The following is a 244,292-nucleotide window of genomic DNA, read 5'->3' as shown; positions in this document are numbered from 1 at the left end:
ATTGTTCTTATCTCAGCCCACGGGTTTCACATTTTATCTGCTTCTTCTGCCCAGTCACTGGCAGTGAAGAGTGAGGAAGTGGCTGTGTGGTGCTTAGTTAAGGGCTGGGGTTAAACCACAACAGACACAATGCAGAGGTAAATTTTATGTCAGTAGAAACCAGATCAGCTTGGACTAGGTTGCTAATATTTTCTCACTTGATGAGAATTGAGTGCAATCTAAAAAGCCAGAAGAGTAATTACACTGTAATTATCAATTGTCAGTGCAATTATGTTTGTGTCTAGTGTAATTCTACTCTTAAAGGCAGAACACTTTCCTAAAGCAGACACTTGGGTTTGGTGGATGTTCTGCAATAATGCAGCTGAGAAAATTTAGTGTCCTACTTAAACCTTTCAGGTAGGTTTTCTGGGTTATCTCTTAATCTGATTTATAGCTTCACAAGGCAGAGGACAAGCAGCCCTTGGTAGTGAGCATCAGTCACCTACTATCAGAGAGAAAATACCCAAGTGCTTTTTTTTGTCATCTCAATTACAAGGTTTATAGGAATGGCCTCCCCTTCTGCAAGACAAAATGGGACTCAAAGATGAAAATACCATGTTGCAAGGGCCTAGGAAAGTCACTGAGGAAAGATATGCCTACACTAAAACCTCCCATTGTAACATTACTTTCTAATCAGCTGAACGGTTTTGTTTTGTGAGAATGAAAACCTTTTATTCTTTAGCCAGCACATGGAATTATGAAAATACATATACCTGTTGTTCATCCTTTGTACAAGTGGATAGTCTGTAACTACAGTTTTTCACTACAGTGAGCAGTGTTTTTCTGCCTTGTCTGGGCTCTTTTTCCTGAGCCTTTTCAAAGTGCTGTGATAGCAGAAGAGGCAGAGCAGAGTATGCTATACATGACTACAGATCATGAGTGAACTTTGTGAGCCCAACCCAGTGTTGGTGTGTTTTGGGGTGCTAAATTGCTACTTTATCTGCCTAATGCCATTGGATATTTTTTGGTTTTTTTTAATGATATGAAGAAAAGAGTTTTCTACTACTTGAAAGGCAAGCGTCTTAGCCCAAAATTTTTGTTTGCTTTGTTTAATAAACTTAATCTTTATTTCTAGATCCCATTAAAGCCTTTTGAATGTATGAGTAGCCAGCAGTCTTTACCAAGGATCTATTGAATTCATTGTGAATCTGAAAAAAAATTATAGCCTAGACACTTTTTCCACCAGAAAATCAATTTCTGTGCTAGTAAAGAAGGTTAATTTATAAAAAACTAACTTCTAAATTAGCATTTCTACTTACGAGCTTTTCTCCAAAGTTACTGAATTGTAACTCATAGAGTACTTATTTGTTGTTGTAAAATTTGGACGATGACACAAAATTAATTTATTGATGGCAACCTTGGTCTAATCTATTACCAACCAAACATCAGGAGGAAATTCTGTGTTGCATGGGATTTTCATGAGGTGTGATTAACTAAAACCAATTCATCAATGCCCACAGTCTGTTAGTTCGAAAAGGAAATAACTATAATTAGAGAGCAGCTGTTAATATTTTTTTTTTAAGCAGGAATTTAAACTGTGCTTGAATCTTCCAGCAATTGGAGAGAAACTGGGCTCAAATAATTTTAAGCTTTTGTACAGGAACAAATTACCTCTAACATATTGAGTGCTAAAGCGTTTTTCATACTTCAAAACACTAGTTGGTGTTCCAAATTTTGGTTCACTCTGGGGCAAAATTAGATTGGTCTGTTAACAGCGGATGTTGCAGAAACCAGCAAGAGTTAGCACTGATTGGAGATGATGTGTTGTGCTCTCACAGCTTATCCTTTCATCCAGTGGGCTGTTACTGATACTAAAATTTAGATAGGATATATTTATTTTCCTCTCTTTCTTCCACTGTTGCTTGTGGGTTACAGCTTCTGGGCTTCAGAGGGCAAAGTTCACAGAATCAAATCTGAGAGAGATTTTGTTCAGTAACCTTTGAGAACCAGCCACGAAATGTTTGGTTCTTCTGGGTTCTGGTTAATACACCACACCCCCTGCCCATTCCCAAACTCCTTCTCTTGTTCCTTTGTATGACAAGCAAGTCTTTTTAGAGGTGAAAGAAACCTGAAGTGGCAATTGCCACTTCCTTATTTCTAAAAATAGACAAAGTGGTAGAGTGTTTGTGCTGATGAAACAAACAGGAAAATAAATATTAAACAGAAAGTTATGGATGCATGAAAGATCTATGGATTTATAATTCAAAAGAAATCAGTAGATTTTATTCTGGTGCTGCTTAGTCAGTGTTCAGAATCTAAGCACTAAATAATTCTATCACCCAGTCTGATATTTTGCAACTAACTGCTAATTAGGGAGATTTGAGCAGGACAATTAAAACCAGAATCTGGCAGGTGTTTAAAATTCCCCTTGAAATATCATCTAGAAATGCCTTTCTTTAGAAGCAATTTAAGTTGCTCATTTCTGATATAAAACCTCTGCCACGTATTTGAATCCACAGCATAGATATGCCACAGTTATTAAGCACTAGAGAGTTCTTTGTGGTAATTTAGCAATTTATTATCCTGCTGTCGATCCCTCTGTGGAAATTATCTCACTCTGTGTGTGCAACCTTAATCTGTTGCAATGCAAAACAGAATGGATTCACACCATTGACCACTGGCTGTGATAGAAGATGATTTGCAAAAGCCATGTCAGGAAATCTGGTGTTGGGTTGCAGGATTCTTGACATCTGGAGCTTTATGTAGGGTGGACCAGACAAACAGCAGCAAAACAACTTTTCTTTGGAGTGATGGTGGCTAAACTCACCTGTCTGACTTAGCCCTCTAGACTTGAGAGGGGCAGGTGAAGCCAGTTCCCTTGCCTCAACCAGGGATACAGTGACCTCCCAGCTGGGGCACTCCTAAGGCTTTTCACTGCTTTGATGCTCAGGTTTATCTTTGTTCATAGTCTATGAAGTGTTTCCCTTCATGGAGTAATGTCTAGAAACAGAAATACCTGAGCTTGCTTTGGTTCTAAAAGCAGCACTTTGTTAATGCTATGTTTTAATGCAGTGCTCTGCTGCTCAGATGGGTTACTTAGCTGTATTCTTTGGCCCCAGTGAGTGAGCTCATTTAGACATGAGTAGGGGCATTGGAAGTAGTTGGGAATTCCTTTTCAGAAGTTTCTGAATAATTCACATCATGTATACACACTTCTACTTTGTAATTTTTGCCAGTTCATGCCAGTTTGATTTAGTTCAACCTGCTTCCTAATTATACCAGAATAAGATATCCTGCAAAAAAATTTCCAAACTGGAAAATCCAAATGCAAATTACTTTAGGAATAGCTGTTGTATTTTACACTTGTACCCTATGTTATTCCATTTCAGCTTTTAAACGTAGATCACACTCTATAAAAATTCAGAAGTCTTGAAAAGCAAAAACTTTTAACCAAATAATCAGAAAATGAGCAATAATTTTGACATCTACATTAAGATTATAAGTAGAAATGATTATGTGAGACTGTTATTTCCTAACAGATGACTCATGAAAATACGGGTTTAGAAGTAAACTGTACAGAGTTCAGCATTTGTGTAAGCTAAAAAATATAGAAAAACCAGCTGATTCCTGGAGAGTAGATTTTACTAGCTTTGCCTTATTGGAAACCTTTTCTGAAGTTCCAGGTATACAATTCAAGTTAAATTAAAGGACAGTAGCTTGAAACAGAGTTTGCAGTTTGTGTGCTTGTTCCACAGGCAGCACTTAATTGCTATGATACCCACAGAGGGTAAAAATCCAGAGCAAGGTGCCAGCTCTACTCCTGACAGCAAACAGAAGGCACAGCAGCAGATAGCATGTGATTGTAAATGACCTTGTACATAGAGCTGAGGCAGTAAAAGATTTCCTTTGTACAAATGAAGTCAAAACTTTATCCAAAAAAGTGTGGAAATATGACCTCGGGTTAAGAACTGCAATAGGACTGTCTCTAGTTTGTAACTGCTTTGCCTGGGTACCTCTGAGCAAGTTGATTAGATGGTTTTCTATCTGAGATGTTTTTTTATTTTCAAATGTAGCTTGAACCTCTCTTACTTTGAGGTTTGGTGTGGGTTGTTTTTAACTTTGGATTTTTTTTGTTTGGTTGAAGATTTTTTTTTCTTGTTTTGTTGTTGTTGCTTGGTTTTTGTTTGCTTGTTTGTTTTATGGGTTTTTTTGCAAACACAAGGATGCACTTGTAAAGTCATCAAAAGGGCGACTTTCTCTTGGTTTGTGCTTTGGAAAATAGGTAGCACAATAGGGCTCCATCTCAGCTGCTGTTTCTGGATTCCTAATTACTGTGTAATAATACTGTGGGTAATGCATTACCACCTGTAGCAGAAACCAATCCCTCCTTTGTCAAGCAGAAAGATGCTTGGCAGATGGCTCTTTTTGCCTTTGGCCTTAGAGATGACCCAGCACATATCTAAGACAATATGTCCACAGTGTACACATGACCTCTTTAAAGAGGGGTGGTCCAAGTGGCACACAAGCAATTATACTTGCAAAGCTCTCAGAGCACTACATCCAGCTCTGTTGTCAGGAATCCATCCTTAATTTTCTCCCCTCATTTTTGGTGTCTGTCTTTGCTCTTAGCTCACAGCCAGTTTGCATTTTCTGCTGTGCCCTGTAAGTTCATTTGGCAAAACCTCTGTCTCAGCTTTGGTTGACTTGAACATGAAGTGCTTATGTTTCTGCTGCTGAGCCCAGCATAGTTCAGGGGTGGAAGTGTGCATTAGTAATATTTTTGTGTCAGGTCAGTGAGGGCTAATGGCCTCTGGAGTCCGTTCCTGACGCTGTCACGTTAAAATATACTGAGCAACTGTGTGCTTTCTCTTGACCTTTCTAGTTTATTGCATACATGACATAAGTTATGCCAATGTTTTTACATAACACTATGTGGAGGAAACGTGCACAGAAAAACTTGAGTCTCTACCTTCATTCAACAAGCAGAAAAACTAAAGCAGCCTTGTTTCTGAGCCTGGACATTGCAGTTCAGCCACTAAGCTGCAAATATAGCAGCAAAAGAAGACAGAGAAAGATCAGCACAACATTTTTGCTCAGAACTTGTTGCATGTTGCTAAGACACCTTTGCAATGCAAAAGCCATAATAGCTGAAAACACCTTCTATATATGTTGCTGCTTTTTTGAAGAATTCTGCTTCTCTGACACAGAGAAAGGCTCCCAGGCAAATGCAAAACTTAAATCTGAGTGAGGAACCTCACTTCAGTATTACCTTGGATGCTTTTTCTTAGAATAACTTTCTTTCGGTGAAATATGTACCCAGCTGCTTTTGGATTAAAGCTTGGCTGGCACATCTGCCAGCTCCCAGGGTCAGAGTGAACTCCCAGCTCCACTCTCACAGCTGTGTCCAGCAGCTCCCTGCTATTAGGCTGGGAGAAGCAGCCAGGGAGTACTGCCTTCTGCTTTGCCTTCATGCACCAGCATTGAAACAAGATGTGAGAGGCTGGGGGGAGAACTCACATAAAATGAGCAAATCAGCCCTACACAGGATGGGGAACCTGCTGATGGCAGGAGACTGGCATGGAGGCTTTACGAGCCAGTTTTTCTGGGGAACAGCTCCATAAAGCATTTTTGTCATTGATGTTCTCATGGACTGAGTAGCCTTTCTGTAGAAGGAATGAGTTTTTACACTTGATAATAACTATTCTTAAATGTTAGCACCTAGATTTTTCCTTCTAAAAAGAAACATTTATTTTTTAGGCAATTCGGGCATTGACAGTGGTCTGTGAGTGGCCTCCTTCATAAATACCTAAAATCTGGGACAAGCTGAGGAATGGAAGAAACTAAGTTAAGCCTCTAACGAAATGAGCCCAAATATAATGCATATTGTGCACCTGTAATTAGCAAAGGTTATTTAGATAGAACAGAAAAAAAATAAAATAAAACAAGTAGGTTTTCAGGCAAAAATAAAAACCATCCCAAACCCCAAAAAACAAGACATAACATAATTGTCAACCTCATATGTGCACAAAACTAAGCCCATATGAAATCAGACAGCACTGCATGTGTGAGCCCTGGGCAAACACACAGGTGGTTGAATTAGCTATACCAGGAGCCTGCTGGTAGAAATTAGCATGTACTGCTTCTTTCCTGACAGGCTGGAAAAGCCTTTCAGCTGGAAATGATTTAACAGCCCTCAGTTTGCCCAGGATTACCCGCTGAGTCCTACAGAGTGGATGGCCTCAGCATTTTGGGCTTAGAGGGTTAAGAGAGACAAATTATGAGATGTTTTCCATAAAAAAACCTATGTAGCCAAGCATTTATCCTCTGCCCTTATTTTCTGGATCAGCCAAAGAAGCCAACTTGCCTCAGAGGTGGGCTTGGCAATCCATGGTCCCTGCAAGGAGCTGTGAAAGGAAAATGTGCAAGGCAGCACAGTTGTGTTTGATCCATCACTGTTGAAGCCCAGATGGCTGAGACACTGTGCCATGAAAGGGCTCCAGAAAGCTCAACTATACCTCTCTCCTGGTAGGCCATAAGTAATTTTCTTCTTGTCTAGTAATGCTTCTGGAGAGAACCAGTCATTGAATAGCATTGAAGGTCTCTTGAGAAGCACTAAGAAGTGTCCAGTTCTGTTGGATCAAGTCCCTGGAAGTTAAAAGTACTTCTGAGTTCAGATGATTCTGTGCAGTTTAGCCTATTCTGAGGATGATGACCTTAGGCTGGATATCAAACACCTCATCATCATCAGGCCACCAACCATTTCTTGATTTAAGGGAGCTAATCGTACTGATAGGACAGAATATTAATTTAATTGCTCCTTTTTTATATTACATTATCATCTAGAAACACAAGAAAGACCTGGTCATGTTGTACTTGATGCCATTTGTCAGTATAGTAGGGGACTATGTCTGTCCCAGATTTATATTCTCATCAAAAACCAAAACAACAAAGGGCAGAAGTAGAAATAAAAGTTGAATAAACTGAAGTGGCTCCAGCTTTGTGCTGTGCCTGCAGATGTATGCCACTGACACCTCTGAAAGGGATAGCAAAGCAGCAGCAGTCAAAAGCCTAAGGGAGTTTGATAACTGAGCAGAGCCTCTCACTGCCCTGTAGTTTGCCAGTTGCCTGTTTATCCCCTTGAAGACTATTGGGGAGGAAAGCAAAGAGTCTGTAAAGCAAGGTGGCCACTGATTCTGAGGTGTGATGTAGGAGTGTGTGGTTCAGAGCCCATCACAGCAGTCACAGCAGCCAAGGGTTTGGGTTGGTTCCTGTTGTTATGCATGCAGAAGGTTTGGCTGGGATGGGTAGAAGGCTGGAATCAGTAGATAAACAGCACCAGAGAGAAATTTGTAATGAGCAGTTGTAGCTATACTATGATTATTTTTCATTCCCCCAGTATTTATTATTCTGTTGAGCTGTGCTGCAGGGGCTTGGCTCTGGAGGTGTGTGGCAGTGAGCTGATACTAGGTCTGTCAAAGTGAGAAATCTGAACTGTAAAAGAACTGAAGCTATTTTTATATGGTTCAGAAGTGTACTGGAGGAAAAATAGATGAGGTAAAGTCTATTTCATTTGCTTCACATTAGGCTGAATTCAAATAGAAATATTTAGAAAGCATCCAAAAATGTGGATTCTCAGATCAATACAAACTAATAAAGGCTAGCAGACAATTACAGCAGGAGTGGAAATAACATTGCTGGCCTAAGTGCTAAGTGAAAACAGATTTCTCTCAGTAGCTCCACTGGAAGAAATAATCAGTTTATAATTAAAAATAGCTGGAATAGAAGTGTGGGATGTTATGGTTAATATCCATAGCTGAGGCATCATTAGACTTAAAGCCTAACTGGGTAATACTAAAGAAACTTTCTAGCTCTAAACTCTGAGTTACAGAACTAGAATGCAAAATGTGCCTTTGGAGAAGTGTATATGTGGACTATGTTCCATACCAAACCCTAAATAAAGTTGAGCACTCAAACTTTGTAATTAGCTTTCCCTAACTTGAGTTCTCAAATGTTCAAATTTCACCTTGAATTAAGGAGGCAGGAGAGGAAAAATGACATTTTAGCATCCAGGTTATATAAAAAAAGTCTCATGAACAGAAGCCAAGCTTGTAAATTAGCCAGGCCCAGACCATCAGGATTGATGGTTCCTTTGCATCATCTTTGGTAACAGAGGATCCCAGGATATAACCTTGGACTGAAGTAATTGCATGAACTTCTTTGGGAATCAGGAAGACTAAGTGATATTAAGGGAAGTGTGTATATTATTGTTTCTGGCCTGAAAAATTCATGTTTATATTATCTGACTCTTTTTAAATCACTGCTTTCATGGCTGAATACCTCCCCAGGACTTGTGAGGTAAACCAGACTTTGGCAATTTAACGCAACTAGCAGATGAATCAGTCTCAAGCAAAATCATAGTGTATTCTAGTTTAGTAGACTGTTTAGTAGTTGATCCTGAAGTATTTCACAGTAGATGGAATGTATTTCAGTGTTCTCTCTTGCTGCTGTCTTAGCACAGTATTCTGAGATTAATTTTGTTGTGATTCAGAAGCTTGCTCAACTCTCTTCCCTCTGGGGCAGACTGGTACAGCTGCATTTACTTTGTCATATTTTGATCCTTGGTCAAACAGATTAAATATGAGAGGCTTGTTCTGACACTTGCCTTTGAGTTGGACATTAGTTTGTGTGTGTTCCCTAGGTCTCTCTGCACAGGGCAGAAGCAGCTCAGGGACGTGGTAAAGCTGCTTCTGCAGGGAAATAATATTCAGATACAGTAAAAAGGTCAAGAGCTACCCCGAGGAGCTATTCAGCATGAAGAAAACTGAAAATATCAAGCCTGCAGAAAGAAAAGACCATTTATTGGAATAAGAGCTGTGACATTGAGTGCTTTCCAAACCTTTCTGCGTTTCTTGGAGTGTTACGTGGCCAAATTAAGCAGGGAACATTTTGCATTTCTTCCCTGGTGTTGGGCACTTCACTGTGTGACAAGCCTTACATTGTTTCTCATGGCAAAGCTCAGCAGGGCTCTTCTGGACCTGGCCAGCATCTGAAGTCCTCTCTTGCCATGTTTCCCACCCTCTGCTTATGAAAGGAAGCTGGCTGTTTCTGGCAGTAGTTGTCATGTGGAGATAGCAGACTGAACAGCTGGCTGGCAGACAGAAAGACAATAATCACTCACTGTAGGAATCCCCTGAATTACTTAGTCCTGTCCCTGTCCCTAACAAGCAAGCCTGACACATCATCCTCTTCACAAGCCAGCTAAACTCTGCCTTAAGACAATTCAGCTCTACCCTCTCTACTTGTCTTGGAACACTGCTCCCTGACTTCACAGTTCTTGTACTTAGAAATTATATTATCTCCCAGTTTAAATGTATTTCTGGTCACTTTATATCCATGTGCTTCTTTCTGATATATTTAAGTCCACCAATTCAATTTTACTTTTCCCTTGCCAAGGAAAATTAAAAATGCATAAGGTGTAGTAAAGGAGGCTAAGCCTGGACTTCTGTTCTACTTGTCCTATTTGTTTTGTTACATGATTGAACAAATAGCATGAACACAGAAGTATAATGTGAATTGATTTGCAAAGACTTTTGATTAATTGAACCTGTCACTGAATTAGTTGTTTCACAGTATGTAAAAAGTATTTTAAAAAGGAATTTGTTGCCCCTGATTGTCCAGTTGGACATTAAAATATCACTGCTGGTAATTTCCAGTTTCTTTCTGGAAGACCATTTGGATACCACTGAGTATGTACATTATGATCTCCTAACTGATATACTGAAGTTTTATTCTATTGTCTAGTATTTGTTGGTATTAACAAAATGCTTAAAACAATATGTTTTGATTATATACCTTGGAAGCTTTTCCTTTCTTTTTTGTCCTCCAGCCTCCTGGGTAGTTCAGTATGGCCTTTCATAGGTTTCCCACAGTTGTCAAACTTTCAAGGACTAAATTTGTAAAACAGAACCAAATGAAGGTAAATGAAGAAAAACACTCCAAAAAACCCACTAGCAATATTTTCAAAGGGTAGAGACAGTCGAACATACAAGTTGACTTATTTTGTACATTCTATTTCTATAATGCATGTGCTATTTTAACCTGTTTATAAACATGACACAGATCTATCAGAACAATGGGTCACTGCTCTATACGTTGTATTTAACTCTCTTGAAGTTTTTCCTTCCTTTGCAGTCAACAGAGCAGAAACAAATTAAATACATTTTGTCTTTTGGAGTTTCAGTAGAAGAGGGGTAGTTCTAATTTAATTAATCTAGGGTGACATTAAGATAGGAAAAGTGATTTGGCAACTCTTGTTTACAAGAAAACACTTCTTGTTTACTTGCTTTGCTGATGGTAACAAAAGCTGTTAAAGAGTTGGGTTCTGCTCTCACTCACCTGGCTACAGGTGGTCAGTGGAAGTAGTTGTGCTATAAATAAACAGGGTAGGGATGGCTTTTCCTGAAAATCCTCTGCTGGGACTTTAACCATTGATTCTATGGGATGGGATCTGTTTCTGCAGCTCAGCAGAGACAAAGCTGCTGGGTCAGAGCACGGGCCACCATAGTACAGGGATTCAGCATACGCTTGCTTGAATGGCTCAAGCTAAACTAAGTGACTGCAATTCCTCTAGTACAGGGACTTTGCAGCCCAGTGCAACTGGGCATTTGCACAGGACATCTACCCTTAGCCCAGCACTTGCTGAAGGAATTATTGTCCTGTGTGTACTGCCTGAGCCTTAAGGAAATAAATTCCTGAGGAATACAATGTGCACCCAATGTTAGGAGTGGAGTAGGAGAGATATAAGTACAGTGAGACTGAAGTAATGTAAATTTAATCTTCCAATAAGCTTTTCAAATATGTGCAGGGACTTACTGATATATATTTAACAAGATCTGGGGAAAATGTTTCTTAATGTTATGACTAAAATTAAGGAAACAGTGGAGGAGTATATAATTTCAAAGCAGGCAACACAGTTTCCTGGCAAATACAGCTTAAAGGCTTGTCTTTTGCCTTTCAAAGCAGTTGAAGTCTCCTACTTTTGTTTTCTGCTAACTAAAAGTAGTGAAAATATTCTAAATACAAGGTATTTCCCTGTAATTCTGACTAACAGACAAAGATAAACAGAACTGGTCATCTACTGATAACTTAGTCTCCTTTTGCTTTTTATCTGCTTGCATGTCTGCATCAACATGACAAGCAAAGTAAAATCCTGTTTTGGTACCACTCAAGATCTGTGGGTGCATTAATACATTGTGAACAGAGCCATGAATATTTTAAAAAACCATATTCAGAAATTGCAACTTCTGTGGCCATGTTTATTGCCTTAAATTAATTCTGGACTCTCCGGACAGAGAGTGAACACTTTTGTTTAGACCCCTGCTTTGCCTTCCCTGTCTCTGATTTTAAAAACCCCAGCCCTGTAGGCAGGGAGCACTGGCACTGGCTGTCCCCATCAAGCAGGGCCTCCTCCCCACCTCTTTGGGCAGAAGACAGAGGCATTGCTGCCTGTGCTTACCCTGAGCCCACTCACAGGGCACCAGAGCAGCAGGGCAGACACGGAGGGTTTAGGAAATGGCCTGTGTCAGGGCTGTGTGCCCATTGCCCTGAGGCAGGGCTCTGGCCAGGCTGCTCTGCAGAACTGGCAGCCTGGCACCCATCAGGAACAGCCAGGGCAGTTATTGTGAGGAAAGCGCAGTGTTTGTGTTCCCCTGGACTTCAGGCATTTATTCATTGCTACCTTTTTTTCCAGCATCTCTGCACTCATGGAGACTTACGGCTGTCATCAGCCGAGGGTGCGCTGCCTCGACTGGAGCAGCGGCCAGCGGGAGCGGAGGGGAGCCAGCCTGGTGCGGGGAAGGGGATCTCTCACGCTGGCAGAGCAGGAGGGTGTGCTTGGCATCACGCAGCCCTCGCCACTTCAAGGGAACTCATTCCGTGTTCTGCTCTGCATCCTGTAGTTGACTCCCACAGACAACTGGAGCCTTCAAACCAAGACTGGCTCACCCTGTACCCTTGGTAGACCATCTCTGAGAGTCAGTGAAAAAATTTGGCACAAGCATTTGCAGAAGGTATTTTGCTTTAGTTATCACCACTATTTCTTTTTGATGCCTTGCTTTGAGCAAGACAGTTGTGTACATCAAACATTTGCCAAGTGAAACTCAAATCCCAATGTTGTTTCCATCATTTCTGATCGGAAACGGCACCTTCAGTCTTGCAATGCCTCCTAGGTGTTTTTTTCACTCCAGTCATTTGACTGTGTAAGTGAGAAAAATCAGTGACACTTCCAATTAATATTGCTAACTGAATTCAACTGATGACTAAGTGCCAATTTTTTAAAAAGTTGCTGCAATGACAGCTGAACATTTAAGAAAAGATATTTGTGTTGTTGTTAAATCTAGTAATGATCTAATTTGGGAGGGAAATACAAACCTCTGAAATACAAAATATTAACAATCATTTTGAAGTTGAGTGTATTCCTCATGGAGGGAATAGAATCACTCTGCTTCATGACTACTTCTGCCTGAGTGTCCTTCATTCCTCTGGGATCCAAAAAATAAGTTACTCAAAATTTTAATCTCAGGACAGGAGGATAATGGTAATTTCATACAAACTCCCCACACAGTATCCAGAAAACTCTTAGTAGTGATAAACACCAGTGTATTTCCCCAAACTGTATTTAATTAATTTTTGTTATGTTTGTTCTAATGAAACATTTTTACTCTAACTAAACATTTACATAGATAAATAATGAGACAAAGAGGAAAGCATCAACTTTTTGGGGTTTGCTTTGTACAAAGTAGGCATCATAAGTTGGCATAGGTCAGTGTTGTGGGTTTTGTTTTGTATGTGAATGTATTTTGTAAGTGTGCTTAAATTCATAAACTTAGTTCCAAAAAATACTAACTGTATTCTGCATGGAGAAGCTGTCGGACAGTGAAGAACCAGAATTTGATGAGGGTGCAGAAAGTCTTGCTGCTGTTGCTTGTTGAACTTATAGGGTGATTTCATGCTGAGTGAGCTACAGCCCAGGAAAATCATGTTTCACTTGTTCCAAATCAGCAGCAAAGGTGAGATGGAGCTCTCTGCAGGGGCAGTACAATCCCATTACTCTGTAATAATCCATCACAGTCATTGCTCCACTAAAGCCACTGTTGAGAAGGAGATTCAACAGCCTGCTTGCCTGGGAAAGCAAACATCAGGGAAACTCCTGATTTTGTCCTATAGATTTTAGGTCTTCTGTTGCATTTTAAAAGGTGTATTGTAAAGATCAGATAATAACCATGCTTCAAAATACATGAGGTTTGTTATCCTGCCCCTCAGGCCATGGGAGAGATGGCATGCTGAATGGGGTGGAGATTCAGCGACATCCCCATGGTGCTTGGGAAGGGTTGTGTTGCTCACAAAAGAGCCAGGGTTGCAGTGAGATTGTGGGGCCTGAAAGGCCACTTGGTGAATAGTTGGGGTGCCTCCAAGAAAGACACTAGGCTCAGACAGAGGGGAGTGCAGGAGCAGCTAGAAACCTTCTGAAAATCCATCACCCTTCTGAAAAACCATCACTATATCACAGAAAAATAAACTGTTAGAAGGAGCAGAAGACAGTATGTTCAATCTCTCTTCCCTGCTCCATGAATGTAGCCTAGCACTGACTTTTTAAATAGAGGCTTTCACAGCAAAATGAAGCTTCAGAAAAAGAAGTCAGCTTTTATGTTTAACTTTTCCTCTGATGCTGCTGGAGAAATGTATGTTTGAAATGTATGCTTCTTCAAAAACCTGGTTCCTTCACCTATGTTTTTTGACTCTCACAAATGAATTTGTTTCATTTCAGTCATAAAGAAAAGGGTCAAACAAAAGGTAAGTAAATGGGAAAGCCTTGGAGGGCACACAGTACCTTGCTGCCCACGAAGATTTCCCTCTGCCTGCACATAACCTTGGGGATGAAATGCCAATGTTAAATTATCTGTAAAAGACAGTGCACTTGGAAATGTAAAAATATTTCAATCTATATGATATCCCCACTTAGGTACCCCTACTATGGGTGTCAGGCATACAGTGGTCTATTGTGCAGAATTGATTCCAAGCCCTCTGGCTCAGCATTGTGACAGCCACAGGATATTATGAGAGATACAATCAGTTTATCCTCTCAATAACTTTTGCCTTGAATACCTAACAACTGGTTAAAAGGAAAAAAATGTTTAAATGCACCACCTAGACAAAGGTACACTTAGAAACTGAGGCTTACAGACAAAACTGCTAAAGAGACCTCCAGTGTGGTATTTGATAAAATGTTTGAGTCTAGTTTTAAGTACAGTAATTGATTATATTGCACATAGTACTAGTGTTTATATTAGTGAGGACTTTTAAGGATCAATCTTTGCTTGGCTTCAGCAGATATATGCCTTGTCAATATCTGCCTGAGGCAGGGGACACTTCAGTCATTGTTGTCCCACTGTGTAATAAATGATACTAAAAAGAAAGTAGGCATTATGGCAAACAGATTCGTTCCGTGTAAATTTAATACAAAAAAAAAAGCTCTGTGTTCTCTTAAAAAACCTTGTCATTTTTCCAGGGAAAACTAAAAATGAAAAAGGTTTTGTTCTGTGTCATGCATCCACCATATCTGAACTGGACAGAGTTTCAAATGGAAAATTAAGGAATTCATCCCAGAGTACACATAGCAATTTTAAATTACTTTTTTGATCACATGGAGCATAAGTTCTACTTTTTAAAGGAACTTCATATGATTTCATGAGACATCTGTGCAGATCTGAAGTAAGAACCAGTGTTAATTGAAACTGACTTTCTTCAGGAACAGGGGTGTGTTTCTAGCCCTTACTGGCCTTATCTCACATTTTGGCACCAGAGCAAAGCATGAGATGACTTTGTTTGTTATTACAGCTTCTGTAAATTCATTCTGTTTTCATCTGTTATTAAAGAAGATGAGAATATCTTGCCTGGAGCACAAATACCCCCAAACCTTCTGGACATATACATACATGGTTATCTTTTATGAGATGTTTCCCCCTCTGTAAAACCGTGACATGAAAGGCCACGGCAGCTGTCACTTTGGTTGCCATAGGTGCTGCCCCCACTTCTGGCTTCACTGGTTTCTGTCCCCCTGAGCTCCCTTGAATGAAACTACAAAGCTTTGCCACAGCCAAGGCAGATAGCAAAAAGGTTATGCTGGAGAGAAGAGTGATGATGGAAGTGGGGAGGAAGAGGGACGTGGAGGGAGCTTCTCACCAGCTGCTCCCTCCTTCCCACATGAATCCTGGCCCTGACAGCCCTGGGACTTATTTTCAGTTAGCTTGGGAACTCTTCTTGGGCACTTGCACTATGTGATGTACACTGGCCTTTGAGGGGAGCAAAAGAGCAGATTTCAGACGGTACTATTTTACTTCAGCCATAAGTAAAAGAGTATGAGTAAGAAGAAATTGAGAAGTATAATAAATTAGGGTGCTATTTCGCAGTAGTCTACTATTAACTAAGGATCCTGGCCCTGTTTATGATAACATTTATGTTTTTAAGCTTCTGATTTTTGAGAAAATCACCACAGTAGTTGAACAGGTCAATCAATCTTTGTATTGCTGCGGAACTGTAGAACAGTAAACAGACAGTATTATTGGAATAAATGTATGTTGGCAGATATTAGCCCAGAGAATTATTATGCATGCAAATCTGAAGAGCCCAGTGTATTGGCTCCAGAAGCAAAATCTCTGTGCAGTAGTCTCTCTAAGCAGTAATGACATGATCAAACATTATGGATAGGCTGTTAAACAGCCTGACCATAAATGACCCGTAAATTATACTCTGGAAATGCTCAATATTAGCCACAGTTTGGCAGCAGATAACATAAATCAGCTGCATATGTTGTGCTACACCCACATTGCTTACAAGCATGGGGAACTCTTTGGGTTGCTCTACTCCTTCCTTTTAAAAAAAACCTCAGAGCCAATGTTATTTTTCTCAGGGTTCCTTTAAAAACAGGGTTAATGGCTGCTCAGACTCTGGGCTTTTAATGAAGTGCAACAGCAGTCACACTTCTGTGGCAGCACCATTTGCACCTTCAGTCCCCGGTGGCAATGGAAGAAGCTAAACCTGCTTTTGAGGATGTCCCTTTCAAGGACATTTCTGCAGAGCATAGGGCTGTGGGCACCTGTAGCAAGCAGCAACCTCCCACGAGCTTTCTGCCCTGGGGAGATCTGTCCTGACAGTCTGCATTCAGATGTGTTTACTGACTGAGGATCTTGCTGGCAGTCCTGAGATGATAAGCATGTACTTAGCATTCAGAATCCTACACAGGTTGTGAATTGCTAACAGGCAAGCAAATGGGAACTCAGCTTTTCAAGTACCAAATCTGTTTGTCCCAAAAGCAGTTTCTTTGCTACATTTTCTTATCAAATATGCTACTCCTGGATGTTAGAGTCCCCAGACTTGTGTCCTGACACCTCTCTTGGCAGAATGGAGCAATTTACTCACTTTGCTTTTCCAGAACAGCCAAAACCAGCAGAGTAGTTGTTAGATTTGTGCATTGACCTTTCCTCATCAGTTGGCAACTTTGGCATGAGTTGGCATGTTGGCATGAGCTTTTAGCTTTAAGGTATATACTTCTACATTTTCCAGTCTGCAAAATGAAAGATAAAGAATGCAAGGGAGTACAGATGGAGTAAAGAGTTGATACAGGATATAGTCAGATTTTGAAAAAACTATTTGTATTATTTTGGGGGCCTTTTCTGGTTTCTACATGGGACAAGGCATGCTTTGACTGTGCAAAACACTTGCCAAAACAGAATTTCTGAGCTGTCTGTGAAAGGATACATGGCTAGATATTCTTAAGGAAAGACAGTGGCTTTTACAGATTTGAAAGGTTTGGGCACTTCTGATATTAGGGGCTCTTTAGACAAAGTGAATGGGAATGTTATCTTAGCAGCTAAGCCAGCATCACACTCAGAAATGTTTATAGGTTCACCCTACCCCAAATATTGCCATTCCTGAGTGCCAGGGGCTATGCAGGGGGGAGTTTGAGGTGTGTGACAATGCAGCACTGCAGATGGGGCATGCACAGGGCTGTGCAGCAGGGAGGCAGCAGTCAGGAGGCAGCAGCAGGCCCCTGCATGCACAGCCCTTGCAGAGCAAGCACAGCACCTCTGGGAAGGCTCTGAGCAGCTCTGAGCCTTGCAGGTTGTAGCAGGCAAGAGAATCAGTGTGCGATGAGGCACAGGGAGGCAGAGGCCAAGTATGGATTTTACACAGGGTATGTAAGACTTGACATGCTCACCTTGTCTCTGGGCTCCTGAGCAGCGCTCGTCACAGCCACTGCAGCCCTGCAGCAGGATCGGTGAGGCTGCAGGTGAGGCACAACTGCTGCTCATCTAACCAATGCCGCCTGAACCAGTGTGCACACACATCCCACTCCTCTTCAGCAGCCCAGACTAGCACAAAGGGATGCTCCCCACAGAGCACAGTGTGAGGCTGGCCTCTTTTTCAAATCCAATTATGAAACCATATTATAAAGCTCTGACAAGCCATGCTATTGTTAGCAAAAGTCTTCAGGTACTTCTAACAGCAATTCATTTACCAGCATGCAGCTACTAAGTGGGCGTGCAGCCTGTTGTTTCCCCTTTGGGCCGCAGCAGGAATGTCTGCAGCAGGTACCGAGTGGGCAGCAGCACAGTTTGCAGCCCCGGAGCGCAGAGCCCGACCGGGAGAGGCTCAGCAGGCTCGCACTGCTGCCTGCAGGCACGGCTCTCTGGGGACACCATTACATCACCGGCAGGAGGGAGAGGGATGACAATCCTACTGTGCCAGCAGAGATAATAAACGAGAGAAGCCGTCTCCCTCAGCAGGGATAAAAGATAAGAAAAAGTGACAGACAAAAGCAGAAGAAATTCCCTTCTGTGCTAGCTGTTGCATCAATCCAAGGAGGACCCTTGACCACTACTGGCTCTAATCACACCCTGCAAATTTCTTCTTAGCAAGAAACTCTTACTTAGCTCTCCCTGCCACCAGATTTGCTACAGTCTCTCTTTTCCATTTTTAAGATTGCTATCCTGAGAGTCTACTTCTTCAGGGCCCGCCACATATCCCTCCTTCCCCTCTTGGTCCTCCCAAGAATAGTAGCAGCCCATCTACATTTGATTTGAATGACTTGTCTCAGGGATGGAACCATTTCTGAGTCCTTGGCCTTCAGCAAAGTTTTAATACTATATATCTAAAATGCTGTCTGTATAAGGTCTAGTCTGATTGAGGACAACAGAACTAATGCCCTGCTTCAGATTAATAAAGCACATTTAAATCCCTCTGTGAATGAATTTCTAGAGAGAGAACAAACGTTTCTACAAACTTTTTTTTCACCTGTTATCTCCATTCCATAGTTACTGATTTCCGTTGCAGTCTGAGATAACTCTTTAGCATTGCAATAAACATTTTATTTTTTCTGCTCGTTAAGCAGCATCCTGGGAATTTCTTACGTGTTTTCTCTGTGTGTCTGTCACCTCACTCACCGTGTAACCAGGAGAAACTTTTCTCTTTTTTTAAGCCAATGTTGCCCTCCAGCGGACAAAGAAATGCATACAAGCACCTCCACTTTTGGAAAATAGCGGGTCTGCAAGAGTTTTCAGCTTCTATTTTAGCTGAGTGGAGCTACGGCAGTGCAGTTTGCAGGGGCCAGTTCAGCTGAAGATGGGGACTATGTGAAGGCCCCAAGTTTTACAAAGACAAAGTATAAAGCCAAGGTTTAAAAGGCCATCCTTGTCAGAGCAGCCTGGGCACATGTGTTACTCCAGCTGCATGGCTGGAATTGCCTCCAGGTAGGAGAGAAATGGAGTCCCCCAGTATAGCCTGGTCTCTTGTGTGTGTCCATCCATGCCAGGCCTCCAGGCTGTTCATTCCCTTAGGCACTGCCTCCAGCTGGTGTCCAGCTGCATTTGCCCTTCTAGTCATAAGGTGCTCAGAGTGATTTTCTCACGGAAAGCCTCAGTGGGGCATGAGGTTTGTGAAAGGTTTGCTGTCCTGGGTAAAAGGAGTCCCTCTTGCAACCTGTTTCCTTTCAAACCACTGTGAAGTTACTGTTTATAAGGAATTTCTGCTGACAAACCATCAGTGCAAAGTCAGTGCAAACCCCCTTGTTCCTGCTTTGCAAAATGAGTGAGCCTTAAACTGGTGAGCCATAGTTTTCATTCACATACAGGACTCCAGTGGGACTGGAAGCATGGCCACATCCTGGTATTTGTGGAAAGGGTGGGCAGTTCAATTCATATTTAAAAACATCAAGCTGTGAACAAGAAAACACAGGACACTAGTGCTGCCATGCTATTTCAGGCAGCTGTGAACATAGATTGAGATGTTACAACTCAGTGTAGAGCTTTTTCTATAAATATTGAATGCTGGAAGATGAAGACAAAGGAGAAAATCCAAAGCCAGTAGGAAGGAAGCAATAAACCCCATAATTGTCTATATACACATGCAGAGTGTATAGGAAATGAGCTTCAAGTGACATTACAGGAAGGAAATTATGGCTTAGCTGGTAATGTAGAACTGTAATGAGATAAATCAGAGACCTGAAATGTTAATATTGATGGATGCAATCTGTGCAGAAAGGACAAAGAGAAAAAAATGAGAAAAGGTTGCACTGTACATCAAAATCCTGGGTGGAAGCTGCGCAGCATAGGTGGATAATGAAAGAAATGGTAATAGTGATTTTTATGAGTCATGATGAGAAAGAAACAATATAAAATGAAACATTCAGATAGCTCCAGATATAGATCACTGGCTTGGAATAAAGAGGTTGATAAACTGTATCTGAAAAAAGGTATCAGAGCTGATGGCGTTGGAGAAAAATAAGTATAATGGAATTATTGTCCCTATAATGGCATGTATTATCCATACAAAGAAGAATGTTTATCAGTGCACTTTGGAAAATACTCCTATTTTCAAAAAGTCACCAGGAAACAAATTTTTACTGAATCCAACATTGCCCACTAAGGAAAACATCCTTGAAGTAATAATTCAGGAACCACTAATATTCATTGTACTGGTCCCAAGATAAGAACACCAGTAGTCTTCATGATCTGTGAAGGTGATTCCTTCTTGATGTTCCTATACCCACAGAATAGTCTAGAGCTAGGTTCCTTTTTTCTTTAAATTTGGTGGTTCTTAAAACCAAGTACCACTGAAAATTAAGAGAATTAAGGCTAGATTCACTAGATGTATGCTGAATCCTATGGTTTGCACAGGAAAACTTCTCTAATAAGATCGTGTGTTTTTCCAGGTTTAGAAAAGAACCATTTTTAACATGCCTTTTGAAGGTATTCCACCTCTCAGGGGCTGAGTATAACTGTAGAATAAGAGTATATAGTAATATAATGAAAGGTTGGAGTGCTTGGCTGAAGAGGGAAGATTTAGTTTTCCTTGCTCTGCTGAAAATCTAATATAAAAAGTATGCAGTGGAGCAGACCTAGAAGCTCATGTTGCGGTCTCTCATTTATGTATTCAATCCATTAGGCTTTTACTGCCATCAGTGTTTCTGTATAATTGTTCTGAAGCCTGAGAGCCTTTTGAAGAAGATAATCCCTTCTCTTTGATCCCAACATGCTCTGCACATCAGTATTCTTACATAGTCCTTGCGGTGCTTGAGATCCCCAAAGAGTACTGCATGGAGGTATCCCAGGTGTTGGTTAAATGCTCTGTGGGCTGGGAATGAAGGCATCACTGAGGTGGCATCGACTGCTGCTGGTGGCATCTCCACCAGAGGTGCACTGCCTGGCCTCCAGTGGGACTTTGAGAGTGCCTCGTGGCTTGGGTGCCCACAGAACACACACACAGACACTCACCCCGTCAGGAACTCACTGACCAAAATCTGAGACCAAGTTCAGGCATCTCCAAGATTTTGTGTGAGCTCTCTGGGCTCTGAAGATCTGGATTTAGCTAGCACTGGCTTTTAAATGGGAAGCAAAAATTTCTGCTGTATTTTCATACTGCAGAGAACAAGAAATCAGTTGTTAATTTGGCAAATAGAGTATCTATATTGACTTACTGGGATTATGATTATTGGGATAGCTTTTGCTTCTACATTAGTGGTTTTAAAGAGTAAGAAGATTTTTGTGAAAGAAGGTAAGAAAATAATTTGTGGCAAATGACAAGAGAACCTTAGAGAAAAGAATACAGTAGTAATTGGGATGTTTGAGTAATGAAAAGAAATATTAATTGAATACATTATTGATTAACTGTAGAAATTATTTCAAACTCATGAATACTCTTTAATCACTTGGCTATGTTCTATAGAAGAATGAGGGAATAATCTCAAGAAAAACAGGAAAAAAGAATACTAGAAAAGAAGGGAAACAAAAAAAGAAGCACAGAGGCCAAGTTCTCATTATCATAAATCAGGCTTAACTGATTAAGATGGCTTTGTTGATGCTTTGCATCAGCTGAACAGCACAAAGTAGCTAAAAGCACAAGTAGATCTAGCCCTCCTTCTGGAAAACAAGGATATCTCAAGACCAGAGATTAATGCTAAAATTTATAAATGCACAAATTGATGTTATGAGGGAAATTGCAAGAATACAAAAAAAAAATAAACTCAGATAACCAAAGGAAAAAGAAAGCAAACAAACAAACAGTTGAAAATTAAAGAGAAGGAAAAAGAAATCACTAAAGCACAGAAGGATACAAGTAACTCTACTTGTTTGTCAGTAGAACAAGTTCTTCAGCTAAGATATTTTGAAATTGTCAACATAAATCTAGAGGTATCAGTATCAAAACAATGAAGAATGCTTTCATTTGAATAGTTACAGTCCCAAGTATATCACCTTCAGCTACATTTCTGCCTCAATTTTGTATGTGATCAGAACTATTTGATACATGAAACTACTTTTGGAAAATAAATACAAAAGCAATTCTTCAATAGCAGCTTGAGGTGTTTCAGGGCACCAGATTTTGTTTGTGAAGGACAGCATACTGACACCAGAGGGGCTGGTGGCTTGCTGGAGAAAAGAACTGAGTTGAGGTAGTATCAGGAATCCTGTCTGATCTCTTGCAGCCAAAACAAATTATTTGGGCTTATTTTCCATTTGGGCTAATATCTCATTAACCCATAGATGAACAACAGGTGTAAACCTAGGTAACATATTTCAGCAGCTAGAGAAAAACACAAATAGACTTATGGATATTCTGAGCTATGATAAATTGGCTTCATTCACTTCATGAATAATTTCTGTCTATTTTCTCCATTAGAAACACCTAGTTTAATAAAGAAAACTTTGCTCTATTGAAGATTTGTATCACAAATTCAGGTATGAGTTTCCTTCTTGTATTTTTCTGACATCATCATGTCGTTCCTTTTGTCCAGTTAAAGAGGAGGCTCTTTTATTTTTGTGGTAGAACAGATCTAAAAATGCCTGATCTACTCCACAGAGCTCCACTGCACTAAGCGCCTTTAAAATGCCCACCAAAGAATAATGCCAGTCACAACAATTTTACAGTTTACATAGTGAAGACAGACAACAAATGAAAAATGGCATTACTAACAGCTGAGATGAAGAGGCTAGAACTACTGAGCAAGATAGATAGCTAGGAATGAAACACAAGCTTCCTGATTCCTAAGCCAGTGTCTCTCCCCTAGATCATGCCACTACTTTCATGAGATTACTCTGCAGCTTTGCACTGAATCCTAATGACCCCAAATACAAAGTCCTTTTTATTTAACGTTTCCTCAGCTTAAAACAAGATCTATATGTTCCCCATCAAGCACAGAATGGATGCCCTAGGAAACAGTAAGATTCTGTTACTGCATCTTTTAGTGATTTTTATAACTTGTAAATAGTATTTTCTTATCATGACAATAAATAAAAAATAGCCTGCCTCAGGAAGGTTCAGTTCTAATCACTCCAGCATAATAATACTATAAACTTTTATTCCAAGAAAACATGATGGAGCTTCGGTCTACTTTGTGAGGAGCACTTCCAAAGACAAGACAAAAGTAATGATCATTATAACCATCTTTTTATGTGGATGTGCAAGAACATAGTGAAATGCCAGGGTGAATTTATGGTGGAGTAACAGATAAAACATTAGCTGTGCATCAACTCCATCACAAGCTGTGCCTCAGAGGCAGCTGTTCACTTTCAGTGTTTCTGATTTTAAGCCTAAATTACTGATGCCGAGACTATAGTTACATGAAAATTATATTCACTTGCACTGTGAATTAATGGATTTCAGAAAGATAAAATGAAGTTAGGTACTCTTTGAGCTTCAGATATGAAAGATCATGAGGCCTGGAGGATGTGCTTGTTCTCTTTGGGGTTGTACAAGAAGTGATTGATAATAATTGATCATAATAAATAGTGATTAGGAACAAAACAAAAATAAAAAGATCTGCAGCGTTGTGTTGGGCAAAATGTAGGCCAGGTCATTACAGCACAGCAGGCATACTTGCAAGACTGTGAATAAAAGCAAGACCAATAAATCACAGGGTCAGGTCTTTGTCTAGCTTAGATTTGGTTCATCTTTTGGTTTGGGGTTTTATTTGTTTGTTTGGGTTTTTGGTTATTGTTTTTTAAAAATTGTTTGCTTTCTTGTTTGACAGTGGAATGATGGAAAGATCAAACAAGATATCTTGGGGAGAGTGTCTCACTCTACAAGATGCTAGAAGTCTTTTTTTTAATATAGAGACTGAAAATACTGGATCCTTGGGCAAGACATGCCTAAGAAGAGATCAAACCATGCAATGGCTTATTACTGGGAGATGGAGTAGAAGGCAAAATATGTCTGTTTCTGCTGATGCACTGAATTTCAAACCTAAGTACTATATGCTTAGTACTGAAGTAAAACTTAATCTGAAACAGAAAAACAATGTTTTCTCTGATTCCCACCCTGCAAGTCACATTTGTAAGGAGGTTTTAATGTAGGTTCATAGAAAAATCCAATAATTGGTTCTTTGTGTAATCACAAAGGCCTAATCCTATGCTCATTAAAGTAATTGATAAAACTCTCCCTGACGTCAGTGGTGTGGGATTGAGCCCTAATGCAGCATATTGGCTTTCAGACATACGTGTCACATGTGAGAGTTAGTAAATGAAAGGCACAGAGACACAGACAGAAGCTACTTGGAAGAACATCTTTTCAAAGGCTGAATACTGTGTCCTTATCTCACAGACACACACAGGCAGTGATATGGCTGATCCAACTCAATATTCTTCCTGCTCCAGGATAATGGCAGTGTTTTTAGTCAGTGATGGGATGCAGTGAGGGAAAGGAATGCTTCTAGATGTGCTTTATTCTACCAAGAAGAAAATGCACATTTCCAAAATTGTGAAAAAGAAAAAGAGAATGCACAATAATTTTACCCACCACACAGCAGAGATGTTCTTGCAGAATCACACAAATTAATTACAGTATCGACTAAGCAATCTCCAACTTCACTTCTTGAAAAAGCAATTCTACATGCATAAAGGAAAAGCTGAATAAGGGTTTAGTAATTTAGGACCAGCTGACATGCTAAGCATAGTAACTATATCTTACACAAAATAATACTTTTGTGCCAGAATACTCCTCCTAGGTCAGCAGACCAGATGCTTTCTCCAGGGTAAACAAATTAAAGAGCCTGGACTTTTTATCTTCTCCAGCTGAATTAAATGCACCATTCCATAGTAGGCCAAATTCTGGACTTGCGTAAAGTAACAGAATTGAAAGTAATTTATGCTGATATTTTGTTTACATTTCAACGGTGACAACTAAAGCAGTTGACCCTCAAAACTCTGACTTTCGATTTCAATATTAATCATAATTTTTATAATAATGACTGAAACAAACCAAAAGTGAAGTTCCATTGTGCTGACTTTACAGAAACCTTATTCCACTTTTCCTCCTGTGTCTTGTATTCCCAACAAATTATAAAAATTAGTGCAGTAATTGTCTTTTATTTCCTCATATCTTTGAATAGGCAACTAGTCTCATCACGTCATGAAATGTCTCTTTCACTTTCATTCATAAACCCCACAAAATCCCACAATCAAATGTTCCTGCAGGATTACACCCACACAAAACCAGATGAGGAATTCAGACTCCTACTGACCCAGAATTAAACATGCAGGTAGGTTCACATCTGGGGATTTAAATCCAAACTCCTTTCCATAGAAATTCAAAGAGGATCAGGTCTGAGGTTCTGGTTTTGCACAATTTCTAATCCTAATAATTTTAACTTAATCCAAACCTCAGATATAGAAACTGTACAATTTTAACCAGGACACTACTGACAAATTTGAAAGTGAAAATAGGAAGCTAAGAGTAACATATGCCAGCTACTGCCACCCATTAGTAACGCTCAAGTAGACATTTTTTCCTCAGTCTGCTTCTGCACTGTTTTGACTACTCATTTCAGTGGAGTTATCCCTAACTCACCCCCATACAAGTGGATAAAGGTTCCATCTTCAAAAGGGGAACCAACATGGCCTCATGTAGGCAGCATTAATTTTCATTTGTTGTCTGTTCTTTGAGAGAAAGGTACTTTTTATTTCTTCCCAAGCTTTATCCTAAAATAATTATTTGCCCAAATCATCCTCAATGAGGACTGGGTTTTTGGTTATTGAGTACATTTTCTGGTTTATATGTACCATCATAAGGCATTCTGTTTTTTTAGAACATTTTTTACTAGGAAATGAAATGGAATTACTATCAGGACTTTTAGACATTGCTGTGATTCAGTTTGAAATTGAGCACATTTTTAAGCTCACTAAATAAAGCTTCTTTCATCCACAAATAGGTCCAATGTGACTCTGGAGCCAGCCACAGCACATGGGCATCAGTTCTCATCTGACTCGGGTAGGTGGATTTACAGCTGGGGTGCCTGGGTTGGTCTGCTGTGAGGGCAGGCTACAAACCTGCACAGCTTATGGACAGAAAGGTAGAAAAGGTTGAGATGTTTACCATATCAACATCAATACATACATTTAAAAACCATATTGAATCATGTCAACAAGTGCATTTCGAAACAGAAACTTAAACTCGGTCACAAACCAGTAACTTCTCAGTTCAACATGGGTTTACAGTTTAGTTCTGCTATACCTGGGAAGAAAGCAGTTCTCTGACTTTGTACCTAGGTAAAACCTCCAGACTTGCCTGACAGCAGCATAATTGGGAGCTTTTCCCATTCCTAGCAGGAAACTCACATTTTGTTTTGCTGGAATGCAAACTGATTTCTTTGACAGGAATTCAGGCTTTCTATGCTTAGAACATTGCTGTTATTAGCACAAAGACTTGGTGCCTTCACAGTGCCAGTGTGTTCTTAGGTGCCTGGTGAGAAAGGACTGTCTTTGCTGTGCACCAGAAGGGGCTGCTTGGTCTTTCCACAGCTTCCATTTAAAGGTGAGATTCTTTTTTTGATCAATTTTCTTATCCCAGAAAATTATTTGCCTTTAACCTTTTTGAGAAAGAAGTTGTCTTACACACAAGAGAGATGAGACAACCCAATCATAGAATCATTAAGGCTGGAGAAGACCTCCAAGGCCCTTGGTTACAGCTATTAACCTAACACTGTCAGGTCCACCATGAAAACATCTCACTAAGCACCACATTTACATGTTTTTTTGAATGCTTCCAGGGGTGATAATCCTACCACTTCCCTGGGCTTCCTTATTCAATGCTGACTGTGCTTTTAGGGGAGGAAACTTTTCCTAATATCCAACATAAACCCTTCTGGTGCAATGTCCTCTCATTCTATCTTCTTGTTACTTGGGAGAAGAGGCTGAGCTCCACCTGGCTACAACCTCCTTTCAGGTAGTTGTAGGAAGTGACAAGATCTCCCCTGAGCTTCCTTATCCTCATGATAAACAGTTCCCTCAGATTTGTGCCCCAGACCTTTCTCCAGCTCTGTTCTTCTCTGGACACACTCCAGCACTGCAATGCCTTTCTTGCAGTGAGGGCCAGAGTTGGACACGGGACTCAAGGTATGGCCTCAGCAGTGCGGAGTTCGGGGAAACAATCCCTGCCCTGCTCCTGCTGCCCACACCATCGCTGATCCAGGCCGGGATGCCCTCGGCCTTCTTGGCCCCCTGGGCACAGCTGGCTCATGTTCAGCCAGGTGCGCGGTCAGGATTGTAACACAATTCCTGTGGTACGGTGCCAGCTCAGCGTTCACTCGGAGGAGAAATGAGCAGCGGCGGCTCGGCGCTGCGGGTGCTGCTGCGCCCCCGCCCACGGCCGCAAGAGGGCGCCCCGGCCCGGCGCCCATCCCTGGCTCCCGGCGCTCATCCCTGGCTCCCGGCGCCCATCCCTGGCTCCAGGCGCTCATCCCTGGCTCCAGGCGCTCATCCCTGGCTCCCGGCGCCCATCCCTGGCTCCAGGCGCTCATCCCTGGCTCCAGGCGCTCATCCCTGGCTCCCGGCGCCCATCCCTGGCTCCCGGCGCTCATCCCTGGCTCCCGGCGCCCATCCCTGGCTCCAGGCGCTCATCCCTGGCTCCAGGCGCTCATCCCTGGCTCCCGGCGCCCATCCCTGGCTCCCGGCGCTCATCCCTGGCTCCCGGCGCCCATCCCTGGCTCCCGGCGCTCATCCCTGGCTCCCGGCGCCCATCCCTGGCTCCAGGCGCTCATCCCTGGCTCCAGGCGCTCATCCCTCCGCCCCAAGCAGCTCCGGCGGCAGCAAACGCCCCCGCGGGAGGGCCTGGGGGGAGCCGAGTGCGCCGAGGGGAGGGGAAAGGTGGCGCGACAGGCGGAGGTGGCGCGACTCCGGCCCCCGCGGCGCCTCATCCCTGCCCCTGCCGGCGGCGCCGCCGGGAGTGCTCGTCCCCTGCCGCAGTGCCCCTGCAGCCGCCGAAGCCATCTTCCCTGCGCTCCGTTCCATTCCCGGGGCGTGCGGGGCAGCGGGGCTCCCTTCGCTCACAGCCGGCAGCAGCTGACATTGGAGCTCTCCCTGGGGATGCTGCTGATCCGAGCGCTCCGCGGCCGCCCGCCCGGGCTCTGCGCTGGGCACCGGGAGCGCCTGGCTCCGAGGCACGGCGTCATTCTCGTGGGCTGCGCTGGGCTTGCTCACTTGGCGAGCTTGGGAATGTCGCGGTGTAGTGACAAGGCCGGCGCGATGCCGCTCAGTTTCCCCGTCATCAGCCCCAGCGCATCGGTCTGCCCCGAGATCAAGCGTCACCCTCTGCATCTGGGCAGAGAGCGAACGTGACAAAAACTAAGACGTTCTTTTAGTAAAATGTTTGACTGGCAAAATATCCACTACAGATGTATAATGGGTTTTTTTTTTTAGACAGGTTCAGGGTGCTTTTGAAAATGCTGTGACTTCTGTTTGTCTTGTTTAGCTTGTACAAACCCATCATACACTGGCCTCTTACAGGAGAGCCAGGAGTTGTTCTAAATGACAGGAACACATCTTGCCCGTCCATCTATCCATTCATCCAACCAACCAGCAGGATGCCTCTGCTCACAAAACAGTTTCAGTGCCAGCCGCTGTAGCTTGGGTTTTCCCAGAGACGTTATTCCTGGCAATACCGCTGGACATGGCCAGCTGGACATCGGACCCAGCCGAGCACCTTCGCTGCGGTTCGTTGTCTGGGTTGGGTCACTAGTGAGAAGCGCAAGCTGATGTCATGGACTATACTAAGAAACACTCAAATATTTAAGGCCAGGTATTTTTCCACACCATGTAGTTACCCAGGATTTTAATGGCTGTTCCCCTGCAGCTTGGAATAATAGTTTAAATCTTTCTCACCTTTTCCCATATGAGCAGGGATGGCATTTAACTAGTGAAGAGTGGTGATTGGGTAATGGTTTGGATACAATTTCAGAAAAATATGAGTACAAAAGAGTTTGAGCAAAAGCAGGTATTCTGCCTAATGCCCTCAGCTACCATTAAGAAACATGAAAATCTAATTGTACTGAATGGAAACGTACATCTTCATCACTGATTATGACACGGAAGAAAATTACTATATGATTGGCATCATAATGGCCAATGTTGAAATGTGATGACACGCCAATATGATGTACATCTCCATTAGGAATGATAAATCAAAGGTTATTCATTTGTGCTTGATTTATGCCTGGGAAATGCTACCAAGGGAAATCTTGATTTAAATCTCTCAAGTCATTAAAAAAAAAAAAAAAAAACGGGAGTGCCCTCTTCTGGCAACAGATGACAACTGTAGTCTCTGCAGTACTTTTCCCTGTTGCTTTTTATTTATGAATATAATTTAAAATTTCGATCTTTCATTATCCCTTTTACTACCACCATGGTCTGTGATATTTTCAGTAATATAATTCGTAGTCCTTTCTTGTATTTTTTTCTCTGTTTCAGAAGTAGACTAGATAACATTTAATCCTGTGAAATCTCCCTTCTCACAACCAGAGGCCTTAATCTTGCTGGTAATCTTATTCCATGAGTACAGCAGAAAACTGCACAAGGGCTGTGCAGTTTATTACTGAGCATGGAGGAAAGAATTAATATTTTTCCTGAGTTAGATGAGAGACACAACCTTATGGGTATATTGAACAGGATCTGGGCCACACGAGAAAGTAATTATTGATGGGACTGAAATTATTTGCTGAACTGTTGGCTTATCCTAGGCATCTGCTCTGTAGTTGCCTGTATTCAATAGCTGCAGAGGAAAAAGTGGAACAGGAGGTGAGAAGGAGGAAACGCCTCGACTTCTTACTTGCTGCCATTCCTTGCACTTGTGCTTGTGCACAGGGTGCCATGCTGTCTGTCACTCACGGCTGTGTCGGAGCATCGGCTCTGACTTCTCTTCTGTACAGCTAAAGCCTTTCAGCTGCTTATACCACCCCATCTCCAAGTCCTAAATCTTCTAGCTTTTAAAATCATCTTTCTCACTCTTCATGCAGCTAAATTCTTGCTTAAGTTCACATTATTTAGCAGCTGAATTGGTGCAGCCTCCCTTTCTATGGCCTCGACACATGCAGGCTTGCCTTTGCCCTAATCATACTGCATGTGGCTGCTCTTGCTTCAAAGATTATTTTGCTGGCCTGTCTCTTTGAACATGTCACCTTTCTCTTGGCAGCACTGCACTACCCCCCCTCCCCATCTCACATCAACATAAGCTGCCTGTCTTCATTTCCAGGGTCCCCTGGGACTCCACCTATCATCTCTCGTTGTCAGGAGGCAGGAACTGCCCTGTGTGAGCAGACTTCAAGCTCTGCCATGCGTGGTCCTTACATTCCTTTTTGGAGGAAGATGTGGGTGAATACGATTGGTCAGGGCAAAAAAAGGGGGTGACTATTAAAGGCAGCCAGGAATGAAGACAACTGCCATGTTTAAATGCTGTTAAAACCTTAAAATGGTTTGTCTCCCTTGGTTTGGAATTATCATGCTCCCGTGTTCATCTCCAAGCAAGCCCATTCTTGTTTTCTCCTCTGTGGTATCCGTAATACTTGAGAGTACCCCACATAAACACTCTCAGATTTCTGTTGGTAGCTCTCTAGAATCTCCTTAAAAGTCTTCTTTGCCATGAGGTCTACATAAGCTTTGACAGCCCTTAGACTGTAAGTGAGGTAATACTGCTGTCACTGAGCATCCATTTCCTTTATTCTCCCTCTGTTTCTATCCATCTATGGTCTCTTGTCCTCTGTTTAGTTTGTAACCACTTTGGGACAGGGCCATCATTTTGGTCGATGTTTACACAGTGTTCCAGACAATATTTGTTGTTAGAGTTCCTGTGTGGTCCAATAGTATAGAAAATAAATAAAAACAGTAACAGCATGTGGCAGGTGCTCTCTTCTTGCATAGACCTCATTGATTTCAGGCTGTGGGCTGAGCAAATTGCATGAATGTGGTTTAGGTCTTGTGGGTAACTGAGAAAAGGGCAGAAACAGAACAGTGCTCTGTGTTCCATTCTAAATGTTGGCCAAAATGCCTCAAATCAAATTCCTTCCCCCATTTTTTTAAGGGCAATAGACCAGATCCAAGGACAACCATTTAATTTCATGTAATTTCTTTCTATAAAAAAGCAGGGGAGGAGAAGGCAAAATTTACAGGCTTTTGTTTCTGAAAAATAAAACAGAAGGGCTATAAACATCAGGAGAAAGAAAAAAATCCAGACCTTTTAAGATCTTTAGACCTCACCCTTTGCTCTTTTTAGTTGCCATAAAACTACTTCAAAACTCTAATCCTCAACTATTTTATTAAACAGTAGTAACTGTGTCTTTGCCTGAGTTTCTTAATTTTTTAATTGAGCATCTCTTGCTTTAACTAATATAGGGGCTATAACCTTATTTTTGTAAGTCTTTTGATGATTGATAGGGGGATATAATGAATTGTTATTATTGTATGATAACCTGAATTTGGTTTTAGTAGAAAAATGAGTTTAAATACTATTTGGCAGAGCTCTGGAGCTCTGCTAACCTTCAGAAATGCCCAGGGCTTGCTAGAGAGGGCAGGGGATATGGTTGTATTGCAAAACATTCAAAAAGAATTCTCTATTGCTCTGAACTGCTAAGTTATCCATAGAGAGCTTTCATTAGGCTGATGTAAATCATAAAATGAGCAATCTTTGGGATCAGATATGAATCCAAATGGTGCAAAAGTGAGTTAAAGTACCTTCAATACCAGTACAACATAGGAGCCCAGCCCATGTAGTTTGCTATGCCAGCCAAGAGCAGACAAAAAAGAGTTACTTAGTGCAATAAATCAGAGTTCAGTGCTAATTCTGTATCAAAGTATTGGATAAAAAGAACAAGTATCAAGTGGGGTATAAAGAAACTGTATGAAACCCACAGCACGTTGAAATTTTAGTCTGAGCTATGCTTAGGGTGGTAGTAGAGCCCAATGTTTGGTGTCTTTTGATCTGGAAGTTCCCCATACCTTTTCAGAGTACTGAGTGAGAAATTTAAGATATTCTGTTGTAGACAAGAGCCTCAAAAGAAGACCAGAGGGAGCAACCATTGATGAACATAAGAGAAGCCAGGCTGTGTAATGGGACATACAGCATGATGCAGCTGTAGAGTGAGATGCTGGGTTGCAAAGTCATCGGTGGGAATGCTTCGCTCGTTGGCACTGATCCCTGCAGAGCTGGCAGCCCAAGGAAGGTGTCATACTGAGAAACAGGACCCAAGTTATTAAAGACCTGAAAGCAATGCAGCTTCTGTCACTTACTCTGATCGAAGGCTTAAGAGAATCATTAGTTTTGTGTTGATTGCCAGAGTATGATCAAAAGTTACATGCCTGAAAGAACAGAAATGCATAGGAAAAGAGAAAATAGAGAAAAATCATCTTTCTGTGAGATCTTAAGTGTGACATTTAGATACAGACTTAGATGAAGAACATTCACCTTCCATTAAGTCACTTTTAAATTCCTTTTCCTGACTCATGCCCATCTTTCCTCAGCTTTAAGCTGATCCTGGTGTCTGCAAGCTGGCTCCATTTTTTGTCCTTATTACTGTCACTCACAGACAGAGTCAGAACTTGACAATTAAAAAGTAATAGGGCATTTCTGTTGATGTCATGGGGACATCCTACAGAGGCATTCAATTTGAGAAGCATGAAAATATTTTTGTTATGACCTCAACGATTTTGGAAGGTATTTTTTGTGTTGGGTGGGTTTTGGTTTTTGTTTTTTTTTTCAATATCTAGTAAAACTGATAGGAAGTTTTAGGATAGGAAGGAAAAGAAAACACAATAGGTGAAAAGCAAGGCAGTTAATGAGACTGAACAGGCATAAGAACATAGCAGTTAGATGGTATGGTATGTGCCAAAATGAAAGCATTTATTTATTGTCTCAATCAAATGGCAACATAAGGTTCTTCTTTTCCCCCATTAGTCTTACAGCATGGAAAACATTTTGTTTCCCCATGGAGCTCCTTCAAGTCAATCCTCTATAGTAAAGAAACCCAGCCTTTAATACTTTATGATAAATAAAACATCAGGAATAAAGACATACATTATGACAGATAGTACCAAAAAGCATGCACAGACCTGTTCAATAACATCTCTTTGGGAAATTCCTCTCCTGATGTTTCTCAGCACTTAAGAATTTAGTATCTGAGCACCTCACAATCACTAATGGATTTTAGTCTCCCTTCACTCCAAAGGCAGAAAAGTACATTGCCCTTTTACAATTTAAGAAGTGAATAGTCGTAGACTTGCCTAATGTCCTAATTATTTCTTCTGGAAGTGGGGCTTGAGTCACATTTTCTGTGTCATGGTCCAGTACCTTGAGCCATCTTTTCACCCACTAACGGATCTGCATCACAGCATTTAGGAAAGGGCCATGTGATACGCAGTGATTGTTGGCCTTTTTTAATATCCCAGGTCCTTCTAGTCCTGACTGATCATCAGGAAGAATTTGCTGTTAGCTTAGCCTTTGAAAGAAGCTGCTCTCCAGCATGGTGTACATTTGTCTTAACTTTAGGGGTTGTACACAACCCTACAACAAATTGTGTATTTGTAGCCCACCTCCCAAAGGAAATTGTCCTGGCATGGTTTGGGACCAAGGTTTGCAATGTGTTTAAATAGCACTTTGCTGCTACAGCTTGGTTGGGAAAATTCTACTCAGGCAAAGTGATAAAAAACCGATCAAATGAAAAAACTTCCCTCTGGCCAAGATCTGAAAGGGTGGATGGTGCCCAGTCGATTCTTCCCTCATGTTTAAGTTCTCTAACCCCTACCTATGGGAGCACTTAAGCACTTCAGCCTTAAATGCTTGAGCAATCACGTTGCCTCGGGGTAGGGGGTTGGGGAGAATATTCATCTGCTTTCCTGGGTCAGGACCCTGACCTAGAGACTGTGGATGTTTGATTCTTTTGAAAACCAGGGCACTTCTTCAACACTTTACAACGATTTGGGAGTCTAATTTTATGCAGTTGTATTTTTAAAATCTGGGCCTAAGTACTCTGCCTGTGGTAAACACAGCATCCCTGGTTTTGGGGCTCCCACCAGGGATAATTTCTTTAAACAACTGGCCAGAAAAGAAAGAAACAAGCCCAATCAACCATCCTAGCAGTACCCTCCCCCTGCAAGCCTTTCCTATCCCCAAGGTTAGTTTGGGATCCTGGATGCATTTTGAATGGCTGTTGATACAAAGTCGTGCTCTTTTCATTTTCGTGTCACTTATTTAAAGAGGAGTCTTGAAGCTGTTGTTTACTGCAGCAATGCTTAGGAGGGAAAAGAATAGCAAGTGTATTTTCAAATGCCCTTAGCAGCTTTCTTTTTATTTTGCTCTCCAAGCCCCTGCTATTCATGTTCCCTTCTCCTCAGAGCACTAACAGCTAGATTGTTCTGTGCAACCAGCTCCCATTAGCAAAAGGAGTCATACACATCATTCCCATGAACTGCTTTTACAGCACAGTCTTATATGATGAAACGTGCCTCAAAGACAGAGGATGCTAGATAAATATTAACCACATAGTGTTCTCATTTAAACTTGCATTTAAAATAGCATTTGGATTTTTAAAATGTACACTTACATTATTTGGTATCATTCATCTTTGTCTTCCCAGTTTAAGAAATTAGATATGCCAGAGCAGAACAAATCTGCATTAGAAGCATGGGGTTTGGTGGTTTATGTTGGAGAAAAGAAGGGGGGTGGGGGCTGACATTTGGGTTTACTGTCAGCCCTTAATAATCTACAGACCTTAATTTCTCATCAGTGAGTCTGTTTCCTTTCTTTACATTAATTGCATTGAAATTTCTGCCAATTATTTAAACTCTGAGTGGTCACAACTCATTTCTTGCATCGTATAGATAATATGAGATCTGACTGTGATTAAATTAATATATGGACAGACAGAATAATTTCCGTAGATTGTGGAGTTTCTCTGGAAATCTTCTGCCTCCTGGAAAAAGTTCAGTTTGATATGAATTAAAATGTGCCTGTGACTAGCTGTCATTGGAGAAGCATACCAATTCACTGGTTGTATCAAAACCAAGCTCAAAAGTGTATTCAGAAATGTATATAGTCTCATTGCATAGATTCCAACATGCTATATATAAAATAAACAGAAATATTATTTTGTTGGGTAGTGTTGGAGAAGAGGAAATGCATTTTTTCTAATGTCAGACAATTAGTTTCTGATTTATATCTTAAGCACACCAGTTGTTAAACCTTGCAATTTCATGATAGCTAGCACGGCTGTGGATGGCTTTACAGAAAACTCATAAAAAATTAAAATAATTTTCTAAGGCTGGTTGACTTCTTTATTATCAATGACAGTGAACCCTGTGTGTGGATGTGCATTTGTGCATTTTGGTTTTTTTTTTTTTAATACACCTTCTTTTGGTTCAGTTTGGGGCTTTGATTTTGTTAAATCAGTGGACCTTTCATTCTTCATGATTAACAGCAGTGATTGACAGTACATGGATGTTTTTTTCTGTAGCCATCAGTACCAGTGACTAGAAAAACAAGCAAATAGTCCCAACTGTATAATAAAAAGTAGAAATTATGTATCTTAAATACTTCAATCCACCCTCAAAATAACCATTCTGCTTGAGTGCATGGATATAACTTAAAACACAGACCTTAAAGGTGGAGTGCACACCTGGTAACTGAAATTCTCCAATCTGTGGTTACCATTTACTCACAATTTTGGACAATGCAAAAACTTAAAAGCTTCTGTTCCCAGGATTGTTGCATATTACCACCATTCATCAAAACATCGTGATATTTGTCTATTCTTCCCCACTTTATATTATTTTCATATTTTTTTTATCACTTGGAGACTGAGAATCTGCACAGTAACAAACCAACAGGTTTATGCATTGCAGTATGGACAAGAGAAAGATTTTAAGTGCCCTGCTTCCAGGAGGCTTATTTAAACTATAACAAAATAATTAAAAGTTGCTTGACCATACCTTTTTAATTGGCTCCCTGCTAGAAGGGTTAATAGGAATTCTAATACCTGTATAAAAAAAAGACAGATAAAGAAAACAGTGTAATGTAAAATAATTCAAATTGTCTCTGTGTAAATGAGGCAATAAATGCCTGCAACATGAAGCTTAGTCTGACTTCACAGCAGGGCTTGGTGCTTAATTGAAAGTCCTAACTAGACCCATTTATCAAAGAAATCACTCAGAGGGAAATTTAATTATCACAATTAATCTATATTTTTTAGAACATCCCAGCAAGGCACACTGAAAATTTCTTTGGAAAGAACTTTACAATGTTATTGCCAAAAAAGCCAAGTGCCAAACCTCTCATAGGTTAAAAAAAAAAAAAAAAAAAAAGTGGGCAGGCACAGGGCACGTTTTGTGAGGAGCAACTAGTATTGCCACTTAGACACAGCTCAGAGTAATGAGCACTGTCACAGCAGGAGCTCAAATGGAATTATTTCTCCCTAAGTCACAAAACTGCTCCCTTTGCAAACTGGAGAGAACATCTGGCTTCTTGAGAGAGCTGCCCCGCAATGTGCCCATGGACTTGGGATCCTTGGCACAGTTTTGCCTTGATCTGCAGGACCCCCAGCACCCCTCAGCTGCCCCCGTGAGTCCCTGCTCACAGTTTGTCCTGGTGCACACACAGAAAAGCCAGAGACACAGCATGGCTTCTCCTAGGGAGCTAACAGAGGAAGCTTCTGTAGAGGGAGCAACCAGCAGCACTTTTTGTTTTGAACACTCATGTTGAGAGGAGATTTCTCCAATAGAGCTGTGCATGCTTGCATTTATGTTAAGTGTCCTCCAGTGAGCAAAGTTTCATCCTGAAACCAGGGTATTTCCCCAGAGTAACTGGTGGTATTCAACTCCCAGCTGGCATTGGCTTAGAAGCTGGACAAATTGGGAAGAAAGGTGACTGAGCTCCATTCTTGCACAGCTTCACCAAATTTTGGTGTTTCCCAAGAGGTTTTGTTTTCCATTGGTGGCTTTTCAAAGACCAGGTAACATTTGAAAGCTTAGTTCAATTTTCTCTCTTATTTTGAAAAGCAGTCCCTTGTTTTATACCTCAATTTCCAAGCCTCCAGTGTAAGCCTGGTATGCTGCAGAAGGCTACTTCTGGAGCAGACAACAAGTAGAATTACATTTATGTGCATCATGTGGCACTTGACATGCCTGAATGAAGATGAAAAGACAGCCCTGAGAAAGTGTGCAAGTCTCTGTCATGGTAAGATTCCCCTTCAGTCAATCAGTGATGTGATGGATGGTAGTTTTTTAGGGCCTCTGGACAGTAGTGTGCAGCACGTGGCAGGTGGGGGTCTGCTTCTTTACTCTGAGACCACAGAGCTTCAGTACCTGCATTGGAGGCAGGATGCAAAGAAGGTGCTGTACTCACACTGGCTTCAATGAACAGCAACATGGGCACTTCAAAGCTCAGGGAAAATGTGGATAGAAATTTTATCTCACTTTGTGTGGCTTGCACAGCCCCACAGCTACTCATGTTTCCCCAGGCTTAGAAGAGGCCCATAACTCACCTTAAGGTAGCATAATTTTCCCTTCCATTTTTCACAGTCAGAACATTAGAAAGTATGACCCATGTTAACATTCTTATGCAGCACCTTCCTCCTTTGTCTTCTGTGGGAAAAGTTTCAGCTTGGCTTCTTGATGTCACTGGAGTTGTTTACCGCCCTTTTTTTTTCTGTATTTCCTACGTTATTCAGGTTATACTAATCACCAGAGGGGAAGGAAACAACTCCAAAGCAGATTGAATTGACGTTTAATTGGACATCCTGTGAAATAAACATTGTGACTTGGATAAGATTAAAATGTGAGTCACAAGTCTGGTGAGTTTTCAACTGTCAGGGAATGCAGTGAAGGAATGAGGGAAGAACAGCAAAGAGAGAGCAGCTAGAAGCAATGCTCAGTAGAGCAGCAGCTGCTGGACTTGCATGCTTGTTTTCACTAGGCTTTTACTAAAAGTACAGTGGACAAAACTGGAGAAAAAACCTGACAGTTCTTTATTTAAGAATTATTACATTTTCAAACAGATTTTAATTTATATATTTTTTTTTCCTGTACTGAGCCCATCTGTGAATGCCCTCTAGCAGTAAACCACTGTCCAGCTCGGCTAAATTCTTGGATACTAAACATGAATACTTAGAACTGCTTCTGGAGAAGAAACCTTCAACAGGTTTGGCATCTTCCATGTACTCCCTTTTTATGTTCGATAATTTGCAATACTTCAGGTGAGTAGATTTGCTGGAAGAAACAATTTGCAGACAGAAATTAAAACTATATTGTAGACTCAGCAGAACTCCTGCCAACACCAAGCTGCTGCTTCCCACATATTTGTTAAAATATGAATTGCAGATAACAGAATCACTGAATGGGTCAGGCTGGAATGGACCCCAGCAGTTCATCTGGTCCAACCTCCCTGCTCAAGCAGGGTCAGCCTGGAGCGAACATCACAGGAATTGTATCCAGACAGGTCTTGAGTATCTCCACTGAGGAGACTCCACAATCTCTCTGGGCAATCTGTTCCAGTGCTCAGTCACCTGCACAGTAAAAAAGTTATTTTTCATGCTCAGGTGGAACTTTCTGTGCCTTAGTCTCTGCCTATTGCCTCTTGTCCTGTTGCTGAGCATCACTGAGCAGAGCCTGGCTCCATCCCCTTGACACCCTCCCTTCAGGTACTCACAGACATTGATGAGTTTCCTTCTGTGTTGTCTCTTCTCGAGGCTGAACAGACCCAGCTCCCTCAGCCTTTCCTTCTGAGAGATGCTCAGGTCCCCTCATCGCCCTTGTGGCCTCTGCTGGACCCACCCCAGGAGCTCCATGTCCCTCTTGTGCTGAGCAGCCCAGAACTGGACACAGCACTCCAGATGTGCCTCCCCAGGGCTGAGCAGAGGGGCAGGATCACATCCCTCAACCTGCTGGCAATGCTCTTCCCAGTGCACCCCAGGATGCCAATGGCCTTCTTGGCCACAAGGACACTGCTGGCTCATGGACAGTTTGTTGTCCACCAGGACACTCAGGTCTTTCACTACAGAGCTGCTTCCCATCAGATCAACCCCTAGCCTGTTCAGGTTCATGGGGTTATTATTTTCCAAGTGCAGGGCCCTGCATTTGCCTTTGTTGAATTTCAGATGCTGCTTCTCTGTCCATCTCTCCAAGTTGCCAAGGCCTTTCTGAAGGGCTGCACAGCACTCTGAAATGTATAATGGCAGCATTTCACATGATCCTCCTTTGATTTACCTGCATAGACCTGATGCTACACGTAGGGACAGACTCCTCTTTCAGACTCTTAACAAACATCATGTCAGGCTCCTGCTTAGAATCATAGAATCATTGAATGATTTGTGTTGGAAGGTTATCTTTAAAGGTCATCTAATCCAACTCTCAGAGATGAGTAAGGACATGTTCTTCTGGATCAGGTTGCTCAAAGCTTGGTCCAACCTGAGCTTAAGTGTTTCCAGGAAAGGAGCACCCATCATCTCTCAGGGCAACCTGTTCCAGTGTTTTACCAGCCTCATTGTAAAACACTTTTTTCTTATAGCTAGTGTAAATCTACTGTCTTTTCGTTTAAAACTGTTACCCCTTATCCTGTCACAACATACCCTGGTCAGAAGTTTATCCCCAGCCTTTTATAGGGCTGCTTTAAGTACTCAAGGGCCACAACAAGGTCTCCACAGAGCCTTCTCTCCTACAGGCTGAACAATCCCCACTCTCAACCTTTCCTTGTATGAGAGATGCTCCAGCATTCTGAGAATTTTTATGTCCCTCGCTGAGCTCAGTCCAACAGGTCCATGTCTTTACTCCAGAACTGGACACAGCACTCTGGGGGGGGGGGTCTCACCAGGGAAGGGCAGAGCAACAGAATGCCCTCTGTAACCCCACTGACCATACTGCTCTGGATGCAGCCCAGGACACATTTGGCTTTCTGGGCTGTGAGTTCACATTGCTGGGTTATGTTCAGCTTTTCATCCAACAGCACCAAGTGCTTCTCAGCAGGGCTGCTCTCAATCTGTTCATCCCTCAGCCTGTGTTGATACCAGAAGTTGCCCTGATTTAAGTGCAACACCTTGCACTTGGTCTTGCTAAATCAGGTGAGATTCCCATGTGTCCTACTTGTCAAACTTGTCAAGATCCATGTGGATGGCATCTTGTCCTTCAGATGTGTCAGCCACAGCACCAAATGTGGTGTCGTTGGCAAATTTGCTGAGGGTGCACTCGAACCCTCCTGTAATTGTTGCTGATGAAGCTATTGAACAGTACTGGTCCCAGTATGGACCCTTGAAAGACACCACTTTTCACCAGTGTGCACTGAAACAGTGAGCCATTGACTACTTCTTCACAAGCTACAAGCTAAACTCAGCTCCTTTCTCCTGGGCTGCTTTCTCCTTTGCCTCCATCCTGAGGTGAAGGAGAGGCTGGCGGTGGTGGAAGATCTGGTGATGGAGGCAGCTGTCTGGCAGAAATTGGCCAGACGCGAGGTCAGCTGCTCCGTGTTGCACCTGTGGAATGGCTGATGGCAGCCTTTGCTGGCTGCTGTCTCCCAGCAGTGGCTGCATAGCAGTCACCTGGGTGTGAAAAGCTCCCAGCCTTTGACAGTTCCCAGAGCTCTCTGATCCTTTGGACATTTATTGTAGCTTGGAATTTGTAAAGGTTGTTGGTTTGCTATTTGCCACCAGGTGGCCTAACCATTCCACCGTTCATGAGGAACGAGACTCCATTAGAGAACAGCAGCTGGAACTTTTTAAGCTTTACATATTTTTCTTCCCAAGCCTCCACCTCCCCTCCTTCCTCCTCATTCAGTTGATTAAAAGCGATCAGGGCTGCTCTGATTTACCAACTCAATCCTTTACTCCAAGCAATTGAGGAAGCTGGTGCTTCCAGCCGTCCAGCCCCAGCTTCAGAGATCAAGCTCAGCCGTCTCTGTTTACCTCTTAGCCCAAATGAGCTCCTGCCATAACAACGCAGGTTCCTCGGACTTTCCTCGTGCAGCAGTAACTGGAGATTGATGCCTTTGTTTGTTGCCTCTGGTATGACTCTGGTAGCTGGTTTTGTGACCACCCAGGAGTTCTGCGCTGGCCACATAAGCTGGATTTATTTTTTTATAAGCTGCCTTGTGTCCCTGGAGCACTGCAGCATGGATTCAGGGGGCCAGAGATCTAACTCAGTAAAAGGGTTTTGATTTTTAAACCCATAGACGGCATTCCCCTTACGCAGTAGTTTTGGGATAGCCATGTGGGAACTGGCTGAGCTGAGGAGTCCTTGGGTTTCGAGGGAGCTGGCATTACAGCTCATGCAGCAAAAGTTAGGACTGACTTCCCATCTTGGACTGAAAGGAGCCAGACTTACTGATCTAAAAATGGGAAGGAAGGTATTACTGGATGTTTATCTCAGGTGTTTTTTGATGAGAAGGGTGGGGAAGGCTCTAGCTGTCCCAGCAGTATGAACTAAGAAAAAACACATTGGTATTACGTTGACATGAAAGTATTGGGAAGCCACTGAATGACTTCTTAGGACAGGGAAGCAGTTTCAGGAGAAGATTGGTTTTTCATGTACTGAAACACTGATAGCTTAGGAAATGGTATTTTCTACTGTTTGCATAATGCCTGAAATTTTTCAGAAGATAGTTTGAAAACAAATCTCAGTAACTAAAGTAATTAACTATGATTATTTGGTTAAAACACACAAATTCACTTATTTACCCATCTTTTTAATTGTGCATTTCAGCTTTGGTATGAGCAAGGACAAGGTGCAGCGATGACAGGCAGGACCATCCTGTCAGAGCCCAGCAATAGAAGCATCTTCTCAAGATCAGTTCAACTCAGCTCTGAAGTGGTTCCTAACATTCCCAAATCAAAGGTATGCAGTTTCTGAATGCCCCCTCTCATAACACAATTGCAACGCAAATCACAACTGCATTGGGCAGGCTTTCCTAAACGACGTGGTGATTGAACTTTTAAAAATATCAGTAATTTGGAGAAAATACCAGAAGTCCTTATATCTGGTAAATGAAATGGTTATAAACACCTGGAAATTGTTAGATAAATCTAGTTATATCACAAATATGAAGTAGAACTGGATATTTCAGCTACTTTAACCTAGCCTTGGGCACAGGAGAGTCCAATTCTGATAATATGCAGGATAAGCAATCAAGTTCAGGGTAAGGAGACTTTAGCCAAGGTGTTACTCTGGGTTTACACCTCTGCAGATAGAATCAGATGCTATCTCCTAGTCTATGCATCCTCTGAGAATAGAATTAATTTTGAATTCTTGTATCATCTGCTTGCTTGTGCACTTATTTGCTAACTGTCTGACTGAGTGAGATATTCTGGGTCAGTATGATTTAGGCATCCTTTATTACACACTTTCCAATTCAGTACATTTTTTAATCAAGACTAAATTGAAGTCAGGTTCCAGGTACATATGAATATAATATATATTTAGTGAATACATTGCAAATCCCCTAGTCTAATTTTGAATGTAACTATAATAGAATAAGAAATATGAAGGTTCCTTTATTTTACAGAGGAGTGTTAAAATATTGCTGCGTCTTAAAGGCAAGTTAAAACCTATTTTCATATTTTTAAAATCACATTAGCTAAAAGCTTGTTAAGGAATAAATAGTCCAGAGGATAATTGAGACTTAGCTGGCTTAAGCAGTAATGAATCAAAATCAGATGCCAGATCATTAATTAATTCTACAAATTATAATGTTGCCATTACTGGCAAATACTATGAGAGCTAATACCAAGGAGAAAATTAAACTGCATAGTTTCCTTTCTTACTACATATCTTTCACCAAAAAGAAAACTGCAGTAGGATTTTGTTATTACATATATTGTCTGTTTTTTAAAAACTTTTGAATGATTGTTAGTTTAAAAAAAAAAATATTTCAATTTCTTTAACTTGCTATTTATAGAATCTGCCTATCATAGACTATAAAGATATTTCCATCACTGCTGTAACTCATGGAAACTAAAATGTTTTAAAGCAAAAGTGACAGAAAAGTCAATTCAACACTTCAGAAGCCTCACAAAACTTCACGGCCCTTCAAATCAATCTCTTTGGTAAAAGGCATAATAATAGATGGGTCTTGCAATGTGGCCTGAAGTGCCACTATCTCGGGCTCTGTCTGACCAATGCAGAAAAGGAATTCGATGAGAAGTGAGAAAGGCAAAACAGAAGGTCAGCTGGATATTTCTAGCCACCACTTCTCATCCCAAAAGAAGAGGAAGCTTCAATATATTTAAATGATGGTGGACTTGAAACACTCTTCTGCAGAGTGCAGAACTAAGCTGGGGAATGGGCAGTAATGGAATATCACTGAACCTTACAAAGAATAAAACACTAAATAGTGATGACATGATAGAAGATCAGCCTAGTCGGAGTAAAACTTTAGGTACAAAATGACAGAGCACTGTTATCTGAAAACTCACAGTATTGGAACTGTTTGTCTGGTGTGGTGTATCTTTTCCTTTTTTCCCATCATGTGACAGACATCAAGATTATCTCGGATCTAGAACATTAGGGTGGTCTAAAGCATACCCAAAGTGCTTTAATTAATCCTGGAGACCAATCAAAAGCAAATGTACTGCAGTTCTAGTGAAATAGTTTGCTCACTTAAGCATCACTAGGTAAGGGGGTAGGTTCACTCTCCTCTGAGATTAAATTGTCCTGAAGGATCCAGCACAGACTGTCAAGTCTGATGCCCATAAGAGCCATCTGTACCTGTAAGAAAAAGCTGTGGAAGAATGTCCAGTTTTTTTCTCCTTATTGATTCTTATTTTCAATCAATTGCTTTTCCTCTGCTTAATTGAAGTCTGGGTGGATTATTTCTAGGTAAAACAGTAAGATAACCTGAAATAAAAATATTCTCGCAGTTTCCCAAAATGAATCACAGCTCAGTTTCCAGCAGGAATCTGAGATTCGTGAATCTTGTTACCAAGAGCTACATCTCAGCTGCAGAATAATAAGCTGGCACCTTTTTTTAGCCCTCAGTGTCTGTCTACCATTAATAACAGCCAAATTTTTGCCAAATCAAATCTATCATCTAGATCAGAGGGTGCTAGCACTACAATGACTGTCTTTTCTGATAGTTTCATATCTATGCTGAGTAGATGAATTCTTGGTAATTTTTTACCCTTTGGGTCCTTTGAACTATCTAAAGATGTTAACCTTTGCCATGCAATAAAAATTAAACTGTCAATAGGCAACACTTTAGATAATAATGTATTCTAATATAACTATATTATCTGTCCCTCTACTGACTTCATGGCCCTTCTCCATGTTTGGAGACAACAGATAGTACTAAAGCTAATTTGTTGCAACTTTTGGCCTTCTGGCAAAATTACAGTATCTAATTATAAACCAGTAATTACAAATTCTCCCCAAAGTTGCTGTCTTGAACACAATTTGAAAAGAAATTGAGATCAGCCAACAGTGGATATGTATGAAACACAGAGATACTCCTTCCAAGGACTTTTCCAGATTGCAGCTACTTGCATCTCACCAACTTCTTGAGGCATTTAATAGTACTTGAAGAATTTTTCTTGTGTGAATTTGTCCAGTATTTCTTTTTGCTAAGATACACAGTCAATATGGATCACTCTTCTAGTTTTAGTCTCTCCAGCTACCCTGCTAGATTGGTGGAAAGATGATGGGCTTTTTTTGTAATGAGTAATGACTCAGAGGTGGAAAGGACTCTTTTTACATGGTTGGATGGCCAAGTTCACGGTGAAATAGCTGCTATAATTCTGCTGGGATTTCATATTATCATTAATGATTTGCAAGGGCACTTGAAGCCTGCAATGCTATCCCTTAAAAGGATTTAAAATCTAAACACATTTAAAAAGCTCTGCATTTGTGCTGCGTGGCTTATGTTCCTATTTTCTGACACTACAGCCCTAATTCTTTTGACACTCTGAAATCTGTCACTGTTGGAAATTATTAATGCCACCATCAACAAGGAAAACTACAAACCCAGGAACTTTTACAACTGTGGGGTGGAAGCACAGTATTCAGCTGCTGTAGAAACATCTTTGGCATGAAACTATTTCATTATTTATCTTGGTTTTATATTTTTCTACTCATAGAGGTTAATTAATTACAGTAATTATTAGTTAGACCAAATTTATGCAGGCTGACAGGACCTTTGTTCCAGATGGACACTGCCATATAACAAGGGAGCACTTGGCAATGATTTTTTTCCTTACCAAAGGGTGTCCAGTGGAAGATCACAGTCATGGCAGTTTGGGGAGAAGGAAACAAAACCACCATGCAATGAGATATCTTGTGACAAATATCTTACCCTAACTGGTAAGTGACCCAAAATAAATGCTTTTTTTAAAATCCTTTTGTTACATCTTACAAGCTTTCAGCCAATTTATTGAGATAATTTGTATAGAATTGATTTTTGTATATACTTTTATCAGATAGGGAAGCACTCGCTGATGCTTAATACACAATGGTCCTATCACACAGTGCTGTATAATCAACAGCCACCCAAGGATTAGATGACCTGGAAAAATCATTAGATGGGGCATAATTCTTCTAAAAAAATAGTCACACCAATATAATGTCCCAAACGGAATCACTAATTTCCCTATGCATGTCCCTTTTTCATCTTGGATTGTGTCACCTTGGATGCTTTTATCACTGAATGAAAGCAACTGTATGCCAGTTGAATTAAGTTCCTATAATTAAGATAATTGTAGAGATGTAAAAGGGAAAACTTTTTATTCAGCCACATTGTCATCAGGCCCCGAGGCTGAATCTCATGTCTTTGGTGGAGAGGCTGTGGTCTGGTGAATTTACCACAGCTCTGCTAGTGTAGATGCTTTTGTTTTTAAACTCAGGGTCCCCAATCCACTTCCCACTGTGTCATTTTGGAATTACAAGTTAATTGGCATACACCTTCAATAAGTTAGCATGGTCTTTTCCTGCTATACTGTCACTTACACCAAGTGATATCAAAGAAAAAAGAGAGAGAAAGGCACCACAATATACTCAATGAGCATTTTATATTAACAGTTTGGGGAATAATATAAATTGTGGTAGATGCAAGGAGGTTTGTTGGGTCTTTTTCTTGTTTGTTTGTTTGTTTATGAGGCTATCCTAGAAGACGAGACACAATGAGGAAAATTCTGCCTTTAAGAAAGTTAATGGGAAACAATTCTGCAGTTGCAACAGGGATAGGATTTTTCTGATTGTGTATTATTCCATTCCATTTTTCCCCCTCTGCCTCCTCTCCAGCACGCACGCGGTAGACAAAGAGCAGCGCCTCTCCTATTTCAGCTGTCATTTCAGAGGAAGAAGACTGACTTAATTCCCTATCACCAGGTCACTTAATTGCTTGGCAGTCATAAAGGATAACAATTTTTATTGTTCATTTTAATTAGGCAGCTTCTAGAATAAAATAATTTGAATTTTCTCATAACACAATCTTTCTCTTGAAGAAAGGATAAAAGCTTATTTCAATGGGAAATTGTGGTTTGAGTCACATCCAGAAAAACCCTAGCACCTCAAGTCACTGAAATAAAACTGCTTTGTGTAGAAAAATGCAAAACCTATCCTATAGATAGGTTTCTATAAGAACTGAGAGTGATATTAATTGTTTTGGAAACACTGTCTGTCAGTCTTACCAGCATATGCAATGGCACTTACAAAAGTGTTGGTTTTTGGAGAAGAGGTTAAGCTACTAGCTAGAGAGTGTAAAGAAGGCCTGGGAAAACTGAAAAATAGATTATGTTAACTGATTGTGGCTAAGGATGAAAGCTGTCTTTAGGATTTAACATTTCTTTAGGGTGCTGCATAATCTCACAAATTCAACAGACACTCTATCCATCATACAGCAAAAATATAAGTTCTGACATTTAAAAAATCTTTTCTAGGGGTCAAAATATCTGACCTATTTACAGAAAAGGAGCAAAACTGACAACTTGCCTGTTCTGGTGCAGGAGGATGCCAACCTCAGCAGAGTTCACTTTTTTCTTAAGAGCACACCAGGAATTTTGTAGCACCTGTCTGGCAAAAAATCTGCTGGTCATCTGGCTTTTCCTGTGGGTATGTGCATGATGACTAAAAGTGACAGAGAAGTAGAGGGGAAAGGTGCTGCCCTGATTCTTAAGATTTTCTAAAGCCTTCTGAGTTTACATTCTTGTAGAGAACTTTCTCACACAACTTTCTGTAAATAACCGATTGTTTTGCATTCCTCCATAGAGGCGGAGAAATTTGATGTACTAGTAGTTTGTCCAATGTCATTGGAGAGGTGGCACATTCACCCTCCAATCCACTGTCACCTCTGGAAAAATATAAATGCTGGAGTCAGAAAATAAACTTCCTCTTTTTCACCTTTGCAATAGCAGCGCTTGCGTCGTGCTTTCACGTGTCCTATAGTGACAGGAAAGGCACTGAAATGGGATGCTTTTTTACTTCAGTAAATTTGCAAAATCAGTAATTTCTGGGGGGAGCTCAAATCCACAAGCCCAGTCAAGAGATTCTACATTTTATCAAAATGTAAAAAAAATTATTCTGCAGCAATCAAAATGTATTAGTTTTTTTACAGATTGTGGAGCTGAAGGGGTGAAATTTTCTACCTTGTTTAAAGCCAGCAGTTTGCCTGATGTATCCTCTGAAGCAGTAGCAGAGTAACACTTTTAAATTTTATTTTTTAAAATACCCTGCTAAACCAGTGAAAGTAACCTAATCCAATTCAAGCACAGAGCACACTTGTTCTGGTATAAAACATCTTCTGGAGGATAGTGCATGTTGTTTGGAAACAAACAACATAAACAAACAACAACAAAAAGGAAATTTAAGTTGTCCAGAGAAGAGCCACTGGAACACAAGAGCATGAACTTCTCTCCAGGTGTTCTGTTTTAAATAACATAACTATAGGCCAGTTTCCCAAGATACCAGACTGCTAAAACTGGTCAGCTAGGACATGAAGCCTTCCTCTTTCCTCTCTTTGTCCTTTTTTCCTTTCCTGATAGCTAACAGTAACCCATGGAGATGTGCCTCCTTTGAAGCCAGGCATTACTGGTGCAGTAACTGGAGTTAGGAAAATACACTGGCACTGGCTCCATCTCTCTGCTCTTTTCCCCTCAGATTTGTTACCTTCCAAATTGCTTGCCCATCCTATTACTTGATAAAGCACTCAGGATGTTGCTGCACTTGAAAATGACCTGGTTTACTCCAACCCTGTATATAAACTGCCAGTGTACATCTAGATCTTCTCTGAGTCCATGCAACTCAGAATAGACCCACTAAAGCTAGTGGAGCTGCTCCAATTCATCCCAGCTCTAGGTCTGATCCATCTTTTCTCATTTGGTTCTTTAACCAGTCCCTTTTTCTTGTTCCAACTTCTTTCCTCATTTATTGGTCTAGTATTTTGAAATTTTATGCAGTCTGGTTTCATTTACTGTTAAAAATGCATCCCCAGTATCAGGCACATCATTTTCTAAGCTTCCATCATGCCAAGAGAGTTAGTAAAACATCAGTTTTTCACTTCAGTTCCCAACCCATATGTTTTCAAGTAGCACTGGGGAAACATTTTTTAAAGGACAGACTCCAGAGATGTCCTCTAATATCATCAGCAATGATAATCAAAAGCTGCTTCTGCAGAAGCCTGTGGGATTATCAGTCTCTCAAAAGGAAATTCAGCAGCTTTTCTTGCAGTAACATTTATTCTCCACCCTTGCACCTCAGGCTATCCTTCACCTCAAGGTGGTGACACGCCGGACAACTCATTTCCATATGCACTTCCTATTCAAGTGTCAGGAGGGACCCTTAATCCAGGGTAAAAAGCCCTCCTGGATTTCTACGGGGAAGCACAACTCAAATGCTAATAACAGTTTATCATTGTTCCTAGGTGATACAATTATGCCTCATTTACAGTTGCAAAACAGCTCTGAGGAAGTTGGGCTTTTTTTCCCTCTCTAATTCAGACATAATTTCAGCTAGTCATGACATCAGTGTTAGGACTTAGACTTTGCCACAAAGGAACACATTGCTAATTTCGAGTTTTCTTTGCTAATTTCATTCAGACCCAGAGGTGATACAGCCTTTTTCTATCCTGTGATTGGCAGTGTACTGGATGTTTGTGAATATCCAGATAATGATCATAATTTCTGCAAACCTTCCAGCTAGTGACCTCTTTGACAAGGAGAATAACATAGACCACAAAGGGGCAGTGAGCACCCTGTTAAAAAGTTCAACCCAAATACTCTCCAGAATTGATTTATCTTCAGCAATCTTATTATTTTGCACTCTACCATTTCTCACTATTTCTCTTCTTCTCTCCCTCCAAGTGTTCTATTTCCTTTTGTTTTTCTTCTTCAATTTCTCAGATGATGCCTTCAGGACTTGCTGTGCCCCCTTGTCCCTCCCCACAGGATGGAAGCATTTTGGTATCACCTGAGCCATACTTCATTGTGAAGGCCAGCAGAGCCCCACAGATCCATAGAAGAGGATTTTGGGTCCTTTCCCACAAATCTAGAGACAGTCGTCACCTGCCTTGGCTTGTGACTAGCTTGTCGCAGGTAATCCCTGAGACCAGTTTATTGGCAACGCAAACATTCAACTCCATTGAATTTCTGTAGGGGCAAGGATATAAGCCCTTGTTTGGCCACGAGGGCAACAATCCTCTGCAGTGCCTCCTGACCAGCCTTGCTCTCCTCCAATTTTCGGAAAACGGCTTTGCAGTTGTGTCCAGCCCCTGCAAGGAGCGTGGGGGAAGCGGGGCCAGGGTCTGAGCCAGGGTGAGGGGTGCAGGGTGCAGCAGCAGGGGAAGCAGGCAGAAGGGATCTGACCACAGCCCAAGCTGTGACAGGAGAAATTGAAATGTAAATTCTGCACCCTGGCAATAAATTTCACAGCAGCCTAATTTTCCTAGCAATGATGCCTTAGGCAGAGCCTGTGTGGGCCAGAAAGGAACGGGCTTTAAATTTTCTAGAACTCCCTAATCCTCTTTATCAGTCACTTTTCCCTAAACTGCTGCTGCTCCCTGAGAGATTTAAAGCCACAGTGGCTTCTTCAAGGCCTCTTCCTGATTATTATGTTTATTCTCATCCAGTCAAGACAGAGAAACATTAGCATGTGATTTACACTGCAGGACCAATAGCAAACACCAGAACTCAGTATTTGAAATTCAAGCAGTAGCTACTTGCAACAAACTGGTCAGGATCAATCTGGAGATAAAAAGGAGGGTTCTGCCTTTTTAGAAGGTGGTACAGATCCATTGTCGAGGTCTGTCAGTCTTACCAGCATATGCAATTGCACTCACAAGGTATTAATACATGTGCCTATGCTAGGTTTAATTCCTTTCTTTTGTTTAAGGGTTTCTTTTTCCCCTTGCAACCATCTGCTTTTCCTCTCATGTTTCAAGTCTTTATATCTATCTGTCAAGCAGGCAGTGGATTCAGGACAGGTTTTCATGCCAAGGCATTCCTTTACCTAATGAAAACAAGTGAATAAAACATAAGAGAAGTAGCTTTAAATTAAAAATAGAGAGAAAAAACCCTGAAGAAAACCAATATCTGAAGGAAAACATTTTTTCCTAGGAAAATGCTTATAGAATATATGAATTTCTATTTATTTCTTGTAATTTAAGTAGGCATCTATAATTATACCCCATTTAAGTAAGGATACAGATCATGTCTGGCAGAAGAGAAATATATACATATGTGAAGAGTCAAGACAATGCAGATAAACTTCTGATGGCATGACATATTCATGCAGAGTAGTCACTTTTCAAAACTAAAATTTCCTCCCAAAGGCCCCCAGTTTGTATTATTAATGACATTTTTCTTAGCCTGCATTACCATTTCCATTGGAGGCAAAAAAAGACAAAAACTTTTCTGAAGTTTGAAAGGAAAAAGCAGTCTCTGAGCCACAAACATCAAATGCTTTTGCACAAGCCTTTGAATGGATTCTATCCACATGGTTTTGTAAATGAGTAGAGTGAGCATCCACTCCTGGCCTGAAACCCCGTGCTGAGGGACTTGGAGATGAGGTACTGCCAAATGGCAAACTTGGAGGGGAAAAAAAAACATGGAGAAAGGATTTCCCAATGCTTTACACTTCAACAGCAGCCCCACAGAACAGGGCCCCTTCCAGTCTCCAGAACACTGGTCCCGTTTTGCAGTAGCTTTGGTGAAGTGAGTACCTTTGGACCCTGTTTTAAATTGTGGGTAACACTGATGGCTCAGAGCTAAGTCTATAACAAAGGCACTGAGAGGAGCTGGGCCATTAGAGTAGTTTCAATCTGTTCCTTCAGGTTTCTGCTGGCTGCATGGAGCCTTGGATGCCATATCCTAAATGTCTGCCACCAACTAGCTGTCCTTCTCTGTTTAATGTGAATATCCTGTAACTGGAGTGTCAAGCTTCTCACCACCACCACTGAGGAGGAGGATACGGAGGAGGAGGAACCAGAAGAAATCTGTCTTTGCTGTAATGAATGCATGCAGTTCAGACCAGATTGGGCTGCTCAGATGTTTTATTTCTCCTTTTCATCTCCTTTGTTGGAGGCTCAAGCAGTACCAGAACACGGAGAATTCCTTTTAGGGCTTCAAACCAGCAAAGATCTGCTGGGTCCACTGTGTGGGATACAGACAGGGAAGCTTTTTTTAACACATCTTTCTAATCTCTGTGCTGCTGGTGCTTTTTGCATATCTTGTTGGCTGTTGGTGTGGGGGATAATGGCAGAGGCTCCCCTCTGGAAGTTGGGGCTGGGGACTCAGTCCAGGCTGCTCTGCTGCTTTGGTGAAGGCAAGAGGTGACAAATAGCTGGTTATACTGCGGTCTCTTGTGCCCGATTGTACATGGTGGCACAAACGTAGATGCAGTGCCTACACTGAGGCACAGAAAGCACAAGCAGGTGTTTGCTGTGATGCTGTTAACTCATTTACACAGCTGTTTTTAGGGGCCTGGGCAGTAGCTCTCACTGGCTGTACTCCATATGGCCTCTAGCATTCTCTGTCTGTTTCACGGATGAGGAGAAAATCTATGGCACCCAAAGGCCCTGGGCTTTTTTGCCCTCAAGCTGCTACTAGCAACAGTTAGGTCCTTAAAAGAGCAACAAGGGGGCTCCACAGTGCAGAAGAAGCCCTTGTTGCAGCTTTCTGTGTGAGCTGCCTGGAGAGGAGTGTGAGGTCTGTCAGCTCAGAGCGCTGAAGGAGCACATCCACCGTGTGATTGCTTTGGTGGGGCACTGATCTGATACTGCCCTGGCCTGTCCTGGTATCATTGTGTGTGCCCACCTGCTCTGTTTGTTTGTTTGTTGTCTAGATGGATGGAAATCAAAGCTTTTGTTGTTGCCTTACTCCATTCAACACAGTCTGAAAAGGTACCAGTCCCTACAGCTGTCTGTGCCTTTGTAGGCCACCCTCACCATGATGGATACACCTACTTACTGACAAAACCAGGATATTTTAGTGTTGTTTTGTTGTCTTACCTAAAGATCTGAAAGTGAATAAATCATGCATGTGTGCCGCTGCTAAAGCTATCAATCAGATGTGTAAACATTGGACACTTGCAGAGATGCAGAAAATCTACTTCTGTTTTCTAGGATCATACTTTATTTTTCTTAAATGAAAGATATACAATTTTCTTCTGGTAGTATCTACTACTGTTGAAGTCAAAATGAATACTTAGAATGACCATCAAATTATGTTGACCATTTTCCTGGTGTTGTTCTGATCAGGCCTTTAAAACTTTGTGAATATCGTCTCACCATTGATTACATGAAATTTCCTACAGCTATTTAAACAAACCAAACTTTTACAAATAAAAAGCAAACTCAAGAACAGACCATAGTTACCTTGGAGAGATATTCCAGACCAAGCTGAAAAAATGCAGGAGTCATTTGTAGTCAGAAATATGAGTTAAGATTAGAACATTTGATTTTTTTTTTTAATACATGACTAAATAAGCTTTCCCACAGGCTTGAACAAATAATCACGAAATCCACAATTCAATAGAGAGCAGGAAAACTGGACTGGACAACTCTTGTGCAGGCTGGGATATTTTACATCTCCTATTCATCTATTTACTCTTTCCCAATGTTGCCCAGATATCTTAGAATTCATGTATTGGGTCCAAAAATAGCTTAGGAAAAAGTGCTAGATAAAAAAAAAAGTACTTCCCTGGAAAGCAAGATTTAAAAAATATTCCATAAAAATTATTCTCTGTAGATGCTGCAGAACACATTAAGTTAGTGGTGTCTAGGTCAAAAATAAACCATTGAAAGAGTGCTTTTATCTGCCACTTGGAGCAGGACGAGCTGATTTTTTGCATTTAGCCAGTATGCATAAATTATTTTGTGTATTGCTTAATTGCTGAAGGTTTGTACATAATAATTTTGCAGTTCATGATTCTATCCTATGGTAAGAAATTCCTTAAGTAAAGACCTAAGTGAAGATGTCTGTCTGATTTCTGCAGGATTCTGAACTGAAATAGGTATCACTGACATTCCTGACTACAGCAAGCCTCAGAAAATAGCCATCAATAGCCTTGGCCTTGTACAGCTGACCTTGCTTGAACTGTGATTACTTCTCCAGAATTCACCCAGATTGTATTGGCAACCAGCATGAAGTATGAGCCCAGTCTGTCCTAAAGACTAATAACTTAGCCATAAGGATTGGCTTCATGTGCCATGTTAATCGAGTCTCTCTTGAAGTTAAGAATGAGCAGTAATTTCCACAGGGAGTCAGAAAATTAATACAGCCTTGAAATGCACACCAAATTGCCTTTGCACTTAGTTAGCTACCTATATGCTAGATACAAGATGGTAACGGTACCAAAATTTTTGTTTTGACTTGACTACTTCATCTATGGGGAATAATGATGCTACGTAGGTGATGAAAGGCACCTTAGTCCTTTCATGAAATGGCAATGGGATGGAAACACTGTGGTGCTCAACCTTTGCCTTGAGCCGTGCTGTCTCCACACATCCTGCCTCATGAGCATCCAGACTCTGCCCTTGCCACCGGAGGAGTGCTCATGGGATTAAATCTCAGTGCCAGTGGGCAGGGTTGATACCAATAGCCTTCTCAAGAGATGGTAAAAGCACAGTAACTAAGTCAGGGAACCTGCATGATAATATTGAGAATTTAATTCTGTATTTATTATTGGTGTTCTGTTTACTGAAGTCCAGCCACTGTTTAGTCCTCCCTCACCAGCTCTATCTCTTTTTGCTCCCTTCTCACCCCCCTGCATTTGGTGGTTCAGACTCTTACAGATGACCACAGAGGAGAGTGCATGCAGGATCTGCTGGGTGAATGGTGCACTCGAAGCAAACATACTGTTTATTCAGAAATATTTCAGGCTGTTTTCAGGAGCCAAGAGAATACTGATTTCTGATTGTGCTTACCTCTTAAAGGGGAGCACGCAAATCTCTGTGGTAACTTCCCATTTCAATGGCTACTGAAAGAAATCTGTTTTGGGAATTGCCTTTCCTTGCTTGTGTAAAAATCCTTTTGTGCCATTAAGACACTTTGCAAAGAGAAACAAGATCTAGAGGCTTGTTGAGGCACTGTTTTTACTACCCAGTAGAGTTAGTCTCATTAAAATGGACCTTGTCTCCTCACTGCTCCTGCACATACTGTCAGTTTATCACAGATCATCTGACATCTCCAAAATGGAAAGCATGACGTAAAGCTGGAAAAAGAGCTCGAGACTGAAAAAAGTCAAAATGAAAATTGCAAAGACTTTGGAGGAATGGGGAGCAGGAAAAGATGACTGCATCCAAACTTGTCAAGTCTTCAGGGTACCTATCTATAGATGCCGGCCGGAGGGAGCATAAGTGTTCAGGGCTGTGTACCACTCTCTGCCCCTGGCCAGCTCTGCAAGGAGCAGTGCACAGTCCCAGAGCCATGCATACCAGAAAAACCTTCTTAGGAAAACCCTGCCAAAAAAACCTTTGCAGGAACACCAATCTGTCTTCCCCCACCTCAGCTCAGAGAGCACGGACACAGCCACGAGAGGCTGCAGCTGGGCTGCCTGCCCACCATCCTGCCCAGACACAGAGCAGGCCAGCTCAGGTCTCTCAGGCAGTCCTCAAGGGCAGTGGTCCTGAGTGTTGGTTAACCCTTGAGTTTTGGGCTGGGAGCAAGGGAACAGAAGCACCTAGATGAAAGAAGACAAAATAGCTCCCTGAGACCTTCTCTGTGTCAATGAGGAGTGCGAATCCTGTGATCTGCCTGACAAAAGGCAACAACCAGAAAACTACAGAGGGGACACTGAGAAAGCCCTGGAGGCAGAGTGCTTGTGGCTGCAGGAGACACAGGGGTGGGGTCAGGGCAAAGCACCCTGCTTTCCCTGTCCCTCACACCAGCTGGCAGATGACAGCTGCTAGCAAAGAGCAGCTGCTGACTTTCCTCCCAAAGCTGGACTGCCTCAACTGGATTTCCACAGCGCTCAAATGGGCTCAGCAAAGGGTGGATGGATGGGCAAGGATGGCCACATGGTGCAGGGATCTCCTGGCTTCTGAGGTGGCCTCACTCGGGTGGACACTCCCTCCCTTCACCAGAATGGAAATGCCTCCAGAAGGAGCTTGCTGTGGGAGATGTAATTTCTCCTGTTGGTTTCCATGTGACAGCAGTAAAATCTTTTAATGCTCCTTAAGCTGAATCTTCCACGGTCAGCTTTCCTAGGAGACTATTTTTGCCTGCATTTCCTCATTGCCTGGACAAAACCAAAACGGATTTGAAGTCAGAGCATTGCAATAACTCAGCTCCACATAACAAGCCAAGTTCAGTACGGGTGGGGAAAACAAACAGTCTGTGGATTGACAGGAAGAGAGATTTAAATGGTGAAGTAGAGCATCGTACTCTGTCTGGGGCTTCAGTGGGTTTTCAGCATAGCAGGAGGAGAGGCTGTGGTGCAAAGCAGTCCCTTTCTATGGGTATGTGTGTATGTATATATGAATGTATGTTGAATATTTAGATTAACACCCCCTCCCTTATTCAATGTGTAAAATGCACAGGTGTAGTAATACTGGAATCCAAGGTTTTACCCCTGACAGTCCCTATGCCCCCTCAGATTCCTTTGTCCCAGGCAGTCCCACTGGAAAAACAAACAAAAAGGCAAGCCAACCCCAAGCCAGCATCAGCAGCGCAGAAACAGCAAGGCTTTCTTATCCACTGCCATTCAAGGGCTCTGTAATCGAATGCATGGGGCTGCGCTGTGCGCTGCCCTGGGGAATTTGCCCCCCGCAGCAGCCTTTGGCTCGGGCAGAGCCGGGCGGCCTGGCCCTGCTTTCCCGGCACAGCGTCTGCACAGGCGGCTGAGGAGCTCCGGAGCCAGCGGAATGGAGCGGCCGGAGGATGAGCGCGGAGCTAACCAAGCCCAGAGGCAATCCCACGCCGGGAGGTGTTGGCTTTGCTGTTTCCTGCATTTGCAGGTGGCATCGGTTAATGTCTTAAAATGGCTAATGTGTCATTAAAGGAAAATGGGATGGAAATGAAGGATTCTGGGTGGGGGAAGCAAACGCCTTGAATTCCTTGCTGTAACTGCTGGGTTTGTGAATGAGCCACTGCCACCAGGTACTTCAGAGGAAAAGACTAGCTAATAATTGGAGAAAATGGTATTACCCAAAACTCTCCAAGCGCTTGGCCTGGAGGCTGTGTGTCCATTAGAGGAAATCACAAAGTCAAAACAGACACTGTGTAATTTCTCTGTACTTGCATTAACCATATCCCCAGCACTAGCAGTGTGGGTCACTGTAGTATAATAAAGCACTTTATTCCACACCATCACAGCTAAGTATCCTCATCAGATGGAGCATCGCAGTGGCTAGAATTCACATTTCCATTAAGGAGATCGTGCATCTTGCTAAGACATTAGTCTATAGCTCAGCAATGTTCTGATTTTTTAAAGAGGGCAGAGTTTGGTAACAAACATTTACCCTCCCAGCTCCAGAGAAACTTTTAATTTAGTAAAAAACAAAAAAACCCCTTTCATTTCTACTGTTTGGCAAACTGCCTTGGTAAAACATTTTGTCTAAATCACAGTTTTAATCTAGTTGTTTCAGTGCACAAAAGTTGTTCCTTTCTAGGCACCAGAACTGGTTTCCTTGTGAGGCTGTATTGCATTAACTCTTTGAGAGCCCTGAAATCAACAGAGCTCTCAAGGTATGGGTCTTTGCTTTTTTTGACCTGGAGCACTGTCTGAAGGTTGGCCAAAATAAAATCTGAACTGGACTCTTCTGAGAGATACAAGGGGATAGGAGAAGCAACAATGGATACAAGTTGGTATGCAGGAAATTTGAATTAGATATTTGAACTGTTTTTTTTTCCTTTTTTCCCACAGGAAGGGAAGTCAAAACATTGGATCAAGAGCCCACAGAACTTGTGGTCTCGATCCTCAGCAGTGTAAGGACTCCATATGACGAGGATCAGCACAACCTCATTTAATTGGTGCTGCTTTGTACAGGTGTTGCCCTACATGATCCTTGAGTCTCTCCTAGCCTGAATTATTCTGTGATTTAGTCATCAACACAGAGAACAAGGGAAAGGGGACAGCAGCAGGAGCAATTTTACAAGCTCTTAATATTCATCACATTCCAGAGCCAGAGAAGACCAAGCTGGATCCTCAACCTTCCTACACTGATGGCCTCTACCAAAGTACATGTGGATGCCTGGGAGCTGCTGAAGGAGGCAGTGGGGTAAGAACATTCTTTCTCCATGTTTGGGAGCCAGGGGGTTGAGGGTTTTTAAAATATTTTTTGTACCCGTGGGCATTGCCACATGGGCTTTGGAGCCTCATATGTGATGTCTTTATGGAGTGATGCTGAGAGCTCTCTGGCTGAAAAGTCTTGAGGTTGGTGCCACGGAGCCAAACTGTTCTCTCAGGTCTGCTCCAACAACACTGAGGTTTGACTGGGTGGGTACAGCCAAGACCACAATTACAAATGAGGACTTTTGCAGTTCATTTAACTGGTAGAAATTTCTGCTTGCCTTTTAATCCTTTAAGTAATTTTAACTCCTTGCTCACATATACCCATATTGGGGATTTATATATTTATGTATCCATAAAAGCAGTAAAACAACATACAGATGGGTTAGAATAGAATATAACAGAATATTATATATAGAATCCCTGTGATAACCAAGAGCTTCTCTGAAGCCACCTTAAACCCTGCTGAAACTTAAATGCCAGGTTGTTATTGTGTCTTGTTTATTCTCACTTCTAGCTGCATTTTACTGTTTGGCTTCCTAAATCTCAGCAGGGAAAGGACAGCTTAGCTCCCTTGAAGACTGTGCTGCTCTGAAATGATGACTGTTGCTGTGGGGGAAGGGGTTGCACTCTCTGTGACATGATTTGTAGGACCCTCTATAAATCATTTACCAGCATGCCTTCACTGTAAGCTTACAATTTGTGGAGCTTTAAGAAATATAAGGAATAACAATGCACAAAGGAAAAAAAAACGAACCAAACCAACGAGGAAGAGAGGGACATCTCTAAACCCCTTGCCAGAAAACCAAAAGCCTGTATTTAAGTCACAGGGACAAACACTGAAAGCATTTTAATGGGTGAGTGCCTTCCTGCACCACCACCATGTGTTGTACAAATTGCGGCTTCGTGGCTTCAGAGCAGACGGGGAGGGGGCTTGGCCAGCCCTGCATGAGCAGAGCAGCTTGTGACCCCTGTGCCTCCCTCTTGAAGCCCTTAATAAATCATCCTGCCATGCTCATAAAGTGGAGTTGAGCAGCAAAGCAAAGGCCTGAGCATGCAAACCCAATTGGAAAATCAAGGGATTCTAACAGTGGAGGGCAATACATTCCATTTCTGTCACAGGCCAACACCCACGTATGGCTGTGGATAACACCTGAGCAACCACTGGGGAGCTAATGAGGAGGTTACACTGCATTCTTCTTACTGCTGAAGGAGATGTCTGGCATAATTCTTATGCCAAATGGAAATACTGATACAGATTTTAAGTGATAATTAATGTCAGTCAGCATTCTTATAAATAGAAATCCCGTCTCAAAAAATATTCCTCTTTTTAATGATGGATTTGGTGATACAGCAATCTTCCTTTCCTTGTCAGGTGCTTCACTTAATACTGTACAGTAAGGTAGTTAAAAATAAGTGAAAATTGCATTCAATGAAGAATTGAGGTGTTTTCAGTGGGATTCAAACAGAGATGTTTCCACTGCAGGTCAGAAGTGACCAAGACATTGAAAGCATTTTCTACCTAAGATACACCTAAATGATCTACCTCAAGGATGAGGCAAACAGCAGCAAATATGCTGATGAAGCTGAGGAGTAAATTCTTCCCCATTTTATTGGCTGAAAGCCACACCCTGGGGAATCACACTATGATCTCCCACAGACTACAGTCCCTTCCCAGGGCAGATCTGCTGTGGAGCTGGAACAAGAGGCACGAGGTCAGCATCCTGTATTTGGTGATTGTGAAAAAAAGTGCTTCAGAGATACTGTAAATCATGTAGAAGATGGTGCATTTGGTAAGGTAGGCTCACTTAAACAAATTGTATCTAAATACAGGCCTTTGTAAAGGTAAGGATGCAGAGTGGAAGCCACTCCTGGAAATGGGCTAGCAGGGTAATCCCACAATAACAGCAAAGGCTTTAAGGTCATAATGGAGAAGCAGCTGAACACAGGTTATGAGGGCAAAGCTGCACTAAAAGGAAGTAAAATAATTTCTGTATACAAAGAATGTGAGCAGATTCAGGCATGGGCTTCTTAAACTGTGTGTCATTGAGATGAGGCCAGTTCCTGTAAAAAAAAACAGAGCACAACCTGTTTAGCCTATCAAAAAAAAAAAAAAAAAAAAAAGAGATTGAAAGGTGACTTGATTACAACGTGCTGTTACCTTTGCAAAGCCCATGACGGGTTTTAGCATGAGAGGTAAGAAGACCCAGTAACTGGAATCTCAGGAAAGACAAATTGACATGGTAAGAATACAATTTTAAGAAGAAAGGTCTAAAGCTGTGATCAAGGTATCAATGGAAGTAACGAATCCTCCAGCTCTTAGTGTCTTCTGATCAGGACATACAGTTCACTTCAAGCAGAATTTGTGTTTTTTTTCAAACACACCATTGCTATGTCCCTCATTTTTATGAAAGTCATCCTTTAGCATTTCTAATGGCTGAGACCTTTTGTGGCAATAAATAGAAGGGAACAACAGAAGGGCCCAGATATTATTCCCCAGAATATTTTTAAGTACTCAGTAATTACAGGAAGTATTAAATAATTGAAGAGAGTAGTTTGCACAAAACCTCTGATCTGCATTCCTTAAAAGAAATTCCTGGCTCCCAAGCTTCTTACTTTCTGCTCCTTGCAAAATCATTGGCAGGAGCGTTTAGCAGGTTTTTCCCAGTGCTGCAGCTCTTGATGGCAAAGACTGAGGCTTTGGAAATGCCCTAGGAAGGCTTTCAGGAGCCAGTGGGCATCTGGCAGTGACAGCAGACTTGCAAGTCAAGAACAGCCTCCCTGCCAGCTTGTGTGATAGCTGCTCTAATCACCACTCCTACAGACCTTGGCCCAGGTAAGACTCAAGGGAACGTTTCCTTCTGCTTTTATGCTAACATTAATACTACAACTTTTGGTTTCCCTTGTCCAAGATATCCAAGATACAGAAACTGATCCTGCCCATGGGATACAGGATTCTCTTCTCAAGAAATAATATCTAGACAATGATCAAAGGCATCCATAGTCAGTGGATTAAATGGGAGCTGTGGATGCTGGCTTGTATTAACTTCCAATTGAGTGTCTGCTGCTGATTTTGAAGTGCCTAAACTAAAGACACTAGAGACTGAAAATGTTGCCTAGCTGTGCTTGATCTCCATGTCCCAGAGGAGTAAAGAAAGCAATGAAAATAATACTGTCAGGAACTGCAACATGCCCCTAGTGACAATGCACAGGGAGCAAGAGAAGCAGAGTAGGAAGCTGTTCCCCCAGCCCACCATAGTAATGTTCATGTGCAAGATGATGTTTTGCACCAGTTTTAGAGTGACTGTGGAATTTATTCTAAAGTTATAGCAAGAGCTACAGAATGGTGAGTGTGAAAAATAGAGGAGAGACAAATTATAATGTAAACTAGGGAACAAATTATAATGCAGCTGGGGAAAAGACTGAGAAAAGTGCTGGAGCAGCAGATTAATGCTCAGGGACACCCTGACGTGAGTTCTGTGATAGAGAATGAACATTTGGGACTGAGATATTTGAACTTCCTACTCAGATTCCTGCAGCCAGCCTGAGTTTGCTGATTTGATTAAGGATTGACTGTGCCCGTGTGAATTTAAATTGATTTCTCATTTCAGCATGAATCCCTCCCTCCTTCCCTTCCTCCCTGCAAGAGAAGGCACAGCAGCTGAAATCACTTTACAAGTCATGGTGACATGGGAGAAAGAAGCTAAATGTGAGAAAGAGGCTTATGGGATAATGAGCAAATATTTTTTAATTAGTGGTGAACTGAGTGTTTCTCCTGTTTTCTGCTCCAGACCATGGCTGGCAAAAGAGAAAGAAGGAAGCAGGACTTGGATGGGGAAGGAGAGCACTAGGGTGAGTGGAATCCCACCAAGTGGCTTTGCTGCTGCTATGAGCGCTAGTTGCTCACAGCTGGGTCGCCTTCTTGCTCTGATATGCACAATTTTTATTTCCCTCTCTGCTGCAGCAAGCATTAATTTAAAATTCCCATAGGCACAACTTTGGAGGCCTCCTAGTTTCCAAAGGAGAAGCCAGGTGAGCCATGAGTTCACCCTCTAAGTGATGGGGACTCTTTTCTGGTTGGTTTTCCCTTACCTTTAACCTTGTTCAACCCTCCAATATCATTGATGCATTAGTGAAGTGCCTCAAATCTGCACGTGACATAATTTGCTTGACAATCAGCATTCTCCATCAATAATGAAACCAAAAACATAGCTTAATAGACAACAAGGCTAGAGCAGCTGGCAGTGCTGCACAAATCTGGCACTCTGGCTGCTGAGTTTATTAGACATTTTATAGTCTTGGGAACTAAAGATAATGGATCCCATTCCCATATGCTGCATCAACAAGAGCTGGGACTTCATCGTGCTGTTGATCTATGAGGCAGCAGTGAATACAACCCAGACACAAATGCTAAAATGAATCAATCCTAAGCTGTTAAAGAGACACCACGAAGCACTTTCAGTTTTCAGTTCTTGCTTTCTAATCTCCATTCCATGAAATACTCTCCCAAGGGCTTTTAAATACAACAGTTTGCTGCAGAGTTTGGGATCAGGTTGAGAGGAATTGCCCCTGTGGATCAGAGAATAGAGATGAAATTTAAAGCCCATTACCCTTAGCAGGCACTTGTGAGCTCCACCCATTCCCTATGAAGCAAAAAGCTTTTGGGGATTGCTTTAATTTTTGAAAAGTGCTGTGTGATTATGTTCATGCAGGTTTACTGTAGGGTTCATAAAGTTATTCTCCTCAGATGACTGGAAGACAAACTTTGATTTGCTTTCAAGAACAGAAAACTGTACATATCTGCAGCCAAGAGAATTAAGAAAAAAAATGAAGCAAACTTTAGTCTGAACGTGACTGATAGTGAGTACTACTCAGGTGCTAACATTGGCTGCTTCAGAAACTATGATACCTTCCAATGGTAGCATGTGAAGCTGCCATGGTTGCTGCAGTCTCAAATCCATTTCTGTTTAATCTACATCAATGTATTCTGTTTTTAGCCATTTAAAACACTTAATACTCAATATCCACAAAACGTTTTAAAGCAAGCATGCAAGGAAAAGAAAAAACTCTAAAATAGCAGCCTCTAGACTGACACTTGAAATATGAAACAGAGACAAGAGAAAAATGCTATGATATAAAATCAGTTTTCAAAGCAAGGAGACACTGTCTGGCTATGTACACAAAATGAAAGTTTCACCAAGACATTATTGCATAAAATAGTTTGGAGAGTTCCTACTGAAACACAGGGTTATGGAAAGGAAAGACAATCAGCTCACTCCTCCTGATTATGGATGCCAAGAGGAGCTGATGACGGCCTCAGGCACTTTTGTGGCTCCATATGCCCAAAATCTCTGCAAAAATCACATCAAGTGGCATTTGGTATTTAACCTTGCTGTGCCCTTTACAGCAGGAAATAATGCTACTTGGGTAAAACAGCTCCACAAAATCATGAGTGTTTTCCGGTAATTAGTATCAAGTAAATAACTCCAAAAAGGTGGATGGAGAACTAAAAAAGAGACTAATGTATTCATTAGTATGGTAAATTATTTTCTTCTATATGTATCTGAATGGATGGGCAAATAATGAGTCTCTTAGATTTGTGGAGCATCTCACACCGTGGAAAAGACCTGATTGCTGTGCACATTGCATCATTCTGTTAATTTGGACAATGAAACCCAGCAGCTGTTTAACAACACACCCAAGTTTACAACCTGAGGTAGAAGCAATGTAATTATTTTGAGGTAAGTTAGACTTCCAATGCTAGTATGTGGATTTAAGAGATGAGTTTCTCAATGGCTCCATGAAATCCAGACTTAGTTTGCAGGGGCAAAACAAAAAAACTGGGTTCAGGGAAAAACTCAAGCTCTGCATGATACATGCAAATTATGTGGCAGACATTTTATCAGTGCTTGTCAAGAAAAAAATGCATTTCAATTTTTAGCACTAAAGAAAGCTTATTAGGAAAGCTTCCCATTAGGATGCTCCTTTGTAGTGTGGTAGCTGTTTGAACTTTTGACTCAAAAGAATACAATAAAAACTAATTTAGGTGCAAGGGGAATAATACGAATATTGGGTTTGGTAAAATTCCGTTACCCCCAAAAGAAATAATCTATAAACGCCAGTATAGATGATGATTTGATGGAAGTATAAAAGAGAAGTTAGCAGAGTTCAAATTGAAGTCTCCACCAGCAGCCAGGCTGTGATTGACACATGCAATACCTAATGTGAACAGCTCAAAGGGTTTCTGTCAAAGTTAAAACCAGCCCAAAATAATTTTATTTGTTACTACAAATAAGCCATGTTACACTTACTTGAAATACATTATTTTTCATGTTTTTCTTAAAAAGCTTCTTTTTTAAACAATAATTTTAAGTGTGGCCGTTATCTGCTCACCTGAAGCCCAAATACTGCTCCCATCACATGACTGTGCTTCTCACCCCAGCATGTAGATAGTCATAAACATATGCCCTAACTACAGGCTAGCCACTTCACACCAGGAAAACCTCCTGTGCTGAAGAGAGAGGTGAGCAGCACACCACACAGCCCAATGTCCAGAATGAAGGGCATCAGACAAGCAGAGTTTTATCCCTAATTCTGCTACTCACATGTTGCCATTGACCAGCTGAGCTGATGATTCTGGAGTCATTACTGCCACAAGCTTGGGTTGGAGGGATTTAGGTTTGCATGTGAATGATGCCCATGGCAAAGGGTTGCAACATGCAGAGTCATGAATTGGCTGCAGCCTGGAAAGGAAGAAGCGGAGAAAAATCATGAGAGGCTGTGAACTACAATAACATTCGTGTTCAAATATGAGTTTTATTTTTGATTTTTTATTTTCAAAAATAAAAAAGCTTAATGAAGCTCAGACAAGAGATCTAGTTTGGATCCTGAAAAGACCCCATTTTCCCAAAGGGAGAGCTTTGCATGGAATTGTTTTCCTATTGGGCTTCTCCTTGTACCTGTCCTCACCCCACAAGGTGTGCCTCCATTCAATTGGATCCCATTGCACAACCCTTCTGTTTTTATTCTGGTTCAGTGCCTCAGTCTTTCCTCTTTAAGTGAATTATTTATTCTTAAGAGCCTACTAGCTCAGTGACTCCTATCCAGCAAAACAAGCTCCCAGTTCTTCCCTGCTGGTGCCTGCTGTCCCAAAAGAAAAGCAATAAAGCACAGCCTTGCCAGCTTGGTGTCCCCCTTTAACTGGGCAGGTTTAACTTCTCTTCTCTGCTCAACAGGTTTTTCTGGCTGCTGAAACCTCTTACCAGCCCCGCTGCCTGGCTGAGCAGGCAGCCTGGTGTGTGGAAACAAGCTGGACAGCTGCCTTTCCACCTGCTTCTGCCAGAGAAGTGTGCTGCACCGCGGGAGCCTTGAGATGGCATTGTGCCCCTTGCCCATGTGCAGAGAGCTCCTAACTCCAGCGCAGAGGACAAAGCGAATCAAGATGCTGTTGACATGGCAGGGAAGGGAGATCTGGCAGTGCCTGGTTAGCTGTGGGGGGACAGAGTCTGGCCATGGGGACACTGAGCTGCTAAGACCAGGCTGCACCTCAAGAGCACAGGTCAGTCTACACCAATCCTCCCATAATCCCCATGCTGAACTGTCCAAGCCATGAATGAAAATCTCCAAATAATTAAACATCATCTACTCTAGCAGGAAAATAAATAAGACATCCCAACAGAGGAAGATAATTTTCATGTTTACGCTTGGAAGGGAAAAGGGAATTTGAAACAAACAAAACATCTTTTTTCCCTGCAGAAAGAGAAACTGTCAAAGCAGGACCGTAGCGACACTGAGGACTCTGTGCAAAATTCTTCTGTTTGCTTCTGCATTTGATTAGCTGCCTGCATTATGTGTTTTAATTTCCTGCCATTGAAGCAGGAATGCTGTCATGGTGATAGATGCTATAGAAATGAGTAAAAAAAAATTTAAAAGTTCAGAACACTTTTGACCAAGTCTGCACTAATTAGTGCACAAGACAAACAGACAAATGCTTTCTGGGATTTGTGTCAACTGTATCCAGATTTCTCCCCTGCTTCTCAGATATCAGCAAAAACCCTTTCTAGAAATGGAAATAAAGAAAGGCAGCAGATGGTACTGGGAATACTCAGAGTAGGATGTCTCCATTCAGACCCAGATATTAGCAGCAAACCATGGAGTTAACAAGCATTGTGGAGCAATGAATACTTAATGCATGGTAGTAGCAGAGTGAGGAAGACAATATTGTAAAATGACTGGTAAAGGCTAACCAGAAACCACTCAGAATTTGGGTGGGTGGGATGCTACCTGTGACGGCAAAAGCTGATCTATCAGGGACAGGTGAAAGGGGGAGGGGAAGGAGAAGGAGACTATCCTTTGGCAGAAATGTGAGAGAATGGAGATTAATCTTGTTAATATAGTTTATAACACCAAAATGATGGTGTGGTACTGTTCATCCCTATTTGACTTTACAAAAGAAACCGAAGTAGTAATAACTGTAACTAGTATAGGGTTCAACCAAGGCATCCCAAGAGTTTTACAGGCATAAAACTGTCTGTGCTTTCAAAGTGAGGAAAGGATTTCTCTGATTGACAGCAGGAAAGAAATACATAAAAATAACTCCTTTCCAAAACCAAAGAGGAGTTATTATTTCTTGCAGAGCTTCTACCAGAAGCCATCATCATCCCCTCCTGGCTGCCTTTCCTGTAGAGATTCAAAGGTACAACACATATCCTCAAGCCATGTAATATCACTGCTATTGCACTGTCTATGCAGTTCTGATCAAATTTTCTTTGATCAGAAAATCAATCTTAGTTGGAAATAGGAAACCAAAAGGATATTTACTGGATGCACTCTATATTAAATTAGCAGATGTTTAGTATTTTTTTCCAGGGTACCATCACTTCTCAGACAAATACAATCTCAATTTGGGCTATAAGTGTAAATTCTAATCTCAGTAATAACATATTGCACTGCCACCTGCATATACTTTGCAATGCAAATTGCCCATCCCTCCTTTCAGCCCACACCATTAAATGGAGGTGAAATCCCACAGCTTGAATTTTTGGCTTTGCAGAATCTAACCTGTAGACTTTGACCTCAAGTCCACCAGAGTAACGGAATCTCTGCTGTTGAAAAAAACCTTGCTAGGAATTATATATTTACAGAACATGGAAGTTTTATCAGTGCTGCTTTTGGTACCATCTGGAAGGAGTTGCTAACCAGTCAGTGTTGGCTGCATTTTTTTTTTCAGGTGGCTGTAGTTTGTGCAGGGCTGACAGAGGAGCAAGTGCACTGCTGACACAGCTATGCAGTAAGGGCTGTAAGTAAAGGAGCACAGAGCAAAGCCTTGGGATTTGAGGGGCTCTGTAATACCCAGTTGTTCAAGGAAGGGCCAGCCATCTGCTCTGGGGACCTGTTGGTCAGCACTGGTAACTGTGGTATCATTATCCCAGTTCTCACACATGTTCTGCTAAATTCGCCTCTCCTCACAGAATGCTTTGAACCCAGGCAAAACAGAAAAATTACCCTCCAAAACTTACCCAGGTGTCACCAGTTTACTTGACAAAAGCAGTGACCAGTTATGCAAGGACCAGAATCTTCCACAGCTATCTCCAACTGATGGCTTATGCCGCTTTGGCTGCAGGAGGAATGAAGCTTCAGCCACAGAGATCCCATCTGCTGGGATTGTCAGAAACCTGCAGCGCCTAAACCTGGCCATCACTAGCTGCTGGTCACCGCCATCAGCAGCCACAGCCCATGCTTTGACCAGGGGGCATTCCAGATTTTCTGCATTATCTCATTGCATTTTGGACACGTCTCCTCCTTGCCACAGGTACTGCAGTAGCCCAGAAGGGCAGAGGCAGCTATCAGGGTCGCAAGAATGGCCGAGGAAAGGAAAAAGTGAGAGCTGGAGCTTATGGAAAGTTGTAGGGAACAGGAGGAAGGTGTAGGACAAGGCTGGCACAGCCTTCAGCCGCTTTGTAGAGAGACAGCCCCTTCTGCAGCAAGCTCAGACTGAAAGCTAGCTGTGCTCCACAGCACCTAGAAAACCAATTGGGCAGCTGTGGGGAAAAATGCTTTCCACAGCAGATGCATCACTACGAAAATAGCCCAGCCTGCTGACTGGACAGCCTGCCCAGATCTCACTAATGCAGCAGGCTGAGCAACACAGGTGTCAGTTTACCAGAGCATGGCACGTGTACATAGAGACCAGCAGGGAAGGTGTTTGTGAGTAGGGGAAGTTGAGTCCATCACTGCCTCCAATGCAAAGTTCAGGAGGGAGGAGTTTAATACACTCCAGAAGGTTACTGAATGTGCAATTTAGATTGCTTGTCCACATGCCTTTTCCAGCAGACTGAAGTGTTTGCAGTGAAGGGCAGTGGGTTCCTGATGCTGGGTAATGGAGACCCAACATGGAGTGCCATGGTCAAAGTGGCGAAGGAGCACCTTGCTTGAGGTGGGTTCCAGTGTGAGGTCCATGTCAGATCACACTGCCTGCCTGAGAGCAGAGGGCATGTGGCCAGGTGAGGAGCAGACTGTTGGGCAGGAGGAAGCATCTTCAAATCCAGCTTTTTGCTCCCAGCTTTGTTCTTTGCAAGTTCACCAAATTCTTCCTCAGGGCAGAGCACCAGCCTAATGCAGGGCTGAGCCACATGTCTTTGGCCTCACAGACATGATGGGGCTGGGAGTCTTGTGGGGTGGCAAATGTCTTTGTGACACCCAGACACCCTTGCTTGTGTCAGCTAACTGCACTTGCAGGCTCCAAGGAGTCCTTACAACTAGCAGCTCACATTGCTTTTGTTGCGATGCAAAGGGATAGGGCTGCCACCTTGCTATCCTGCAAGTGTCGCGCTGCAAGCCCAACCTCTGGGCGTCCTCATATGCATTTCCTTCCAGTTTTAGGCAGACATGCAGATCTTTTTGGGGAGTTTTCTTCAAGGCCACATATATCATCTGTCCTGTAAATGATTGCAGTTGCACTAGCTCCTGTCCTTGACTGTGCTTCTTTGTCAAGCACAGCAGCGATACAATCACTTCAGGTTTTGCAAACCTGCAGATCGCTATTGCCAATCTTTGTATGAACAAGAGCTAATGAATCTTCACCACATCTTTGTGAAGAAGGTAAGTATTATCATTTATTATCTTTCCTGTTCTACAAATACAAACTGAGATGGCAAAACAAAAAATGATTTGTTGATGGCCAGGCAAAGATAGACACATCGTGGGTAGTAAATATAGTGAAAGAAGGCAGACTGTGAGATTCCCAGATTTTACCTTTATGCAGATAATGAAGAATGGCCATCCTAATAAACAGCAGTTCTTTGAAATGGAGTCTTTCTGCTCTGAGAATAAGTAAAACAACAGACAGAATATTTTGCTAATTTTAGTGCAAAAGAAATACAAAGATGAAGGGCCAAAATTTTGAAACAGAGCAGCAGCTTCACACATTTGGTTTTAGTTTTCAAAAAGAGCACATTTCCCATTTAGGCTTCAAAGTGGCTGCTCTACCAAAAGGCCCACTGACATATTGAACCTCTTGACATTTTGATTTTTAATTTACTCTGAAATATTGCTGAGGGATCAGTTAAGTGCTGAACTTCATTTTTCTTTTAGTCTGCTGCAGTCAAATGGAGTGGAGCTGTATCTTTAAAACCTTGCCCCATTTTGCCTGTAGTAAGGACATGGAAAATTTGCTTTCTGTGTGTGCAAAGGCAAGAAAGGATGTAGAAAGCTTGCTGAAAAGAACTGAAAATTGCCTGTTCCATGTAGCTTTGTCTCAGTAAAGATGCTTCTTGTCTGTGGAAATAGCAGTTGTTTCCTACCTTCTTATTCTGTATTTCAGCAATTACACTGGCCATTTTAAGAAACTAGTTATAAATGACGATTATTTTCATGTCTGGTCAAATGTTGAATAATGATTTAGTATTCCTGTGCCACATCCTTGCAAAGCACTTCAAACTGATTTGAGTACATGAGCCTGATCTTTTCAAAAATCTTAACTGAGAAAGAAGTAGCTGAAATTATCCTGAAAAAAGGCACTCAGGTGGCTCATCATTTCTTAACTGTATGAGGTGAGAAGGGGAACGGCAAGACAGTGGTAAAAAAAAAGCAGGAGAAGAATTTCTTGGGAACAAGCTCAAGATGTGTCCAAAGGGAAATCCCTTAGGACCTCCAAGGAGGTAAACAACTATCATTAAACCATCCTGCAGCTCTTTGGTGCCCTTACCTTCCTTTTTTTTATTTTCTTTCTTTCTTCTGGAGAACCCTCAGACAGTACCTTGAATTTATTCATTCTTTATGTGTTTTGATAGTTGACTTTTCCACTTTTCAATTTTTTTTCACTAAGTTCTGGGCACCAATGCTGTCATTCTAAAGTCTTCTCCTATAAAACAATACATTCAAAGGCCAGTCTGAGAAAATTGCCTTCCTTCTTGATGGGCATAGCACCTGGGCAACCAGCAGAAAGACAGATTCAGGCAACAGAGAAACAGGAATAAAAGCAGAGTAAAAAGGAGACTTCCCTCTTCTTGTTCCTATACGGGTCGCATAGAAATGGCCAAGGTAAAAAAAAAAAAAAAAAAATCACAGTAGTACCTTAAGTTAAGAGACATGAGCATCAAAAGACAGAGCACTGTGATGGGCAGCTTTCCCCAAGCTGCCATGTTTCATTGTAGCTCAATCCAAGAGGGATCAGTGCAGCCTTTGCCATTGCTGCTGCTTGGGCATACAGAGAGCCACTTGTCTTTATTTGTGCAAGAGGGGAGCTTAAGCATTGAGGAAGTTGCTGTCTGGTGAATAAGACACAATGTGTGGCACTTGCAGTCACCTGGTCTTTTATTTTTGAATGTGGGAGAGGAGGAGCACTGTGTGGTTGCATTCTGTGGCACACAGGATGGTGCCACACAGAGGAATGCTGCTGCCCAAGGGAAGAGAGTCTGGAAAGTGTGAGGGTGTCAGCTGCTGGGGTGAAGATTTGGAAAGAACATAAGGTTCAAGGCAAATAGAAAGCATAGACCTTCAAATAGCCTGGGCATCACTTCAGCTGCTTCTACAGAAATTTTTCAGAGACCAGTGGGAGAGGTGACTGACTAAATGCCAGGCAGTTTAGCGTAAAAAGACCAAAAAGGACAACTGTGCATGTACAAGCAAGATGGATGGTGGTCTGAGAGCAGGGAGCCTGCACGTGCCAAGGCTCAAGATCAGAAACAAAACCTGAGGAGCTCAGCTCAGCTCAACACCTCACCCTGCTTGGATAGCAAAAAGGGGAGCTGGGGACTGCTAAGCATTTGGTCATGTCTGCCCTGTGGGGCACACAATACAGTTAGCAGAAACAAAACAAATAAACTGGAGGTGTTTGCTCCTGAAAGATGTCCTTAAGCACATTAGTTAAAATGGAGCTCAGCCTATTCACAGGTAAGAGAAAGGCAGGGGTTGGTGGTTTGGAGCCTGACTGCCTTTGGGAAGCGCATGAAGAAGGTTTGCCCAGGATGAGCCAACAAAGTTCAGGGAGGCTGTCTTGCAGAGAGAAACCCACCAGCCACCAAGGCAAGGGTCTGCCCTAGGGTTCTGCTCTGGGAGGTACCTCCTCTCTGTTTAATTACAGGATGAGAGCATCAAAAAGGCACAGCTGAAGAAGCAGAAGAGCTTTCCTGGTTTTCTTTCCATTCATTTAGTTACACAGGTGCCAGGTTTGCAAACAGAACATCTTATTGAAGTTTCAGACAGATTTGTATTGATTTGAAATCAGAACTTTGTCCAGCTAAGTGAACCTGCAATAAACTAATTTTATGCCAAGTTAAGCCTGTACAGAAACATCTTGCAGTAGTTAAAATGAATTGGCATTTAAACAAAATAAACATAATTTGATAAAACTTCAGTGAGAAGATGAAACTACTCATATTGTGGCCATGCAAGAGCATTTGAGAGTGATTAATTCCTGTTGCACATAAAAAACCCCCTGAATTTAAATCTATATTGCAACATCAAACAGAAAGAATTTTATTAACATATTTTTTTTAAAACATCCTGATTAAAATTTAAAGGCCTAGTTCTAATTATTTGACCAAAACAATTTTCTATTATAGTATAATTCGCTATTTAAAAAGAGTAAGGTGGCAGATAGTGTCTAAAGCCAAGACAAAACTACAAGATGACATGTAAAATAACTGTAATTAAACAATCAAATGTAGCAATTAAACATGAATGATTCTTTATTAGGCTGAATGAGGATGCCAAACAAGGCTCCACAGGTGGCAAGTTTATTCCCCCATGCTCGTTGGTATATTCATTAGCAGCTCTTGGCATAGTCAGACATGCAAATCTGTCTGTTTTTAAGAGCAAGCCCCCGTTTAGGTATCCTTCAAACCAAGGAGGATATACAGATATCAAGGGGGACAGGATTAAAGTATAACAACGGTGTTTAGGAGAGAAATTGAAGAAATATGCTGAGAGTCAACAAAGTCAATATTCTGCACAGGGAATAATGAAATGCACCAGTGTAGCATGGCAATAGAAAATTCTGGGAAGAGTTGTTTTGCTGTGTTATCTAGAGGTCACAGTAAGCCCCTGAGAGAGGTGGCAGCAGCACTGCTCTTTGGCAGACACAACATCCAGGCAGCCGAGATGGGCTTTGCTGGGCACCACAGCCGCGACTGGGTGGCAGTGCTTTGTGAAGCATGGGAACTCTCCTTGCAGGCACTGCTTCTTCGGAGCCAACTTCCCTGCCAGCAGCCACAGGCAGAAGGTTTTGTCATGCCTTGCATCCCTGCCACCCTGGAGACATGCCAGGGAGGCATTGGCACAGCTGCCAGGTTTGCCCTGGCTAGTATCCAATGTGGCCAGCATCCTCCCTGCAGGAGCAGGGCCACCAGCTCCTGGAGCCACCTGCAGCCTTGAGCCTCTTTGGGACAGTGCTCTTCCTAGATTGCAATACTTTCCCTAATGCTCTCCAAAGCCTGAAAGCAGGGACTGGGATTTGTCTGCAAAGCAGTATCTGCCTTGCAGGAGCTCGTAAATATGATTCCTGGCTGAACACCCAGCCAGCCAAACCCTACAGAAACCTGCATGTGGGACAGCTGCTAGCTGGACAAACTGCCCCAGCAATAAAATGGTTAATCGCAGAGCTGTGGGAAAACCAGGTGAGATGGTAATGCTGCTCTGCTGCTCTCCTTCAGCAACAGAGGAAACGGCACACAGCAATGGAGCACTGCCTTTGCTGCAGGGAGCATTTTATTTTTAAAGAATAATCCAAAAGAGCTCACAGGAAAGTAACAGAGGTGATAAAGGATTTGGAAAATAAGACCTGTGAGAGAAGGGCATGTCCAGGATGCAGAAGAGAGGGCTGAGGGGACATATAACTGTCCAGAATAATGTTAAAGGGCATTATAAAGAAGACTGGGACCAATTTTCATTAGTCAGAGAGGACAGGATGGTAATGAATGGATTTTAAGTCCAGTAGGCAAAGATTAGATCAAATATTAAGGAAAAATCACCATGATAAAACAGCAAGTGGAGCAATCTGCCAAAGAAGCACAGACAGGGGCCAACACTGCAGAGATGCCAGGAGTGACCAGATCCCCAGAGGCAGTGGGGAAAGCACCCAAGATATCCTCTGGTAGTCAGGCTAAAGACCATGGATAACCCACTGGGGATCTCCTCTCTCCTGAAAGGTTCATGGGTACCTGAACCTTTGGTGCGCCAGAAAGAACAGGCTACATGGGAGGGCTAGAAACTATTCAGGCAAGAGTCTCACAGTGACAGGGCAGAGTTTTTGCTGCAGCAGGGTCAGTATTGATGGGTATTGCCAGGCACTCTGTCCCTGATTCCCACCTGCATTTTCTCCCCAGGGATGGAAAGTGACAGCCTTGCAGCTGGTCCCCCTCATGCCTGGCTGTGCCATGCACTCGGGGACCATTGCCAGACTCGGGAAGTTTATGGTTTTCTGTTCAATCCTCAGATGACACATGGAAATAATATGGCTGCTATGCATCCCAAATTACTCTCTGAGGTTGTGCATGGGCATTTTGGACAAGGCTTAACCTGCACCAGCTGTGGGCAATAGGGAGGTAGCCCTTGGGCTGTAAGCCAGATAGATCAGAAGAAATCTGACTCCTCTGGAGCAGACACACAACACAGCAGGTTTCATCTTGACCACAGGCAACCAATGCAATGGTGTTCAGTAAACTCTCCCTGTTTATTGAAGTAAGTTATCACAAGATGCAATTTGCTTCAAATAAACTCCATCTTTTATCTTTTCTGTACTCCTGCTATGGTATTAGTCCAGGAACTTCCCAAAGGAATGAGCTTGTGTACAGGACATGCCAGGAGTTCCTCTGTCCTTCAGCCAGAGCTGGGGCTCAGATCCCTGTGATGATTTTTCCTTTTCAGTGCCACATGTGCATAAGGTCCTCTGCAAACAGTTGTCACTTGATTAACACTAGCAAATATGTCTACCAATGCAGTTTTTGTTTCATATCCCAGGGAAACGATGAAATTACTTTACTGATTCAGAGATCAATTATGAATTAACTTTTTAAAACTCACTTTTTTAAATTCACTTTTTTTTTCAGTGTTTGCTGGAATCTATGCTTTATAAAGCAGAAATAATAAAAATTAAAACAATAATAATAACAGCAAAAAAGCACATTGCACTGTTTCTATCAGTGTGCACAGGCAGTACTCTCAACTTTTGTGTGATGGATGAAGCGTGTACTTGAATCGAACCTTGCTGAAGTCAATATATGTCTTCTTTCACTTCTCTGAACTTTGGATGAAGGTGGAGTTTTTGACAGGCACATGTAGCCTGGCTGGCAGGGAGAGCAGTGGGGACAGGGGTCTGTATGCACACAGGCAGTCCTAGACCTGCTAAAAAACAGGTTAATGCATTTGGGAGATGGAGAGAAAGGAGTTTGGCTTCCAGTTTGGCACCACCAGGTGCCAGCCCAGAATGAGACAGAGCGCCAGTGCCAGGTGAGGATCTAAATTCAGTTTTATTGCTACCCCTAAGCGATCAAGCATCATGATTCAAACCTAAATCAGCAGAATTCTTTAAACCCAGGAAATATTGTAATAATAAAATGTGCTTTTTTTCTATGACCTTTCTATTTCTGAACTTCCATGAGTAACTGATGTCACAATTTGAAGAATTTACTTTTCCTTTTGAAGAAAGTAATGTTTTTTTACTTAGGGAAGATGTGGAGCTCACTGTCTTCCAGGAGCTAGAGTTTTAATGAACACTGGAGATACGAGCCTATGGAAAAACTGCAAGGGTCAATCAAACTGCAGCTGCACAAAAGAACAGTTTGTTCTGCTTCCAGTATGACAATATTTACCTGCCATGGTAAGAGATCCGAAAGTCAGACTTTCCTTTGCATTTAAGCCCAAATCTGTATTTACAAAGCTTCCTTTTGTGATATCCTCTCCCGCATCTAAATCAGTGAGCTCTCTCTCACAGTGATGATATTTTCCTGGAAGACGGATTAACTTTATTTTTTTTCCCATTGATCTGGGACTTGAAACAGCATTGGGGAGGGAGACAGGAAACAAGAAGGGATCTAAACCTTTTGCTTCACCTTTAAAAAAACCCATGCAGCATTGCTGTCCCAGGAGTGAGCCCACATTATTACTACAGCCACAGCCACATCATCAGAGCTACAGCGCTTGGAGCTGTAGATCATCAGTCTGCTGTCACAGCCATGATGTATGCTGGAAAAAGCCATCCATCTGCAAACACCGAGCACAAAGAGCCGTGGCTGCAAGGATGCAGCGTGGCATGTGCAACATACACAGCAGCAAGCATTTTCCAAATAAAAAGGACATAAATGTACTAAATTGAGACTCATTGGAAAGAAGGCGAAGACATGCGAAGCCTTTCACCCCCAGGCATCCAAAATTGCTACTATGTTCTCAAATCCAAAAATGACACCTATGAATCCAGCTAATGGTTCCTTCACATGCACACAGCTTTCTCTTAAAGCTTATTTTTTTTTTCTCTTCCAGTGTAAAATCTCAATCATATTTACCCCTGTTTTAGAATCTTTACAGACAAAAGACATTTAAGGCTGTGAAATCTTGGGAGAAGGCAAAATGACGTGGCGGATCAATCAGCTGATGCTTCTTCCCTGCACAGCAGGAGACTCCAGCAAACCTCGTGTATTTTGTGTGAAGACTCAGCTCTGACTGAATTTTTCTTTTGGCACTATAAGAGAAGAAAGATATTTAAATTTTAGAAAGAGGAAGTGAGACAGAGAGAGCATAAGCTTATGCGTGGCTGCAGGTTTCTCAACTAAAAGGTGTTGTTGGTTATCCAGGAGAGAAGCCATTTCTTGTATTACTCTGCTGCACAGTACTCCAAGTGTGGATGCAGAGAAGGTTTTTAGCTAAATAAAATTAAATAAAAATAAATCTTAAAAAATACCACACATTGGTCACAGAGACAGATGTGGACAAATCCTGGGATGCTGATCATCTGAAATGATTCCCCTGAGTTTTTAACACCTATCACTGGTGACAAGTAAAGCCAACACTTCACCAAAGCAGACATTCAAAGAAGAGTTTTGGTTTCTCCCTCTCCATGAAAGAACTGTCTCATCTAAAAGTTAGAAGCCACAAAGAAGTGCCACTGTAAAAGAATATGGGAGCAAGCAGTTAAATTACCTTGTGCAGGGGGGACAGACATCCACATTTGAATGGCTGCCACACACTTTTCAAAACATCTACCTCTCTGTAACATAATACATTTGAAATACCACCTTTTCGCTCATTAATAGTAAATTATAGCATACGCATTAAGCTGTTCTTGAGAATGTAAGTCTGAAGGCCTTTGACAACCCCATCCTCTGTTTCTAAGGAATGGTAGGGTATGGTAGGAATGTTTCTAAAGTGGTAGGGTACCATAATACTAAAGAAGCATTTCTTCCCTCACATTTCACATATTTTTCAATGTCTTATTTGTGTTTAGGAAAACTTACTAATTCCTAATACTAACTTGCCACTTCAATTTTTGCCATTATATTTTTTTAAATCTGTTCACATCAATCTGCCAAGAAAACAGTTTAGTTTAGTTTCATTTAGCACTAAATTATTTTCATTTTTAATTCATACTTTTCCCTCAATAAACATTGAGGGAAACCACAGAATTGAGCCAGTCACAGATTTTTGTTGCTCATAGTTTATTTAAGGAAATTGGACCTTTCTGTTGGCCAAATCATCACTTGTGACTGCTATTAATTTATTCATAAGTGCAAAACATGTTTTGTAAAGCCACAATGCCTCTAACTCAACATACTCATCCCTTCAACTTTCCTAAGCAGATGATGAGTTTTGCTGAAGATGACAGTAATTTGGCCATTCCTCAAAATGGCAATGAATTTTTAGAACTCGACTGCACAGAGGTGAGTTGCCTTTTGAAGAATGGTGGAAAAACAGGGAATTGCAGAACGACCAAGGAGGCATCCCGGGAGAGCAGCCTAGACAGATGATCCTGGAGATTCCGTCTGCAAAGTACCAAAGCACTTTTGGCAGTGCAGCAAAGCCTTTGCAGCCCTACACCAACTAACCCATTTCCTTTGGGAATGCCTGGCATAGAAAAAGCGTAGGAGGGTGTGAAAGAAAGCTGGCGACTGAAGTGATATCAGATCTAAAAATCATTCTTCAGGGGTCTACTAATGAATGCATGGGTATTGTCTAAAATAAAGAAAACATCCACAGCAAAGCAGGCAGCAGACTTGGCAGGGGCAGGATCCCAGGACAGCTGAGAGCATGGGACTGTGTGTGGCCACAGCTCAAGAGGGCTTTTCAGTTTTTCCGCTTGAAACTCTGCCCCATTTCGGTTTGTTTTCTTTCTTACTTTATTCAGTCCTAGCTCCTGAAAAGAAAGGTGTGGGAGAAAGGCTCTCAAGGAAAGATTTATTTTTAGCTTAAGAGGCTAGGCCAGCAGTTTATGAAGCCAACAAAGGCCCAGGTTGCACTCTCCAGGACACTCAAACTACCATAGGCAGAGTTCCCTCATTTAATTCAGGACTGAGTTTTGGCTTGAACATTTCCCCTGTTTATCCATATCCAAGTAAGGGATTTCTCTAGTGATGCCTGAGGGGATCGGTCCCCTTTCTGACAGGCAACAGGAAGGAGAGGACGAAGCTGCCAAAGTCATTTTTGCCAGCCAAATTACAACAGGCAGCTGATATGCCGCCGTCCCAAGCCCTGTGGCAAAACCTCCGAAGTGCCCTCATTCCTGCCTCCTCGACCCCATGTGAGGTGCTCCCACTCCACTGGGACTGCTGAACTCAGCAGGTGTTGCCCTCATTTGCAGATCCTTGGGAAGGGCTGATAATTAGGAAGAGATTTCTAGAACAGGTTGCCACCCTTGACAGCAACATGGGAAGAACAGGTAACTGGCTCATAAGCAAAAAAACAAAAACAAACAAAAGCAATTTGATATTACAAGCATTGGAAATGCAAGAAAAAACAGAAAGTAGTATTTTAAAATTATAATGGTTTAATAAACTCTTAGCCTTACATAGATGCATAGATAATTAAATATCAGAGGTGAGTCTTGCTAATTATCTAGGAGCTGAATTTCCCATTTGCATCTTCAGTAAGAAGATTTATGTAGCTTAAACAGTGCCCACCTCTGCACTTGAGATTTGTGATTTTAAGGCTTGAGCAACTATAATTAGAGCCATTTTGGAGCGAGCGTAGCACTGTGCAGTGCAATGTGACATTCAGAATACATCAGCGTCACTTTACACAGGAGTTCTGATTATTTTCATTTGTGTGCTTCAGCCTGTCATTTATAGCCAGTGTAGCTCATCTACCTCAAACCCTGGTGTCTCACCTAGTTCATGCAGTTTTCCCCTTTCTATAAACCTCTGTCATTTTAATCAGGTGTTTTACATGTTTAATTCTTAAGGTAAAGACCTACTTTTATTTGCACACTAATGATTTTACTAGCCTATTGCATAATGCAAACAGTCCTAAAATAGGGCAGCTAATCAACACAGACATGAGACATGAAGATTGAGGCAGCATCATCCATTCACACAGCAATGTGTGTCTGCAACAGAAGAGACTTTTATTTTTCTGCTAAATAGGATGCCAGCAGGAACTGAGACTGCTCTTTGATTCAGCGATAATGAGTGAACGTTGCACCAATGAAATTTACATTTTGCCAGTGGTATGAAAAGCACAAAATTATTCTTCTTAGTTCAGATTTAGGCTCCCCAAATAGACACTGATTTGCTGAAGTCTGAGTGCTCTGAGACTCCTATTTTCATGAATGGAGGTTTTGGCAATCTAGTAAAAGATAGCATCCAACATGAAAGGTAAAAGTAGGGCAGGTGACTACCCATCAGCATTCCTCCTGGACCATCTTGTCTGAAGCACATTAACCCATTTTCCTCTTCCTGTTCTCCTGCTGCAAGTGAAATCAAATTTTCATCAGTTTTTGCCATATCTGCTTCATCTGGAAACTTTCTGAAAATATATTAGAAAACTTGTATAAGGCTCTGTAGTGAGGCAGAAGCACATTTCTATGTGCTGACACCTACCATGTCAAACTATTATCCAGGCTTCCCGCTGGCTGATGCTGCGGGAGAAAGCTGAACTTTGACTTCAGGGTAGGCAGTGAAAGGTAATTTGGTCTATGTATCAAATCTCAAGCTGGAAGAAGGCTGCAGGTCTCCTATAAAGCAGACCTGTGAGGCTGTGTACAATGGCTCTGGTGGCTCAGGCAGGGACTGTGAGGCAGCAGCAGTCCCACAAGTCTGGAAATCACCTGGAGGTGATGGCCTCCTGCCCTACTGTGAAGGATCACAAAGGGGAAGTGCCTTGTTGCCACCCAGCACATTGCACTGCTCAGGTGGACATGGTGCATTAGAACTATAGCAAATGAATGTATAGCAAATGTCTGTGTGTGTGTGTGTGAGTGTGTGTGTGTGTGTGTGTGTGTGTGCGCGCGCGTGTGTGTGTGTAAAGGTCCTGACACACCAGGTTAAAACTGAAACAAGTTTACAAGGACCTAAAAAGATGTAGTCTTCCTTATTGGCTGGTTTGGTAGCATGGACAGTACTGGTAGTTCTGCTTTTTTCTGATAGTACTTCTGGTCTAAAGCAGAAACACTGCACAACTGACCTGCACCTAAATGCCATTCCCTGGGCATTTCAATTACTGTGTGTTCTATCCTGGATACAAGCACTCTCAGTTTTTTTCTTTAATTTGGGTAGTACCAACCCTGAGTTCATGTTTTCTGCAAAATTAACAATGCAGTTTGTATCCAAATGGACCAGTTTGTATCCTGAAGACAGAAGCTGAACCATCATACAACAACTATAGCTGCTGGTATCCTGTAACCAAGATAAAATTCCTGGCTACAGAAATCCCATATAATTCCTGTGTGCTTTAGAATGCTACTATGAGAGCCTCATATTGAAAGTCAGTCTTTTGCTCATGGGTGGCTTTTAGCAAACTGATAGAGATTTGCTCAGAATCTTGTTAACTACATTGCTGTTATCCAAGCTGTTTCAGGTCAGTCAGTCCAGCCAAAGATGTCCTTCCCCAGTCCAGAAGATGGGGGAGGAGGTGACTAGTATTTGTTGCATTGTAGTGGTTAACAAGGAAGAACTTGAGCTGACAGCACTATTGACTTCATAGCCTTGAATTTTAAAAAATGACTGTCTACTTTTTTTTCCTCCATAAAGGAGGTAGTTAAGCTAATTTTGGTATATTTTTCCTTTTGTGTTTGATATGAAAAAGCAGTACCCTCAATCTCCCATTAACACATTTACAAATAGTGAAAGCAAGCGCATCAGTTAACATTTGCAAGCCAACTGCAGAAACAACAAATTACTTTTTAAATTAATGATCAAAACCAAAGTCCCCTTTCAATTCCTAACACTGGAAATGCAAAGCTTCTCCTCAGTCTTGCATAGTTTCTCTACTATTGAGCAACTCAGCCTCCTCAGTGGTGGGTTGAGGAAACGCTCTGCTCACAGGCTCAGTACCATTCCCTCCTGGTAGGAATGTATAGTTATTTCCTTCAAAAAGCATCTTCAAATACTACACGGGTACCAGTCTGATTCCCTTTTCCTCTCCTTCCACTCTACAACTGTTTATATCACTTGTTACATACCCTCCCCCGCTTTTGTTAATTTACTATACTGGGACAGCAGAATGTGGCAGATGAAAATGATGGAAGCAAGGCTCATTAGGATTCCATGTCCTTTGAGTAGTATGTAAAAAAATGCTATGTGAAATGTCATGAAAGTAGATTTTGAAGTTTTGACAGATGTGAGAAAAGGAGAAATGTTTGCCATTTGTCTTAATGACACTTTAGTACGTTTGGAGAGCCTAGGGGAAAAAAAACCACAACACCAAATGACAATTCTGTAGGGAGATAAACTGTTTCCAAAACTGATGCTGGGGTTGAGAGCAGGCCCACAGAACATCAGCAGGCCTGGTTCTAGGTACAGGCTTCTAAAAGGGAACAACAAGTGGGATAAAAGTTAGTGAAAATCACAGCCCTTCATGACTTAAGCTTGACCTTTGACAAAGAACTGGTTGGTCTGTTCCTCTCCACAATACTGCAGCCCTAAGGTCTCTTTGAACGCAGCCAGCAGTGCAAACAGAGACATGCCAATATTACAGGAGCATGAGAGAATGTATTTATACGTAACTACTAACCCAGCCAAGATAATTATTGTCAGTGTTCTATCTAAACATAATGTTCCTTAACTAAAATCCAGTTCAAAAGAAGTCAGACAGTATGTTGCCACCAAGCTCAAATTGTCCAAAGGGGGTTGAAATTTTGACATTATATGGTAAAAAAGGATGTGTCATGGACATGTTTTGATTCCGGAACTTGGGAGCTGAATCTATGACTTTGTGACTGTCCTAGATGCACAAATACATGGCTTCAGTGACTGCACCTTTTCCCTTTCAGGCTGTAAATGCTTATTTGTCTCCACTGCAGGGAAGGACATGACTGGCAAGAAAAATTCTTCACATTTTTGACCAAACCAGCAACATTTCCCCAAACCAGGCTTTCCCCTCAAGCAAATACTACTCAACTGCCCTCCAATAAATGATCTTACTCCTTAAAGCTTCAAGACAAAACTGCCTGGTAAGCAGAAAAAAACAGTGGATTCCATGTGGTGCAAGACACCACAGATGAGGTGAGTGACACCACACATGGAACCCCTTCTGCAAAAGCCTTCTGTCCTTACAGACTTGTGAGACAATGAGCCCAGAATGAGCGTTTGGTTAATCTATTACCACTTGGGAGCCAGCAGTGGTACAGCAGGATTCAGTGTTCATGTAGGGCAAAAATCCAACCCCCCAGTCTTCTCTAAGTAATCAGAATTTGAAAAAAATAATTTTGTCATAGTATTAAAGCAGGGGACACACAATGAATGTCAACATTTACCTCACTGGCAAGAAGTCCAAGTGGAACAGAATATAGTTTCAATTATGATGAGCTCACCTAGTCTTGTCCACTTTCCAAGGAAGAGTGTTGCACCCTGAAAGAACAGTAAAGGAGGGGGTCCAGGTGATGCATGACTCTTTTTTGCACATGCATAAGATTTTATGCAATCTCAATTTTGTGATTCAATATTTATGAAGTCAAACTTTCTGGTGATAAACAATGTGCTAGTGCACTAACACATTTATTTGAGTCAGAAATTAGAAATTCTCAAAACTTTATCTTGAAGAACTAGTTCTGGTTGGACTATTTGCAACAAAGAATCAATTTGTTGAATTTAGTCTTTTTGCCTGATTGTAAATTGCCCTGAAACAGATCATAACTTCCATTAATACATCCACAGTTCAAAATTATCTAAAAAGCAATGCAAACATATTCCAGATTGAGTTGCTGGTAAGCTATTAATTTACTACTTCAAGTATTTGATATTAAATATTGAACTGTTTTTTCTTGGGCCCGTTGCTCACCTGATTTGCCAGTTCCCTGACTGGGAGAGTATGGCTTTTTCAGGTACCATATTTACAAGAGTTAATTGCTAAGATTTTCTTTTCTGTCCTTCACTTGCCTCTATCTGCTCTTCTTCCTAGTCTATGATCTTCAGAGGCAGAATTTCATAGCCTCTCAAAACAAAACACCATCCTCAGTTAGGACTATCAGGCCAGCCTGGGATATTGGCTAGTGACATGAGGGGAAAGAATCCCACAAAACTACCTCCTTTCTGCTTTTGTTTCTCTACAAAGTCAACACCATGTACAGCTGATGTGAATTTCACATAATTATTGCTGCATCTTTCAAGATCAGTGTATGAATAATCCATATTTTGAGGTGTTTTCTGAGTGGAATGAGAGCTGGAGCTGAGTAAGGTAAAAAATGTCATGTTGTCATGTCTGCTGCTTGATTAGAAATGAGCAGCCAGCCAGTGGTGAGGCTCTCACCATGACAGAAACAAAGACCCAGTGTTTTCCCTCTCAGCTTTCCCTGCAGTGGCTGCAGAGATGGATCTATCCAAGCTATGTGGCTGTGATGCAGGGAGCAGCTCAGGCACACTTTTCAGCAGGGACTTAAAAAAATATTCCAAAACCCAATAGAGACTTAGGAAAAACAAGGGGTATAACCAACCACAAGCCTCTAGTCACTGCCATAATCAGTGCCACTGTAAAAGTAGCCAGCTGAGATGTCAGATCTGGTAGCCCAGCACTGATTGCAATATCAAAATCTTTTGCTGTGGGAAGCTGGGAAACACAGAGATAGGAATGGGCATGGATTTTTCCCCAGCCTCGCCTGGCTGCCCTGCTGCCCTTCTCTCCATGCCACACAAATGAGCTCATTGGTGCCATGGCCCACACATCTACCCAAACTATTTTACACCACAGCTACTGAGCATTACAGTAACTGCTGACAGGAAGGAGCTTAAATAATGCTCTCCAACAATATCATTTTGCTCATCTGTGGACTCAGGAAAAATTTCTATGCTGGCTTACACAGGTTGCTGTTTTATTTGCAGCTCTGTAAGCTTTGGATTGTTATTCTGAAAGGAAGGTGACTGCATATAAAGCCAGCTCTGCAAAGCACTGGGAACAGGACAGGCTCTCATTTCAGGAGATGTATGGCTAGAATGTGGCTGCCACAGGAAGGATCTAGAAAGCTATCACACATGCAAAAACTTCTCTCCCAGTAAGTGTTACTAATTTCCTCACAGATCCTCCACTGGTGTTTTCAATTGAGATAAATAAAAGAGAGCCAAATATCTAGTATTTAGTGTTTTTCTTTGCACCCTCAACACTTAGATGCATTTTATTCATTTATCATATGCAGATTGGCTATTATTATGCAAGTACTTGCATGGCAGATAAGTAAATCCAGGCCATGTGAAAAGCAAGCCCTTTCCATTTCAAGAAGTCAGCTATCTGCTAATTCATTTTACAGTGTGCAATCTTGACTGGTTACTTTTGCTTTTCACAGCTTTCCCATTTTAAAGAGAAGAACATGTTATGGGGAAGCGTGTCCATTGACAGTCTGAGGCTTTACCCCAGCTTGCAGCAGCTCTTTGCAGCAGAAAATGAGAGGGGTTTCTTAGTATTCCTGCAAGAAAAGTCTACATTCTTGAAAACAGCATGAATAGGAAGGCTCTTCTCCCACATAATGTGAGTGATACCGAATTCTGTCCTTTTGTGGGTGCAGTGATGTGAAAAATAGAAAACCTGTACTGCCTGACCCCATGGGTCTGTTTTACATCTGGAGAACCAAACACAAATGAGACACGTGTGAAAATGGAAGTGTATGTCATTTGGAAGAAAGTGGAAAAAAGGCACCTTTTTTCCAGTTAACATTTTTATATTTTTTAATAAATTATTCGGTGGGTTCATGGAAAACAAAGAATGGCTGTGCTAAGGACAAGGCTCTCCCTGCTCCTTGATGGGATGTGCAGGACAGGGGAACACAAAGCAGGATGCAGGGCACCTGCATTCCCCTGGGAAGGATGAGGATATGAGTATGCTGCTGGCACTGGCCAGGTACCCAGTGCTCTGCAAAGAAATGTAGACTTGCTGTAGATGACAGGGGAGGCGTTTTCCAGAGGAAACTTGGATACAACTTTGAGAAAGCACAGCCCTTCCCAGCTGATTTGTGGCCATCTCTGAAGAGCCAAGCTGAGATTTGTGTAGCACAGGCACATTAGTCCCACCCTCCTTCAGAGCAGCCTGTTTCCCACGGAGCCCTGCTAGGTCCTCTCACCACGTTGGAAGTGGAAGAACACCAGCTGCTCCAGCATTTGGTGTACACCACAGTTTAATCAGACTCTGCCTCCAAGTATTAATGGCATAAAGAGACTTATGGGTTACAAAGTACTTCAAGAGTTCATCCAGCCCATTACCTTGATTTAAGGCTGGATTAGTTGCAGTATATCATTCTTGCCAAAGCTAGATCTAATCTGCTCTTCAAGATTTTCAGCAGTGGAGGTCTGACAGCCTCTGAAGGCTGCAGCCTCGCCATCATTACCATTACAAAGTCTCTCCTTGACGCCTAACTCGATTCTTCCTGGCAGCGATTGAAGACCGATGATTATTCCCACTACCTTGCAGTGGCCTTTCATCTCGGCAGAGATTGGCTTCACACCTCCTCTCAGTCCTCATCTCTCTGGGCTAAACACAAACTCAGTCCTTTCTTGGTGGCACATTTCCTTCTCTTCTCGCCTCATTTCATAAGGGGTGTGCAAGCAAACAAGATCAGTACAGTCACAGGAGTTGGGGAGAAGGCTTGTGCCTTAGTGAAACTGCTCAAGGCAATTTTGGTGTGCTATCTGGCATTTGCACAGAAAGTTGTGTAACTATTTACTGAGCAATCACAGCTGCTTCAAATAAATAGGCAACAGACCTGAAATAGCATCACACCACTGCCTTAGTTATTAGCCCATTGATCTTGCATCATGTAAATAGGGACCTTAGAAAGCACTTTTGGAAGAAGGAAACATGAATCTTAATCATCCCAGATAAAAAGGGGAACTGTGGAGAGACCAGGTTAGGAAAGGTATTACAAAAATTGCTTCCTCTCTGAAAAAGAGTATGCCAGTTAGAAAATATGTCTATCAATCCAAATGCACAGAAAAAACAAACATATGACTGATGTGACAGAGTATGCCAGGTGCCACCTGCTGTTACAGCCTGTTTTTGCTATTATGATGTGTCATACACATGTGCCAACAGTGATGATAAATATAACATGCATATGATGCTTTAATATCCAGGTGTTCATTTTGGATAAATAACCTCTGGATCTGAATATTGTTTCAACCCACAACTGGTAACTCAGTCATGTGAATTTCAAATTCAGCATATTACACTTGCAGTCAGTTAGAGGGCAGGTATTAGTGGATAGCAAGCAGGGACAGTAGCTCCAAAATCCATGTTGAAGCCTGTTTATGAATACCCACTTAAATACACCATCTGTGAGGGCACCTCATGCATCCTGTTTGGTTCCAAACGGGAACCAAGGATGTCACCTGACATTGACTACAGCTGCCTGTCCCAACCTGCTGCCCAGAAGCTCACCTTTTCATGGCTAGATACATCAATTGGTGGTGGTGACGAGGACCACTCTACCTGTGGCAACATCTGCTCTCAAGTGACACAGTGCTGCCCTGCTTCAAATTTTAAGCACCTGGGCCTTCAGCCTTAAGGTTTACCTATCCTTGGATTGGCAGTGTGTTACAGCAGAGCCATCTGAGCATGGAGCATCTTTAAGGATGGTTTCGGAGCTTGTATTAGTCTCATGAAAAAGCCAAGCCACTGCTGCAGTACTTTCTGTGCTGTGGCTCATGGTTAACCTTCACACACTGGTGGAGTGGTACGGAGACTCGGTGGTTTGCTGGTCACAAAGCCCTTCCTCTCTATCTTTCTGCAGCAACTTAACAGAAGGAACACAAAAAAAAAAAAAAAGTATGGAAGTTTGTTTTTTCAAAAATATTATTTCTGGAACTAATGTAGTGGGAAGGTAGGGCAGGACTTGTGCTCCTCACTGACTTTGGAGAGCCTTGGCTGCTGATGGCAGGCTGTGCTCAACCAAAATGCACTCACTGATACCAGCAGGAAGACAATTACAAGTGACATCAAAAACTGCATTTTTCTTGAGATTAAGGTTCTCAAAATTCATCATAAAAAACCCTTAGCATTCATGTCTTTTTAGAAAAAAGGAAAGATTTAGGGTTTTTCATAATTAAGAAAGCTTTCAGTAGAAATATACATTAAATCAATGGGCACACTTCATTAATTCAGACGAAACATGAACTATTCTGTACACTCCTGCAAAATGCCAAATTACCTTCGTGAGAAACAAAGTAGATTCTGCCCCCAAAATTACAGGGTTTCACTTTGCAGCCAGTTAGTTGGGAAACACACGGCTTTCTCCACAATTCAGCCCAAACAATACAAGAAGCCACAAAAGCAAAATACATGTAAGCTCCATTTGGCAGCTGCTTGGGGGCTTGTCCCCACAAGGCAGGTGAGAAGAGGGATGGATGTGTCATGCCCCCCTGAATAGCAGTTATTATGTCAGCACACTGAGCCACGAGAGGTCAGAGCCGGCGCTTGGCGGCAGCAGGCACAATGCCAACATGTTCACCTCGGTTTGCACAGTGCCAGGGTACCTGGCCTCTGTCCCAAAAGAAAGGTGACACCACAGTCTAGGATTACAGCCTGGGACACGAGGGAGAACTTCATTGTTCCAACAGGCTCCCTCCCTGCACTCCTAACCCTGCCAGCTCCTTCAACCAGCTGCAGAAATTGAGATGACCTGGCAAAGGGGCAGCATCCGCCTTGGACTCGGTGCTGAAGCATCCTACCCGAGCTGGTCCTCACAGCACTGAGCACCTCTCAGAGGGCTAGCCAGCAAATCCTTCATTATAAAATGTGTCCTTGGCTGCTTTCTCTGGTTTTTCACTGTAGATTTATTTCCCTTAACTATGCATGCCTGCATGCATCCACCCTCAGTCTCTTCAATTGGAGCAGCTTGCTTAAATATACTTTAGGGAACACAAGGCAAAGACAACTCACAGCCAAATCCTACCTGAGGCACCATTCACTTCACCTCAACGTGTGCTCCATACTTAACATCGTTAACATAATGTCTGACAAGTCTCCTTTTGATTACATTGGCAAGAAGAGGGGGGAAAAGAGCAAATCACTGAGTTTCTGAATAGATTATTCAGAGAACAATGAAATAAACTCCAGTCTAAGTTTTCGAGCGTAAAAAGGTGCAGTGTGTGGAAGCCGAGTGCTGAACTGCAAGATGATCTCAGCAAAGTGCCCCAAAGGAATGGGGCAGGGCAGACCCAGGCAACAGAAGGACAGGGCAAAGGAGCAAGGGAGGCACACAGAGCTCTGCCTTTATTTCACTCCGCTGGTAGAAGAATTCAGGTTTTATGGTTGGCAGATCCCACTGGAACCTGCTTAGACCTAGTCAGACGAAAACGTGAGCAAATATCACCCGTATAAGAAGTTCAGGTCAGCCTTTGCCTACTGCAGACAAGTATGCACTAACAAATGCAGAAGGAAATCTGGCTCCCTCTGGACAAATTTAGACCGTGGAATAAATGTCATGCTTGGCAAATTGCTGCATGAGTGCAGAATGCATTTAACCCTTTCCAAACACCCCCAAAAGCCATTTCAAGATCTTTTACTTTTCCTAGACTCCTCCACTGGCGCATGTCTGCCTGCTGTGTTTGGCCTTGTATAAATGAAGTAGGCAACCAGAGAGGAGTAGCCCCAGCCCAAAGTGCCTCCATGGCTGTAGCCCACCCAGCAGCAGAGTTCCTGGGGCCATCCAGCCTCACAGCCCATCTGGGAGGAATTTCCTCTCCACAGCAGCATACGTGTAATGCAGATGATGTGTCTGAATTACAGCCATGAAGATTTGGTCTCTCACAGTCCCAGTGACAGGCGAGTTATTTGCATCTTCATACAATTATCCTTTCTGCTAATAATTTTCAGGCCTTCACAATAATTTTACCACCCGCTTAAATCTTCTCCAGTCCATCTTTCCTCCCTGTCAACAAATGGATTGTGCTTAGTTTTGCTTTTTTAAAAGTTACTTTAAAAAAGCCAGCACAGTAATTCCCTTTGAACAGCCAGACCACGTGGGCTGAAGCTTGAGAGTTTGAACAGCAGCTGTTGCAGAAAATAACCTATTCATTAGGCTTCCAAGGAGAGCCGATCAAATTACTCAATACAAATAATTTATCTAACAATTTTCTCTTTGCAGATAATCTACATACAGAACACCTTCACTGGGGCAAAATGAATTATTTTTATTATTATTTTTTACAAAAATTTGTTACAAGTTTTGCTGTTTCTGTAGGCGGTTGCTAGGAGCGTTCATTATTCGTGGGTCAGTATTTGTGCTGTAAGATTGGCATGTGCTATTGTTTCCACACTCTGCTGAGATGACCTACACTGTGAAACAGGTCTGAATAAAATTGCTGAAGCTTTGTCTTTCCTCTATAGGTAGCATTCTGAGAGGTGGATGTGGAAAAGCTGGCATGGGGAATATTGATATTGCAAGGCTGTTTTTCCCCACCAGTATGGGGTAAGAAAGGGGGTGTTATAAATGGATCCCAAATTTAAGGCTGCTGGAGTTCTTTCTTTGGTTTGAGACAGAAGAACAGACATGTGTGTGTATACACATATAAATAAAAGCCAGTATATGTTGGCCATTTAGCAAGTTTACATTCCATTTTCTCTTGTCACGCTGACACAAATTATTTGCTCTTGTGTCTGGACTGCTATTTGCAAAGGGTGCAATTCTCATTTGATTAACTGTCTAAAAGCCAGTTCTTTGGGGGCAGGTGGGAAGTTCTTTATTGGGTGGCCCAGAGTTCGTAAATAACAGGAATTTGCTTTTTCTGCACATGGTTGGGATCCACCGATCTCCATTTCATAGCACGCTATCAGGACTGCTGGTGGGGGTCCATGAGGGGGTTCTCTGGTCCCCACGGTGCCACCTTCCTGCACGGGACCCCTGGTTACAGCTCTCAGCTGCCTTTAGAAAGAAAAAATGTCCCTCCATGTGATGCTGCGTGCGTGTCAGCCCGCGGCGCGATGATTGATGACACAGCTGCTTCTGCAAGCCCTGCCGGAGAGCTCTAATTTAATTAATGGCTTTCGGCATGTGCGCGACATAACTCCTGCAGCACCTCCGTGCCCCGGGGGAGCGCGGGCGCGGCAGGGCGGCTGCTCCTGCCACCGGCATGGAAATGGGAGCCTGGCGAGACAGATGTGCGCGCACCAGGGCCAGATGCGAGCGGGCGCCTCGCGGCTTTGCGCTAACCTTCACGTAGGCAGCGGCACATGGAGCTGCGCTCCGTGAGCCTCCCGAGCTGCCGGGCATCTGCCACCTGCCTGCCATGGCCTCGGGAAAGCCACCAGGAGCAGGTGAGAACCACCCCCCCCCCGGCCTGATGCCTGCTCCGCTTTCTGCCTGTGGGGCGCAAGTGGAAACACCTGGACCCAGGAGCAGGTGGGGAGGGATAATTTGTTTTCCCCTTGATTGGCAGCAAGGGGAGATCTCAAAGGGTTAATGGTGTCTTCTCAGCCCAGATGTACAAAAGGAAAAATATATATATAAAGAAAAAAGGTATGCTAAGATTTCCTGAAGTCTGGAGAACTCAGAAGGATGTGGCAAAAGTATTTCCCAGTTGTAAAATACTGCAGGATGTCTTTTATCTTCTACCATTGTGCCTTTTGTCCTTGTCAGGAGTAGGGGATGTGGGGCCATACCACAGAACAAGAAAATAGGTTAGAGAAAAGCTGGCTAATTTGACACTCCCCTGCCCCCTTAAAACTCCAGACAGGTTTATAGTCTGAACTTGTACCTAGACCTCCCATACCTAACTCAGTCTTGACTAAAGAGAAAGAATACTGCCAAACTATCAACTAAATTAGAACCAGTTTTCGGGAATAGCTGCCTTGGGAGGAGGAATTGCAAGAGCTGCCTGCAGGTCCCAGCTTAGTGGGCTTTCCCTGTCTCCCCACCTTTAGGCCCAGTCACTGGTGACCTTTTCAGGCCCACCACTGATGAAGGCTCAAGCATAACCTTCAAGCTTGGTACCATCTTCACTCCTTGACATAATAAAGCTCAGTCTTCAAGAGAAAAGCTGCTGTCTTCCAGACCTGCAGTTCTCAGTGCAAAAAAGAGCCATCAACAGAGACACTAACATGTTTTTGGTTTGCTACTGAAAAGAAGAAAGAACAAGGGCAAAGGAAAGACCTCAGAGAACTGCCATCAGCTCACAAAATGGTCCCTAGCTGAATGGGCTTGGGAAAAAGGATAAGCATTTTATTTTCTGCAGCATGCCCTGAAGCATTTGTCCATCATTTTCTTTGAGATGAGCCAGTCTCATTTAACTCCAGTATTTACTGGTAAAAATATTCCTCTATCTTGTTTTCCTGGAACATTTCAGCCTGGCTCTGCAGTCAGGCATTTCTGAAGAGTATTTGCTTCAGTTCAGCAGAATCTTCAACTTGGGACCAGGTTTTAAAAATAGTACGCTTCTACTTTTTTCTTACCTTTTTTTTAACTTTTTTTTTTAGCTTTTTTCCCCCCCTTTCCTTGCTGCTTCCTTTTCATTACCAAGGTACAGCTGGAAAGAAGGAGACAGAGATTCTCCTTTGTTTTGAACTTTCAGTTGGACCAAAGACTTGTGCTTCAGAAAAGCAATGCTGCTCTCCCAAAGGCCATCCTTCTCTTCTGTTATGCCTCGTTGCCTCGCCTCCCCACATGAGGTAAAACCCCCAACAATATCGTCTCCCTCGAGCTCTAAGAAAACAGGTAATGATGCATGGATGTGCAATGAAATTTCCAAAATGTGCACTGACTTTTCAGAAATATGTCAACTGTCAAATAAAAAAATAAAATTAAAAATCAGACCTAGCCAATATTTAAGCCATGAAGACCTCAATAGCACCAACTCTGAACTGAAGCTTCTGTCACAGTTATTGTTCACAATTTACTCCAAAAATATATCCTGGTGTTTAACCCGAAAGATGGTTTGCTTTTTGTTATTATCTGTTGCCAGTCTAGTGCTGATACACTCCAGCAGTCCTTGAATGGGTCCTGTATAAGGTTTTCATAGGTTCCCCTATTCAAAAAGCTTTCAAAAATCATAGCTTTGGTTGTATAACGACCCAGCCATATGTATAGAGACATCCAGCAGGAAGGACTCTATTTTGTGCTTGTGATAGAAGCCAAGCTATAGATGCAGATACATTAACAAGTCAACAGAAATATGTGTAAACTCTCTGCGTTTAATCATATTGGGTTTCGTTTTCCTAAAAATATATGTATTTATGTCTGTATTATGTACTGTGCACACAAGGATTTACTATCAAGTGGATGTGTACAAATGGACATAGCTGCACACCATCTCCAGTGGGCGTACATATGTTAGCACATGAATGAAAAGATATATATGTTAGTTTGCTTAGGTCTTCTTTTTAAACATGGTCTACAAGGACTTGTAGGAAGAAAATAGATCTGAAAGTGTGCATGTGTGCGTGTGTGTGTGTGTGTGTGTGTGTGTGTGTATGTGTGTGTGTGTCTCTGTGTGTGTCTGTGTGTGTGTCTCTGTGTGTCTGTGTGTGTGTGCGTGTGTGCGTGTGTGTGGCTCTGTGTGTGTGTCTCTCTGTGTGTGTGCATGTCTCTGTGTGTCTGTGTGTGTCTCTGTGTGTGTGTGTGTGTGTGTGCATGTCTCTGTGTGTGTCTGTGTGTGTGTGTGTCTCTGTGTCTCTGCGTGTCTCTGCGTGTGTCTCTGTGTGTGTGTGTGTGTGTGTGTCTGTGTTTGTGTTTGTGTGTGTGTGTGTGTGTGTCTGTGTGTGTGTCTGTGTTTGTGTGTGTGTGTGTGTGTCTGTGTTTGTGTTTGTGTGTGTGTGTGTGTCTGTGTGTGTGTCTGTGTGTGTGTGTCTCTGTGTTTGTGTTTGTGTGTGTCTGTGTGTGTGTGTGTGTGTGTGTGTGTGTGTGAGGCCGCAGGGGTGTTTGTGCGTTCCCACTGGCACGCCCAGCAGTGTGCACACAGGGATGTCAGAGCAGAGTAGCAGCCAACACACAATTCCACATGCTGGATGGTAACAGCGAGGCTGTGTCCATGCAGCCAGGTGCCATTCCGAGCTGTGCCCGGAGCTGCTGGCTCCACAGGCAGCCACCGGGCAGGGAATGGGCAAATCAAGGCAGCAGAGAGGCCGTGGGGCAGGCGCTGGCGGGTGGCGAGGCCAGGGCTGCTGGCTGCCTTGTTCAGCTCCCACTGGGTGTGGTTGGAAGCACGCAGGACGTGCTTCCCTGTAGAGGGGCTGGGGCTGCAGGGGATGTGGCTGGCTGGGCACCTGTGTGCTGGGCAGCACCTGGGAGCCAGCATCGACCCAGGCCATGAGGCTGCAGCCCCACACGGGGCCATCCTTTTGTGGCTTATTTTAGCCACTTAATCAAATTGCACTCCTGGGCTTTTCACTGAAGGTAGCCCAAATCACATTTAGACAAAGCAATCTGGAAACTTATTGTATTAAGAGAAGCCCAATAGAAGTAGGTTTAGGAATAATCACATGCATGCCACACGTTTTCTGGTCTCTTTCATAAGGTTTTCCAAAGCATTAGCTAGGCTTTGCATTTTCCCAGGATTACAGGCTACACTTTCAGCCCTATGCTGGGCATGACTCCCCCTTGGCTGTCAGGCAGTGCTGTGCCCAGCTGCCCACCCATTTCCCTTGCACGGGCACCCTTGCTCTGCAAACCCCAACTTCCCCGTGTCCCACCCTGCCGGACGTGTGGCCTGATCGGACCCTGCCCACAGTGGTGCTCCATGGCCCCACCACTGAACGTGACAGAACTGCCTTGGGACACTGCCACAGCGGGGACCCAGGGGCCTGTGCCAGGGCGGATGCTGGAGGATGCAGGATGGCGACACCCACCACTGTCCCTCTGACCTGGAGGGTGGCATTGAGCACTGCCCTGCCTGATGGACTGTCAGGTCTGAGGGGTAAGCTCTGATCTCACCTACTTTCATGTACAAGCCACAGTACCACATTAAAACCTGGTATTTTTCCTCCCAGAGTCACTACAGAATAAATCACAAGTTCCCTCCTCCTTCAATCTTGATAAAATACCTCTTTTTTTCAACGTTCACTTGCCATTTGGGAAAACTACACCACAGGGGATCAAATCCCAGTTTCTCTTCACATGTAACACACTCACACTGGCAAAGAACTGGGCTAAAGGGCTCAGAGGAAAGATATGCAATAGGAAGGGGAAAGCACCTGTGGATTTCCTTTATTACAGATGAGAGTTAAGTGTGTTATGTCTTCTCTGAAGCTGCAGGAGAATTGTTTCCGTATAAAACATTTTGAAAGTTTGCTATGTGGCTTTTCACCAGTCTTTCAGTAAAATTCTGAGAATTATTTTAAGATTTGAAAAGTAATGTCTCTTTCATAGGCATGATATACTTACTCTGTTTATATATGCTGTAAAAGCAAAAATATTTTATACATCTTATTCACATCTATAAAATACCATTACAGAAAACTGTTACTTTTATTACTCAAGCTGAACTTTTATGAATAGCTACTCCATTGGATTTACACACTGATTTTTTTAGAGTTAGAAGTGACACTGTAAAGCACAGGAATAGCTGTGGTATTTATTTTAAGGGCAGCATTACAAATAATTTTGTGATAATAATTCCTTTTCTGCTCAGGTTATTACTTTATTGCTCCCTAACTTTTTTCCCCAAACAAATTTCAATATGTAAATCCAATACTTATAGTGACAGATGTCAGAGGAACTGAATGCTCCTTGAAGGTCCTCCTTGAAGGAAACTTGCAGAGTTTCTTTCCTTGATTGTCCCCGAGACATTTCTTTCCTTTGTTGACCTGGCAAGCTTTTCCCACCCAGCAGAATTTGTCCCACGGGGGTCCCGAGGGCAGGGTCCTGTCAGACAGGGGATGCACTGATGCAGGTCATGAGCTGCTGTCTAAGGTGAGATGTGGAGCTGCAGCTCACAGCATTTGAGGATGGCTGGAAACCATTTCAATTTGAGTGTGTGTGTAAAGGGATATTTATTTCTATGCTCTCAGACAGGAACACACATGCAGACCTCCCATGTTTCTAACTAGGGTATCCCACACTAGGAAATGTATGTGCAACACACAAAGGCAAATCCAGCACATCCCAGAAACATCAGTAAATATGTCTGCAGCTTGCTGTGCGATCCCTGGGATGTCTCCCCTAACCTAAACCCCTTTGTCCCTGGCCTGCAATACTCAACTTCCATGCAGGTATAATTTCCAGGTCCAAAGGACAACTGGGACAAAGCTCAGTAGCTCTACATTGAGCAATGCCTCCTTCTCCCCGTGACATGGTACCCTGACAGCTCATGGCAGTCTGTCCCTGCCACACCAGGGAAATGCACTGCAGCAGGCTGACAGGCTGCCCAGGGAAGTGGTGTGGTCACCAGCCCTGGACCTGTTTATAAGGTGGTGTAGATGTGGCACTGAGGGACAAGGTTCAGTGGTGGGCTTGGCAGTGTTAGGTTTGTGGTTGGACTTGATGACCTACTTGGAAGTCTCTTCCAACATAAATGATTTTATGATTGTAACAGCCACAATCACTTGCAAGCTCTGAGGTGAACAGGAGCAAAGACCTACTGAATACGAGGATTACCACAAAAATTTCCACAATCACACTAGCCGCGGGCAAATGCTGGATTTAAGGTGGCTGGGCATATGGCTGTCTTTGAAGGTGGGTGGTGAGCTTGTACAACAGGTTTCCCTACATGAGGCATTTCCATTCATTCTCCCAAAGCCTCCAATGCTGCTGCTGCCAGAGATAATGCTCTGGTCAAGAAGGACAGCTGGTGCTGCTTCTCCATCCCTCGGTGTATCACCTCCTTTTACCTCCTCTATTTCTTCATTCCTTCTCAAAGTCTTGAAAGGTGCTGAGGAACAGAAACTACAAAGCTAGAAACAGCATTCCAGCCAGCTCCCAAATGTTGCAAAGCTTCACCTGGCAGGTTCTTGTGACCACCCTCCTGCCTGTGGTGCTTGAGCTGTACAGCAGGAACATGTGGCCCCAGCAGCCAGAACCAGTGCCACAGCTTGCATACAGAACTCCCCCTGCAATGCTAACAAGCAGAGAGCAGCAGTGTTAAATACCTGGGTGTGAAAGCAGAAATCTTTCTCTGTGCGTTCAGGCCTCAAGAGAACATTTTTCCGACATTTTTAAGTAAATGTCAGAAAACTTTTCCTACTGAGATAAAAACAATAAAAATAAAAGGATTGTGGCCTATGACACTCATATCTTACACCTTCAGGCATTCTGTTCCTCTGCCTGTCATTTTCATATATACATATATTAAAAGCCTGCCACTTTCTACATATAAAAATATTATAGTGGGCACTAGTGAAAACCACTGTATTTTAGTGCACAAAAAAATTTACATGAGGGTACCAATATGATTTTTCCCACTTATAGTTCCTCAGAGTATTACATTTAGGGGTCAAGATATTGATACATGTTTTCTATATGAAAGTTAAGGGATAGACAAGAGTGCTTTCTTCAAAGGAAAATTAATTCATCTCTTTTTCCATACATGAATGAATAAACTCTTTTCTCTGTTATTTGCAAGTATTTCATACTTTTGCAGACAGCTACTCTGTTTGCTTGAGTTGGAGATTTTATTTTTAAACAAAAGCAAATTTGGTTTTTAGGGATGCAACAAGTTAAACCTGCATACTGAGGACAGACAAGGAGTTTCCTCATCTCTTCTTGATAAGTATCTATAAGAAGAGCACTATAACATGCTCAAGTAGGAGCTGGAGCAATACTGAACTAGTACCAGCTCAGGAAGGGTGCAGCAAAAGGCTTTTAAGGGCTCTCAGGCAACATTATTGGGGTCTCCTTCTCTTTCTTTTGTTTCACTAGTAGCATCAGGATTTACAGAGGTTTTTGTTGAAATGTAAAGAGAGGCTTGAGGGAGCACCAAAGCAAAGCCAGCCACTACTGTTTCAGTAGCCCTCCACTGCTAAACTTCCTGCACGGCTCTGGAGAATCCTTCAGATGGCACTGACCTGCTCCCGAGGCACGGGGGACCTGGTGCCACCCGTGCACTGGGGAGCCCTGCTCAAGCACAGCCGGCTCCTGCCAGCTCTGGGAACGTTGTTGGGGTGTAGCAGTTGTAACCACACTCAGCACTACAGAACTGTAAATGAGCAGCAGGGTTTGGGGCCCGAGTTAGCAGTGACTGTGTGGGACAGACCATGTAGGACCATGCAGTGCTGCAGTTCTGCGTGTTTCTGGGAGTGACTAGCACTGCTGAGGCAATACGTGCCCAAAGAGTAGGGTAATAATTAAAAAAGAAAAATCCGCTCTACAAAAGTCAGCAACTCCTTCTGCTCCCCCAGAATGTCATGTTTCCGCCTGTCTGTTTTATCTCCTTTACCATCCCCACTGACAGGGTCTGGGTTGACTCCTTCCTCTCCTCTTGGACTCTAAGATTCTCACCACTGATACAGCAAAAGTGTGCTGTTTCCAGAGACCCTCTGTGAGCTGAAGGAGATGGCCATCCTTGAAAACTCAGAAGTATTTCTAGGTGGGAAGTGCACTGGGTATGCCAGTGTGGAAGATGAGCCTTCTGTATGCTCATAATCTACTTATGACTGCTTATCTATTAATGAATAAGGCCTCGGGAAGTCAGGTTTAAAACAACAGCAAAATTGATAGCTAGGAGAAATGCAAAAGAAAGTGAATTTTGAAAAGCACTTAGCATTGACTTCTAATGAGTACATTGATTTCCAACACCATTTCCAGTTAAATAGCTGTGATATAAGAAATAGGCCATAAATATAGAGAAGCTCTAATACTAAATCATAAGTACCTCATACCCCAGTCTTCAGACCAAGGCTGGGGCATGTGAGTAAATATTTGGAAAATTTTTTAGGATTCATCTTGAGGCACAATTGTGTTTTCTCACAATTTGGCTGCTAAGGCAGCCAGAAATGCTGGCTCTTAAAAGTTTGCAGGCACATCAGAAAAATCCTGGTGTTCAAACAAAACTGCCTGAGAATGCTGGTCATCCTAGATGGCAAAAGGCAGGAAGCTGGAAGGTAAAAATGGTAATACACAGAAAACAAAGTCAGTAAGTAGTGAAATAATTTTAAAAGGTCAGTAGTGTTGGAAGCAGACATCGAAAGGGAGAAAAAAAAATCTAAATAAATGTAAATCCATTCAGTCTTGTCTCCTACAAGTCATTAAATATTTCCCAGCAGTGCTGTGCTAGCTGGTCTGTGTACTTGGGCTTGGAGGAGCATTTGTGCCTGCTCACACCACTGTGGAAAGGCAAATGGCCCTGAGCCAGGGATTTCCAAATGGCAGCATCTTGCCAGCCTCTCACAGTGCTGCCAGCCACTGCTTTTTTTGCCTTCAGCTAAACTGGAGTGGTGGTTTAGGTTGTTTTTTTTCCCCAGTGTTCCTTGGCTCTGAAATTAATTCCTTTGGGATATGAAAGTGCCAAGATGCACTGACCTCTATCTTGCACTCTCCGCTTGGGTTGGTTTTGTGGTGTGTTGCCAAGGTGGTGCCTAGAAAGGCTCAGGATAGCCCAGAGCAAGGGGTTCTGGCTAATTTTAGGGAGGGAGGAATTGTGTCAGTTGGATAGGTTTGTGTTTTCAGGGCATTAGCTCGATTTTAAACACTTAAAGGATCTGTTAAGGCACCTGAACCATCAAGACTGGGCTGAAAGCACTTACCTAAGGTCACACCATTGACAGAAGCAGGTAGAAATAAAGACTGTGATGGATCTCACCATTCTTAGAGGCTGTGTGTGGGGACAGGGCATGCAGGATGCAGGATGCAGTGCAGGAGAGCCTGCTCCAAAATTCACCTCCATCAGCATCCACACTTCCAATGCAGGGGACAATGGTGGACAACTTACTCTTGCTTCTGTGGGTTTCTCCTTCATGCAGATACTGATGGGTGGGACATTTAAAATAATTTAAAAATTATTACATTAATAAATATGTGAGGGTTTTTTTCTGTCTGAAACAGTTTTGTTCAGCATTTTCAGGCTTTCTCTAACAGCTGGAATAAGCTGATTATCTCTTTGCCTTGATTTATGTATCTTTACTGGGGTTGCATGTGAAGGAAAAGGAAATGTGGATGAAACAGTGGATGCATACTAGTTTTGGCTGGGAGTTAGTTGTCTTCACAGTAGCTGGTATGGGGCTGCATTTTGGGTTAGTGTTGGAAAGGGTCTTGATAGCACAGGAATGTTTTTGTTATTCCTGAGCAGAGCTTGCACAGAGTTAAGCTCTTTCCTGCTCCTCACTCCACCCCACCAGCGAGGAGGTGAGGGGTACACAAAGATCTGGGAGGGGACACAGCTGGGACAGCTGACCCCAACTGACCCAGGGGATATCCCACACCAAAGGGTGGAAGTGTTGGCACCTAAAGCAGAGGGAAGAAGGAGTGTGGGAGATGTCTGGAGTTATGACATTTGTCTACCCAAGTAGGGAGTCCTGCTTTCCTGGGTATGGCTGAACTTCCCGTGGGAAGTGGTGAATGAGTTCCTTGTTCTGGCGTCCTTGCATGCACAGTTTTTGCTTTCCCTATTAATTTGTCTTTATCCCGACCCACGAGTTGTCTCACTTTTACCCATCCAATTCTATAGCCAATCCCGACAGGGGTCAAGAGTAAGTTAAACATCTGCAAAACCAGACATATACCTATTTTTCCTCTTCTAGGAAAAAATAGGAAGAAATATATAAAGAAGAAAGGAAAAAATCTCCTAGGAAAATGGGGGAAAGAATGGATGTTTTCTGTCCCTTCAGGCAAAGGCTGAAAGAATTTTAAAAAACCCCATAGCAGCAAGTACACTGAACGGCTTTCTCCAGTCATTTTTATCTGTAAGAGGAACTCTGAGGGTGGTCCCCCTCAGGTGCTGCCGCTGTGTCAGATCCTCTGCTGGAGCAAGATGCATATAGCATTCATGTATGGATGCATATAGCATCCATATGTGCTTTGGAGGCCACAGGACAGCCTCTGAGAGGAATCTGGGTGGGACAGAGAAAAGGGGGCCAGGTAACAAGTCGCAGTGTGAATTCAGCTGTTGCCCATGAAAAGCATGGCTGAGAATCTAATTCTAGGTGTTACTTTGCAACACTGGTGAAATATCTTTTCTATGATGAAAAGAAGCAGCCTCTCTAGCCTGGCAGTGACAGCCTCACGGTTACAGATGTACATGGACAAGGGGATAGGGCCAGCATGAGCACAGCGGGACCAGCAATGGGGAAAGGAGCCAAAACATCTCCCTGGTGGCCAAAGCAGCCTCTGGCAGGTTAATTGTTAGCCACGGTGTACACTCATGTTGGGCACACAGGGCCCCTCCCGCTATTTGCCATCCTCGGCAAGCAAACACACCCTGTGCCAAATCCATCCCCAGCGCGTGGAATTGCATCCGGGTGGAGCAGCACCTGGCCGTGGAAAGGACATTTCAAGAGGATGCTGAAGCTGAATGCGACATGTTAAAGGGGAAGAGCAGGGTCGGTGAGCCCAAAAGCCGGGGAGGGAGGATGCAATTGCTCTATTGAGGCCACATCAACGAGACAGGCGAGCGTAAACAGCCGCGGAGGAAAATGAAGGCAGAGCATTGAAAGCCGGTGCGCATTTTCGAGGCAGAGCGAGAGACATCTACCGGCTCCCGCATCCCCGCCGCCGGGGCCCCCTCCCACTAATTACAGCACGGTTTCTTCTCCTTTCAGCTGACAGCCGGGGAGCGCAATTAGCGTCTCATAAACCCCGAAAAGTCAGCAATGCGAGAGCGGGCTGAACAATAAACACGGTGGGCTGGGGCGGGGCGGGCAGTGCCGGGGCGGGCAGTGCCGGGGCTAAACGGAGCGCGGAGCGCCGCTGTCACCGCGCCCGCCCCGGGCGCCCAGCGCCGCTGTCACCGCGGCCCGCCCCGGGCGCGGAGCGCCGCTGTCACCGCGGCCCGCCCCGGGCGCCCAGCGCCGCTGTCACTGCGGCGTGCCCCGGGCGCCCAGCGCCGCTGTCACCGCGGCCGGCCCCGGGCACGGAGCGCCGCTGTCACCGCGGCCCGCCCCGGGCACGGAGCGCCGCTGTCACCGCGGCCAGCCCCGGGCGCCCAGCGCCGCTGTCACCGCGGCCGGCCCCGGGCACGGAGCGCCGCTGTCACCGCGGCCCGCCCCGGGCACGGAGCGCCGCTGTCACCGCGGCGTGCCCCGGGCGCCCAGCGCCGCTGTCACCGCGGCGTGCCCCGGGCACGGAGCGCCGCTGTCACCGCGGCCCGCCCCGGGCGCCCAGCGCCGCTGTCACCGCGGCCCGCCCCGGGCGCCCAGCGCCGCTGTCACCGCGGCCCGCCCCGGGCGCGGAGCGCCGCTGTCACCGCGGCCAGCCCCGGGCGCCCAGCGCCGCTGTCACCGCGGCCAGCCCCGGGCGCCCAGCGCCGCTGTCACCGCGGCCAGCCCCGGGCGCCCAGCGCCGCTGTCACCGCGGCCAGCCCCGGGCGCCCAGCGCCGCTGTCACCGCGGCCAGCCCCGGGCGCGGAGCGCCGCTGTCACCGCGGCCCGCCCCGGGCGCGCCGGCAGCCCGCCGCAGACAGACAGCTCGAATTAATCCCGGGAGGCGCGCGTGACAGGCGAGCCAGGCAGACAATTAGAGTGAAGGAGGAAATTGGAAATGGCAAAGGTGTGAACATATGTCAAATTACAACTAAATGATAAATTACGATTCTGTCATTGAAATAAGCGGTAATTAAGAAAGATTTCAGCTAGCCCTCTTGGAGGAAAGAGAAAAGGAAGAGGAGCAAACAGATTTTTCTTCTCTTCCTCCCCCCTTCCCACACCCACCCCCCCCCCCCATTTTATTTTATTTATTAATAATATAGTTTGGGTGTGCTGGCTGTATTGTTTCCATCCATCGCATATACTGGGGCTGGTTCGTCCTCTTTCTTTCTGAATGCGTTCTTGTACTTAAAATATAATACCTTGCTTCCCCCTCCCCCCTCCCCATCCCCCTGCCTGGCAGAGTGATGGTGTCAGAAATGAGCAGGGAGCTGATAGCAACTGATAAAAACCCATATGGAGGGATTAAAAAAAAAAAAAAAAAAGCCCACCCCGACCCTCCCCGGTCTGTTTAAGCCGCTGCACTCTAATTATTTTAAACAAGCCTGGCGCAGCACAGCTGACAATTAGGAAACCCTGCTTGCAGGCCCGGGGGATTCATGTGAGCTCTCATCATCATTGCCGGCTCCACGTCCTTCCCATTTTGGCACCGCGACGGAGATTTGAACCAGTCAGGGAATCGCAGCTTTGGAAGGCACAATCCCAGCCCAATTCAGGAGCCGCGGTACCTGAGGTCCCCCTGGCCCCTGGGCACATCCACTATGAATTTTTTTTCAGCAATGGGATTTCTGTGGAACACGACTGCTATTCCCCAGCTGGTGTTATCTGCTGAGAGGCTGCGCCAGCAGTTGACACTGCTTCTCCCCACAGAGGGGGAAAGCGCGCCTGGGTAATGATGAATGTTTAGCTTCATGGTAGCACATTTGTCATGTGAAATTAAAATAATATTGTGTAAACAGCACCTTTCAGCTAAGGAGCTGGAGGTGCTGTGCAAATACAAATGGGGATGGGGGGGCTAGATATCAACTATAAGCATAGGTAGACTTTGTACCTCAACAGGACCTGTTTCTACATAACAGAGTTGTTGCAGAAATTTATCTATTGACAATAATTGTTTAAAATACACTAAAGCCAGTTTAGCGTACAAATCAATATTAAATCTCTACAAAGCGATCAGCTCCCTTTGCGTTTCATTACATCTATTAGGTTTAATTAATCTGCAAATGGAGTAACATAAAGATTTTTTTTTAAAAAGCAAGATAGGCTAATTACAGGTCAAAGGCTTTTTATATGCACCCTTACGTGTGCATGTCCATTATACAAAAGCGGGCAGGAGATGGCCTATGGATACATTTGCACATTGATGAGCTGGCTTTGAAACGCAAGGTTTTGCACCAGCCCTCCCTGCTTAAACAGGAGAGGAGAAGGAATAAAATAATTCAAAGTGTTAAATGCTTCCGCGTGCTTTTCTGACAGCAAGGTTGGCGCTAGTGACCATCATGGGGGATAAATCATTTTGCAGCCACTGCAGCCAGAAAGTTCAGATCCTGGAGAGCTTAATTAGGAAGCATGTTAAAAGTGAAAGGGTGAGAGTCATGTTAATTATGTGGGGTTTCTCTTGGAGCAAACCCAGGCAGCAGCAGTGCTGTAAGGCTAAGGGAGCATCATGTTGTTCCCTGAATTAATCAATCCACGTTACTGGTATGACACAAATGCTTATACAAAACCCCATCCAAATGCAATGGCAAACTGCAGGTGGAAGCTTGGATTTGATTGTGCTTGATTACTGTGACATAACCATATGTTTTTGGAGCAGCTCCATGCTCCAAAGAGTATTTCAGACACCAAGTGGGGTGTTGCAAGAACTCTCTTGTGCTGGCATGAATATGCAGCCTGAAGGTTTTGACCAGACTCTGTGGAGTGTTGGGATTTTTTTCTTCCACTAAAAAACACTGAAATTAAAGACTCTTGGTTATCACATGCAAGAGAACTTTCAAATATGAAGTCCCAAAGGCTTTATAGATTAGAAACCCAGTAAATTTTTCTGCTTTGTCCTCTTGATGAGGGCTTAAATCTTATAAAAATCCTAATTGCAGGGTACATACACGTAATGTCTACATTCCTGCCTCAAAATTAATGATGATGATGATAATAGTAATAATAAAGTTTTGCTTGAGTAATCCCTTAGTGATGATAATTAGGATAATGGTGAAACTTAAGCTGCGAAGACGTAACTGCTGCTCTCTGAAGCCCTTTAGCTCCCCCACTTCAGCCCTCTGGAATCATCATTGGCCTCCAGAAAACATGAACTTCTGGAATACTCTTTGTCAGGATGACCTGTTTCCAGACATATGCCTCCAAACTTGTGTGATCTACCAGCAATTTTTCCATTGGGAAGTCATCCAGCAGACTACCAGGAGAGGGCACAGACTGGTTTCCCATAGGACCCTCTCTGGAGTTCAAAGGGGTGCAGTTCCCCCTCACAGGTTCAGACATTGTTGTGCTCAAACAGCAAGTGGAGAGTTTGTACATGGAGGCTTCTTCTGCAGTGGAGAAGCCCAAATGAGCGCTTGTAATAGCCAGGATGTGTGCTTGTCAAATCTCTGCCAAATCTCTTCTGGTGACAAAGATCACATCTGCATGTTTTTCCTACACATTCTTGATTCGGGCCAAAAAAATGGGGTTTTTTCCTTACTCCTCTGTGGGCTTGTTCCCCCAATCCCCTGTCCTATTAGTATTACTTACTACTCAAAAATTTTCATAAATCACAGTTTTCAGCTTTGATACTAGTCTATCAAAATCTGAGGTGCAATCAATAAAGTCTTACTAAGCAGTCCTTATAAATCATGTATTAGAGCAATTCACGAAGGAGGTCTGAAATACCTCATATTTTCCATAATATTAAGTGTAAAAGAAAATAGAGAAACCAGTAATATCAGCAAGGAAATGGTGGATTTGACTGGTGAACAGTCCTGGTCTCTTCATCTCCCTTTCTCCATCTACTGACTCCCATATGACTGAAGTATAGGACGGTCAGCCTGCACTTGTGTTTCAAAAATACCACATGGAAACTGCCCTAGAGCTGATGCCATTTCCAAGATTTTCACTTGGTTTTTGTTTTACAGGACTCAAAATCCAAAATTCTGCTGAGACATATCAACACGCTGGGAATGCCTGGAACAGGTATCTGGAAAGAAGCTCTGCAGACATTTCCACAAGAAACAAATTCTCCCAGTGGGTTTACTGAATTAACCCCACTGATATCCAATATAATGTCACTGATCCTGAGATAAAAAATATATAAAAATGCAGCACTGACTTTGCCTACACTCTGTTTGATGTGGGGGAAAGAATAGGAAGCAGGCAGGATTTTATACGTGTACTGGCCTGGTAGATGTTATTAAAATGCATCATCACCATCATCAGCTGTCATTAGCCACTCCAAGCACTGAGTTATGGCAGGGAAAGCAGAGATTGTATGTGCAACAAGGGGGGAAACAGCATTTAAGGCCAGGAAAGTATTTGGCACTGACAGTAGTCTGAAATCGTTTGGCATGAGAATATCACCCATTACATGGATGTGTCGCGTATGTTCAACACTTTTGTGGCTACAGGTCTGTGACTGGCTGTGATTGTCACACATGGAAAATGGATTTGCAGGAAAGATGGCCTGTGACAAATATTATATAATCATTCACCATTTGAGGCAGTTCCTTGCAGCTTCAAAGAAACAAAGATAAGTGCAACACACTAGTAATTCAGGCTATTTTGAGAATCACTGAAGATATGTTCCAAAATTAACTGCATATAAGGTAAAAAAGAAACTGCAGAAATAAGCAGATGAGTTATAGTTTGCACAATATTTTTACCATGTTTAAAAAAGCAAAATAAATTGTCATTATAAACACTTTATCTTGACAATCTGGAAAACCATTACCAAAGATTTTCCACCCTGACAAGAGCCCAACATTACAAGCTTAAAGAATCTTGTATTAGACCACCACTGCTTTTAGCATTTTAGAAAATCAGGTTTAGCTTCCATTTGAGATTAAAAGAATATGAAACTAGTAGTTTTCACTCCTGCATGCACATTAAATCATGTTCTAATAAAAGCAGCTGACTGCAACAAAGTGTATTCGGACTACTACAACCTCCTTCATGCTATGTTTATTTTAGAGATGGGAAACAGGCAGGATCATATAAAGTTTGCAAATATCTGGTTCTGCATATATGTTTGAATTCATGAAAATGACAGGCTAACCTGGAATATTGTTTTATGGATTATTTTCCTCCCTGTACTTCCTCATCCATCCACACCTTCATGAAACCTCCTGTGATAGCAGCCCCCTAACTTGTACTGTGTCTCTCCACTCAGGCTGTTCTGGCCCTGAGTCAGATTGCTGTCGACAGCTGCCGAAAATTGATTTATCTCCCCACCAGGGATGCTGGTGATGACCAAAACATCGGAGTAATTTAAGATTTGTGGTCGTCTGTATAAATAGATTCCTTCCCCCCTTATTTTACAAGCCAAAGTAATGCTTCAGTCTATCTTCCTCCCACCTGCGTTCTTTGAACTTCATTTCATAGCCATAATGCTATGGTAGCAAAAAACATCTGAAAGGGATACAGCAATTCGCAGCAAATTAAAAAAGTGTGTCCCAGAGTCTAGGCAAATTTTACAGTCAGCAAACGAGTATGAAGAATCACTGACTAATCATAGCCTTGATTCAGCAAATATTTGGCAGGTATCCTGACGTGCCCCACATGCCCAGAATAAAATAGGACAGAGAAAAAAACTGAAGGAGGAGATAAGACAGGAGTTGTAGTGGTGTGGAGGAAGCAGGGGCCTCATGCACCATTTTTTCGAGAGGGAAGGTGGGTGCTGCAGACTAACAGCATCCTGTTGTGTGTCCATCACTGCAGTGTTCAGCAGCAGCAGCAGCACCTCCAGCCCTGCTCTCCCCTCACACCCAAAGTGAGGTTTGCAGCCATGGGCCCAAAGCTGTTGTGTGGGACCTGAGGACATCCTCAGGCATGGCCATGTCCTACCCTCAGGCACCATTCACAAACTACAGCGGCACAGAGGAAGCCTGCTCTGCTCCAGCTGGGTCCACTCCACCAGGGAGACTGGCACGGACCTGAGCATGGAGAAATTCCTGCTGGGGCAGTTGCATCGGCATGAGCCGATGGGAAAAAGTGATGGAAGACCCTGTGGGACACCCCACTGTGGCTCCAAGCTCATTGCTGCAGCCCTGGGCACACACTCCCAACCCCCTGGAAGCCCTGAAGGAAGGCTTGCTTGGGTCCTTCAGAACCACACACAGAGCCCAGCACGTGGCATTCTTTCCCTCCCATGAGCCTGCAGGCACTACACCAACACAGACACCAAGGAGTGATGAAAGCATCCCGAGGAGCAGGCTCATCCATGACATTTCCACTTCTCAAACTCACAGGCAAAAGGGACTATCATTATCCACTCCTAACGAGGCCCTTAATGATGATCCTGTTGCTCGGTGACTGGCGCATTACCGACAGGTGCATATAACAACACACAGCCAGAGCTGCTTATAAATCCATGACCTATTCCAGCTTAGACTTGCTGAGGACCTGACCCAAAATATTTATTCCCTCGTGGAAAACAGATACTTCAGGTCTCCTAATGGTCTCCAGTGTTCCTGGCTGACCCAGTTTGGAGCCTGAGCTACACTCAGCCCTATTTCAGCACTGAACTAGTTCCTTCAGAAATGGTTTCCTTTAAAACTGCCTCCACCAAATGACACACTCTGAAAATGTTTAGATTTTTTTTTTTTTTTTTTTTTTTTTTTTGAGAAAGAGAGAAAGAGAAAGCGAGTGGAACTAATCAGAAAATATATACCGGGTAAACTGAAATGTGCATTATGTAACATCAATAGAGTTCCTAATTAATTCAGATTCATTCAGATTTTACAGCCCTTTTCAGAATCACCATTTTTGTTCCAACAGAGGGGAGGAACTATAAGATAATACAAAAATACATGTGACCACAGCTCCTGAGCATATTAATGAAGAGAAATGTAGAAAAGGCAGGATTTTTTCAGAAGAGCAGAATAGCATCTACAGTGATAGATGCAGGGTACAGCAAAATAGGTCAGTAAAGGGAAATGAATTATATAAAGCTGTATCTATAAAAATGGATGTATTGATGAAAAGTGATTTTAAAATGAAGGCTCAGATACAAATCATTAGTCCCATGGCCAAGACTAATATGTATTCCGCGGTAATAAGCGATGTCATTACAAGTGAATAACAATGCTGTAATGGGCAAGGAGCCTTGCTGGGGGAGGGGACTTATTATCAAGCAGTTAGGAAACCTTTTCTCAATTGCTCACTTAGCTTTAGTCGCCTCAGGTGCTGGCAGGGGCAATTTCCAAAACACAGTGGCAATGCCAAGGAAGACAAGGAGGAAATTCAACATTTGGAGTGGTAATGGGGATGCCTCTGCAGGACTGGCCTACTGAAATCTGGGAGGATGTAACCGTGTTGGGTGATCTTTGGAAGCAAAAGAAATCACCCTACTCTTAGCTAGGTGACTAGAAAGGACGGCTGAGGACTTGAGGACAGAGTGGGTGGGCAAACCTCCGGCTGCATCCCCCTCCGCATTCCCGATGGGCCCTTGCGTGCACTGCCAAAGCCTGGCTTGCCCGCACCAACAACCTCCCCTGCTTTAAGCACCTCTGCATACCAGCAGGCAGGCATGGCACACAGACCCTCCAGATTCCCTCCTCTGCTCCATGTCCCCATGTTCCAGTGCCCTCCAGCCCAGATCCAGCTGGTGCCGTCCTGCTGGATCGGCAGCTGCAGCTGTGGGGGAATGGATGTGCAGTGCTGAGCTGATACCAGCTGAGCAATATATGCAGCACCGTCAGGAGCATTACTCATAGCTGATGAACACATACCTTTCCCAGCGAAACACATACATTCCAGAAAGAAATGCATAGATCATTTGCTGAAGCACATTTATTATAGCGAAATGTGTACCTCAACTAATGAAACACATAGATCATATAGTAAAATGATTATGCTCACACCTAGCAGGCTCAACCATTTATTTATTTTTAACCAACTTATTTTGGTTAGGAGGCTGAGCAGGGCCCTCCCCTTCCCAGGGATTAGCAGCCCAAACCCCATTTTTGTCTTCAGAAGTGTATTTATTTTCCCATAATACAAACCCAGGTTTCCATCCCAAGCTCACTGAAAAATAAATTAGAGTGGAACCCTCTCTTACAAGAGCTGAGAATCCAAGCTGAAGACAGTTTTGCTATTGAAGATGGATTTTACTACTGAGTATTAGTGGATACTGTATCTGGTGTGCCTGCTAATTAAAAATTATATCTGTGTACTACAAAACATTTTAGGCATTCTCCCTTAAATGTTAGTTTTGCTGCCCACTTGAGACATCTTCTGCATCCTTATTAACATCTTCAGCCAGAAATAGGTTGAGTCAGTGCCCCTCCAGGGTCGGCCATAAACCAGCCATTCCCAGTACATAAATTCAGTTGGCTCCAGCTCATGCCCCGAGGAATGAAACGGGTCAAACACTTTGTTTACAACTAAGGAATCCCCTGGTATACATGTGCCACCCATATCCCCAGCTCAGCAATGCTGGGAATGGATGTAAATCCCAGAGTCACGCTATAGCACTGACATCAATGACACATTGACTGACTGGGAAAATACCCAGCACCCTGACCCATTCCATTATGTGGAATCCCGACAGCAGCCAAAGGACAGCCGGACTCTTTCTTGATGGCTGGCTTGATTAACAACAAAGCTGTGCTTTGAAAAATATAAATGAGAGGTTTCTATTTTATTGGACTGGCCTTTCCTCTGCTGAATTGTATCTGTTTGAAAAGCCAATCTAGGGGAGGGGGGCAAAAAAGCAAATTGCTTTTTGGAGGGAGCAAGGAAGGAAAAATAGACCAATAAAAGCAAAAACCGGCAGAAGATCAGGTATGAAATGACTGCACTCAATATCCTTTCCCCTTTCTTCCCCTGAACACCATTGGTTTCCAATTGTAGAGCATATCGATTTGAATTTTTTTTCATGTTAACTTTTAATTGCCTTGCTACAGCTGCCAGGCAGTGCCTTGCTGAGCCCATTTCCAGCCGCCATCCTGAGCTCCCCACCATCCCCAGCACCCCGCGCTCTCCATCAATAGGAAATCAAGCGGCTGCTCACAGAATAAGTCTTCCTACTTTTCACACTTAGCAGAGAAGCTTTTTTAGCCTGTTCACATGTCACCAACCTTTGGAGCAGCTTCGCCGCCCAACTATCAGCCCTGCTGGAGACTTTTTATCTCCTTACAAACTTATCTTTCGAACATGCTTTTTAATGTGTAATCGTTGTTTGCTTCGGCAGGGGAGGCTTCCTTGGGGCTTATTGTGCTTAACTGGGCCTATTGTTGTGAGCCTTCCCGATAGAAGATGTTGTAAAAATATATGGAGGTCGGGCTGGATATTTGCGTTTCCATTTCATGGAGATAACGATATTTTCCTTAAGTTATACGAGTCCCATTTCATTATTCCGTGAACCTCTCGGTGAACCTCGGGCTTCGCCATATAATTTATGGTCTCTGGTAAAATCCAATGGTGTAATCTCATGATTTATGTGCTTCATTTATAATTTGATCATTTCGGTATAATACGTGTTTTCCTAGATGATTTATGTACTTTCACCTGTAACGCGTGCATGTCGTGCCACGATATACGTATTCATCAGCCGCGCACTCTGCCCCTGATGGCACTTTCCCGGGGAGGAAGGTGGGACAGCCCAGCCCGAGGCCAAGTCCCGAGGTTAATTGCAATCAATTCACCTTCCATGCAATTACACTTTCATCTGCACGCGCCTGTGAAGTGAGCATGCTTAACGCCGTATCAGCGGGAAAGCAAATGTGCCTCTTTTCCCCTTAGAGCCAATAAAGCCAGCCGTGGCATAGGATTACAGGGGGGCAGCGGGGACAGCTTAGCCCTCCTTTCTAACATTTCCATTGAGAAGGTGCTGAGAATAATTAATTATGTCCCCGTTGTGCTGATTAACTCAGGTCTCATTTCGGCGAATATCCCGAATGCTGACGCGGCAGCAGTAGCCTGCTCTGATTTCAGGAGAGCATCCCCGTGCGGGCACAAAGCCCAGGAAAACAAAACCACACCCCTCCCTAGCTCGCTCCCTCTGAAATGAGGGCTGGAAGGAGCCAGCAGGACCACCCTGTCTGTTCACTTGTGGGATCAGCTGTGCCAAAATTTTTCCCGGTGGCAGCAAGCCCACCACCCTCCAGGTCACACACTTTCTTCCCAGCGCTGTCCACCTTTACCACCAATCTCACTCGTTTGCAATCTCCTGGTCCCTTCCTTCCACCTTGCCCCCCACCTTCCTGCACCTACCATTTAGCCTCAGCATAAATAAATCCTGCTCTTTCTACTCTCCTGTGCGGGACATGCTCCCAGTGCCACACACCATCCTCAGTGCTCTCAGGTGAACTCTTGCCAATTAATCCATATTTTTCTCCAACAGCAGTGCTCAAACTGGAGCAGACAATGCCACCTGAGCCCTTGCTAACACTGCGTGAAATCTCAGGTGAAAGTCTCTCGCACCTGAGATTTGCCCCTTTTCTTACCCGTGAGGCATCTGCTTTTCTACAGCTGTGTTTCATGGTTATCTTGTGATCCTCTCCAACCCAGCAGATCCTTTCTGCCTGTTGATCCACTGCTTTGCTAAATATTCCTGACCAGGGATGTGCACCATTTATTCTTACCTAAAACCAGTCCTTCACACTTGTCCTTATTCAAGCACCTCACCTTTTCTCCAGCTGTCCCTGTTGCCGTGTGTCCCACCACAGGGATGGGGCACAGAGGTGATGGTTCATTGGCAGTGGCTTTTTCCCACTCCATGGCCTACATCCCTGTGGCATCTACAGGAGAGTGTGGCTTGAGGCATCAGAAGCCTTGCTGAGTGAAGATATATGATATTCATTGCCTCTCCACATGGCTTATTGCCCTGTCATAGGAGGAAATAAGGTGAGTTGGACATGATTTCTTCCTGACAAATCCCTGTTGGCTGTTACTTATTTCCATGCTATATTCTATACACTCATAAATAATATGCTTGATTATTTCTTCCAACACTTTTCCATGTACTAAGTAGGCTGACTGGTCTATGGCTCCTTAGTCCCCTTGCTTTGCCTTTTTTCCAAGATGGGCATTCCTGTTACCTTCTCCCAGGCTACAGAAACCCCCCTGGTTGCCACCAGTTCTAAAAAAAATTAAATTGCCAACTGCTAAATGACTCTTTCTGTGAGCTCCCTTGGATTTGTTCTTGTGGAAAATATCCTGCTGTATTCTTCTTCCACCCTAAATTCTACCTCCTTGTTGCTGAGATGAACACTGTCAACCTAAAAAACGTTCATTGGCAAATAAATGGGTAAAGCTGGAGGAAAAATAAGAAAGGTATGGAGTGCTTCTGTCTTCCTGACATCACCTATTGCTGCTTTCCCACCTCATTTACCAACGGGTCACCCTTTCCTGGTCATCATGAGAACTAAGATACCTGTGGAACATATCTGCATTGGAATGAGATGTCTCCTTGTCCTCTCTCAAAAAGTATATATAGGGATGTAAAAAAATGTATAGTTGTATATAAATACATAACAAAGATAAAAGTATACAACAAGCTGGTGCTTTGCTACCAGAAGGGGCAGGATGGACATGTGGACAGGGCATTCCCCCAGCACCAACGCTGCTCATTTTCAAATATCCCAGCCTGCGAGGTAGCTTGCCAAAAGAAATACTACCAAGCTGATGGTTTTTACCACATGATGAAACAAAAGCCCAGAACAAACTTAGTGTCTTAAAACTCAGCTGTATAAACAGGAGGAAGCTGGTGTGTGAGCAGTCTTTTAAGTATAAGCCAGATGTGAATCCAGCCGTGGTGCATCCCTTCCAAAGCCAGGGTCTGAGGAGCAGGGACTTACACAGCCCTGTATGCCCTGCTCCCCTCCTCAACACAGAAACTTGGGCTGCTGTGTTCCTATCAACCAACACTGCTCTGCATTAAGAAGGAGCATCTCTACATTATTCTAAGACCTTGAAATTAAAAATCATTTTGACAGACTTTGATGGTATTTGCTAGGGACTCCCTCTCCGAGAGGGGGAAATTGCAAGGGGAGACTACTCTTCTGAAAAATAAAATATTTTGTTTAATTGGAAATAATACAAGCAGTATTCTGCATTATAAAAATAAAAAATACAAAAATAAACCCTCAAACCCCACAAAACCCCAACAAAAATGATGCAGCCCCTCAAAGATCTGAGCTGTGACCCGACTGGTTTTGTTAGATAATATTGGATATCCCTGATAATTAAAAGCATCTTTCAGGAATGTGGTGCTTAAAAGATCCTATCTATATGTCAGAAAAGCTTAGGCCTCTTGTGTCTGAGATCAATTACAGCACTGGATAGGAAATGAATGTTGCCTTGGTGCAAGTGTGGAGGGAATTTTGTCCTTCTTAGTTGAAACCAGTCCCCCAAAAACAGGTCTAAGGAAATAACCATTAAACTCCCGCCATGTCAGGAAAGATGAAGAAGGATTTATTAATTCTTGCCTCACTGGGAAAAGACCTCTGAGGGCATAAGGTTAGTTTGCATCTGCCAATTATTGCCATTTTTTCTTGGCCGTGCTCTCCAAAGGACAATGCCACATCTGGTCCCTGTTTTGCATCGCCAGGGCCTGGGTACATCCTGGAGTGTCACTCATAATCATCTGTCACTCAGCACAGCCCACAGACCTCTGGGTTCTAACAACAGGCGGGAAGGAGAAGAGAACAGGAGAGAGGAAAAAGAGATGTATTTTAGCCTGTGGACACACCTCAAGCACAGCAGTATCAAAAAGCCAAATTTCGGAGTGACCTCTTCACCGCTGACATGTCTGGGTTCACAGAGAGGCACTGGCAAGGGACAGAGGACAGACATCCGTCCCAAACTGGCCTGCACATCAAGAGCTACTGCAGTGCCAGAAGTGACCCTCTACAACTGCAGGCAGCCAGTGCAGACCCTGGGACCTACAGTGCTGCAGCTGGCAGTGCACTGGTGCTGCTGGCACGAGTAAGGTCATGAACTCCAGGCATGTGCCAGTGGAGAAGACTTGGGGAAGAGTGACTTCCCAACTTCATGGCTCACACCCTGCCATCAGGTGTCCCGTGAGCTGCTCCAACAGAAGGTACCTCAGAACCACCTATTCCGGTGCTGGGTCTGCTGCTGCCAGTCAGCTTCCTGGGGAAAAGTGACCTCATGTGATGTGTCACAGCTCTGTGAAGGCAGCTGACAGAAATTATCTCAAAACCACATACTCCAGTTCATGGAATCAGAGAATGGTTTGTATCAGATGGGAGCTCAAAGACTTTGTTTCCACCTCTCCTGCTATAGACAGGGACACCTTCCACTTGACTAATTTGCTCAAAGCCCATCCAACCTGGCCTTGAGCCCAGCAGTTCTGGCTCCTTTGGTGACTTACCAGCCCCCACAGCAGAACTGGCTGCACCAGCACATACCAAAGCCAGTGCCTGTCTCTGACTCACCAGCTGTGCAGCCAACAGTGACAAATATCATCCAAATTGCCCATTTGCTCTCCAAACACCCTGCATGCACCCAGCCTTCCCACCCTGCTTAGACCTCAGCAGTCTCTTTTCCTTGACAGTCTTCAATTCCCAAATCACATCTGATAATGGCTCTGAATGCAGGTTTTCTCATTACTGACAAAGATCAGTAGCTAGCCACAGTAGCAGGGGCTTCTGGACCATACCCACCACCATCAACTTTTACCTCTCACCTGCATTCCTGAGGCACCTGTCCAGGTGTGCTGCTAGTTCAAGAGCAGCCTCGGGGAAGTATTGCATAGGATTTGTGCCCTCCGAGAGACAGAAAGTTTGCAGGAGATGAGACAGCTGCCACTTGCAAGGATTTGCGTGGTTCTTTCTAAGGAGCCACAAAGAGTGCTCCAAGAGAGAATCAAGTCAGGAGGATAAAGCATGGAGTCTGTCAACCAAAACACAGGAACAAAGCCATTTCCTCCAGACACAGAAGGAAACAGGGCACTTGTGTGGAAGAGACTGGCCAAGGGCCAGCAATGACCTCACCTCAGTATAGTGGGTGTATTTACCACTGAGATGGAGATCTTCAAATATGAGCAAAGAAAAAAAATCAAAATCTGAGAAGGTAGGTCTCATGCTGTCAGTAGCAACCTTGTTTAAGTGGTGAATGTTGGACTGGAATCCTGGGTAAAACAAGAAGTGCAGCCAGGTACTTGAGGTAGCATATAAACCTAAAACATGTTTTTCTGTTCAGTGTCATTAATACAGATCAAGCTCTTGTTGCTGTAAAGCTTTGCATCAGGCGCTCCTTACCCCGTATTTTTAAGGTCAACAAAGATGGAGTTTTTTCACCTATAACTCAATTTAAAGTATAGAGTAGTGAACAACCAAACCAGTATAAACACCAAACATATATCTTGGCAAAAAAAAAAAAGGGGGGGTTTTAAATATTTTAGTTGACAAGTGAGGTCCTTGGCAAGACCTGCATTGTGGCCAAGCACTTAATTCCCACTTAGACAAAGAATTTGTTGGTGGGATTTGGCTCCAGGCAGCTGCTCAATTGAATAACCTCACCAGCAGAGCAGATGTAACATGGACCTATCATTTTTCAAATGTTAGAGGACTGGGCTGGACAGCTCCCACCAAACCCTTCTGTGAAATGGCAGCACTTGGCCCAATCAGCACAAGTCATGAGAAATGCTGACTTTTATGGAATGGGAAGCTGAGTGTTATGAAGAGACCTCTTTTCTGTGCAGCACTTCAGTGTTTTACTAGAGCCACAGCAAAGAAATTATCAATACCCCCCAAGCTCTCACAAAAAGGGATGACCTTCAAGTGGCCACCACCAGCAGCCCATGAAGTGCATTGGTGGGAAGATGTGTCCCATATTCCTGAAGAAGCATTGGCATCAGTTTAAGCCCTGGTCTGGGATTACAGAGCAACACTGATGTGACGTATTATCCAGAGCCTTAAGAAAGCAGCCCCAAGTTCATAACCTGATGATTAAGTGGACAACCTTCTTGGCCTGACCATTGGTGCAATTTTTTTAAGGCTCACCTTTAGGATAGGTAGGTGCATTAACTGAAGCACAGCAGCCTCGGGACTGGGAGTACCTACTGCCACAGAGTTTGTGACAGGATTTGTGCCCCTGGAAAGCACAAGTGTGAAGGAAAGGGTTTTTTCAAGAGAGTGCACCTGTCCAAGCTGGGAGATGTGTGCCACTGTAGTTTCACACCCCTGGTGAAAGCCAGGCTCAGCACAGCCCACACTTTGGAATGGGTGCTCGTGCAAACAGAGGTGGTAGCCATCAGCCCCTGGGCGGGCCATAGGGCTGATGCGTGGGAAGAAGACAAAAGCATGATGCTGTGATGATCAAGACCATTGCACTTTTGAAAGGCAAGCAAAGAAGAGCCTTGTTCTCTCTAGTGACACAGCACGCTCCTTGTAGGTTATGACTCGTTTGACTGCAGAAATGAAGGAAGAAGCAGATTTATCTTTGCTCTCAGAAGGCACCCAAAGACAAGACCAACAGAGAGTGAGCCAGCAAGGAGTCCACAGTGAGCACCCATTGGAATCAGGAGCACCCATTGCCAAAGAGTTTGCAGCTGGGTGCCTATGGAGACTGCAGGAGGCTAGCAAAGGGGTGAATAGTGTCAGCTCTTGGAAATAAATCCTATGTTCAAGCAGTCAGCTCTGAAGGTAGGTAGGACTGTACTACTGCTTGCTCTTCAAATCAGAAATGCTTTGTGAACAGTATCCAAATTCATGTGTATGACTGACGTGCATGTAAGTTCAGGTCATGGGTGGGAAAGACTGAGCTGCTCTTTGTGCTGCAGCTGGGAGGATGCCCAGCCAGCTCTGGCCATTTGCACTGGAGCCACGACTGGATGGCCAGGCATGATGACACCGGCAGCGAGTCCATGGGGACAGTGCACGAGCTGGGAAGTGGTGCCTGGCCCTGCACCAAACCCACACCTGACCCCTCTGCAGCACCAAACACCTCTCCCCTTACCTGGGGTGTCCCGAGGACACCCTGACTGTGCCACCACAGACCCCAGGGGAGGTCTGGGACCCAGCCAGGCAGCCCCCAGAGTGCCCCACAGGTCACTGAGAGCCTGGGGCCATGCAGAACCACCCAACCCTACCCCACCCCAGTGTGGTCAAGGACAGCAGGGACCCCACCCCCAAGCACGGTGAGCCAACTTCCTCCTCTCATTTCCCCAGCACCTCTTGCAGGCTTATGGGTTTTCACTCTCATGACAACTCGACTGCTGCTACTGTCTGAGGTATAGGGAGCACCTCTGGCAGGGAAACCATCATTCAGAGAGCTAAAAAGTGAAAAAAAAGACAACTCATGTCTCTCAAGCAGTTCTCACAGCCTCTCCTAGCCCAACGTTGAACACCTCACTGGCTTGAGGGAAAACACAAGTGTCAAAAGCTGTTCCTCCCTTTCATTTTAAGAATTAGAAAACAAGACTCAAATTATTTTTTGCCTCCCAGGCAGGAAGTGACCCATACTCAGTGACCCATACTCATGCTGCAGCATCTAGAACTGGCAGGTTGGGGTCTGAGTGGCTGGGTGACTCTCACTGCCCCATGCCAGGATCAAGAACACTGAAAGCAGTGGGTCTGAATGTCATGCAGCTTTTAGGAATGACTTTCCTGTCAGAGACAGGTGGGCTTGATCAGTATGGGAATAGTGCTTATTGGGAAGAATTGAGAAATTTCTTTAAATAAATAAAAAAAAAAAGGAAAAAAATGGAAGTCAGTGTGTTTCTCTCGCCTGCAAGATGCCCGTGAGCTTTTGTGTCTGTTTAGCTGCAATCTCCTGGTTTCTTTGTTGTCGGAGCACATTTCAATCTCGTGTCAAAGTGTGTCAACTCTAACCTTTCCCTCCGCAATGCTGGCACCCCTCCAGCCCCCCAGCCCCGCTGCCTCGGCCAGCCCAACACCCCCACACGGCGAGCAGGCACCTCCTCCCCTCAGCACAGGCAGAAAGGTAATTAAAACTGTTTAGGTGTTTTTGTTGTTGTTGTTGCTGCTGCTTTCTGAGGCTCAACAGCGTAAATGTGACTTCTGCTCAGTTAAGGTCTGGGATAAAAATAAAAGAAAATAAGGTCTTAGAGCAGTTTTTTATTTCTGCACATTAAAACTGGAGACAGGGATTTACTGAGACCCCCTCCCACTACCCTCACTGAAGGAAACCTTCAAATAAATCTTCAAATTAAGATGTCTCCAGCCAAAATGACCATTATTATCCACAGCAGGCATATATAGATACACACACACACACACACACATACACACACACACACACACATACAAATGTATATATACACATGCACACATACCTATATATAAACCCCAAATCTGTTTGTGCCTATTCCTGCTAATGCTAAGGGTACATTCCTCCCCATTACAACAGCATTTGCACATTTATAGGAGGAATAAAGAAGGAAAAGAAAAAAGATTCATGATACATGCAGAGGAGCCTCTCCTCTGCCATCCAGAGAAAGAAGAACTAAAAGGATTATAAAAGTTCAGATTAAAATGATATAAAATCTAGCATTTGGCTCCAACACTAGTGCCTTGGTCCTCTGTAGCTAATCTGTATGCACTCTGTGACCTCCTCGCAGCGAACCCTGCTAAATATATTATTCCCACGGGGGCTTTCACTGCTGCTTGGTGTCAGAAATCAATATGTATGAGGCGCGTGGATGGGAATTTCTAATAGATCTGCCTGGCCCTGTGCTGCTTTTCAATATCTGCCTTGGACTATTAGTGCCGGCTCGGTGCCTGTGAAATAACCGAGATAATCTTTTAAGGTGCACTGTTAAGGTGGAACCTAAATGTTGCCGTTTCAATTAAAACAAAATATATATATACATATATATATATATATATATATTTAGATAAATCAGTCAGCATTGTGTGTAACCTTGCGTGTAGCCTGATTATAAACAATGACGGGTTTAAAAGTATTCGGGCGAGTATGCCAATGTCTAGATTTCTGAGGAAGAGCTTTAGTTTCTTTCTTATTTTTTTATTAACGGAAAATTGCATAGATTCACGGGAGGAGGGGGGAGGAATTAAAAGTGGAGGGAATGAGGGATGGCACATTGTCTGTGCAATCGTCTCCACGCCGGCAGAGCCGTGGAGGTGAAAGAGCGAGATCGCTGTATTACTGCAGATAATGCACCCATTTTACCTAAGTGACACCAGGCTGTGGCTCTGCAATGCTCTCCATTTTACGCTGGTCTGTGCACAGTGGAGTTGTTGCCTGAGTGATCCTGCGTGGGTTTTTGGGTTTTCTCAATGATGATGGGGAGCCTTTCTCAGTTACTTGCATTCTTGCCCCCGGCTGTGGTTTCCCCCGACTCTTCTGAGGATGCTGAAGGTGGGCAGGAGTGCACAGGTTGAGGGGTGCCCCCGCAGCCCCCACACCCAGGGCAGGCTGTCCCCCGGAGCAGGCAGCAGGGCGAGGCTCAGGTCTGGGAGCCAGCTGAGGGGAAAGCTGCATCCTGCTCTCTCATTCTCCTTCTCACTCTTTGTTTTCAGCTGAATGCACAGAGGAAGCTGTCTCAGCTCAGTGCACAGAGGTGCGGCTATAAAAGCAATAACTTGCTAAAGGACTGCTCGCTCTCCCTTTTTTTTCCCTTTTTATGAGGGGAAAGGTAATCACTAATCCATGCATCCGCTCCCCCAGCTTTACAGGCAGCCAGGCTGAGTTCAGCCCTGTGCTGGAGATGACAAGTGGAGAGTCACCACCCCAGAGGATCCCTTTTAGTCTTGTTTAGCTCTGCTGCCCTTGCGAGGTTGTCACCCTACCAGAGGTTGAAGAACTGGCACACAGCCCTAGTATTTTTCTTTCCCCCCTCTGTCTTCCTTGCACACTTCACTTAGCATGGCCCAATCCACCTGAGAACTCCCCAAAGTGCCCTCGACTGCTTGTCTGGCTTGAGCTGGAGGCAACGGGGGGCAGGGCAGCAGCCCACCATTAAGGATGTGGGTCTGGGGAGAAGCATAGGGAGAAATCTCTAACCTAGAAGTGCTCACACTGTGATGGAATTGGATCAGTTTCGTTCTGTTTTACCTAATAACTGTGCTTTTCTCCACAGGTGCCATGACCCTGCAGAATGCAGCCCTGCTCCCAGAAACAGAAAACCATCAGTGTTACCTGAGAAATATGAACATGGCTTTTCTGACACTTTTCTGGGTCTGTTTCAGTTTCTGGTTAAGCACTAGTGTGGTGTACAGACATAAAAAAAAAAAAAAAAACCAAACAAAACAAACAAACAAACAAAAACACAAAAAAAAAAAAACAACAAAAAAAAAACCACCCCCCCCCCCAAAAAAAAAAAAAAAAAAACAGACCAAAAAAAACTCAGGGTGGTTTTTGGAGCTTATTGTTTTACTTGTTTTCTTTTCTTATGCTCATCCATAGACAAGCCACAAGTCTCTCTAGTACCTGAAAAATTTCACCTGAATATACTTCTGCCCCGTGCACTGTCTATAAATAGATCAGAGTAGCAAAGCTCAATTCTAGATTTAAAAATCTACCTGCAAAGATTGCAGGTATTTACCCCCAGGGAATGGCTTTCCAGCAGCTCCTCTGGAAAACAGGACCAGGCAGGGATGTGTGCCCATCTCGGCTCTGCTGCCTAAGGTCCTGGTCCAGCACAGAGGCAACACTGTTGACAGCCATGGGAACTGAATTCCAGGTGTGTAGTTTGGATTAACTATGCCTTGCATCTGGGAAAATGCAAATGTTTATAAAGGGCTCCACCATGGCCGGTGGTTTTATCCCAGATGCTGAGATCCAGCTCACTCTGCCTCAGTTTTTCACAGTTTTTATAATACAAACACTTCTAATCTAAGGAACGCAATTCCCAACAGTTTAATAGGGCTGAAGTTCCTTCCCGCCTCCCCTTTCCCAACCCATCAATTAGGTAGGTATATGTGAAAACAAACAACCTATGTGTTTTCTGCATCTCTAAGGAGGTGTAATGGTGCAAAGTGCTGGTTATGTGCATTTACTAATGGGAAAAGAGGAGCAGAGAGGGTCTTTGTAAACAGTAGGTTTGGTTTTTCCATGAATGCTGCAAAAGAGCAGCTTTCAGCAGCACAGACAGTGCTGGAGAAGGAAAAGGCAGGGATTGCATGCATGCCACAGCTTTGCAGAGTGTTGCCAATAGCAGAAATGGTGGGATGAGATCCAGAACCTAACCCTGATGCTCCAGAAGTGGCAGGCGTCAGGCTGTATCCCAGAAAAATTCCCCTCCCTGCGTGTGGATGTCCCTCATCACTGTTTTCCTGATCCATTTAGTCTCCTGTCTTTATATTCATGGCAGCAGAGTAGGTCATGGGAGTCCATTGTGGTGCACAGCTGATGGATGTTGCTGTCGAGGCAGGACGGGAATGAAGAGACTCTGACCAGAAGGCTGCTGAGAGTAAAACTCTGGTTTATTCAAAATACCCTGCTCTTTCATATGGAGCTTCATGAGGACCAGCTCCATTGGTCCTGAAGTGAAAACAACCTACACCATTGGTGCAAAGTACTTGATGCACAGTGCTAAAACTTAACTATAAACAATGTGAAAAACAAGAGAGATAAAGAATTATTTACATTCTTTTCCAGCTCTTTCCCAGGTTTCTGCCTGGCTAGAAACTCCCGTTTCTCTCTTTGACTGAATCTGAGTCCCACAGATGGTCACTTCTAATTTGCTTTGCTTTTGTCCATGCTGACCACCAGAGCTCAACTGCAGACCCAAGTCCATATTTAAAGAAAAAGATTCCTTTAATACATTTTTAAAAGCCACACTAACACCTATACATCAGAGAAGTTTCATGTCTCCAGTTCTCAAAGAGGCCTCCAAAACAGCAGAAATCCCTGTGGGGCTCCACCAAGCCAGCGAGTGACACATGAAGCACCCCTTGGCCTTCTGAGTAACTCTCATGGTGTAAAATAATGCCAAGGTGTAAAATCACACGTGCACGTATCAAAACAGCATGTGAGCCATTACTGACAAAACCACTGGAGCTGTTAGGAGCAGCAGCCCACAGAAGGTGGCCCAGATGCTCCTCACACTTGCCACTATCCCGTGCCATGTTCACACCATTGCAGCACCAGGACAAACACCCGCCGAGGCAGAGCACTGCTTTGTCTGACCTTTTGCCACGACCTCTGCCTTATTGCCTCACAAACCACATCTGCAAAGATGGGATTTGACAAGAAGTGTCACGTCTCTTCCATCCTAAAGGCAAATAAATGTCCCTTTCGATCAGGGCTGTCACACGCCACTCATGGCTGAGTGACACCCCAGCCCAGCAAATTACTCCTACCCTAGTTGCTGCCAGCATAGGAAATGCAGTTGGTTTGGAGACACTCCTGGATAAAGGTAGAACCAGCAGTAAAATAAACCCAGACTACAGGTCTACCCTGCAATACTCTTATGCAATGATCCATGCAAAATACCATCAGCACCCAAGTAAAAAAAATCACTTTGCAGTAAGCACGACCTTTTTGAAGATGGGCATTCCACAGCCACACTGTGAAGGGAAACAGTTAAATCAGCTTGTAGAAACCAGCTGGTGGCTGTAAGGAAAGTCACACCAGTGCAGGCAGATCAGCCCACTGGTGCTCTCTCTCCACACATGCTGCTAGTTCCACACCAGGAGTGTTTATGGCCCCTTCCACTGCACAGAGGGGCACAGGCACACTGCCTGCCACCCGCAGCTCGGCTGGCAACCACAGCAGCCAGTGCCCAAGGGTCTGGGAAGGGAGCAAGAGAGGCATACTGGTGTGGGACCGTGGCCTGTGAAAAGACAGCAATTCCTGTTTGGATCCTGATCTGGCAATGAAGCTGCAAGTCAAGCCCATGTCGTAGATGAGGCATCAGTGCAGGAGGCAGCCACTACCCAGAGAAACCCTCATTTATTGTGGCACAGCTTTGGGCTTTCCTTGCATGTCCTGAGGGGAAAAAGCTACCACTTCCTGGTGGATGTTGAGATCCCTTTTTCCACCCTGTTCCAGGGAGTTCCTGCCACATCACTTGAACACCATGGCAGCTCCCTGAATTCCTCCTCTGGTGTCCCACCAAGGTGCTGCCTACACCTCTGTGGGCCAAGTAAGAGCCAGAGTAAAAACAGGCTTGAAAGCTGCTTGTGACAGGTGTCCATTAGAGTATGAATGAAACAAAAGTCTCATCCAAACCTGAAACAAAGAGCCCAGAGCAGCACCAGACAGTGCAGAGCCTTGGGGTCAGCGCAGGCATTGTGTCACACCACATCTCTCCTATGCCAGGCTCAGGGCCAGAGCAGGGAGGGCATCCCTGCAGGGCATTTCCTGGAAATGTGGCCATGTGCCTTACACTGCCAGGCTCCTCAGACACTGGGAAGGGCTATGAGGAGCAAGTTCCTCTCTGGAGGGGCCAGGGAGAGGCAAATGCTCTGATGCAGCAGGGGAGGAGAGACCAGCAGGGGCCACGGGCAGGGTCAAGAGGCCAGGTGCACCTTCAGGTCACGGCCATGCTTGCTTCCCCTACACACAGCCAGAGAGCTCCTGTTGGGCTTTTTCCTTCTCCCATTTCCTCTCCTTGCAGTGCTGCCACCTTCCTCAATGAAGGGTTGGGGGCTGACTGACAACACATTTCCCAGCACATTAAGTGATGCATACATTTGATAAGGGATGCTCTCAGGATTTGTTTTGTTTTAATATCTGTCTACCCCTCCAGAGCTGTAGCACCTTTATTTGTGGAAGTGCATGTTTTAAGCAGCGTTTCAGCACGCCTTCTCTGACTAAAGCACCCTCACCAAAAGCTCTGGATCCGTGCCACAGCTCCGGCAGCGCTGGCGATCCTGAGCGTGGGTTTGCATGGGTTTCCTATTCAAAAGCTCCAGGGAGCAGCTCCTCCCAGGGCAGAACCCCGCCGGGGCTGGGCTTCCCCTGCTCCTGGGCCTCTCGGGAGCCAAAACAATTCATCTGCTCTGCAAATTACTCCTGTGACCACACAGGGCGAGCCGGCCATTCAGGCTGAACCCTGGCCCTGCATTATCTAGACGGCGAATCCCGCTGAGCCTGGCATCTCAGCCGCGCTCCCGCAGCTCGCCTTGCCTCCCAGAAGGCAGCTCCCAAGAGCTGCTGCTGTGGCAAAGGCAAAACTCCATCCAGTGGAAAGCAGGCAAAGCTTTACATCTCCCAACTCCCCGAAAAAATTACGAGCGCAGGTGCTGCCACACTTACATTCACTCCCAGCTGCTCCAGCTGCAGGCTGGAGCTGCCAGCTGAAATACCCCAGGAAGGGGCTTCCTGCATTGCTGCCCTATTGGTGCATGGGTTTCCAGGGTGATCGAGGCCAGATCTCCTGGAGCTGCACTAATCAAAGTCTGTTTTCCTTCTTTTTGTCCCCATAAGGAAATGGGGGTTATGGAACAATTCAGTGGCAAGTGCAGGAAAGGAAAGGGAAGGAGGGGAGAAAAAGAGGAGTGGGAACAGAGCCAAATTGCATGGCATGTCTTTAAAGAAGTAAAAAGTAGTAAAAAAACTAACAAACCTAATTTCCAGCCCAGCACTACCTAAGTCCAACAGCAGAGATAGTCTTTGGGCTGTGCCTGCTGTGCTTTGGCTGGCTGGGACACAGAGGCAGCTGCAGGCATACCTGCAGTCATGTGCAGCAACACATGCCCACAGTCCCACCTCTGATTCTCTGCCTGGAGGTGTCCCTGGCCCCAAGCTCCAGGAGCAGAGAAGCCCCATCTGCACAGACCAGAACAGCCCAGCAGAGCAGCTGCTGCCCTTCCCAGGCATGCCAGGAGCCAGCCAGCTGTATTTGGTGACACCCTAAAGCAATTGTCCTGGGCATGCCTTAGCCCAGAGGGGCAGTTTCTCCTTTCAGTGCCATGGGCTACACCAGGGATGCTCAGCTCTTGTGGTTACCTCAGGTGAAAGCAAAATTACCAACCCCAGCAGCTTTTCCCCCGTCTCCTCTCCAGTTCCCGTAAGAGGTTTTGGGCAGCCCAGCTAGGACACAGCCTTGAGCAGACTGCTACTGTTTTCCATGGCTATTGGTAGCTCTGGTACCCGGCTCAGCCGTGACCCATGGGAATGTGGCAGTGGTGACATTAGGCACAGGCATGTCCCTGGTAGGCTCAGATGGGGAATGGCTTTGCTCCCTGAGATTGTCCTCTCCTGCAAAAGTGGCAAACACACAAGTGTAACAAAAGTTACCACTTGTATTCCACGGAAAGGTGTTGCAAACAGGGAATTCAGAAGACAAATATTGTGTTCTGGGTGGAAAACAAAAAGCATTTCCCAGTGCCAGTTCCCTATTCCCATCTCCCCGCAGATGAAGTCTGCCACTTGCCAGCCACCTTCCCATTCATTTGCAGGCAGAAGCATGGGAAAGCAAGCAACACTCTGCATTTAGAGTAATCTAAGAAAAATGCCGACCTGCCATGGCCAGCAGCAACAGCCAAACGCAGCATCCTCTGGTGCCAAAAGCCACGAGTTTTGTCTCCTGTACCTGCAGAGGGGCAGGAGCAGACCACAGTTCCACAGGTGAGGTAATGGCAGCAAAAGGCACTTGACCCCCCCAAAAAATAATGTGGAGGAAGAGCAAGGAAAAAATTCTCCCTTTTGTTGAACAGACACCAGGAACTCCAACACCCACTTTGTTTAAGGTGAAGATACTTAAAGGAGCAGCAACAACCCACAGGAGGAAGAACCACAGTGCAGTACATCCCACATCTTGTGCAGATTGCAGCCAAACTGGTGGGAAGGTGACACATCCCAGGCAGAACAACAATTTTAAAATAATAATTAATGAATTATTACTGACAATTTGAAAAAAAAAAAAATCCCAGTGGCTTATACAAATGAACACTGGCTTCTGGAGTTTCTAGCGATAATAAATATTTAAACACCTCCCTTGTTTTAACATAAAGCAGAAGAGAAATGCAGCAATCGCAGTGGGAGTGGTGAAGTGTCAGAACAGCAGCGTGGAGTGTTGGATCAAAACACAGCGGAGGCTCGCACCCCACCAGCAGGGAGCAGGGAGGGGCCACCCCACCCCCCAGAGTGGCACCGCCAGGGCATCACTGTCACTCCCAGCACATTCCTGTGAACAACCACTCTGGATATAACCTGCCTCTGTGCTCAGCACACCAGGCCAGGAAGCCGATGAGCTGAGTTGCTGGTTCTTTTCAGTGGAGACAGAGACAGAAATTGCAGCCCTCGCAGTGCTTGTGCCAGGAGAGCATCTCTTCTGCCTGCTCCTTGGGGCACAGTTTGGCATCTCTGGGAAGCATTTTTGCTGGCAGTGCCACAGCCATCTGCTTTTCTTGCCCAGCTTTTCCTTGCCATCATACAAGTGGTATTTTATGCTAAGGGGATGCCCGCCCCAAAATCCATGACCCAGTCCAGCTGCTTCCAGCCTTGCTGGTAGAGAACCAGACTGAGTCTCCCCACGCAGCACTGCAGAATTAATGCCCTTCTCACTCCCTCCTTTACTCCTAGCAAAGCTGGTGGCAACATCCTCAGTTTACATCACCTAAAGTGGCTATTACAAGGTCCCATTTTTGGCAGTTCGTAGCTTTACTCAGACCTTTAATCCTGCAGGCTGAAACCTTTCAGGCAAGACATCTGCCTCCAGTTCAGTGCCTGCCTTGAGCTAGGTGTGCTTTCAAATTCCTAGCAAAACCAACTCAGCTGTTTCCAAGACAATAATTACAGAAAAAAATGGCTGGCTTTTTTTAACCTCTTTCCCAGAACCCTTGCTGTGGCCAGAGAAAGTTTAGAACATGCCACTGATGGATCAAACACATGTCTTACTCTCTGCCCCTCAGAAGTCCCCCTAGATTTTCTCAGCACCAGCATTTTAGGGCACATGTAACCTATATGTTCACTGCTATCATTGCAATCTGCATCAGCTTCCTGACTCTGCCACGTTGGGGATGTAAAAAGTTCAACATCGATTGCTTCAGCCCAGTATCTGCCACCATTTCCCTGTGGAACCCAGCAGCACAAGCAGAAGAGCAGCAGCCCACACACTTGCTGGGGCACCACTCCACACACCAAGCACCTACCTTGCAGGTGCTCCAGCCTCCAGGAGCTCAAGCCTCTGTGCAGCTGCAGCCACAGAACCTTCCCAGGACACAAAGCATGGAGCTGGGGACTGCTGGCAGGAGCCACAGCATCTGCCGTATCTGCCTTCCTCTAGGGATGAAAGGAGTTAAAGGAACGAAATACAGGGGAAAGGGGAACAAAGAATGAGAAAGAAAGAGTGAGCAAATGAGCTTTTTCCTCTGCCTTGCTGGGGAGCTGCAGTTTTCTCTGGCTGCTGCAATTCTAGCTAATGTTATTGAAGTAAGATGTGCTGGGTCACAATGGGAAAAAGAAAATCATCAGCTAATAATCCTGCTTGTGCTTCATCTCTGTAGTGAGACTGCCTCAGGATCATCCCCATCTCCTAAAAATCACTTTTTCCAGCAGAACTAGGAAAGGTAGGGACCAGAGCAGTGGTCCCCAAAGATCCCTGTCCAGTCCAGCTGCACCATCCAGTGACACTTGATCTCACTGCTTGCATTCAAGGTCTGAAAACTGACAAAATATGAGCCATCCTGCTCTTAAATTCCCATTTCCTCTTTGCTGAGATTAAGATTACCTGTGTGACTGGGACTCCAGCAGACTGAAAAATACCATTTTTATGCATAATGTTTGTGACACACTTCAGATGAACATATGGAAATGAAAATGATGATGATTTCTTTACATAGAGGACTACATGTAGCTGTGTGCAGACATCAGGCCAATGTATTTTAGCTTTGCTGCCTCTCTCTGCACAAAGTGACATTCCCTCCCAACAGCCTCCTTGCAGAGACCATGTAAAGGGTTATCAATTATTGCCAGCTTCCTCATCTACTGAGATGTCTTAAATGGCTACGACATGCGAATTCATGTTTCTTCTGTGTAGTACACTCAGTATTGCCAAGCTGTTTGAGTTTGAACTAGCCACCTAAAAAAGAAAATACTCCACCACCTGCAGAGTCATTTCTGACCAGACATTTGCCAGGCACAGCAGGTCAGGGAGCATCAGACCCCAGGAGCGTGAGAAGATGCTGGCCCTGGACCCGTGTGTGCTGAGGTCGCCTGCCCGCGCGTGCTGCAGCTGTGCCTGTGCTGACACGCAGCCTGCAGTGAGCATCGCCGGCCACAGCCAGCGAGCCACACTGGAGGCAAATGCTCTGCTTAATTGGTCTCAGCTGGAAGCTGCCCTGTGCATGTCAGCGTGTTTAAGAAAGCAGGTCTACAGGAGAGAAGACACCAGAGTAACCAATTAAAGAAGAAAAAAAAACTATTTCCCTTCCCCCTCTTTCCCAGCCTTAAGCCCTGGAAATTTGTTTTATTTTTAAGGAGTGTTTCTCACTGTTAATGAAATCAACTTGAGAATAAGGTTTTGCTGTTGGCATTTCCATGTCTAGTACTGACAGCATTTGTGGAGATAGTTACAGAGACGTGGTTAAATCAAGTCAAGGTTTGCACCTTTATTTCTTCTTTGTTGTTATGTGTGATTTTGGTTTTTTTTCCTTAAAAAAAAGAGGAAAGAAGTGACATCAGGAAACACTTCATCCAGTTCAAATCCAAGTTTATTAGCCTGTAAAAGTCTGTTTCCACACAGTAATCATAATAAATGAATGAATGTTTATGGAGCGTAGCATAAAAATATATGGAGTCAGCCACAGGTTGGAGTTTATGATTGCTCACAAAAATTAATCAGCAGATCACATGGCATTGCATCAGAAAGGCAAATCAGTCCTAGGAATGCAAACAATCAGGACAAAAAGGCAAAACAAGTAAGAGCAGAGTATCAGAAAGCAATAATTAGTTCAGTTCCTAATGTGGGTGACAAATTTTGCTAGATCATGTCATTTACTAATTCTCCAACAAAAGGTTGAAAACCAGTTGTAATAATTTTGCATTAATCTCAATCAACATATCAGCTGCTCAAATTTACTATCAGTCTCTAGGTATGACCATTAAAATGTAGGCATGTAAGAGACTAGGTATACTCAATAGCCCAGCACCTTCTCCTACAGCCTGGTGGACACCAACATTCACAGCTATAAATCAAAAGCTAACGTGAGACAAGTGGGTTGAGATGTTTGTTCTAGTCCCTGTTTGGACATGTAAAAACTTTCTTTTCTTAAACACCTCCAGCATGCTACAGACTGCTAATTTCTGGGGAAGTTCACCTCTCTGCTAGGCACAGCAAACCTGACCCCCTGCACAGAAAGGGTGTTGGACACCTGGCACAAACTTGTGTGTGTCACACGTACCAGGGAGAGGGCAGTGGGAACATTGCCCACTGGCTCCTGTCTGCTTTAGGATTGTGACCAGTTGCCAAGCTGATGTATGGACTCTGCTCCTCCAAAGCAGAGAAACCCCTGTTAGGAGATTTGAGTAAGCACCAGGAATTTCTGACCTAGACTAACACTTTCTTTTGCCAAAGGAAAATGTCTAGCCAAAAAGAGATGTATTCTTTTAATGCTTTGGGCTTTCCTGAAGAAGTGCAGAGGGTTAGTCTTATTAACTCTGTAAAGAGAGCAAACTTAAAGGAGCAAAGGAAGAAAGGTGCTTTCTTCTCAAATGTAGGATGCTTATACACATCATAAACTAAGCTGGGGAGAACTTCACTGAACAATTAATCCAGGCTCTGGCTGACATCATGACACCTGCAGATCCTTCTACCAGAATTCTGAATTATTTTCTATCAAATATCCTTGACTCTGCAAGTCAGGGCCCTATACAGGCTAATCAACCCACTGTCACAGCATCTTCTGTTATAGGGAAGTCACATTGCACTAAGAAGCACCTTCAGAGTTGGCTGGGAAATTAACCCATCAAGGCTGACTTCTAAAACCTAGTGGGTGATGACAAATTCTTCCTGATTATTACATCACTAATAATGTAACAATCCTTTAATATCATCTGAGAAATTACAAGAGCCGTGAAAGTCTTCCAGAACATCACAGCTTCTTTAGGCAATCTAGATCCTTGTCGTGCAAGAATAACATTTTGCTACCTGTGTTTCCTTCATTCTGCCTGCCTTGGGCAAAATGGCTCTGCTGAAGCACCCAGCGACCCAGCTGAGTGTATCCACCCTAAAAGCCAAATGGCAAACCAAGACAAACCCACAGGGGGAGCAGATCCTACAGCACTTCATCTTTCCTCAGATAGATACAGTGGTTTCAAAGATCATTGTATGTTCTGCAGTTATTACTGAGAAGAAGAATGTCTTTCCTTTATAGATTTTGGGGCCATCTATCCATGCTCAGTGCACACTGGTAACTGAGAAGATCCTTACAGTGAAGTAAGATCAAACTTATAACCAAGCCACCTATATAATATCATCCAATTCCATGAGCTATCTGGTAAAACCCACGGGAACATGGGGAGAACTGGAGCCTCCCAGAAGGCACACTGCCCTGTATCACTAGACCGTTCATAATTTCAGACTTGTTCCTTGGAAATATATAAGACAGCATTGACATGGCTAGTGGCAATACCAAATTGAGCCAAACACAGCCTAGAAGAATTGAGTTTGCACACAAAAGGGTATTTTCCTTCCTTTAATAGAATCAGTAATAAGTTTGTCATTGACTTTGAAGAATTACCTGCTTCTTGACTGGGTTTTTACTTTTAGTTGCTTGGTTTTGTTGTTTTGCTGTTTTGGTTTTTTTAATTAAAAATAAAAGCTATAAAAAACTAGAGGTAGTTTTAAACTGCAAGGTTCATATCTGGGCCGAGTATTTCTTCAGAGCTGAGGGACATTTTTCATTCAGACCGCTATAAAACAATACTTGAGGGGAAAAAAATGTTGAAAGAGAAAGCATTAAAAGAATAGGAACTCAGAGACCTCTTCCTGCTTCCAAATCGACCGTCTCATGAAATGAGTGTATTTCCTCCCTGTGAATTCTATATTTAATCCAGAGAGATCACTGAGTATGCCTGAGCAACCTGGCAGCCCTTTTCCTCCTCTTCAAACAGACCTCAAGATTCACTCTTGTCTAATGAGCGGTCTGCGTCTCCCAAGAACATATATCCTTATGGATTTCGATGAGAGCAGACAGGATCAGTGGAAAATCCACTTCTGTTCCTTTTTCTTTTGTTGCTTTCTTGAAAAAACAAAAGGATACACCAAGGCTCCCCCTGGAAAATCAGCTAGCATTGAAGGCATCTCACAGACTAAAGGACCTACCTCATTTTTCAAACTCATTCAAAATTCTCTTTTGGCACCTAAGAGCAGACTTTCTGTTGATTAAAGGAATATTCGCAGAAAAATGACGTTCCAAATTTCACCAAAATCAGATGACGTGCCTGTCACGAACCTTCCCACCTATCTGAAGTTGCTTCAACGCTGGCAAGTAGTATGGGGAAACAAAATGTCAAGAAGAAAACATTTCCTTAGCTAGGTATATTTTTTGAGACAGGTAGAGAGCTGAACTTTGAACTGAGAAGCAGTAAAACAGAAAAGAAGACAATGTTGTCATTCTCTCACAAACCGTATTTGTAATTCCAAGTATTTCAACAGCAACAGGATGATCTATCCTCAGGACTACTGTTTGTTGCAAGAGCTACATCCACCTTTGCATGCTTCTTCATACAAAGCTAACTGCTAATTTATCACTAGTCCACTCTTTTTATACAACACAGGTCTGCATTAATGGGTTCAAGGCTGTTCTGTAATTAGTCTTGCTCTTACTTCACTAACCTTTCAGAGCCTCAAAATCTCAAAGTAACATTCCTAGTAGAAGAAAAGGCAGTATTTTTTTCTGCTATTTAAAAAAATCCAGAGTACAATGTTACCTTCAATTATACAACTTATGGGGTTCATCAAACAACAATTGCCAATTGAGAAGGAATAAGCTCTGTGGCTATTGTACCATCACTTCATAAGCATTCATTCCCATACGCAAGACTGAGGTCAGCATTTGGACCTTCTCGCTCATTTTGAGGGTTCTTTGTAAAAGGTTTTCTTTGCTTAAGATCCCACAAACAGGACCTGTTTATGGAAAAAGAGAGATATTTTGAATACTAAAGTCCTTTATTCAACAACACAGAAATATCACAAAAACAACTTTACTGGGCAAATTGTGTGTTTTTATACAGTTTTGTACATGCCCCATAAGTGATTATTTTTTCATAAATACACTGTTTTCCAAAACTGTTTTTTTCCATAATTGCACAAGCATACATACACCTTACACAAATATCTATTAGAAAATTTAATAGATAACTGCACAGTTCAGAAATAGGAGAACACTGTGAAAGGAGTACATTTTTGTGGCCCATGTTTCTGAAAATACCCTCCTAGTTCCCTGCAATTGTGAAAATGGAGTACTTTCTAACATAGGAGCTGTCTTTTGTTCACTAAGAATACAGTAGAGCTCAGCGTGAAACTGCCAAATTTAATAAAAACAAAATCTGAAACATTTAGCTGTTACATGAGAACCCACTGTTTGATATCACTATGCATCTAACCATGATCAAAGACCCACTACTGCTTTTTGCTGAATGCATTCGACCCTGAATGGTATGTTCATTTAACTACTTTCTTTCTTCATTATTTGATTACAGATATAGCCCATTTAAAGACTTTACATTCTTCAACATTAATTGTAGGACTTACATACCAGGGGGTCTGTACAAAAGGGAGTATTTTCCCTCATAGGGAGGGTCTGTTATTAATTGACAGAATGAGTACATGTGCCTCCCTTTCAAGCTTACCATTTTTCATAAGTTTATCTGGGGTATGCCAAAAATGCTTCCACTAGGCTTAGTGCTCACACCTAGAAGACAGAAAGAGTTCTGCTTTTTTTTTTTTCCCATACCCATTTTTTTTAACTTTCACTGTGAGAATGAAGAATGGAGAAGAATACAATTTTTCACACTGGAAAACAGTCTTGGACCTTGTGAAAAACACAAATTTGGTAATTAGAACTTGACAATAATCTGATTGACAAATATGTATATAAATGGGGAGGGTTGGGGAGGGCAGTGGGGAGAGACAGGCCAGAAAATGGATTTCCGTCTTCAAACATCACTAATTAAAATGCTCTATGCACGCAACATCATATTAAATACTGTTTCAGCAGAGTCTAAAAACCTGATGGTGCAAAGGAACAACATATGAAATTAAACTCATAAGGATAAATCAAAGAAAATTCACCTCTTGTTAATTTTCAATACCTAACAGGGATGCTTGTTTGTGTGTTCAACAATTTTGGATTGACATGTAAAACACCACAATTACAATATACAGATCCATTAGTTCTTTAAAACAAAACAATAAAACAAAAAAAGGAACCACAACAAGACATGCAACATTAGGGTATTAGACAGTAAGTACATTGCTATGAGTGTCTTTGTACACCTAATGTAGCCTGAACTTAATTTTGCCTCTGTTTCTGTAAGAGCAATGAAAGTCTTCCAAAGAGCAAGGCAAGCTTACCAGCCAGATGTGCAAATAAGGCTTCAGTTTGTAAGTCAATCAGCACTTTGGTAGAGAAGACCTTGCAGAGCTCATATTGGTCTAGTGATCAGTAACAGAGGCCCCTAACCAAAAAGTCTCCAACACAAAAAAAAATCCATACACGGCTGCCCTAAAAACAGACACAAAGCTAATTGAATGGGCATTGGATGAGTATTCAGCTGAGGATCTCACAAGCTGTAAAAGGGGCACCGTGATAGAAGCATTTTAAGAGTGACATTCCACCTCTGAAGGCATGTATGCGACATCATACAACGCAAAGACACATGCACTGACCCTGAGCTGAGGATGCAGGTGGAAGCCCAGCCCAACTGTGCCCTCCAGTTACCCTGGGTCACCCACGCTCTGCCCGGTCCTGCTGACACACACATGCGACTTCAGGAGGTTCCTCTGCCTCACTTTCTGGGCTGTTCCCTGCCCGCCCTACTTGCCAAAGCTGGCATCTTCCCCACCTGCACAGGTCCCACACTGGAGCATTCCCAACCCATCCCTCGTGCTTCATCAAGTAAGTGTGACCAGGGGCCAAAGGCTGAAGTACATAGCAAAAACTGGAAGAAAGTGCCAAAACAGTAGGAGATTTACATGTGCTGTGCAACATTAACTCGTTATTTCCATGCCCAGCACCTTGTTTGTTAAACTACTGGTAGGCCTATCTTGTATAAAATTATAAATCTATCAAATACATGGAACAACAGCATTCACTTACTTTGGTGGCATGGCCTTCTCACTTGTGAGTGGTATGACAAAGCCAAGTGATAAAAAGTGATGATCAACTGATAATAAGTATCCCTAAATAAAGAATCCTCCATATTTTTTATGGCATGTCAGCTATATCCCTCTGTGTGCCGCCTTTCCATGTAGTAGACATTTCTTCCATACAGCTAGAACAGGAAGAAGAATAGCAAAGCATTTTTGTAAGGGCTTAAGGGATCAGTTATTCGGCAAAGCTGAGATCAGTGGGCCAAGAAACATGTGGGGAGAAATGGTCTTTTTCTAAAAGCATTAAAAAAAAAAAAATTATTGTATACCACAAAAATATCCAGGCTCTAAAATGAGCACAAATGCAAGTGAGACCTAAACCAGTCCAACTGTCAAAACTCACTTAACTGTGAAGAGCTCCCCCAGAACCAAAAATATGGCATTCCACTTTATAAAATATTTACTCCATTGACTGAAAATGTTACATAAGATCTTGTAGGTGAAGGGTAATTTAGCTGAGTCACCATTTTTCCTAGGGTCTCATACTCTGGTTTGTATCCTAGAACAAACTTTCTTTAAATGACTAGTTTTGCACATTTGCCTATGCTGGGCACAGTGAAAAAATAAGTCAGACACCAGACAGCATTTTTTGAGAGCTACCCCTCTGTAAAGCTCTTTTGGAAGCAATGCAAGTGCACAAACCACTATTCTAATATAGTGCTTGAAGGATTAATTTTAAGTGTTACGTCTTCCCCTCTCACAACACCACAACAGAAGGTAATTGCTAGATGTGTCATAATCTTTTTATCTTGGAAAACTTGGCATCAAGTTTCTATGGAAGGATGCATGGTAAAACAGTGCTGCTGTTGCTGCTGCTAAACAACTAGCAAAATAATAGTTAAAGCTAGAATTTATTGCTCCGGATTTAATTTGCAGAACCACACTGTTGTGTACAAACCGTTTATCTCCATTGATGCTCAGACATGATTGTCTCCTTGTGTCTAAACACACAAAATACAAGCGGCTATCTGTACAGTTTACAGTACTGAAACACATATATTTGAAAATGAAGTATAGATATGTTACTTTTCAAAGATACATAACTTTATAGCAGGGGTTTACCCAAACTTTTTTTTTTTTACAGCCACTTTAAAAATAGACAACAACTTCACTAGTATAGCTAAGTTACATCAAAGAAAGAATTGGTGTACTGAATGTGAAGAAGCTGGCCAATTCCCCAGGCTCACAGATTTTTGTCTTTTGCTTTTGAGGAAACCCCTATACATAAAGGAAAATAGTATCTGAGTATATTCTTCAATGGTGGACTAAGCAGTTTCTTAAAACAAGACTTTAGCTTGCCATTCACTTCGGACTGCCTCGAAAATAAGATACACTACTGCTTAAAAGAACCATCGGAATGCTTCAGCGCTGGGAACAGGTGCTCTCTAAAAAAAAAGCAAGAAAACAAGTTAAGCTTTCTTTTGTGGCATTGGCATACTCGAGTTCTAGTTGTTCTTTTCCTTTACATTTTAGGCATACTTTCAGTTATCTAGGAACAACATGATGCCTCCCATTGCTTGACAATTAACAGAAACATTCTTCTCGAAACACACACCATTTTAGGATCACACGCAATACATCATACTCAGTATGTAACACACCTAACATGTGTCTTCTCCTTAGTTTGTTAACAAGGTAGTAATGGAAATGTAAACATTGCTAGAAAAAATATCTGGAAAACAGACAGTGCTTTTAGAATAACCACATGGTTGTACAAAGGTTTCTGCCTTGAGCTGGCATACTGAGCATGCAGTTATGGCTTGGTGGGGTTGTGGGTTAAACAGACACTTTGGCAAGACCACGCTCATGACAGGGGAGTGGCAAAGGCCCTGCTCTGTCACTAGGAAAGTGTGCTGTGTCTTCAGACACCTTAGGAGGAGAGGCTGGCATTTTCAAACCTCACCTTGTTCCACATTTAGGTTGCAATGCAGAAAGAACTGAAAACATATCCATGACTTCATTCCAGTGAGGGAACCAATCACCCTGCTGACTTAAGGGTGCTGCCCAGACTGCCCCTGTCCTTTCTTTCACACACGTGCAGGACCTTGGCTTACAGAGAAACAGTCCTGTGTAAACAGAGCTACTACACCCCTCTTTCCCCCATCTGCTGCACCCTGAAAATGATATCCACTTGCATCCAGGTTCCTCCATACACATTTGAGTAGTGCAAATTCCCTTCACAGCTTTAAAGTACAAGCTACATGAAGGGGCTTAGCCTGCAAGGGCTGTGTCATTTCTGCAAGGTAATTCTCATCCTCAATTTCCTTCAGTCAAAAGATGATGAAAGTGCTCTTGAACCCATGCAACCTCCAGAAATAATGACTACGCTGTCCAGGGAGGGGAGAGTGAGCCCAAACATGACACTCTGTCACTCTGTCCCAGCTCACAAGTACCTGTTTCATTAAGAACTACCCACAAAACAGTAGTGCTATCTCTGAAAAAAATTCTCCTAAAAGCAAAACCCTGGAAATTTGCAAATAAATACTTGTAACAAAGAAGTTCTCATGGATGTTGCTAGTGACACATTTAAGTACATGTCTCTTTTTGAAATAACTATTTCATTTTTGTTTCAGGGAAGACCCTTTTAATGTTTTCCAAGTTTTTCCAAAAAAATCCAACAAACTATGGACCCTGCAGTGTACACGTGCATTGTACTGAGTGTCACAATATTACTTTCTGAATTCCAGGGAACTGCTCGTTAGTATGGCATGTATTTTTTGTTGAATAATTAGCCCAGTTTGTGATAAACAGGCTCAAGCAGTACACAGCTTCTCTTTTTGTAAAAGCCATATGAAAGGGGAGCTGTTATTGTTATGTTTATTGCTTCAGCACTTGGAAATACCAGAGATCAAAATAATTCTGCTGTATTATCAGAACTCTGACCTGTTGTCAATTCAATATCCACTCCCCCTCCACAAATGTTACACTTCAATAAATCATCTGAAAATTAACTTCCAAGGACAATAAGCTGGTGTGTTGAATACAATCACCCTGACTAGTGTGAGTTCTCTTTGTGTTGGTGGTGCAAAAGTAGGAATTGCTCATATCCATCTTTACCAGTCCCTGTTCTGCCTGTTTACACGAGGTGAGCATAAGCACACGTAGCGACAGAGCACGGCAGCCTCGCACCCAGGTACACCGAGGAGAGCTAATGCAATTTCTAGACCATCCACAGCGGTCTGTGTGGGCTGTAAGATGGCTGCTGAGAGCGAGGTTTACAGATTTATAATTTATAAAGAGCTTGGCTGCAGAAGAGGCTGGAGTTCGGAATGGCAGGAAACAATCATATGACTAAATTGACCTCAGAAGAACAGTCAAACATGCAAACATATTAAACTCAATTGTCTTCACTTGAAAACTAAATGTAATATTCTGCTGTGGGTCCATCTGCCTGAACACAAAACCACAGCTAGACAGAGAGATTTAAAGACATAGTGACTGAGACAGCTTTTATTTATTTTCTTGCCACATCAGGTTGAGTTACTGTCAGACGCTGTCATATCAGCTGGAAGTAAAGGTGTAACGTCTGATTAAAAGGTCATTCAGACCTTTAAATACACAGAACAGTATTTTTGAAGGGCAAGGCTGTGGTTTAATATGTGTGCTTTTGAAAAACTGCAAGATAAGGAATTTTTGCATCTGTGTACCAAGTTTTAATTAAAGATATACATTTACAATTAAATATCCATTGTGCTAACTACCAATTTGGGAATGAATTATTAATCCACTCTTAAAAAAAAAAAAAGAAATCTTTTAAAACTGAACAGCTAGATCAAGTTAAATCTTAACCAGTATATGCAATGAAATCCATAGATTTCACCACTCCAAGAATCAAGGTTATTTCCAGACAAAGAGAGACCCTTCAGCCCATTTAGAGGTTTAGCACACCCACACACAAGTTTAAGTGCAAGGACCATCTACTGCTTGGCTGTATAAACCCAGCACTCCCAGCTGGGGAATCAAACTCTCGTTGAGATTACAGCGCATTTGTGGATCTCTGTGCTGCTGGTGGGGAATGGTTATCCTGAGTGACAGGAAAGACAGATCCCCTGGAAGCCTAGGGAGGGGTGGTGAGGGGCACAACCAGAGATGATCAGTGGGGTTTTGCTGTAAAAGCCTTCACTGCTCGTGCTGGTGCAAATGTTGACAAACGGCAGCCTTGCTCTCAGGAGGATGCTCAGAAACCTGCAGCCCTGGCTTCTCCAAGCAGGTAATGCCATAAAGCATGGAGCTGGAGAGGATTTATCCCTACATAAACCTAGGATGAAATGTCCTCCACACTTTCAAACTTTCTATTCTGCTCCCTATGTGCCAGCTTTCAGTGCAGAATAAGTAGTTAAAATATTTGAAATCTGAAAATCTAATTATTGCCTAGAAAAATGAGCTTAATATAGGGAACCAAGCATGCTACATTTTTGAAGAAGGAGGTAAAAAACAGGCAACAGAAACCAACAGAAAATCTCAATTAAGCAGAAAAAGTATACCTATGTATCTGTCCTGGATGCCCCACAGGGAAACGTAAAAGCAGACCCTTGCTGTACACAACACATAAAAACATCATGCTGGCAGGAGCTGTAAATTCCTCACCAAAGTCTGTTTCAATACTTGCATTTTCTCAGCAAAAGTAAAGAATGATGCCTCCCACTGCCCTCTGGGGTGACCGACTGAAGGGGGTATGGGATGCCAGACAGCGGGATTTGCTCATCCAGGGCCCACCTGCTTGCCCAGCCCAGCCCTTGGCGAGCTCAACCCCACCTGCCAGAGTCCTCCTCTCTCCTCGGCTCTCGGAGTCTCACAGCCACCTGAGAGATGTGATAGAGACAAGGAATCGAGAAAGTTGGCTGCACCTGCTTGGGATGCTGCTGCTGCTGCTTAGGGGGCAGGAAAAATCCAGAGCTATCCAACCAAGATTCACCGTAAGTCACCTGTATTACTGTTTTCTACAAGGCTAGGGAATCATTTGAGTTGAGGTAAACTGCATTCAGAAATAAAATAGAGTAATAAAATATATCAGAGCACTACATGATTATGACCTAATACTTTACCAATGTTAAAAGATACTGCATTATGTAAGAATCCTTTGATGTTTGATCCATGAGCAAAAATCCTGCTCTTATTGAAGTAAACTCCTATGTTGGCTACAGCAAATTATTAGCCAGATGTGGCACTCCTCATTCCTCTTGAGGAGCCCTAGAATCAATCCAGCTCAACAGAGGCTTTTTGGGAAGTATATAGCAACTGAGATAAATCCAACAAAATCTGGGCTACCTGGTGGTCTTTACAGAAACCTATACAACCACAGAAATAGACAGTGCATTAATGAATCTCAAATTCACGTGGCAAATGACATGAAACTGGTGGATTTCCCAAAGCAGTGGGATTGGTGCTAGAAACACAGGGAAAACTGAGTTTATCAAGATCTGCAGATAATCCAACATGGGCTTCACAAGTTGGAGAACAATCTCTCCTTGAAATGTCTTGCACAAGAGGAGCAGTTTGGCCCAATAAGTTATATACTTATATATATGTGTGTGTGTGTGTGTGTGTACATATATCTCAATATATCTACATATATATAAATATATGGTCAGATACAGAAATATGGTGCTCTATGGTGGCCAAAACAATTCAGCTAGAAAGTCCTGGCCTCTGCATGAAATGCAATTTGAATCAATCAGCAGCCCAGCCCAGCAAATACTGACCACCACTGGCCATAAACCAGTGCCTGTATGCTTTCCCTACACTTTATGAATGCAGGCTATGCACCTCATCAGTTTCACAGAGCCCACATGATCACAAGCAGGAAAGCAAAGCAGCCTTTATGTCACACCTTGGATTTCTGGTGGCACAAGCTAATTCAGTCACCCTGGAAATGACATCAGCATTGCTCATACATAAACAGTGCAGACTCTGGTGCAGAAACTCACTTTCCATCTCGGATTTGCCTCTCTGGGAAGACCCTTCCCCAGAAAAGAGCTGGGCTCAGGGCACACAGGGTGGTACAGGCACAGCCTCATTACACTGTGATGGGCTAAAACCCAGCAAAGGGATGCAGTATCCCAACCTGAAGAGCACTGTAAGATCATAGAATGATTTGGATTGGAAGGACTCTTATAGATCACCTCCAGCTCACCTGCCATGGGCAGAGACACCACTCACTGCACCAGGTTGCTCAGATCCCCATCCAGCTCAGCTTTGAACACTGCCAGGGATGAGGCATCCACAGCTTCCCTGGGCAGCCTGTTCCAGTGCCCTACCAAAGTCAGTATAAGATGTTTCTTCCTAATATGTAATCTAAACCTATCTTCTTTCAGTCTAAAGCCATTTCTCCTTTTCCTACAACTATGTGCCCCTGTAGAAAGTCCCTCTCCACTTTTCTTATAGGCTCCCTCCAGGTACTGGAGGGATAACCACCTCCTGAACCACAGAGCATCAGCATCTCCTGACATACAGGAAGGTGGGTGGAAGATGCCATGTGTCCTGCACCAGCCTGTTCTGACACTGGCAGCAGCAGCCTGGACAGCATCTCCACTCCTTACTTGCCTAAATGCTAACTACCCTGAGAGGAAAGCAGCCTTTCAAAGTACCTGCAGCCCACTTTGTTCCGCTCATAAATATACATTACCTACAGCAATGACTTTGGGGAAAACCTCATGACGCTCAGATTCAGCTCACATAGTCTCCTTGAATGTTTTTCTTGAGGCAAGGAGGCTTGGGGGCAAGAAACTAATGTGTGAACTGCATCCCCTGGAAATGCAGAAGGAAAAAGCAGAACCCAGCGTGTGGCACGTTTCTCCCAGCTGCTCTGCTGCCTGTCCTGGAGGTATGCCAGAAGACCCACCACGCTGACCCAGCACTGAGGGGGCCAGCTGTGGCTGCAGGAGGATGAGTGGATGAGGCTTTGGCACACGTGCACACCAGCTGGCACAGGGGAGCTCTGTGCAGGAATAGCCCTCACCTCAAACTCCTGGCATCCTCCCACCCAGCCACAGGCCCACGGGAAGGATGTGCTGCCCCAGCTCTGGACGAGGTGTGAAACAGTCCACAAAGCTGCTGCTCCCCACAGCTGCCAAAACCCTTGGCTGCCCACCAACGCTGTGGTCCTGCTCCCTGTACGAGTTATCAGGCAGTAACAGATGTCCTCTAATAACAAGCTTATTATTGGACTTAGCAGATAAAAAGGGACATGTATGCTGGGTCCGAAGTTTGGCAGTGAGCTTTCTTCCACAGCCCACCTTAAAATATCTCTTCCCCATACCTGAGCTACAGGCCTGTCTTCCTTCATAACAAGCATGAGATTTAACATTTATTTTAAAAGTCAGCTTTATTTGCTCTGAGAGGACACGCATCTGCGTGCTGGCAGTTATTTTTCCACTTGTGCTGTATATCTCTCAGCCTGTATTTGAGACAAACCAGATTTAGAACACACCAGATTCGGAAAACTCATTTGCCTTTCTCTGCTGCCAGCTCCACCAAGTGCAAAGTAAACCTTTGCCACAGGACATTGCAAGCAGAAATTTTTAAAACGTATTCCTAAGTCAGGGTCATGGTTTGAAAACCCAGCTCTTCTCAAGTAGCTCAAAGTAACCTCAGGAGATTTCAGAGGAGTCAGCTGGGGAATAAAGCATTTGTGCCAACGGCCACGGAGACCTGCCACTGTACAGCCGGATCCTGCCACTTGGACTTGACATCAGCAGCAGGCCATAGCTCCTCAGCCAAATCAATAGGATTAGTCAGAGAAGTAATGTGTTTCTCCACAGGAGAAAAAAGGAGCAAAGGTATCCCTCATTTACATTCACTGCACACCACAGTTTATTTGATATATTAACTTTTTTTCACTATATAGATGAGATCAAATTTGGGGGAATGGGGTCCCGATCTGAAAAAATGCGTAATGCCATTGGGAAAAACAGATGGCAACTTCAGAAATCATAAGGAATCCAGACTAATGCTGTCAAAGAACAAACAGCTCATTCCCAGGAAATGTTAGAGCCCCTGGAGCCCCGCTCTGTGCCGGCGAGCATCACCTTCAGCTCTGAGGAGCGCAGCTCCCGTGCTCCACCATCGGTCTCAAGAGCCCCAGGGGCCAGCTGGAGTCACTGAAGCAGCGCAGCGGTGCGCAGAGGGTACCGGCACAGGATGCAGGCAGAGCCCCGGGGAGGAACACACCTCCTCTGCCCATCCCCTCCCAGGCTGGGGGCAGCTGGCTGTGGACGCCTTCCAGCACGCTCCCTCCCTTGTGCCAGCGCAGCGCTTTTGGCCAGCGAGCCGAGGGACGGAGCCAAGTCTCCACCTCTGCCGCTTCGCTCGCTCCCGAGGGGAGCGCGGCTTGGCCGCCGCTTCGCCAGCCTGGCAGCCCGCCCGCGGGGCTGGCAGCGCCCGGCCGGGACTCCTGCTGCCACCTGCCACCCTGCCACCGAGCTCCAGCTGGCCACACGCCGGGCTCAGCCGGGCTCCTCGTGCCTCCCTGCCAAAGGCAGCGGGGAGCGTAGCAGAGCTTTGGCTTTCCGGGTCAGGGGTATCCCACACCTCACTGTCAAAGGGATTCACGTTTCTTTCCCTAGTTCTACATCTCTTTCGAGCAGTTCATGCAGTTCCTTCACTTTCTTCAGCTGCCCCTGAACCTGAGGGTGGAGCTGCTAAGTCTGCTGGAGTGCCTACTCAGCTTATGTGGCTATTTTGCCTTTTTTCATTTATTATTTGCATTCCAGCAGCATATGAAGGCCTCGGGCAGGATGAGAGACTGTTTCTGTTAGTTCTGCCTGCCTGGCCTCTCAACCAGTAGGTCTGACCTGTCTCCTGCTTTTTCAGGAAGGGCTCATATGAGCTTTAGGAGTGTTACTTCAGAGCCAAAGATGATGCTAAGCAGGTCAGAAAAGGTGTCCTTCAGTGCTCCCATACTGACTGTGGGAATTAATATTAGTAGTCAAATGCTTTATTAGCAGAAAGCTCTTGTACTGACAAAAGTTTTATAGATAAATTCTTGGATACAGGTTTGTTACCACCATGCAATATAAAACCCAAGACTCTACAATGCACAAGACACTAAAAATCAAATATCCGCACCAATCATCAGCTTCTGCTTTTGCCTAGGACCTGTCTGGTTACTTCTGACTTCTGTGGCAGACATTATCAACTAGAAGTGTGCCTGCCTACTACAATGGATGTACCATGTGCATACACCTCCCCCTCTCTCACACGCTGCCATTCACCTTCTCCCTAATCAAATCTCTGTGAAGACCATCCATCAACCCCTATCATTTATCCTTCCCACACACACCAGCTCACAAAACAGAATTATTCTTGTTAACATTCATTCCATTAATGAGAAATCCCTGCTGGTTCATCATCCAGTGGTACAAGTCTTTGCACTCACAGGCTGACATCTCTATCATTCTCCAAACTGCTGCCCTGGGGTACAGTAATCTCTTACAGACTGGTCTCCAAGCAGAGGAGAGGCACGTTTCTTAGTACCAAACCTAAATTTAAATCTCTTTCCCCTTGAGCTGCTGGGGTTTCAGTATCTTTTTCTCCTGCATGGAACCTAAAATCAGCTATGATGCCTCATTGGTTAGCTAACTGCTTCTGTCCTTTGGGATTTTTCATACGCTGTTGATAAAAGAGCCAGTGAAAAATATCCATTAAATTCTTGATCTCTGCTTTCTTGTTTCCTTTTCTGCAAATCTTGAAAAAAAAAATTAAAAAAGGAAGGAGAAATACATAAATACATCACTCAAATGCAGCACTTGATATCTGAGCTGAGGGATTATAACCAGCCAATGCCTAAGACCCATCCCAGGTTCCAGTTTGGCTCTCTTGTAGCCAAGCATCAAGGTGAGCACCATGTATTGTCTGACTCGATGCAGGAAGAGGAGCAGCAACATGCTCTCATACAGCAGGTCACCACAATTCCTGACTAGTGAGGGAAACATTAATACATTGTAAATGTTTTTGAATTCCATTTTTTCTTAGGTGTGTCTTCTGAAATTTGCAAGGATGACAATTAAGACCCATCTCAGTAATTATTTTCACGACACTGTAACCTCCACTGGACTTTGACCTCCAATTTACTTTACATCAGCTTCCAAGCAACCAGCCAACCATTTCACCACCTCCCAGGGCTCTAATGAACTGGTGATGTAGAGGGAATGGGTTTTACATCCTTACTAAGATGGTGTGACCGAGTCCTATCCCACCCCCTGCCATGTGGGTCACACAACCTTCCAAATTTTTGTTCATTCTAAAACTAAAAGACTTTTTTTACTAATACTACTTGCTTTGGAAATCACATATTTAACAATGTATATTCCTTGTCTCTCCTTTTCTGTTTCCAACATCTTTAATTACTCTCACTCTGCCCTCCTTGTAGCTTCTACACAGACTCTGAGAGCTCTTCAGTTCTCTTCCAAGCCTGTAACTGCCAAGGCTGCTGCACCCAATCTCCAATCCCCCATCATAGTCAGGATGTGTAGGACAGATATCACTGAGCTGCAGTTGTTTTGGGGTACTTTTTAAATGACAATGGGGCAAATTCTTTGCGTTAACACCATGCCAGACTAATATGCTGTCAGCTTGCTCCACCTTTCCTATGAAACAGTACAGACCACCAAAGAAACCTTTAAGACCAAGAAGTCCTTGTGCAAGAAATAATTTTCAGCCTCTCCTCTGCAAGCTTCCCCTCTCTCTTTCACATCCGTTGGCTTTTCTGTATGTATGCCTTTTTCATTTTCTTACCCCTTGAATAACTTGTTTGGATGACAAGACTCCACCCATACTAAATGCTCACCCTGATATCAAAACTCTCTCCACAAACTCCAGTCAATTTTTAAGAATTAACTTTTAAAACTGGTTTATGATATCAACAAGGGCAAGGGGAAAGCCCTGGTTACCCTCATCAAGGTTCCCTTCAGCTCTGTGAAATCCTGGCCTTCCCCTGCAGAAGTTTTGGGAAGATGGTTACTGGCGAGCTCTTCAACTGCCCCACCTGAATACTAATTTATTACTCAGAGCACTGTGCTCAATCTGTCCCAATGTAACTGAGCCACCCCTGTGGAGGAGCAGACACCCTCTCACTGAGGCTTCAGACCAGTATAACCAAGCCTCAGCCATTGTGGAATTCTCCGCTGTTTGAACACTTTGCTGCTCTTCTTTCCTCCTCCTCTGCCCTCACCTTAAGTGATATCCATCCTAAACACCCTTGGATTTACCCCATTTTCTAGTATGTATTAAGTTCTTCTCTCCACCTTAAATTTTAATACTGCTTCTCCACTTCCTAAACCAGTGAACAATCTCTCTCATCTCTGTCACAGACAGATTCTTAGTCAAATACATAGACAGATAACTTCTAGTCAAATTAAGTCTGATACCAGCTAGTGGGGATCCTACGTAGAAGTACAACAGACACCATGACCACAGCAGTCTGAAGCAGAAAAGAATCCTGTCCTGAGAAAGGAGAGGTGCAAAGTTTTAAAATGTCCAACACTTCAGAGATTGAGATAAAGAAAAATACTGAGTAGAGCAGGGAAAAAATAAGATTGTATGGCGAGTATGGGAAAGGCACTTGATGAGTATGCTGCCTGACAAGAACACAGTATCCAGCATGACCCAGGCTGCCTTTATTCCTTTTATGTTCTCATATCTCACTTGGCACCACTGTCTGGTTAAATAGGAAGGAACAGAGAAACTCTGGAAAACTGCAAAAGAATTAAACAGGCTTCACGCATACCTGGCTATGGATTTTTATAGTGTTAATTAAGAGGATGCCGAAGAGTTCCAGGGAGGAAAAAATATTTCCCATAATGTCTGAGAGTAGAAGTTAACAAGCCTGCTGGGATCTTTTTAGCCCCTGCAGAGCTAAGGCTTCAACATTATTAAATGGCTGTCGCATCTAAAGTACAGTGCAACATAACTCAACACACAACAGAAAGCACAGGATGCTGAAATGTCGGATGACTTTAGATTACACCACAGACTAATTCAATTTCCGGACAGGTGTTTGCATGTGACTGAACAAGATATGACTGTGGAAAACAAGAAAAGTACCCAAAAGAAGAGAGAAGGCAGACATGCAGTCAGGGCCCTCAAATAGCAAAAAAGGTGTCAAAGGAAGTTGCATGCTTCAGACATTGTGGTTCAGTACAATCATTCAGATGAGCTATCAAAAACACTGACACTACAGAAGCAGAGAAATGCTTTCCCTGAGTGGTGGCACTCCTCAGGAGACATGGTGTCTACTACCAGTTTTTAAGCACATAGTTGGTGGCTTAGGAATTATTAGCCACCAAGGCTACAGTGATACTAGTTACTTACTGCTCCCAGTTTGCTTGGGTACATCCAAAAACCTTATCCCTATGCAAGCAGCAGCCATTTCCCATTGCAGCCAGTGATAAAAAGGATTATGCTGTATTTGATGAGTCTTTAAGGTGTACATTCTAGGTTTCCCTACTTAGAATTATTTCACCAAGCCTAACCCTTAAAATATATGCATGTTAAGAGTTGTAAGATGACTAGTTTTCTTTTTAACAATACAAATTTTTAGGATATTTGGAAAATTCCTTTTCTTAGTCATAAATGCATGACGCAGCATACAGAAATTAATATCAACTTTTTTTTCAATTCTTTAGGGCACTTTTTTTTTAAACCCAAAAAGCAGTACCAGGATGTTGTTTTGTGACAAAAAAGACTTTCTGGTCCTTTTCTTTCCCCAGTACCAAGGGATTTCTTGCTGACATCCTAATCCATTCTTCAAGTGAGCAAGGTCTTCCCTGACTTCAGTAAGGGTGTTAGGTGTTCACTTAGCAAAGAGAATTGTATGGAAAGTGACCACAAGATCCAATAATATGAACAAACATGAATGAGCAGACAAAAACTGAGACTGTTCCTTACTGTTACCCACCCCTAATCAGTGCTATGAAGCATGACATTCACATACGTACCAACTTAAACAAAGTCTCCTTATATGAATCAGGCATGATGTGCATAGTCTACAACAATTTGTACAAACATAGAATTGGAAAAGATTTTCCAAACATCCTGTAGCTGGCATAGGACTCCAAGTCATGATGGTTTTATGTACCTCTAACTGAAATATCTAGTTCAAAGTGACCTAGATGATTTGGGAAAAAAAAAAAAAGAAAAGAAAAAGAATGACACTTATTATGCTAACTAGTGCTGAAAAAAATCCCAAACCTCCCTCATTCATCGTCTTTCTCAAGACACATGTAGCTTGCCCAGCCTAAACAGTACATAGAGATTTAATTATATCAGCCTAAAAAAATTAGATTAAACAGTCATAACACTGAAATCTAGAGTCTGGCACAGAATCTTGATGTTCCAAGTGCATAACCTATACTAGTACTTAGAAAACCATGCAAACAACTACTGAGTGCAATCCAAATTCACAACCACCACAATCAGTTAACTTCTCTTTTACCATACAGACAATTTCACTAGCAAACAATCACAGTTCAATGATTTAAAGCGAGCAATTTTCAATGCAAGTACAAAACAGTGTTTTTATGAAAGAAATATTAAGTCTCTGACTAGCCTATAATTTTGCAGAATTTCTTGAAATTCTGTTCAGTTCAGTACCAAGTCCCACCACTAAGAGATTTTCTTAGGCAGGAGTAACTTCAATTTTGCCCCCTCTTAACAACAGTCTGCACAATGTATCAAGCAGCCATTTATACTCTAAACTGAACAGTAATGTCATGGGATTTGGGCACTTCCTCTGCTTTGCAAGCATCACATGAGGAAAGGGAAACAACAACATATGAAATGGTAAATCAGGCACCATCTAACCACATTTCATTTCAGAGGAAATCATTTGCACTCAGTCATCTGCCAGAACTGCAAGGAGGCCAAGTTTGTCTCCTCTGGGCTCTAAACATATCCCTCAACCCCATGACTCCCACCAACTGCAGCACATTCCTGCCCTGCAAGACGTGAACCTAACGCAGAAGGTCAGCTCCCTTCAAGGAGATTTCTGAGCAGCAATCAGGCACTGGTGAGCAAAGATGTAGCTGCTCTGGTCTCTGCTGGATGTGGCAGTAGGAGGCCTGGTGTCCCCAGGAACCTTCGGAGGTCAAAAGGAAAACTCATCATTGAATGCATGCACGCAGTATCTGAAGGAAAGTGACAAAATCTCATGGCAAAATGTTTAACAAAGGCCAGATCTAGCCCTGCCTCTCACTTCCTCCCCTCCCTGCTCACACTGTCACAGAAGGATCATTCACCATGTTGGAAGCCCCAGGCATGAGGGTCACAGTCACCCAGTGAGGGCTCTCTTATGGTGCTAGCAGCCAGTTCCAGCGCCAGGCACACTCCCTGCAGGCTCAGGCCTGAGAAGAACAAGAGAACCCTGGCAGACTACCATAGTCACAAAAAAGGAGAAAAGAGGGGAAAAAACAGCTCTCAGGGCTGATCAGGGCTTTGCAGCCAACGCCAATGAAAATTGTGCTCGGGGCAGATGGCAGTTCTTGCTCCAGCTCTAAACGCCCTGGAACAAGGACTGCTTTCTTGCCCTTTTGCAAAGCGTTTAACACATGCACACAGGGAGCCTCAGCCAGATGGAGGGCTATGAGACAGTGGCAGGTAGGAGAGACAGCCTGTTGTCATACAGCAGCACTGCTGATGTTTAGGGATGAATGGCAACACGAGCTACAAGGTGGTCTTTCTTTCCACCTTCCAGTTAGCCCGCTGGATCGTGTTAGCCGCCTGCTTCTTATCAGACTTTACAGTTCCCCCTCACCACTGCTCAATTCCATCATGCCGTCACTTAACTTGTGCATGTAATTTAAAGCCAGATAGACAGCGGGGAAATTGCTTCCTCTGAGGCCCCTACTAATTGACCCCTATCCACAGAGCTCAGCAGTCTTCCCTTAACAGCGCTCACACGCGCTACCGCAACACGAAGTGCGAGTTCGGAGGTTGCCAGCGCAGCCTCTCTCCCCCGTGGCAATGCCATATGGTGTTAAGACTTTCAGGATCAGACGCCGTTCCTGCTGAAATCAATCATCACAACCTATCCCTGGAGAAGGCCATCTCAAAATCCCACTGCCTTGAAGCACAGCTCAGCCAAGTGCCTCGGATTTGGAGGCTGGTATTGACTCAGTCAGGTTGGTATGCAAACGCTCACTTTAACAGCGCACATATCAATTAGCTGGGCTGTTACAAAGGGAGCAAGTGGTGCCCGCTATGATGACAGCATGCCTAAACAGCTGATATTTCACATTTGGCAGGACCCTTCAGCCCCTGCCAATGCAAGTCAGCCTCTCTGCCTGAACTTGCTGTCATGCTAATTAAAATGAACACTGGGGCAACTGAGATTCATACACCGAATAGGGTTCGCTTAAAAGACAGAAGGATGTGAACTACTATCAGGCACCTAATCTTCATAACCTGCAGCAGAAGTTACAGACATGTGCCCCAATCAGAGGAAAATAAGTAGTCTCTATGGGTAAATAAAGATTATGTCTCTTTAAACCAACTGTAAATCTGAATGAACACAGAATATACATACACAAGTAGGCAGCGTGCAACGTGACGTCAATCTGATTTTTATAGATTTATTATTGCCGTACATAAAATTTCCTAGTAATAATAACATTCTATGAAAAATACTAGAGCATTGGGACACTTTTAATGTGAAAACAGTACAAGAAAAGTAGGAAAAATAATTCAAGTGTTTAAAAAAAAATGCTGGGCGAGAAGCATTCCATGAAAAATGCAAGGGTCAGGAACTGGAAAGCATTCACGTGAATCTGTCTTCAACTCCATATACTATCTTTGAGAGTTATATCCTATGCCACCATTGTATCAGTAGAAGAGATTTAAAGGAAAATGAGAGAAATGGTTTATGTAGGATCAGCCAGCTTATGGTTTATTGTTATTTTTCAAAGTTTCCATTTGTTTTTAAACATGGTTCCACCCCCCCATTGTAAATCACCCCTGCCCTTTGCAGCCACTGTCCAGCACAATTCACAAATCATCTAAGTGTGCAGTGGAATGTGCGCCCCTCAATCCCTGATGCATATCCATGGGAGTGTGCCAGGCGAGGTGCCAGGCGACCCTCCACACACAGTGGTGGATCCCCCAGGAGCACAGGCCAAAGAGGCACTCCAGCCACTCACTCTGCAGGGAGGCTGTGCTTGCCCACCCCCAACACCAACACCTCTGCCACAGGGCCCTCGTGGAGGCCCTGTCACCCTCTGACACCTTGCCAGCTGGTGGCCACACAGCCAGAGCACTGCTGCTGCAACTGTGTTGTAGGCAGCCCTTCTGTCACTTTATTAATTTTAATTTTTTATAAAGAAGAAAGAAGATATAAGGAAAACAACTATGTAAATAAGTTATTCTTCCTCTCCTACTTACAAACCACACTTCTGTAAAGAAATTAGCCACATCCTGTGACAAACTTTGTGATGGGCCATGACCTGCAGAGAAGCGATGCATTATTGACATCTCCACAGCTGGAAAGAGAAACCCGTTTCCTTCGAGTAACAGTACAGCAGCAGAGGAGCTTTTGTGTTTACGTATCTGATGGAGCACAAACAGGAGAGAGCAAGTGGGGGAAAGAGAGAATGAAGAAGTGAAGGCAGGTGGTTATGAGAGCACACAAGTGGCTAATTAAACCATGGGTTTTACTAGTCACAGTGGTTAAATTATTTTAACGGGAGGCATTCTCATAGCACACCTTAAAAGTTTTTAACACTACCAAACACCTTTGTCAGGAGCAAAGAAGTTCTGGAAATGTGCTCAGAGATGCGCACAAACCCATAGGAAGATCTGATAATGTACAAATCTGTTTCTTCCAGAGATAGCTCACTTTCTGCACAAATCGATAAACCATCAGAACCTATCATTTATCACAAACATTAAATCCCAGCAGCACCCTGGTTTGCAAGCCTAATGAGGGAACTTGGCACACAAAGGCACTCTCAGTGCTGGGTAGTGTGGGGGGAATTCTCCATGTCTCTGGTTCAGGGAGTCTCTTTTACACTGTACTCAGCACTAACAGACCAGGGTGTTAACTACCGTTTTTGCAAACTTGCTACAAAACCAAAAAAGGAATATTATTGAGAAAAGCAAGAGCTGAAAACCTAGTCTAGTTTCTATCCCCTGGAAAGTCCATCCTGGTTTTTGTGTTAGCAATGCTGGGTCACCATTCACGAAAAAAGAGCTAAAAGGATGCAGAGCTAAGAATTAAACTTTCAGCAGGGACAGTTCACTCTTGAAAGAAGGAATTAATTAGTTGTTTTGATGAGGCTGGTTAGGAAAGAGTTAATGCTATCAGCCAAGTGTCAGTGAACCCCCAAATGTTGCTTTTGTCCCATGACAGTGTCAATACCAACACTATTATCTCAATTTATTTAGCACTGAACAAATTAATTGGCTCTAAGTGTTGCTTTTTCCCTGGAATCCCTCATCCCATCTCTTCTTGGAGAGAGCTCCTGCGAGCAATGAGCAAGGGAATAAACCGCTATGCAAACACACACAGGCACACACACACACAGAGGGAAGTTGCAATTTCTCACTTAGTTGCTGATTTCTGTGTCTACAAATCTTGGTGTCACCCACCACACACTACTCCTCTGTACTAAATCCATCATCCTCGACACCTTCAGACGCATCTGAGACGTGTGTCAAACCAGCAACACTGTAATTTTTATAATGACAAGGAATTAAGTATGATTACTAGTCTTTCCTCTCACTTGTTTCCTTCCCCTAATGATACCATCCAATTGCCATTTTCCTCACGGTTGTGTATTTTGGTTCCCATTGTCTGTCCTACCCAATACAATAACCGAAATGTCTGCGACACGGGATCTGCCTGTCTCTTGCACGTCTAGCAAATCTGAAAACCTGTTGTTACAGCTTTGGAGAACACAATACATTGTCAGTTCCGAGGAAACGTTGTAAAAATAACCATACATACAGTTCAGTGAGAAATCAGTTCAGTCATACCTGTGCTATTCTTCCATTTGGTTCAATACACCATTATTTCATGAAAGACATTGCCAAAGACTTGGGTGTGTTTCATCTACTACTGGGCTCCGTGGCCCGTTGTCTGTCTGGGACACACTGCTACCAGCCAACCTGGAGATGAACTTGCCATTGCTTTCCCTAAACTTCTGACAGCGAGAGCCTGGTGTTCAGCTAAAACTTTCCCTTTCCCACCTCCCTGCTCCTACAAACGGCCCCGAATCATGATTGCCATTAATTAAACAAGAAAAAAAAAAAACAAAACCAAAAACAAAAAACGGGGGGAGAGAAATTAAAAAAAAAAAAAAAAAATTAAGAAAAAGGAACCAGAGAGCCAGCAGTCTTATGGAAACAGCACGGCAGATAAACCAGGTTAGCATCGTTCCGTAACGGCCACGAGTGGCGGGGCGGGGGCCGGCGCCCCCCGGCCGTCCCTCCTCGGCCCGGGGCCGGGGGCCGGCGGCCGGCTCGGCGGGGCGCCGCGGGAGGCGGCGTTTCTCTTCCCTGCGGGGCGGAGAGGGGCGGGCGGCGGGGCCGCGCCGCGGGGAGCCGCGCCCGCGGCGGGGGCTCCCTCAGAGCCTGAAGGAGGCCTCGGAGAAGGGATGCTGCATCTTGAAGCTAGACAAGAAGCATTGGAGGGGCGGGGGCAGGGGGTTGAGGAGGGACGGCGGGAGGCTGGGGAAAAAGAAATCATCTCCTCTGACCTCTAACGAAGTGCCCGGTTTTTTCTTAAGCTCTTCACATTTCCTAAATTTGCAGATCTGGTGTCCCGTTTTGCGGTTCCTGCAACTGCTGCAGACTCCACAGTTGATGAGCCGCTTGCAGGGCACGCACACCCCGCAGCGTTTCCGCTTCTTCTTGGCGGGGTTGCCCGCCCCGGCCCCGGCCCCGGCGCCGGTGCCGCCAGCCCCCCCTCCGCCGCCACCGCCGCCGCCTCCGCCGCCCCCCGCGCCGGCGGCGGCGCCCAGGGCGGAGGCGGGCGAGGCCGAGGCGTGGCTCTGCGGGCAGTCCGCCAGGTTGGCGATCTGGAAGGCGCTGTCTGTGACGGCGGCCGAGGCCGCGGCGGGGGAGTGCAGGGCCGTCATGACGATGACCCCGGGGGGCAGGGAGAGGCCGCCCAGCGCAGGGATGGCCGAGAAGGTGCCGACGCGGTCGGGGAGGTTCATGATCTCGGCTTCGGCGGCGCCGCACTTGAGCTTGTTCATGCACTCGCCGGCCAGCGGCCGGCAGTGCTCGGGGGCGAGGGTGGACAGGAAGTTGCCGTTGGCCATGGGCAGGGCGGGCTGCTCGGCCGGCGGGCAGCCGGGCTTGCCCAGCCGCTGCGAGTCGCTCCGGTGGTGCATGCCGCCCCTGCCGGCGTGCAGCGAGGAGGCGGCGGCGGCGGCCGCGGAGGCGGCGGCGGCGGCGGCGGAGGAGGAGGAGGAGGAGGGTTTCCTCGCGCCGCCCGCCGCGCCGCCGCCGCCGCCGCTGCCCCAGAGCATGGCGGTGGCGGCGGCGGCCGTGGCGGTGTCGCAGTTCCAGGGGGACATGCCGATGCGGGCGGCGGCGGCGGCGGCCGCGCTGGGGAAGATGGGGGTGGTGATGCGGGCGATCTTGGCCGCCTGGGGGAAGGCGCCGCCGTTGGTCTTGTAGAAGGTGGCGAAGGAGCGGTACCTCTCCATCTCCGAGTTGTAATCCACAAGGCTGTTGAGGGCCCCCTCGGGCAGGTGGCTGTCCTTGGGCAGCCCCGGCGCCTCGGGGTTGGGGCCGCTCTCCACGCACACGTTGGTGTTCATGGTGGCCTGGGCGGGGGGGGCGGCGGGAAGGGACGGGACGGGGGGGCTGGGGCCGGGGGGAGAGGGACGGGGCGGGGGGGGGGTCGCTTAATCCTCCTCCTCCTCCGGACGCATCCCCGCGGTCGGTGCTTGGCCGGGCAGCCGTTCCTCCGGCATCCTCACGGGAGCTGCCGCAGCTGAAACACAAAAAGTCATTTCCGAGGGGGTGCGCGCGCGGGGGGCGCTGACGGCCGCCCACGGCCGCCCCGGGGGAGGGAGAGCACACACGGGTGGGGGGCACACGCCGCCGTACCCGCGGGCTCGAAGCGCGTGGAGCAAGCCCGGTCCCGGGACAAGGTGGGGGGCGGGGGACACGACACGGGACCGGGAGCTGCCCACCTACCAGCACCGGGAAAAATGAAAAAGCAGGGAGAAAGAGCGGGGAGGGGGGGAAATAAATAAAAGGAATTAGAAAAAAAGAAAAAAGAGGGAGGTGGGGGAGGGAGCCGCCAGCTGCCACGGTGTCCTTCTGAGCCCGGCGGTCATTAGCTGCCTGCCGGCACAGCTGGCTCCGCCGGGCGCTGGTTGCGGCGGCACCGGCTTCCCCGGCCCCCCCGCCGCCTCTGGGTATGGGGGGGCTGCCTGCAGGCCGCGGGGGGCACGGGGCTAGGTTTGGAAAAAAAAAGAAAAAAAACCCAAACCAAAAAACTTAAGCAATTTCACAGCTTGTGATCCCGGCGCCTGCAGCTGTACTAACCACGGAGTATTTATCCCAGCCTCTCGGGGAGGATTCCCCGTCACCGCCGCCGGGGGCTGCGCAGGGAGGGCTGGGGACACACACACCGAGACGGGGACAGCCCCTCTGTGGGCGCCGCAGGACAGGGGGCTTCGCCGAGAGACAGCCCGGGAACGCTCGGGGGGGCACGTCGCTGTACCTGCTGAACTAGCCTTCATCGGGGAAAGACGGCTTTCTGCTCCAGGCTAGGAAAGTTTAGGAGGGGGCTAAGGGCACGGGGTCCGTTTTTTTTCCTACCGCCCCCTTTCTCCCCCAGGGAGGTCAGTGGGGGTATTTTAGTTCATGGCAATGAGGAAGGTATATTATGGCAGCCTGCGCGAACTAAAGCAAAACATAAGCATAACTTAAAAAGCCCTCAGTTTATGAACACTGCCTCTTTGTTTTCCAGATGCTCTACCTGAATAGTTCAGATATTTCCAGCATCTTTTCTGATGCAGGGCTATCAGAAACGCTCACTCGTGAGGCACTCGTGGGGCTACGTCTAGTTTCCAGACTCTGGTATGTTTAGTTCAAAATGGTTATCAATTACGGTAATTACGATCATAATTAGATTAATGAACCGTTTGCAGCCCAACCTACCGAGTGCAAAAACTTCGTCTTCTCCCAACGTCGTGCACTGAAAGCAGGCTTTATGTAAACAAATCCAGATGAAGGGAGCGTAAATCTACACAAGGAACCTCACCCCCGGCTGTACTGGGGACTGGCGGGCGTCCTTCCGTCGGGGGAAAAAAAAAAGAAGAAAAAAAAAAAAAAAAAGACCCCGAGCTCTCAGGAGCCACCTCTGTTTCCACGTCAGGGAAAAACCCAGACTCTCGCTGCCTTCAGAGGTCTAGTGGCAATACAAAGGCTGCCCCGGAAAGCTCTAGGCTAAGCGTCGTCTTGTGGAGGGATGCAAAGGATTTGCTTACAGCAAAAAAAATCCAAAAACCTTCCCCGTTTCCAGAAAGGAAAACCTAGCTGCATGTCCTCGATAACAACTACTCAATGAAACTAGTTTTGCCAGCCATGTGTACGAAAGCCACGCATCTGGTAAGGAATAAAATATTAGCGTTCAGCCCTTTATGCCAGAAGTCATATGCATTTTCTTGCCCTATTTCCCCCAGCATTAAACTGGCTTATCTCCACAAAACCTTCCCTCGCTGGCTACCTTTTCTCTCCCCGCGATCCCCTCTCAGGCTTTATTGCCACCAGCAGCGAGAAAATGATGGTGCCCACCAACCGGGTCATTATTGTTTAATCGATGCATCTCCGGAGCATGAAAAGGGTACCCGAGACGCAGTTATTGATTTCCCTCCCCCTCCAACTATCGCCCTCTTTTCCACGAATGAAATAAATAAATAGAAATTGCTAGCTGGGCTTTGCGATTCTGTCCCTGCTTAAGCTAAATGTGACCGTGCATGTTCAATATTGCATGTCTGCTCTGCCAAAGACAGAGAGATCAAAGGTCATATTTAAGATTCAGGAGGAGGGGCGGGTGCAGATTAATTAATAAATTAATATAGCGACGCCTTTTATTGCCCAAGTCTAGCATTAATCTACTTTTACGATCCCAGATAACAAGAACAACAGAAAAAAAAGAGCCCCCGACAAACCCACAAAATTAAAAAAAAAAGAAACAACCCACCTCTCTAAAAAAACCCCAAACTAAAACCCGAAACCACACACACACACACACACACACACACAAAAAAAAAAAAAAAAAAAAAGAAAAGAAAAAAAGAAAAAAAAACCGCGAAGAATAAGGGGGGTAAAGATGAGGGGGGAAAGCAAACCAGTCACTTACCAGGCTCTTTATTTGGGGGGGCTTGAGTGTGCAGACGCTACCAGCCTGTCTGCCTTTAATTAGTTGCACATCAGTCCCTAACACAAAGAAGAAGAAGAAGAAGAAAAATATCCAGATGTGCCTTGGCAGCTCCTCAATTACAACTTTGATACTTGTAAACAAACTGCGAGGGGCGGTGGGGAAGGTGGGGGGGGGGGGGCGGGGGGGATAAATTAAGGCGCCGATCCACTAAACAAATACCTGTAAGTGGCTTTTTTCCCCCCTCTCTCTCTCTCTAGCTCGTTGCAGAGAAAGGAGGAGGAGGGGGGAGCAGGGGAGGCGGCGGGGGGCGAGGAAGGAGCAGGCACAGAGGGAGGGCGGGCGGGAGGGAGTGTGTGTGTGCGTGTGCGCGGTGGTCTCCTCTGCCGGCGCGCTGCTCGCCGCCCGTCTCCCGGCGCCCGCCCTCGCACACAGCGCCGGGAGTGCGTGTGCGTGTGGCGGTGCGGGGGAGGGGAGGGCGGGGGCGGGCGGGAGGCGATCGCCGCCGAGGTGAGGGAGCGCGCCGGGAGGACGCAGGGATGCGGACGCCCGCCGCTGCCGCCGCCGAGCGCTGGCGGGGCCGCCGCCGAGCGGCGCGCACGGGCCGCGGCGCAGCGCCGGGGCCGCCCCCGCCGCCGCCCCCCGCGCTCCCCTCCCGCGGCGGGGGCGCTGCGGCCGCGGCCGCCCGGTGCGGGGCTGCCGGCGGGGCGGGGCCGCGCCGCGCCGCAGAGGGGAAGGGAGGGGAGGGGGCGGCGGGCAGGGCGCGCCCCCCGCGCTGCGCCCCGCCACCCTCCCCGCGGGCGGGCGCGGAACTGCCGGCAAACTTTGTGCCCCGGGAAGTTTGCGGAGGGGAGCGGCGGTGCCCCCGCCCGGCCTGGCCCGGCCTGGCTGGAGCGGCAGGCCGGTGCCCCGGTCAGCGCACGGCCACGCAGCGCGTCATTTTTCTCGCAGATCTCTAATGACTACCAACCCCCGCTTACGCTATGATTTTTTTTTCAGACGCGCGAGGTGCTGCAGATTTCAGGTACATTTAGGCGAAATTGAGCCAGCTGAACCGTGGATGTTATGCAAAGTGTCTCGGCACTCGCTAGAAGTTCTTTTCCAACATTTGCCCTTTGCAGGCGCCAGAGCCCAGGAGGTGCATGGCACCTGTCCGGGCAGTCCACGCGAAACCCATACCTGAATTGCCAACATGAAAACGCATCTCTTAACAAGCTGCTGACATCCAGGCGCTGCATGCACACTACTGTTCCTTAAAGAATTTTAGCAAACTGAAAAAAAGCCAGCCAAGCCCACCTGCCTTCCCCGGAGTTCTTGAAAGCACAAAAAAGGCCTATATTCACTGAATAAATTATGCATCGCAAGTTTTTCATCCAGCCCCTCGTGGTATCTCCAGAGTGAGCGCTGGTACTTACAGAGCCATTGCTGCAGCCTGGTGCCACCAGCGTGGGCACTAAGCAGTTAAGAAATGGATGTTTCTGCCAAGAAAATAATTTTAACCGTTTGTAAATTACAGAAAAAGAAGGGAAAATTGCACTGTTTCATTAGTTCTATATGTAAGTAAATGAAGGATTTATGTGCAAGCTGAAGTTTTATTTCCTTCTGCTCCAAGCTGAATTCAAGCTCGTGGTACTCAACTCTACAGAATTACCCAAGGGAGAGCACTGCAGGAACCTTTTCCCAGGAGCAGTAAGACAAGGTGGATTTGAGCAGTGGGGTTTGGCAAGGACCAGCAGTCTCGTGGCTAGTTCTCCATCAAGTGGGACTGACTGGTAAAGATGAGGGACAGTTTTGGTCAATCAGGTAGGTTGCAGGTCTGCAAGAAGTCGTGCCCCTGGCACTTACGTTATGGATTTGTACGCTTTATTTGGAAGCAGTATAGTTTATCTAGCTATTTAGCTGCCTCTAACTATACAATATGCATTTTAAAATACCCCCAAACATGGATTTACATAATAAAGCATAACCTCCCAACAAGCTGGCATCATCCTTTATGACAGTTCTGCTGCCTTTTTCAAAGTCGTTTTCTGTTTTGATACATTTTAATACAAACTTCTGGGGCGGGGGGAAATACAAATGAGGGGAAACGGTGTTTCAGTAATGTCACAAAGTGACAAAAAACAAGAGCATTTCCTGTTGAGGTTCATTCCCTACCACTTTTCTCCCAAATTAGTTGTCAAAAGCCATAAGCAATACTCCAAATACTGAGGACGTTTTTCAAACACAGACTTCTCCTGAACTCCAAACTTCCTTTAATCACAACTTGTGTCTCACTTCAGCAATCCTTTCCGAGTTAATTTATTACTCTTGAAGTAGTTACATTTTTAATAAGCTAAAAGAGGAAAAGGGGAAAACTCTGATAATCTTTTCTCATGCATAAGGAAGACCATTTCATGTATTTTTTAATTGTCATGTGAATTAAATTGCAGTGCTATATATAACCTTACTACTCCAGCCTGTAAAGTTATACATGTTTTTGGTGCTGGGGAAGAAGTGTGGTTCAGATGTCTGGGGGCTTTTGTTTGGGTTTTGTTGGGTTTTTTTTTTTTTGGTTTTGGTTTTTTTTTTGGGTTTTTTTGTTTTGTTTTGTTTTGTTTGGTTTGGTTTGGTGTTTGGGTTGGTTTTTTTGTTTTTGTTTTTGTTTTTTTTTTTTGTTTGTTTGTTTGGTTTTTTTTGTGGGGTAGGGGGTGGGGAAGAGGAGAATTTCTGGGAGTGTTTTTTTTGGTTTTGGACACAAATCTGTTTTATCCTGCATCCTGCCCTCAGCCTGGGAACTGAGGAGGACTGTTATGTTCAGGAGTCTAATGGTGAGGTAGCTACAATTGTCTCATGATGGAGTCCCAAGAAAGTAATTCCAGATTATCCTTTTCACCATAATCTGTGCTTTCATGGGAGGGACAAAAAGTTAAAAATCACAGGCTCTGATTTTTGTTCAGAAACCATTCCTATTTCCTTTATAGCAGGAATGCAGCTAGAGCAGTATGTTGTGACATGGAAGCATGGGTGCTGCCCTGCCTTTGTAAATATTGATGTTGTTCTGAAAGAAAGTTGCAATAAAAGAGAAACAATCTGAAATTCACATTCAGTTCTTGTTCATTCTGTTACTGACTCTAGTGTGTATCTACAAAGTGACCACTGTAAATCTACCCAGATCCATCAAGTATTATAAGCATTGTACCAGAAACAGAAAAAGGAGGTGAAGCAAGCCCTTGGGGAATTCAGCAGTTCATTAGACTGTGAGCTGGAGTTTTGGGGTTTTTTTTCCTAATACCATTACTCTTTCCTTTCTTGTGCTCTTTTCCTAGGCCTCTTAAAGCTCATGGATCCACTGTCAGGGCTAGACTCTGACCCTGTTGCTGTGTTTGGGTTCCCTTCTTCTGGGGCCAAGAGCTCTAAACTGGACATGCTGCAACTCTGGTTCTCCTCTTGGTGGTCCACGTGGCACACATCCTGAGCAGCCAAAACTTGGAGTGGGCTTTTGTTACAGAAGAATTGTGAATGGGGACTGGAAAAGTAGCTGCCTCTGCTCCCTTCCCTTTCTCATGAGGAAATCTCCTGCCTTGATGTGGAAATTGTAGGTTTTCATTCAGGACCATGTCCTTTTACCTGCCTGCAGCTGTGTGCTGCACCCCTTGATGAAAATGGAAATAGTGTTGCAGCTGTTTTCCACTCTCAGGAAGAAACACATTTCTGGCACAGCCTTTCTTTTAGCACCAGTCTTGTGGGCACTCTGAATGTACAGTCTTTTCCTTCTTAGATGAGGGTAAATTAAAAAAGAAGTGCAAAAGTTTTCTCAAAATTCCCAAACCAAATTCTTTTTTACTTAGTTGGTGCAAGAAACACATGGAAACATCTTGTACACCGTCCACAGCCATAACAGCAGACCTGCACCTCATTGCCTGCAATCTCTCATAACTCTTTAACATCCTTTGAGCTACAATTTTTTTATTGGACTCTCAGGGACCTGGGATCCAATCTAACCTGAAAGCTGTCTGTCTGTACTGCCATGATACCAAACCCAGCTCCTCTCAAGCTGCAGTTCATCTCTGTGATTTACAGCAGTGTTAGGCACACTCCTTCCTTCCTTCCTCTGTAGATGCTCACCTTCCTGCTGGAACCTATACTGTTCCATTCCTCCTTCTCATAGGTACAGCCAGACATGCCCTATTCACCTCCCTCATACCTGCCCCTCTTGATTTCCACACATGCAACCCATCACAGCTCCCTGACAAAGGGGGATGCTTCACTGCTTGCCAGCTACTGTAGAATTCTTGTATCAGCAAAGGGAAAGACCAGGCACAAACTAGTTTTTGTGTGCCACAAGAAAAGACCCCTGAGAACTGCTGAAAAGTGCTATCTGCCAGTAAAAGTCAGGGTAAATCCATCCATTAGAGTTCCTTGCTTTCATCCAATATTACTGAAAACTACTCTCCTTTAGTATGATAGGAAATGCAGTGATTACCCCCTATTATAGACACCTACAAATATTTACTAAAATAATGTAGCAGAGGGATTTTTTGGAAAATTATCACAGCTTAAACATTCCCATTACTTTGAATATGGTTTGATTCTGCTTCAGGTACAGACGTTTTCCTGATGCTTCCTAGGCAGGAATCCAGATAGCTGATCCCCAATTATGCCAATTCCCAGAGGGCTTGATCCATCACTGATGCAAGTCAACAATGCAGCTCTGCATTTGATAGGATGCTGCCAGATGAGAAACAGCAGTGCCCAGGAAAAAGAAAGCACACAGGGATCCTTATTGTCTCAATACTGGGACTCTGACAGGACAGAGATAGAGAGCTCTAAAACCTGAGTCCAAAGGGCTGGCTACTAGAGCCACCTCGATTTGCTTAGATCAACTCAGTACCTCCAGGTGTCTTTCCCCTGTGACTGACAGCCCGTGTCAGTCCTACAGTTTAATTTCTTTATGGTCCTTAAGAACCAGCCATTATTGGAGAGGGACTTGAGTGGCTTTTACCCTGTGGATGCTGTATGAATATAAATGTCAAGCCAGAGATGTCATGCCAGCAACTAACAAGGGGCTTTAGAAAAAGAATTCCCTGGCCAGCACACAGTAAGCATGGGCTCATTCACCTAATCAGCTTTTGGGCTCCTCAGTGCTAAGGCTGCATTCTGTTTTTTTCAAATGGCATTGCACCAACACTCCTCTGGGGCAGCTACTCAGAAAGTGTATTTGTTCTTTCAGGGTTTGCATGTTCAAGAAAGAAAAAAAAAAAAACAAACAACCAAAACCCCACCCCCAAAAAAACCTGTGCGAAAAGTTTGAATCACTGTTCCTAGTTCAGGATGCCTGACAGTTTTTCTTTCCTTTTGGGCCCTATTTTCAGATACTTCTCCATTTGTCAGGTTTTACCTCTTTGATCTAAAAGTTCCCTGTTTGAGAAGTATACAGTCCATAAAACCATTCAGCTGGTTTCCAGAGTTCACTCTTAACTAACACATTTTCTGTGCTAAAATAATAACTATCTAAAAACTACTTTTCTAAGGAGCTGTAATGCCTTTGCACTTACAAGGAAAAAGTTTGAAATTTGGTCATCATGAACATACCTCATTTGGCCAAATTGCACATATTTCTGAGTTATAAGAAAGAAATCTTAGTTCACACACAAGAGAATTGCTAGAAGTGCAATAGGGAAAAATTCTCTGAAGCTTCTAATTCTGGCTGATCCTTGAATAAGATTCCTTCTGTAGATACATTACCTTCACTGGAACTGCTAAGTGGTGTGACAGTAGCAAAAGGTCAGCATCACCCATAGAGTATTCAAATTTAGTGATCTCTTTTATCAGATTATCAAAGCAAGGAAGATATCCTAGAGAATGGAGACCAACTCATTGATGCTTGAGAAGAACATAGGTATCACAGAGAGAACCTGTAGAAATAGGGAATTTGCAATTCCAGTTGTGGAATATGGCTGTGTGGAGCTGGGGCAACTGTGTGAAGGAAGAAGAGACTGATGCTGAGAAGGGACCAGGGACTAAATGAGGGAACAATCCTGAGGCGACACTAGTATGAAATCAGACATATGTACAGAACTGGTACACTAAGGATTTAATGGATCAGCTCAACTCAACCATCTTCTATATTTCCAGCACTTTAGTCTGTGACCTTTGCAAACATTCTGGAGTTTCTACCTCCTTGGCTTGGCTGCCTTTTAAATTTTGGTGCTTGTCTTGGAAGTGAAAGGTTTTGCTTTACCCCTGTATGTAAGTTTTTGATGAGCTAGTTCCACTTTCACATTTAGTAAATCAGGGGAGTAAACAATTAATTAAAAAGCAGAGTTTTGTCTGCTTTTACACACCATCTTCACCATCTTCAGATGAATGACAGCCATCTCATGTCAAGTTTTAATATCACTGTGATCAAACACCTCTGGTAAAACACAGCAATGAAAAATCAAGCTCATATCACTGAGCTGTGACTTTGGCCCTGGGATGCCCAGGACAGTTACATCAAGCTATTCCAGGTTCTGTGGTCTGGAAGGGCATCTGAAAGCAAAGTAACAAGTTCATCAAACTTTTTCAGTACCTCATAAAACAACAAAAGAAAAAGTAGTGTCTGCTTCAGGTAATTCCTATAGGAAGGAAAATTTGAGTAGGGTTTTTCTTTAGAGAAAAGTGTCTTCTCTGTAGTTGTGATGTTCCATAGCTTTGGCTATCTTCTCATTGAAATAGCCTGAGATTCTGCTTTCATCTCAGTTCTCACACTCTGAAAAAAGACATGTATATTTTACTATCCAGTTTTGTTAATGCTTTGCTCCCCTCATCTGTTGTCACACTTTCACTGTTAAGACTAGTCTGAAATAAGCTTATGTTTTTAAATACTTGATTTCACATACTGCTACTATTTATGGTGAAGGCTTCCTTGGGAAGAATGACAATCACTCATGACTCAAAGATGGTCTCAGTGCCAGAAGCACTTTGTATCCTTCTATAGGCCATCATTCTGACTTACAATAAGCACCAGCAGGCAGTAGATGGCCATTTCCCTTGCTGTTCCCTGAGGTCATATTAATCATCCTTCAGCTTTACTGTCAGAAGGCATAAAAATGGGACTCCACTGCTGCACAGTGTAGGACTGACAGATGACCCCAGAGAGTACTGTTGATCCTCTGCTGATGTCCCCAGAACCTGCTTCTTTCTCTGATTTCAGAGGTATTCTACAGATGAATAGGGGTGTAGGAACCAGCTGGCTTTTTCAAACATCAGATGGTTTAGAAGGTGCTGCAAGTAGCTGGACTGGCATCACGGTATCTGGAATTCAGATGACCACAACTAAGCACCTCCTTGTAAGGCAGGACATTCAGCAGCAGGCATTGTCTCACAGAGAAGGTAATTGCTGAGGTTTAGATAATACCAGTTTCCATAATTTTACCACTGTTACCCCAGTTCCCTGAGTGCTTTTCAATATTCACCTACTTACAGCTCTGGACCCAGAGGTTCAAGAAAGAGGATGCTGGGGAAAGGAAATTATATTCCAGATGCCAATGCATGGTCAGAAGAATAAACTACAATCCCAAAGATGGCAACAAAATGTAAGCTACTGGACTTGGGAAGAACAAGAATGAACACAGTGAAAAGCAAACACAACCCCCCCCCCACAAACTGGTAAGAGTCAAAGAAATATGGATAAAAAAGTATTGTGATGATTTAACAGGAAAATCAGGGCAGAACAAAACACAGAAGGCACCACAAGGGACATGAGCAAACTTTCTTGTTCCAACAAGATAGCTATCCTTTCTCACGCGTGTGCAATCCTGTCCAAATGCGCTGTCACACAAATATTTCAAGCTGCTCTCTCCTGCCAGCAAGAGTTGCTATCACGGCAGCCGGTGCTGCGCTGCCGAGACGAGCCCCCAGAGCAAGCCCGCTCGCCTCCCGCTGCCGCGCCGGTGCGCAGGGGCGATTCCCGGCGCCTCCCGGCACAGCGCCCTGCGTGCTCGGAATGGCGGGCACGCTTCACCCAGCGCTCCAGCCCTTTCCGGGTGTAACTTTAGCCCCCTCGAGGAGTCACATACCTGCTTTACACTGCGTCTGCAGAACAGAAGAAACAAAGCGCTGAGCGCAGAAATCTTGTTAAAACATGCTATGGGCAGACCAGGAGATTTTATCAGCCGATTGAACAAGGACCAATATACCTGCACTCTTGAACATTTGTTTATCACTGCTCTGCTGAATCTGCTTGATTTCAAGTTGCAAAAGCATTAGTCAAGGCAGATGACAGAAATGCCCATTGTTGATTAATGTTATTATTTTATTACTCTTAGTTCTTAATGGCCCAAGACATTTTGAGTGATAATTGAAATCAAGTAACAGGGTTATTTCTTTTATACCTGGACTGTATTTTGCCACAAAATAAATGTTCTCTCAATATTTTTGTATGTAAGTCTGCCTATCAATCTATAACACCCATGCAAATATTTTAGGGCAGAACCCCCCATACTCAGTACACATACTGAGTTTTCCTTAACACATCTCAAAACCATTTACTATTCAGGTTTGATGTTACACAAAACAACAAACTGACCAAAAAACAGCTGGCCTTGATATAAAGTGAACGTTAAGGCTTTAATCAACAATGTTGTCAAAGTATCTAGAAGAAATTAGTTTATCATGCATAGCAAAGATGGGTTTCTTGAGACTTCTAATGAAAGCTGATATAGCCATTATCTGATTACTGTAACATACACTCAATCATTAATACAAAAGTCCTCTTTAATGATCTTCATTTTATGCCCACAGCCATCCTAGGAGGAAGCCAGGAGGTGGGAAGGGGAAAGTAGTGCTTCTTGCTTTTGTTTATGCCAATTCTAATGGGGTTGTGACACTGAAGAATGCTATTTTGAGACTGATGTGTATTTCTTGGCCCTGATCACAAGATGTGGGTCAGACTTACGAGAGGTCAGCAGTATTTGATGTCCTGAGGACAAGATGATGCTATTCAAGATTAATATAGAGGCTGTGTTGGTCTTCTCCAGTCCCAGGGATTGCCAGTTGGCCCATTAAGACAGTGTAAATCCATGTTCTCTATTGCAGCTGTGCTGAACTGAATCCTGCTATGAGAAAGGAGCTGTGCCCTGGCATCTACATGGAAACAATAATCCTGCTCTTCAGGAGAAAAACCATGAAGAAAATAAAGATGTGTAAGGGGTCTAGTAATTATTTCTCAAGTTTGTTATGGTGAACTGTTGTGATTTTGCTGCTGGCTTCTGCTAATAATTTGTTCTCGGGTTTTAAAAAACAGATCCCCAAAAAATTTGTTGGCATCTGGCTCAGTCAAAACAGAAGAAGTCACAATAAAGAAACTATCTTTAAAAAAAGGTGAGGACTGTGTTCTCTGAATGTAGATTTTTTTTCAAATTACTTTGGATTTTGCAGACTGTTGTCATTATACAGCTATTTATGAAGAAGCATTATTGCTGTCTTTGTCATCAAAAAAGCCTTGAGAACACTGTCTGTCACCTAGGATTAGTATTGCTACAAAATAAATGTTCTCTCAATATTTTTGTAGATGTTTTTACAGGTCTTTAATGTTTCACATTAGAGAACCTGAACCCCACTATTATTGCAAATTCAAATTATTTAATGGGTCTGCCTGTGAAAGAGTGTTGTTTTTACAGTTGTCAAATGTCTCAAACATTAATAATTTTGTTTAACAATACATTATTTTCCTTTAGTTCTTCTAGGCATACTGCAAGTGTTATCTTATGATTCTTTAAATGTCTGTCATTGTAAAAGTAGCAATATGCCTAAAATAGGTATTGATTTTGCATCCATAAAAGAAAGATACTGAGAAAGCCAATTATCTGTTTACCTCAGAAATATTAATGTCTTTATGCACCATTCAATGCATGCTGCAAGTTGTGACTCTTTGGACATAGTGTGGATCATTTAAGTCTCATGTAAGCCTGTAGGTTAAATGGTAGAATAGTCTTGTTCGGAATCAGGAATGAAATGCGTCATTCAGGAAGGCTTCTAAATATCTTGACTTTAATGATTGGAACATTTTAGCCTTTCTTTTTGTTAAAGTCAGCCTCAGAATTAGCTTTCTGCTGCCCCCCCCCCCCCCCCCCCATAATTCCTTCTAAAACTCACCACTGCCAAATCTGCTGCGAACTGTAGACAAAAGAGAAAGTTCAATGAAACAGGAACATTTGAGCTTTCTATCTGTGCCATGCTGTGCCTGTAAAACAATGGAGTAGCAGCATACATGTAGAGTATGTAAAAGAAATGAATCTTTAAGAAATTTATGTTTTCACACATTGACAGGGGTACTAAACTCCCATATTTTCCTAGCATATGAAATTTGTGTATAATTCTATCTTCATTCCTGTGGTTCACTTCCTGCTGCAGCCATGACAAATGTCCTTTTATATTTAGGAATTTTAGGGTCATTAATCTTTCATTTCTGTTTTCAAATCTGTATTTCAAATATCCGTCTGCATCCTGCTCATTCCAGTGTGATGTATGAATCTACAGCTAATATATGCACCCCATGCTTAAACCCGTAGAAGCGTCTAGAACTGAGTTCACTGTCTCTTTGTGTGATATTCTTCCTTGACCACTGCACCCCACAGCAATTCCTTCAGCACCATCAGTTCACCCAAATTTCCTCTGTTTTTGATCCAACTCAACAAACCCATCAATTTTTCCTAACAAAACACTGGAAGTTTATGAATGATTTTTTCTTCCAACAAATGTCTGTATGTACATATGCACATTTACACATATACAGTGGCCATTTGCTTGTGCTATGATCCTTGGGAAGACCAAACCTGAGCTATGTAACCTACTTTAGAGTACAGGTCACAGATAAGTCTGACTGGTATCTTAATGATTCTTATCGCTCTCTCTTGACTCAGATTTATATGTTAGGATGTGAAGACAAGTGAGATGAGTCCAACCCATACTGCTGAAATGTCCATTTGCAATAATAAGGCTCAAGCATCAAGTGCTGTAAGATGTGCAGGGAAACAAGAGGTTTCCAAAGTACAATCTAAGACTGATTCAGAGAAGACCCAAAACCAAAATACTGATCAGATTTATGGCCGATTTAATTTAAGAAGCAATACAATTATTAAGGTGGTAAGCAATGATAAGGGGAAGAGAGGAGAAGATATAAGCATTAGTAGGACAATCATATGTTAACAGCAACTATGCTCAGTGGGGTAGTAGGATATCAAAGTTACTACTACTACTACTACTTTGATTAAATCAAGGTTACTACTAGGTCTGGTTCATGTATGATCTGCTTAACTATAAGGTCATCTTTCAAATTACCTATCAAGCTAGGTTCCTTTGGCAAGGTGTTTCCTTCAGGCATTGCAGTGAAATGTTTGTTTTGAACAGGAATTTAAAAGGTAGATGCAGCTGGCATGGATTAGAGATCCTTATGGAAAGAAAGAAAATTAATCTTGTCATGGGAAGGAAAAGTGGACATGATTTGACATACTGGTCTTCTTTCTATCTAGTGGAGACACCACATCCATCACTTTAGAAGAGCCTACTCCACTTGTGAGATTTGACCATATTAGCCATTTCCAGGAATTTCTAGTTTTCAATCTTACTCTCTTCCTCCATCAAACACCTTTTAACATTTCCCTCAAAGTAAATCTTGCCACCAACATGAATACATCTATTAAGAGTAATGTATAGTTCTTGCAAGTATTCCAGCCTAGCCTGGACACTTCAGGAAGTTTCCCAATCCATTAATTGTCAGCCACAGTGTGTTGTACTTTCCATCAAGCCTCACATGTTCCTCACTCACAATATTTAGAAGGAAGAAAGAAAGGGAAAGAGGAAACATGCAGAAATATACGTTGGTCATAAAAAGCAGATAGGCTCCAGAAAAATTACTCAAAGAGCTAGTTTATCTATTGTAACAGTCGGGTTCAATTTTTTCTGTTTGCTGTTTATTTTCTCTGTAGCTTTTCAGTTTTCACAGTTCAAATCATTCAGCAAGTCAAGAGTTCCCCCTTACTATGTTTCCACTTACTGAATTAAAAATAAATATTATACTTCAAATTTCATATATACCTTATATTTAGGAAATCTCTCTTGTCTCCAAGTAACTTAAATGACAGGATGTTTCCTCCCTATTTTATGTGATTCTAATTGATTATATATTTTGCCAATAAGGTAATTAAAAAGACAAAAATCACAGTTATTCCAGAGTAAGAAGCTGTCCTAGAGCTTTACATCACCCTGGTTTGAGGTGCTGGAGAAGTCAATGATATAACTAAGAAGGTCCTGCAGTCTTCATAAACATTCCAAGGTTATTTTCCCCAGATTGGTGTTTTTTTTTCCCTTGCCTTTCCACTCCAAGCCCTGTACTTGCCCATACATACCACAGGGAAAATGGAACCCTCACAGATGGTTTCTGCTGTGCTCCCAGCAATCTGTTAGCTGGACAAAGGATACTGAGGGTGGCTCTAATTTACTCTTGCCCTTTTATCCAGTGTAAAGGAGCAAAAGGGCTGAAACTCTCACCTTTTCTCTCTTTGGTAAGGATAATCTATTCAGAGCTCTCAGAACAGAAGCATCTAGTACTGTAAGTGTGTTGTACGAGGGAAAGAGTGTTACCTCTTGCATTGCTGGAAAGTCAAAACACATTTAAGTCAAAGACAACCAAGTTTTGAGCCCCCACTGCAGTCTCCATCTTGGAAGGGGAACTGCCTTAAGAGGTAGTATTAAAGACTGCACAGTAAGGGATTTATGGAGATCATTGTTGTACACAGGGTATATCTTTTAAAAGGGCTTCTTAAATTGCTAGGAAGAGTCTTAGAATACCAGGAATATGCATATACACACATGTCTCTAATAACACTAATTCCTCTGGTCCTTTTTACCCAACAGGATTTATCTTGTAGGCTGTGAAATAGACCTAGAAAGCAGAGGAGTCTTCTGGCTCAATAACAGCAATAAAAGTTAGATATCCTAATGCTTCCATTTCATTAGGAAGCTATCTGTCTCCTGGTTGTGGCTGGTTATGACCCAGGAAAAGTGGATATAAGGCTTGACACAGTATAGAAAACATAAGCTATATATTAATGATCACAGGCTGTTTCTCTCACAAGGACAAGTCTCTCAGTTCCAGTTGTACATTGTTTGACTTGGCAGTAGTAGGAAAGTGAATAGATTATTCAGTTGCTGTAATCTGTAAAAAGCATCAACAATTTTAACCTGCATTTTTCCGTTCAGTCATACTCTCATCTCAGTTAAAGCTGCTTGTTTGATTTTTTCCTTCACTCTGACCATCCTTTAAAGCACTTGCGATGAAGTCAGGTAGATAAGCAAAATATGGTATGGCCTGTGTACACTCTAACAGCCTTAGCATACATCAGTAAAGGGAACAGATTAATTCCCCATTCAACCTAAACTCATTTTTGCCCTCAAGTGCCATATGCATATGGCAGACTAAGGACTAGGAGGGTCTAGTGACATTATTGTACAGCTACGGTTTGGGGTAGCATTTAGACCAGCCACAGCAGATAATTAGACAGATAAAGGTTTTGATTTAGGTGTTTGTGTGTTGTGTGCACAGTCTATCAGCCCATCTAACTCTGTCTCCCTGGTATCATTTTGGTGAGGGGGGTGATAAGTGCAGTGTTTCTCCTTGAGTTCTAGGTTGAGAACCATATCTTAATAGGACATTAAAGCTTTCCCTGCAAAGCCTAGCTACTTCTTCCACATATAGAAGCTATATTAATGTTCAGTCATATTGCTCAAGAAGAAAACAATACATCTAGCTAATCCCACGTATTCACTTTGCTTTATACCTTGCTTCCCATTTATTATAAATTTCTCTTGCTTTGCAATAAATTGATTCTTTTTTTTTTTCTTTTCAGTTTTTCTGATTCCAAACCTCTCACTAAGCTTGATTTGCTGCTTCTGTTGGGCCACCTAAACTGTGCCATGTGTATTATACCTCAGGGTAGATCATTAATTCTTACCTCTTTGATTTAGCTGCCCTCTCAGTCAGATTCCTGGATCATTTTATCTCCCTCAATTTTTTTTCTGCCTAGTTTGAAACTCAGCTTTGGTTCTGCCTCCTTAAACATTAGAAAAAAGTACATTTCTTTTTCTTTGACCTCATTTTCTCACCTGACAACACTCGGCTTTTTTACTGATGTCTCTCCAAATCATGTTTTTTTTTCCATTTAGTACTAAGGTTAGCATTTCCGTGTTTCAGCAAAAGCAGCTATTTGCGTTCCTATGATGTTCAGAGTCATCCTATGTGTCTGCCTGTGCAATTTTGAGTTCAGTGCCAAAACAATTTGGGAATTTGTATTAAAGCTAGAAAGCCTTTCTGCTATCTTGATAGCTTAGCTGTATTTGCTGTCACAGTATTAATACAAGCCAGTTGTTTCTGCATTCCTCAATACATTTCTGTGTAATCTCTTGTGCTCTGTATCATTGTTGGTCACTGATTTCTAATCAAACATTTTCATATGCAATGATACATTCATCAAATAGCTGCTAACATTTCTGTTACTATGCAAAAAATCAGGCTAAGCTTTCTAAGTAACTTTCAGAATAAATCTGCAGTTGAATCATTTTCATATTTAATTAAAAACGAACCTCCTTCAGATTTTACTCATTTAGTCCAAGTTCACATTCATACCCTCCTCAGAGTCATGTCCAATACTTCACAACATTAGCAGTCCTTTCAGCAAAGTTAAGGTAATGTATCTTTCTTTTATCAAATACTGCCACCAAAGCTTAATTGTTAATGCTCTTCATCTTAGATGGTCCACATTTGCTTGTTTCAGTAGTTTTAGCTCCATGTAGTGCTCAACACACCACCACATCCACTGCAGATTCATCAAAAAACCCATCTGATTTAACAAAAGTGGAAGCCAGCTTGGCAGCCCTGGAGATCAAAGTACACTAATGTATTTACAGAAGCTGAACATGAAGCTGTACAATCTTTGACCATATTTAGCTGTGTAATGTGTATAACTTTTTATTCTGGAAGCCCTCTTTTGCAGGTCAGTCCTCCAGTGCCAGTACCCATTTAGTCCTTTTCAGTCCAGAGAGAAGATCATGTGCCAGCTATGGTTATGATTTTGTTTCATTTTGTATATAGCTATTCATCTTCAACCCTTATCAATGCAACATCAAACTGTATCAATCTTCAGTTACTACTGAAGGGAGCCACCACAATACTGACCTCTTCCATCTTTACAACCACAATCTGCTTTTAAAATTAATATATAGAACAGAATCACTTTTCTCTTATAAAAACCCACAACTTTATCTACTACATAGCTTAAGAGCTAATTTTCACTGAAGCACTTTGCAACCCTCCTCACTATGCACTGTAGAAATTAGTGCCTGGGAAGATTTTGTTCTCCTTTAAGAGTTTGTCTTCTGAGTATGGCTTCAGCGCACAGACAAAACAGACTGTGATAAGGAACCAGAGGTGATAAATGCAAAAGGGTTTAATAGAACAGCAAATATATCAAATTGCCATTTGATCTAACCAGAGCCAAAGAGGAGCAGTCCAAAAGCTTCATAATAAAGGCTTTTAGGGAGAGTGGCACAGGAAGATGAAATGTCATTTAGTTGTTTTGTCTGGATGAGACCATATTTGCCAGAGCAGGCAATGGGCAGGTTACCATGAATGCTGCGACCAGTACAGAGCAGGCAGAAGTTACTAGGTTTTGGCACACGTGGTGTGGCAGATGGAGTGACACCATCCTCCAGCCCCTGGTAGGGTACTTTTCCTGTTCTGCCTCCCTTTCTGTCCCCGACACTTCTTCCTGGGTGTGCTTGGCCATACTGTGATCACCACTGCTCAGAACCTCAGCTGAACAGGCATTCTGGCTCATGGGAGAACACTCCCTGTATTATCTTGAGCTTTGCATTACTGTAATGCACTAAGAGTTTTTATTTTATTTGTTTTGGCTGGAGAGTGGGTGTGGATTAACAGTGCATAATACTGATTTACTTCAAGGCTGTTGTGTGATCTTCAGCTTTACAATCCAACTATTGATAGGAATTTACCAAAGGCCTTGCACCCCCTGCAGCTGGGACTAAATTTTCAGAAGATTTCTTCTCCCTTGTAAGCACCTAAATAAATGTTAAGATTTTCCCAGAGCTCTACATGTTCAGTGCTGTGTGGACTGGCACTGTGAGATTCGGTCTTGAAAGAGTTCTGTGAAGTGGGGATTGTGCTACTTACTATTTATGGTGTTTTTTAAAACGAGACTTAAAATCATTCCCAGTATTTTCAGTCATTAGAGATCATAAGGAGCTATATGCCACATAAATAATTACATCTCTTCCTGCCCCTCTTTCTCTGCAACTCTCTGTACAGAAGATAGTTCTTTCCTAACAGAGACTGGCTCACTCATCTGTGACGCTGAATCCCTGCAATTCATAAGGAGCTCACCAGAGGTAGTGGGGAAGACTAGATCTATAACACAGCTGGCAGAGGTGCTTGAAACAGTGGCTTCATTTCCACAGTCGGTGCTTTACTTTGGGATCCATGCTAGTAAAGGATGCCGAGTCTGTATAGGTTATTATTTTTGCCATTATGTCAGTCATATTGTTCAAATACATTCAAAGAAATTAGTTTTTCTAAAATTTGAACCAATTCCTGAGTTAGATAAATTATTAAGTAGTCTGCATTCAAACTTTTTACAGTTTTGCCTGGTTCATAGTTTGAAGGAAGAATTTCACAATGTAGGAATGCCACAATAATTTTACATTTAATGGTGATATTTCACTGCCTCCAAAACTTTTCACACTATCTCATTTCTTGTAGTCATTCCCATTTCTTGTAGCCATTCCCATGTCATGTTTTTATCTGCCAAGATGACATGTTCAAAAGCTTTAGCAAAGCTTGTATGGAGAACTTGTATGAAAAATTGGATGTTGAATAGCACTTCCCAAATGTGAAAGAGATATAGTGGAGTGTTTTAGAGGCCAATTAATTATGGGATAACTCCTGAAAATTGTGTCAGTAATTAATGAGTGAGTAATATGCAGTATTTAGAAGTGAACAGCAGTGAGCAAACATTATGCATCACTTTGTGTCTGTAATACAAGAAACAATCCTGTAGCCATTTATTGATTATGAGTATTAACAGATTCCTGTAGTTAATGACATGTCTAGTGCTTATATCATCAAGTTCTAATCTAAAGTGTGACTACATTTTAAAAATAGTACTTTCTTTCTTGCATGCATGCACAGGAGAGAGAAACAAGTCTCTGTAAGAATTTGCTTGGGTTGAGAAACCAGCTGTGATTAATTCAGAGACAGTGGCAGAATCACACTGGCTCAGAGAAATAAATTAAGCACATCAGGAACAATGCATGATATAACAGGAGGGCTCAGGTGGCTTTCCTTTTATTTTCTGTGGTGCAGTCCTGCCTGCACCCTTTCTTGTAGCCCCTATGAGGTACCCTTTAGGCTTTGTCTAGCAGCTCATACATAGGCCTGAGAACAGAAAGAGTGAGACCTGTTCCCTTAGTTTACAGTGAGAAAGGTTGGCTTCCCTGGCTTCTGCACACATCTCTGATCTGGCTCTGCTCTGAAAAGAACTCTGCAATTTGTGTACTGCCAATGAAAATTTTTTCTAGCTTGTTCAATCAAACCTACCAGTCAACATCACTGACCTGCAAGGCCTATTTTAGTATATCTCCATCAGCTCCTTCTTGTTTCAGATCATCAGGGAAGACCTTCAGGGAAGGGATCATTTCTTTCTCTATGTTTGTATAGCACTTAGGACAGGAGACAACCAGTATTAATTTGCAAGTCTTTGAAATAAGTTTACTCCATCTGAAAAAGAAAAAAAAAAAAAAGGTGGTGATGAAAACAAAAAGAACAGAGACATGATGACTAAAGCCCAAAGAAATTTGGAGAACTGGACAAGGAAAAGCATTTTAACTTTTAAATGGAAGAAAGCTTATTGTTTACATCATTAGCAACATACAGAAAAACTCCTGGAGAACATTTTTACATAAAGTGTCACTAAGCTTTAAAACTCAAGGTTGTTTTATCATTGCCTTTGAAAGATCCCAAAGAGATTCAGCTTATTGAAATGCATTAAGACTGGTGACTTTCCATTAACTGCTTCAATAGGATGAAAAAGTAACAGAAAAAAAGGAAGCCTTTTGTGAGGAAGTTTACACCTTATCAACACAGGCTGGGAGATGAACAGACCCAGAGCAGCCCTGCCGAGAAGGACTTGGGGTGCTGGTGGTGACAGGATGGACATGGCCCAGCAATGGAGTCATGACTCACAGCCCAGGGAGCCAAACCTGTCCTGGGCTGCATCCAGAGCAGTGTGGGCAGCAGGGACAGGGAGGGGATTCTGCCCCTCTGCTCTGCTCTGCTCTGCTCTGCTCTGCTCTGCTGAGACCCCACCTGCAGGGCTGCATCAGCTCCAGGGTGCCCAGCACAGGAAGGACATGGACCTGCTGGAGGGAGTCCAGAGGAGGTCACCTCTCCTACAAGGAAGGGCTGAGACAATTGTGTCTTGTCGTAGTCCAGGACATCCCTCTGACTACCCTGGCTGTCTCAAGACTCTGGCAGGGGGCTTGGAGACCTTGGCAAGAAGTCAAAACCAGCTGTGGCTTCGATTTTAGCCTGTGGAAAACTGCAAACTCTGGATGAGGAATTACAAGCCACAAGGGTTTTAGTAGTGTGATATTTAAACTAACACAAGGTGGAAAAGTATAATTTTGGGATTTTTAGAATGGGGTTCAAGAGGGCACAGGATGGAAGAATTTGGGCATGTCCTAACCTTTGTGTCTTGTCCTCCATGTCTTAGTGTAATCGTAGCACTTTTCTATTGGTTCAAAGTAGAGATTCACTATCTAACATAGATTATGGTAATTGGTAAAGAAATTGTAAACATAGACACATAATTTTGAGTATATAAGGTAGGAGCCACTGAAACTCGAGGGCAGATCACCATGACTTCCTTGCTAACCAAAACTCGGCAGGTCAAAGAAAGAATGTTATAGATAAGAAGAAATAACCTTGAAAGCACAATCAGAAGCATTCCAGGCTCCTTCTTTGGTTGCATTGGGCTAGGGAAGCAAAGACTTTTTACAGTCTCTTGGGGTCACCCTGACCATCTGAACCCCAAGAGAAATCTACAGTGTCTGTTCAGCCTAGAGAAGAGAAGGCTACAGGGAGGCCTCGTTGTGGCCTCCCAATACCCACAAGAATTAAGGAGTCTACAAGAAAGATGGGGAGACACTATTTACAGGGGCATGTAGTGACAGGACAAGAGGGAATTCTCCAGCTGAAAGACAGCAGGTTTAGATTAGATAGCAGGAAGAAATTCCTTACTATGAGGGTGGCAAGGCACTAGAAAAGATTGCTTGAAGAAGCTGTGGATGCCCCATACCTGGAAGTGCTCAAGGCCAGGTTGGATGGGGATGTAGTATTGGAACTACATGATCTTTCAAGTTCCTTCCAACCCAAATCATTCAATCATTCAGTGAGAAATTTTGGTTCTGACTTCCATTATTTCTTAGATCCCCCTTTTTCAACTTAAGAGGATCAGAATTTGGCTAACAGTACTGAGGACTTCTCTAACATGTCCTGAAATTTCTGTCCTGTCCAGAAAGCCATCTTACTACAAAATTACTTTTAGACTTGAATGACTGACTCTTGAAGGTGCTCAATTCACAGCAGCCTTCCAGGCAACAAGCTCTCATCCCTAGGGTATCACCCCTGTGTTTTGCTCTTGCTTCATGGCTACAGTTTAATGGCCTTGGAACTGGACAGGCAGCGCTTGGCACCCCACTCCACACAGCAAAGGGCCCAGTTATCAGCTACGAAGGAACTGCAAGAGTTCCCCTTAAGTCAAATATGTAGGTGCCTGCCACTCTGGATGGGTAATTTTATGTAACTAAGACTAGTTAGTTGGACTGTTTAAGACACATTAATCATGTGTGTTTGCACATCATTCAAAGAAAACTACGTGATTCATGCAGCATTGTCAAAATATTTACAAGATGACTGCTAATGAATTTAAGTTCCCATGTGGTTTTTTTTCTTAAGCATATTAATAATATTTGGCAGGAGACGTCAGTATGAACCCAAAAGAAGGCTCATCTTTCCTCACAATTCATTCTTGAATAACAGAAGCTTCAAATATGAATTATTGACAGGTTGAGATTAATCTGTCACAACAGCATTAAGAATTTATTGCTGATTGCTGTTAAAAAAAAAAAAAGAAGCCACTTTTAGATGCCTAATCACTTATTTTGTCAAAGAAGAAGAAAAAAGACAAATGTTGCATGTGTGTAAAAACAACCATGGGACTGAATTTCTTTTTCCTGATTTTATTAGGGGAAGGAGGGGGTTAAACTGCCATCCACTAAAAGCAGCGATTTTATGCTGAGGTCTCCAAATCAGCGAATTTACATTTCGTAAGAACACCCTGAGGGGCTTTCAGTTATTTTGCTTAAAAGGCAGACAGGTACATTTACAGCAGCATATGCAGAGCTCCATGTGCTAGCCTGGACACAGATTGGCTTTCTGGACCATGTGTGCTTGGGGTGACTTAGTTCCAAGCAGGTAATGCACCAGGACACTTTTATGTTTTGGCTGGGAATACAGATCAGTAAAGAATGTGACTGTAATTACCAGTAACAAGGGTATAAATTTCTGATCCCTGCTTTGTTGGCTGAAGTTTGCTAGTGTTTCTAAGCATTTACATTTTACAATTGCCTTATTTATAGCCTGGAATTTGGTGCACTAGTTTTTCATGCATGTGAAATGCTTTTTATTGCATATGGAAGGAAACTACCATCTTCATAAGCCAACTGCTTGTAAAAATATTACAGCCAATTTAGTTTAAAATATTTTAATGATTTAATAATAGATTATTGGAAATTTTTAGTTGGATGGAACACACCAATTCTATTTATTCCTTTCTTAAATTTCAAATAAATAAAAACCCTTTATCATTGTGTTGAAATTAACACAATTACTACAAATAAATGATTTATAAATAAAAACCAGTATCTCCCATATTATTACTACAAATAAGGCTATATCTGCAATGTGAAGTTATAGTAATATGTGACATTAGTTCACCTGTAGCTTAAAGTACACCATATGCAAGACTGCAGTTTTCATTTCTATTCCAAAACCATTCAAGCAACTTACCTGCGCAAATAATTCCATCCACTTCTTCATGTGGATCAGATCAACTGGGTTTGGGGCCAGGCTGCCATTCACAACAGGACATTTGAAAGAGTGCCTTTTTTGATGGGTCAGCTTTTCAAGAGTAGACATTTGGAAGATCTGCATGTTACTGGGCATGGACAACAAAACACAGAACAAAGATCTCCTACAAGTATTGTGAATTAGTACCTGAATATTATATGTCTCCCCTGCACCTGGAAAAGTATGTGGGATTTACTGTCCTTAATGTCCATTTTTTTCAGCACCCATCATACTTGCATCACAGTCTGGGACTAGGCTGCACAGTCACTTGATAATAATACATTTCAAATCTGTGCCCTTCTGCAGTTAGAGCAGTGCCTGTCTTCAATAATATCTTACATTTTAAGACTAGATCAAGTTGACTAAACTAAATGCTTTAGGGGGTCACCTTGTGTTATCAGTCAAGTCCTAAATCAAATTATGCAATTAATATGAACATTTGGTGTGGACTTGGCTTTCCTCCACAATGAATGAGGATCGTTGTAGAATCCTGTTTTCTGAGCCAGAAGATAAAATTTCCAGGCCTTATTTCAGTTTTAGCTCTTGATTTCAGTAGAGCTGCACCACATTTATAAGCATATCAGGGAGAGCAGAGATTTCCTCTTCATATTTTTCTTTGAAAACAACTTCAGTGGAAATGTCTAAAGGTGAGTCTTTGATTCTGTGTTTAAGTGGTTTATGGTGAACATGTCAGTGATACACCATTCTCTTGGAAATGCTTCCTGTGGGATAGGTTGTGGTTGGTCATGAAGCGAGGAAGAAGAAGAAAAAGATGAGATCATAGCTCTTGTATGAGCTGTACCCGGACTAGTCTCTTAAAAGAGCAGGGTCCATGATTAGCCTGCTTGCCTCTTCCCACCTGCTTCAAACAATAAATAACATGAAATTAAGCAAGAAGGAAGCAGACTACAGTCCTGCTTCCCTCCAATTTGATACATATTTGATTGAGAATGCAAGAGGGTGCTCTTGACCTGAAAATACGGCTGAAAGCACAACTGCGCATTGTTCATGCCAACACTATTTTCATTAGCATACTACACAACTCAGACATAGCAGCAACCAGAGCCTGACTTTAATCCTCTCCTGTCTTCAAAGTGAAGCTAACTTTTGGCTTGTACTAGAAACACCACAATAGCAGCTACTCCTCGTAGAAGAGCCTGCACCATATTCAAGAGATTATATGAGCACAGATGAAGACTGGTTGGTAGACAGGATTTCCCCTTCTGCTCACCCAAACACATAAAACCTTCCCGCTGATTGATAGTAAGGCCTGCATATCAACCACACATGACTGGTCTAACATCTACTGGACTACAGCCTGTTTCATGGTGAGTTTACCTGATGGAAAATGTACTTGATAAGCAAACAGGAATATAACAGATTTATTTCAGGGACAGGATGGAAAGCTCAGTTTCAGAGCTGACTTTTACTTCAGCTTTGAAAGAAAACCTTTTTAAAAGTGGAAAAGTTAATAGGGATGTTTGGACCCACATCCACCACAGGAGTAATAACAAGGTGACCAACTTGCTTAGAAGTGGAAAAGTTGAGTTTCAATTTTAGTCCTGCTTTATCCCTACAGGAACTCTGGCCTCTGTGGTGGATACCAGGAATCTAACCCCTGACTTACAGAATAGCTCTTTGGACCAAAGAATGGTGAACCATTCACACCACAAAATACCTCTGACAAGGCTCAGAGAAATTGGAGAAGCAGAAAAATAGGCAGACATGCAGTACAAATCACCTCTGCACCCAGGCTGGACAAACATGAGGTCATCATGACCCAGGTGGTCAAACAATTTCCCAGGGAGTAATTTTTTCTTATCTTTTCTTTTTTCCCTAAGAATTTCAGTCTAGCCCTGGAAAGTTTTCCCCAAGAAATTTTCATTGAAACAAACACTTCCATGAAACATTTTGTATTTCTGTAAAATGCTGTATTTTGACAAAAGAATATTTTCTAGAAGAGTTTGGGGCTGTTTTTCCCCAAACAATTGTCATGACAAGGCTCTAATGCATTCTAGGTGTGGTTTTGACAATCTAAATAACAGAGAGAAACATCAGCTCAAATGCAACACCAAATATTTAGGCCTGATTCTGTAAGACCACACTGCTCATATTGACACTGTGATTGTCAGTCTCAGGACACCTCAGATCATTACTATGACATTCTTACCATGGTACAACAGAGAGCTTTTGTAAAAACACACCACCTCTCTATGCCACTTTTACTAGTAAAAACCTCAATCTCCAAGTATCTAAGCTAAGGCTCAATGTAAAATGAATATAAAGAATAGAGAGCTAATGTTCCTGACCACGTGGACCTCTCAGAGATATCACATCCTATTGTTAATAGATTTCTGTGGTATCAGCAGCTCTGTTCCCCCAAAACTGAAGCCACAAGTCTGAGGACGTTTAGAAGGGATGACCTTTCATGCAGTAAAGAACTTTTCAATGTAATAGTGGAAACAGAAATCCTTTGCTTTCCTCAAATTTCAAGACAGCAGCTTTTCATCCTCTGTTCAATCAGGCTCGGCAGAAATATTTAAAAGGAGAAGAAAGGCTTTGTTTTCACATGGCCCTAAAACTGCTTCTCCCTCCTCCTTCTCCTCCTACCCTGTACTTCTAACAAACTTTTACACTCCATAACATCAAGGAAACTTTATTAGATTTGGAATCACCGTGATTTTCTAGATAGATTCTACATTTAGAAAAACCTACCACGTCCAGTTTCATACATTTATGTGGGTGTAACCTTCTTGAAAAGTCAGATTATTGTTTAAGGCTTTATTTCTGTGCAGTTCACACCAGCAGAAGTGTGATAAGAGTGCAATTTTCAATGTTCTGAGCAGGTTTTTTTTTTTTTAAGGGGCAGAAATAGCCATATCTAGGCTTTCCCTGGATTTCAAGTTGACTTTCAATTAGCTTTTTGTGCAGGTATTCCAGGTGTTGCCATTAGTTAGACACTCTTGCTTTTTAATTATATAGTCCACAATTACTATCACCTTCCATTTCATTTTTGACATGACATGATCTATTTGTAGATGTATTTTGGGTACTCCAGGCACTAGAACTCCAGCTAGGTATGATGTGACATAAATTGCGTGTTGCAAATTATATGTTCAGGCCTCGGGAGCTCAGCCTCATTCGTCAGTGTCCCAGGGGGGCTGGCAAATGTAACAGTGACAGTCACTTCCCTGCCTGGGGAGGAAAGGGTATGGAGGCAGCTGGCCCTCTTCTGCAACAAAAGAGGGGTGGAAAGATGCAGGCTGTGATTTGATGCGCTGGCTGCTGCTGGAGAACAACAAAGAGGACTCCTTGAGAAGGCCCTTCAGCTGGGAATAAAAAAAGGAAAAGCCAACTCTTCCAACCTCAGTGTTGAGCTGAGTAATAAAAGACATCCACAACCCTCAGGAGTCTTTCTGGCTGTGGTGGTGGCAGGTACATAGGCAGGCAGTGGTGTGGATCTCTCCTCTACCTAGGATTTCAGTGTGAGTCAGCTGCATGGAGATTTCCAATGTCATTTCTACACAAACATTCCAAGTATTGTCTTCCTTGGTAATCCTGACCAAACATAATATGCTCAGATCTCAGGGAATTTGTCTTGTTATTTTGGCCTCTAAATACTATCAGGTCTGAAGGCACTGCTATTTCTTACACAATACTCTTACCCACCTTCATCAAACCAAACTACCAATGAAGTTGTATGTTTTTTCCCATGTGGGAAAGAAACAGCAAAGTGGTGTGCTGAAGTACAGCCATGTACTGCTTGAACTTTAACATAAATACCAATATTTAGTACCCTGTAAGCACTAAAAACTACCTACAGAAAGGTAGGTTGGCAGAAAGACTTTTGATGATTGCATATCAAATCAGAGAAAAACACAGACAATAAAATGAAAACAACAGAAATGAGAATTTCTGTATATCTTCTTCAGAAAAAGTTGGAAGCAGGTCATATCCTGGGATAGACCAGCATATTTAAATCTATATGGCATTTCCACTACAGAACATGACAAAGAGCACAGTAATTTTATCCCTCCAATGATATCACACTGTACATTATTTATGCTTTCACTGACTGAAAAAGTTTAACTGGGAAAACAACCATGTACAGAAGTACAACACCTTATTTGTATTTTGAAAAAAAGCTGGAACTATTTTGAATTTAAATTACTGAAGGCTTGGCTAGAGCTGGCTGTGCCTTGTGCACAAAGAATCAGAAAAATATTTCTGGGTTTTCCTCCCTTCCTTTTTCATCTCTTGAGGCTTCTAATGTTCCCAAAAGACAATCTGGCGCATCTTGAAAATTGAAGCCTGGAATAAACTAGGTTGTAGCAGAGCACTAAGGAGTATACCTACAGTGGAGATGTACTAAAATGAATGTGTTGTTCACAGTTTGACTGGGAAGGAGGTGTGAAGCATAGCATATAAGTAGCAAAACATGTGAAAGACCATTGGCAGTGATAGTGGGAGAGTTTAATTATCTAGACCTCAGAGTAGATTAAGGGGAGGAAGCAAAGCTGGATCTAGTAGAGGACTGCTTTCTAATTTAATGTGTACATAAACCAATAAAGAAGGGAAGAATGCCAGATGTGGTATTAAGCAACAGAGGGAATATGATTGAGGACATGAAAGTACAAAACCAAAAAAAGAAAGGTAGAAGGTGCAGTGACTGCTGAGCTCAAAGAGTTTCTGCAGCAGCATTCTCTATGCCAGCTGCAAGGTGTACATACCCTCCAAAACAGAGGGCAGAGGTACAGCTGCTGGGGCTACACATCCTTGCTGGAGCAATAGTTGGTCCTACAAAAAAGCCCCTCACCCCACTACACAGCTCTGCTCCAGTGCAAAGTGGTGGTACAAGCAGTGTGCCCTCCACAGCCCACTGGCAAACCTGTCATCTCTCAAGCAGGCTAGAGAGATCTCCTAGATAAACTATGGTCGTTTTACATCACTTCTGCCCTCTCTTGGTCTGCTTAATAGTCTGCAAAAGCAGGTGAGTGATGCCTGCAGGCTTGAGGGCCTGTTTATGTTTTAGCTGCCTCTCGAAGGTGCTTTCTGGGTCACAGAGCTGTCAGGAGTCACCTCAGCTGCACACCAGAAACATCCCTCCCTGCATATGGGGAACCACAGGTCTCTGGTGTGTAACATAGTCATGTGTGAAAAGGAAAAAGTTTATCAGAAGGAGACTTGAGCTCGTAATGACAGTGGGATGGAACACAACACAGTAAATCAAACACAGCCATGTAATCAAACACAAAAATGTACAGAGGTGCCACAAATAAAAACCTAGCATAGACATATGGCAGATATAACCTTATAGGAAGAAAAAAGGAATTTACTTCAGGACCAGGTCAGATGTTTTTCTTCATGAGGAAATATAAGCTTTCTTCCAAAAGGTGTTCTGGCGAGTTCCATGTTTCTATGTGATTACCCCAAAAAACATTATTTAGAGCCCTTAACGTGAGGCAGCATCACCACTACACCGTGCTAAAAAGCCTTGGGTAATTTATGAGCTATTTCACATACAAGGGCAGATTCTGGTCTTGCACTACACACTGTAAATGTAGCACCACTTCCACTTCAATATATCCAGATCCAGAGAAATTTGCCACCCAGGCCCCAACAACGGTTTCAGTTTCCTCTATTGCACTGTTATTATATTACTTAGCAGGTCTGCCAAAGACATTGCATTCAAAATGGAGCAATTATAAACACTGGCAGGAAACTCTGGAGCAGAAAATGCTTTTTAAAAAATGGCAAGGATGTGAAGAAACTCAATGGAGATCTTTCATCTGATATATGAAAAGCAGATGACCAGGGGTGAAATCAGTGAGGACATGAAAGGGAATGAGTGAGAAGTCAGTGACAGATGAGACTGATGCTACACTGAGCCTGAATTAATATTCTTTGCCTGAGTATTTACAGAAGAAGTTGAAGGTCACATCCCGGAAACAGGGATCCATTTTCATGAGGAGAAAAAATGAAATGTTAAAAGGCTTTATCATCCAATCTGGACAGGTAGTTAGTTAATTAGAACTATTAAAAGTTGACAGGACCTGAGACTTAGATTAACTGCATCTCTGAATTTGGAAGGAAATAGCAAGGGAAATTGGCAAACCTTTAGTAATACTGCTTGATAGCTTCCTGAGGATGCCTAGAAAGTAACTACTCCAACTTTACCTTTTAAAAAGAATAGTATCTAAAACCAAAACAAAAAATATTTTTCTTTTTTAAGTCAAGGGAGGATTTAGGAGTCCATTCACCAGTAATCCAAGCTGCAGCCACAGAACGGATATTGGAAACACTAATAGGAGATGGGGTTATGCAACATGTAGAAATGGCCAGCCGGGGAAGGAGAGGCAGCCAGATTCATGGCATGTCTCTCAAATGTGCTCTAAGTTCTCTCAATACATTTCTCAATAGAGAGCCAAAAGTGAAGTGATGGGTAAAATTTATCCAGATGGAAAAGATTTGTTTGGTGCTGCACCCAACATAGCGAGATTGTTCAGTAGAATCAGTAAAGCACAGCACAGAAAAAGCACAACAGCAAATGCCTTCCAAATTATCTGTGGGACAAGAAGCAAGGTGTCAGCAAAACAGCACAGTTCAGAGTGACTAGAGGGACAGGAACAAGGCAGTACTCCCAAATTTAAGCACCCTACCCATTTTTATTCAACTTCTATATAGATGGCCCACAGGGGATATAATTTTTAAAGTGGAATTTTTTGCTGATAGTAAGTGTAAAATCGTGCACAGAGCAAGCAAATATAAAATGATTTGAATAAATTAGGCTTATGGACAGATAAAGGGCACATCCAGTTCAGTGCAGCAGAGTAGGACATAATGACTGCAAGGCACCAAATATAATCATGGGCAGGAAAAAGGAAGGAAAAGAGGGAATACTGTTCAGGGGAAAGGATATAAGGTAATTACTGATCAAATACTAAATGAATGCTTAGAATAACTAGAAGAAAAACAAAGACAGGCAAATTCTTCATGTTTAAAAAAACCAAACAAATTCTTCATACTACACACTGAGTTGTCTCTTCAGTAAAGCTTAATTGAGACATCTTTTCCCTTTTCCAGCACTCTAATAATGCTGAGATAAAAATTCAAGAGTTTGAAAGTAAAGAACTGCATTGTCTCAATAAAGACACAACATGATAAGATTTATAAAATACACTGTCCCCTCCCCCCACAAGCAAACATGTAAAATTACTTTCCTGCATTTTGAATGTTAATTTGGGATCTATTTCTGTAAAAAAAAGAAAAAAAACAAGCATAAATAAATTGAAAGGTAGTTATTACCGGTGAAAACAGCCTTTTTACTGCAAAGGTTATGACATTAACCCAGGGAAAAATTCATGAATATTCACAATCACCATTTGTCATTAAGAATCATAAAATTAAATGTGGAGTAGGGCTTTAGAAAACTCCTCCAGCCTACTAAATTCCCTCTTCACTACTTGCTATTATGCTAGCATATATCATGTTTGTTGTTTTTTTTTTTTTTGGCATGCATTTGAGCACATTCCTGCAAGTTTTCCTTATCTCTATATGGAAAAGAGAATGAAGATAGGAATCACAAAGACCTGTAGAAACCTGCTAAAAATAAATAACTAAAAATTCAGCCAATTATGTCTTCAGGTATTTTCAACAAAAGAAAGGAATTCCCTCAAAGAAACACAAATATTAAAAGTGGACAAAATTACTAGGTTTGCTCTTAAATACCTCAGAAACTATTTTGTTTGCACGTTTGCATCTGTCAGATTGGCTACAACCACCAAGTGCTATGTAATACGTGTGCAAACATAAGAGAGCCATTTGCAAGGAAATAAAAGGGCTAGAAACTTGACTGGGGGAAAAAAACCTATGAGGCAGATGTCTCTCAGCCAGGAGCAGCCACTGGCAGGTAGAAGAACTGAATAAAAAATATGAAATTAGGTGAGATGCTTCAAATACAAACTCAATAGGGAAATGGCTTGCCAATATTCCACAAAGCAAAGAAATAGCACTGGTGTGGAGCACAAAACTGGGGGTCTGCTTACTGAGCAATAGTAAATTCTGTGGAAGGCAGCTCTCATGCTGGAGGGAAGTGATGAGAAGCTGCAGCAAAAAATGAAGAGCCATGGTGAAAGCAGAAAACATCCTCTTTCAGGTCTCTAACATGGAGCAAGAAGTCCATGTGTGGCTACATGCAGAGAGACACACAATAGCTCCCGAAACATTGACGGAAGCTCCACTGTTTATCTACATTTCCATTCACCCTCATACCACAAAAACCAATGTGCCAGTGGAGAATAGCTGTCACCAGTGTTAAAACATCCCAGGCCATTTGCATGTTTACTGTGCTTAGTGATTAACACACTGAGAGGGTGACAGAGCCAGGATAATCCACAAAAAGAGAACAGCTACACTGCCAGAGAGATGGGGAAGGGTACCAAGGTGCTGAGATCAGGACAGGAAATAGGGAATGCCTTCCTATCTGTCCCTATGCTTTAGAAATAAGGAAAAGCACATAGCAGGGAGTTTAAATTCTGGAAGCCTGAGCTGTGTCATATGAGCTAAGACTGGTTGTCTGGGCTCAGCCCCTCCAGGGGCCACAGCAGCCCAGGTTTGCTCACCAGGGGCAGGGGTAGCTCCCTGCTATGGTGCCCTGGAGAACAGCTGGAGCACTGGGGTCATCGGCTGCAGGCTGCTCTCTAACCCCAGCCAATAAAGGCCATCCTGATGATATAACATCTGTCCCAGTTGCTGCAGAGGCTCAGTTCCACTGGGTAATTTTGCACTGTTAGCTGCATATTACCTAGTCCCATCATCACCATCCCCTGCTTCAGCCTCAGAACACCTGGGCTGTCTTTAGGAGGCACATTTCCAAAATACCTGAACAGCTCTCTTTCCCCAGAGAGAGCGAGCAGTGCAACCAGATGTCAAATTCTCACCCTACTTCCACATATTGCTGATGATAGAGCTCACCTTCAGTATCTTGCACTCCTGTTGCATTCACATCTTCCCTCTGGCCTATTAATATATACAGCCACTTGTGCTCATTGGCATGGTGACTGTGCTTATGTCAGTCATGCTTCTTTGTATTCTCCCTGCCTAGCCACTTGCTGTTGTGCAAAGGATGTGTGCATCAGGCTTAACACCTGCTAGAAATCTCTGAGCTCTCTGTGCCTTTCCACCCTTTCCAAGCACTCTGTCCTCACATCAAGTATTTTGCATTCTTTTTCCAATCTGATCCTCATTTTTATTACTTTCTCCACTTTCATTTCCCAGCTATCCAGCTTTCCTGGTATATTTCTTTGTTATGTTTGCTGTATCACTGCATTTGAATCACAGCCATTCAGAGCCACATTGATGAAAAAAAAAATTTAAAATGCCTAAAAAATCCCAGTTCTCTTTCCTTTTTCCCAACATCCCCTTGCTTCCCAGAAAAAAACAAAATGCTAAAACCCTGCAAGAGCAAACAGTGAAAGACAAGCAAACTGAAATTGTTATCTGGCCTGTCTGACTCATCAACATGATGAATCCTGAAAGCACTTCCCACAGTGGCAACTGGGGGTCCTTGCTGCTGCCATTGGGGCAATAATACCCTGTCCCCTCCAAGGTACTTTCTTGATCCCTCTCCCTGGGACCAGCATACTTCCAATGGTACAAATAAGCCCAAATCCTGTTCCAAAACTGGATTCAGCTTAAAATCAAACCTGACTAAAACCAAATCTGCCACCTATTTCCAGCCATAATCCAATTCTTACTGTGGTATAGGTCTAAGCATAAGTGTATTCTCAGTCATAGATAACCAGAAATCAGCATTTCAGTAAAAAAACCTGGGGAAACCTTGACAAAGCTTAAATGCCTTGCACAGGTATCCCAGATTTTGGCAGTGTTTAAACTGCTAAGGTTTCAGGGGTTCAGGGAAGAAATCTTAGGTTACTTAGAGGAAGACTCCAATTGAAAACATAGTCCCTGCCGTGTAAAGCAGATGATTTGGGATGAAGTAACATCAGGCAAACATTTGAAAAATGGGCTAATTGCAATAGGAAATTAAAGTACATTTTAAACCCTTACCACTTCTTTTGTCCCCCGAATTTTTTCCTGTATTTATTTAGATCCTAAATGGCACAGTACTACTGGTATAAGTTTACACAGTATATGTCATTATGGTATTTAATACTATTAATGTTTAAAAATCTTATTAACCCTCAAGTAGAATTTGCCTTCCCCCCGCTGGACTCCCTTCCTACAACAAAAGCTAGAAGTGTCTTGCAGATATATCCATGTAAAGCTTCCCCCTACACTGCCCTTCTGAATTGCCCAGAGAACAACATGGACACCCAATTCACAACACAGGGTTCAAAGCTTAACTTTCAGGAATTCACTTTGTACTGCTCCTATCACCTTGAGAAGAGCTGCACCAGGCCACCTGCCACCATTCATCATTTCCTTTTTTCTGAAAGATTTTTCTTTGCTCCGTTCACTTGCTGCATTATTTCCCAGAGGACTGCTCCTGGATTGACTGGGCTTTAATTACTCAGCCCTGCCAGTCTCAGGGTGGAATTTCACCTTCTATTCTCCCCCTCCCTTGCCCTCTGGAGCTGCCACAACTCCCGGTAATTTCTGGGGAACAGTGATTAGCAATTCACTAAGTTTGTCCCTTTATTGCTGTCCTGGAGTGACTTTATGATGCTGAATGGTATGTATCCACATGCCTTTATGTGGATATTCATGATGTAGGCCAGCTGATTTGCATTTATTCCCTCTATCCCCTCCATGCTTTCAAAGAGCTATCTTCCTGAGATCTGTGTTACTTTTCCATCTTCCTTTATTTTAAAAGAAGTATAATGTTGCTATTACTTTCTTCATCATTCCTTTTCTCTTTCTGCTCACTTATTAATGGACATGCTCTTTGTAAGCATCTATCTTCCTGCTGATGCATTTGTGCAGTCAGTTCTCATTCCCCAGACCAGCTTTAACCAACTTTGCTGCTTCCCTCCATCCTCACCCACACAGCTTTTTCCAGGCTGTACTCTTGCCTGCTTCTCTGTTGACAAAAGGGTACCTTATGCCCTCATATACACAAGTCATCCTTCATGTGTCTGCAACAGGTAGAAATTTGCTGCCACATGAATCTTTGGCACAGAGCCATCAAGAAAGCAGGTAAGGTGAACAAGGATCTGCATTATCACAAGCCTTGATACCTCAAGAGCATCCATCAGAAGTTGCCTGCATTCTCAGATTCCTCACAATGAGGCTGAATTGGAGGCAAGGGCTCTGCAATGGGTAGAAGGCGTTCATGTGAAGAGGGGCTGAGCTACCTTGTTTTTGCCTCTTTCCTGTCATGTTAGAACAGCTTAACACTGCCAAGAGGCCAAAAACCTGGCAAAGCAAAGTTTCCTTGCACTTCCCTGTTTCTGACTAGTTCCAGTTATCACTCCTTACTGGTGCTCAGTGGGTATTCATTTTGCCTATGTTCACCTGTCCCTATACTTTGGCCTGGACTCTTCTGCCCCTGAACACACCGTTTGCTCAGCCAGTTCCTTTAATTCTCCCAGTGCTACAGGCACAGCATGTCCCACACAGGACCAAGTAGGTCCACATCAAAGGTACACCAGCAGTATTTTATGTTTTCACATGGTCTCAAACTATGCAGCTTCTAGTTGGAAACACAACTTGAAATATAACTTTGGCAGTATTTTCTCAGAGGGGATTAGTTTCAATGACTGTCTACAAGAAAGTGAACTGCCCTTTGCCAACTCTTCCTCTTTGTTTTCCTGGCTGCTTTGCCCTCCCTTGAAGGTTTATCATGCCTGCTAAGTACACAGGAAAAATACAGGGATAAGCAACAAGAACAAGGGGACTCTGAACATAAGTCTAACATATGAGAAGACAGAGAACAGACTAACACCTCATTCCTGAGTTTAAGGAAGAGCTTGTCAGCTTCTTGCTCTTTGTCCAAACCTGCAAGCTCCTTTATGAAGGGGGAGGGAGCTAGACACACACTGCTCATCACCAAAGCATCTGTGCCCCAGGGCCACCCTTGTGCAGCACACCCTCATTTCCTCACAGTAACACAAGAGTCTTACAGTTGCACACGAGAACTTCAGGATCACAACTGGATAGCCAAAACATGGTGTCATCACATAAAGCTGCACATGTTGTGTAAGTTCAGTGGAGCAGAGGAAATAGCCAGTGAAGATAAGGAGTAAGGAAAGAAAGGCATCTGCATGAAAGAAAAATTCTGCTGAAAGACCTGCAGAAGGCAAAAAATATGGGCTTTGCCTGCACAGTCTCTGCTGATGGGTTTGCACAAAGGGCCTCAGTGTGCAGCAGGTATTCCAGCTCTGTCAGTGTGCAGATAATTAAAAACAATAATGAAAGGGAGGTTTTCTGTGCCTGCGCTCTAGGCACAGACACAGCTCCTGAGCTGCAGAAGCTGAGTGGTCCCTCTGCAGCAACATTTGCATTACTGATAATCTGTAATTGGGATCCCCACTTAGCTCTATGACTCTTTCTGACCATTTTCAGACCTTTACCATTCAAGTCAAGAGGCTCCTTCCTCTAGAAATTACATTAAGATTTGAAAGCATGTTTCCTAATTTGTTTCAACAGGCAGCAATGATTTCTGTTCATATCTACACAAGTGCATTGTTTTCCCAGCATACAACTCAAAAATAAAAGAAGAATCATATTTATTTCATAATTCCCTTCTAAAACCAAGTACATATGAATTTAAAAATATTGATATTGTTACAACTGTCTCATTTAGCAACAGGAAATAACAATGAGGTCTTGCTTTCTCCCTCACAAAGTAAGGGACAAATTCACATACAAATCTAAATGAATCTGAATTATAAATAAGCTACCCTTACTTTATTTTGTATCTTCTTATATCCTTCTGATTGCTGTCTTTCTTGCTACACATCTCTTTTCAGACCCTCATCCATGTAAATTATTCCTATTTCAGACTATTTCAGATTCAGTTAGAACAAGAAGATTAATTTCAGAGTGGATGTGTAAGAAGGTGTAAATTCTACACTGGGGTGTGAGAACGGACAAGATTTTCCCACAAGGCTTTGTCCTCCTCCTGGATTTACATGGAAAGGAATCCCAATCCCTTTATCACTGCCAGGAAGAGGCTGAGGAATCTAGAATTACACAAAACAACAGATTAGATTTATTCATTTCTTAGTTTGAGTCTGATATGAGTATTGCACAGACTTGTCCCTTCCAAATTTAAGGCTCTGTCTGGAAATTGTAAGAGATATTCTCTCTTAGGGATATAATTATGGAATTAAACAAAAAACTGAAAAGGATATATAAAGACATGCAGCCCCCAGTATAACTTAGGATATCCTTGGATCTCTAAATGCAAGCCATGTGAATGTCCAGTGTCACCTAACTTCTTTTTTATTCACTTAAATGGGAAGCTCAATGACCAGAGCTGCTGTGTGGTTGTAGCTTCCTCTGAGCCCTGTCTGTTGACAACATTCCTGGGAGCAGAAAAAAATCAAGCCATTTATTTAGGTGACTCCTTATAAATGGATGTTTGTATTTTCAGTTTTGCAAGTTTGAATATTTGTAGATGGTATAAAAATATGTGAAGTATAAAAATATGTGAGATAACAGCGAAAATCGCCCCGACATTTGCCTAGCTGCTGAATGCAATAAAATGTCCATTACTCAATGATCACTTTTGGTTGATGCAAATTCAGTGTCGAGATAAACACAACCTCGGAGATGCCAGTGTAACTAGTCCCAAGAAAAATTTAGACCTGTAAATCCAGCCAGAAGACAGAACCTACAAAATATTTCAGACTTTCTTCAGCCTTGCTGAAAAGACCATTCTGTCTGCTCCTATGCTTTGCAAAGCAGCAAAAGATGGATTGCAAACCCTCAGCCTGCTTTCTCGAGTGAAAATTCTCACTGCAATATTTTGAAATTCAGAAACTTCAACCATTTAATATGCTGGAACCTTTCCCCACTGGGCAACTGAAAATTATCACCACCTAATGATTATTCAGTGACATCTGCAAAATAAGTTTGATGTTTTTGGGCCAGTTTCTCTTGGACAGATGTCAGTATCATAAAGTATGCTATCGTTGGCACTAATTGATATCACTCTTGTCAAACAATCTGCAGTATGGCAAAAAAAGGAGTAGAGCTTACATTAAATTTCCCTTTTGCTTATGCAAGTATTTCTTCATGCCATGGACACTTCCTCTTACCCCAAATGTTCCTGTACCTTTGAAAAACAGAGGATTCACCAAGCAAAAAACTCAGGCTCTTCAAGCAGCATTCAACCCAGCATTCTGTGTGTGCATATCCACAGAGAAGACACAGACACTAAATCTCATTCTAAACTGTGTTTGCTCTCAGTAAATATTTCTTCTTGCAAAATGCATTGCCATGGCATTGTGCAAAGCTGTATAAACAGTTGTAATTTCGTCCTACTTTTTGATCCTTGCAGCTTGTGTCCAGGTTGCTGAATTGTTCAGTTGTCAAGGACAGGCTTAAAATTTTTATGCATCAGCATAGCATGTGATGTAAGCTCTCATGCACCTGACATGTCACACATGAATAAGTCAGGCATGCCTTGTGATTCACTGGTGGGTTTAAAGACAAATAAGGCTAGCTTTTCTATGAGAATATAACACAGGGAGTTCAGTTTTGCAATTAGGAATTTAAAAAATATTTTAAATCTCAGATTTTGCTTTTAAAAATCTATGAATTGCTGAAAAGCTGTGTAAGTTTTCCTGTGCAAACAGATGCACTATGGATCCTTTGCCATTCCTCAATGTGCCGTAATCTACTCCTGAGTGACTTAGATTTCACTTGTCCCTCTGCTAGTTATGGTATTCCTTGTTCTTTCTATGTTAGCCTCATACAATCGTATGTCAAACACTATAAAGAGCTGTGCCTGGGATGAACTTCTGATTTCTCTTACAGTCTACAGTGGGTATGGTACTGCAGGACAGGTTGGAAATCAAAAAGCACCAAAAGACCAAATCAAAAACCACTACGAGACCAGTCACAGCCAAACAACACTTACTAGCTCTTGATGTGTCTGAAGCAGAGGGCAGCTGCAGAGTGGTTAGCAGCTGCAGAAAATTACCAGTATAATTTTTCCAGGTAAGCAGACAATCTAAACATGCAGAATTACTATCTACTGTCCAGAATTCCTTATTTGTCTACATCCCAAAGCTTCAAACAAGAGGATGAACTCACTTTAGATCTGTAAGCAGCACCCCTTCCACTGCCTTCACAAAAGGCATTCACATTTAATTGTGCAAGTTGGCAAAATTAGGGCCTTAATTTGTGAGCCCTTGATAATTTTTCACAGGCAGGCCTCAAATTTGTCCTTCCTAGCCTATTGGCTTCAGTATGAATTATATATGAATTTCCAGGGGCAAGATAAGGGCCACAGTCATTTCTCTGTTGGTTTCCAGTAATTTCTTTTCATTTATTCCACACCAGCAGTTACAAAAAGTGGTCTGGGGATTGGTGTGCCGTTCTGGCAGTGAGTAATAGGGAGTCTGGGTTTGTTAATATGGATAGTCTTCAAAATAAACAGGTAAACTGAAGGAAGAAAATTATTATGGGGGAAAAGAGGGATTTATGTCTAGCTCTGACAAACTGCTAATACCAACCTCTCTCAACCAACAACTAGTCCACAGCACTTTGTTCCAAGTTCTTTTTCCAGAGAGACATTTCAAGGCAAAACTCCCAGAGAGACAATCACTCTCCCAGAATAAGAGACATGAAGGATATTAGAAAAACTGAAGGCTGATTGAAAGTGAAGATTTTAAAGGGCAGCCAAATTCCTTCCTATGGCAAACTGGGACATAGCTGTCATAGTGTGCCATTCTTTTTTTTTTTTTTTTTTTTTTCTTTAAATCTCCTGAGCTTCTAGTTCAATACCTTCTTTTTTTGAAAAGGTGGGTTTTGGTATAATCAGTGAATATGAGGTAAAGACACATTCATGTCCTTCAAAAAAGGTAGCACTGCAATGAGTTTCCAATTACTCTTTAATTAAAATATTAATTAATTAACAACGTGTATTTATGGAATAATTATATAATTTCACAGACCATTGATCATACTTTAAACAAATTCATTTAATTAAGTTGACATGTACACTGCATGCTCTCAGTAGAGCTTTCCTGAGAAACCAGTGCATGTCTGCCTCTAAGGAGATTCAGACTGCACGGGGGAAGTTTACAATGGCCCACAGTGGTATTCAGCACTGAAATGAAGGCACTTCATACTTTTAAGTAAATTTAATACCACTGACTGTATCCCCAAAGGCTAAAGTCCTCTATCTGCATAAAAGGCACTGGGAAGGCAAGAGCAGCACGAGCTTTCTCACTACCAATATCCCTCATTCTGACCTGGAGGGGCTGACTTTAATAAACGGTTAATCATTATCCTCTTTGCCAAGCCTGTTAAGCAGCTTAAGAAGCTTGGCATTTCTGTGGTGGGACTCAGCTAAGGCTACCAAATCATTTCACACAGCCTGCTGAAAGCCATCACATGCAGATAGCAGGGTGTGCTGGGGCAGCATTTAAAGAGAGCTCTGTGTAGGCTGGCACAGTTCCCCTTGGAGTCACCAGTTTAGCTCTGCCTCCTGTGTTCCCATGGGCTTGTGATAGGTTGTGGCACTGAATCAGGGATCATCACCTTAGTTTTCCTTCCAGCCCCTGCAGTCTGGTCTGCCTCTGTGTTGTGGCCTCCTCCATCCTTACTGTTTTTCTGAGGTTAACTCAGGATATTCAAACATCTTTGTTCACAGTTTGGGTCTCTGATACCCATAACAATCTGGTTCTGAAGGAAGGATTCCAAATTACCTGTGGAACACCTAAAGTTTAATTCATAAAATTTTAAATAGAAAACTAATACTGTAGTTGCAGAGTTTCATGCTTTCCAACTGTAATAAACCTCTCATTTTTGCAGTGGTTTATTAATTGTTTCTTACTCTGTCACTTAAATTAGTTTGCTGAACAAGCCATATTAAATAAAGCTACCTGTCTGGTGCTCACAGTCCCTTTCAAATTCATAGAAGGCTATTTGCTGAACTGCTTTTAGGCATCCAGTGCTTTTGAAAGTACCCGTTCCTTGTGAGTCCTTAGCTGCTGTTCTGCAACATCTCTACTTACAAACTCCCTCCCCACTGCTCCCCACAGAGAGCACCTCATAGAGTCCTTTGCTGCTTGGTCCAGCTCTACTCTGCTTGCCCTTTTCAGCCTTCTCCCCACACAGCTGACAGGACTTGCTGCCAGATTCCAATATACACCCACACAGTGACAGCAGACACATCTTGCTGCATGTATAACACAAACCTCACCAAATTCATCAAGCACATTCAACTCTGTGTAGAGATGCTGACTTTAATTGATGTTAGTGAAGTAACAGGAATTACACCCACAGGGATTTTGTCCCAGTAATGTCACTGAAACGGGCTATTCATGAACGTGAATATCAGAAGCTGAACCTGAAAAAAGACAGTATAATGTCTGGATGTTTACAGTCATACATTTCAATCCTTTATGTTTCTTTATATCTGCAAAGCAATTTTTTAGGTCATCAGAGTCTAAAATCTCAGCTGTCATTCTTTTACTCTTTTGTTCTTATTGAGAGTTTATCCATAATTTAATGGAAGTTTCAAGGAATTGAAGGAGGGAAGAAAAGGAACCCTCGAACTCTCCTTACTAGCCCTATTCACTTATCCCAATTCCAGTTGCTCATGATGTCCCTAGTCAGAATTAGGGGACTGACTGAAATTCTAAAGAGTCTCTTAATGTTGCCTATATTCTTTAGTTTCTGTTCAGTCACAGCCAAATACAATAAAAACCTGCATTAAAATTGGTATTTAACACCATAGGTGGTATGGAATTTATGTTCAATTTTAGACTGTACATGCCTGAGAATAGCTAGCCAAACACAGAAATAAATAATGAGACTAACAACACATGACAATATCATTGTTATAAAAGTGCTTCTCACAAATGGGCACCAGCTTCCAAATCACTCATTAGAAACCAAGATGAAGCTGATTCATAACTAAAAACATCCAGGAAGATTCTGCACTAGCAAGGCTAGTGCATTTCTCTTTCCATTACCTCAGACCCTCCTGGTTTTAAGAGTGAAAACCTGAGTTAGTAACAATCTGCTGTAACAGCAATAATCTGTGCCTTCTGTCATCCAGGTAAGTATGATTTCCAGCCATTTACACCAGCTAAGAAGGCAGACAAAGCCCCCCACTCCACTTCTTTTTCTTTCACACATGTAAAATTGTGCCCTTAAACCTGTGTTTAGATACCCAGACAAGTGGCCTGAGATTAAACTGTGGTAAGCATCAAGCACTTTTTAATGAAATCACCACCCTTTTTACTTTGTTAAAAATTATCTCTATGTAAAGCTCTTCACACTGCATCTTTGCAAAAGGCCTTTTCCATCTCTCCCTGTAGATTTCTGAGCATTTTGTCCAGAACCAAATGCATCTTCCCAGCTGAACAATTTTCAATCCTGCAGAAAGCATAGCACATTTTATTGCTCTCAAGACCAACCTTCCTTTCTACCACCTCTCCATTTTTTTCACAGCCTCTGTCTCCTGATCTCCAGATAGCTCTTGGACTTTCCACATAGGCTGGTTGGGACTGGCCCAGCTTTTCATCTTAATATAATACCCCAAAATTGCAATTACCTGTTTTCCTTTACTCTCTGCTTCAGCCTGGCCCTGGGCAGTTGTTCTCCATTTACCAATCTGTTCACTATGTTCTCTCTCACAGTTTTCTCTCTCTGTCTTCTCTGTAAGTCTTTAATCACACCTCTGTCTCCTCCCTGTTTCACCTCTTTCTCTTTCTCTTTCTCTCTCTCTCTCTCTCTCTCCAGTTACAGCTCTGCAGGCAGCGTTTACGAGCAGGGATCTCTAGAAATGTCCTACAGGAATATGCCTTGGCACACTGTCTGGACTGTTCAAGCCCTACTGCACCCCTGAGTGCCACAAAAAGCTCTACACAGAGCGGCAGAACAGAAAAGAAATGCTTTACAGCCACTTTCTTGTATGCTATTTTTTCCTCTCGGCATCTAAGGAAGATTTAGGGGATGGGGGGGAGGGAAGAGCCTAGATTTACAAACAACAATCAAGCAGGTAAATATTCTGCAGTTTAGTTGCGGCCAAGGGAATATAGAAAGAGCGTATTTAAGCAAGAACAAGCCAGAGTCCTTTATGCTCACGACCAAGCTAGCAATTTAAAATTCTTTTGGTATGTCATTCATTTACCTCAGTACCAATAATATCATACCTGAAATCCATCTAGCCTTCATACAGCCCAGGCTGGGCTGGTGAGCTGAGTGCCTGCTGAGAGATGTTCTGCGTTAGGGCACTAATACTGTCAGGTCCCACCACTGAGACCACAAATACAAGAGATTGTACAAATAAATAGCCACACTCCTCTCAGTTACATTTTCTTTGCTGTTTGATTTTAGGAGAGCACTGATGCCAGCAAGATCAAAACTTGGAACAAATTTTTAATAGTGATCATACCTATGTAAGAAATAGGCAGAGCTCCTCACCAGCTCCTGCAGTGCACATCCCTCGCTGTCCTCACTGAGAGAAGCTAGGCTAGTTAAAGCAGAGATGGAGTATTTCACTGAGCTGTATGGCCAAGTCTAGTCCACAAGGCTCAGAATCATGCCCAGGATCTTCCTTCCTTTTCAGTGCTGATTCCTGACATGAGAGAAATCAACAAGGAATAAACTTCCTGATCCACCAACACTTCTGCATTATTCCCAAAAAGGGCTCTGTTACTTATCATCATGGTAGAGGCTTAACCCTCTTACAACTCATTTTAACCTTAATCTACCAGCAGTAGGTTCAGTTTAGACTTTGAAAGGAAGAAACTATCTATTTCTAAAGATTGATCCTATTTATATTATGCAGCTTTGCAAAGCAGAGTCCAGCATCAAAGTGAAGTGAAGAACACCACAGGAAAAGTCCAGCTTCCCAGTAAATGCCAGTTAGAAACACTATTTACTGCCTCCCAAACTAAAATTTTGAATGCTATACTTTACATAACCGTGATGTGCCATGCATTGCACTGCAGAAACAGGCAGTACAGGATTGATAGCTGTAACTGAGCCCTTACCAAGTTACTGAAGCATCCAAGCCTTCCTCCCCTTCTTAATCATACTCTTTTAAAGATTTGCATTAAGACCAAGGAAGAGAGCTGTTCTGTGTTGAAAATACCTACTGTGTAATTGTAGCAGCCTGGAAACTACACCTCCTAGTTACATACACTTGTGTAGCAAAAATGTGTGTTTCCATATGAAACTTGAGAGCCAGTGAGTTCTGACTGGCACTGAGGGTGGCAATTCTCTTCCTGAGCAGCTCTCCTGTCTGCCTGCATCCACAGCAACTGAGCATCTATCATAACAACTGATTACTGAGATGCAGATAGGGAATCTGTTACTCGTCTCCCTCATAATGAATTCAACATTTCTCAGGACAATGAGCATTTAGCTAACTGTTGATCGTGTAAATGGTGCAACACAGTCCATAAATCATTAATATATGAAAAGAACAAAATATACACCCAAGTCTATGACTCTTTTGATGACAACACAAGCCATTTATACAAAGCTCAAAAGGAAAAAAAAAAAATCTTTCTGTACACTTAAGGGATTTTATGCAGGGATTTTTTCCTTAATAAGTCATAGTAAGAAAAAGAATATGACAAACCCTAGTATTTTAATTAAACAGTGTACATTTCTCACTGGGTTTGTTTGCTTTTCTGCATATGGATTCCTCTAAGGTCCTTAAAGCTAGCAAACCTGAATGCTTTTAAAGATCTTCCTGTGCAATATGTAATTGAAATTCCTTAAAATATTTAGAGAGTTCTAGAAGGGAATGTTCTGTGGCAATGAATTACTGTAGTGTCATGGTAGCAACGTACTGAGAGGGCAGAGTAGTTTTTGAATTCCTATTCTTAGCTACTTATAATTTTGTCTAGATACTGAATTTTTTTAGCATTAACTCCGAATTTTACCTTTGGAATGCCTTTTTTTCCTCCCCATTATTTTAGGTGTGGAGGAATTTAGCTCAGCATCATAAATCAAAAGCCATTTTCTTCTAAAACTTCAAATTCGTCATGCCTACGATGGAATGAAAAAGCTTGGGTTTGTCTTTTTAAAGGAACAAAAGATTGAAATACCTCCACCAGGAAGGAGTATTTCTGTACACCTTGAATGTTTCTGCCCTAGCCTCTGAGCTTTTCCAGGCTGACCTGGGATGTGCCTTGACTTCACAAGGGACACACACACATATCCACCCATTCAAGCACTGGGGTAGTCCTGTAGAGCGCTACACACGTTCAGAGTCAATCACTTCGCAGGATATAACTTCCACTTATAAGAAATTTAATTCGTAAAGTAGGACCTCTAACATCCCTTCTCATTCTGTATTTCTCAGAATAAACCAGTACAGAGCCATAGAGAATATAAATCTTTACTATTATTTCCTAGGTTTGTGATTGATGAGACAATGGAGTGGAAACTGTTCATCCCACATTTTCATATCCTGAAACAGAAGATCACCTTTCAATTCAGACAGCTTAAAATCTTACTTGTTTGGGACCTTATTTTAGGATATTAAGGTGCCTTGTTCCCATGCAATTTCCTAGTGAGGTATTCAAATACAAGAGGCCTTCCCATCACTTGAGAGGCCATTCTGTGCTTTCCCTTTCCTAAGCTTCATCTTTCCTTTAGCTCATTCTAAATGTTCCTTACTTTTGTTTGTAGGACTTTCCAGGTCTTGCCAGGATGACCAAGGATAATTTGCTCTTTTCCCTCCAAACTGATTTTATGCATTTTAAAGAGTTCTTGGGCAGACCACTGCCCTCCCTAATGGCAATGGCAGCAGCACTGACATTGTTGCAATAGGGTGTTGAAGCAAAGCAACAGTTTCTATCTTGGGTGATCTAGCATTTATTTTCCAAATAGATTCTCTGAATTCCCTAAATATATATTCACAACAGAGACTGCTGCTGCGCCATGCTTTACTTTTAATTTAGGAGGAGCAAAAACACAGGGTAACAGGCCAAATTAATGAAGTGGATGGGTTGGATTAATGATACTAAAAAAAACCAAAACTTCTGAGGCATTAAGGAGTTAAATAGCTGAGCAGAAACAAATACATTCATTATTTTTACCAAGTTTCCATTGCTTTTTTTACAAAACAAACATGCTATAAAGCAAATTTGTAAGAGTGCCTGCAGAGCCTTACTTTAGCACAGGCAATAGCAGTTGAAGCTCGCCGTGTGGGGAAGGGAAGGGAGAGCTCCTCTCTGATCTGCCAGTCCCCTATGAGGCTGCCAGGCTGAGGAAGCGGAGAATCCCCTAGCACACACAGACTGCCACCCCGGCAAGCCAAGGAGCCCGGCCCGGGCGGCAGAGGCAGGCTGGAGCAGGAACCCATGCAGACGGTGAGAGGGGCCGGTGTCCCGGCACGGGAAGCCCGCGGAGCCGCGCCGCGCCGGGGATGCTGCGGGGATGCTGCCCACGGAGCCCACGGCAGCGTCACAAGGGCCCGCCCTCCCGGGGGCGGAGGGCCGGCTTATTACCTTCTATCGCTTCTAATTCCTCTGTTCCCTCTTTCCCAGTAACCCCACGACAGTTATCAGTATACTGAACAGTATCCGTAACAACTACTCCTTGAGGAAATTTTAATTACAACATTATTTGGAACTGTTGATTGTTTATTGTGACAAGACAAAGAACATGGGAAGGGAAGATTCATTGAGAAACACGGGCTGAGGAAAAGGTTGCTTTGCAATCATTTCTGGTGCATAAAAATCCACATTAGAGATGGAAAAGAGAAATTAAAAAAAAAAAAAAAAACCCAAAACAATGTGCCTGTACCTAGTATTGCTCTTGGAAAAGTATCCATGTTAAACAAATTACAAAGGAATTGAGAAAGCTGCAAGATGCACTGCTTCCAGATTAAAAATAAAAATATAAGAAAAAACAACAGCGCTGGATTTTTTTGGCACCCACCCCTAGTGATTACAGGCATTTATTTCAGGGCTGAAAATACTGGAAACGGATATTCTTCATGTGACTTAAGAGTCAAAACTATACCATGACTTAAGGACAGCAAAGAGCAGTACAGACTGGGATGCATACTTAAGGGGAAAAGAAACCAAGGAAAATGGAATGATAAAATGATAATAAAGATTTTGAAGGGCAAGGTATATAAATTAGAAAAATAGGAAAGAAAATATCTGCTCAATTTAAAAGAATGGATGGATGATTCTTCCTCCCCACCTCATTACTGGCATCTGGTACAGAGAATAGATGCAGGGTCTTTTGTTTCCTTTCTGTGAACAAGAAGTGTAGGTAGAAACCCACACTGATTTTAACATAGATTCCATGTGTAGGAACCAGAGTGTATTTTTAATTAACCCTATAAGGAACAAACCTGTCAGACTGACAGCAGCAGAGACAGAGAAGAGAAGCTATTCGAAGTCATAGATGAAAATGATGAATAGTACTGAATTTATATTTGGGGGATCAACTACATCTTAAATAAACCCAAATTTTAGCTGACAAGTCAATTTTCTTGCAGATATGGGGTCACTGTTTTATGTAGTAACATCCAGAAGATCCAGACACATTTCAGGAACTTCAGGACTATATACTCTAACTACTGAGCCATTAAGCAGAATCTGAAATTTTCAGGCTGTGTTTGCATTAGCAAACCTTGACACCCATCACAGCAGGGTACAAGTGGACACAGCTCAGTCATTAAATATACCAAGCCTTGAAACAAAACAGTCCAATATTTTATCATGCCTCACTCTATCATTGCTAAATACCTTTAGGAGTATAGTATTCCACCAGATGCTTCACAACCAAAAAGAGATCCCAGATGGGGCTTTTATGTCAAGAATATCAACTCGCCATGCAAGAGTTCAGTGAAAGAAATTTCAGAGGAGGAAGAAGCATACTGCAGAAATCTCATGAAATGGTCTTTCAAAGTGAGGCAAGATCACAGCTTCCCATTCTCCTCCAAGTTAATTACTTAACCTCCTAGAAAAAGCAGCAGAAAAAATTGCTTACACATGACCTACAAAGAGCAGGCAACATAAAAGTGAAAAAGCAAATTAGAGCTGAGAGAATGCTTTTGCTTAGATGTTGGGCAATAGTGGTGGGAGACACTGAGTTACAGTATTTTTACTGAGGTTAGCACAGTGGGACACATATTTCTGAACTGGACCTCTGGACACCAATATAGACTAGATGGATAACAGACAGATGCCAAGTTTCTATCTCAAAAAACAGTTCAGCCTCTTTAATTCACCTGCACTATGTTATATAGTTTTGTTCCCCTCTGCATGCTCCTTTGCCTTCAGTTTATTTCCTCCTTTACACTCCAAATTTTCAGTTACGTCTTCAGCTACTGAATCTTCTTCGTCTGCCTGTGAGCAGACAGAACATTAAATTCCTGTTCTCATTTCGTTTAGTATTTCAATAAAGTACACCTTTTTTCTTTTCCCATGCTGACAAGAGTGGAGGAGTGGGCAGCACCATGGAACATGGCCCACGCACTCAGTGATTTCAGGTAATTTGAAGAGAGAAAGCTATTTAAGGGAGGAGAGGGAGAGAAAGGATAAAGCAAAAGGCAAAAAACCAAATCAAAAAAAAAAAAAAAAAAAGCCACCTTTCTTATGATTTTCCTCTCTGTCAAAACTGAACAACAAGCGTCAAAAGCCTTGCCTTGTGTTTTGTGTCAGCGCTAATTACATCCCTGCTGCTGCCGGCCAGTTCGGAGCGCTGCATCCCACCGAGAGGGAAGGCCTCCATCTCCCTGCAGTGGGCAGACCCTCCTCTCCCGCGCCAGGAATGCCTCCGAGGGGGAGTGCGCTGCTGTTTTGACAATCCCTTTTTTTGCTGCCTGGCAGAGCTCCATCTCATTTCAGCAAAGGCAGTATTTCCACTCTGTCCTATATTCTGTCCCGGCTTCACAGCATCCCATGTTCTGACAGCCTTTTCCATTTTCAGTAATCCCTCTTTTTCAGTCTGTCTCACTGAAACAATGGAAATATTAGACCCTGAAAACATTACAGAGCATGGACACAGCAACCTCACTTCTCTGAATCTCATGGAAAATGAACAGAAAATAAGCAGAGTGATGCTCTCCTCCACAGAAGTGAGAGTAGCAGATTCCAGCCCTTTGATAGCTGTCGATTTTGACTAATCCTGGTGGGTACATTTAAATCCTTGTTAAGGGCTTCTACATTCATTAAAAATAAATCCAGTAGTTATTTGGCTGTGTAATTATTATGGATAATTTGCAATTAAGCAATTGGCCTCTGATGAAGGGATAGATAATTGACCAGCCTGGTCTGGCATTTTAGAATGGGGTGGTGGGTAATTAAGTAAATCCAGTCAGCTAAATGTCCTCCTTCCCACTACATCTTTTCCCACCTTTAAATGCAAACCAGACCTCATGCAGCTGTGAGGCCATGGGAGTCTAAGCCTATTAAAGAAATCTTCTAATGACTGTAAAATCACCACTCATTGAAATAAAAATATTTTCACACTATTTTCACATTGTGCAAATGGATCCAAAAATAATTCTTAGTGCAATACATGGTACACAAACTGCTCTGTTTGACAAGTGCAACATTTAATTTGCACTAATTAGTCCAAAGCGGGGGCAGTGTGAAATTAACATGATTCATTAATTCTGTGATTTATGTTTTACATACCATGTGTTTACATTTCAAAACTACTAGGATCTCTGCAACCTAAATGCCACACTTCTGAAATTAACAGGTTCAAAAATTTCTCTCCACATCTCTATGGGTGCATTTGATTTTTGGATTTTGCACTTTGTCTATTTGTTTCAAAACAACCAGTTGCATTAATTTTGCATAGTTTCTTCATTTGCCCTAATCTTGGCCTTAGCTTCTTTCTGAAAAAATAATCTTTTGGGTGGCTCAGGTCACTGTGGGATAAGTATGAACAAAGCAGCAGGTGAAGAAGCAATTTTCAAGAACCAATTTTCAAACTACTGTATGTTCAAAAAAAATTTAATAAATCCTTCCTATCGACTAAATCTGAAATTTTCATGATGCTGCTCCAATATTTGCTCCAATAGTGATATCAGGAGATGTTCATTAAAGATCTAATCCAGAGCCCCATGGAAGTCAACAGACACACTTCCACTGGCTTCACAAGGCATAAATACGCCAGGTTCTCTTTCTGCTATACAACACAGGACTCCAAGAACCATAGTGTTGACTAAGTTGTCTTACAGAACAAATTATCTTCAGGTGAATTGTGCTGAAAAGCATTTAAAAATATACCAGACATAGCTAAATACTATATTTCTGCAAATTAAGGTGCCAAATTGTATTTATGTTGTTGCACACATTCCCAATGTCAAATATGGTCTATTGTTTCCTGGGATACAGGTCACATTTTCTATGAAGACACAGCAACATTATACTGAGAATTAGGTTTAATATTGAATATACTGTGAACTTTGTTTACTTGTTGTCAATAATGATTGGCAATGAAATAATGATGCCTGTCCCTGAGAGCTCTAAAAATCCAGGCTTCCTGGAGGAACATGACAGGAAGTGATCATTGGAGGGTCCTCACCAAAAAAAGGGGAATTCAGGAGGAAGACTGTCTCCAGTGACTTTCAAAGTGTAACAAAAGACAGAGATTTTAAATTATATAAGCCTGATAAAAACTAATGCCTTCCATACTATCTAAAGTAACCTGAAAATGTTTATAAGGACCAACTGAGGCAGAAATTAGATTGTGGGAGATAAAAAAAAAAAAAAAAAAGAAAGAAAAAAGGAAAAAAAGCCTACTTACAAACAGCCACTTTGAGTGTAACTTCCATTTTCTAAGTCTTCTGATTTTTTTTTCCCCAGTATAAAAACTGTCAGTAACCAAAGTCAAGTAAGGAATAGGAGTGACAGAAATATTTTCTTCTCATAAAGACAAACAAAGCTCAGTTTGCTCCTACATTGCAGACCAGAATATGGCCATGTCAGTTACCTCGTTTAAAGTATCAGGGACAGATCAAATGCATGTACATAGCTTCACTGTTAGCAAATGTGTCATTAAGACAAAGCCATAATTTAAAAACAGAAAACTGCTTATTCACAAATCTTCCATTTGGCAAGAAATTCTGATCGGCTGTGCACCTTTAAATGACTTATTTGTGTCAGTCTGTTTCAGGCTATATCTGGAGCACACAATGTCATTAAGAAGTGCTATTTGATTACAGTGCAGTACTTTGGGTGGCTTTTAGAAAGCAATAAATTATAGCATTACCATGTACCATGCACAACATCTCTGTGCCACTTAGCAAGTATGAGGCCAAAATGAACACTCTAACCTTGAAAATGCATGATTAAAGTGCTGCCTCGTGGATTGATATACAAAATGGCTAAGTTTAGTGATCCTTCAAATCCTGGTTCCCTGGTGAGCACAAAGGATTCTGATGTGCTGGGCTCTGACAGCCACAGCATAGGGCATAAAAGATGTGATGACTTCAGGAGTACTTGGGCTACTTGGAGTCAGGAAAGGCACTGAGAAGAAAATTTTTGTCTTTTGTCTTTTGTCTTTTTGTCTTTTGCACTTTCCAGCATCAATTTAATCCTGTTCTTAAAAGTTGTAGTCAGGCAAATGTCCCTACAGGTAAACAGGATGGTACTGAAATGTCCTCAGTCAAAGCTGGGCCTACACAGAAACAAGTGGTATCAGTTTAGAAGGTAGACAATTTCACTGCTACAATCTCGCTATTTAAAACACAGAGTTTCTGTGCACCTTGAAATAACACACAAAGATTCTTCTAGCACTATTAGGAGATTCAGCTGCCAGTACCTTACAAGTAAATGGAAATTTAAACTCAAGGCATTGTGTCTTGTAAGAAGGCTGCACCATCTGATGTTTAACAAAGAAAAGGAAAGTAACATTTTTTCTGATACACTTTTATCAACTTTTGCCAGAATAAGAAGCTCACTCACATTGTCTGTGTCCTAAAGTTACTTTTTGAGTGACTCAGCCATTGCTGCCTCTAGCATGTTGTTCCATGGGTATCATAAACATGAATGGCCTACAGCCAAACACTTTTGGTATATATTAAATAAACTACATGGCCAAATGCTATTGGGTTTGTTTTCACATAGACAGACACAGACTACATGTGTGCACTATTCTGATTCTATTTAAATTTGTGAAAAACTTAAATGTCTCTTGAGGTACACTTTTACCTTTTCAAGTACATCTTTTGATTTCCTAAAGTGCCTGCTTAAAAATGGATCTTTATCAGCATATGGAAGTGCATATTTTATGGGCAGTAGGCTACTGCTACTGTATCTGCACATCTATGGGTGTGTGCACCTGTCTATTTGACTGCTAGCAATGCAGAGATGGTCCTGTGTCAGGGCCTGCTTGAGACTCAAACAAGAAAAGGGATATATTAAAATCTGGTATTTGGTGCAGGGGATAGCGGGGTGTTTGTAATTTCACACAACCCCTTTCTACTGGGAAACTTGTAAAATCTCACTTGCAGTCCTGGAAAGGATTTGCATAGCTCTAATAGAAATGCTCAACTAAGATAGATGGGTCTGAGAGAGTCACATGGCCTTCCTGAGCATAAGTTATGTTACTAAATCAGCATATTGATTTGGGAACACAGCGTCCTGGAATTCTGAAAATGTCAGGCACAGTCTCAGTGCTTCACTTCTTTAAAATCAAATCAATTTAGCCAGCTTACTCTGGGGAAGAAATGACGATGTCAGATACATACAAAAAGCAGGGTGTCAGGCACTCTAAGTCCCACTGCCTCTGTTTTGAAAGGAAACACTCAAAAGGAAATATCTGGGTTGTCACCTAGTTCTTCCTTGGTGGAAAGAAACCACCACCACAGGCAATGTGGATCTCTGCTTATGTAAATGCAGGTGTCACATCTCCCCTTGGGTCTTTGGAGATTCCCAAGGTGGATACAACCAATGAGGTTGAGAGGTAAAATTATACAATTACTTGTGATGGTACTAATCCATCTACCTTACCATGAGGTACATTTGTGATTAAAGGACATTTTCTTCCTACCTGACTTGACAAAACATACAAGCATACACTAGATGTGAGGAAAGGGAGCAACTGGGAAGTTTCAGAAAACAAAAGTGATTTGTGTTATTGTCTAGAAGACCAATATATCCTGTTCTGACCCCACAAGACATCATGCTGGGCTTTGATTCCTACACCACAGGGACCAAGTGCAGGACGGGCGTCCCAGTGAGATACAAACTCCAACCCTGCCCTGCCATACACAGAGTGGAAGTGGAGAAGCTCTGCTGGTAGTCAGCCCTGCAGAGCACGTGTTAGCTTCCTGGCAAAAGAGAGGGCACCACAACACAGGCCTGATGCAAACCACTTCACTCTAACCTTCCACAGCTCCTTGTGCAGACTCCCTGAACTACAGGCTTGACTTGGTCAATACTATTGCAAACATCTGTTTCCAGGCTTTGCTGTCCTGGAGCTGAACACCCCTTTTTAACGTTGAAAAGCTCACTAAAACTAAAGATGACTTAGGCATCACTTGAGAGATCTAAGTGTCATCAAGACAGAGCCAGCTATATCAAGATGCTACAGCCAGAGAAAGAGATAGTAGGACCTTGTCTGACCTGTACACTTTGAGAATGAGGTGGGCAGGCTGTTATCTACTGCAAGTGAAAAGGGCACAGCCACAATTTCCTGGCATTGTGAGCTAGCAAAATGGGGGTGGGGGGTGGGGGGGGGTGGGAAGTTCTTGAATATGTTAACAAGACAACTAGTTTCCTCACTAGATTTGAGCATAGAAAATCTGTACAGACAGCCTGGCAGCCACCCTGCCCTTCTTCTCTAAAGCAATGATGAAATATAACCACGCAAATTTCCTTGCTAGTATAAACTGGAGGATTCATATTATTCATATTTGAAATAGGATTATGCAAAGGAGAGATGGATTGCAAGTTGTTTGATGGGCAAGTGGGAAAAGCAGTTCTTGGTCCCAGCAGACTAAAAACTCCTTCAAAATAATATAACAAAAGGTGATGATGTTTTCTCTGGAAAGCATTATACATGGCAAAAATCTATTTAGCATTTACAGAAACTGAGAAGAGGGGAATACAGATCCTAGGAACCTATTTGGTTCAGTGAAGAGAGTGGATAGCAGTCAATAACCAACAGTGTACATGCAGCAGAAATACCTGTGTCCACTACAGTTAATACAAACAACTCCCTCATACCTCAGCCATTGCTTTCCATTTGTTCCTTTTGCCCCTCAGAACCTCCCCTTGGCTTTGCTAAATATAGATAAACCTTCTTGTGCATCAATAACCAACGTTAGGGTCAGCTTTCTGCTTCCCATTTCTCATGGCAGTGGGAGTGGTACATGACATCGGCCAGGACCCTGATATTCATGTCCTCTCTGTCTCCTGCATGAGTAATAACCCATAGTACCATCACCTCTGCTGTGCTTTGTGATGTTTCTCCCTGTCATGGCAACTAAGCCCCATGCAGCCAATTGCTGCCTCCCCACTGGTGGGAAGGGGGAAAGAGAATCAAAGTATAAAAGGGAGAAAATTCATGGAGTATTCATCCATTTATAGAATGCTTTGTGTTGGAAGGAACCCTAAGTATCACCTAGTTCCAACCCCCCTGCCATGGGCAAGGACACCTCCCACTAGACTAGGTTGCTCAAAGTCCCATCCAACCTGGCCTTGAACATGCAGCACAAATGCGAAGAAGAGCTGGACTGTAGATTTTCTGATGGTCAGGTGAGAAAAGCCATTCTAGGTCTCAGCAGACCAAAATCTCCTTCAAAAGAATATACCAAAAGGCGATGATGTTTAATAACCAAAGCAAAAGCTGTGTGCCAGAAAGCAAAGCAAGGAATTCATTCATCACTTCCATTGTGCAGGCAGGCGTTCGGCCACCCCAGGAGAGCAGGGCTCATCCACACATGGCAGTTACTGGGGAAGATAAACATCATCACTCCAAATGACCCCATCTTCCTCCTTCTTCCATGATGACACCCTTTGGTGTGGGATATCCCTTGGGTCAGTCAGGGTCAGTTATCCTGGCTGTGTCCCTTCCTAACTCCTTGTGCACCCTCAGCCTCCTTGCTGATGGGGTAGGTTGAGGCACAGAAAAGGCCTTGAGACTCTATGTAAGCACTGCTCAGCAGTAACAAAAACATGCCTGTTTTTATCAAAACACTAAATATTTTCACACTAAATCCAAAACACAGCACTACAACAGCTACTAAGAAGAAAATTAGGTCTATCCCAGCCAAAACCAGGACACTCCACATCTTCCCTCAGCAAAAGGGAAGGCATTCCCCAGAAGAGGCTCCTCTCAGGAATGTTCTCAGTTCTGGCTGCTCAGACACACAAAAATGTTAAAAAATATAATTAAATCAAAGCTAATCAGATGGCTCCCTTTTTGTCTCAAGACACTGTTCAGACTTCTTAATTTAAAACCCTTCATAGATTCAGTTCAATCTGCTTCACAACTCTTTCTTTTCTAACTCCTCTACTTATCTAATATCACTTTTTCTTTGTCATTTCCCATGCCCTTCTGACACAGACTTCGTGTAAGTTTTCACCTCATCTCACCATTGATTTTCAAGCCCTGTCTGAGGATGCACTCCTTTTCTCCTCTGTGTCTTAATTTCTCTCCTTGAAAAGCAAGATCTATTTCAGCTCTGCTGCCTCTATGAAGACAGGGAACAACGTGAGCATGCTAGAGTCACACTTGTGTCCTAGCTAACGAGGGCATTGCTTAGAGGATAAATTGAGATGCCACAATACACTTGTTCTCCTCTGAAGTTTTTTATGCTCCTCGGGTGGTCTTGTGCTGGACCCTCCACACAAGCCCTGATTTCACAGATTGCAGGTAGGTGGCTTTTGATGCTACATTGTTTAGATCTCATGTTAAATATGATAAATCATTCCTATTCCTTAGTCCTGATTATTTTCCATCCTATATTGCATGAAATAAGCTGGCATTACCATAAAATACAAAATCCCCAGGACTGTATTTAGTATTTCTTACTTTTCATGTCCTTCCCTCACCCACATTCACACACTGAACCTTCATTGTAGGCAGTCATGGATTTCTATCATCTGAGGATCAGACCACTGTGCATCCATCAAGAAGGGTAAAATATTCACAGGAAGAGACTACAAGATGAGGAAGAGGTCCAGAATGCATAATATGTGTCAAAGGAACAGATGTACACAGAAAATAAAAGTTATGCAAACTGCAATAAAAATTTCATCCGTGACAAGAACTGTGCATTTTTCCATGGCTGTCACAGATTTTTTGCAACCAGTGAAATCCAGCCATTTTCAGAAATCTCATGAAATTTACCTTTTCAGCTGAATCCACACAAAATCAGAATTTTTCCATAAGAACCCCCATAAAATCGACACATTTTCTTAGAACACTCCATGAATTTATATAGAATATTTCAGTTTATTTTAGCCTAGTTACCTCTTAAAATTACAACCTTAGCTACTGAATTTTTACATTTCTTCCTTTCAGAAAAATAGATTATGCCAAAATATAATAGGCATGAAAATACTCTCCTATAGGAAGGAAACCAGAAGCCCTCATAAATGTATTATAATTAGCACTGAAAGTTTTAATTTATATACAGTGAATTCTTACAGGCTCAAGAGTAACCTCAACTAAACATTCCTCTTTTGACTATGGAAAAACTGACATTACAGAAACTGTTATGCACAAAAATGTACTCAAATTTCTAACTGAAGTAGGGTGGTCCCTACTTTACTTTTATTTTTAGGGAAGCAGATAAAGGATGAAGTGACCATTCTGGTACTGCTGCAAGAAGAAACTGCAATATTCTGACCAACAACAGTGAAGAACTGCAAATGAGGAAATGCCACCACAAACAAGAAACTTCAGGAGGTAAATACAATGTGATCAATTTATTCTATAAACATACTATATATTTGCTTAAATAAATTCTCAGATCTAACAAAGAGGAGCATATGCTGTGGCATAAGCGTTCATTAAGCTCCCAGAGTGACAGCTGAGCCATTTGTTCTGGTTGAAAACAAGTCAATACAACAGCTTAAACCCTCCTGAACACAAGTTGGTCAGCAAGGATCGCAAATCACAGTCCACCTCAGGTCCCATTATTGCAGTTAGTTCCACTCACTCTTCGGCAAGATTACCGTCCAAGAAGGAACCAAAAAAGCAGGGTTCTTTACATGGTCTACAATTAAGCCTTGATCCAAAAGCAACACAGTCATTGATATCAGCAGGATCTAAACTCAAGAGATTTCACACAAGGCAAAATAAACAGTTTAGGAGAATTGATAGTGCTGCTGAGAAACTTGTACAGGACACAGATGCCAATGAAGACAAGGAACAGAAGATGTAGTAGCAGGAAGATAATGGCCTAGAAAGAGCAAATGAATATGCCCTTAAATAAACCAGAGATCTTCAAATTGATTTGGTGCAATGTATTTCAACTCAGGAGTCTTACATGGCCACTTTAAGAGCACTCTGAATCACTGGACAGTCACCTCTGGGAATGCAAGAATAGAAGATGAGATAGTAAAAGACTGGGAAAAAGTAAACAGAATATCCAGCTCTGCAAAGCATGGGAAGCAGAACTAAGGAGTTATAAGCCAGCCAATTTGTCTTCAATCCTCAGAAAAACACCGGAACAAGTATTCAAACTACTTATAAGTGGCGAGAAGATAACATGGAAATTAATAGCAGATAGTATGTATTTCTAGAGCATAAATCCTGTCAAATCAATGTAATTTCCTTCTGCCATATGGGAAGAATCCTTGTGGCAGAAGCAGAGCAGGAGATGTCACGTTTCCTGATTTAGTAAAGCTTGCGGTGCTGTCTCAAATGTCACTCTCACACACACTAACAAAACACGGTCTGAACAAAATTGCAAGTCAGGTACGAAAGAGGTTGGGTGTAATGTATAGAGAAAGATATAATTTGCCCATAGTCAAAGCCATCTCGGGGTACAGGAGGATTAAAAAACTCTGCTGTGGATATGACTGTTTTAGTACTTCCATAAATCATCTGGCCATGACACAGCACACTGTGCTTGCAGTCTATACAAATGTCATGCACAGGACAACTACAAGTGCAGAAGCTCAGAGCTTGAAAAGATGTTGAGGAATAACCACGGTGTCAAGAAAAGCAGTAACGCTTAATGGGGGATGGGAAGGAAGATTCTGCAAGGCAGAGATGGTCTAATCAGAGAGCTCCAGAAGAAAAGCAGTGGAAGTGACCAGAGGTTCAGAAGATGTGTCCAGGTGAAAAGATTTGAAAATTCTAGAGTCTTCAGAGAATTTTTGGGAAGGCAATTTTAAGATTTTGTGCAAGAGTTTGTCACACACAGGGCTCTTGCATATTACAAAGTTTGATGAATAACAGCTTTAATTTCCAGTAAGACAGATGCAGGTCAGACATTAGAGGAAAACATTTATAAAAACAAAGATAGTGAAGTACTGGGATGGAGCCTGGGAAAACTATGAAATCTGGAATCTCTATCACCAGGTGTTTTTAAGAACAGCCTGGAAAAAAACATCAATTCTTTAAGGAATGACATAAATATAACCAGTTCTGCAGAAGGAGGACTTCCGGGGCCCCTTCCAGCCCTACTTTTATAAATGTCAAATGTCTTCCTATGTTTTAAAGCCTCAAACCACCAGAGAATACAAATATACAAGTAATCCCATTGACTTCAAAGCAAGTACACATGGGATTTAAGCATATATATATATATATATATATATATATATATATATATATATATATATGCATAACTTGCCAGATCAGTGTAGCCAAAGGAAGTATCTTACAAAAGTGACTGCATTTGTTTAAACTGCCCTAGCTATATATCAGCATTATATTTAAAATGCGGTTTCCTGGATTTCACAGACTGTCTATAAAAGAACACCATGGATTTCTGCTACAGCCTTTTAAACAATTGTTCATTAACATGAACCTTGTAAAACAGTGTCTATATTCATTGAAGATGGCTGGTGGTGAAGGAAGAAAAGGAAAGAAACAGGCGTAAAAGGTCCAAACCGGGAAATAACATGTTGAGAATGACAGTATTTTCTGCTCATAACAGCACATTTTTTTTTTTTTTTGGTAAGCCAGGTTGCATACAGACAGTTTCAATATGTAGTATCTATAATGTTGAGGACACTAGATTATAAACATGTACAGAAAAGAGAAAAGCTTCTTCAACTGTCTCTCACACCTCCTTCCATATGTTATCACCAAATGTTTTATTGTATGCCAATTTTCAGCAGACATCATTGGAAACAATATTTACTTTGCACAAAATTCAGTAAGATCTACTGTAAATTATTAACCATCTTCCCTCTCTGTCTCTACCATATTTGTATCTTTTTTTTAGGGGGGAGGATGGTGTCCAACAACATCAAGTGCCATTTCACCACAGAGGATAAGTGTGGTTCAATGCTACTTTTCATTTGACAATTGCATTGGAGTTGAGACTGGCACATACTTTCCAGAAGACTGAAAGATACTTGTGCATGCCTTAAGAACTGGTTGGGCAGGAAAAACTCAGGAGTTTTTTTAAGGCTCAGGAGACTGAGCCTTAGCCTTGCTCTTGCTGCATATTACGTCCTAACCATTTATTTTGTCCTTGATTTACACAATAAATCCTTCTATAAAGATAAGATGCACATATTAGAAGCACCTACAATAACACATACCTCTGTCTTTCTCAGAGCTGTCAAGAAACTAGAAAATGGAAAAAGGGAAACATAAACCCCATTATTAAAAAGGAAAGAAAGACCTAGGGAACTACAGGCTGGTCAGTTTCACAACTGTGTCCAGCACATCATGGAGCAGATCCTTCTGGAAACAATGATAAGGCACATGGAAAATACGGAGGTGATTAGTGACAACCAACATGGCTTCACTAAAGGCAAATCATGGCTGACAAATTTGGTGTCCTTCTGTAATAGGGTTACAGCATTGGTAGATGACAGAAGAGGGAATTACTTATATCATCTACCTCAGCTTGAACAAAACTTGGTGCTGTCCTGCTCAACATCCTTGTCTCTAAACTGCAAAGACATGGATTTGATAGATGGACCACTCGATGGATAAGGAACTGGATGGATGGTCACACTCAAAGAGTTGTGGTCAATGATTTGATGTCCAAGTGGAGAGTAGTGATGAGTGGTGTTCCTCAGGGGTTGGTATTGGGAGAAGTGTTGTTTGTAATCACTGGGAAGGGATGCCATCCAGAGGGACCTGGACAGGCTTTAGAGGTGGCCTGTACAGACCTGATGAAGTTCAACAAGGCCAAGTGCCATGTCCTGCACCAGGGTCAGTGCAACACCCACTGTCAATACAGGCTGGGTCGAGAATGGATTGAGAGCAGCGCTGAGGAGAAAGGCTTGAGGATGTTGGTTGATGAGAAGTGCAACACACATCATCAATGTGCACTTGCAGCCCAGAAAGCCAACTCCATCCTGAGCTGCATCGAAAGAAGTGCAGCCATCAAGGCAAGGGATGGAGTCCTGCCTTTCAACTCTCATGAGACCCCACCTGGAACACTACATCCAGCTCTGGAGCTCCCAGCCACGTAGAGATAGGACAAGGGGGAATGGTCTCAAACTGATGGAGGGCAGGTTTAGAGTAGATATTAGGAAGAAATTCTTCACTATGAGGGTGGTGAGGCACTAGAACAGGTTGCCCAGAGAAGCTGTGGATGTATCATCCCTGGAAGTGTTCAAGGCCAGTTTGGATGGGTCTTTCAGTAACCTGGTCTAGTTGAAGGTGTCCCTGTCCATAGTGGGGGGTTGGAATAAGATGGTCTTTAAGGTCCCTTCCTGCGGGGTTTGTAATTTTCCCTTCTTCCCCCCATTCCCCCTCCCCCCTTCCCGTGCATTCCCCCTCCCTCCTGCGGTCCTTTGTCCCGTTCCTGCGTTCCCCTGCCTTCCCCCTCGCCACGCGGTCTGTCCCTGCCCCCCTGCCTTTCCCATCACTTTCCCCAGGGTTTCCCTGCCCCTGTCCCCTGCCTCCCATCCTATCCCCATTGTCCGTGGCTCAGGTTCCCCCCGCCCCGGCACGGGGTATAACCGACCTGTGGTCGGTGTCCCGGTGTCTCGGGGACACACTCCCACAATAAACACGTGTCTGCACCCGAGCCCCGTGCTGCCATTTCGTCTGTTCCTGCGCTAGAACTGAGCCTCGCAGAGCCGAAGGGGAAAAGTGGCGCCGCCTCTCCCCCTCTCCCGCTGTGTCCCACCGGCGCTTGCCCGAAGCTGGTCTCGCACGGCAACACCTTCCAACCCAAGCCATTCTATGAATCTATGAAATTACATTCTCTAGCAATAACACAACCCTTCCTAAACAAACGCCTGATTAAAGAAATTCTCTGACTTCCAGAGCCATATGCAAACCAGCTCTCTTGCATGGGGAGAAAAGTGGGTATGTGGATTTTCAGAGTATGGGATCCTATAAATACGTACTGCCTCCTTCAGCAGACTGAACTCTTTGAGTACAATTAGAACCAAAACCACCAACATTCTGCTCCAGATTAGGAAAGATACCAGACGGCCAAAAGTCACAACAGCTACAGCTGTGAAAGGAAAACATAAAATCTGGAACTGCATCTGGAGACAGGCAGGAAACCACCAGGGTTGCCAAGCTATTGCTCTCATGTGTAGAGAAAGTCTTGTAAAACCAGAAAAAACAATACATTTCTGAATATTTTTTCAGGTACAGGTCAAGACAAGTTTCTCAGGAAACAGTGAATTCTCACAAAGATGGGAAAAATCTTGACTGCAAAGAACAACAAGCTAATCCAGACACAAATGGAGAGCAAATTAAATGGGATATGGAGAAAAATCCCTGCCTGCATTAAGCTCTGGCACATAAATGACCAGTTCCTTCCAACTGGTCTACCAGCAATTTTGACTTTGCTTCCTAATTCTCAGTAGGGAAAAAAAGTCGATCAAACAAATCCACCTCCTCAAAATGCCGAAACAACATTCAACACTTTTTTGTCAGGTTTATCTGAAAATATTGCCTGTGAAACATGCAGCTCCATGCAGAAAACCTTCTGCCACTCATATCCCCCCTTGAAAAGATCTAACAAATGCTTAAAGCAATTGCCTGCCTTGTGCTCGTGCCCTGACATAAGAATTTTTTGTTTGCTTCTAGAAATAACATAAGGGTTTGCTATCCATTTTGGAGCAATGTATTTTTAACATATTTTATTATTATGACTTTTAGTCAAGATGTGAAAACAGAACAGCTCACAGAACTATCATTTAAATCCACTGATACTTCATGTTTCACACAGCTAATACAATCCTTTGACCTACCAATCCAAATAGCGTTTAAAAGCTTGAATGGCAAGGCGCTGTCTGCTCAGGGCTGCTGATACAGAAAGTCCCTGTATAAATCACAATATTACAGAAGTCACGAAAGCTGTGAATTTTGGTGTCAGCTGTGAAAATATTCCATCTGGTTTCTGTCTTGTAGAAAAATGTTTAAAATCTGTCTAAGTACAGGAAGTTTATTTTTGCTTCATCAGTGCAGCAGAAGTAAGCAGTGTAAGACTGGTGAATAGTGCCTCAGAGTTCTGATATTGCTTCAGGTGCTTGTGAGGTTTCCTAAACAACATTTTGGGTTTCATTCAGACATTTAATTGCACTACTATTTAACTTCACACTCTTAATCCAGACTGAGCAACTCACTGAATGCTTTTCTAATAGTTAAACTTGAAAACAGTAATGGGCTCCATAACATTAAGGAGCTAAAGCTGAATTTGACAGCAGAGGGCTGGTGCTGTGAATACATCTGTGTCAATAAGCATTTGCTTTCCTTATATGTTGGATCCTTGTTAGTAATAAGCCACTAGTAAAAAGCCAATCAATTCACCTAAACACCTATTTGCAGATTCTGGAGTTTAGGCAGCCAGTTTCAGAAGGCTGTCTCTTTTTATGTAGCCCTTGACAGGGACTGATTTTATACTTTCACTTTATTTCTCTTTTTCATTTAGGTCATTCATCTAGTTAATGGAAACTCTATAGAAAAATTATGATAAAAAATTACACAAGAGATGGATTACTTTTTAAATGCCCATCACTACCATTACCCCATCCCAGCCAATGTGACATTCAGCAAAGAGCCCAATATTAGTTTTATTTATACTCTGTCACCTTTGTGAGATTCCAGACAACTGGGATCTCTATGCAGTATTAGTTAGACCTAGTATAAAAAAAAAAAAAAAAAAAAAGCACAAAGCCAACATGAAGGAAAAAGAAACAGTGGTGCAAGAGAATTTAAAAATTTCCAAGGACTAGACTTTTCAAAGATACCTAGAATAAATTCAGAGCTGTTTTCAAAGGAGAAGAAAAAAAAGACCAGTGCCCCCAAGGACCTGGTCTCCTTTTGTTTTCCCTTCATCAAAAGTCTCCTTTCCTCTAGCACCTCAGCAAGGGCTTTAAGCATGTGCTCAGGTGCAGGGCACATTTCATAGCTCAGGGGGGTGGGGTTTGGATAGAAGAGCTTCCGAGCACCTTCTAGGGCAAACACCGATCAGGGGACCGTCTGGGTTCAAAAGGAACCTTTGAATAATTTGATAATTTAATGAAACAATGAATGACCTAGATAAGCCTTGCCAGTCCTAGGCTCCTGCATGACCACAAGACCTTTAAAACAAAGTATAAACTCCTTCCCCTTCAATCTGCAATGCCTCCCACAGGAAAAGCTCACTGTCACACACATTTTAATCCATGGGTGGAGGTGCTGCTCTTTCAGTTTGTTACAGCAGATAACTCTCCTGTTTCCAATCCTCCATTATGTGCCTGTCTTTTCCCACACCTCCACCCACACTAGCAGGCTCTTTGTTCTCCAGGGGATTGTTTTTGCAGAGGGCAAAGAGTGACTGGAATAGGCAGGAGACACCTATCACAGTTGCTGTTCCTTCCCGGGTGATTCCCAGTATTTTGTTTTCCCACTGCACTTTGTGTGCAGGGGGGAAAAAGGGTAAAGAGGCCTTTAAAAGATAGTAGGGAACTGCTGTGGTGGTTTCAAGATGGAGCATGCAATTGCTATTTCTGATTGTGTTAACCCAGGCGTAATTATGTAATTATCCACAAAAATTTAGTCAGAGTTTTGCATATCTAAATCATTAACTTTAACAATTGACAGACTGCTTTGATTAGTATTTTCACAGACTAGCATAGCATACATTTGTCAGCTTTCCTATGATTAGTTGTAATTTGGAATTTGTTTATGCAAAATGTTTTTATTGCTCGTTTTGGGGGGAGGGAAAAAAAGGAGGGCAGAAAAGACATGTTTATCCTGTCAGGAGATCCTGCAGAACTTGCTAGGGATGCTGCAAGTGTATTTTTGCTGTGCTTTAATGCCATTTATTTGGTGAACTGATACAGTAAACATTGGCTTGTACTTGTTAAGAAGAACAAGAACTCTGGGTGAGCACCTTTTGTCATACAAAATTTTTTAATCAAAGTTTAAGTAAATGAATTCAGAAGCACCTAGCACTTTATGCAATGATACATTTTAAGTCTATTGCTTCCCAAAAACAATACTGGTGCATCATGCAATCAGTGTGAACACTTTAAAATGCTGCTTGTGTCAAATACTGTAATGCCGGCTCAGCCTTTTCATCCAGCATTGTAATCAATATCATAATTTAAGATGCAGTTTGTTAAGCTAAGCAATAATTAATGATTCCATCCTACACCTGCTGGTGGATCAGTTTCTGCGTTAAGCTCTCCAAAAGAGAAATCCAAAAGCAATAGGGTTTATCCTTCAGAATGCAAACCCTACTGTAGCAGAATTGTGTTGACACGAGGAACCACAATGACTTTGAAGTACTGTGGTGTGGAGTCTGGTCATTCTTAAGTTACCCAACAGAGGTGAAGTGCCAGAAAAGTTTTCACTTTCTTACTCTGATTCCCAAGCAAAGGCCACCTGTGACAAAATGCATCTTTAAACAATGCATACACTTCCTCCAGACATTTAGACTGAATTAGTTGCCACCATTTTTCAGTGGCTGGTGGGCACAGCTTTTTCTCTGGCTGGCAGGGGGTTCAGGTAAGAACACAATTCCTGCCTTGCACCACCATGAGGACTTCCATATCCTGAAACACTAATAGTCATTGTGTTATTGTCTTTCATGCAAAACATTTTAAAAATAAACTCACTGTTTTTGTGAAAATTCTCCTATATAGCAGCCTCTACCTGACTAGTTAATCAACATTCACATGACTTCTCAGAGAGGCAAGGAAAGCATGTTTTGACTTCATAACCAATGACAGATTATGATTCACAACTTCATCTGCCCCATGATAGTTGTGGTTTGGTAATTACAGTTAAAACTTACACACTTTCCACAAGATCCTCAGAGACTACTGTGATGGACACAGCATAAATCCCAGCTTTGCAGATCCCACATATGTCTAATAACCTCACCTAGTCAGGCTTCAGTTTCCTTCATCAGAAGGGGAGGTTTGCTTCAGAGACTCATGAACAATTAATGTGAAAGATATGTCAGATGGATATTTTTTTAATTCCTAAATAATTCCACAGATAGCTAGATGATAGGTAGATAGATAGATAGATAGATAGATAGATAGATAGATAGATTAGATATAGCATGCTCTCATTAGTGGATTATCTGAGCCTCATCATTCAACATTCTCTGCTCAGGTACCCGATGCCCAGTTTTAAGATCTCACTTACTAGGTAAAGCTGACTGCTGGCATATTCACCACATCAGCTCTCAAACAGCTGGCTCGCTGTTTGGAATTCATGGGGAGCAGCCCTGTCTGTCTTTCTAGGAATTTTGGCTGTATGACTGAGTACATGAAAATCAGGGAAGCCAGAAGAAAAGAATGATCTGTTACCTGAGTTTTTCTCACCATTTGAAATCCATTGAAAGAGAGACATCTTTGTAGCACAAGCTGTTGGCAACTCCACTCTCCAGAGCGTATCATCAGTCCCAAGCTTGCAGTCCTTTATTCTTTTAATTTTAATTGGTAGCTCCTGCCTAGAAACCAGTTGGGAATTGAATTGCCTGTGTGTTCCCTTGCTCCAGAGCAATTGCCTGTATATTCCATGTGCCTCCAAGCAGTTCCCAGCCTGCTCCTCATTCTTCCTAGTAAATGCCAGTAATCTGTGCACTGGTGTGTAAAACTTACGGTACTTGATTACTCTGGAAAGAGCACAGTACAAATTGTGGTTGTATGTTTCTATTTCCACTTTACCTTAGGATATGCACTCTGTCCCAACCTTCGGCCTCAGCATCATGAGAACAGCTCATCTGGGGGTCAGGGAGGAGAAGAATCTTTAGAGGACATGGATTTGCAACAATCTTATGGATGGCCCCAAGGAATCTCCCATAATTCTTGTATCAGCTCTTTCTACATATCACCTGTCCATCCTGCTAATGCTGGCATTAAGACAGCTTTGCACCACTATCATCCTCACAGCAGGATTAACATCTTGCAGAGGGCTTGCTGCTGCAGGGTCACTGTTTCCCCATGAAGCTGAACAGGTCTCAGGCTCTGGGAGGGAGGGAACACTGCAGCACTACTGCCCTGTCATCTGTTCCCCTTGAGCTAGGTAAAGACAGGTGTAGGCTAGACTGGGTGGCAGGGATGAATAGAAGCCATTAATTAAATAGCTCATCTGTCCCTTTTAGAGTCACTTGTTTATGGACCCTATATCAAGATAAGTGGTTTCTTCTGCATTAAGTAGGATAAGTTAATGCAAGAGAGACACAAGTATAGCAAATTTGACTCTTCTATGTGTTCTTGCTACCAGCAGAACTTCCAAGTTAATGAAAAAAGGATAGCAGTGACTCACTTCCTCCAGGATTTGACTAGGAATTAAGAAAATGCTGCTCTCCAAATCACCAATCTGTGCAGAGCTTCTGTCAAAGCTCCCATTCCCCATCAGTCTGGGTCTAGACTCCAGCCAGGCAAGCCATGCAGAATCAAAAGGATATCTCCAGTGTTTGATTATCATGAGCTGCAGTTTTTCACAAAATTGAAACTAAAATAAAACTACATTAAGAGAGTTGAGAGACTGACCACCACATAGGAGTCTCTGTGTATCAGACACTTTTGCAGGCTAAATCAGAAAAGTTACCCAGAGCTCTTCAGTCTTTTATCTTGGTCGAGGAGGTACTTTTGTCTTCTCCTCACTTCTTTATATCCTTCTCTTCATTTTCCTGTGACTACTCTAGCTCATCCATTCAGTGGACAAGGAAAGACGTCATCCATCTGGAACGCCACAAGGCCTTTGATAGTCCCTCACAATATCCTCCTCTCTAAATTGGAGACATACAGATTTGATGGATGGACTATTCTATGGATAAGGAATGAGCTGAAGGGTCACACTCAAAGAGTTGCAGTAAATGATTTGGTGTCTGAATGGAGACTGGTGAAAAGTTGTGTCCCTCAGGGGTCTGTACTGGGACCAGTACTATTTAATACCTCCAGCAACGACACATAAAAAGAGACTGAATGCACCCTCAGCAAATTTTCATGTGACACCCAAGCTATGTGGTCCAGCTGAAACACCTGAGGGATGGGATGCCATCCAGAGGGACCTGGACAAGCTTGAGAAATGGGCCCACAGGAATATCATACAGTTTAATGAGGCCTAGTGTAGCAGGTGAGTACAGGAAAGACACATCCCTGATGTTGTGGGTCTGGAGTAGGGCCAGCAAAATGATCAGAAGGCTGGAGCACCTCCCCTGTGAATACATGCTGAGTGACTTGGGGTTGTTCAGCTTGGAAAAGAAAAGGCTCTGGGGAGACCTTCCAGCAGCCTTAGAGTGCATGAAAGGGTCTTATAAGAAATGTGGGGGCAGAATTTTTAATAGAGCCTGTAGTGATAGGAACAAGGGAATGGGTTTAAACCAAAAAAGTGTAGATTCAGACTAGACATATTAGAAGAAATTTTTTACTGTGAGGGTGGTGAAACACTGGACTTCTCTGGTTGCCCAGAGAAGCTGTAGATCCCTCATCCATGGAAACATTGAAGGTCAGGTTAGACACGGCTCTGAGCAACTTAATACAGTTGAAGATGCACCTGCTTACTATTGGGGGTTGATCTATATGGCCTTCAAAGATCCCTTCCAATCCAAACCATTCTGTGATTCATTTTTCTCACTTCTAATTCAGTTGCCTCCTGACCTATCCTAGGTTGCATGACATTAGCCTCCCCATAATACAACCATTTTTTTGTTGTGATGATAAGCCAGCCACAGACTGCCTTACCTTATTCAGTTTAGGAACTGCCAATTAGAAATCCTCTTCCACCCTTCTGACATTCCGAGCTTTCCTATTTTAGTGTACTCAGAAGGCCTCAGAAGCACCAGTTCTCTGCAGAGTTCTTCTCCCTGAAATGTGAGCTCCTAACACTGTTGGTCATATTTTCCTTTATCAAGCAGCTCCAAAGGGCTATATTTAAACAAAAGTACTGTCATAAGAGATATCCTACTCAGACAGTAAATCTCAACTCTTAATGTAATCTGAAGCTTCTACAGCCATTCATTAACTATTATTTCCAGTACAAGTGCAAATGCTATCCCTTGAAATAGTTTGTCTGTGGGCTTGGTTTAGGTTCAATAGTGTATAAAGATGGCAATTTTTCACTCTGTATTGAATTACACAGTAGTTCCTTGAATAGGCTGGCATGGGTTGTGTGAATTACCGCTACTTTACCTCCCAGACTCCTTCCTTTTACAGAGTGGGGAGCTATTTCACCCTGCTTTGCAGAGCTTGCTACCTCTATGCATTCATCAGGATGAGGCTCCTTTCATTTCCTGCTGCTTCACCCCCTTTGCTCACAGAAGAGCATCTGGCATTTCTCTAGGTCTGCTGCTGTAATGTTCCTGCTGCTTCTCCCTGTGACATGAGTACAAGGCTTGCTGAGAAGAGATGGTACAAAAACAGACTTACTTTCTTTCACCCATCTGCCTATCCAAGTAAAGACTAAGACTGATTTTTCTGTTAAGCTTAATTTCAGAGTGACGAGGACAGCCCCTGCAATAAATTACAAGCTTCCTCTTAATTTTTGCGTGGTGTACTGCACACTGAACTAATTCAAATTTAGTATCCTCTTTTTAGCCATCCTTTTTAAAGGAAAACAACTTCCTTATCAGCTTATTACTCCCATTTCTTCCTTCCTGATCCCCAAGTTCCCGTTCAAGTAAACCACAGCAGAGTTAAAATGTAAATCAAGGCACGTTCACAAGAGGTCTTGAGGAGGACCGTATGGTTCAAAACATCATTCTGGCAGTAATGTTGTTCAATTGCCACCCAGCTACTTCCCATCAGTGGGAGTGCTTAGATGTATCTCAAGGAGAATCTGACCTCTGAAACAGGCATACTGCCCATTTCTGTGTGAAACATACACTGCATCCTATGAGCAAAGATGGCAGACTAATCTTTGAACCACTGGCATCTCATACCTGGAGCTTCCAAACAGTGAGGGAGTTAACTCAGCATTGCCAGCCAAGGTGCCCTTAAATGAAGGAACACTGGACTTTGAAACCTTTCTCCTAAGAGCCACAGCTGAATCTCTCAGCTTCTAACACACTGACAGAATTGTCTACTCTTTTCTCTTTCAGACATTTAAAAGGAAGTGTGTTTTCTCTTCCGTGAAATTTGGGAAAGGAGGGATATGTCTCTTCTTGCCAGCAGAAAAAGCGAGGACTGTCAAGACACCTAAATCTGATCATCTTCAAGTGCACTAGCAGGGCAAGGTTTTGTTGGGTGGCTGCTGTATAAAAAACACATCAAAAGGAGCCATTTAAACCCATGTAAATCATGTTCACTGACGTATAACCGCATCCATCACTCCTAAGTGATATGCCAATCCAAAAAGTGGGGCACCAGATCCTTCCACCGTGCTCAAAATGAATACTAACTTACCCTCCTTGCCTCTTCAGGGAGTTCTGTGCCTCTCAGTTTAACACAGGTCACGGAACGTGACTCCTCAGTATTAGCAGAGCCCAGCACAGGATGGCAGCAGCAGTGTTTGCAGTGTTGTTCAAACGCTCCTCACTTGACAGTGCCCTTCATTTATAGTTAACGAGGATGTGACAGCCTATTCTCCCGGCATACCATCCAACCACACGCAAAATTCCGCATGTGCCTCACACTGCAATCCTATTTTTATCAGAATAGACATGTGCACTCAGGCTTTAACCAACAGCTGAGACAGGGTTTTAGCATGAGATTTTCAAACCTGTCTCAGGTATTTAGAAGCACAAATTGCACTGAAAGACTAATTGAACTGTGCTTCTAAATCCCTCAGGTGCTACTGAAAATCTCTCCCTTAATAACTTGGAATCTCCTAAAGAGTAAACCTCATCGAACTTAGATGGGTATGCAGATCCCAGGGTTAAGATTTTGAAAAACGCTCTGTACTGGCTTAACTCCCATTGACTTCAGTGGAAACAGAATTAAGTTGACATTGAGCCTTTTTGAAAATTCCCCTCCAGGTGTGTTTTCTCCCTTTGAATTTGAATAATCTCTTAACTGCTGAGATTGCTTTTTGATGTATCAGTATGAAGAATTTTACACGAGTTTTTCACCTTAATTTTTGGTGAAATGAGACTCAAAAAACTGAAAAAACTGTAGTGTCACAAAAACTTTATCTGCTAAACCTACAGAAGGAATTATGTTTATTTTCTGTATGTGGTTTTCTATTATTATTATTATTATTATTATTATTATTATTATTATTATTACTATTTCCTTCAGCAGCAACACAGGAACAGAAACCACAGACTTCATTGTGGGAGGTGCTGTGCATGGTCTGTTAAAATATTTGTATGATACACAGGCAAGCTGTCTAACTTACTACTAATAGTTGGACTCCAGAGAAACCAAAGAATCATAATGAATATCCCCAGCAGGTGTAATTATATAGCAGCATTTCAGTTACTATTTCACCTCCTTGCAGACATTATCAGGAAATGGGGATTTCCTTCAATTCCCTGAATGTTTTAGTTTACCTTTTAAAGTAGCTCTACTTACAAGAATGTTTTAAGGGCTTTCTTCTGTTAATGTTGATGTGTCCCTCACTACAGTCTCACAGGCTGCACTCTAGTCTCTGAGATGCACAAAACATAAACTTTTAAGGGTACAAACTGTATTTGCTTTCAATTTGAATAATACATAACGGCACAAACTTTGCTTCTGCAATGCAGGTTTTAACAATATAAATAAAAGGAAATAGACAGTAAGGAGCCCTCTATTTTGCAATAGCATCACTGAGAACAAACTCTCCATGGCCCAGATTCCTTATGAGAAAAAAATAGCTGTGCTAATACTGCTTGCAAGCAGCACAATAACCACTCCTTTGTTCCCCCCAAAGATATAACAGCAGAATCCTGTATGAGAAGTCATCTGATATGTCAGCTCATTAAATTAGTCAGAATGGGTGAATGGGGAAGAGGAATATACCATTGTAAATGTATGTTAATTAACAAATGCTATAAGAGAGGCATTTAAATGTATGAAAATGAATATTAATGAGATGAAAACACCTAATTATTGTGCATCTAATGGTATTATCCAGAGCACCCAACAGAAAATGCCTACTTGTCATTCATCTAAGGCAACAGTGCAAATCTTCAGACACAAAAATTCAGTGTATATAGAGATCGTATTATGACTTTAATTACAGACCTTACAAAATATCTGCACTGAAACTTGAATTTGGAAGGATTTTTGAAGCTTTATTTATTTTTCAAGTCAGATTTCACTGATTTCTTAAATCATTATTGCACTTCAGAACTACATGTTTCTTTGTAGTGCTTCTGAAACATTTTTCTCAAGTGCTTCAATGTCTCTGCCTGCACATCTCCATTTTGCAATAATATAATTAGGAATGGTGGGCTGCAAACTGGCCTGCAATAAAGTTCTGAGGAATTTTTCATGAAATTGCATGAAGCCAAAAGCTGTCTAAATGTAATTCCTCCCTTTGCAGACAGCTATCAAGGGAGAATCCTAAGTCAAAAATAGTGTGAATTCCTGGAATTAAAGACTTCATAAAATAAATATGCATTAGGAAGCTGAAATAAAATTATACAGGCCACTTGAATTCTATTATTTCCTAATTACTCAGTGGTTGGCTTTACAACCTCAATGTTCTTTTAATGTAAATTTTCAATGTGAAGTTTTTTTGGGGTTTGGGTTTTTTAGAGTAATTGCAGATAGGAAGTCAATTTCTTGATCACAGGTAGGACAAAAGGAGTTTTTATTTATAAACAAAATTCTAAAGTGGCAACTATGCACATATTCCCTGTCCAAGATTCTAGTGTGTATACCAGGAACACAGAGAGAGAAGGGGATATTTTAATGACTACTCTCTGCATGGTATTTGCAGTCCCAAGAAAACTAATATCATTCACACTTAGAAACAATGAACTCTTAATCCTACCATCAAAGCAATTAATGAAAATAGAGCACATTAACTCAGTATTTCAGTCAGAATTGATTCCTAGAAGATAACACTCTCCTCTCTCAAAACTGAGTTATTAATACATATATAAGTACCAATGTGACAAGCACTTCAAATATACCTTGACATATATATTTACTATCACTCAAAATGACTCACAATCCATCATATTTTATATAATATTATATCTTATCCATGCTTCTAATTTTCTTATGAGACTGTCGTATGGAACTGTAAGAAAAATGTCCATGAAATGGAGATATATAATTCTGATGGATTTACCTTATTAATTAAACTTTTTATCATATCAGAGAAAGAAATTAGTTTGTATTACTTACTTTTAATAAATCCATGCTGCCATCTATTTACCACCCATATTGCTGTAGTTGCTTCCAAAGTAATTGCTTTACTAATAACTCCAGCAATGTGCTTGGTACTGAATTCAAATTAAATGCATCTATTTGAAATCACCAGATTGTCTCCTGTTCCCATTGGCAGGTAACTGCTGTTCACCTCAACAAAAAGAAAAATTCAAGTAACAGCATCAGTGTATTTTACATTACTGCATGTGTTAAGTTTCTCAGAGGGATTTCCCAGCCTCATACATAGAAACCATCAAAGCATTTTTGCTACCACAATTAGCAGTGGGCAGAACAAATCTGTCAGCAGTATTTTGTACTGCCTGGGATACAGTTGAATTTCTAACAGAAAAATAAGGTTTCCCAGCAGTTACAGTCTAACAGGGGTTGAGTTAACAACCCTTGAGTTACAGTTTCTACAGGGAGGAGAACCACCCTGTAGTGTCATGGTAAAACTATACAGAAGATTCATATCAGCATCTGGTATGTAGTACTCTTATTTCTTGTCCATACTCTCTGGCTATGCAGATGACTTCAGTAGAAGGCACCAGTGTGCTTCAGGTAAGCCATCTCAAATTAAAAATATTAATAGTAGTGTATTTAATTGCAAGTAGCTACACTTTTTTGTTATTTTCCTCTCGTGTGTGTTTGAATCTATAGCAATAAATTGTATCAATACAGGCTGGTGCATTTCTTACACATGACCTTTTTGCAAGCAAGCAGAGTAACCACACAGTGAGGACAAGGCCTTCTAAAAAACTTACAGCAAATCCTTGCACGGTATGGAACAGGACAGATGCCTTCAAAATGAAAAACAACAATACGAGCTCTGTCAGAAGTAAAATTTTGGGTCCAGAGAAATTATCCACTTCAGGCACAGGAAGCAGTCCTGCACGACAGTTAGCATTTTGACCTGAATGGAAGCCAGACACAAGCTGTGGTGGCACATGTTTTACAGAAGACACTTGGTCCCTCATTCCCCCACAGAGAGCAAAACCCATAAATCATATCCTCTGTAGAAAAATACAATGTAAATTCAACCTGAACAAAGCCAGGAATAAATTTGTAAATGTTCAATTAACATGAAAAAAAGAAAATTATTCCTTTTCAGAGGGTTTACACAGTCAATATTAAACTACTGAGCAGAAGAGCTGAAGATATTGATAGCCAGTAATGCAGATGAGATTGCTGTTAATTGTTAACATCTCCTGGGCTACAGTTCCTATGTCCCTACACAGATGATGAATAAAATTATTTACCTATTCAAGTAATGAGAGCTAGACATTTTGATATCCCCATACACGGTAACTCAGACCTCCTCTGAGACCCCTACCTGTAATTAGGAACAGATGTAGGATCTTGTTCCTGAATTGATAAAAACAAATTTCAGCCCTCCAATGGTATATGGCCTAGCCGCACAGTAATGAGAAGAATACCTCTGCAGAAGAATTCTCCTTCAGACACTGGATATAATCAGCTTCCCTCTGGCTCAAGAACCCTATGTTTTAGATCCAGTGCTTTTCCATTACTGTTTTGGGACACTCACTGAAATACAGGTGACACAGCAAGTGCATAAGAAGAAAGTGACAAGCAGTGTTTATATGGCCTCACCTCTGATGAAGAAAACAATATTATCTGCACCCTTCAAAACCAGCAATTCTTTAATGCTTCTCCACGATGGAGTCATTTAAAATAAAGAATACACCACATTATGTGCTTTCAGCAACAATCCTCAGCATGTGCAGCTCAGGAACATTCTTCAAATTATTTCATGGGGGAAACTCAAGATGACATTCAGCATAACATACTCCATTCTCCAAATGTCACACTACTGGAGGAGAACATGCCCACCACCAAGGTTCCATGAGCTGAAAGTAGCTGCATTTCTTACTTTGCATCAGCTGGCTGAAATAACCCCATTGGAATAGGTACCTGACCATTCTCTTGCTCTCACACACAGGTACGAAGAGCTCTGTATTGTCCTAGCATAGGAGTGAATGCTCTAGAGGGAATTTGCCATCTACACATGTTCCAGGCTGACCCTTCCCCAGTCCGATGCATCACTTGGACTACCCCATGTGTACCTGTGCTAGTCCCACTGGACATTCCAACAATAACAGGACACAGAGGGCCTATGCCAGGTCCAACCATTCACAGCACTAGACCAGGACAAATAAGCTGCTGTGCTCATTTTCATTGAGTGACAAGTGCAGCTGCATTCCTTCGTGTTCCTTTCCTGACCACTAAATGTCCCTAATTTGATTTACCCTCATCCAGCAAAGCTTATAATTTCCACTGGCTACTGGCATAGGTGACTAAAAGTATGCCTTGAGAAAACCCAGAAGAGCTGCAGCTCCTTTGGTCTGTAGAACAGAGACAGAAATTTGTATTTACTGAGGTCACCTTAGTACAAGAAAGTTTCACTGGCTTCATTTAAAACTGACTGAAACAATTCGAGTTAAACAGATGTAAATACCTTCATACATCTTTATTTAAAGATGTTAAATAGGGGTTTACTTGATTTCAAACCTAATCCAAATCTAAAAGAAGTGACCAGATGAAATAAGACTGTCCATGCTACATTTTCCATTGGTTTAACTAAGCAGGCTTACCAGGAATCTTTCTGCGACTCCCTCATGTATACATGGTCTGAAAATGCATTCACTCTCTAGCATTACCCTGCTTCATGCCATGAGAATTTGCAGCTGGAAGGGGCTCAGGGGAACCTCAGTGCCTGGAAATAAAAGAACTGTGGGGGAGAATCATAGCTGCTGTGCTCATCAGCCCTCCATGGACAGTGCCTAAATTACCATAATTAATACAGAGGAATATTTCTGCACTCCTCAGTAGTTTATAAATGTTACAAAAAAAGGAATGCTTTATATGTCCCCTGATGGGTTTTAAATGTTAATAAATGATGTGCAAGGAGGTATTTTACATCTCTCTATTTAACAGTGAGCTGACAGCTGCAATTACAGGCCAGTCTCTGACCCCAGCAATTAGGAACCTGAGGAGTAAATGGAGTAACTTTCAGAATAACATGGTGCATTGGGATGCTGACTCAGCATTTAAATATGCAAACACAGAACCAAGGTGAGACATTTCTGACATCCTGGAATCTCCCTTTTCCTGCACTGTGCACTTGCCAGTCACTAGTACCTGCTTACTTTGTCACCAGAGACCCAGTGCCACTCTTCCAGTGGTAGCAACAGGTCGTCATCTTACAGGAGAGAGAATGGAGCAAGCAGTCAATTTGCTGTATTGCTCCTCTGCTGTGGACTAGAAAAAGAGAAGGAAGACTTGGCACACCCAGGACAACAGAAGAAGACAGGGGTATTACATGTGTCATTGCATGCTCTTTCACTCTTTTTGGCCAAAACCCTATTACTACTGAAACTGCAGCATTCTTTCTGGTATGAGGTTTCTGTGCCAGCATACCTACCAGCACCAGCATGAAGAGTCTAGGAGGAACATCCCTATCCTTTCAAAAGGTAGCAAAGTGACTGCTCAGGAATATGTGCCCTAGCAGAAAGCCCCACTAGGTCTCAGTAAGCCCTAGTTACTACCCTTCCCTTCTGCTCTGCCCAGCCCTCAGCAGAAGAGAGCCTCTGTGAAGCTTAAGGCAGCTTGAAGCAATATTTTAGGTTTCAGGTTAAAATCTTTGTTGCAAAGTAACAGCAGAGGAAGAAGTTTTTGGGTTTTTGCCAAGGCCCTAAATCTGCTTACAACACTGTATTCCTGCACACCTGTGTATTTTCACCTTCTCTCTTTTACCCAGAAATAACCTTTGGTCTTGATCCTTAAAACTGACTATGTTCACTGTTGTTAGTGTGCACATTCATTATCCCTGTTAACCACTGAGGTACTGCCTAAGGCAGCACACAGCTGTTTTGAGGCACTTTAGTCCATGCTGTATGCGCTGTTTCACTCCATAGGAACTGCACCCCACTGACAACAAAAGGCAACTCTGACACTGAATGAAACCAAGCAGAACTGTGAGTAGCATCTTGCATTTCCACTACATCCTCACAAAGGCTGAGGAATGGGTTTTACAATTCTATTAAAATCCAACAATGTAGTATTTTGCCACTGACAACCTCTTGCTTTCTTTTATTTTAGAAGGGCAGAAGCCAAAAGTGTAATACATTTATTAGGAAAACTAATTTTCTTTATTATTTCCCACCTTTTTTATTTCTTATATAAGGGGTTGTAACTAATTTCTTTCCTCCTTCACTTTCTAGTGTTGGATTGGAATAGGGTTTGCTCAGCTATTAGAATTATAGCTTTTTTTCGATTAGTGGTCCACAAATACACCTCTGCAAAATCAGAAGAAATTTTGGGTGGAAAGAACAAACTTTATTTTCAGATTTGGACAGAATCAGGTTAACATTTTCAGGACTTTTATGCTGTATCAAATGACAGGCAAGCACTATTTACCATCCTTAATTCATATATTCCTTCTGTTTTACACAAAGGTTTCTCAACTGTGTCTTAGGCATTGCAATCTAGTTAAAATCAGGGACTTTAGTACAGAATTTCTTGGACTAAGTTATAGCTGTTCTTCAACTCCAGTCTGTGTTTGGTTATGCATTTCTTCTGGTTTGCATTAAATAATATATAAATGATTATGGCCACCTTTTCATTCTTTAGAACTTTACTGTTATTGATTATGGATGGGTTTCCAGAGCTTTTGAACAATAGGGACCACATGTTACTTCTGAGTTTCTCTTAGGCATCATGTTCATCTCACTCTAGATGGCATATGTCAAGCACATTCATATTAAGTCAAATAACATTGCTGTGGCTACTACAGACATTATTTACAATGAAGTATGACGGCATGTTATTATATTTGCCTGTCTAGATATTATAATTGCCTGTTAATTAAATTTAGGTAATAAAATGGGTAGAAGCAGCACTACCATATGGCTGGTCATGTCTCCATGGAACAATGGCTATAGGTACTGAAACTTAGCTTGAGAATGAACAGCCACAAGTGTGTGGTAAAATCTTCCAATGTCCAGAGACATCAGAACTCAGGCAGAGCCTGTTACTGAAAGCTGTGGCACCAGGAGGAACACCTGCCTGACCCTGGTGTCCTCCAAAACCAATTCCCACAGGTGCTGGAGGTTACCCCCTCACATGGGACCTCTCACTCAGCCCAATCTCTGAGAAGCAGCACATACAGCCCCGTGCTACTTTTATACCTCTAACTCAAGGTGGGGGAAAACAATATTGTACACACCCCCTTGAATGATTGCCAATCCCTGCAGCCAGGGGATGAGGTCATACAGTAAGGAAGGCCAACAGCAGTTCAACAGAGAGTGCTGGATCTTCTTAGCCCTAATTATTGTGTAGCCCCATCTAGCCAGCTGTTGTTCTGCTGTCAGCTACAGCCAATAGTCAAGACCAAAGAACAGAGATTACACATCCTATCTTGGTTGCAATCTATTTTTTATGCTGCAGCACTTCAGTGACATTCACAGGATATGTCCTAAAAGTGTCTCTCTCCTGCACAATCAAATTAAAGTCATTCAGCAAAGGCTCGTTTGCTGAAATACAAACATTGCACATGTCTTGTACTTGAAAGAGTGGGATTTTTCTATAGGGAAAAGTTATTTGCCATGGACTTTACTAATTTTTCAAGTTCTCTGTTTATTAATAAAACACAATTTTTTCACATTTACAAAATACAGTAATAATACTTACCATCTTATGGGCTGCTGTGAGACATAATCCACTAATTCTTCTGAAGTGCCCAGAAATCCTCCAAAGAATGCAATTTGAAAATAAAATTGTCATTAGTACATATGAGAGATTATTATATTTATCTCCACTCTCCATTATGCAAATGGCTGATTCTGTGTACGAGAGCAAATCTTACCAGATTTTGGTATACTTCCGTGGTACCAGGAACTACATTACTCTCACCAGTATTTCTGCTTTTGTATTCTTTTCTCTGAAATTATACCTAATAATTCAAAAATAGAAGCCTCACAAGGCAAAGTAAATTCACACACTTGTCAAACCCACAAAAATTATATAATTCCATAATATGAAAGAACAAGTGCATTCACAAAGCAGTATCAGGCACTGCTAGACACATGCTCAAGGTGATATTGTTGCTTGGACACAATTATTTCTTTTCATTGGATTGCATAAGAATCCACAGCAACTAAGATCACTAGGCACATCACCTACATGCTTAACATTAGAAGGCATTTATAGTCCCCAGATGCAACAGAAATTATAGATTTAAACCTACTTCAAACTAGACAGAGTACCTTCAGACAAGTTGAATGCCTCAATGGAATTATTTTCACAAATTTTTCTCACCCTGGAAGGTGAGAACATTATAAATCAGGAGTGCTAAGCTGGATTTCCATCTTCCAAGTCTCATCTGCCACTAGACTTCAGTATGACCCTGAGCCAATACCAGATAAAAGATTTTCTGGCATCCCAACTGCAAGGTAGGGAGCTTGTACCACCTGGAAGCATCCAATCCAACCTGCAGCTTTGAAAAACTTCTTTCAATCCCTCTCTGCCCCTGTAAAATGGGGATCATGTTTTTGTCTCTCATGTCATGTATAATTGGGGTGCTTAGTGCATTGGGACACTAATCTCAGTTCTTATGAACTAAGGGAGAACAAGCAATGTGAGGACATCTCAACAGTGACTACTATGTATCTACATGCTGCTCACAGAGAAAAACCTCCCCAAAATACACAATTTGAAGTGCCAGTCTGTTGAACAGGCATGGAAGCTTAAAAAAATGCCCCTCTAGGCCCCCATTTTTCTTGTCCCTTAGTAATTTCAAGACATATATTCACTACAAGGAAATCAGGAGTGGAAAGAAGGGGCACCTGCTCCACAGTTTTTGCAAGAAACCCAGCTCAAAAAAGGTTTCTAATCCAAGAATTGCATTCTATTTTTATTACATGCTTTATGCATTCCTAGACCTCACCTAGATTAGAAGTGGATGAGCCAAAGCAAACACGTGCACATACACACAGAGTGCTAGGTGCATTTTCTGTGTGTGTGAGAGAGTTTGCTTTTCCAGTCTTTCTGCATCTGTAAGCAGGAAGGCTTAGAAACCTTGCAAAGAAAGTCTGTTCCCATGAGAATTCCTGCCTCACTCTCTGCAGATTAAAAGAAGCAATCTTTGCCTACTGTGCATGGGAATCTCAGTATTTTGGCATGGTTTTAACATCAGCATCATTAGAAACATTGATTTATTTTAATTGTCACCTTCTATCCTACACTGCCAAATGCAGTCAGAATGTCAATTCTTTATCAATGTGAGCTGTTGACATGGAAACAGATTTGCTGAAATGGAAGCAGTAGGAAAAGATGTGTTACTCCTCCAAGTTATACTTAGAAGTGGTAAATCTGTGTGTGCCAAAACATATTTAAATACTCGATAAACTACACAGAAGAAATAAACTATTTGGGGTGACAGTCATTTTAGTTGTTTACATCATAGACTGCATTTAGAAAATCTCCAGTGTTACTATGGTAACAGCTTTTGCTTAAACGTATTTGTGGACGCACTTAAGGTGTGATCTAAATTAACTGGAGATGGCGGAACAAAACTGGGCAGCAACTGCTGAAGGAGCAACTGGCTGCTTCGTATCAGCCTGTCCTATCTGCTGCAGGCACTAGCAAGGGTACAGCCAGACTGCTGTGTAGCATAGACACCTTGGCTCATCCTTGTCCATGCTTTCAGAGAGCACCTGAAGCAGCTGACAGACTGCACCAGGTAGGCTTTAGAGATCACAAAGAGAAACAGAGCTGCTTATCATCCTCATGCAGCTTGCAGTGCATCCCAGTACTGCTTGTTCCCTCCCTCTGGTCACCAGACAGGTAATGGGAAGAGGAGGCAGGCAAATAAAGGAGCCTCTAAGATGGGCTGGAGGCCTCTTTGCACATCTGGCGTAGTTTGTGGCTTTCCTCTTTGAGATCTCTCCCAGGGAAGGGAGCGGAGCTGCAGAAAGACAAGAGTGTAGCACAAGCCTTCTGCCAAAATCTGTGCCTTGGAATGGACACTGCCTCACAATTAACTTCACACAGCTAAGAAACTGTCCTAAAAGATGCAGTGCAGACCTTTGACCAGCACTACATTTCCACTAGAAAGATTAAATCTCTCTGCTGCTAAAGCTAGTTTCATAGTCATAGGGAACAAGGCCAGAGGGGCAACTGTGATCTGCTGTTCTTAATAGGGATTAAAGGAACCTGTGGTCTCCTGCACACCTGCCTCCAACCTGAAAGCGAATGGTGAGATGGAGATCACTCAGGAGAAAATTGAAGGAGAGGCTCCTCTGCCCTCTTCCCACATGCCAGGGCAAGGGGCAACAGAAGGAAAAGACACATTTGAAGCAACTTCTCTGAACAGGATCATGGAGGCATTGGAGCCAGACAATGTTCAAAGCTCATGGATCCCAGCAATGCTGTGAGGCAATGCAATTTTGAACTTGCCTAGAGCAACCCACCCGTGCTCCCACTTCAACTGTGGTATCAAGGCATGCAGATTTTTTTCTTCTTTTCTTCCCTTTTCCACTTTTCACATTTCTGCATGATTTTAACCTCCTAAAAGCTTGTGCAGCAATTAATGAGAGAAGGAGGGACACACATCATTAATTACACACCGCCTGTGAAACATGAACATAGGATATGACATAACATTCTAAAAATAGTGGGAAGGCCTGCCTTGTTTAAATCAAATTTTATTTGAATTCCCATAATAAAGCAGCTGATATTAAACAGTGAAACACCACTGTTTAGCCTCAACGGGTGTTCCAGACAGATCTGCTATAACTTAATCCACACAACAAAACTTAAAGCTCAAGGAATGTAGGTTTATGTGAGTGTGAGACTAAATAGTGCTTCAAACTTCTGGAGCATTTATCAACCCAAATTACTCTACATACATATACTGACTTAAATGCTTCCATCTGTATTGTTATCTTACTCCATCTGTATTGTTATCTCGTATTTTGGTGAGATTCATGAGGTGTTGGGTTAGATGCTGGGCCAAATTGCTGATATAGCTCTATGCAGTCAGATGAGGAGACAGGTTGCTGGCTGTCATAGTTGTTCAAAGAATTCTGCTTTTCTTAAATAGGGATGAGGGAACAGAACTGGAAAAAAAAAGGTCCTGTACTGCATGTCTGTAGGTACAACTGCTCTAAACAGCTTTGGCTTTTGGGTGGGTTACCAAAATATTTCTAGGTCACTGAGGCATGGATATTAGTGGCATACAAACTCCTTGGAATGAGGGACATCTCTGTAGGGGAAGTGGAAGACAGTAATGAAGGAGGCATAAAAGCATCTTGTTTACATACTGTTTTCAAACAGGAAGTAGTAATTTGCAGATGAGAAGAACGTTACAGAAAAAAAAACCCAAAACCCCAAATCTCAACTTCCCCCAGAAAAAATACTTTTTCTCACATGCATCCACAAAGCCTCCTACCTTCTTCATAATCCTCTGGAGTGGATTATGGCTGCCAGAAATACATATTGCAGAGGGACAAAGAAAAAAATTATAGTGGATCTATTAGTGCATATTCATACACTTTTGAAACCTGCCCCAGGGGCAACTTGGCTTCTAGTTAGAACACATAAGATCATCATATTCAAAGCCTCGTCTGAAAATGTAAATTATGATCTTATCCCATACTAACAGCAATAGAAGCAGCAACCTTCTATCTATGTCTCCATCTTCAACACTAGAAACCAAAGGAACTGTTTTCTAATGTCCCTTATATATCTGAGGAGCAGATGATCTTGAAAGCCCGTCTTTTAATCCTACATAAATTGGATGCTTTTGACAATGTCACCCAGAATTTTCACATCAGTCCAAGGAAAACATAATATAAAACAGGGCATAATTTTGATTTTCCTCTGACTCAGCAGAGAAGATAATTATAAACAGAAAATGAGTGTTCTTGAGGGTAAATATACCTGCTATAATCCTACTGCAAACCGAATTAAGGTTTGGCTGCTGCAGTAAGGCATATGCTAACTTGGCTGGAGGAAAACTAAGACCTGTCAGTTTTCAGAAGTAACAAGTGATCCTTTCGATGGGAAGGGAAGGGAAGGGAAGGGAAGGGAAGGGAAGGGAAGGGAAGGGAAGGGAAGGGAAGGGAAGGGAAGGGAAGGGAAGGGAAGGGAAGGGAAGGGAAGGGAAGGGAAGGGAAGGGAAGGGAAGGGGATTCTTTTTCCTGCCTTTAGTTATAACTGACAGCAATAAAAGAATCCAATAGCACTACAAGAAACTGAGGCAAGCAGGTTCTTCTCACAGAATGGTTGTGGCTGTAAAGTACTCTGAAGATCATCAAATGTAAAACCCCTGCTAAAGCAGGTTCATCTAGAACCCACCTCCACATCAAATCCAAATGACTCCTCCTACTGACTGGTAATATGAAGCAGCTTATTTTCTAAGGTGCTCTTCAGCCTAAACACGACTTCCACCTCTGGAACTGGAAGAATTCCTTATGTCAAGCAAGCACAGATAAGCTATCATTCAGCAGTGATAGTTCAACAATGATTGCAAGTCTCATTCATCAGGGGGGAGAATTGCAGAATTTCTTTTTAAATTAACACAGAAGAAAAAAAGACATATTTGTCCAGACCCAGCTGCTTTTTCATTCCTCCAGCAGCTGCTAGTTTGAGAGAATTTTAAATGGTTGCCCTTTATGAAATGAATTGGTAATCACAGCCCTGTGCCTCACACACGGCAGACTGGTAACAGGATAAAGCCTTTCACCTCAAAGGCCGTGGTTCAAATTCAGAATAATCCTTAACTTCATAAACACCATCACTACATGATGGGCATTTGATTGTTATCATACAACGAATCAGGTGTTTTTCCTAGCAGAAAAGTATTCATGCCATAGACAACATACTAATTATTGTCAGTAATTAGCAGCACTCTTGGCAGTGGCAGTAAAGAGACCTGTAGAAAATTGCCCATTTGTTCATCCCTTGGGGGTTGTCATCTCAAGGCAGGGGGTCAGGCCCTTCAGTCATTGTGGTGATTCTTGTAGCTCTTTCCCACCAAAGGTACGTTTTGCGGGTAGGCAGAGTTCAGCCTCCAGAGCAGCCAATCTACACTTTTATTACCGCTAAATTACTTTTGTTTCAAATGCTGGAGGCAACTTTGAATGCCGGCTCTAATTAGATTGTAATTATTTGGAGATCTGAGCAATTGTGGCAGATTTGGGTGGAGACTTTGGTGGCTTTTAATATCTGTACAAATAGGTTTCACAAGCACAAAACCTGCAGCTGCTTATAACACCAGGCATTTTCTTAAAAAATTTATACTACTAACCATATAAGCCAGGCAGGAGAAATTTTGGATTTCAGTGTGCAGAGTGATCTGCAAAATCCTTGTCCAAGCAGAGAGCTTCACAGGTCAGGCAGTTTTCATGAACCCAGGATGTTTTGGTACAAACAGAAGAAGGTGAGTTTAATTAGGAACAAATATTTTTCTACAAACAGAACAAGGTACACTGACCCACAGCAAGAACCCACAGCAGAAAAGATATGTATATAGATATAGATAACCATATTTTCAGAACTATAAAAAGTCACACACTAAAAAGAAAATAAATTTCTACTATACATAGGAGTAAATCTCAACATTTAGCACTAGAAGCCTTATCTTTCCCTTAAGAGAAAAATACTCATGAACAGTCCAGAAACTCCATGCTCTGTTGCTGAATACCATTACTGCTCTTCCTCAAGGAAACCACAGACCCCCTCAACACTTCTGCCCCCTCTAATATAACACAGTCCAGGGATCTGCAGGGAAATCCTAAGCATCTGAGAGTGAACATTTAAAGGCCAAGGAGCTTCTGCTAGGAGACCCTGTGCTTTCACGTAATCTCCTGAGGTCTACCTGTCATAATGACAACATTACCTCTTCATGCAGCTCCAGGGAGTGCTGTGCAAATATTGGATTATCTGGTTCAATGGCCAAACAAAAAACTATAATGGGCAGAAAAAAATTCAGTTGAATCTACCTGAAATAAAAGCTAAGGGAGTGGTTTGGCTAAGGGAAAGAAAAAGCACACCAAACAAAAACACCAAACCAAAAAAAATACAACAGAGGAGGAAATGCTTGCCTTTAAAATAGTGAATATTTGCTGCTCCCTATTATTTACTCTGCTCCTTATTTTTTACCTGAAAAGGGAAAAAAAGACGCAAAATTAATTTTTAAAAATATTTCCCTTTATCCTTTTCTTTGATTTGGGGGAGATTTTTTTTGTAAGAAACATCACCAAATTTCATGTCATTCCAAAGTAGTTCTGCCCTCCCTGAGAGAAAACCTACTACTCAGAACACTTTGCTGAGGTGTAACTACAGGAAGAACTGTAGAGGCTGAACTACAGAGATCTAGTGACCACAGATTTGTCTGAGAAGAATCAAGTTTTCAAGTAAGAAAACTCATCAGTTCCATCAGTATGAATCAAAAATGTGATTGATGGAATTTTTTTTCCCCGCAAAGAGGACCAAATACCATCCTTTGAAGGAGAGACAAGGAGCCTCCCTTACCCTAAGTTGTGACCCCTTCATTTAGTTCTCCTGTAAGCTCCTGATGCAGTACCTATGTGAAATGAAAGGTACACATGGATTCCACTGGTGGCAGTAAAGTCCATGAGATATCACAGGCACATTTCCACAAGTTTCACGTGTGGCTGGCAGAGAGCACACTTGGAAACCCCTGCGGGTCTCAGTTATCCTATTGTGCTATGAGGACTGGTGGGGTTGGTAGCTGGCTCCTTCACTTCCACAGAATCAGCTAGATTGGATTCAAGAGCTTCCGCAGCCAAATTGACTTTATTAAATACCAAGAGATACCTCTAATACATATATCAAAATTAGAATTAAACTTTCTCAGGAGAAGAGAAAAAAGTTTCTGAGTCCTCAGACTTCTGCATTCAGCTATTCTGTACTAGAACTGCGACCAGTAAAAATGAGCAATAACAGGCACTAGAGGAAACAGATATATAAGTGGATATATACCAAAATTGAAGCAAAATTTGCTCAGAATGACAGAAGTGGGAAATATTCAGAACTGTCCATGTCAATCCCAAATCAATACAGTCCAGTCCCCCAGACTTTATTAAGCGGCTGTTGACTATAGCAAGATGAATGCAAAGAAAGAGAAAAGCTATTTAAATACAGAAAATAGTCAGAAAATTCTGTAAAGAAAATGTCCTTGAGGTGTATGATGAACAATCCTCTCTAGGTGGCCACTAAAAGAAAAACAGAAGCATTTGAGAATGGAATACTCTTGGATGACAAGCTTACCTAAAGTCCAAATGTAGAAACAGAGGAGCAGACTAGTGAAGTTTCTCCTCATGCCTGTTCCAGGCTCACGTAAAGGTCAAAGTTTCCTTGTCCCAGTTTAGTACACAGCAATTTGCTGGGATCAGGGAGCATGTTAAAGTGAATGAATAGGAAAAACCTTCTATCAATCCTGCTAACACACAACAAGAGCCTAGGCAGTGGAAGAGATCCCAGTCCTGTCAGAAATGGCACTACTACCTGTTTTAAAGGACTGAAAGAGACTTACATTACACTATGGCACAAGCAATCAGCAGAAGGTGTAATGTATGGCACCAGTGATTACAGGACCCACCTACAGATATAAATCTGCCCCGAAAGCACAGAACTGCAAAGAGCACGTCCATTAATCTTGCTTCAAGAGCTTACTGCACACATAAGAGACATGCAAAGGCAGTCCATGTCTCTAGCATGTCTGGTAGTGCATCTAATATTGTAATTCTACATCTGAAGATCAGAGTGCGGGGACTGCCTTTAAGACATCATTAAAATCTTTACATACATTCACACCTCCCACAGGCTCTGGGGACCTCGCTGCCTCCTCAGCCATGTTCAGCCAGAGAGCAGCAGTTACAAGAGGAAGAACATCTGCTCCTCAGAAACTCTGCGTATTACAGCTGAAAGCAAGGTGCCTGCCTTATTCACCACCACTTCATTATTTTCTTTTCTCTGACAGTCAGCTGTATCTGTTCACAGAAACGCACAATGGTTTTGTGCCACACAACTCTTCTTTCAGCAGAGTTAACTCTAGATTTACATCTGCTTAAAATAAATGTGGAAACAACCATAGAGTCCAAACCTTTAAAGCTGAGGTTGAGCAGTTCATATTTCTACTTCTGCAAACCCACACCATCCCTAGCAAGATGAATTTGTGTGCTCACAGAGAGAGAGAGAGAGAGAAAAATGTAGTGCCTACATGAACACAGAGACAGATAGCGGTCATCTGATAATGCCAGCCTGAGAGCAGGGCTTGGAGCCACCAGGCAAACCCTGGTATCCCTGCCCCATTGTCCCAAACACATACACATCGTGCAATGACTCTAGCAGGTGAGGTCCAGGGGCTCTGCAGAGCCCAGGTGCAAAATCAGTGCGTATGTACCCTTTGTTCAGAGAGTGCATAGAGCAAGGGAACTCCACCTCTCAGACAAAACCCAGGTAGATGCTACGGGTGGGAAGAGATAGCTCTTGGCAGCTTCTCTTGCTGACCAGCAGCCATGCTGAACACATCAACTCTTCTCCTGAGCCGTGTCAAGAGCGCAAATAAAACCCAAAAGCCCCTGGTATTGTTACTGCCAGCACTAGTACCCACAATACAGGGGCTCGGAGCCGGACCCAGTTGCTCCAATTCTTCCCTCAAATACCACCCATCCACAAGCAGCATCTGCAGCAAACACAGGCACACACACGGCCTGCGAGGTGGCGGCGAGACACGACCGACCTTGCGTTACTGAAGGCAGGCTCCGGCGGCGCCTCCAGCCCGGCCGCCGGCCCCGCATCCCAGGGATCCCCATCCTGCCCTGCGGAGAACCGCGGCGAGCCCAGGCATCCCTCGCCTCTGCGGGAATGACGCCAGCGCTCGCACGCGGCAGCGCCAGGGCTACGTGCGCCAATTACCGCCACAAAGGAGCTTTTACCGCTCCATTATTAACCGGGGGCGGCGGGCGCCGCTCCCGCACCCGCCCGCTCCCTCACGCCGGGGGACAACATGGCCGCCGCGCCCCCCGCGGCGGGAGGCGGGCAGGGGCGGCGCGGCGCGGCAACACCTGCCCGACCGCGGCGGCTGCTCCCCCGCCGAGCCGGCGGCAGCGCCCGCCCAGGAATTACGAGCCGGCGGGGGGATGTCGGAGGATTATGGAGGAGCCGCGCGTCGGCTCCAATTAGGATCAACGCGCCCGCCGCCCCCGCGCCGCCGCCGCAACGGCGGGGCCGCAGCGCCCCCTGCCGCCCGGCGCTCCGCGGGGACAGGCGCGGAGCGCGGCGGGCTCGGCTCGGGGCTCGGCCGCTCTCTAACCGGAATGGCGGGAGCCCCAGCCCCCGCAAGGAATGGCTTGCGTGGGAAGGCAGCTGAACGACCATCCGCGCTCCAACACCCCGCTATGGGCAAAGGACACCTCTCACTAGATCGAGTTGGTCAAAGCCACATACAGCCTGGTCTCGAATGTTTCCGGGGATGGGGCACCCACAGCCTCTCTGGGAAACCTGTTCCAGTGCCTCACCACCCGCTGAGTAAAGCATTTCTTACTTACGTCTAACCTAAACCTATCCTCTTTCAGTTTAAAACTGTTGCACTTCGCCCTGTCACTGCTGGTCTTGGTAATAAGTTTTTTCCATCCTTGTTACAAGCTCCTTTATATATATTGAAAGGTGTTGAAAAGGTGTCCCTTGACCTTCTGGAACTCCATGAGGTTCACACAGGGCCACCCCTCCAGCTTGTCCAGGTCCTTCCCTTCCCCCAGGCAAACCCATTGCACCCTCTGCTTGCTGTCATTCACATCCTGCCAAGACAGCACTGGCTACCACTGTATGTAGAAATAAAAAAAATATATTCATCAGTTCCGACCCAATACCGACCCCTGAGATCCCTTGTAACCAATCTCCATTTGGACATCGAGCCACTGACTGCAAAATTACTGGAATGCAGCCATCCAGCCAAGTCCTTGCCCAGCGAATACTGCACTCACCAAATTAATCTCTTCCCCATTTAGCAACAAGGATGTGGGCAAGGTCCTGGCCTGTTGCTGATGGAGGAGGATGGTGCTCGTGTGCAGGAATGACTGGTTTTGGAAAACATGAGTTGTTACCCTGCAAGCTTCAGCTGGAGCACTTGACATGCTGGCCAGAGCCACCATTGGCCAGGGCACAGCTGGCTGGGGGGCACAGGGTGGGCAGTCCCCAGCAGCATCCATGCTCACTCATTCTGTCTGCCTGCATGAGCAGAATATGTTCCCCTCAAATTACTCAGCAAGTAATGAGTCACAGCAGCAGCCACTACAGCAATATAAATCCACGGGAAAGGATTTTTTCCCTCCCTTTTCTGAGATAAAAATCTCAGAACAGCAGAGGCTACACCGTTGACTAGGCTATTAAAATGATATTTATGAGGTAATCACTTATTTTAACTGCCAGCTACATAAAATCTATCATGAAAAAAATACTCGGGGAATTTTATAATTACCATTTACATTTTCTTAAACCTATTTAACAAATCAAATTTTCAATCCCTCCACCCAAAAATACTTCAGAAGGAACAGAGAAAGAAAGAGCCAGCAAATGGGCAGTTGAATTATCTCCCATGAAGGGTTGCAGGAGCTCTACTCTGTTTATCCAGTCGGTCCCTCCTGTGCACCAGAATGGCTCTTTAATTGGGGCTAGGGAACAAGGGATGCCTTGTGCAGGTCTGGTGCACCACGAGCAGTACTTTATGGTGCCCCCAGCACTCAGAAACCCAAAGGAGGAGACTGTGATACAGGGAAGAGAGGAACAGATGTGCAAGCAGTCAGCAGAGTTGTTTTGCAATGAAATACACTGCTTTGTGCAGTGAAAACATTTTCATTTCTGCAGGAGGGCTACTGGCAAGGTAAGAGCAGCAATCTCACACCTGCCCCAGGCCAGCTCATGGTGAAAGGACAGGGGGGGAGAAACTTTCACTCAGGATTATTCTGGGAAAGAGTCAGAACAGGACTTTTCACATTAGGTCTAGTGGAAAAGAGATGCTCTTAAGGAGGCTCTGCAGGCTCAGTGCAACACACAGGCTGTGCCAGAGAGGTGATGGTTTTCCATACAGCAACCTCTGACCATGTGCTTGCAACATTCTCCAAGCGTAGATGTTGCTCCATTAGCAGCACACCCACGCAATATCCCACCACCTCACCCTGCTCCTGGCTCCCACACATGGAAGGTTGTGGAGGCACACAGATGCAGCCCCATGGGAGGTCACCAGCAGAGCAAGATTTACAGCCAAGGTTTTGGCCAATGCTCTAGCATACACCAGATCACTGATAATGTGCAGCTTGTTTGGCAGCTGATAGGCCAGGGCTTGTGATCCTCAGCCTAGGGAAAGCAAAGGGAGGGCAAACAACAGTGATGAGAGTTGAAGACAATCCATCCATCCATCATCCATACATCTGTCCACCTCAGGGACCACATGTTTCATCCTGGTTTCCACTATCCCTCCTTTATCCATAAACAGTGGACTGGACTGGAGTGGGCCATCTGGTCTCTCAGACTTTGCAAGGGTGAGTTACAAAATGACCAAGAAAATGCAACAAGTTGAAACCCACATAAGATGTATCTTTCCTCACTGGGGATCTGTTACACCTTTGAATCTTTCCCCTCAATTCATCTCTACAAGGTTGGCTTAATGAACTGCTCATTGGTTCTCAGTAAGAAATTCATGTTAATTCAGTAGGTCTGCAGAACTCGAAGTTTGCTATGCCACATGCTCTATCATACTTTTAAATTTAAATTGAAAGAAAACAACTATCTCCCAACTATGCAAATCAGATATTTAGAGTGCCAGAATGATCATGGTATGTTCTGAGTGTCAGTGCATACATTTTTTCTTTTTGTAAAGCATCCAGACTATTTCTTGTACTTAAAAAAAAATATTTTGCCATCCTTTTATTTTCAGAAGAGCTTCCTGAGTATGCTATGTAGCTAGCAGCATGCTGGAGAGCAAGAAGTTTTGAATTCAGTATTACTAAATCAGTTTGATGTGGTAAAAAGGTGTTACTTCTATGTATCTGTTTACATGTAAGCATCTGAATATTCCAAGCAGAATTAAATGCCTGTGGGGCAGCAGGGCTCTACAGGTTGAATGTGTCCTGCAGGGACAAGGCATGGAAATGATGCATTCAGCATGTGGTAGATTGTGCCATCAGTACATAGTAGTGGTGGAGTTCTGTCATTAATAAAAATATATCATTTACAGTAG

The 244,292-nt window shown here is 42.9% G+C and overlaps 1 protein-coding gene and 3 long non-coding RNA genes across 9 annotated transcripts; 3 read left to right on the top strand and 1 right to left on the bottom strand.

The window, feature by feature from the left end:
* The first annotated feature begins 40,340 nt into the window (after positions 1-40,340).
* Positions 40,341-58,881, top strand: LOC146767624 (uncharacterized). Its single transcript, XR_014955169.1, has 3 exons — positions 40,341-41,657; positions 45,016-45,113; positions 57,105-58,881. It is a non-coding gene; the product is annotated as an uncharacterized LOC146767624 (long non-coding RNA).
* Positions 58,882-58,885: 4 nt separating this feature from the next.
* On the bottom strand, positions 58,886-241,046 carry CXXC4 (CXXC finger protein 4). 5 transcript variants are annotated; one of them, XM_085579018.1, is made up of 4 exons: positions 240,798-241,046; positions 173,498-173,660; positions 155,834-155,910; positions 127,838-153,451 (listed from the first exon to the last, which is right to left on the bottom strand). In XM_085579018.1, exon 4 carries the CDS (start codon positions 153,273-153,275, stop codon positions 152,073-152,075), a length of 1,203 nt encoding a protein of 400 aa, XP_085435144.1. In that variant the 5' UTR covers positions 153,276-153,451; positions 155,834-155,910; positions 173,498-173,660; positions 240,798-241,046; the 3' UTR covers positions 127,838-152,072. The 5 variants fall into 5 exon arrangements, with proteins under 5 accessions (XP_085435148.1, XP_085435146.1, XP_085435144.1 ...); XM_085579019.1 differs by lacking the exon at positions 240,798-241,046 and having other exon boundaries at positions 173,498-177,999; XM_085579022.1 differs by lacking the exons at positions 155,834-155,910; positions 173,498-173,660; positions 240,798-241,046 and adding an exon at positions 58,886-64,213 and having other exon boundaries at positions 152,205-153,289.
* LOC110471165 (uncharacterized) lies at positions 95,685-104,411 on the top strand. Of its 2 annotated transcripts, none has more exons than XR_002465540.4 (2): positions 95,685-99,992; positions 104,219-104,411. It is a non-coding gene; the product is annotated as an uncharacterized LOC110471165 (long non-coding RNA). The 2 variants fall into 2 exon arrangements; XR_013339817.2 differs by having other exon boundaries at positions 95,685-100,109.
* Positions 154,760-157,828, top strand: LOC146767623 (uncharacterized). Its single transcript, XR_014955168.1, has 2 exons — positions 154,760-155,987; positions 156,851-157,828. It is a non-coding gene; the product is annotated as an uncharacterized LOC146767623 (long non-coding RNA).
* Positions 241,047-244,292: the final 3,246 nt, after the last annotated feature.

This window comes from Lonchura striata, chromosome 4, assembly GCF_050655825.1.
Source record: "Lonchura striata isolate lonStrDom1 chromosome 4, ASM5065582v1, whole genome shotgun sequence".
NCBI lineage: Eukaryota > Metazoa > Chordata > Aves > Passeriformes > Estrildidae > Lonchura > Lonchura striata.
Note: the sequence above shows the minus strand (reverse complement) of the source record. Positions and strands in the feature narration are given on the sequence as shown.

Excerpts from the sequence above, each read along its gene's own strand:
- CXXC4 (XM_085579018.1), bottom strand. The coding sequence starts at position 153,275 with ATGAACACCAACGTGTGCGTGGAGAGCGGCCCCAACCCCGAGGCGCCG.